Genomic DNA, 229,050 nt, shown 5'->3' with positions numbered 1-229,050 from the left:
GAATTTGAAACGATTTCTATTCTCTTAAGCAATTTTCATGAAATTTTTAAAATAGTTACCGCTTAAAGTTAAAAGGTGCAGTTTTGTACGTGTAGATACGATGTAGAGTCTTTCTGTCGTTATGTAGAGGCATTAATAATTGAGTAGCACGCCATCTATGTAAGTTTGTAGGAACTACTCTATACTGTATGTAACCAGACGTGATACTCCGTAAGCTCTATAAGAAGCGTACTCTTCTTAATTGCAATGATTCCACGAAAGATGGCGCTAGCACTGTCACTAAATTTTATAAAAAGAGATGGTTTATCTTTTTCAAAAAAAATTGCGAAATACTTCAATAGATCTTGTTAAAACCAAAACTAAGAGCCAGTAAACTTGTACAGTTTTATAATGATAAACACAAATGGAATTTTAACCAAAGTACGGGAAGGCAAAAAGAAAAATGAGTATCCGTTACAATATATATTCTGAGTAAAAACATAACCGGAGATATCGTATTTAAATCATTTTTTAAAGTCTAATCCAAAGTCAAAAAATTGCTCTATGAATTGCGTTAGGCCTTACAATGTAACACAAACAAACGGGAGAAAGGAAAGGAGTCCAAACTAGTAGAACTGGTACGAAAGATGTTATGTGGTAATGCAACTACTGCGTATCAATAGCGAAACCTATTTAAACAACGGCGATATACGTATATAGGCATCTAATCGCCGCCTCTTAATGTATCTTTGGGATAAACTACTTGAAATTTGACTCACTTAAGTATTACCACGGTACACGCTCTTGTATGACCGAATATTACATGTCAATATTTTATAACAGTGAAATAAATTCTAGTGACACCCGAGAATAGGCTTCCCTATATTATGTAGAGCATGCTCAGCTTAAGGACTCTAACGAAATAAGGTTCTTTTAAACCAAACTAAATCACAAAACTTTCATAATACCGAATCTAATAAATCCACTAAGCCTCATATCATGGTTCTTGTCGAATTAGATAGGTAGCCATTGCATAACAAAAGTCAACAAAATATGAATGATTTGTATTTCGTAAGGAATCGAGTATTTCTATAAACTACGCTATGACATAGTTCTAAGCCTCTATTTACTTTCGTTGGTAAATACTTTAATGTAGACACCGAACCTCCTCCCTTACATTCCAAAACTCAAGAGCGCTAAAATGCTACTTTTGCGGAATCAACTTTTTCATTCGCATCCGCAGAAATGTCATTTAAAGTTCTTCTTGCTTTTATTCAAAAATCGACCAAGGGATTGTATGAAAATTTATGAATCAGCTTCAGAGGACTTGATCATAGAGACATGATAAAACTATGGATAAAAATAAGAGTATAAAAATGAGAGAATTTCTTATTTGAAGTCTGATTAAGTGGATGAAAACCCCTTAAATATAAATAAAGATTAAAAAAAAGTCTGATTAACGCAAAATCGCTTCTCGCACTTATTTCGTCTTAACGAATTATATTTTTAACCGGCTGAATAAAGAGCATAAATCTCATGAGACAAATCTAAATCCTGGCAAAATCGTAGTCATATCAGTCAATCATAATATGATTCTGCTAAAAAACCACTTTAGTACCCTGGCTGAGTTATACAACGTCAGTTAGCATGCGCCCGCGCACGCTACGCGGCGTCTCGCACTGTTGGAACAGCCGACATAACCGGTGTTCACGCGGACTGCACAAATTTTCACTTTTCGTTCCATTTGTGTTATTTACTTGAAAAAACCGTTGTTAACCGCTTGTTCGAATTGTGTGTGATCGTTTGTCGGATTTCTTATATTAAATTGTAAGTATTTTAGATGTAAATAAAGCAATTAAAACACTTTTGCAATGGAAACTTAATTTGTATTGGATCGGTTGTGTAATGCAACGCTAAGTTGTAGTTGTTCTCACAATAATAACGGGTAAGTGTAAATAGGGTTAGAAATTAAATAGACCAACGGTTTCGTTTCTAAGGGATTTGTTCAAATAATTTCAGACTGAGTCCTTAATCATGAGTAACAAAGGGGCGAGATTGAGGGTTTCGAAAAAAAAGAATTGTCAAACTTTTAATTCCTACAGGCTTCCCATTAAAATTGCAAGCAAACAAATATTAATTTGACATAAAAATATATTTTATTGCATTTTAGTACAAAATATTATAAGGTATACTATTACTTCAATCATTTTTTTTCTTGTCTCAAGCAAGTGCTCTTTAACTCAGTCCATAAAACGCTATGGTACGCATAAGGCTATACTCGTACTTCTGCTACCTATTATAGCATAATTATAAAATACTTGAGGAGCTCGTGGCTAAGCTATAACCGCAGAAGTGAATCGATCACAGGTTAAGCTACATTTGACGCGGTTGGTCCGTAGATGGTCATAACGAGTTCCTCTGTGTTTCGGAAGGCACGTTAAATTGTGGGGCTGTTATTCCTACATCTTTGACAGTCGTTACAGGTAGTCAGGAGCTTGAGAAGTCTAACCAAGGGTTATCGTGTTGCCCAGGTAACTGCTTTGAGGAGGTCAGATAGGCAGTCGCTCCTCGTAGAACACTGGCACTCAGCTGAAACCGGTTAGACTGAAAGCCGACCCCAACATAGTTGGGAAAAGGCTAGGCCAAAGATATAATTAGAAAATACTTATACGTTTCACTTAGAAACCAGGATACGAATTGGTTGGTCAAAACTATACAAAAACAGAAACACTTTAATTAAGTGCATGAGACAATCAGACAGGTACGTATCTTTATGCTAATAATATAAATGACTAGATTATGACTTTGAAATCATAGAATATTGAGAGGATTTTTAAATTTACCTCTTTAATTATCTTATTTAATTTTATTTAAACTTTATTTCTTTATTGTTGTGCATGTATCTGAATCGGAACATTGACTTGAAACCCACTGAGCGCGACGTGTCGCGATTTCGATCCCCTCGTAAGACAAGAATTTGTGTGATCCACGAATATTTGTTCCGAGTCTGGCTTTCTTGTCTTTTTGTAAAACTCTCCGCGACCCAAGGATTAAATTCGTTAATGCTAGAATCATCATAAAAGCAAAAAAATAGACTTAAAAATTCTAAGAACCCACGTTTATAAATGTCACTCCATTCAAATTTTATCCAAATCGGTCCAGCCGTTGTAGAGTTGTAAACTGCATTGCCATCGGTATTGAGGCTACCCTGAAAATTTCAGCCTTCTAGCTTATCGGGAAGAGCCTCACAACTGAGTTGCGAAAATCCAATCGACAAACAAACTAAAAGAAAAGTATAAATATCTCAGAAAAATAAAGATAACATGAAGATAGATCCTTGATAACCATTTTTTAATTACTGCCAAAAATATTCTATCATACCTACATAATTCATTGATTAAGTTATATTATTTATTTGTCAAATACTGATATATATTATTAACTGCCTTTTGTAGCCGACTGTATTGATGTGTAATTATTATAAGCCAATTACTGCACTAGGATTTTCCTTCTTGTCACAATGAGATGTAGTTGTGATTTTGCAAACATTAGCTAATTATAACTAATAATTACTAAAACTTGTAGTTTTTGTTCTGAATATACACAATAAATAGAGACATCGACATTGCGTGATAAAAAAATCCCATGAAATTTATGACTGTACCAAGTATTGCTTAACCTTGATGATTGTTATTCGTATTTGGTTCTAGAGCCAACACAATACATACATCAACTTTGGAAATGTAAACTTTCTAATTTTCACAATTAATGAGACTACAGCTTGAAGACAGACGGACAGGCAGTAGAGCCTTAGTAATGGGGTTCCATTCTCCTACATTTTATACAGTCACTTTCTTGTTTGTTTGTCGTTCCGGTTGGATTTTTGATACTTAAACTTGAGGTACTGCCCAATAAGCTAGCCGGCTGAAATTTTCAGGGTAACTTCAAACCGGGCGACAATGCAATTTACAACTATAAAACGACTGGACTGATTTTGATAAAATTTTAATGGACTGACATTTTAAAACCTGGGTTTTTAGATTTTTTATTAGCTTTAATTATCGTAGTTTCAAGTTTCATGAATATCAGTCATAATTTGTGAATTATAAATTTATGGATATACTTACTCTATTAATAAACACTTCTGGTTGCTTAAGTAGTCGGGTTTTTACTGTTTCATACTTACGTAAGTTTGGTTATCATGAACATTACATCTATAACGAAGTACTTATTTAAAATTATTATACAAAAACGGGTAATGCATTGTGTGAAAAATACGTAAATGAAGAAAAACCCTACCTACTTGATTGATACAAAGATGGTTCTGTATATATTTTGGTGAGCACTTTTACAACTATATTTTAGTCAGCTTCCAGTCTAACCGGATGCAGCTCAGCACTACTATTTTACGAGAATCGACTGCCTATCTGACCTCCTCAACTCAGTTACCTGGGTATCACGATCCTTTAGTAAGACTGGTTATCAGACTTTCTAGCCTCTAACTACCCGCAACGACTGTTAAAGGTGTATTAATAATGGCCGAGACACACAATTTAACGTGCCCTAGTAAAATTGTATTCTGTTTTTCACTACGAGTTTCACAAGCCAACCAGCAAACTAAAAATGATATCTATAAAATTAAGATTCTGATATTTCTCTAGGCAAAAGTATCGCGATCTTAACACGCAATTTAAAGTTTAAAGTGAAAAGTAGTTTGATAAATTTACTGCTAAAATTGCATAAATAGCAATAAAAAATAATTGATTAAGAATGTTCTGAATCTAAGTGGCATTTCTTTTTTAATTTGCCGGTTGGCCATTCGTTACTACAAGAACTATTGTTTAACACAAAAGTATTGAACAGTGAATTAATTTTTCACCTTACGCCGATGTGAATGTAGCGAAATGGCCAAGCCACATATTTTGAATAAGGTGTAGAGTTTGTGAAGTTAGGCCTTGTAGAGTTAGGGTGTGTAGTGTTAGAAGCGTGGCTCTACATGAGATCTACTACTCGAGATCTGATAACTTTTTGACAGTGCGAATCATATGAGCTCGTCTTGGCAACATTTTACATGAAAATGTTTTTGGTGGGATACATAAGTTCACATAATCTTATGTGAATGCAGAATAACAGTCAATTTATCAAGCTCACGATACTAGTGTTAATTCCACAATGATTTAACTACGAAACGAACTACGAAACAACCGACTTTAAAGTAGAAAACTATGAATTTAAATCATAGTTTCGACATTATTTACTCAGACAACAATTTTCTTTTCTCTTGCATATATGAAAGCGCAACAATCATAGTCATTTTATGGCGCTATAAAGTTGAGCAGACAATCAATCAGTGTATCATAACATAAAATATTAAGTAGTATTACGACTACCGCAGCTTCTTACAATCCCAATAACTATAGAACATAAACGCTGCGAGAAATACTCGCAACTTGCAATGCATTGTGCAGCCGCGCAGATAACGTATCGAACGTGATATATGAGCGCCAGCAATGTATTACAACATGCACGATATTTCTCGCCTCATGGGCTCTGAAGCTAAATGTTATTTTTGAATGAAAACTTATTTGATGTCCTACTCTATCTTTAAAATGTATAGTTCTATCTCTCTCTTCTTATATACAAAAATGAACTCCTGTTCGTTAATCTCGCTAAAACTGTGTGGCTGAACCGATTTGGCTAATTTTAGTCTTGAAATATTCGTACCAGTTCAGGGAAGGTTTGAACGGTGAGAAAATTATTAACTAATTGAAGACCATTTCCTTACCAAAAAAGTATTCTTTTTTCGAATACAAATGAACCACGAATTCGGATAAAGTTAAGAATTTCTGAGATTTTGAAATAAGGCGAAGCTAATTCACGGTTTTGATTACTTCACCTTCGACTTACCTGACAATCAAAGTCACAGCTATACAAATGAGTTTCTTAGGAGGACACTTAAAGTGCTCTTGTTAGCCAACCGACAAGCTGTACTAATAATTCACGCGTAATTAACGCACATAACTATAGCTATAGGATCTATGTCGCTACTACATGTCTCAACTCTACGTTACGCAACCATCCTCTTTTGAGTGAAGCAAGTTAGTCGGCTGTGCCTTAACTGCGTTTAGAAACGACAACCGTACTATAAAAAAGTTTTCAACATTTATTGCGTAATAATAAGTAGTCATGAGAGAAAAATTTAGGGACGATCCAGGACGGGACGGATCACGAACTCATTGATTAGTTTCTAGCACAAACTTGTGTGTCAAGATTAATGTTATACACTTCATAAGTATGACAAGAGGGCGTGGAGATAACACAAGAATAATATAAAAAACACGTAATTCTTACTCACACGTTTATGTAATAGATCACACGGTTTTGACAGGGTTTCAAAATACAGTTTTGAAACTCTGCTCGTGTTTGGGGTTCCGTAATATAGTAAAATATCACTGATGAGCCTTTACTTAAATACTTAAATGGAACTATTCATTTAAGTGGCATTATGATAATGCTACTAAAATGAATAGGTAACGGGTTTAAAGCGATTTTTAAACATTTCTATAAAATTTGGTGCATTTTGTTTTCTGTTTTTTTTTTTCGTTCAAATGGAATGCTTTTTTGTATTTCGTATTATATGTACTGTAATGTATGAAGTATCTAATAGCTAATACATAGAAGCCCTCTTCACCCCGACTGGCAACCTGAGGCGACCATACCACACATTACCGTTGATGCAATTCGTTGCAGTTTCCCTTGCAACATTACTGAGTAATCTATGTACATATGTATGTATAAGTGCAATAACAAAGCATCTGAGTAAAAACACTCAATTGATATCATGTTAAAGAAAATTTAGAGACTGAGACTTTTAGACAAAATACTACCTTTTTTATATAAAAAAAAACTTACAAGCCAAGTCAGCCTCTGTTATACCTATGTCACATAAAAACTAATGACAAGGACCAAATGACAGCTTTTTCACGTTAAATTAACGAAATCGGTTCATCCAGTACGAAACTGAGAGGTAACAGACATAAATAAAAATATCGACGTATGAGAACCACCTCTTTTTCGAAGTCGGTTAAAAATGAAATTCCGTTTTGATAAGTCACGTGATTTGACTCTCCATACATTCAAATGTTTTCGACTGGCTTTTATGATTTTAGTAATATCATTTATCTAGACGGGGTTTAGCTTAGTCTAATGACGTTGTATATGTGGGGCGTCAAACTAGCTGCCAGGGTGATGGATTCGCTGCTTTAGTTCACCAATGTTTTTGATCAGTCAACTTGAACTTTGAGGAAGGACTAAGACTATTTCTAGGTCTCATAACCCTTTTCCAAGCGGGCGACGACGCAAGGCAAAAATAGTGTTACTGCAAAGCTATAACCACAAATAACTAATCAGTACTGACACGCAATTCTTTACTTTTACTTCTCAACAAAATATTTGACAACAAAAAATCTGCCTAGACCGTCAGATAGATTTCCAAAAAATATATTGGATACAGTGTCAAATCTCGTGTGACGTCACTTAGCAGTACGCTTTTTACTAGCTAGTGATGTTTTTAACCGCAAACTTAAGTGCTTTTTGTCTCATTTACTTCTTAATGTGATAAAAGAAAACATCGAAGAAATCTGCCTGAGAGACTAGACAAAATTATAGTACTTACTAGATTAAGATAACTTTTATCTAACGAATAAGTTTGACGTTTTGACAGTTTTTGTATAGAAAATGTGTCAAACGGCCATATTTATTCCTCAAATAAAAGTTATCTGACGATTGAAAAATCGGGCCTAAGTCAATAACTCTATTAGAGGAAAAACGCTTTGTAGCTTGTAGAGAACAGTATACAACAGTACCCTTTAAATTACTTTTCTTAATCCTCAGCTGTCAACATGACATCCGAGGTGAACGAGTGGTACAGAGGTCGGAAGATCCTGGTAACCGGTGCTCTAGGTCTTATGGGAAAGGTGTTGATAGAGAAGCTGTTGTACAGTGTACCGGACCTGGGCTGTGTGTACGCGTTGGTTCGCTCAAAGCGGGGCAAGTCACCTGAAACGCGCATCGAAGAAATGTGGAAATTACCCGTGAGTGTTGCAATATTATGATTGATGTATTATGGGTACAGGGGCGTGAATATATACGTATTTTGAGATACGTTCGTTTTATGATAAATCAACGTATATAGTTTTTGGAAGAAAGATTTTAACAGTGTTGGTTCCCATTTTAACAGTCCCCAGGACTTATCGTCTTGCTGTCATGCTAAGTTCATGTTGTCGATTCGAACAAATGACTGAAAAAAATATTTTTTGAGTAATGACACAAGAGTTTCAATACGGCTCGTCTTTAGTGCTAAACACCGTCGCATCTTCACCTTCACCAATCCATTTTGAAGTCGGCTGAAGAAGAATGATTTTTGCTAGTTTTTTATACGTCTCTTAAATTTGGACAATTGTGAACTCCCTGTAAGTTTTGGTATTTGTAAGATAAAAAACTAAGACATGTATGTCACTTTAACATTACAGCTCTTTCAAAGAATAAGAGAGGAGAAACCGCATGTAATGAAGAAGCTCATCCCAGTGACTGGAGACATCATGTATGAGGAGTTGGGGATTGATGACGAGCATCTGAACAAGCTTTATAATGAGGTAATTTACTAATAACCCAGAAATTTCTTTTAAAGCCAGGTAATAACAGCCGCCATTGTACCCTAACACTGTATGTATTAAATAAAGTAATTCCATGGTGTACAATAAAGAATATTCTAATCTAATCTAATCTAATAAAGTTTGAGGCTAAATAACATCGTATGAAAGGGCCATCTTTTCACTGAGCGCGACGTGTCGCGGTTTTAATCCCCGCGCAACTAATGTCAGTACTATAACGTTTTAAAAGTAAAACAACCTACATGAAATAAAACCTTTTTGTTTTAAATGTAGGATCACCGTTTGTGTAGGTCTTCTAAGCTTGTCCTGAGTCTGGGTAAATATGTGTATGTATATTGTAGGTAGTGAAACCCGCGACAGTATGGTTAAAAGTTAAAAAAAGTATAAAGTTTTGGAATGGCCAAATACAGAGCATAAAAAAATAAATAAAAATTACATATATGGGTAGTTTTAACTGTGCACCGGCCCTTATCCTTAAATCGTGGCCGATGAACACTGACGTTTGCAAAAGCTAGCGAAAGCGGCTTACATTGTAAAGGAAAGTGCAAATTACCTTGTCATTGTGATAGAGAAACTTGTCTCTGGTTCCTACTTACCACAAAATACGCAAACAATGTGTGAACACGTGTTGTTTATGAATATAAATCCATCAGGTAGTTTCACTCTTTTTTATTAAAACAATTAACATTACGACGATAAAACACATCAAAGATGGTCGGTAAGAACCGTACTGGCAAGTGACGTCACAAAAGAGTTCGATTTAATGTATCATTTTCAGTATCTGTTTATGCTGTTTTTTTATGATGACAATTTATATGACGTGCTTAGATTATTTTAGAAGTAAAATATCCAATCAAATAAATAGAAATTTTAAAGCGAAAATTGATTCGATATTCCTCACCTTTTTGTGGTGAAATGTTTGGTCTGTAGCTTTTAGTATTACTCCTTGTTTAGAATAATTGTATGAAACCATAAATAGTATCGTAGGTAGCTTTAAATATTGTTTCGAATAAGAGTTTTCTCAACAGTAGGGTTACAGCACGACGAGATTTAGCAAGATTTATACAAATTAAATGAGTTGTGACAAACACTATATTCTTTCATCAAACAGCAAATCATTCATTCAATGTTCAAACATGGAAAGAGATTTTAGGTACATGCAGTCAGAAAAAAGTTTCTACTAATCCTCTTATAATTTCGAAACTGTCATAACTTGAGATATAACCCCATTTATAACGATGATTCATACGATTACGCAACACCAACGGTTTAAATTACAACCTTTTTTTTTGTATGTTCAGCAACAAAAGTTTTACCATTTTAAAACCATGTTACACAATGTTTTTGTATCAACAAACTTGACACCTCGAACGATCAGAAGGCGGAAGCTTAGTATATAATACGGTTCTGTTTTTTTTCCATTCGAGCAGGAACCCTATTTCTAAGGCTCTGCTGTTCGTTCATCGTTTCGTTTGTCTCTCACCAAGCAACTCATGAATGGTGACAGTTTATTTTTGTAAATCATGTATTTGTTTTTAAATGTAATTTCGCTACAACGACAATTAATCAAATAAAAATCGTGGTTAAGAAATTATGGTCGGCAAATTTATTTTCGACTCGCTCTTGACCGCCTTTCAATTAACTTTTACTGCTGACTGTACAACTTTGTGACACGCCGAACATTCATTAAAGTTATATCATTGACTAGATGTTCTTTTGTTTGCTGTTTATTTGATATCAAACTTCTATTTTCAGCAGAAATTAAAGTTTAGGTACTCTCCCATCGCGAGTAATCAAATTTTTCAAATTAAGTTAGTATGTTAAACTGAAACTATAAAAATTGCATTAATAAGCTATTTAAAATATGTCTTTATCTTCTAAATAGCCCTAAAGCAATAACATATGACTGCTCACATACTCTAGAATACAGCATGAGGTGAAGATATACTTGCTTTTATGACATCAAACAACTACATTTTGAAACATTTTTTCAGGTTTCAATAGTATTCCATTTCGCGGCAAGCTTGAGACTGGAAGCACCCCTAAAGGAGGGTTTGGAGATGAACACCAGAGGAACTCTGAGAGTTCTCGAAATGGCAAAGAAAATGAAGAATTTAGTTGCCTTTATTCATCTGTCCACTGCTTTCTGCTATCCTGACTACGAGAGAATGGCTGAAAAGGTCAGTTTTTACTGACTGTTTTTACTTCGTTCTATTAATTGTATTTTAGGTTTTTTATACAGCGTGCACCTAATCATTATCAACAGTGTTATCAACAATCACATGCGATCCGAATCCATTCACGATCTCATAGAAAAACAAAATAACGGACTATAAATAATGGAGTCTGACTTGCCTGTAAACAAGATGAGAACCTTAGTCTCGTATCTACTAAAATGAATATTCTAGAACTACTTTTGCAACATCGACTCTAATATGTTTATGCAAAATACGTGTCAAGGAAAATCGTGCAAAAAAGTATTTGATATACATAAACTTCCATCTCTCAGGTTTTTGATCCTCCTGCTGACCCCCACGAAGTGCTCCGCGCCGCAAGCTGGCTGTCAGAGCAACAGCTGACGCTCCTAGCTCCCTCCATCTACCAGAAGCACCCCAACTCCTACACGTACTCCAAAAGACTGGCTGAAGCCCTAGTGAGGGAAAGCTATCCTGAACTTCCTACTGTTGTTGTCCGACCAAGCATAGGTAAGGAGTTCGATGCTGTCTCCATATAAGAAAACAAATAAGTATTATGAAGTATTTATTACTCTCTATTTTTACCAAGTTTTTATAAACTCACCTTCTTGTTTGTCTGTATGTTTGTTTGTTTTTCGTTCCGGTTGGATTTTTGCAACTCAATTTTGAGGCACTTCCCGATAAGCTAGCTGGCTGAAAATTTCAGGGTGGCTTCAAACCGGACGACAACGCAATATACAAATTTATAAACTGTCAAAATTTGACATTTAAAAACGTGGGTATATAGATATTTTTTAAATCTATTTTTTTTTTATATTCCAGTAACACCATCGTACAAGGAGCCAACCCCAGGTTGGGTGGACAATCTGAACGGTCCCATTGGGCTGATGGTGGGCGCCGGCAAGGGCGTCATTCGCTCCATGCACTGCTACGGTCACTACCATGCCGAGGTCATCCCCGTCGACATAGCTATTAACAGCATCATCATCATTGCTTACAAAACTGGGAAGGATACTAAAAGGTAACTTTAATTAATATCATTCCTGAATAGTCTACTAAACTTAAATCAAAACTATTCTTAGTCCTTTATCTTACTATACGAATAAAAATAACTTAAGTGGAAAACAGAGCAGATAGAAAGGCAGATAGAGTGTTGGATGGCAGAGTTGTATGGATTTACTGAGTGGAAGTGTCGTAGGATCGATACCGCAAATCAAAGAAAGGCTGGAGTTGATGTAGATTCGCACTGATTTCTTACGTCACAGAAGACCTTATCATTCAATGTTTAAAGTAGCATCACCCCAAATTCTTAAATTTACAGACAGGCCGAGATCCCTGTGTACAACATAACGACGGGCGATGACCGCAACACGACCTGGAAGCAAGTGTTGGACATCGGCAAGGCCACCGTCCGCAAGTTCCCCTTCGAGGGACCCCTGTGGTACCCCGATGGGAACATCAGACACAACAAGTTCATACATGACCTCTGCGTGTTCTTCTATCACATCATACCTGCTTATTTCATTGACTTTCTCCTGTTTTTATTCAGGCAGAGGAGATTGTACGTATTTACTTAATTTTTTTAAAAGTTAAAGTTTTCCCACGTTTTTATACGACGATTTTTGTAACTCAACTTTGAGGCCCTTTCCAATAAGCTAGCAGGCTGAAATTTTCAGAGTAGCTTCAAACTTGATGAAAATGTTATTTACAATTGTAAAAACGGCTAGATCGATGGACTTAGATGGAGTGACATTTAAAAACGTGGGTTTTTAGATTTTTCAAATCTATAATTTTTTAGACATATTTTCTTTTAACAAGCTTTGGTAATTAAGTGACCTGGGACTTATGTATATACTTTGGTAATTAAATGGTACTGGAAGCCTCCCTCGATTTAGTTTGGAACCAAAATTACAAACTAAGATTATATATCACCAATAAAAAAAAACCATCTTCACTCGCTTGAACCTTATTTTTTTCATTAAGTATAGTAACTTTCATGTTTATTTAAACCTAAATGACACAACAGTATTCTCGCGTATTTATCGGGACCGCCGAACTGATCTAATCGCGACCCACAATGCGTCAAATTAAGAACTCTGGTTGGTTGCGAAACTAGTTGGACGAACCTGAAAAATACGCGTAAAACCGTTGTATCATGCAAGAAGAAATCTTTCTTTACTAAACTCCATATGTGGGAATTTTATTTACATAATACCATAACAAAGTACAGATACAGACACGTTTAATTTTCTATTTAATTTCTGACATCGCTATTGACCTTCTAACCTGCGGTTCAGTCTTTGTGAAGTAATCAGCATCGAATGTACTAGTATTATGTAAAGTTACTTTTAATGTTACGTCAATAGTAGGGTTCAGTGAGATTAGGTCACCATAATTCCTCTGCCCTTATCCTAATTTTCTTGATGGGGTCGGCGTTTAATTTCTTCGTTTTCCATATCTTTCATTAAATCTCAAAGAAGATAATCAAAGGACATTTATTATTACTTATGTATGGCAAAAACAGACGAATGCCTCTGTAAAAACAAATGTATCAATAAATTTCCAAACTAGAGGTTTTTCCCAAGTATTTTAGTAGGAGCTGCACCACAATCCTAATAATTTCCTCAATGAACAGTAGGTATATCGCATTTGAAACTTGTTTTATTTTGCTCTTTATTCTTCTAACTTCTTGCGTTTCGGAAGGCACGTTAAATTGTGAGTCCCGGCTGTTATTTTACATCTTTTAAAGTAGTTAAGGGTGTTCAGAAGCTAGACGGTCTGACTGACAACAAGTCTTACTACGGAGTTTCGAGATGCCCAAGTAACTCTTAAAAACTAGTATTTAGGTGCATCCGGTTAGATTGGAAGCCGATTCCTTCATAATTGGGAAAAGGCTAGGATGATGTTGATGTTTTTTTAATAAATGTTGATTTTTTTCTGCCGTCTTTTCTCCAGTATGGTGCGTATCCAGAACCGGATCACAATAGGACTCGAGGTTCTCCAGTACTTCACAACAAGGGAATGGTGGTTCGACACAAATAACTTCAAGTCTCTTGTCGGCTTACTGAATCCAGTGGACAAAGAGACCTTCCCAATGGACTTGACTATCATTGAAGATGAACCGTATATAGAAAGCTGTATGATCGGAGGAAAGCTGTACTGCCTTAAAGAAAAGTTGGAGAATCTTCCGAAAGCGAGGCTTCAGAATAACATGTAAGTTCATTTTTATTTATTTCAGGACACCTCAGTCAGAAAACATAATTTAGAAATTTATTTAATTGAAGAAGTTTATTTATTTTTGATTAAGTGGAACAGCATATATAGCATTTACAAGATCCAATATGGCATTTAGATGTCTATAAAATTTGTGAACAGAAATATGGATATAGTATTTTTATATTAAAGGCCAGTGTTCTCAATCAAATTATAGTCTTGAAACAAAAAAATATGAATAAAAAATGCATGTTTTACGACTGAATCAAACCTGTTTTGTCTATTACGACGTAGGGTTTTTCTGCGACGTGTTACCGACAAAATAGTTTCCTTTCAGTGAGGTTCTAGCTAGAGGCTCGTAAATTCTCAAAAATAAGTCCAGTGGAGCAGCCAAATCTGGCTGGTCCCTGGCTTCAGAGAATATTTACAAAAAAAGTAAGTTGCTGGCTGCCTAACAACTGCGCTTGGTCTAATTGTTGACTTTGTCCCGTCTTTCCAGTCTCTACGTAGTGGACCGCCTGTTCTCTTTGTTCTTCTACCTGGTCCTGCTGTACTGGATCGTCTCGTACTTCGAGCCAGCAAGGGAACTGCTCTCGTATGGTGGACCGGCCGTCCGATACTTACCGCTAGTCGGCAAAGCAGTGTTCAAAGATGTTTGAAATATAAATCACTTTAATTATTGATTTGGAATAGGTGATTTACTTTTGTACTTTTATGGAGTTTATTATTTAAAATATAAATACGTAAGTACTCATTACCGTAACAAGAGCTGTCTTTTGTTTGAAGGGGTCTTTGTGTGTAGTTTCTAAGTTGATATCAAATTTTAGGGAATATTGATGTATATTTTTATATGTTTATACTTGCCGTAAATACTCATACCAAATATAAAACACTTGAAAAATAATTGTTTGTTTTTTTACCATTTCGGTTAGCTGGAAGCCGACCCCATCGTAATTGATTAAAGGCTAGGATGATGATAATGTTCTTCTCACAAATGTTGTTATTCCTGCTCTCTAACTTCATAATGGCTTCTATCTCTAACAATACCTACCATGAAAGAAATAATATTTACTGAATCATGTATAGATTTATACAAACTATATTAAAAAAAGCCGCAAACGAATATGTTACTTAATTACAAGGTCACAAGATCTAATGTACTATCAAACTTCCGAATCTGTCATCGAAGCTGTTGCTGAGCGTGTCGACCTCGTGCTCACAGATGTAGAAACATCTCGTGCTGCAGCTGATGTCGTTAAGATGGCCGTTGTAGAACATGGAACCACATTTCTCCTTATCATCGCCATCGGGCTGGTTATTGCCCCAAAATGTGTAGCCACTGTCCTCCAGAGCCGAACCTATAAAAAAGAAGTTTTGTTTTGACCATTTGTTTATATTATGGATTTCGATGCACTAGATGCAGGTTCGATCCTGATGCATACAAATGCATGCATCAGTGTGATACAAAGTTTCTTAATAATTTAAGACATTACTGACAAACAGGGGAAACATCGGACCTGGATTTCAAAGAATGGGGTTTGAAATGAGAAGCCGCATTGCGTTAGCATAGTAATCAACTTCTTCCCCGACCCAATTGTTTTGACGTCATACAGCCACACATAGATAAATCTATCTAAAATTATGTAATACATTAAAAAGTATATTTTTCCATTTTGTATTGATATAGTTTGAAAAATGTAATTTATTGTATAAATATTTTTAAGTTGTTGCATTTAAATAAGCTTTGACTGATTGACACAAGGAAATCCAATAAAAAAGAGATTCAATTTGATTCTTTTATCTAAAATTTAACTTGGTAGTGGAACGACACACGAGTGGAACGACGAATAACGAGCTCGATACCCGAGTAGGACAAACATATTTGTTCTAAGTCTTTGCGTCTATATAACTTGCAAGGCAATGTGACTTGAAAGCTTGTGAAAATCCCTGCGACCAAGGATCAATTTCAAGTTCAAGTTAAAATAAACACTCAATTTAGAATTCACTCGACCAAGTTAGTATTTGAAATCCATGTGGTAACACGTTATTTTTTTTAGAACTAAATTTCCTCTTATAACACTTAATGACGACGCAAACATGGTGATAATTATAATTCTATAAAACATATTACCGCGAACAGTCTGCCAGCCATCATCGCCTCTATTATGGAAGCCCAAGTGAACGGCTCCCCTCATGAAGTTCCCAGATACCTTCTTGACTGGGGTTTGCGTCAACTGTACCAGGTAGTCAGCTTCTTCCTGTGAGTTGATCACGGCCAAGTACCCCTGTTCAGCATGGCAAGCGGCGTGCGCATCGGTCCAGTTCAAAGGTTTTGTATGGAGCTGGTAGCATCGCCCAAGTTGCTGGTTGAAAATATAATCTGGAAATACGTTCGAATAATGGTTATAAAACGGTACGGCTTTAGATTGTAAAAAGTGTTGTTCATTATGATTCTCGAAAAGACACGTATTATTTTGAATATTCTCAGTGTTTTTTTAACATTCAGGGTCCTTTTTAAGTCGTTAAATATCATTGTTTTTTATTTCTATATCTCCAAAACAAGTATCTGTGAGTCCGTCCAAAATATCAAATAAATTACTTAAAAAAAAGTGCAAAATATTTTTGAATCTCTTTTGAATTAAAACTGGTTATTCAAAATTGAAACAGCTTAAAACCTCTTTTAATCGTTTGATCCAAACCTGTGTCTGTAGACGTCTGTAACCGGTTGTCTCACTACTGTACTATTAACAGGGAATGGTTTAAGACGTCACCACGTCTTTAAATAACATCATCTATTTCATTTCATTTCCACAACTACATCTACATCAACCCAATTATTATTATGTCAAATCATTAGACGTATCGTATTTTGTGTGTTTATTAAAACAATAAACGGAAACAGATCGAATTTCTATTTTTTATACCCCAGGGGCAGATGAACAGTTGGGTCGGCGAATCGTTCGCCGTTGAAATGTTCTATCGGCGAAAAAATGAAAAGTGAATCGTGTGTCGGTTACCCGTTCAACGGCGAACCGAAATGTTTCAGAATCAATGCTTGTCCAACCCTGGGATCGAACCGGCAACACGACGAGCTCAGTGCGTGTGGCGTGGTGACCTCAACCACTTGGTTATCCGAGTATACATGTAGTGTGATTAAAAAAGAACTGGTGATCGAATATGAATTTTACTGTATTTGTTGATCAACTTTACTGATTTTTTTCTTTTTTTATGTCAAATCGTTTGTATTTATGAATATTAACGTAGTGTTTGCATTGTTTTATTTTAGATTTTAGTTCCCCTAAATTAAACCGCGATACAATCCGTAAAAGTATCATTTCAATGTCTAACATTCGCGTAAACCTAAGAAACCACTATGTATCCCAGTAGTGTTTGCACTTTCACATATGAATGTGTAATATTATAGGGTCACAGGTCACCGGGCCATCGTTTACTATCTCCGCTTAATACTGCATTTATACTATTTCGCCGTTCAAGGAATCAAAATTAGCGTTGAATTATGTAAATAACTTAAATGGTATAAACAACAGGCTAGAATATACAAAAAGAACAATAAATTTGTAACCGAAATTTGTCACCCGTTATATTATTACCATGACCACTGTTATTTAACCTCGATGTTTCTTTTTTAGAATTTATTAATATAGCGACAAGGCAAATTCGTAATCTGTAAGAAGATCAATTGTCTAACTATCACGTTTCATGAGATGTAGCTTGGTGACAGACCGATGTACAGATGAAAGACGGACAAATAGCGGCTCTCCTAAATAGGTTTCTGCTTTTGCTCTCTGGGCACGGAACTAAAATCATGTATTGTGTCCTTATTTTAAGGCATGTTAATTGAGAAAGTTGTTTTAGAAACTGGTTTAAGAAGGGCCGGAATAAATTTCAATCCTAATATAACAAATTATAAAATATTAATTGGATTTTCGTTTAGATATTGACAAATTTTCATAAACAATAATGTCAATCTGCCATCAGCGTCTTAAATGGAAAACTGTTACTGATGTGGAAATGGAATAATGCACTTCACATTATCATCATCATCAACCCATATTCGTGCAGTGTAAGAACTTCAAAAATGCATTTTGAACATTTTCTTCGTGTCGCCACAATTGTACATAGAAATTTTTGTCGGAACCTTTAAATTACAAAATGAACAGCATTCTTGGCTAAAATTATATTTTTTCACGGTCGAATTAGTTTATAGTTAGATTTTAATGGTGCGAAGGACTAAATTCTAAGTTCCATTTTTAGCCCCCGGCGCAAAAAGACTTGTGTTATAATTTTTACATTTCTTTCTGTCGACATCATGAATTGATAAAAAATTCTAGGGGTGAAAATTTGAACTGTAATAATAAGTCTCAGACATTCTAACTTCTGACTACCCGTACCAAATGAATGTCAAAGATGTCATCATCGGCCTAGCCTTTTCCCATCTATGTTTGGGTTGGCTTCCGGTCTAACTGGATTCAGCTGGGTACCAGTGTTTTATAAGTTACCTGGACAACACGGTCACAACAGTTGTAAGGCTTTCAAGCTTCTGACTACCTGTAATGACTGCCAAAGTTTGTACAAATAGTTATCGACTGTATCAGGAAAGTAACGTGATCACTTACTTTTGTTCGGCATATTACATTGTTCGTTCCACTCTAAGGACACGAGGGTTTTCTTGCATATGAAAGGGAACTTCTTGTAACAACTGTCGTCGTTGAGATGTCCTGAATCTTTAGTTAGAACTACACAATCTTCAGTACCGCCGGCATCGTTCGGTTCGCCTGGACCCCACTTGTTATACACGTCGGAAATTGGCAGACCTTTTAAAGAGAAAAGAAGATGAATTATGAAGCCGTAAGTACTCACGACTGTGAGGGTTTCGGTCATGGAAATGACTTGACAATGACACATCTTATTCTAAAGATATTTTGAAACGTGAGTCATCTCAATATAATAGTTAATTGGTTTCCAACTATTGACTGTAATTTATTAAATATTAATTAAGATACAATTTATTCTATTTTGAAACAAAACCGAATAACAAGTCAATCATTTTCTTTAACTAGATTTTAATTACACTAAAACTATGTGTTGCTTTTATATTTCTGAACTATATAGTTATTTACATAAATCCCACTTTTATATACAATATCTCATACTAAGTCACTGTTGCATGGTCAATAACTTTAGTAGTAGAAATATCGTGAGTCGCTTTATTTGAAGTAGCATTTCTTCACCAGCAGTGTATCGTAGCTTGCACGTTATTCCTCGCACCGTAACGTGCGTTCGAACGTACGTACCTAAATCAGTAAATTAAAAAGCTTACCGTCAACTGTTTCAAAAACTCCTTTTGCGACCAAATCTGATATACCAATGTAAATGTATAGGAATGGCTGTGTGCTGTTCCAGAATGATAAAACTGTGTTCGCTTCTAATTCATTTTCTGGGTAGTATAGTGTGGCCCCTTCCATTTTACACGTTTTCTTAGCTTCCGTCCAAGTTTTGTGGAGTGTATGCACCTTGTAGAAACTCTCAGAACCTTCTAAATAGGTGTAATCCTTTCTAAAAAACTTCTTATCTCGTTGTCCATCTACAAAATGTTTACAGAAACACTCGATACAAATTTTCACATTTTAACGACTGATATAAGACACAGATAATCAAATACAAGATTTTTTAAATTATTAAATACATTTCCAAATAATAACTATATTCTGCACTTATACTTACATGTACAATCACTTAAAAAACACACAATTAAAAACGATAAAATTGTTTTTGAATACATTTTGCAGACGCGTGTTTATCGGTTCAAAGCTCGCATACGTATGGCAAACAGACACAGCGATTTACATAAAATTTATCAGAGGTTACACATAACATGTAAGATGTTTTTATATATAGGTATGTAAACTTACGAACGATACGTTACATACGGACACGATGAACAGGAAAATATAACTGGATTTGTCGCTTCTAACGAATCATCTTAGTTTTGATTGAGTTTAAAAAAGGATGACACTCGTAAATTGACTAAAACGATTGCTTTGTGCATCTAAATTAAAATCATTTTTCTTTTTTTTTTTATAATAACTATCGTGAGACTGATTCATTATTAAATGATTTAACGGTTTACTCACGCGTATTTATCGGGGTAGCCCGACTAGTTTCGGACCCAACCGGAGTCCTTAGTCATGAGCAGACGCGGCGGGATCGCGAGTCGAACTCGCGAACATTTTTCTTTTATTGTTAGTTAAAGATCAGATCTTCTTTTATAGAATCTAGTAAGGCGAAGGCGATCTAGTACCGTGCCGGGGTAGCGTCCCAAAGGGTAGCCGCGGCTCCGGTCGACAAAAGGCAACGAAAGGAATATGAGTTGGGTTCAGTCAGTAAAAGTCCGAAAATTCCGTGCTTTTAAACCAAATGGGGAGAAATTATTGGGTGACTGATTATATAATTAATTGATGTGGAAAGAGGCTCAGTTCTTGTACACTAATTAGTCATGTATGAGATTCCAATCTTCCCAGATTCAGCTAAATACCGTATCTGGGGTTGCTTGCCCTTTTTTCCAAAACAGTGTAAAAGAGGCGAAGCTCCCCATGGAGGGGCAGAGGATCCCCAGGTATTAACCTACACCTAAAATAAAAACAAAAAATGGTAAAATACGAGTGGGTGTAAATGGTGGGTTCAAATAAGCTAAAACAAACCGGTTTCCGACAAATAAATTTATGGGATACCACAAATTTATTTAACAACTGTAGCTTATCTTTGGTCTTAATTTCAGTACCTTTTTTTGCAGTTTCAACAGAAATACGTCATCTGTGAAAATTTTAACTGTGTTGCTAAAGGTTTTTGAGATAAAATACATCTTACCGCTATTATAAATCCACAATACCTAGATGTCACTTTTATTCGAGATATTAGATGTAGTTACATTTTTCTTCAAACTGATGTCATAAAGTCCAATGTTGTAGAACGCGGTGCCGCACTATCATGGTCATGAACCACATCTCGTCTGTTAGAACTGTCTAAAATTAGATACAATGCTATCCTTTTCTGTGACAATGAACAGAAATTAGTTTATAACTTTGTTTCTGACTGTTGCAGCCCATTCTGTTCCTAAAGTGTTTGAATGTGGCCCAAGACGCATTCGAGGAGGTAAACATTTTCTTCTGAAGACGTACCTGGACAAAATTATTCATTGAAATTTTTCGTTTCGTCGTGTCGCTTTTTAAACGACGCCCAGTGTATGAAATTTAATCCTTGTGTCGCGGTTTCACAGACATTCAAGTCACCTGCACAAAGACACCCAGACTCAGGACTAACATTCGCGGATGACACTTTTCGTATTCTATTAAGCATTTTTTCTACAGTACCTACACTCAAGATCAAAGTCTAATTTGCCATTCATCCATCGGCCAAAGTAAACAAAGAATTTCCAATTATTGTGTTGGCAAAATGCTTAAGAGAATAGAAATAATTTCAAATTTAATCCAATTGCCATTCATCCATCGGCCAATGTAAATAGCAGAATCGAGGCCCAGCCACAGTGAGCTCGCGTGGTGATCAACACTTGTTCAACACGTGATCAGCTTTCCCCATACATACCTACGTGAAAAGGGCTAGAGCAGTTGGACATATACTTATTAATAGGCTGGTATTATTAGGGTACCTTCCTTCCTTTCGTTTGATCGTCGATTATCGTTTGATCCCCCCCGTACCCAGTTGCGATAATATAGTCTTTGACATTGATGTACCTAAGATTATACTTCATGAATTTTCCTTTCGATCCACCACCCTTCAAATGATAGGTACAGTTTCGGAAGACACCGAAAACAATAGGCTGAACGCATTTAGCTTATTTTAGTCTTGATATATAGGTATGTGGAAGTAAAGGAAAGGTTTAAACGGTCAGAAAATATGGAAAAAAAATGATGGCCATGTTTTTTAAGAAAAATTACATCGAGATCGGGTACTACGCAGATGGACCCGCGGAAAACGCCTAGTTTTAAAATAAATAGGACTTCATTGTTAGCAGAAATTTGATTTCTATTTCATACTCTTTGTTATTGCATGTCATGTTTATATCAAACGTGTCTAGATATCAATTTTCCGTGTTCAGTGACCTTTACCATTAGTACGTCAGGCGCCATTTGTGTTTTGTTAATAATTATGAATTTGTCTTCGAAATATCAGGTAATAATTTTTGAAGAATAATTTTTGCTTTCTTTATTTTATGGTTTCCTACTCTAGAGTTCCTACTCTTACCCAGTTTTCTACTCTACTTACGAATTTAAAGGTTGAAACTCAAAAGTTCTTTCTTCACCTAAAAGTAAACGACTCCCGCATTAAGGACTTCGAACAAGCATTCAAGGATCGAAACCGCGACTCAACGAGCACAAAGTGTCTGGGGTGGTGACCTCGACCGCTCGGCTACGCGTGCAGTCGAAATGCAGGTACGCTGGACAGGTAACACGGCATACACTGGTAACAGGTAACTAGCCTGTTTGGTAGTGAAACCTTTTCGAAGAAAGCTGTGACACTTATACCTTCCTAGTTTAGAACTGACTAGTCCCGTTTTGGTGTTAAGCAATCAATCAATCAATAATACCAGTTCTCCAGAATCGCGTTTTTTGTAACTGGTGGACACAATTTAGCTTTAGGACTTGTCGGAACATGCTCGCCGTGTCCTTTTAGAGCAGCTATTCAGTCTCGCTTCCTTTATTGCAACCAAGAGCAGAATTTCCCTGTAGGTTTGGGCTAAAGGTGGCAAGCCCCGTCTAGTCTTCAAAGGCGACGTGTAGTTTCAAACATATCATCGGTATAGCTTTTTCCCAACTATGTTGGAGTCGGCTTCCAGTCTAACTCGATTCAGCTAAGTACTAGTTTTACAAGGAGCGACTGCCTATCTGACCTCCTCAACCAAGTTTCCTGTGCAACACGATACCCCTTGGTTAGACTGGTTGTCAGACTTTTTCAAGCTTCTGATTACCTGCAACGACTGTCGAAGATGTAGGAATAAGTATATATACAAACATAATTATATCCAATTGAAAAACAATACAAGTTTGGTGATTATGATCTATACAAACTTTGCTCATTGTTTTTAGAAGTATTGGTTGTTTATTGTCATACTTTGCAACAACCCGCACTTGACAATTTTGCTTTTAAGAGTTTATGGTGCAGGCACTAGTAGTGGCAAGTTTAAGATGTAGGATTAGAATCCGTAACCCAATAAGTGATTACCTTAATTTTATATGGCGTACATACTTAGACCGAGCTCCTTATTTTTGTTTACCTCAGATTAAGATTTATATTTTTCATTGAGTTATAGTTTTATTCGAATTGTGCAAACGGCTCTGGATTCTGCGTTATAATTTTATTGAAGTTTTTTAATTTGTCAAGTTTTGGCAAAATGTGGGGTCTACGTAGTTTGTGTTACAGGATTATGAATGGATAGAAAATAAAAGACAACAAATATTTTTTTTATAATTTTATCTTGAGGTGTAAGTTTATTCGCATTTAACAATGTTTCATACAAATTTCCTCATTTTGTACACACCTTTCTTGGTTTTGTTTTTGTAGTTATTATCTTTTATAAAAGTCGTTTCTCTAAATTTTAACATGTCGTCATGTCTGTTCCCTATATCTAATTCGCTTCACCACTGTTGTTAAATCGTGTAATAAAAACAGGATTCACTAAGGCAAAGTATTAGGAGGAAAGTAAAATAGTTACTGCGGACTAATAGATTTAAGAAATAATAATTATACAAAATGATTGTGTTTCGATGAACACGGAATGGGCCCTTATCTCGTAATATCAGCCTTCCATCGTTCGACGTGGCTGAGCGGCGCCGCACGGGCCGGCCCGGTCCGGTTCCGTCCGGTCCGGTTCCGTCCGGTCCGGTTCCGGGCGGCCCGGCCCGGCTCGTGCGCGTCGCGTACGTATCTACTACACATTGCACACATCGCACTGGTATCGGTGGACTCCAAGCCAGTCCACGAGGCTGCCAGTTACACCTAATAAGAAAATTCGTTACTAAATAACAACTAAATCACTTTAAAATCAATTCAAAATGTACATTATTCATCTTATTCATGTAAACAAATCTAATCTGCTACAAAAAATTAGCAAATTTAAATACAAAGATCACCTAGTCCGTCTATTATAAAATTAATCACTTAAGTATTAGAAACACAATAGTGAGAGAGGGTGTTGCGTGCGCCGGGCGCGGCGCCTGCGCAACTCACTTGTGATATCGTTATTATGCCTTCAAATGTACATTCAACGAATGAATAGCGAAACATATTGCGTTGACACATTAAAACTAAAAAATTGACTGTACATTTTATATTTAATATGTAAATATTTGTACATATTGCACTCTGAAGTAACAAAAATTATTAAGAAATATCTGTCGAAACGAAGAATATATACGCAGAACAAAAATATCTCAGTAAATACAAATTCAAAGTAAATAGCAATCACAATGTTCGTAGCTCGTACACTAATCTAAGTCCCTATGGCTTACAAAGCTTACAAAAGATAAATACAGAGGTCATTTACAAAAAATATACTTCTACCCAAATAATATAAAAATAACAACAGCCATCTGTACTTTCTTAGATGAATAAAATTAAACGTACATATGTCAAACATATGACAATAGAATCTAAAGGTACCTATGTACAAAGTTTAATGGACACATAGCAGACTTTATCAAATCCACATTTATTTATTAGACTGGACGTGCCACGTTTGGTCACTACAATACTCAGTGCTTCCGAACAATATCAACTAAAATATAGATCAAAAGGCATCAAAGAAGGGCAACAGCTCGGAACAGCGGAACTTCGTGCTACCTTGAACTGTCTCGCTCCAGTCGGCCGGTGGGGACCGGCCTGCGCTGCGTCGTGCCGTATCTTTCTCAATCACATCTCGTTAAGCGATATAAACTTATTATCTTACTAATGTTCCATTATCAGCTAAGACACAAATTATATTAGGGTATCTCATTACTTATTATTTTCTCATGTGAGATTATTACATACTTAATAAATCTATTACAATTTCGAAATTGAATAATATGTATCAAATACGACCGGCTGTGCACCGACAGAAGCCGAAAACTATGAAGCTATTTATGAATCCTACGCGTCGAATGATGTATAACAATTACTTATCGAATGGCAGTTATATTTGTCACAAACTTGAGATGCGGCCGTGGGGTCGCGGAGGGCGCGGCGGCGGCCGGCCGCGGCCCGCCTCGCCGCGCCCTCACACACATCTCACTCATAAGGCAACGTATCGCAGCGTTAGATTTTAATCAATGTTCACCTCTATCACCTAAGGTTCACAACTGAAACACATCAATAGAAAAACCGCTGTAACATGCATACAAGATCGCACCATGCAGTAATTATACGTTTATAATGGCAGTGTGTTTGTTATCAATACGCCCCTATTTCAGCAGAGACACCTAAGACACTCCAGTGACATTTGTGCTTCGTTTGCTATTTTAGATACGCCTAATGCTACAATAAAATGATACAATGTAAATCGAGAAGATTATTCATAAGCGGACTAGCGCGGTCCGCGGTGCAAGCCCGATCGTGTCACGCTGATTTTATACGTATATTAAGAAATGCATTTCCAAAACTCCAAACATATGTATTATGTAAATATACAACACACTTATGGCATGTAAAGAAGACACATTCAACACGCACCAAACAGACACTTAAGTTACTTATTTATCGAATAAAATGTATGGATGGTGAAACATCGCGAGTGTGGTGAGACATCGAGATGAATATTACGCACGATACTGTTCTACTGCGGTCTGCGAGTGAGCGAGTCAGCACTAGCGACAGACGGAGGTTCGAGACGGCTCGCAGCTGACCACCGGAACGGAAACACGCTTAAAGTATTCTTTAACAACGCTTACCGGTAATTGAGATCGATTAATTTTATGTTCTATATACTATGATTTCCCTCTCATTAATAATGTAGGTACACAATACAGGTAACGCGAAATAAGGCATTTTGTATGTGAGTCAACGCTTTACAGGCAGTATCGTTTGTGTCGAATAAGTAGTATTATAATAACGCGATTGTATTACTATTACGAGGTTCTTACTGTAATGTACTCACGACAGACAGGTTCGGGCCGGGACCACTCGCGTCGCGTGCATGTCGTCTATCACTTTACACTTTAGTGCCTACTACACCAATATTGTTCCCATAGAGTAAGCTCGCCCAAATAGATACTAGATCGCTATTTCTTTTTTAATTGAAGCCATAGTAGAGGTAATTCAGCTGCCATTTTGTACTTTTTTATAATATACATAGAAATAAAGGAATGTTGCTTCTAACAATTAAAATAAATACTTACATTGATTAAAGGTTAATTTTTAGGCTCTACTTTCCATACCTACGTTACAGCTGCCGTGGGACATGCACGCAATGCCAAGTCAACAAATAAGTAGAACGGTTTTATACATAACTTTAGGACCAGAACGAATAACTGGGATTGTGCCAAACCTGTCTCCGTTCACTTAAGCGTAATGTGACACATGTAGTCTACTTCACGAACGTCTATTAATTTTATTGTATATTATAAACGAAATCTTAAATTGCACTGACCTTTCAGATAACTAGTGACTTCAGTACCTAAGCTTTATGTGTTTACGGTGCGCGGTTCGTTTAGATACTAAAGTCGTGTGAGGTGATCCGTAACGTGATTACTGTACAACATATGTGTTGGCCGGCTGAGTGTCCGGGACGACACGGTCGCGTGTGCTAGCAAGCGACGACACACTCGCTACATCTGAATTGTAGCAACACATACTCATATCATACGGTACATTATCAACATGTTATAAATGTAATCACAGCAATAAATTATAATAACTCGTTAGTTGAGGGACGCGGGCACGGGACGATGGAACATGAATCGGAACTAAAGTCGACAGGACACGATAACACGCCGCACATAAACTAGACATAAACAAACACGTCGTGGGTCGCCACGACTACGTGGGCTCAGCGAACGACTCATCACAATATCATATAGTCAATGGTTAATCAACATTATTGTTAATTTTGGTAAATAAACATAACTATCAACTCCTCACCCAATAGAAACATCTCTTCATATATTACTTTGTCTAATAACTTTCGTAACGTACGTACGTATGTGTAATTTAGGAGGTGTACTTATCGAACGAAGTCTTATCATACAGTCGTATCCGAGTGACCAACTCAGTATCCAGTCGTAAACGAAATAAAGTCGGAGCCGCGGCGGCCGCCGGCCAGGCTCGCCGGCCGGCGACGGCGCGGGCCCGTAACGATCAACACTAATATATTTTCTCCAAACGTTCAACAACACATATATTCACTAATCTCTCGCACATCATCGTCGTCGGTCACCGAATACGTACGAAATCGGGTACGGGGTACCCTCTTAAGTGGTAAAATTCGCAGTCCTTATAAATAGGTTGATCACGTCCGACGTCAGTGTCCGTGCACTTCACTAAAACTAGGCAGTCTGTGAGCGTTCTCTCCTGCGGCGGCGGCGGCGGCGCACGAGCCCGGCTAGAGCGGCGCGGCCGGGTCCAGCACCACGGGCGGCGGCTGCGTCGTGGACACGTCCGCCACGTCCCAGATCTCCTCCAGGAAGGGCGGCAGCTTGCGGTTCTTGAGCTTGAGCGAGATGCACATGTTGGAGTTCTGCATGCCCAGCGTGCGCAGCTCGGTCAGCACGCCCAGGATCTTGCCGTAGATCACGGCGCAGCGCGGCGACGCCGAGTGCTGGTTCAGGATGTACACCCGCAACGTGTTCAGGTAATATCTCTGAATCTCCTCCACCAGTAAAGGTTGCTCGAGCCCCGGCCGGTCTGGAATTACAATATTTTAAATCAATACCTATAAAATTACTCTAATAAACACTAAAAAGTATAATAATTTGATGTTATTACCAGAAAATATAACAATGGCTGTGAGCAGTGCATAATGCACATTGTCCATCATCATGGAGTACATGCACCGGCAGAAGTGCAGCAGGTCCTCGATGACGTAGGCCATGCCCGCCTTGCGGTAGTTGTCGCGGGTGTAGGCCTGGTTGTTCGCGAACAGAACGCTGTCCGTCGCCGCGTCATATCGCCGTGCCACTCGCAGCATCATCACCTCACTTGAGCATGCCTATAACGTAACATATACTTAGAAATGTACCCATAATCTACATATTAATTGTAGACAAATGAAAGAAATTTAAGAAAAAGCAAAAAAAAATGAATACTTGCTCTTTTAAATGTTATAAGTAGTTTACCAACCTTTAGTAACGTGATCTGATCGGACTGTGAGATCTTCGCGAAGCCTGGCAGTCCCTTGGCGAACTCTACGATTAGCTGCACCGTTAGGATGGTCATCTCGGTGATCTGGCGGAACGGCATGTCCGAGTCTTCGTCATCCTCGTCCGACTGCCAGGTCTGAAAGTGATAGATATCATTAACGATATAATACAGTTTAAAACAAGAATGTTACTGAGGCGTGTGAATGAAATGTTACTTTAAAATGGTCAATAAAGACCATGTGACTCTAAATTAAACTTAGTACTAATTTAGTACATTAAACTTTTTATTCGCAAAGAATAAAAAGCAGTTAATTCAAATTGCCAATTTGTACAGTAAAATTCTTATTTTAATAATTTAGAAGATTTCATTTTGTTTGCGATTTTGTTCAAATCATTGTACTACGGAAGTCAGTCTCATTATCGCATAATTGAATGTTGATGTTTTTTAATGACTGTTGTTGTGAACATAAGATCAGTTTACTATCTAAATATCAAACTAAATCGACCTTATTGTGTTCTGTGTTCGAAAGTACGTTCTCACTTGAGTATTGTGTAAGTTTTTAGCGGTTAGAATTGTACCCACGACGATGAAAGTCTTGAATGAAGTGAGCAGCGCCTCTAGCGGGCGGTGGAACAAACTTGTTTCTTTACACACTTACACTATTTACACAAGAGAGAGCTTATTCCAAACATTGAGAAAGCACCAAAAATGTATTAGTCAATATGAATCCAGTTTTTGGTACTTCAATTAAAATAAATCTCGTATCAACAAACGCAACAGCTAAATTCGAGATTTACTTCATGATGCAAGACAGCTTAGGTGTTGCCATCAAATTTAAGGCCAATCGTGCACCTATGGCTTACTGGCGTACACAAAAAGTATTCAAATGATAATTACCTGCGTTACCCTTTTGAGGTCTTCCTCTGAGGGCTGTTCGTACCCTTCTTGGTACCATACGAGCCTCGCGATCAGCGACTTCTGGTTGGCCGTGAGGGGGGGTACGTTCTTCAATCTGTTCTGTTCCATCAACTTCTCGTTGAGGAATCGCGGCACCACCTCGTGCTGCAAACATTCCAGCTTCACGTAGGAAACCGTCGAGTTATTATTTTGCTTCGAATATTAGTGTTAGGGGGGACTAGCTGACTTGTGATTGTTAGAATTTGTATGATCAATGAAAATACTCCCAGTAGTATTAATTGTAAAGTAAATAGAAATAAGGAAAAGTTTCAGAATAGACCATGATCCTATAAAAGTTAGATATTTCTCATAAAGTATTAAAATAAATAAAATTAAACAGGACAATTATAATATTAAATAAAATTCATTAAATAACGAAACATGTGTGGAGTGTTTCCTAAACTGCATGCACGAGAAGACCATGATAATACAAGAAGCAAAAGATATGTATCGGGCAAACTTAGTCCCACAAACGACAGTATAACAATTTTTCATTTACATTTCAAATGCAAGTTACAATTACAAATTCATAAAACCCGACTACGGTCTCACACAAACGTGAATAATAAAGCAGAATTCCATTAATTTTGCTTTAACATTCATTGTGACTTTTCAAAAAGAACTTCTATAACAATCTTAAAATTAAATAGGCAAATTACGTTTCAAGTTTAGTAAGGTAACTGTACTACTTTCAAATGTAAAACTCGATTAATCCGTAGACGAGTAATGAAGAGCATTAGTCGCAATGAACTTACAATTCTAGCGGCCTCGGGGGGCGGTGGATCACATTGCATGATGGGTGGCATATGATCGTCTACTGTCGTCGTACTGACGGGCAACTTGTCTTTTTCCCTCTGCGCTTTCTTTTCTTTCCGCTTCATCGCACACTGGTTCTCTGGCACGACACACTCCGGCCTCATGCCCACCGCAAGACATTTCTTCAGTCGACATTCCTGGCATTTTCTTCGCATATACATGTCCATCTCGCAAGCGTGTCCGAATTTACATATGTACACGGCATTTTTGGTGACACTCCGCCTGAAGAAACCTGGAATTCGAAATATCTTTGTAAGACGAGAGAGTTTAGCGAACTGTCCTAATTATCTATGAGTAATTGAAACAATGAAAAATGATGCGGCATTTGCCTCAAACCTGTTTCTGACGATAACATAATGGAGTCATGAACGTTAAGGTCACCTGAAAGGCGTGGGTCATTGACAGCTGTACGTATGCCGATTTTTATTGCAAAACAAACGAGATAGAGAGCTGGCAAATGACTTGAATTGAACGTAATTGGTATGGACAGAGTATGAGCCTGAATAATATACTGAGATTACAACCCACTCCAGGTTTATTCAGCGGGTTGCATTAAATAGGCATATTTACTGTCGGGTCGACAGTGAAGGTTGGCGGAGATGTCCGATAGGCGTCTGTGAATCGTGCAGTAGACGCCCTGCAGACAGCTATTGTGACGACTAACTGTCTGTTACATACACGTACAGCTCATAACAACCTCGGCACAATGCGCCAATTTAAAGCTGAATTGGCACATTCGTGGGCGAGCCACAAGGGCTACGTATGAGTGAAATATCTAGGTTAGCAATGTACCTGACCTAGATACGTTAAAAGTGTTCCGAGAACAGTTTTGTTATTGCATTAGGTTTTGTAACGATAAAATTGTGGGTAAAAGTTAAATATTCATAAATTTCGTTACCCATCTTTTGTTTTACCCTTTTTGAACAATTGTTTACCAAATTTTTACGGGCATGGCCTCGTAGGATCGACCTCTCATCGTACCTTTACATCCTTCACATGTGAGCGCGTTGTAGTGGTACCCAGAGGCTCTGTCGCCGCAGACCAGACATAACTCCTCCTGCTGCCGAGGCGCGGGACCTTTCTTTTGCCGCCTGGCCTCGCCATCTGTGCTGCAACCGTTGATACTCGAAGCTGGTGACAACTCCTCGCGACCTAGAACAGCGTGAATCATAGTTTAGTTGGTTGTTGTTAAATGCATCAGTTCAGAGAGACGGGTGGTCGCTCGGCGCCGTTCCGAGCACATCTAAAATCGGACGCTATAAAATTTGCATACATTTCATGAACCATTTGTCGAGTCGGTGAGCGAATGAAGCGCGTTTTATTTTTCGTTTTTACATTCGGGGCGATGCTTCTTCGTCGAAGATGTTTTCGTAACGAAATACTCGCAACTAATTTTCGGCAGTAGCGTGGACATTTCCTGCCCAAACAAAGGTGCCTAGAGCGACGTCCGCATACAGATGAGGTTCAGTATTCAATTTTGGTATTCCAAGCGTCGCGGGAGTGGGGTGCGATGCGAGTTGGAAATGTAATCGGCAATTGTCAATCACGCAGTCGGAACTCCATAAAAAGTAACGAGGGAATTGTTAATGATACCTTCTTAGCTTCGACCAGTACCTGTGTTCTTTGACAATGAGAAGTCAACTAAATTGTTAAGTTAGCTCAAGCTAATGAATATTAGAATTGACAAAAAAAAAACTTATTTTAATGAATGAGTAAATTACGTGCCCTCTGACACGGTTGGTCAGTTGACTACGAGCTTACGAACGAGCGCTAGGCTTACTAAACGGGGGTCCATTTAAGCCTCGCATTAATTTTATTTACATTTTATGGTGTCCATTAAGCGTCGCGGACGTGGGTCGGTGGCCGCACCACTGAGAGCCAGTACCTGAGTTACGCAACCAGCCAAAATAGCCGGTGCCAAAAAACTAGTTCCACGTGGGATCCGAGCCAGAAGATTGTGTTCTCGGAACGACTACCGTTGTGCACGAACAACAATTCTAAATGACTTGGAAATCTCATATTGCGAACATGAGGATTTCTTTAAAATGAAAACAAGAATTTTGTCTAATTAATTCGGAAAGAAGATTGATGAAAAAAGTACAGACTAAGATTTTAATTCATTCTATTCATTAATTTAAAGAAATATCGATAAGAATAGAGAAAAGCGAGGTTTGTTAACACTGTTTACACTTTAAGGCGCTTTTAAATTAATTAATTATGCATTACATCGTAGCCGTATCATGAAAACATTATAGTAAAGTAGTTCGATTCGCTCGATGCGTGCCAATTTTTCTATTACACGTTTTTCGTCGATTGCTGAAATTAAATATCGTGCAAGGCGGCCGTAATAATTCACTCGATAAAAATGTCTCAATAAAGAGGTCAAGTGCGTTGTTTTATCGCGAAGCTATTTACATCGGACTATCGGGTGTTGGGCACAACAACAGTATCTTCATGCACTGACCTACGCACTGTAAAGGTAGGTTACACGACGAACATGTATTTTTATAATGCATCCAGATATTTTCGCTGTACGAATTTATTAAGATGAAACATAAAGATTTTAATGATTATAAAACTCTTTTGAAGTCTTTTGTTTGAATTGACTTTTCGATCAAGATACACTAAGCGAGGTTTTTACTTGTGGTTTAACTGTTTTTCTTTTACAAAACTATTCTGTTTATTAGATACGTTTACTTAAAATACTTGACCGAATGACCGTTGGCTGTGGTTACACAAGATCTTGGCACTGCTTCACAGGTAGTCGCCTCTTATTGACAACCGCATTAATTAAATTAACCAAATTAAATAATATTATTTGACTCAATCGTGCTCATGAAAGTAACGCAGATAGTATGTCGAAAACAATAATTTATTTTTATTATTGTGATGTAGCTCAACAAGTTAATAAACAACTTGAAAGCTAATGTCTAAATTAAGAGTTGTATTTATTATTTCTAAATCAATTAATGTTATGGAAGAGATCAAGTTTCATTTATTTAAAAAGAAGATTGTGCATTATCTGTAGACATAACCAATCTTTGATAATTAGCAGCCATATCAAATCACTGTCCGTGAAAAAGAAAGCTAATCAAAAGTTGAATGCACGGATGACCGAGTCAGTGTGTTATGTTATTACGTCTCAGCTGTTCAGTGTGTTGCGGTCGCGCATCGGAAGGTCTAGTTCGTGGCGGCTCGGCGGCGCTCGGGCGTGGTCGTGCGCGCGAGCGAGAGCCTCTTGAAGAGCGACAAGTGGGGCGCGAGCGTCGACCGGGGGCAGCGTGCGGCCTTGACTCTTGCGTCCCCCCTTCCCCGCTTCCTCGCCACGCTTACCGCGCAGCCACATTATTTATGATAGCATCAGAGCTCGAAGCAAGCTCGCGATTCTTTCAACTAATAATAACTCGTTTTTCCTCTCACGCCATTTCATTTTTTTACGAAGCTACAGTGTCTTTAACAGCCTTACAAGAATACAAGACAAGTTGCCGAGTGAGATTGTGATTTTAAACAAAGTAGGCAGCATGACTAAATATTTTTCTTTCGCTAATAGAAAGCAACACAACTACAAAGTACAAACGAATTTTAGCTATTACGAGCCAACACATATTGAGAGACGACGACAAGCATTGATTAAACAATACGCAACTTTCACTGACCTCAGAAAACAGACAACGCAATCATTTCGCAGGCGGGCCGCGTAAGCGACCAGTGAAAGTTACCCAAATGTAGGTATTGCACAAGCCTACATGGTACACGTAATTGAAATTCGGGTGCGGCGAAAGTAAGCTGTTCTATGTGTTGTGACATCACCTTTAGGGCCTATTTGGCATTCATCAAATGCGCGCCGTGAGTAGTGCAAGTTGTGTTCTAACGATGTCGAGAACTGGTCCACTAGGTAACACTTTGGTAACATTGCATGTTAACATGCGCACTGATTGTAAAATATATGCTATTTGTTGAACAGTATATGGTTTTTAAGAGGAACGTGTTGCATGATTTAAATCGCGCAGCATTCCAATAATCGAAATTGGCACGCATCGTTCTGATATAAGCGACTAGTCGGGCAAAGAAAAAACTGAAGCAGAAAAAGTGGTGTACACGTGATCGATGCATCGGCTGGGCGGAGACAGAGTCGCGATGTTACTTTCTACGATACTTTCTAGCAAGAGATGTGGGCCGGAGCCGGCGCAACTAGAGCGATCGGTTTCTCCGCGCGCCGGGAAAATCGGATTGAAATAGAAATCGCATCGCAGAGAAAATCGCCATTTTCACGTCACTCCGCACGCTAACATGGAAACTTTGTTGATGAAATACATTTTCATTAATTGGCGCTGTATTTGCGAGTGTGAACGACTGATTTTAGATAAGTAAGTATAATAAATAACAAAGTCTGCCCGAAGAGACGTTTTTTCTGGATTTCTTTTACAGATAGTCTGAGACGTGTTCCTTTCGCTTTACGTGTCGGGATCTATATTTGAGAGGAACCAGGAAACAAGCGACTGTTGCGCTGGGAGTAATCTTCAGCGAGGAGGGCGGACGTGTCGGGCGGACGCACGTGGAAGTGTTTACATCCGCCGAGCAGTCCCGACTGCGGAGTGCACACCATCCGGTGCAGCTACATGCTGTTTAACTCCTACTGTATCATCAATTTATATTTTTATCGCACTTTGGCATACCATCGCGAAATCCTCGGAAATTTTACATTGCACGAATTTTGGCAAGTAAAATTAACAACAGCAATGCTGGCACTTCCTTATTATTTATAAGACAGTTTCTTTTCAGCTAACCTTGAATTGAGAAATCAAAGACACAATTTGCTATTTTAGCTATCCTAAGTGCCTGAAATAAGTTTTTTCGAAGCATTTTTTCTCGGCATTACAACATCTTAGTAGCAGTGACGAAGTTTGAACAAAAACTTTTCACGGAAGTGGTTTGGTAGAGCACCTAAAGATTCCTAAAGGTTTCGTCATCACCGAAACCGTAAATTAGAAAGTGGTAGCCGGTTATCACGTACACGATACGAGGTGAACGTAATGGATATGCCACAACTCCCCAACAGATTGTTCCATTTATTGACAGAATGTCGGGCCCTCTCACTTCCCCATGCCGCACTTAATAGATAAAACTAGGTTTTTTGTCTCTGTCCGCTCCCCAATTTAGTTGAGCGCACCCACGCTCCGGCGCGCCTTTTCGAGTAAACATGGGAATGGGTAAATAGAAAAGGGAGGGAGATATAATTAGAATAAATGCTGCGTGCTTTCAGAGCTGTAATGGAGTTTTAAAACCTTTTGCTTTTACTGATGCTTAGAGCAACAGCAATGGGCATTATATTAGTGAAATCAAAAACCATTTATTCAAGCTAGGCTACAAAGTGGCACCTTTTAAACATACCAAGTGTTCTAGTTGGGAAGAAGAATACGGCGCAACCTCACCAGCAGAGCATACTGTCCTTTTATTACAATAAAATACTAATACTTACATACACATGAATTGATTATCAAGAGACCGCATCAAAATAAGGCAGTGTTTAAATAAAAGAGAGCTAATTCAAGTTAAAATATACATTTCATCAACGCTAATGCGATTTTAAGAATGTAATTTAAAGTGCATTTGCATCAATGGTCAGGCAAACAGAACGGGTCAAGTGCGATGCTTGCTCGCAAAAAATGAGGCTTTGTTTTTGCGACTGTGCGGTATGGTGGACGTTGGTGTGACGCATTAGGGCCATCGCGCAACAGACCGTGACTGCTCGGTATCGGTGCCCTTGCCCTGCTCACCAGCGACCTCGCTGGTACAATGCGCTGCCGTTGACACTACTCGCCAGATTGTCATCCATATGGCAACTAACACTACAACCACTGATATCAATTTATTGAAAATATACCTTTAAATATTTTACCTTTTCATTTAATATTATTAATAACCTCATTTCAATTATTATTAATGTCTGCTGTTAAAGTAGGCCAAGGCACGATAAACTCGGTGACGTCGATATTATCGCCCACATAATAGACGCCTGAGGGCTAAATTAAAAGGGCCGCGTCTACCAATTAGGTCAACGACTCTTTGTTCTTGACGCTGATAACATATCTAAGCTGTACATACGAAAAACACGGATTCGAATCAATAAGCGATATCAGGTCATCTAGAAATGTTCCATTAATAACCGCCGTAACATTAGACAACAATGTTCTCTATGTAGGTCATTAACACTGAATTTCTGAGAATACAGCGAACGTAAACGAGGAAAATAAAGTGACGGAATCGCAAAGTAGGTCGAGCAGCGCGCTCATCGAGGAATATCGAGGCTGAAATAACAAAATGTTTGTCCCAGTTAAGTAACCAGTAGCACATTCACGTTTCATTGCTATAAGTTATTTTCGGCAATACCAAGCGTCAGATATAATTACGCTTATCCGTTCATTCGCAGGTTGTCATGAATTACCGACTGTTATCAATAAAGGTCGTTAAACAATTGAATCTCGACACTATCACCTACAAAAGTATCTGCACTTGTGTGGCTAAATATTCGTCCGGGTATGTCGGGGTCAATGACCGACTATCATTCTAGATAAGCCAACGTCCTACCTCTTATCGGCCGACAAAGAACGCTTTTGTTTTTGACACATTTGACGCCAAACAACGGCACTGATTAGATCAATCACGTTACATACGCTCAGATTCGAAATGTATAATTAATAGTTATCTATTGTATCATTAAATGAGACTATGTACGACTAATTATACTCAAACTAGTACGCAATATAATTATTGGAATTCAGTGTGGTATAATAAAGTCTTTTCGTGACTCTAGTTTTAATTGCATATTGCTATTTTCTTTTTCCACTTGTTTATCAATAAAACGTATGAATATTATTTCTCCTGAAGATAAGACTTATCACTTTAATACCTAATGCTTAAATATGTTGAAATATTTTTGATAAGAAAATCACGAGCTCACTTTCAATTTCTAATTTTACCTACAACCCACCATTGATATTGAAATACAAAACAAGAACAGTAATTAAAAAGGGAGTTGCACATCCTTGCGTGCCTTTTACAGAAAAAAAACTGGAAGGGTGCTAAATAAAGAACTATTGTCTATCGTAAAGTAGTAAGCCGCTATTTCTATCAGCAAAGGGTATAAAGTACAGAATGCATGGGATAATAGATGTTTCAAGTTAAGTTTTAAATATTCAGTGCGTACCAAGAATATGATTGAGATTTTTACAAGAAACGGAGATCAGATCAAGGTTGGTTGTGGTAAAGTTTTTTTTTTTAATAAATAGAGCAAAAATCACTGTGTCACACTTTAAATCCGAAAAGAATGAAATGTGATAAAGCGAAAGCTTTCTTGAAGTTTTTGGAACTTTAAAAGTATATGATGCAAAGGAAAATATAAGGTTCATTTAATTTTAATGTAACCCGACATTATTTAAGAGTGGTCACACCTCAGGGCCTCATTGCCGCGTGACCAGATCTCGGTAACGAGCAAAAACTTGTATACAACATCACTGAAGCGGACACGGAAAAAACGGCTGACAAGACAGTATAAGGTACATTAGTTACTTCCAGCTGTGACTGACATAATTCACTTCGATAAATACTGAAAATGTTGTATGTATCTTGCAAATTTGAATCAATATAGAGTGACGGGAATGGCAGTAACATTTGAAAATTGCACAAGTATTATGAGGCATGCGCGCGTAAAAGTGATGAGACAGAAATAATCGTTTGTGGTGGCATCTCGTGAACTGTGTCATGGGCTCGGCCCACGCTCGGCGGAAGGTCACCTGCCCTCAAGTCGCAAGTCAGACTCATTACTCAATAGTCCACGGTTTACTACTGAAAGACAACAGAACATTCCATTAGTCACCACCGGATGTAGGCGATTTTAAAACATTTTTCCCTTCACAAATTTTTACTTTAAAGCCGCAATCGTATTTGTGCGAGGTAATCACGTAATAAAATATCGTGCTTCAAAGTAAATACGAATATAAATTTTGGTTTAACAAAAACCCTTTTCTAACCCTGCACGATTTTTAATGAAAAGTATGCGCAAGTACGCGTTGGTAGCGGAGTAATAATAATCGGTGCTGTCAGTATGATGGATGGAGCTGCAATGACGAGGCGTGGTAGATACCACACTTCCCCGCCATCCTCTATCCCCTCCCCCTTCCATCCATTCAGTGCCGTTACCGCTTAAAGCGAGAACATGGACGGAACTGCTAATCACCTCTCTTGTATCATACATTTACAAAACTAAGCATGTTCTGAGTATAGTTTTACGACACGTCTTAACATCGTCTAAAGTTCTACACGTCGTAGAAACTTAATTTCCACTGCAGAACAATCGTGAGCAAGAAAATAAGATTGTAGATACTCAAATTAGATTTCTTTTTGCTCTTTCTTTGTTCACACCCGTAAATACTGGTAACATGGTTTTAAGTGTTTAATCTCAAGATTCTATTTATTGAATAAAGATCTTAAAGAACTTGTAATACTTTGCGATGTTTTAGTTATAACTCCGTCATTAAGGCTTCAGGTGTCATAAAGCCACGGTAACGGAACCTCCCATCAACGCTCACCTACGCTTCGCAAACAATGTGAGAAACACGGAAATTATTTATCCAACGTCACTCTCATAAAGTATTACCGAGGACGTCTTATTATGTATTGCCTTATGAGCTCAGTGGAATTCATCATGTCGAACTAAAATAGCACTTGTCTAGGCGGCATTGTTAGAATTCGGCAGACAGCCAGGTAGGAAGGTCGACGACATTATGAACATCATAAGTGATACTTGCTGCCTACAAGTAGGTGTCAACCGATAATAGTGGAGGCTGACAGAATTTATAAACGTCCGATGCGCATTGCGAAACTGATTGTTCTCGAAACATTAATTATATCGTTCAGCACAAGACTCCTCTTAACTGATACAATAAAGTGTTTTGCAAAGGTATAGAGAAATAATAATTTATTGCTAGTAGTTGCATCAGTTCCCACGTTCGAACATCGTTCAAAAACGCTTCGCTATTTATTAATCCTATTAGAGACACTACAATGCAACTGGCGAGGTAACGAGCACCAATTGGAACTCCATACGGGGAGAAGTTTTATTATAGCTGCTACTGAAACAAAATACATTGTTAGCGCATTTGCAATCGCTCTCGGGTAGTGATAGCCAGTGTAGTTAGCGAGAGCAAGAGCATTCCTGCGAGCCGGCCGGACCGGTTCCACTCTGCCTGTTTATGGTTGGACCAGATATAAATAGATGCGCTGCAAAGCGAACCATCCATCTTAATGCGACCATTTTTAAATGTTTCACAAGAATAAGTAATATTCTGTGAGAAACTCAGCAACCAATATCAAGCAAAATTTTACGCTTCAATTTGTACAAGTCCATGCACCCGAGCGACGCAGACGAGGGATCAAGCACAAAACCTTGCGGATTTAAATTGGTCGACAGTTTGAACACAGGATACGTTCGTGATTTATCATTTGAACGGGTCTTGTTCTCTCTGACATATTGTGTTGTTAAAGCAATTTATTCGTCTATAGACAACTACACATTATCTAGACAATAGGCCTTGTTAAGAGTTGACACGTTGACAGAGCCATAAAACAATCTAATCAATGCAGCAAGTAGTCAGATATGGAGTGACGGATTGCTGCTGGACAAATGCAAGAAAGCCGCGGCGGTTAGCTGCAGATCTATATCGGCAGACATTATTACCAGCATGCGACTAGTTCATTGCCGACACAAGTAAGTAGAAATATTCTCGATAAAATCTGTAGTCGTTACAACGTGACGGCCACTTGCTCTCACGAGCGTACTTGTGGTATTCACTTTCACTATGAATAGCTATCTACCTTCTTCTAATAATGTTTTGCGAATAGTTTGCATGCCGTGCAGGTGACCCAATCGGAGCCCCGCATAAACTGGTAGTCTTAAAGAGGCTAAAACTGTTGCATAACGACCCACGTGGTAGGGGAGCGTTGACCCCGGGAAGTGTTTCTGATAGGCAAGCACTATCACACACGCACCTGTAGTGGAGATAAGCGCGATATTTCGGCGCACGATATCGTTGTTCGGTAAACAATAAAAGCCATGAAAACACTTAAGCAATCAAATAGAAACGCATCGTTCATTGCTGTTCGTAACAGCGAGATGGCCTTACTCAACCATCTCTACATTCCGTCCGCGCTGGAGTCACCCACTTTGGCCGTAGTTTGCCAATTTGTTGCATAAACGACCCACTAATGTCAAACGAGGTCATTGTCGCGTTACGCGAACGTTCGCTCGGCTCGCAGCCGCAGGTTGGGTGCTAGTTGCAGGTTAGATAATTATATCGATTGAACTTCAGTCTCCTTCGGAGTGTCTGTGACCCCGATGTAAATAACTTGAGGCGGTTGTACTGTAAACAACTGACGCCGCTTGCGTCAATCGCTTCCACGGTGCGGCGAGTGTAGCGACGCCTGCTCTCGGCTCTTACACCCGATTGATGTGTTCGCGTTTGACTTACTGTTCAACTATTTCGAGAAGCCAGAACGAACACCAACTATGGAACGGAAAACTAAGTATACAAATCATGACGTAATGCATTATTTTTGGTTGTGACTTGTGATCGATTTGTTTCGTCATTTATACCTAAATGTGTGACGTTTAATCTTATTGACGTAACGTAAATGGTTATTTTCCTTTTTTCTTTAGCGTATTTTTTATTACTTCTATTTATTTAATATAGAGCTGCGATTTGTAAAGACGACGAGATGCCAGTGTAATTGGCAACATTCGTAAAATTTTCTCTGATTTTCAGCTTTATGTTCCGTCTTTGAAATATTCAAATTCTCTGTCATTAGTCATCCGTAAAGTAAACATTTTATTTATCATAAAACCTGAGCAATGTTTATCTCCACATTACAAGTGAGAACGCGCTCGTAATTCTTTGAAGAAACATTCGAGGTGTAATTATTTGATTTGTGACCGTGAGCATTCATTGCATTACTCGGAAACCGTTGGAATTTTAACTGCGACGCACAATCTATAATGCACATACTTGTTAAACAATGAAAAAATGTTATTCATATGTATATTGTAAACATGTAAAATATTAACTCGTGCAGTGCTAGTGCACAGCTAGTATAACGACTATCTACAAAGTAAGGTGACCTAAATGATAAGATTATTTCAATACACGACTACATAGAGGCACACGTCACACATGTGTTGTGTATGTGTGAGTGTATTTGCATCGGGTTCGCTCGTACAATGACATTGTCGACCTTGACTACTGCCTCGTATATCAACGCACGCACACATACACGACGCTGCAAGAAATGAGTGCCCCACAAATATTATTGGTCTGAATATAATGCAAGAGTGTTTACACACGAATTAAGATCCAAGTTATATTTAGACCCTAACTATTCCAGGAATGTGTACTGTACTGTAGATTTATAATTTTTCTTATGTTCATATTATCTGTAGACGTCTTAATGAGAAACTAGGAAGCCTTAAGCAGAATTGAATAATTAATTTGTTTTGTTGCGCTGGTCCATGTCTGGTCGAATAGATATAGAACAGTTCAACACACGATAAGGCGCTCAACGACCAAGGCCAAGCGAACAGAATTATCACAAGTGCGATATGAACGAACTTATACCTAATGTGAAATCATAAATACTTACACGATATGAATATTTATGCACTTTGTAATGCAGTTTTTGTCGTTGCAATTTTTTATTAATTTATATTTTTATGCAATAAAATGTCTAAAATGTCATTATTGATTAACTGCTACTTTATAAATTAGAACACTTTTAAATCAATAAAAAAAAACAACAGACCTTTTTGGTCCAATTAAATACAGGCCATTGAAATTCTTCTTTGTAGTTAGATTCCATTTATGAAAAGTATCTTAAGAAAATAAATTGTGATGTTTTTGTTTGTCTTGTTATTACAGAGCGCGCACGATTTGCACTCAATGGAGATTGTTTTCATACGAAGCGATATCAAATGAAGACAGATGTCAATTAATTAAATCAATATGATATATTACTAAACATTATTTATATTTGTCGACGTTTCAGTTGCAATTACTCTGTACCTAGTTATTCTTGTCTATTTAATATTAATGTTGTTAGCTCGATCTCATGTAGAGCACTTCTTAATCTTAGCACTGTTTAAAAACAAACAAAATTGGTAAATAAGTTGGCACATATATAAAAAAAGTGTTATTTTAATGGAATTAAATCGTAATTTAATATCAAAAGGTATACTTGACTCGACAGTATTTGTTACAATTTGGTTTATATTTCCGTATTGTTACAACGACTCGTATGTCAACGTACTGGTCATAAACAGGTTTTTAACTTTTAATAGACATTAGCTACGTGTATGAAACAATTACCCAAGTTATACTGTGAGAACAAAGTTCTTCATAACACAAGTTACACAGGCCGTCGAACTCCGAATAACGTAACACTTATTTAGGCTTTGTTAAGTATAATTAAATAATTCGGTATGGTATGATACAGATAAAAATATGCCTATTTGTATTTTGTCTTTACATTATCTGTCAAACGGAACGCGCGTAAACATTTGAATTTAGAAAAAAAAACATGATTTATAAACTTTCTTCTAAATTCGAAAAGTCCACATGAATGAAATTATTCTTTTTATAAAATTGCAACATTTTTTTAGTAAGATTGATAAAGCTGAGAAATGTATCGTTAGGTACTCATGATTTCATGAACTTATAATATTATGATCGTGTGTGGCTAGTCCACAAGGGTTACATAATAAAGTGCGAGGCGGGGGCGTACGCTGTCCACGAGCACTAAGATTTAACTACGAAGCGAACGAATTCAGTGTCACGTAAGCACACTTTATGTTCCTTAAAGGCAACGTGTTCACAAATACGCTGGTCCCTCAGTACTGCGACTAAGTGATAAATGTGACAGATCCTTGAAATAAAGAACCTCGCAAATATGACTTACGTGTTAGGTACGTACGGTCAACTGTTCTTAAATCCCTTCTTTAAATTCTGTTCAAACCCTATAAATACATGGAAGGCATAATAGGCCCCATTGTACCTAGTAACTGCGTAAACGAGCGTTTTATTCCGACCTTTTTATATTCGCTATTATAAAAACAAGACCGAAATATTCTTATCGAAACTAGAAATCATTGTGGTGTAAGTAAGTATAAATAGTATAATAAATCCAGTTAAATTTATTAAGGTTTTGTAAGGCAAATTGCACGGTTGGTATGTGCTAATAAATTCAAATAACAGGTTAAACTTGTTGGCCGTTGCAACAATACAATGAATGTAAGATCATCGCCCTACCTCTTTGATTGACAATGCTCAAAGATACGCGTTTTAAGACCGTTCTGAAGCTATAGAATACATACCATACATTCTGCCTATACAATGCCGCACAGAGATTTAGCGTGACCGTTATATCCATTTAATTAAGGTCGATATTCGTGAGATCCGGGATGTGTAGCCACAACAACAATGCAAACTTTGTTCGAGTAAACTTAATCGATAAACAGATGATATCGATAAAAGAAAACTTTAAATTGATTATTCTGAATCACGAATCCGGCCTGAGATAGCAATTTAGATAGAGAAAATTAATATTGTAGCAATTATTTTGAACTTGTGAAACAATACCAATATCTAAACTATTTAGAAGTGAATAATTGATCTTGTATAACATACGGTACAACCATACAGATATTTTAGTTTATTGCAAACAATATGTACCGTTAACATATGTATTTATTTAACGATTTTCAAAAGATATAAGAATACAAACGATAAACAACGGTTTTACCAAGAAATTCAAACTCCAGTGATTTGTCTCAAGATACTCGATCTTAAAGATGGTTACAGCGACCGCCTCGAGTTGAGATAATAGAACTAACAAGCGACGCGATGGCAGCGCTTGCGCAGCCGATCGAGACGCGCGCTCGACCGCATATCCGCCGCTATGCCTCTTCCTAGATTCACTTCATACCCATATAGAAAAAAAACCTTCGCTATAGCTTTGTATATCACTTTCCTACTCGTTTATACCTCAAAAACCATTTAATTTTGATCATGCTTTCTCAGTAGAGTTTCTATGTAGAGTAACACATTTACAGAGGCTAACTTGGTACTTATTAAAAAAAAAACAAAAGCTTGTTAATTAATACCTTATTCAAATATTGTGATCTGCTTTGGATTTTTCATTTAAAACATGTAATTTCGTAAGTTTAAACATGGATGCTAAATCATCTTTAAAATAGAGGATTACTTTGACCAATAGCCGTTTAAATTGCCAGTAATCAGTGAACGTGACTTTAAATAGCAATGAGTCTCAATATCTAGCGTAGTTAATAGGAATAATGTCCTTAAAGCTTGTGCAGAGAATAACGTGCGTGACTTGAGGAAACGGCTATCAGAACGGTCTCTACTACACGTAATTGTACATTTATCGACTTCATAAGAATGCCAGCTAGACCCGACATTAACAACGAATCGATACAGAAAATTATTTAGTAACGAAACATTATTATTCATACGTTACGGACCTCTTGTCATTATACTATCAAATCGAGAAAACTCAAGTGACGCGTGGTCCGTTTTAAGCATAAATATCAATTCGATGTCAACGACCTCTCGAAAAATAAGTATTTTAAATTGATTTCATAACAAGTTACCTTTTTTAAAAACAACGACCAGTTCTTTTTAATTTTTGCTATCGATGAAAAACTACATTAAGCAACGTAATTAGATTTAACCTACTCCTAATTCGAGGGGTGCTTAACAATGAAATAGTCACGACTCTTGTTATAAAAGCCGCGTGCTTAGAAAATAGGGGGTCAGACAAACCATTAGATTATACAGTCAAAGGGTTGCCAAAAACGATTTTATTATTGAAAAGATATGACCCTCGCAAATGTTAGAAGCAGCTGCCGAGTTTTCTGTACAGTATAATATTATTCTAACACTAAGCCGGGCTTAGATGAACTTGGTTGTTAATAGCGACCGAGTTGATCGGATTTGTATATGCTAATTCAAAGACCCACAATAATTATAAGTACCTAATGTAGGGAATATAAAGTTATTGAAGTATAACAACATCAGGTTGTGTCGGTAGCGTCGCTAATCGTTACATAACACGTTTTATTTAAATCAGATGAAGTCATAAGCTATCACTACTTTGCTTCGCCGGGTCATCGACCCGTTTGATTAAGGCATCATCAATCATGCATAGCTCAACGACTCAGAGGGTATCGCATTTCACACATTGAAAACTTTGCTCGTATAAGCAATCGTTATAAATGGGATTTCGGTGTCATGTTTTGCATTCGTTACAATTATAAGCTAGTTATGTAGTACACGTCATTCAATCAAGTGCTTACAAGTGTCTTTATCAGAACTAACTTACTTAAGCAATGATAAAGTAACAAAATGAATAGATCGCATACCAACCAACGAAGGTTATTTCTAATTAATCAGTTTAAAATCTGTCGCGTTATAATTAAGATATTTCTGCGTACAGCTGTCAAATCGGCAAGGTCCCAACGAGGTCCGTTACCCTTTCGCTACGATAAAACAAACGATTATTCAAATTGAGAAACAAATGATTTCCGGCTAAGTGAACCGGCCATATTTACTGGCATGAAATAATTAGTGCCGTGTACACGGGCTGACTTCTCGACTATTTATATGCGACGTGTCAAAAAACGGCTGTGACCTTGGCGCCCCCACGCGGACGCGCCGATACATTCACCTCAGGTGAGGCCCGTGGGGTTCTGCTGTACCCTCCGCTCATTCTGCAATTGATTTCGTAACTATCGATAATATTATATTACTCTCATCTAGAGCCGGACGAGCTAAGAACGGGCTTTCTTAAAATGTTCGCATTTGATCGCTAAAAATCTCTGAAACATTTCGCTAAATAGTTCACCATATTTCCAACACATGCCATGTATCGCTCATAAACTAAACCATTAGAGTATGTCCTGCAAGTTTGCTAAGATATAAACTTAAACACGTGTAGATAAACTAGGAAATAATCGTTGAAGTTCCCAAGGCGAGCAGACTGAAATTAGTTTGGCCTTAGAACAGACAAATCGCCAAATGATTTCGTACCATTAATTCACAAGAGCTCATGCAGTGATTTTAATCTATTTGTAAAATATTAGTAATTTATGGCAACATTAATAATGTCTTAGGTAATATAAAAGCAGTATTCTTTTTTTTTCTAAAAATCTTTGTAAATAAACACAAAGCATTTATCCACCAATGAATGAGCGATTATCGTGGGTGTTAACAGTAAATATTACATAGAAAATTTATTCTTTTGTAATTTAATGGACTTATTGTTAAACTTGCTTAAAGAACTCCAAAAGCTGATAAATTAATATTAAAATCTTTTCGTTTGATTCAATTACCACAGAAGCTTTTTATTGTGAACATTAATTATATTGGTTGAACACAAATTATTTAATAATTTCGTCACGACAGGAATTACTACAATTTGTTTATTAAAGTGTTAGGTAAATAGAGTTGGTGCGTTCGCAATCCACAAACATAGGCAGATATTGAGATCTTAGCAAATAATGACTTATTCATTCAATTACATGTTTTTTTTTGTTCAGAAAATTAAAGTGGCATTGACCTAATATGATTTCTAAAAAAACGAGTCTAGCACTGGTCGCTTAATACTTACCAGGTATTCTGAAGCAGTACATATCGCATGTAAACCTTGATGGATTAGTCCGTATAATGACGAAGTACTACCTTATTATTCACTCAAACCTATTTAGTAATTCATTTTTATAAGCCTATATTTTTTTATTATAAAACAAATTACTCTACCATGGTCAACCAAGTAATATTTAATACAGTTCTAGGGATACCTAATGAGGTCTGCGAATACTAATTATTCAAGTCATTAATAAATAATTATTTTATGTCATTAAAATAAAATGATTTTATTGAAATTAAATTTACTATATTGTCGTAATTCAATGTTCTTATGTGTGTAAATGAAACAAAGAATGATTTAAAAAGAGTCATCCCCAATAAAGTAGCCCGCATTACCCGTCATTTGTAGCAAATGCGTCAATAAAACTAATTCTAAAGCCACGGTTAGTGTAACATCACAGTTTACAGATAACTGTTACATGCGGGCCCTTATTACAATTTCTCAGAACGAAAAGTAAAATGAATATCATCAAACTAAGGAGCAGGCAGACTGCTTATTTCCTAGGATAATTGTTAAAGTTAATTAAAAGGGAATGGATTCCCGTCACACGCGGCTGACCAACTGGCAACACTCAACATTGTTATTACATCTAAACATAGACAGTAATTTTGCAAAATATACCTTCGAGAAAGTTCTATGCTCAATTGCTTCCTACCCAGAATGCAGACTAAATGATGCTTCTTAAATGTACCAACGATTTTGCTAAAATTGCTTCACTGCAATATTTATGAATTAATTATTTATTTTAGTGATTTATCTTGAATACAAATTTTGACATTGAGCATGCTTTGCTTAACTCGGAAGAGACCCTGACTAGCTCGAAATAGCAAAGCACGCGTTCTAATATAACCGTGACGCTTTACAATACCTTTCAGTTATGGACTACTCAACAACATTCTTGCCAGAGACTTGCAGATTTAACACAAAACAGATTCCAAAATAGTTTTTATTTTATTTTCAGCACGTTAAACTAGACATGTGACTACAGTTGCGCTAATGAAATCAAACTATAGAATAGGGAAGAATAAGCACGTTGAGTAGGTATCCTTTTTTGTATCCTGACATAATTTTTCGATGAATGTAACTTTTTCCAAAACTATTTTTCGTTAATTGACGTCAAATAAACATGAAGATACCCTACATTTTCGTTGACATTTGAGCAGTAAACTTAATTATCTAGAGAGTTGATTCTGAATAGTTAATTATGAAGCATAAGCAATTATGAAGATATGTACCACGTGAAACTTGAATTTATCGCATGGCCGCGCATTGAAGAAAGTGGAAATCTGTAAGGGGTGACGATTTAATGCTATCGCAAGTGTACAGAACCATATCTAAAGACTAAATTAGTTGTGTGAAATGTTTGTATTTTGTGGAAAAATAAGTAAGAAAAAAGAGACGAGAAAAGCTTATGACAAAGAGCGGTGAATAGCAGCCTAATTCAGTTAAATTATGATTGAAATACAGCTAGATTGGCTATTGATTTGCGTTAGGGGTCACTGGTTCATTGCAGACTCGATATCTACATATCTAAGAACCTAATTCGATTGAAGTTTTCATATATTCGTAAGTTAGTATAAACTACACAATACAATTGAAAGAGCCAGCGTCAGTGCAAATACATCATTTTTCTATTCAATGAATCAAACAAGCTTCACAAAGTCGTTTGTAACGAGATTCCAGTCGAGTCAAAGTAGCAATTCGCAGTGGATTCAATCTTATTTATTTCAGATCCACAATTTGGATTTCACGTCCTTTTATTTGTAACATCTTCACATATAGTTAGTTGAAGTATATCATGTGCATACGTGCCTTGTCAGGCGATGCGATTTACCATCAGAAGTAGTCTCGAAACCGGTTGGACCGGCACGACTGTAGTCGCTTCGACGAACCTCCTCCGTATCCAGCTCTCTTAAATTGTATTTATATTAATATATTTCTTAGCAAATTGAAACAATTTCGAAGTCATTACTGTTGAGATTCGCTTTTTATTATCTCATTCGATGTGTAACGTGGCACACAATTTGATCTACAGTCGTGGTAATTTGTGTTAAATACTTCAGTCGGGAGAACAAGTGACTCAAGGTTTCGTAAATTTAAATTTGTAGCGAAATAAACGTCAGACAAACTCGTATTTTCAATGGATGCATTTGCAGAATATTAAGTAGGTATTCATTTCTTAACTAAGCAAATTCCTTTGAAATGTTCTGTTTTATTTTAAGCATTCTTTTGTTTTGTTATTTCCGTGCATCGTAGTTACAAGAATAGAGTATTTTTACTAGTTGGTTGGGACTGTTGGGAGTGTAGGGTGCGGCCCTCTTGTCGGCCCCATCGCCTTCCATTTGCCTCCCTTGGCGATAGATGATAGATTAAACACCGTACTAGGTGCATTATTCTCGTAATATATTTTCCTACAAGTTTGTGAAACCTTGAAAATGATTTACAATTTTGTACTCAATTGTCGCTTGATTAGTCATCAACTTAGATGCATCTTGGCACTATGACGCAAGAGTCATGCAATAACGTGATTTAAAGACACGTGACTAATTGATTTTGAGTTACGAGGTCAGCTAAAAACCTAGTTGGATATTGTATCGATGTATATATAAGTCAGTGCTCAATTGCTCATTATGTGACAGGGCACGAGTTGTTTACATTAATATCTAAAGCTGCTATTTACATTTATTATTATATTTAATGTCAATTAGCTTCATTTTACACTACCTAGGTACTTAAGGTCGCAGGCTATATCGTATGTTATTGCCACGGTTATCAATTATTTGAGTTCAACTTCATTTAATTGATTTCCATAAGGAATGTCGCAAAGAATCTCATTTCACATGCGACATAGTAAATTTTCCATGGTAACCTTGAATGTGTACCTAGTGGCGATAAGAATTACTCATAGGTACTGTGATCCTCCCACGCTTTGTACTGGTCGCTAATCAAATATAGCAAGACGAACAACCATTGTTTACTAAGAAGCCTGGAGCAAACCAATTCACGCTTATTAAGGAGACTTACACTATACACGCGGCTTGGAGTGCTAGCACTAAGAGTCACTCTCATATTATTAGAATGCATTAGGTAATGAGGTGCCCTTGCTCTATAATTAACAAGTGTTACAGTGCACCTGGATGACACTGTTTCTAATAAAATATGGGTAGGTATGTTGCTGTCATATTAAGCACTAGTGCAGTAATAGCTGCGAGTATTTTTAGCTGCTCGCCCACAATCTATCATTCCTTGATTAGTCAGACATCAGTCGCACATTTGAATATATTGTTATGGCAGTAGGTATACCGTATTGATTACTACAGAATTCTACCTCTTTGCTAGATTATTCAATAAAGTACCTAGCTGCCTAGACCTTTAATACGCGCTACATTATTTGTTTAGAATAAAGTGTGTAATTTGTTTCTTTGTGTAAGAGTTCGATAAAACATATAAAATGTTCAGACGTGTAATCAAAATGCTATTACAATGCTACAAAAACATGATAACCCTCCCATTCGTCGAACTGAATGTAGGTAAACAAAACGATTGTGATTGTTGTAAGGGCAAGGAGACATCGGCTCGCAGCGGCCGGTCAAGGTATCCGGGCCAAAGGTCGATGACAGCCGCTAGCCCGCGACTCGCTCACTCATGCCCGAGCGCTACGCTTGCCGCCAAAATATTACGCTAAACTTTTTGCATGTCAACTCAACAACAAAAATACGGCTAATCAATTAATGCATTAAAAAAACGTTAGCTAACCTGACGACATCGACTCATTTTCTGATTTTGGTGTGGTAGGTGGCATCGGCAACGGCATCGAAGGCAATGGCTGTGTTTGTTGTGGCTGTTGCTGGGGCTGCGGCTGCTGCTGCTCCATGGTGCAGGTGCCCAGCAGCGACTGAGCCGTGCTGTATGTGATGCCATCGTCATAGCCCCACAGCTCGAGTCCGCCGTACTCCGGGGACGCCAGCGACTCCGGGGACATAACCATTGCCGGAGGTAATCCAAGCGCAGAAGACGATGTTACCTCAGACGAGCTCTCCTCGAGCATCCGCAGCGTCTGGAACCCTCCGTTGTTATACCAGCGGCGTCTCATGTCGGCGAGCGTGTCATACGCTCCGGTATCTATGAGCGCCGAGGGACATCCTCCGACGAAGGCTTTCACTTCACTTTTTCCTCGCACTAAACTATTTAAACGCGACTCTATGGGCATACACCACTCGTCTATGCAGCGTTCAAACCAAAACGAATCGCTATCCACTGTCTCGACTTTCGTGCAATCCAATAGGACTCGGAAGTCTCGTTTGAGCGGCGACAACTTTTTCTAGTCACAACACAATCCATGCAACAGGTGAGAAGAGCACGCGAGTCCCACGAGTTCGTCCGGTGATGTAGAGACGGGGTTAACGCGATGCTCGAGCAGTAAAACCGAGTACGTTGCGCGCGCGCGACCGTCGTCAGCGGAGTACGTAGAGCGAGCGAACGAGCGACGCGGCCGCTCTCACTACTCACTGCCACGGTCGGCGTGACGTCACGCGCCCCGCACCCCGCGCCGCCGCGCCCCGCCGCGGCCCCCGCGCGCAACCGTGGCACAGAAAGTCAAGCCACCGGCGACAGAATGTAGCGCGCCGATAAAACACCCTCAATTTATGAAGACTCGTTCTATCAAAACAACTTCGCTGTTTGTTACGCAACTTTTGAACTTGAGAAAGTTATTTGCAATATTATCTAATGGCAGTCGTTCTAGATATCCTGTTTTGCCATGCGATGGTTAAATGTTATTATCTGTAAGCAAGTTTATGCAAAATCCTACAAATGTAGGATTTTTTAAATGTTACATTACATTAAAATGTTACTAACACTAAATTGCTTGGACTATTTTTAATATAATCAACCGTAATTAAAAGTTGACTAGCTGACGAGCTGCGGGCGACTCAGTGTTATTAATCACACAATAGGTATAAACCTAGACCTGCTTTAGCAAGCGCCCTTATTATAGAGATAAACAGCGTAGGCTGACATAGTGTTGTGTCAGGTACGTGTGACACATTGACACGAATCACTAACTGATGTCCTCCACGCCGAAAAATGGAGCGACGACCTAAATTGCAGCATTCAGGTTATCAGACTCTTCCGAAGCAGTGTATGAAGGTGTGGCGATCGCTTTATCGTGGTCGCATAGTGAAAATATTTGTATAATTCGTTTACATTTCGTTGTAAGTATTGCGCGTTACACGTCTTGCTGCTATGTATGCGACTATGTACAGCGATTTTTTTCGGCGAGTCGTTGTAGGCTAGATTAGATTAGATGTAGGAATGACGAGTGAGCCATGATTGTAGCGAACGCTGTTTAGCGTCACAGCATCACGTGTTCGCGCGGAGCGTTGACCTGCCATGTTTTGGAAATACACCGCCTTCCCCGTGCCCAACGTATGTATCCGTCATGCAATAAAAAAACACTATTTATCTGCATACGTTACGACCGCCTAAATGCTAGCTATCTTGAAATTAATAATATATAATTTTTGTTTAGCACCCATTTTGTTTGCGATTACGTAGGTGTGAGACGATTAGTCTATTTCGCTTGTTGATTTATTTTTAAGAAGATTTATTGGCGACTAAGCTGTGTAAATAACTGAAATTGCTGCCGCATTTTTAAATGATTGAACTGTTTGGCTTTAACAAGAGAGTTGGAATTTTACCATGTTATTGTCACTGTTTGTCATTCAAACATCAATTGTTAATTAATATCAAACCTTAATAATCTTTTGTTAATGTTAAAATATCGCTAATTACTAAGTAGTAAGTTATAAATTTAAACTTTCTTGTATTTTGTCCCGTCGAAAGTATGAAATCTCAATTTACATAATAATCACCAAGATATTAAAACAAAACCTTTTAAGCATTTTTAAAAGAAGCTGATCAAAATTATTTAATAGAGTAATGAAATCTTGAATAAATACACAATTACGTGGTACTATTATGGTTTCCATCGACAATTTGATCGTTTTATTTTTGATAGTAAGCAATAAGCATTTACTGTCGACTAATAAATGACAAGAGCTTTCGTGGCTACCCGATTTGATACAATTCGTCATGTTTTTGTGTGCTCACAAACAGCAGTGATTTGTACATTTTATTCCACAAAAAAATCAATCGTTTTGTTATCAAAAAACAAAACAAAAAAAAAACCCAGAAATTTAGTTAATTTGCGATGAAGAATCTCAAAAAGATAAAAGGAACGCTACTTGAAATTGTAATTAAAACGAGAAGTAAGACAAAACGAGATCCGGACTTTACGTTGCATCTCCGAGGGATCGTCTACCAAAAGGAAGAAAACATTCGCTTACTGAAGGTACGGACACGAGGTGGCCAGTGGCTCATTTGGAAAACAAACAAAAATCTCGGACGAAGTCTTTTTTCGTTGTCTGTACCGTGCAAAGTGTTTGTACAGTGGAGTCGTGAGGTCCAGTCGTGCGTAAAGCGCTCGATTGGCTCCTACACTCCCCTCTCTCACTCGTCCTCTTTGCCGAATTATTACAGTCATGCTCATGCTCACATTACAGCCACATCATAAATGGCACAACCTGTTAAAAATTTATTGTGAATCGTGTAATTAATTCGCTGATACAAATTGCTTTAAATTGAAAATGCAGCCTTTTCATAGAGGAAAGTTGAAACAACTTTTAGAAACAAAATGTTCAAATTTTTGAGCCTATTGTACATTTTGAGGAGTTTGCTTGTAACATGGAGTGAATTTATTTGACAAAATCTTTAGAAGACGAAAATACGGTAAGCTAGCCTTTCAAATCTGTAATAAAAGAAACGTTAGGTATTGTAATAACCAAAACTTCTAATTCACAATTCTTAAGGTAATTGCAACTAGGTGAAACTGCAACCAGTATAGCAGTTGCCGTAGTTTAATCTCGGGCTTTAAATGCTATTTCATTTGTTTTCCTCAGTTTCTAAGACCCAAGTTGGAGGTTAGTGTGGTGCTTGCAACGTTAGTCGTATTGTCTAGCTAGTTGTACACTTTTACGATAGTTAAAACTTGTTTGGCTAATACTAAGGAGTATATGGGAAGCCGCGAGCTCCGCTATAAGTTTACTTGACCTTTCGAACTGAAGGGACAATACACACAACAGTCATTTTACTTTAATATCTGTTCATTTTCACTATGATTAATGGTCTCATTGTTAAAGTTAAGTCTGGAAGCTCGTTCCCGACAATACGAATCAAATTGAAAATTCATACGGTTTTTTATTTTAAATTTTGTTTTTCCCTTTTTCAAATAATAAGATGCGAAAGTTATCTATTGAGAATCAAAGAGGTATTATTATGCTTCTTGGCAAAAAATAGCTTAGTCTTGGAAATGTACTCGAACGACGATTAGACATAGCCTTGTATCTGTATTCCGGTAAGTACTTGCTCAAGTGTTGCAGTTTTTTTGCTCTTACGTTTTCCATTAAATGTAAATTAGAGATGAAATTGATCGATCGAAGTACTGGCGTCAAGGTTACATCAGATTATTGCTTGTCACTGCGCACTGACGTCAGATTGGTCTTCGTTTTCGGTAACGTTTACCTGCCTATCTAACTCTGTTTCTTCAAAGTTCGACACGCCTTTTACATCTTATTGGAGTATATTTTTAAATCTCTTAAAATCAAACGCTTTTATAGTTCTTTATCTTATACACGGATCGCTAATGGCTAATATATTTTTCTGGTCTTGATCTTGTTGGCTCATCCAAGTCTTAAATTGTTCATCGAAATACATATGTATGTATACATACTTATAAAATTTTATATCAATATAAAACTTTTGTTTTCTTTTATGTTTGGCTATCATAAGTTGATATGTACGGATTTATAAATGGCGGGTTTTACGTACCGGGGAATGATTAATATAGCCGAAAGTTGGCTGTAAGCCATCAAGCCTTTGTTGTGGCTTTCAAGAGAAAAATGAAAACAACAAAATATTAATTTAATTATTACTTACGAACGTTTGTGCTACCTTCTTCTAAAATGCTGTTATGTCTGTCTTTTATGCCATAGACATCTGTTTTGTATATTTCTTACCTGAAACAAACAAATACAATAAATTAGTAAGAGAAATACAGGAAACTAATTTCAGTTTTAAAGTTGAGGTTGTTGAGGTTTATTTGCATTGCTCACCAAAGTGTACTCAAAATTTATGCCATACCGTGATCATAACAACAAGAAAGCTGATTTATCGGGTAAGATCTGCAAAGGATTCAGAACGTCTAAGTGTAGCTTTCTCGGTAGAGCGCACTTGTGTTAAGACAACTAGTTTGAGGAGTTGTCACGCCGAGTTGAGTTTTCTTCGAGTTATTGTACCATTTAGAACCGGCCGGGTAGGCATCGTTGTCGTGTTTTTACTAGCGATGTGCAGGCGCATAAAAAGTGGACGCGGCGGAATGGTCCGAGCAAGCGCAATTAAGACCAAGGTCTCCGGGTTATCAAACCCGTGTCGGCGACTCGCGATGCCGGCCGCACCTCGCTGCGGTCGCAAAAAAAAAATGTAGCGAATAATGAAGTCGATGGTATTAAAAGATAATAGCAGGGTTAACACGCCGGCTGCATAGCTTCAACTGCCCACGACGCACCGGTCATTCGTTCAGCATTACTGCGACATAATAAGACGACAACCGCCTAGACACCGCATCCCTCTCCGCCGCCCGTTATTACCTTTAATGCAGCCGGAATAAAGTATGCGGGCGCCATCAATGCTAATGCAGAGCCGCTCTGCTACGAGTTAAAATTTATGACTGATTCTAAAGTTAAATAATACAGGAGTTTCCGAAGACGCGTAGTGGGTCAGTGAATGGTTCTGGCCGTGAGCCATGCTAGCTACTGGAGGAAGTCAAGGGTATGGTGCGTCTATTGCATACGCAATGCTGAATCCTGTTCGTTGACTCCTGTGCACTTGACAGCGCCTGATGTCATTCGCACCAATGTGACCTGCTAAGGAACCATGTTACCGTTCCTTGCAGTCACACGAACACTTACATAATGCAACCTAGACAATGTTGACCGGTGTTAAGTAAATTTAGACTGTTTGTGAAAAGCCTTGGCTTTACTTTCGCTTGAATGCAATTCGCACTGTGCTGTTCAAGTATTCGCATTCGAATGAGTTTATCATGAGATAGATTTGAAAAACGAACCTTAAAACCATGGGCTGATGATGCAGTTTCGAGTCATATGTGATTGGAATAAGTCGTTATGGATATATTGTTTTCGTACTATCATTTACGTGATGTAACTATCGAGTCCGAGTAGTGATATGAAATTGCGAGGTGGATAGAGCTCGTTCCCGACGCATTGTAATCCCTGGGAATGAACCACGAGGCATTGATGCGTACTTTGTGCCAATTACTACTGGGCTGCTTAAACAGAGAAATAGCTAGCTGTTGATTCTGATTACATATAGCATACACGATCACGACTGGAAATGTATATACATATAGATAGATATTTAGACATTATAGAGACAGCGGTTCTTATCCACCATTTTTTGAGAGATTTACTTGGATTGGTCTCCGATCGAGTATCGATTGATCTATATATTAGTAAATCGACGGCGGCGTCTAAATTTAAAAAGGATAACGAATATTATAAATAATGTATATCCTGTTTTGACTCGCGGCCTGGCTAAACGGCTATTAATCATGATTAAAGCCAACAAAATGTAATAATTGGTCCGGCAGTGCCTCGCCAGCTTATTTATGAGGTCTCCGCGAGAACGTTATATTTTTACGTGAATACAAAGTTAATGTGAAATATCGATGTTTGTTTTCGGCGCCTGTACTCGTTCGTTATTATGGATTACGCAAACAACCCACAGGGAGCGAGCTGTCAGGATATTAAAGATATTATTAGTCGTCCTATTAAATTAAGGCAATAAATTATAGGCTTTGTTGGAGCTTCGAAGTAAACACTTTATTTTTTTACTCGATGTAAAGTTCCCTTCGGAAAAAAATATCTATTATTTAGTTTCTATTAAAAGACTGCAAAGTAAAGTAATGTACAATAATGTTTACTGGAATCAAATAGCAATTGGGTCACAGCAACTACGATGCATCGGCGCGGATGACCGTTGCTCGCTGCGCGTGCGCCGCGTACCGATGCAGGCGCATTCGTTGCGTAATGCATTGTCTTTGCTGCTGGTAATATTAGGTGCGATGACACAACGATAACGTGCATTTAGGTCGCTCTTGTTGCCATGGAAGCTCATTATAAACTTTTTCATCTCACTAAAAATAGTACTCGAATTCCAGCCAGGTCACAACACTTAAAACATTCCCATCGGCATAATCGTGGACAGCAATTATTCACGATCACAGCGGAACAATAAGATTGCAAGATGTTTTCTTTATTTTTAATTCTAGTAAAACTACCTATTTATTTCTCAGACATGAACCGTGTCGACTGTCAGGGAAAACGTTGACTCCGCGAGGGGTTTATGCCAAAAAGCACAAACTTGCCGGGTTATTATAGTACCGGATTGACAGCCTGTGTCGTCTGCGACTTCCTTGCCAACTTTGTAATTAGATTTAAAAAAAAACTCGCCACCACATTAAAAATATAATATGACATGTGGCAAGTTTGATAATTTGCACGTTTGGTTTAATTACTTTGAGATCATAGTACGTAATTAGACCACTCGACACATGTCATGCAAGTGTTAAAACTCGGCTCGGTTTCCAAGGCCCGATTATTTTTTCATAAGATGTTACTGTTGGCAAGTTAAGCGTTCCATAATAAATAAACGAATTACGCAATAAAAATAAACTTCCGCAGTAATCTAACGAGGTCTAATTTGCAAAGGTAAAATAATTGCAGAGCACTAGTTAGACATCAGTCCAGAGCACCGCGAATAACATTAGTAGCAGCACAAATTGAAGGTAATTATATCTAATTGCGAGTCACGGTCATGGCCAATAAGCACCAATAAGCAATAACATGGGAAGGCGGACGAAGGTCTGTCCTTACCTCAACTTAGCTATTATATCATCGTGTTCACGTCTCGTATCGCTCCGGCCTCAGCCTTAACAACTATTTAGAACATCGAGATGGATGGCCTGCTCCACTCATAAATCCACGAAAAACTATGACGACAATGCAAAACAAGCGTGAAATAAGATCTACACCTTTGATGTACACTTCAAATAAACTCGAAGGAGGTCGTATGCATTCACGGAATAGCTGCGCATTTGTTTTCAAGGAGCAACAGCATTTCATTCACCCTGCAAGTAACTCTTGAGTAATGTATGAAGTCAGTGTTCAGAATTCCATATAACCTATTAAGGCGATTGCCAACAAACGGTCTACCGATAGACACCTATGAGTGCTTGCCCCAGTTGTGTTGGAACAACGCCAAGGCCTTCCTTGTCTAGTCATGGCTTTGGGTACACGCAGATAGGTTCATATCTTAATTCCATAAATACATATTGCAGGACACGCACTTGTAATTGAGTATCTAACATTAGCTATTTGAATATGCAAGCGTTGGACACAATAGCGCCTGTACAGAACTGTATCAGTCAGACGAATTTGTTTTTGTTTCCTAAAGTTAGAAACTTTGTTTGAAAGGGAGTTACCTAATATTATTGCCAATTATAGTTATTTTCTAAGCTAAGTATGAACGTAGCATTAATAGCTACTAATAACTCAATCAGAATGTGGGAAACATCGCGAAAAATATCAAAATAGTGCATTTACTTAGCGTAGTGCAGAGTAGCGCGAGCGCGCGGCGCGCGTTGCCCGGGTCACGGGCACGTCCCGCCGTATTTATAGCCTCGTAACTTGCACCAATGATCGGTGGAAGGCAACAAAACCGGCTATATTACCGGCAGGCCTATTGTTCGTGCTAGGAATAAAAGTGGAATAGTCGCAAAGGCTCGTTCGCCAATAAGTGCACTTGTTTTAACTTCTCTTCTCACTCGTATTGTTAAAGCAATAATACGTGAGCCTTACTGCCGCATTGCATTGCATGCAACTATGTTCCTTATATTTCCTATACCCCAGATGTTTGGTATCACAAGACCGCAGTATTCGCTACTGTTAACTCAAATCTTGGGGAACATTTTAATTGTACGATTTATTAGTTTATAAATTGCGAGATGTCGTCGAACTGCAATTTATTGGTTGTGAACGTATGAGAGAGACTTGTAATTACGGACGACCATAAACAAGGCACGATGGCGAAACCTTTTGACTTTTAATTATTGAACAGCGGACAATAGCTCACTTCGAGCGCTGCTTGACTCGAGGTGCTGCCCTTTAATAAAGTCTTGTAAATCATTTTGCGAGACGCTTCATTCACCCAGTATTAAATCAAGATAAAAATCCTGAAATTATTGTTGCATTCATTAACGCTCTTGTTGTTTTCAATTCTGTTGGAAATTATGGAGAAGGTAGCTCGCAATCTTCTTTTGATATTGCTATTAATTTAACGATATTATGTCGTTAAACCACGTCGTCTGCATAAATAGTAATTTTATCAAGCATCGCCCATTGTTGTGAATGAAATGGCATTTACAGCGAGCGCAGGCAGTTTGTAGTGGCCAATCAGCATAGTTTACGATACCCTTTAACAGGTCTCTATTACCATACAACAAAATGATAAATTGTTTCTCATGTAACAAGCTGTACTCGGCGATCACGTTCAGGGCACATGTCTCGACTTTTTACCGATTCTTTTATACTGCACATTAAGTCTGAGTCTCTGACATTTCAACGGCCACCTATCGTCGTAATTACTTGCCATAATCTACTGCCGTCCTTGTCTTATCCTTGGTTGGTGTTGCTCTGTCCTTGTTTGACGTCTAGCGTCTAAATAATTAGTCAGTTACTAAGGCATTAAACTTTGATCGTTATAGTGGTCTTAATGCACCTGGGTCTAATGCATCAGTAATGCAGGAAACGTCCTTTCATTCTTGGTACTGGTTATGAGGTATATATAGACTAAAGTTAATTGAGAGTTTTTTTGCAAAATGTGAGCCTAGCCATTGTCAACAGAATGGGTTTCTTAAGATCTCAGCGAACGCAGTACCATTTTAACAATTGTTTTATTGGCGATTTTTACTTTTCAATTCTGATATACACCAAGGAGTTTATTAATCTAAGAACTAATTTCTTAAAGGCAAGTTATTTTTAATAGTTTATGCGTAGATACGGTTATAACCAGAGAGGCAAGGGTGAGAACCCCTCAATGGTTTATTTTCGTAATACTTATCACGTCACGATTTTTAACAACGAAACAAGAAGGCATAGGGTTCATACTTGATCTCAAGTTCATCCCCCAAAAACATTTGGTCTATAAATAGAGACACGCTCTCATTTGTTGGAGATGGAAACAAGTGATCCAAATTATCTTACAATACTCAATTGGTGATCAATTGAAATAACATATTTGCTCGCTGTGGCGAGAGTAAATCGCTGTTATTTATCCATAAATAGCTGACGGCTTACGTTGGCAGAGCACAGAAATACACCAGATTCCGTCAGTTTGTAGGAAGTGTTCAGTAATCTATCTTCAACTATAACCCTACTGCTTAAGAATAGATACTTAAAATCGTCCGTAAATTAACAATGGGATTGTTTCCGAGTTTGTAAATCATTAACTTTACGTTCATGTTGGTTTAGAATCGTCGTTAATTCTGTTACAGAAGTCTGGTTTGTTGTTTTATTGTACATGTAATAATAAGTACCGCAAAAAGCCACCATTAAAACCTCGTTTTTGAATCTCTACCAATGACGTATGGTTTTAACGAGTCGTGGGTGGATCGTTACATGAGAGTAATAAATCACCAAGTAGGTATTCTTATTAGAGCCACTGACTTTGTATTTTTGCATTTGACTTGATGCATAAATCTGTTGTTCGGAAGAATTACGCAGTTTCTTTTGAATTTTGAACTAATTTGTGAATGAATGTCTTCTTTGAATTTAGAAATATTTACGGCCTGTTCATTTCTGTTTGGTTTACGTCGTACTTTCGTCTTTTATTCCTATAAGTAGACTGCTTTATAACTGTTTAAAAATGTTAAAAAAAACACAATATATGTATGCCTATATGTATGTATTTCTACATTGTCTCAGGTCTGGGTGTTTGTGGTACCTTCGTTGTATCTGAATTCCATAACACAAGTGCTTAAGCAACTTACTTTGGGTTCAGAACAATGTATGTGATGTTGTCCGCATTTATTTATAATATTTATTTATGCCTCACATGACAACAAAATTCAAAGATTTCGGAATGAATTTGTAGTTCTTATTTCAAACTTCAACGAAACAATGAGCATAACCACGAAAGAGGTCGCCATTACTTATCTATGGAATGCCGAGCATAGACAACAGATGCCTGATGACGACACAGTCATGTACATGTCATTAACAAGTTAGCTGTCCCGGCTTGGCCTTGCGATAACCAAGTGTTTGTCGGCGAGACACGTTATGTAATATTGCAACTTGCAATACATAACGTTTCAAGGTATTTTACTATACGTAGCTACCTCGCTGATATTATCATGCTTATACAAGGGAATAGGCGTTGAAGAACGTTATATTCGTAACACAGAAGAATCAAGATTGTGATCTTTATCTCCAAGACGTAGGGTTGATTACACTTCGTGTTACAAAAGGGTAATATGGTCACTATTTTTATATTAAAATTAAATACTAGACTAAATGATAAATGTTGTAACATTTCACTTAACATTTTGTTTTTGTTTTCGCAACTTCTGCTACTGCGAAGCTGAAATTGTTCCCTGTCTTTATGTCAATTACAATTGTAAAAGGCAATCAGTAATTTTTCAATTGGTCTGTAAAGGTTTTATTTACGACATTTTAACAACTATGTAACGTACAACTATAATTTTCTTGTAAAATACGCAATGGAAAAGTACCTAGAACAAACTATGTATTGAATTATTAATTAACTACTAGCAATCAAAATAAACTTACATTCAAAATAAATAACGTTTCGTTCCATCTTTTGGTGGTTCTATTCCCGCGTAGAAAAAGCATTTGTGTTTTCCACAAACGCTTGTTCCGACTTTTTGTGACTTAATGAATGTATATGAAATCCCTCAGACTTAAATATCTTAGTCCGGAACTGCATTTTTTATTGGTTAAATACTACTTAATAAAAAAGATCTTAAATTATATAAGCTACCTAGTTCTGGCTGGAACAATATAATAATTTAAATAAAACAATATCAAGTAAAACCTTCACGGATTAATGTAACATGATATGTTTTAATTAATTGCTGCAAGAACTCGTTTCTATGCAATGAAATATCGTTAAGTTTTTAAGATTATTTGAGTTGATATGGCAACAATAGCTTCATATCTTGCGATTTAAAAATTGCAAATTTAATCACTGTTTCTAGTAGGTGAAGAGTGACAATTGTAGACGTTGATACTTCCAAAGTATATCACAATGTCTTGAAGGAATATTATTGTAGTTGTGGAAGAGAGACGCCGCTATACGTGTTGTATTGTGCTGTCCCGCTTCCACTACTGCAATAACATTAGTTAAAGAGGTAGTTGCATGCTCCCCTGCCCCTGTTGGAACTTGGCGCATGAAACTACTACAAAATGTCTGTCTTTCCCGCTTTCACGCCAAAACTACTCAACCGATTGTAATGAAATTTGATAAACAGATTGTCTAGAGCCTGAGGAAGGACATATGCTAGCTGAAAAAAAAGGTCTGTAAGGCCAGGTAACGGGGGTCAAAGTTTGTATGAAGCATCTTTCTGGAATGAACTACGGCTTTGAAATTTAATATGAATGAAGAAGTGACTCTGTCTCTCCGTCTGACTGTCTCTCTCTGTACACTAAAATCTAGACGGACGGAATCGCGGACAACAGCAAGTGTTTTCATAAAACAAAAATGTATGTTTAAAATGCAGTGTATAAAAATAATAAATGGTTATGTACATATATTATTAATGCAACGGACAATTTTTCTTGGCATCATCAGATGTTATTTTTTGGTTTTTAAAGTACGAAATTATTTTATATTTTCCTCCGGGAAACGAACGAAAGACAAATGGACATTACTAATGAGGTACAATAAATTACTTGACAAAAGCATTTCCCATTTTAAAATCATTGAAGGCTGGTTAATATAATAATGAATAAAAGAGGTCGCATTTTTTTGAAATTGTGAAAATAAATTATTTCAGTGATGTTCTTTTCTTTGTGTTTTTTGAGCCACAAATAAACACACCTGAAAATTTTCTGATATGATCACAACTCTTGTCGAACTAATGTTCTGACGAAACAAAAAAAATACTGGAATTCTTTTTATTGTCAAAACATTATTTTATAATAGGCCATTCAGAGCAAATCGGATACCTACATAAATCAAGACAATTGCCGTAGTTGAGAGCAGACACAGACCGCGAGGGGATGAAACTGGGTCACGGGTACCTACAGTAAATTGCCATCCATTGACAGATCAGCTTGGGCTAAAAATCTAGACCATACCCGTTCAAATACATAAAATATTATTTATGATAAATTGCATAAGGAAAATATACACAGCGTTTAGATGCAGTCAAACTGGGCGTCCGTTTTATGGTCTTTTGTTAGAAACGCGTTTGCGTAAAATATGGTTATAATATTACCACGGAAGTCATTTTAAGGATAAACAAATATATATAATCATACATGTCTACTGGAATTCTGTGTTGATAAGACTTGACCTTAAAGAGTGCGTTCAGTTTGAAACGCTTTGTTTATATACCGTTAAAAATAGCTCCAATATTGCAGACGAGGAAAATCTTTTGATATCGGCCATTTTGAATTACAGTTTTCAATCCATCAAGTGCAGTATGATTTCTAGAGCATTGAAATTCAACAGCAAAGTTAAGTATTTTGCCATTAATGAAATGAAGTTAAAGTAAAGTATCGTAACCGTACCGTTTAATATGTATGTAAATGACATATTTAGGTGGCGGTATTGAACTTCAGTGTCTCAGTGGAACCGGGGCGTCGCTTGCGCAGCCTTGACCCGGCGCGGCGCATGCGCTGTGAGTCAGCGGTGTCGCGCCTGCGCCGTGCATTTCTCGTGCAACTCTGCCGCCGTCACTGGCCGACTTCCACTGCCCAGCCTGATAAGCGCCCACACTGATGACGTCACGAATACCACTCATAATCGACGAACAAATGACCTGTTATTAAATGTATGGAATTCTAAAGTTAGTACTCCTCGAAACAGAGTTAACATAGAAATTGCAGTTAAACTCAAATGTTATTTCGATTCAAAACTTGACCTTAAAAACGCTATGACCAGTAGTATGACCCAACTCGTCTACAAAGTTGTGCTCGTGAATACGATGTAATCTTTATGAGGCGTTAATTCAAATCTGAGGTTTCAATCAGTCCAATAAGCCGCTAAAAAGCGCATCCTGCTCGGGGCGGTAACTAGGCCGCGAATCGGGGGCAAGGCTGCCGAGGACACATTATTCTATCAAGCGCACTCCAGCTCGCTATTTCTGGGCATGCAGCGACCTCCACGCTCATTTATCCTCTACACAGCCTGAATTGCGACCAGTAGGAGCTAAAATAAATCTTTCACAACATTTTCGTAAAATTTCGTTAAAAGAACGAAACACTATCGTCCGGGCGATCTGGCCGCGTTAAAAATATCCTTTAATGCACACGCTCCAAGTAATGTCCTAAATTATCATGTCTTATCTACGAGGTCAGCCTTGAAGTTCTTTAGCCGACGACTTGTTTACCAAAAATGTTTAACCGACGAAAACGCGCGTTCTTACAAGCCTTACTTTGTGTTCCCGTCAAAAGTCTTTACAATTTGGACAAACTATAATGTATCGATTTCTTCCGCGTCCACTTAAGACTGATAATTCTTATCTTCGCGACCTCACAATCAAGGAGTAAAAACATGCATTTTATGTTATCGGCAAGTCCTTCTTATTTTAGGCATTGTGTTATCAACATCTGAGATTTTTTGAAGTATTTAGGCAAAGCAAGCAATGTAGCAAAGCGTGATAGATATAAATAATCATTAACAGTTCGAGCACCTTTAACCTAATTTTAATGATATAACTTGACCCGTGGCATTTTGAACAAAATAATCAATTAACATTCACGACGCTTATTTCACAATTAAATATAGTCTGGCAGAGGCGGTATATTAATAAAACTTTGGACGCATCGTTTACTCCGTCCTTAGCTGTCAAAAATAATCTTACTAAGATTATTGTTTATTTATGCATTATTATCATGTGATTAATCATTCGTGTCTTAAAATATTTTTTTAATGTTAAGTATTTCATTGATTTAATGAGTCTTTATGTAACTGGTTACAAATTACGTTATAAATGAATCGTTTTATTTATTTTCGGTTGCATCTTTATTTGCGCCTATTTCATTATCTTTGTTCATTTATTTCAGATTTTCGATTTTCATTTTATTTATATTAAAAGTCTAATTGGTATTTTTTATAGAAAATTTGCATTTATCATCGTTTTAATTTTCGGGTTTCAAAAGTACCTTCAATCCTAAATTTAGTATCTCACAAGTCAAACAAGATATGCCTAGGCGATCTAACAGAACTATAAATGTGTGTATATATGTATGATTCAGTTGCTAGTGTGAGTACGTACTGAGGGTTCGGTGTTCGCTTTAATCAACGATTCCGAACGAATTAAAATAATACATTACTAAAACGTGTCACAAAACTTCACCTTTCCACGTAAACATTTCGCCCATTCAAAATAATCCCAGACAATATTGAGAGCAACGTCAGATTAAATGTTAATAATTCCTAGTCGAAAACCATAGAATATTTATAACTATTATCCGATATAGACTAACGAATGTCTTACCGTTAGTTGCGTAATTCCGTTGCAGTATTTACATAACAAGTCTAAATCGACTTTGGTTAGGCAGCGCGCTATACTCGGGCTTTGGAAGTGCACGCAGTGGCAACACTGGCAACCTTGCGTTATCTGGGTCCAGTGCCCTTGGTCCAGTTACCGCGCTATCTCGGGCACATCGTCGCCATCTGATAAACATGCTTGTTTGTTCGCTGCTGTGCTGATCGTAATTCATATTTGCAGTCGTGTTGTGATAATATTAATTGTATTCATGCATCTAGTACGGAATGAATATACTGGTGCTGTTGAATATTGCACATTCAAAATTGATCATATATTTAAAAAAAGCTTGGTGAACTCCAAAAATGCAGATGCTAATGACTATCCGGAAATGAATGAACAAATAATCGGACAAGCATTTATCATAAAACCAATCAATTCTACGTGTTTCAATTTAGATTCTTAATGCTAATATTTTTTCGGTTACCGTCTGTCGATTCTACATTAGATACGATTGCCGAAATTCGCGACTAACAAAAACACGGCACAATGGCTATCTAGCCACAGATCAAATTACGTTCTGTTAGGGTTTTTCAACATAATGACTGGGCTGAACGTAGCGGTATCAGAATGGTAGGCATTGTGAGCACATTTTAAGCTGACGTGAAGAACCCCAAAAACAATTACGCGATGATTCAGTGATGGAACAATGAAGTTACGTCCAAAGTTAATCTGACAACAAGAAGTAACAATTAACGCGAAGGTTGGTATAGAGTGTAGGCGACGCTGAGGAAGTAAAGTACCGTTTGTTCAATGTTTTAATCCATCGTCTGACGTTTGAAAAGTATTTGGAAGCCTTGAGGGTGTTACGACAAATTCGTTGCCGTGTTCCTATTGAGGCTGCATCTAAATGATTTGAACATACTAAGGAAACGTTATTTCCGTGTACGAATGACATTGCTTTAGATTTGAGATGCCATTTAGAGTCATAACGCGTTTTCTGCTTATATATCTTAACTTACACAACAACCTACAACTTTTAAATACCTCGACCGATTTTTATCAAGCGTGTCTAAAAATACTGGCACATATTTCACCTTTAAATAGAAATCGCACACTCTATACGGTAGCTATGATACCATAGACAGACAGTCAAAACATGCTTAAAACGAAATTCGTTTTACCAACTTGTGTTCAAACTTCAACATAATATATTCCACATGATATCTAGGTTTGTATCAAAAATAAGAGCGACCTAACTGTACATGTGTATCCGACTTGATTACCATTCATTCTCAGTTGTAATCCCAAGCGCAATTCGTCATATATTGTGTGGAAACTCCATCAAACTTGTATGAATAATCGTCGAGTTGGTCGTAAACAAGTGATAAAAATACGCGAAGCTATGTTGCAGGAGGCTAGAAACTGTGTTTTTATGCAAACTTCATACATTGCAGTGGACAATGTGACACCTGCGTCGTCGTCGCACCTGGATGGAATTTATAAATAGTTTCAGATAGTTCGCCTGGCATATGCTCGCGGGTTTCGCTGTTTTTATCTAACAATAAGTTTAGACCTTGAGCTGGTTACATGGAATTATCCGGTAGACAATAAAATAATTTTGAAGATGAGATTACGTTACCAAAATTCTTGTTTTCCGAAACATTATTTTTAATAAAACTTTTATATTTATATCTAAATAAAAATCAAGTCTTGGTATTTTTGCCAAAATCCAAGATCTAAGACAATGTTTATATTAAGTTGTTTACACGAAAATGTAAACGAAATGTAAAAGTTTTAGTTGAAAATGTGGAATTGTCGCGTTGTTTACGACACAGCCCCGTTCGGTCGCGATATGCGAAACTATATCTTAAAGTGACCTAGATTATGTTTTGCTTGTATATACTCAATTTATAGAATTACTAAACATTTGTATTAATTTACAATTTGCTTTCGACATTAAAACAATCAATCAAAATTAGGTTCTAATTAGCACTTTCTGAAGGCTCTATTGGATGAAACATTGGATAGCACCCAATTTCGCCCGCTTCTTAAGTTCTTTTTCTGCGTCAGAAACTCAAAAGAAACGGCGCAACAAACTCTCCAGAAACTCGTTGTCTGAATTAGTAGGGCCAAAAAAAAACTCAGATATAAAAACAATTACAAAACAAATTTGTTGCTGCTAATCATTATTTATGACACAACCACAGTGACTGCGATATCAACATGCACTTTATACCTAGGCGCATAAGTATACGTAATTTATTATGAGTCGGTGTGACTGACGTTCAGTTAAAAAGTCAGATTGATGGACGAGCAGTCAGGGGTTGCCGACATTTGCCTATCGGTGAAGACTTTTCCACAATTCATCGTGTTATCTAAGGTTACGACTGTTTATTTCTGTTACATATTGTTATGTACCCAATATTAGATAGCTCTAGTATTTAATAACCGATAATTGTAACGAATTCTCTTCGAAAAAACACTTGTACAACATTCTCTATTTTTTTGACAGCTGGTTGAAGTTAGTAATCCTAATTTGAAGTACATATCTCACATTGGAAGCTACACGGAATCCCAGATATCATTACGCAAGCATTCGCACAGACGTAATCAAAAATTATAATGCGAGCAAGAGAATAACGGACCATAATCACTGGGATTGATGCAATAACAAGCGCCCGATAATGAATACATCGGGCGAAACCGGCGCAAAACATATGTTTATGGCGAACGGGCAAAGCAAGGGTGAGAAGGAGTATCAATTAGGAGGGAATCACGTCCAAGAATCTCTCCTAACAAGCAAACACAATTATAGACATAAAACACGATTATAAATCTAGACATAATTTGAAATTGTGCCTGGATCTATACAGCCTACCAATGTAATTATCGAATTAATGCTTGCTGATGCCAGATAGCGAAAATGTACGGATATAAAATACTGTATTCCTCACTTATTTTTATAATGAAGAAGTTTTCTTGAAATAGATCTTAATGACCATCCAAAGAATAGCGAGGCAATCGTTATATTAACAACGAACGTCGAACCTCTATTAGAGCAGTCGAAACAAATACGACGTAAGCGAAAAACCTTTAGTTTTTTAGGCCGCTAGATCTGAAATGTTCGTTAGAAATCTTAATAGAGAAACAAGCTATAAGCTACCTGAAAGGGAACCACATAATAAGCCCCGATTCTGGAATGATGGCTTGTTTACATCTATGGCGCGCATGAGACCAGGGTTCCAATTCTGCTATTTACAATGACCGAGAAATTAATGAAAATTGGCTTATTACTCTTTTCGTAGTCTCTTAAGCATTTTTCCTACACAATCATTTGAAATTTAGTATGGGACGGTACAATCAAGATCAATACAATTAACTTCCGATTATTGTGTTGGCAAAATGTTTAGGAGACTATGAATAATTTCAATTTTAATCCAATTGCCATTCATTCATCCGCCATTGTAAATAGCAGAATAGGGGCCCTGCTAAGTTCAATCTTAATGGCATGGAAACCGACTCCTCTAGAAACGGAATTCCAATAAAGCCTTTCGCGTTTCACTATCTTAATGAAGAACTTTTACATGGGGACGATTACTGACAATTGTCTTTTATTGCTGTAGGCTTTTTCCAAATGTGTTTTGTCCTTAACGACTGTTGTTTTTGCAGCGGTTTCCGATCGCAGAATACGACTTTGGGGAACCATGAGGTTCAATACTGTCTTAATGGAAGGACAGGTTTTGATGGTAGATCAACATCAAGATGGAAATTTCTCACATTCTTCAGTTTTAATTAAACTTTCTTGCTGTTCACTTTTTTTAGGTTACATACCTATCTATTCACAGTAGATAAATATAGGCAAATGTTATGAAAACACTTGGATTAAATATATATTTTAGCTAGATATATAGAATTTATCGAGATTTCATAAAACTTGTTAGTTCTCTGTGTCACTGATAAAATTGGTTTATAAATAGCAAATTGATGAACAGTCAGACAATAAAAGACTCCTCGATAACTAAACGGTTCACAGGACCATTTGCGGGTCGAAAGGTGAAGCAATATTAAACTTAATAACAGTTTTACGACTTCGCAAGTGATAAAAGGAGAAAACTATACAATCTAGATGAAACACCGGTGACTGCGTATAGCTTAATATTACTCTATCATCAATACATAATACGCAGTATTTATTATTAGTTTGAGCTCCTGACCTCAATATTTTTCGAACGAAGCTAAAGAGGAAAACTTTAGTCTTCACTGAATTTACAAACGTTATTTCAGTACGTTGAAAATATTCATGAAATTCCTCACAATTTTGAACAAGTTTTGGAACTGAGTTTAAAGTTTATTATACTTTGAGAATTAAATGCATATTGAGATAAAACTGAAATGAATTTGGATATGTATACCAAAAAGATTTGTTTGTATCAGGAGAATAAATTGGAAGTTACGAAACCGCTAGCACCGTACAACGCGACGGTTTTAGAGTCTTGCTCTCCATGTAAGCAAAATATGTTACATTAAAATGAGAACGAAGTACAAAACTGACCAAGTTTCACAAGGTATCGATGTAACGGTAAACATCTATGAAATAACGGGGGCATAGCATCCACACCGAATCTAGTGAGATGTTACGACTCACATTGTTGCGTAGTGTTGTTACGAAATCATCGGCTTGTACGAGAAGCGGTAATTGGTCAATGTTTGATGCAGCGTTAGTTATAACTGTTCCCGTGTTTCTAACATTAAGACCTTTCAAATCAGAACATGTAATGAAGGAATGTTCGTACGATATATAGAAATTGATACAGAGACATTGATATAGCGAAATAGAACTAGATTATTGATAACATCATTGATGTTATCGCAGTATCGTTTTACCAAGAACTAAACACGATTGTGATAAACATATTTAACAACACGAGAACGTTGAAAGCAAACATTTTCGAGGTGCAACAAAATTGGCTTTCAAGGAAACTTAAAGATTAGGAAGGAGAATCGGCTAAAAATAAAATTTTAAAAGGTTTTCTAAAAATCTGAGGTCTTTCAATTTTGTTCATTAGCATATCACATTCGTTATTGCCGTGTTGAGTCACGACGGCAGCGACGTATGAAGAAAGTTCTAGATAATATTCTTTGTTAGTCACATGTAAAATACCTATGCTCTACATGTTTACATTTGTCCTAATCTTGATACGAAAATATTGAATGAATAAGTCACGAGCGACACAGATTTCTGAGCTTCGTTGTTCTCGTTAATCACCGGGGAAAACTTAATTTGGTAAGTACAGTCTAACTTCCAATTCTTAATTTCCGTTCAAGTTAAACAAAATCTGCTATCCAAAATTTGTCTCACTAAGCAACAATTCGCCGTATATAGAGAAGATAATTGCAGCAACATGGTTGATCTTAACCGTGTAAGGCATCGACTTGCGCAAGCGCTTGCTTACTGACCCAAACGCTCAGGCGCTGAGCCCTCGCCGTCGCGGTCGAGCGCTACACGTGGCGATGCCGCGATGCCGGACCAATTGGACAGTCGTGATTCTGTTTCGTAACTAAGTATTTATTAAACGGTATTTACTAAATGTACCTATAAGATTGAAACTGCCTTTAAATTATGGCGTAGCACAATATTAGTAGTTGATGGCCGAATTTTTGAAGCTCAGGTTACTTAGGTACGAGCTTAGGTACTTACTTTGACAGTACATATTTGACGCATGGTTAGCCGAGCGCAATGCCAAATCCACTGTGTAGGACAAGTGTTTGTATGACCCAGGAATGCTTGTTCTGAGTCTGGGTGTCTTGTGCTGTGACTCGAGTGCTAGCGGAACCCCCCTGACAAGGAATACGTTAGTGTGAGAGCCTTTTTTTTTAAAGAAACTTTCAGGATCATCAATATCTACACGAACCCCATTACATGAAACTTGTACCTAACAATTATATAACCAGTTTAGCTTGCACGAACTTAAGTACTAATTAGGTCACAATAGAAGCGAACCTTGAAAACATCTAGATTTTCTAGATCAATTACTTTAAAGGTAAAGGTGGAGTTGAAGACCTGATAAATGTCAGTTGTGTTATAAAATCTTTGATGGAGCTTACAGTACAGTGCTGCACCAATGAATTGTCTCAACAAAGGCGATACCTCGCGTTTGACAGTCACGTGGTATCCATTGCTTGCTTTACTCTTTTTGAGGCAGCGTGTGTTCTTCGCTAGTTCACATTGGAAAAAAAATAAGATAAATCGATTGTTATCAAGTGATCTTGGTTCTCCTTACGACAATTTTCATGGTGAATGTTTGACACATGACGTAATGCATGGAGCATGGTTTATGTTGATGTTTTTACACAAGGTTACAGGTGTAGTAGTTCGTTGTATTTATATACTAGTACAAGTAGTACGCTAAATATTGTTGCAAGGTTTATGTGCTCGTTCTCAAACAATGTGTTGTGATTATGACGGAAAATTCTCGGTTGCTGGGTTGATGAGTTCATGATTTAAGGAAAATGTATAGGTTTGTTCAAAAATCCAGATTTTAATTTGTAGTATTTACTACTTAGCTGTCCCAGCATACGTTCTTTTGCCAGAAATTGTAGTTGAAGATAATAAACATAAAATTGAAAAATTGATGTTTTCCTATACACAGACCTATCCTATATGTACACAATATTTTTTTAGAATTGTTTGGAGGAGTTCAATTTCGATCACCGTGACACGAGAATTTTATATATGAGAAGAAGATTAATCAGTTTTCAACAGAACGCTTATTTTTGTCATCATTATATTGCTGAAAAAAGCAAAAGGAGTCCGAAACATTTTTCTATTTAAATTCAAAAAAGTTTCGTAGTTTTTCATCAATGTAAGAGTTCAAGTAGCTTTACAAAAATGAATCGTATACCTTTGTAATTAGGGCTAATCTTTAAGGTTTTTCCATCAAATGTAAAACCGTGTTAACAATGCACAAAAAAGTACGTCATTCTGTTCCTTTTATCTTTGAATTGTTTGTCTTTGATTATCAACATTATATGAAATCTATGACGTAGTTGTACTTTAAAATTCTTGTCATTCTCATGAGTAATACTTTGTTTGCCGAATAAAGCCTAGACGGATATGAGACTAGGTGACCCCTTTGGTTTCACTCGGGTTTTTCATGTCAAAAATATTTCTCAATAAATGGACTGTTGAAGACAAAAAAATCTTTGTAATTCTCCTTAGAATCGCATTTCTTTCATTTCTCTATTAATAAGTCAACTGTCAAGAAATTTCAACGGTTCATGAGATACAGCTTGGTGTCAGATGGACGGATAGACAAACAGACAACGTAGCCTGGTGAGGTTTCATTTTCAACAATTTGGATACAAAACATTTTAAAATATTAGTACAGATACATGTTACATTGATTACATTGTATTACAATTATAATTGACAGCTGAGCTGCTGAGTAACAACGCCCGCAATGTATGTCAAATTAATGAAGCAATCCATTTCTTCGTTAATATAGAAACAGCGGTATATAAGCAGACTGATTTATGAGTTTCTGTTCAAGATGTTTATTAAGTATGGGAGAAAATCGGAACGACATTGTTGTCTCTCGTTAGGGCAACAATTTTGCTATTTGCAATGGCCGATAAAATAATCAAATTGGATTAAATTGGCTCTATTCTTAATATTCTTAGCATTTTTAAAACACATCTATCGGAAATTCAGTACGGGACGGAACACTCACGGTCAATGATTTTCCAATAGTTGTGTTGGCAAATTGCTTAAGAGAATAGTAAAAAAATTCAAATTAAATCCAGTTGTCATTCATTCATCGGCCGTTGTAAATAACTGAATCGGGGCCCAGATTCTGGGGTAATCGTTGTAAATGTTTAGTGTTCAGCAAAATGGGTCAAGGGTTACCATAACTATTTAAAGGTATTTACAGACTGCTTGCTATACAAGTTCAAATACTTAACATTTAATTTCGAAACAGAGTTAACAACAAATGCTAATACAGTTTTCCTGTAACACAGTCTCTCTCATTAGAAGATCAAACCGGTCAAGTGTGAGTCGCGATATTAGAGGTTCTAATCAAGCCTTAAAAATAGGTTAACCATGTTTATGATCGTGCCAACTGTGGGTAAGCTAAGATTTTTATATTTTAATTATTTCAAAATTATAAATTCTAGAAATACGAATCAATGGAATAAAATGTGTTCTTTGAATGCCGATAATTAATTTTTCCCAACATTCTTTGAGTTAATTATAATACACATTAAATCAAGCAATTAAGATGCATTTTTCAATACACTACAGCAATGTTCTCAATCCAGACGTATTTTAATCGATAGCTGGCAAGGGCAATGAATTTATAATACCCACTTTTTTATCGTCCTTAATCCATTTCGTTGCAATGTGATATAGAAAAAGTATATCAACAATACATATGTGTTGAAGCTGCAGATAAGTAGGTGATGTGACAATCGTTCTATGTGTGCGTTTGTGATACTGCGTCCGTTGCCCCCACAACAACTCGGTGACATTGGGTGAGCACAAATAAAGTGATAACCGAACATAAATAATAATGTGGATAGATATCTCGTATACCCACTGTCTATAAACAACATATGTCATCATTATTCATTTCGTTCGCATCTTAACAATTTTGTGTTCCATTTCGATTGTATTGCGGTTGATTCTTGAACTTTAAAACACAATTTTAAAGGCCACAGTTCATTTGTTTGTCTTGTCAACAGTTTCATGGTCTATTTTATCGATATTTTAATCGATGATATATTAAAATCTTTTACTTTCCTTAACTTAAAAAAAACGTTCGCTATTTGAAGTTTTGCCACTCTACCTGTTATTATCTATCGCACATAAATATTATAATGCGAAGGTAACTCGCTCACTGATGTATGAATCAAATATCGAAACCAGTTACAATGTTCGCGAGATTCAATCGAGTATTTTCGATTGGATAAATCTCGTTACTAGCAGCTTGGTCTCTACTTTAAGAAAGGGTCGTCATCTGAAAACTATGCGCTACTCTATTTCAAGCATTGTTTAATTTTAAACATGTTTAATGTATGATATTTGCATCTTACCGTCAAACAATATAGATACACGTAAGTAGGTACGTAATTATCTACGTATGAGATACGTAATTCTCGAGAAAAAGATAGGCCCCGGTTGTCAGGCGATAAAACAACTTGATGATTTTGGACGTGGCCGTGGATTGTCGATTATAATCTGTCCACACACACAAGTGTCCGAACGTAGGTATACGTGAGCAGTACATTTTTGTCAAGGTGCGAGATCAAACAAAACGTTTGTATTAAGACGCTTTGAATTTGAACACGAAGCGATGACTAAGTGTTTTTATGTATGTATCCATGGTGCAATGATCTCACTTTTGGCGCAACTACATACGTATAGCTACACCACTATTAAATTCATATATGACGTCACACAGCTGCACATAAAACAAAAGCAATCGGCTAATGTAAGACGTAACAAAAAACGTAACTCGGTAATATTTAGAATTTCGATCATAGAACTTTGCTCCGAGGCTATTCATCTAAAGACACCAAAATACAAGGTGACGTAATCTGTAAAGTTTAGTGAACGCTGGTAGTGGGTGCGCGGGCGCACGTTGCCTCGAGCCTCGCTCTAAGTCTGAGCGCTCTCAAGGTCTGCGCGCGCTCGTTCAAGGCCAGCGCAGCGCGCAGGAAGGCTCGCATCGTACCTGTGATTGTTTCGCATTCGCTATTCACTTCATATACCTATTAATATTGTATTCATACTTCACAAGCGAATTCTCGGAACGTGGTATTCCTTTCTTTGTAGCGATTTTATTGATAATATTATATGGCGTCTTTGTCCAATGAATGATATGTAATTGAGTGTAATTTTAGCGGCGCGTCGTTTTTTTGTCCACACGTAGAATTGCGTCATTTCGGTTCTCAAAGGACAGATAAAATATTTAATCAAATGCCAGCGGCGATGCCAAAAAACTGCATGGAATGTTGTTTACACATACATACGTTCAAACTTCTTTACTGCGTATTATTCGTTTGATTGTCTTTGGAGTGGGAAGTGATTTCCGATTGATTACCTTAACAAGAGTATAATAACTAATAAATAACGTGTTCGAAACAGAGGTTAACGTTCAAGTTGAGATTAAGATAGAGTATCAAGATGTCTATTTAGTTGGTAGTTCCAATAAGGAAGTTAATAACGTTAACAATAAATTACGTACTCCTAAAATATTTGTGGAACGGATACTATTCTTGCTTAGCATTTTGTTTTTGAACTTAGTGGCACGTGCATCATTAAGATATTAAAACGAAAAAACACAGATTAAAAGCTTTAAAAAAGCAAACCAAAATTTGAACAATTAAAAAAAATCTTCAGAAGCGCAATTTTTTATAATGCAACTCTATCTTAATATTGAATTAATTAGCAATAACTTAAAAATGGGTATAAAATAACGAATAAAAGAAGCTAGTTCATAGAAACAAAGCATGTGATTAAATATACGAACATAGTATAAATAGTAGAGTCATGGGAAGTGAGTTCGAGTTTTTGTAGTCAGAAGCGTAATTATTACCGGATAACGATGGGTTCGCGATAATATTGTTTTTGTTTTTATTTCCTCACTGGAACTAAAAGGTAACTACAATACTTGACAGTAATATGGTTTTTCAATGTTTTGTAGAGCCAAGGTTACACAAGTTTTAGCGTTTCAGTTTAATTAATGTTATTTTAAAGAACATAGGATTTAATAAAACAAATCACAATGCTCTTCATGCCATGTTTTGTTGGGTCTATAATCGGACTTGTGATGGACTTTCTATAATATCAGTTTTATTTTTAAGTATATTGATCTAGTGAGCGATATTTTGCAATTTTTAATTTTAAACATCTTTAAAGGCGAGTTAGTTTGTCAACGATTTGCGTCGATAGATGACTTGGCTTTTAATAAATATGCAATAAAACAAAACACGAATCGAACCTGAGATCCTTTGCGATAATATCTATTTTAACAGACTCAATAAAACAGCAATAAATTTGACACGCAAATTATTTATTATTAAGAAAAGTTTCTTAACAAATATATTCCTCGCTTATCTCGAAGTCACGGCATACCGCCCAGTTGAGCCAACACTTTTACCCTTTTTTCTTCAACCACTGATGTACGATAAAATTGAAACGCCAATAAATATGGAGGGAATGAGCCATCATTATTTCTGAATTTACGTTACACGAGGCAAAAATGTATAAAACATAACGAAAATAGTATAAGTGGTGCCGCAAAAAACTCATGAAATAAAAAAATTCCAGACTTTGGTTTCATTATTTCTATTATCTCTTCATTAAGCTTCATTGAAAGAGGTTCATGAGAAGTCGGTAATTTAGCCTGTTTACAAGAATCCCTCAATAATAACCTCACTTTATTCACAAATAATACTAATTACGATATTCATAAGTTCATAAGCTTGCTTTATAATAAATGTCGCTACAAACAGCTAATATTTTTACCAAAATATGCTTTACAATTTAAAATATTCGTCTAGCATTTAGGAGTAGCCATAAATCAGACAGTTTTGGATTAATAACACTGGAATTTGTTATGACACTATGTTGGCAATCTAGGATTAAATAAAATAAAACATTTCTCCATGTCATACGCTGTGTGATAAAGAATTTTTAATAAAACAAAATGTCTGGACTAACGACGCGTGATATTTTGTGAATTCATTTTGTTTTGCACTTATTTTACATTGCTAACTGATCCACGTGATATATGGCACTTAACAAAATTAATTTTGAGCAGTACGGTGAAAAGTTTTCCTGGCGGCCGGCGAATGTTCCAAGACCACCAGTTTTTGGGGCGTAACTTTGGTAATTTATGTGTATTGTAATGCTACAATTATTTGCGAAGGATTTTATTTTTTCGACTCGCGGCTAAAGCCCTGCTCCACCTCTTTAAGTACCGTTCGGCTCTTATCTTCGCATTACGTTGCCAAACCGTTACTTCCCACCTCGGGTTTATATCGTTCAGGCATGTGAGCAAATACAGAACTCAATAAAAATAAATTCTTCTATCTACTTGTGTACTGACCTACCATGCAATGGGAATTAAATTATACGGTACTGTAGTTTTTGTATGGCAACATCAATTATAAATATTTCATGTTCTGGATAGTCAGGTCGTTGGCATAACCGTCAAAGTTATTAATGTTTGATGTATAAACTACAACACTAGCGTTATTTTAACCCTATTTTAAAAGTTGATGAAGCGTGAGTAACTTCCTCGTGTAATGACTCTTGGGCAGTATGACGTAATTTTCCTTTAACTGTAAATTGCAATCCTTACTAAATGAAGCTGAGATTATGACATTTTTTCCTGTACACCGAGCGATTGCATCAGAACGCTTGAAATCGCATATAACTAATACTTATAGAGGCGTTGAAGAAGTGACAAGTTGATAGTCTATCGGTCTTGAGCAAATTGTAATACATATTTCCGCTAATGGACTCTCTAAAACGCGTCGGCACTAGCGCTGGTGTTATGGAGTGGTATTCTGTCGAGCTTGCTTTCTTGTGACTTGATTCATAGAAAGGCAAACAGTATAAAACAGTCTCGCCTCCGCCCCGCCTACTGCTTGACGCGGTTACATGAATCAAAGCAATCAGATTATTCATACGATAAGTAATACGTGGGCATTACTTATTACCCCTATAGATTAAAGGACAAGTAACCCAAATGAGAAGAAAAAGTAAAGGAAGATTATATCGACGCCATCATAGAGTTACAAAGAAAAAAAAACGAAAGTGCTTAGAACGTGTAGAAAGTTTGTTTTCTGTAATGCTTTAGATTAATGTATGAGAACATTACGTTTATTTCTGTTTACCTTTCAAAGCATCGAATAATAAATTACTTTTGTAATTTTAGCCTCTAAAATTCCATCCGGCAAATCTGACATATCAATTTGACATCCATCTCTGGTCCTAAGCCGATTAATTTTTTGGGCTCACACTCGAGACACACCTTGTCTACCGGAGATTAAAAATATATGTAGAAATGCCCAAGTGATGCAGATCAAATAACAAATACAGCTTATTGCCGTCGCATTAAAACCTTCCGAACGGGTTTCGGATATCTGATTTGACTACAACCTCGTATTGTAAGGAAAACACTCAAAAGAGAAAAATATTAAATCCAAACAAAATAAAAACACTGGGGAAACAGAAACCTTACAGTTTTTGTTGGCAACGAACACTCGTACAAACAAGAGTTCTCAATGAAAAAAACATAAAGGAATTCTCATACATTTTTAGTAAACTGCCCAAAAGTCGTTTATAGTGAACCGGCCAGGATTGTGTGTTTCACGGTCAGCCTGTAAGACGGGGAGACCTTGAGCTTCACAAATATGTGGTTTACGTTACCATCCTCTGTGCAAGTACACCTGATCAAACATGTGGGCGATAAGCGGGACACTTGATGAGACTCTACAGATAACGATGCCTTCCTGGATCTATACGCACTCGAACACCGCGCACTTCAGACTATCCGCTTGACTGTGACCAGACCGAAATGTATATTAAAGCATCGTGTTACACACATGTGATTAACGCATGGTTAATGTTAGTACTCAGTTAAAAAACAAATTTTAATTCTCAAATGCCAAGAGATGTTCGCGTCATATCGATCATGCAATAATTGCATGCGTTAATAGTTGTAATAACTCAAAGGTAAAAGAACTCGTTGTGCAAGGGCATCGCTCGAAAGCACTTGAAACCGCGTTACAATAACATAGCGTGCAAAAACAAGTGTTACTTTTCTTTCATTCTAACAAAACAGAATAAATATAAAACTGAGTGAATGCAAACAGTTTTCTCGACGGCTGCGAACGCCTTGAATAAGTCTGAACACCTTTGGTATAAAAGTTAAGTAAAATCAAAACATTGAAAGAGTCTCGTTTCATATGCAAATCGCTATTGATATGTGCATGCGAGACACACAGACGCTGCACACAGCGAACTGCGAACACAATAACTTACATGTTACAGACGTTATATTTGCCTCGGAGACAGAAACATGTAGGAGGAAAACTATAACTACAAAGGATAAAGATACGTCGAGCTGGAAGGAATAAAACTCACTGGACAGATATGTAAGCATAAAATAATTTACGACTTAAAGGGCTATAATGTATAGGCAAGGGTTTTTATGATATATATTTTAAGCTCCCAGAACGTTTTATGACACCTCGGTTCCATAAGTCTGCTGAACTTGCAGCTCATGTGTTCGCCTCGGAACAGACTACTTTTTATAGCGGCTATTGTAAGTTATTATGAGGCTGCTTAGTATGCGTAGAGTCTCCGAGCGCAAAACTGATACAATGTGGACAGGTAAATAGGTAGACACCGACTGAGATAAATGGATACCGGCTAGGCGCAACAACGCGCACGTCTACCAAAAATGCTCGTAAATTTCAACTGCAAGTGAACACAAGCTCGTGATCGGTCCATCAAATGCCTTTAAAATGTGGCTATAAAATGAAGAAGATCGAATGGATAATAAAGCGAGATTAATTCACTATTTCATGCTTTAACATGTGAACGTGAATATAAGTTTCTTGATACGATGTGCGGCATTCACAACAACATCTCTTAGAAGTGGAAAGCTCTAAATGTCTTTCCCTTTAATTCAATACGGCCGGCGGAATTGATGTCCCATTATATGCAATCGAGGCAACTTGGCCATGGACGAAATTTCAATGGCCCAAAGCGATTGAGCTGGTCGGCACGTGTAACTTTTTGTGCAAAACTCCTTGGAATTCTTTTAATAATACTTCGGAAAAGGTTCTGGGTTGAATATCTTATTATGCAACATTTTAATAGGTTTCGGACTATATTGAAGTCTTTTAGTACTAAAATTAGTAACGTGTTTGGAACGATAGCCGTCATTAATCATCTTAGAATAGCGTGTTGTTGTGTTTGTGTGGCAATACGAATGTGTTAGGGACAGTATTATTTAGTTCACTGACAGATCGGGAGTGGACGTGAATGAATCGTAGTGAGCATTAGTTATGTCCTGGCGCGGAGGCAGCGTGTAGAGCGGTCGCGTCGGCAACTTTCTACGCGACCTCGAATTGCTGCATTCACTTTCCTCACGGCTCGACACCGGTTACGCAACCGACACCACGACCGACATATCGAGGCTCGCGCGCCGCCGACCCGCCGACGAAGACACCAACGTTCACTATTCATCCACGGCAAGCAACTCGTCTAACGAGTCGACACCGTCATTAATGAGCACCTGCGATCTTCACTCCCTTCTAAATGCCTAACAAACAGTCCATTACATCACAGCGCGTAACAAAACACCGAAAAAACCGAAACCACAACAATGAAGGGAAGAGTTATAAAATAAGTTCGCAAATTGTTTGAAGGGCAAATAAAAACGCCAGGTGCCGTGCCTCTTGTGTCCAAGGTCAGCGTTTCCTAGAGTTGCATATAGGTATTCTTTTTATTCGTTGCATGTCCCTTCGCCGGGACCGGCTAGCGTGCGTCCAAACCTGTTTAGTGCTGTTCTCCATTCCACTGGTAAGGCTGAGCGCCTATTACACTTGGAGATTTTTATTTTTCCGCTTTAAATAAAACCTCTATAATTAAACTAAGTTTTACAATTTCCACCAGCATTTTAATTGAATTTTACTTATTTGCTGGATTATTGCCCAGGACTGTCAATTACATATAGCAATTGAATATTCTTTCAAAAATGAACATTTTATTGAGATACATTGAAAAACTTGGGTTGCGTTTTATAAAAACTCCATCAAATTGAAAATTAGATTGGTAGGTGGGCGTTAGGCTTAGCTGGTAAATTGGTAGAGCAACAGGAACAAAACAATAGGTGGCCTGCGAATTTGACTTTTTCTGAGAAGCCTTCGACAACTGCAAAGCGCGTCAGCAGGAAGTGGGGACGGAGTAAGTTTATGTAACCTAATCACCTGCCGGGCCCGAGGCCAGCCTCGTCGATTCACAAAAAACCAAGGTCATGGCAGTCAGAATGCGAGCTTAGTCCTTATATGTATGTAACCCTCCCTAAGTTCAGTTGGTTCGGTACAGCAGGATGTTGCATAAGCTTTGTTGTTTTGTTATTCTTCGTGTAGAGTCCGCATCGCATTTTAGATTAGTTTTTTGTGCAGACGCTGAGGCGTAGTCTTCTTATTACATGATACACACGAAATTGAGCGTTAATAAATAATGCAGTAGAACTGTTTTAAAGTCACCGCGTCCAGAGTAGTGGCGAGACTAAAATATTCACTTCGGAGTTAGTCGCAATGCTCAAAGTTTGTTGAGACCATCAAACTATTCTCATTCCCACGTCGTCGCTACATATCTGTGAGATGCGCTTAATATCTGAAAAGTGTGAAAGTGCATCGTTTTTCTTGTAAACTTTACCGATTTAGAAGCGTCTTATTTTGCTCTTTTTCAAAAATGACTCGCTACTCGGCGCCAAGGGAAGGAAACTTTTGGACTAAATGACCTGGATAGAAATTGAGTACTTCGTACTGTGAACTTCTCAACGTGTGAGAACGACCGTTGAGATTAGAAATATTTTACTTTAAAATGATCTTAAACTTTACGTCTGTAATGAAAGCAAAAACAGTACTTTCACTGTAAGGTACATTTATTTTGAATTCAGAGGTTCGTGTTATGTCAAACTAACAAACAAATAAAAAAATACATGTGAAATTAGTTTTACGGTCCCGTCCGCTTCGAGAGGTATGGATTGTAGCGTCATATTAAAAAAAAACTTGACTGGGGGAATTCCGCGGCGAGGTATTTCGTGGGTGAGCCGAAAGGGCACATCCCCCAGTGCATGGGGCGCCGTTGCTATAGCAACCGCCACTATCCGTGTTTCAATGAACAGTGCTCATACAACAACATCTAATAATAGAAAATGGACTTGAATAGACAATGTATGATTGTGTTGCTGTTGACATTATTTGACGATTTGGGGCTCGAGAGAGATTTAGTGTCAGCTGCGTTTAAAATTCAAATTATTATTAAAAAGCAACAAACTATGCACAGGATATGAGATGTGGCCATGCACGTTCATTTTATTTATTCAAGTGTTTACTTTTATGATACATTAAGTCTGAGTTTTATGTCTAAGGTTGTTTAAGGCGTCGTTAAACATGAAAGGCATTATTTTGAATAATAATAAGAGAATGTTTGTAAGTATGTGTTGCACTCTTTGTTCCGCACATGAATGTAATTGTTTATCCTTGATTGGAAACATAATTGATCTGCTGAAATTATAGTAAAAAGATAACTTATTTATTGAAAAAAAACAGGTTTGATTTGTGGTGGTTGTATTCGAATGGTGATTTATTTACGTACATTGATTTAAACGTAAAAATAATATTTAACTCAATATTCTGTGCTGAGTCATACAGCCCACCCTGTCCCTACACCCTCCCTAAACCTCCCCTAATTAGGGGATTAAATTAAAACAATTATAATCGTTTGACTTTCAAAAACAGCTGTTGTTAAGGCACGAAGGAATTTGTTTTTAATATCAGCCCATCAGTTAAATGTCATTATACGTGTATGGACGCAGGTGCTGAACAAAAACGTAGATATTTTGTAAACAACCTTTTTAGGGTTAAGTGAAACGTGGCCCTTATTACTGTCACCTGGGACTCTCGTACTTTTACTTTCCTTGCCCTTGTTTATTGAAAGTTCTTATTTTATAGGGTTCGCTTAGTACTACATTTTAAGAAGCATTACTGCAAGTATGAACGAAGTAGAGTTAAAAAAAAAAGAAGCCGTAAGATTTGGTGAAAAATAGAAATTCATAATTATATTTTTTAATGAATTCAAAGCAATATATAATATATGTAGTTGAATATAAGTATAAGTAACTTACTAACGTATAACTATAGTTATATATCTTAAGTATCCCTCAATTGCGTGATTCGTCTTTGTATTTTAGAAGACATTAAAATTGTTTTGCTATGGATACTGCAATAATGAAGACCATTTACGTTTTCCTTCAGAAATATTTTATAATGTTTTTGTTTCGTCATAGTCCGGTGAATTAGCCAAAACACTCAAGCGAAAAAGAAAATTTTAAAAAAGGTCGAAAAAAAAAACAGTTTTGTCCATGTAGTCAACAATATACACTAATATATTTATCCTCTTAATTAAAACTGTAGAGCATGCATTAATCATCGCATTTAAATTAAGTTCTGTGCAAGTAATTTTTTACGAGTCTACAGAAACGGACAATTTACACAAAAAAATGGGACATTCAGTTTATAACGAGAATAGTAGCTATTATTACCATATTAAGACAGTCGGTTTTTACTGGCACACATATCACTGGCAACCACTGGCAACTGCTCGCAAGTCTGGCAACAGACAAAGTTTAACATCTACAATTATAATGCGCCCGCGCCGTCAACCATATTATTTTTCAAAAGATCCCCATGAATTATTTATCCCTCGCGTAGACACCATTACAATTATTTCTTTTCTACTTGAAGGAAACAACTTGTGAATAATAAGTATTAAAACATTTGAAATTGTAAAAAGTGAGATAAGGTGGTCACGCAAAAGATATATTAATATATAAACTAATGTTGTCGTGTGTGTTAGTGTGTCTTTTATAACTTTTTATACGAATGCTTCTATAATAAGTATGTTACAGGAGTAAGGTTCGATAAAGTGGACCGAAATAGCTATTTTCGTGTAATAGATATATTTATTTCGAAACCACCAATAAAACGGCATGTTTATGCATCGTTATTTTAATCTTTAATTTATTTGCGTACGCTTGAAAAGCGCTGTTAAGAGACCCAAATATAACTCTCCATATTCAAGCCTGACAGATACATTAATTGAAACTCGAATGTTGACAAATTACATATTCGGCGACCACTTAGCGCATCGAAGATCAAAGAGAGAGGTCCTTTGGAACGAGAACCAAAACAAAAAAGACCTTCCACGAGTCACGGAGTGTGGTCGCGAAAGAGGTAAACGTAAACACTGGGGTCATCGACCTGGGTTCAACTTGACACATTTTTGGACGGCCCCAATTGTACGGGAGCGCCGACCTGCGCCGCAGACTTGCGCAACGGGAAGCCGGTTGTGCCAATCGGCTTTGGGAATCGGAACCGAATTGGAACATGTTTCCTGTCTTGTATGGGGATACACCGGGATGTCGGCTACAAATCTCACGGGATTACTGTTCTTACTAAACCTGTATTGACATTTACAAGGCTAGACCAATATTGTTATATTTGAGACAGATAAATTAATCTGGCATCCGGCTGTAAAGACAAATATAGGCCATGTGCGGCAATGTCTAATTTAAATCTCACGTCACCCCAGAGTGCAAAAAAGTAATAAAAAAGAAAACGAATTTCATTTTACGCGCATGAAAGTCTATAAAAAATTAACGAGCCTTGTATAAACATACAAGGTAGTTTTTTGGCAACAGATTCTTATAGCGTTTTCTTGTATCAATTCATTCAATTGGCAAGTATGGCCCATTCCAATGTGATTCAGGAGAATCTTTATTTTTTCTTGTTAAAAATATTGTGACCGTTTGTGAGATACGTATCCTTTTGCTCGCTGATTATGTTTCATGTCAATCACCTGAATATTTTAGTCGGTGAGTAAAAGTAATGAGAGGATATTTTGAGAACAATAAGTGTAATCTAAGAATACCCGTAGCGAAATAATAACAGTGTCAAGAAACTGACGGAATGTACACGTTTCCAGTACCATGTTTTTTTCCATGTTTAAGCTAATTTTAACTGCACGTTTTATGCTACTTGTCATGTATTAAATTATTACCATTATTATAAGCTTTTATTGTGCTCTCCGCTCTATTGTGTCTCATGGGAACATCGCTAGCGGTGAATATTCCGGTCAAGCACACAATAAACAAAAACTAGACACGGAAGAGTTCGAACGTTCGAGTTGTAAACGAAAGGAATCTATATCCCTTTAAGAGGATTCCGCTAATGTCACGAGGGGATGCACTAAAAAATGCAGGTAGGGGCCCGAGCATCGACCCCAGAGGTTTTTGGACGGTGACGTCACTGGCCTCGCCGGCCCCACAATAACACGAATGTGTTCCACTGTTACGTCATGCGCTTGTTTGGTTTTTTACCATCAAGAACTTTGTGGCTTTGTGATTGTACTGTCATATCTCGATCTCACGACCGTGACTCGCAGTTTCCAAACGAAAAAACACAAAACGAAGGTACGGCTAAAATAATCTAGTGGCATCACTGCCCAAATGTCGAAACAAGGATAAGAGCTTACGAAAATAAACAACACATTCGCGTTTCTGACCGATCTCTAACATTCTGAGAATTTGACTGAGCACGCATGCGGATCCGACAGCAAAATGGAAGCTATTTTTTGCTTTTCCAATGTGTAACTATACAATTTGCACTAGAGCCCCGGTGTCGATGACCTCTCGCCAGCTGTTTGACTATCGTGGTTTACAAAGCAAGCACAAGGTAAGACGGGTTACTAAGGAATCGTACGCAGTACCGGTATACGCTTTTATACGAACCGTAACAAAAGAGCCGTGAATAATGACATCATTATTTTCTTATAATAAGTAGGTACCACAAACAATAGCAAGCATGTAGCTAAATACTTCGCAGTTTGGATATTGTCAAGAACATTGTTAGAGTACGGTATATGGTAAGTACCTTCAAAAATACCATTAGTAAAGAAAGACATTAAAAGCCATGGTAGAGGTGTTTTGACGAATGCTATTTGAATGGTGATTTCTTATTTAGCTGGTGTTTCGAATGGAATATTAAACAGGGCCGAGTCACGGGTTTAATGTGTCGCCGCTACACTATAGGGCACAGTGTGTTAGAGCGTGGGTCATGAGGAAGCATAAATTTAGAAGAGTCGATAGCGGCGGCGCGCGGCTCCACAAGCCCACAACAGCTGTAGACAAAACGCAACGCTCACACACACGCGCCGGCACCCCTGCAGCACGCACACCAGCGCACGCCGAACACGCACACGTAACGTAAACACATGCAGGTTTATGTATACCAGATGCCCCCGTAACGAGCGAGACAAACGTACCAATAAACTATGTGCTAGACAAGAAAAACACATTGAGGGAGTGAGGTTCGGTTTGACAACATGCAGAGACGTCTTATTAAATGTAGTTGAAGGTCGAAAAAATAAAAGGATGTATGATACATTATGTCAAGCGGCATTCGAAGATATATGAGACGTAAAAACACTGGACGCAGATGTAGAGAGAGACTGAACGCGAACGTACAGAACGCAAACAGCCTTAAACAGGCAATGTTTCGTAGGAATGAGCTAATTGAAAAATAAACAGAGCCGGTCCGACCGAGGCCGTCGTTAATTAACATACAGATAGTTTAATAAAAGGCAGGAAGCAGGCAGCGAGGGGAGTAAGCAATGAAGCGGTAAAAATAGAAGTGGGGGCGACAGCGACGCGCAGGAATCGATCCTACGAACAATGCGACGATGCACCGCTCCATGCCAATCAATAATAGATGCGGCTAGCGTGGTACAGTTCCGTGCACACGACTATTGTTTTGGATTATTGAAACACAGATATTCCACAGTCATTTGTTAAAGAATGCTGTGTCCATGCTTTTTTCACTCCATCGCTCCAAATATAGCATATTAACATTAACGTTTGCCAGAATCAAATTTAGTTTGTTGATATTTTATATATTTATCTATCATTGTTAAACGATAAAAAAATATTAATGACTATACTACTTTTAGCTTGGTTTGTTGTCAAACAAGTTTAATTTACTATTGGCTTCCGTTAACGCATATCAAATAGGTAGTTCAAATGCTGTCGCAATTAGGCAACTTAGTAACAATTAATTAAATGGACCGGATATTTAATATTGTAAATGGGATTCCTATCAGTTGATTGGGAAGACTTGCTAATCACCCAAGCTGCAGACCTAAAGGTGTTTAGTTAAATGAATTAGAATAATAGATGCAATCATTTTAAAGTTTCCAGGAGTGTTCCCATAGGGCTTACCCACTCAGTGCAAGCGGTAATTAACGAAATGAATCGATAAGGAGTGCGGATGTGGTCGGGGACACCCGTCCCGGTTATTTTAGCCTCGACGCGCAACCGCCGCGCACTTGCCGTAGGTCAGGCACAGGAATCCGAGCAAGCCCTAAGTGCTGGGGGAGAATATAGGTCATGCAGGAACATGAGACGGACCGTGACGCGCTGTACGGTTTCGCGAATTGGGAAATTTATCAGCCGTGCGGAAATGTTGCGGCAGGTCGGCAGGTCATTCACTTTGATAAGGTTCAGTAGCGTGCTTCAATTAGTAGGTATTACGTATGTTGACTGTTTTGATGTAGCTTATTCGTGGATGTTTTACGTAATCTAATGTTATCAGTTATTGCGATTCCCGCTAGATATAATTTTACAGTAATGTTCTTACAACCATTGGGTACAAAGTTACCCAATTCTACATTCATTTTCATCGGTGGAATTAAATTGGTGTCAAATCTTTGTTCGTATTGTAATTTACGGGTTTTTGATTATTTCTTTTTCCGAACCGCGGTTACCACAGTGGGAACACAGCAGGAGTCTACCGCAAGCACCACGAGCGCATCTCGACGCAGCCAGGCAAAACCACGTCTAGACGCCGCCGCTGTATACAAACAGCGCCATTATACCCAGACCTGCAATATTCATTTACTTTCCTTTATTTAACAAGGTTGAATTAACACCGGTGGGGCGAGTGAGACCAAATTAAATTGGCTGTCTGATATTTATTACGAGTACGATCGCAGTTGAAATTCGTTTAAAGCTGTGCAGATTATGCATCTTGTCGGGTGGTCTCCATTTGCAAGCGTGTGTCATTTTTTTACTGAGAAACTCATATGAAATCTGTGTTTACTTTACGACGTCCTTTTAGCGTGTCGCGTCCGAGCTAGACGTGAGTCAGGTCGTAGGTATTCGGGCAACCCTTTGTTATCGTCGCTCAGTGTAAACGACCAGTACAAAGGCAGTCGGGCGAGCCGCCCTTCAGCTGAATGAGACCTTGGCTGGATTTAGATGCGGTTCGACGGACTCAGAGACGACACTCGATTTAGTTTGATGTTAGTTTGGACCTTTTCTTGCGAATGGCCGAGGAATGCAACACGCAACCTCAGATGGGCTTCGATGTTTTTTCTATTTAGAAAAAGAATGCTTAAAACGCACGAGGCATTTCGAATTCTCGATTGGTATTTTTCGTAAGCACAGATATAAGGTCAGTGTACGCTGTGGGACCTTGGCCGATTTTAAACGCAAGTTCGACGTTCGACGTTTGAGCGGGTCGCTCGCGTCTGCGCGCCGACTTGCCTTTTATAACTTTCCCCGACTGGCGATAAAGTTCATGTTTGAACTTTGTTTCCTGATGATCCGTAAGAATTATAAATAGACGTACATCTGCCAGATGGTAGGTGAAGACGGTCATAAAATGTTTATGGAAATATTTATACAGTGAACGCTGGAAATTGAAAATCGAGCAATTATAGTTCATGATTCAGTGGAGAGAGAAACGAACTGTGGCTTCCGATTTACGACTTCTTAGGATTTCATGATTTAAATTATTCGAATATTAATACTTCGAATTGCAGTTAAAAGTATGTCAAGCGTTTATTCTGTGTAAGGGTATTCTTTTGTTTTTCGTGAATAGAATGTCGTTGGTCTATTTGTGGGGCGGTATGGGATACCTGACGTCTCGCCGCTAGACCTTGGCCGAATTTAGCCGGGGTCATCGCACTGCAGGTCGCTTTCTCCGGAGCGGCGCATGCGCGATGCAATCAGCGCTGTCTAGCTGAACTTGATGCTATTGTGTTGAGTAAGTTACGAGATATAATTGCGTGACGTAATATCTGAGTGTGTAGAAAGGAGAGTGGATATGCAAGGCCAGTGGTTAAGTTTATTGTATTAACTATGACTACTTTCTAGTGTTATTTTATAGAATTTACTGAAACCTTTCATCTTAATCAAAGTACAGGATTGTTTATATCTTTGAATCGATCGCATAAGATCAACTTTTAATAATACATATCACTAGGTATTTTAATATTTGTTTTTCACAATTTCTCAAAGTAAGTAAGCAGGTTGGTTACAACGTAGGTATTTTCTGTCAATGCAACGTTATCATAATTATCAGTGTTATTATTCCTAGCAGTGCGCTTTGTATCCGATTAGCATACAAAATGATCTAGATATAATTGTGAAATTAGGCTGAGGTCAACTTGTATATTTACATAGATATTTATAATTGTATTATAAGATAATAGTATGTAATTAGCTCAAATCAATATCTAAATGGCAAATGTTTACTTTAATATGCTTTTCATTGTTGTCTAATTACTAAATTAGTTTGTTTTTTTTAGAAAATAATTAAAAAAAAATTGGTTTGCTCCAAAAGGCAAGATGAACTTTGTATAGAGTTTGATTATTGAAACACTTTTACTATTTTTTTATACTTTTAATTAAATATTGAAATTCAAGGCTGAATAACGAAGAAATAACGCCTTATTGTTGCCTTCATTGTATAACAATTCATGTTGATAGATTACAATATAATTGCTTGTAATTTATTTGATTTCATAAATGTATTGCTGTATAATTATTTTAATGTTCTCATTTACATCAGCCTACGATAAACACGAACTTTACCAGGTTTCATAAAGCAGTTCAGGCAACGCAGGTTATATACCGCAGTTGTATAAGCGAGACGCCGCGATACGGAGTTTATAGCGCTGTCTCGCTCCCATGCTTTCAGACGTCGTAGGGCCGGAAATTACAAAATTACATTTTTGTCATCGGCATTCCTTTTTTGTATGTTGAACAAAATTTTGATATTATAATAAAGCAGGAAAAGTAAGAAATACATTAACCACACTAACTCATTCAAAACTCAATTGACGTGCCTTGAATAAGAATAAGAACCACCAACGATTGTTACTCGAGAACCGAGTCATCGATTCTAATTTTATTATTATAAAAATTAGGATTTTATCTGATGTGCTACATCGATTATCTAATCGAGGTACTTGGATGGGATGTGGAAGGCGGAGGACTACGAAACTTGAGAGAGGCCTATGTCCGCGCAGTAGATCGTGATAAATTGAGTAGATTGACTGATTCTTTAAAGATAAGAGATCCTTTATATAGATCCTTTATTTTTTCAGAAGACTGGAAGCTATAGCTTCAATTGTCACATTATTAATATTATCACATTGAAACTGAACATTGACATTGAATTCCGAAACGGTTTTGCCCTATTCTCATGAAATTTTGGGTGCATATTGAGTAGGTCTTTGGTCTGAGAATCGGACATCATCTATTTTTCATATCACAAAGCGCATTTTTTTTTCAATTCGTATACAATATTTTTTGTTGCGCCATGGCAAAATGACGTTTGCTGGGACAGCTAGTATTGTTTTAAAAATGTAAGCCGCAAAGCTCAGGTGTCTTTTACATAAATCCAGTCGATTACAACAAATGTCGAATTGAAAACTCGTTTGTAATTAGGTACACGGGAATTCGAATGCACGAATGAGAACTCTTTGTTTGTTTTTCGTACAGAAATACAGTCTTAACTGACTGTAAACAGACCAACCGGTTTTGTAAACGAATCTACATAAAAATATCAAAGTGCTTTTGGTAATTCACTCTCTAAAATTCTACACTACTTTGTGTGAATATCACTTTTGATAAGAAACTGGCTCAAATGATAGCTTGCAAGAAATTTCAGAAATCCAGGAAAAAAGTTTTGTGTGATTAGCACAATCATTTTTTTCAATGTTCATAACTATGTTATAATATATGTTCGCAGTCGTCTAGAACCTAGTCCTAGCTTTGTTTTATTTAAGACTAGGTGACATTGTTCGTGAGTTGTGGAGTATTAATATCGAGACGGTGGATAAAAGACTTTAAGGAAACCAAGATTTCAAGAATTTGGAATGAGATAGCATCAAACTACAAGCGTGTAATATTTCTCTTTATAACTACGAGAAAGAGGCTATACTCTAGTATTGCAATTCAGATTTATGAAAATGTTTGGTTACCACTAGGCACCCTAACGATACGATGTATTTTTTTAGAAAACACGTATAGCCTTCTCAGTTTTCAATTGATGTATCTATTCAAATGATACATAAAACACATTCCTCGCCATAGTTACACACGGATTTAGACCGACACTAAAATTAATACCGAAAACTAACAAAACTATGGTTAATTAATCTTACAGAGCTTTCCAACAGTTCAATTGTTCCCCAGGATTAAACAATTATCCGAAAATAGGATTTACGAGTACATATTGTAATTGCTTTACCATAGACAGTAAAACCGCCATTCCGTTTGTCTGGCGTCGATCCATCGACAGCTAGAACTGTAATTAAATGTTTTAGAACCCGACTGACCACTACGTTTATTAGAACATATAATAATTCAAAAATAGCAAGTTCCTACGCCATAAATATGTGGAAACGATTCGATGTTAGCAAGAAACTACAAAATATTGTTAGATATACGATAAGAGGTAGATTTTCGTTGATTAATATCTGAAAAACAGTTTTCCTTTTTATATTTAAGTTTGTTTGCCGCACGATAAGGTTTATGGCTGGTAACAGAGCTAGACTTTTCGTTTTTTTAAGGACCGTATGGAGTTTTTTTTTTGTATAAGTGCTTTTACAGAACCTAATAACACCATAAAAATAAATTAGTTGTGAATTATTTTGCAGTTTACGTAATGACACATGATCGCACCCCTAGATATCGTCACAGGCCTTATTATAGTGCAAAGAAACATGGCTACTATATCTAAGCAATAATCAACTGTAATAAAGAGAGATTCTAAAAAGGAATACGTCAAACACAAAGCTAACAGAGATTTAAAAAAAATGGAATTTTCGTTTGCTTAATTAATGTACACATTATTATAATAAGTCAATAACACGATTAATGTATGACTATTAAATAATTCCCAAACCATTAGTCACTGTTAGCAAAATACTTGTATTCTTTAAACAGGTTATTCGATGCTAAGATCAGAGTTCAATTACTAACAAGGGTATTTTCCGAAAATTTAAATTAAAAAGGGACACATCTACATCACGTTTCCACATATAATTTGCGTAATGTATGAGCAAATGACATTTATTATATTCTTAACTCGCGCTAAAAGCTCGCGACGGCGGCCATTTTGGAAGTTGGAACAGATAACAAACAAATTCAAACCATTTATCAAAGTTTACTTTGCGGAGTGGCTCGGCCTTGGAAACGGATCCAAACACCAGAATTATTTAAACACATCGGATTATTAAAAGGTGTTCCCGAGGCATGTGGACGTTTTCGTATTTGCTTTATTTTGATGTCTACTGAATTTTATTTTATTTTTAAAATACGTTGGAATACAAATTCGAATTTTGTCAAACGGCTAGACTTTTCCTCCATGGAGGATAAAAATCATTTAAGTTAATCATGTGTTTTTTTTATTTAGACCTAAATCTTAAGACTTTAACACAAAAACCATTTTCCATTGTTAAATGAAAGTTGAACTTCAGTCGTTACTAATTAGGGCGCTCATTTCAATAATTGTGAAGTAAGTACTTTTTGAATGAAGGTTGCCCAGCACACTCCAAATACAATTAATTTCCAACGGGAATTATTCATGAAATTCTAAACTTTAAAATAGGTTCGGTGTTAAATAACATAAAATAAAGTTTTCCCGAACAACTTGAATGAAATCTCAAGTAATAAATCACGTAACATTTTACTTGAGATTTTAATTAACATTTTATTCATAGTGTGGCCCTATGGGGAGTTCTATGATGTAATAATTATATTTTGACACAAGAAATCTTGTAAGTTATATCTCGACTATCGTCGGATGTGATTTTGAAATGTCAAGGCTCCGAAACACGTTTAGTGGAGATACATCCATGGTGTTAAATGCTAATTCGAATCATCTATTTTTGTACCAATTATTTCTTTGGACATAAATGTGTTTCATAACTGAAATTGTATTTTGGTTTCATCATCTTTCTATAAATGGTGGATAGAATTTTGATTGGAACCTTTTTTAAATGTTTTCGTTGTATTTTTTATGACACGTAAAGTCATAGCCGTTTTGAGGTTTTAAAAGTCGTATGCTACATAGCCCTATTTATATAGGGTGTTATTAAAAAAGCACTTTCAAATATTTTTTGTCGGAAATATCAAGCTCGTAAACATAAATAAGAACCGCGGCTTATCCTTTGTTAAAAATATTAAGCATTATAATATTTTAATCGTATCAGATACACCAAATTAAATTAAATTAATTTACATGTGTGACTTGTCTGAGATATCTGTGACTAAAGGTTAAATTGCTTCCTGCAGTTTATGTATTCTTTATAACAGCTGTAAAGTAAATAAAGATTACCATCAAATATGAAGATCAAAAAGAAATTATAGGAAGTGCCGGTGCTAGTACTGCCATCATTCGAAAAAAAGACGTCAAAGTGTACATTGACAGATGTCAACTGTCAATGTCAAATGTGCATTGACGTTAGTCTATTGTCTATCGTTACATTTCAGTGTAAAGTCCGTGGCCGATGGATCAAGACCTAGGTATTAACACCTTCCGCGAGGCTGAATGACGTCACTAAGCGAAATATAGGACCATTTGTTATACAGTGACATCCATAATTTATCATAGATTATATTAATTAATCATTGAGGAACAAAGTATATTGTCCTATCTGTAAATTATGTGGGTGTACTGACGTACCAATTTGCTTCGAACTATTTAGATGATGCGATACATTGACGGCAATAATCGTTAAATTAGTGTACCATAGCCGCACGTCCCGCAATGTACGGCAAAAGGAACGATAACATCGCACTGTTTAAATAGAACTTACTTTAGTTTTATTACATTGTATTTATTATTTATAGAAATATAGTCTTGGCAACAATTTGATGATATAGCCTTTATTACAAAGATAAAGAGTGCAATTTCCTAAGTCTTAGCATCATCCATATAAGTTATAATAGCAAACAATAGATATTTTTTTTCTGAATTGAATTTGGAACATTATCATTAGCTGTGATTAAAGTACAAAGCAATAAATTATAAATAACTTAAACTTTTGTTTGAAACTATGAATTAATATCCAATCAACTTCAAATCAAATTTATCGCTTCAATATTTCGTATGTATTGCCTGAGTCTAAGTAAATTAATTATTACAATAAAGTAGATTATATTAACCTATTTATCTAATAATATGCATATCATGGAAGAAATTTTCGTCTTAGACATACCTACAATTTAGGTTTTTGTTCGCCTTAATTGGCTTTACTGAAACAAAGAGGTTTTTGTCGGGGTAAGCTTTTTATGATTTTTAATAAAACCTGACTATACTTTGAAAGTCATTGTACAGTCTAGCTCACGAATTCACTATCTACGAATATTATAAATGCGAAAGTTTATAAGTATTGAAGTTTGTTACTCTTTCACGCAAAAACCACTGACCAGATTTCGACGAAATTGGATACATACATACATAGTTTACAACCTTGATTAGTACATAGGATAGTTTTTATCCCGATTTTATGTTCCACAGGGATCATTATCACAACTAGGTTTATATAATAACATTGAATGGATTGAATTGACTAAACACATTGATACTGTTTATTTTTGCCCCCCGATGTCATGACTACACCTCGACTATGTACAACCATGTTTCCGCGCTTGATTTTACACCAATGAATATTAAAACAATTTTGTTCAAACTAGTCTGACGGTATTAACTTTTGACATTAATAAATATTTAATTATGCATTATTTATAAGGTGTAACAACCCGTGTGTTGTGACTAATAAATTGTTTTAATAGTATGTAATGTCCGGTGGACTAACATTACGCAATTTAAATTCACCTTATGTCATTAAAAGTTACCTAGGTACGTAGCAGCGATATTTAATACAGTTGTAGTTATACGGGTTCACTCATAATTGCTTTTATGTTAAAATGCCAAGCGAGCCACAGATCGCTGACTTAACTTAATATGTACAGGTACCTACATAACGTTTTATAAAAAAAGAACTCAGTTTATAAAGCTCGACTCGACTTGGCCACATACGATTTTTTTTTATAATCTTCGTAAAAGAAAACTTACACTTCCCGCCAATGATACTAAATTATGCTCACCTTCATTATAAATTCGAATTAAGATGTCTCTACGCGCGCAAAGATTTTTATTCGTAGAGCCGCGTCCGACGCGCCACCCAATCGTTTTAATTGAGTTTTACAACGAACCTTTATTTTTTAATCAAGAAAAATTCTTACATCGCTAATTGCTCAATTCATTGCTCGCACAAAAGGCTTCATGTCTCATAAATTGCCACAATTCCTTCAATTAGAGATCGACGGATAGCGACCGCGTATAATTTATATACGAACTGCGACAGAGGAGCATTAATCACAATAAGGTCGTTGCAATGGAGTGATGAGATCATTTCGCTGAGAGATCACACTGGATCTGGGGATCGAGGTTCAAGACCATTAGAAGGACTAAGGAGTGAGACAGACACGTTTTATTAACCCGCTATAAATTGCGAGGTGGGTGAGTCAAACCAGTTATTTACGAACCAATAACTTCATTTCACTCAGTCCTCCGATTAAAGTCACGATTAGTGGATGTTACATAGCGAGATACTAATAGGAGCAATTTGAATTTATTGATGCTTGATGCCGGCTATGTAAAGAAAATGTTTAACATTTGAGTCGGATACAAAGCCAGCTTAAAAAGTTATCACCATCGATTATAACCTCTTACGAGTAAACCGCAACATAAAAAGAAAACAAAACAAATCGTTATAAATTCAAATTTCCTTTTTTTTTCAGAATGAAAATGAAAAATAATTGCAATTAAAATACAAAGGAATCCATTCATAGGTTCACGGCTGATCGCACGAGAGTGGAAGCAGACAGGACGGTCCATTAAGTTATCGACATTATAAGACATAACTACCAATGCCAGCCATTATTGTACACTGCAGCCCTCTAATTACATTGTACTTACCACAATCAAGAATTATTGAATTTCACAATGATGAATTGAATCTGCATCTTAATAGTTTATTCTTGGGTTAATTGGATGTTCTTGGAATTCTCATTTTAAAGATGCGTCGATCAAAAAAATAAAACATTTTTGTCCGTAAAAATAAATTGCATTTAAAATTTTAATAAAAATAGCAAACATCATACCGAAGAACATCGTTGAGACTAATTACAATGATTTGCACATTTATTTTTAAATTGTAATTCAAAATGTCTGCTGGTAACGAACGAAGCTAAATATTGTTACCTTGTCCACCTCACAGACTGCAATACAGTAATGTTTGAGAAAAAGGAGAGCTGTTATTAAAGTCGATAAAATGTAGCGTTTACCTTGACTTTTACTGCGAAGTCAATGGTGTACACAATTAAGCATAATACTTGATTCTATTTCTTGTTTTTTTAATCAACTTTAACATTGCAATTTTTTTTTCATAAATTTTGACACTTGACATTTAGGCATACTCTTGCCTTATTCATGGAGAGTTCATTAGCGACTGCATACCTTACTTTTCAGGTACTAAGAATACTCGGAATTGTGACTCAATTAAATTTTACAGAACAATCAATTTTTCATCTGAGTTCTGAGCCCATTGAGATCATTACTCAAGAAAAATGGACTTTGATTAAAACCTCTTCAGTAAATTTACTTCAAATACACTTTAACGTTAATGCGTTACACTATTAATTATTCTGTGCTAATAATTCAGTTTCAGATTAGGTATATTCTGTACATTGACCTGCAATGACATTAGTAAATGGAAACTAAAGTTTTAAAATTCACACGCAATTTGCATTTTCATTGTCTGTGCTTTAGGCATAACATGTGCATAGAAACAATTGAAATCTACGATAATGTTCCAAAATTAGGAATTTGCAGAAAAATAATTTAATCTTGAAAAAAGAATTGTCACTATTTCTTTTTTTATTTCGTAACTCACAAAAAATAATCGCAATTGTTTTCGTTTAAAAATGGAACGAATGGAGTAAATCATAACATTGTATGTGACACTGAAAAGTACTTTCTAAAATGGCGTCGCTACGTGTCAGGTCATTAATTTCGCTTTTAATTGAATGATCGATTTTTCCACTGAGTGCACTAGGCGTCTGCGGAACGATTTATTGATTAAAACACGGCATGCCATGTTTGATGGCGCCACTAATCAATACAGGGGTGGCTAGGTGGGTGCAGTACTGATGCCGCGATGGGAATCCACTTTACAGAATAAATTATGAAGAAACGAGGTACCTACGCAGATATGGTTTAATAAAAAAGTAGAGTCTTTATTAAATTAATTTAAATTAAAACGTTTAGTTACGAATTTACACAGCGGACACTTTGCGTATGTTTATAAACAATATCTTTATGGTCTGTTTAATTATTAGTGTTTAAATTGTTTAAACAAATTTTCTCTATAAGTTCTCCGTATCGGTCTCGGATGTAAAGCAGACGAAAATCTATAATCTCAAAAAAGAATTGTTTTAAATTAATTTGGCAGGTGGCAATATTAATCGGCCATGGAAATTACTATTCGGCCGAAGTATTATGTGCATATATACCGTCATACAGATCTGTAAAAGTTTATTTTCTGTATTTAATGTTAATTATTTTATAGTTAACTAGCTGTTGCCCGCGACTTCGTCCGCGTTGTTAGAAGATATAAGTTATAATTTATACCTGCCTTCTATCTATCTTTTAGGATTCAGTCAGCGTTTGCAAAGTAAGCGCAAAAAATGTGTTTTTTTACGACCTCACATTAGAAACCTCAAAAATTGTAGCCTATGTGTTATTCTGATGTATAAGCTATATTGTGGTAAAGTTTCATTCAAATCCATTCAGTAGTTTTTACGTGAAAGAGTAACAAACATCCATACATCCATACTTACAAACTTTCGCCTTTGTAATAGTAGTAGGATTGTACGTATAAAACATTAATATGTATTAGCGAATTAAAGCAAGCGATAGAAAACAACAACAGCCCGCATTGCACCTGTCTTTGATTTGAATCTAGAACAAGATTCGCGTTGAAAAGTTTTAAATTTCGAAACGCTAAAATATAGGAGGCGTCATGATGGCCGTTGTATCTCTAGGGATTTTTAAACCTCGAAGCTGTTAATCACAGTTGGAGTGTGCCAAATAAAAAGAACAAAGTCTTATAGGAGAGCCAAATTGATTCAAAACAAGATTATAAAGTTGTAAGGATCAAAACCTTAATACCTAAGTCCCTGATTTTACAGTCGTGGTCAGCACATTAAAATTCCTAAGTGCGTCGCATTTATTTTTCTTTTTATTATTATTTTTACGATTCAATGTCGTTCCGGACGGAGGGAACCTTTTGTATCATTACCATCGGTGGTAATGATACAAACAACTTAAAAGGTGTTAATAGTTTTTCATTTCAATGCTTGTTCAATACCTGGGCCTTTTTACATACTCATTTAAAAAAATGAAGAAATTTCCCTATCGTAATTGTGAATATATCAAACTGTTGAAAGGTATAAATTTAAATTTCATTGATTGAAATATATTTCATATCTATTGTCTTTGCCATATCAGTAATCAAATTTCTTTTATTATCACTTTGAGACTTTACCTCCAAAATATACAAAGATAAATTTAAATAATTCTGATGAAGTATTTTTTTTTATCTGTTAAAACTTATTTCGATAGCGAAATAAATCTACCGCTCTGTAGAATGAGTGAAAGCATATCAGCGCCATCTAGTGAAATAAAATAGTAGGTACTATCGATAGCAACAAAATGTATTGTGCAACAAAGTAGTATCTACACACATCAAACGAAATACAAGTACAAAATACACCAAAACAATTATTTATTCAGATTTTTTTAACATTAAATTTACATTGTCATAACTAAATCTAGAAAATAATTCTGTGATAAACAGGATAAAATAAGCCAATAAATAACCAACAACTATCGTATTTGTTGTTGCTAGGCAAACAAGCGCAGTCTAGGACTAGGTTGTTTGTTACGCCATACGCGAGTACATTCTACGCTCCAATCCGCGGTTGTGTTGTGTCACGGCGGCGGCGCAGCGTCGAACGAACTCGTGTGCTCAGTCAAGAACGTTCGTTAACCGCGCGCGTCACCCGTTCCATGTACTAGTGCCCCCATCTAGCGGTCAATGTCGACATGACGTAGTGAAACGACCGAGTTCCAGTGTTTTGTAAGAGATGGCGCTGGTAGTGTGATTTTACTATAAAATGCCGAGATTTGGCTTTTTTAGATTTCGGTGTTTATTATAGGAATATTTAGACGAAACGGTTAAATTAAATTGCAGTTTTGAGCGTTTTTAAACGAATATTATCTGTACAAACGAATAATATTTAATCGTTATTTCAGATAGAATAAAACTGTTTATTCGTAGCAGCCTTTTTATTGTTGATTACCTACACATGATATTTTTTTATAAAGCTTAAGCGTTTAATATAATAAATTACAGAATATGCTAGAACATTACAGTACACGCTACAGTACTTGTACAGTTCACAGTTTTGAAACACGCATACAATTGACCTAGCTAAGTAGGTGTAAATAACTTGGATGTTGCATTTATCTTTTTGACTGACCTTTTAAATACCAGCTGCTTAAAAATAACGTTAGCTGTTTATATTTATAAACTGCCTGTTTATCATACAAGCCTTGTTACACGAACATAAACAAGTAATGATAGTTCGAGTATCAAGAAAACTTAAATAAAGTATAGAAGTTTGGGAGTAAGATTTTAGTCAGCAATTCGTGACACCTGCCTTCTAGATTATGTAGATTCGAAGTTATGACTTCTCAAATCTCTATTAGTACTTTCGCTTAGGTACCAAGTCCAAGAAATGCAATTTCAGACGCAATGACTTTGGCAAACGACTGCTCTCGATAACAAAGTGTAATGACTCGGATAGAGCTAGAAATTAGCACCGTTTGAAAGTGATCTCACCGGCCATTGCTCATTGGTTGGCCTGTCACTGACAATCACTAAGTGTTGCTCACTCATCTAACAGAAATAGACGTTCGGATACGTTTACTAACTAATGTGACTTCTAAATGTCCATTTGCATTCATCTTCATTGAGTTGTTGAAGTTATATTTGGAAAACGTTGGACGGTTTCAAGTTTATTTGTAGCGTCCTATTTATTTTAAACTTAAAATTGTCAGGTTTTATTAAATACCTAACTCGCTTTTAAAGTTAGATATTTCAAAAGACAATTAAATAATGAAGTAATAAAAATGGTAAACCGATCAAGTGTGACTCGGACTCACGACATATTAATAACGTTTCTTTACATTTAAAATGAATCGAGACACAATAAGTTGGACTAAGGACATAAAAATAATTAAGCGTTAAATTTCGATTGATTTCGCAAAATAGATAAACGGATGCAATGAAAATCTAAGTGGTAGGTAACCTCAAATTACTAGTAATAACACGATCTTAGGATAATGACGGCATCATTAAAGTTATTACACGGCATTAGCCGCTCCCGAAAATGTCTTGATAGCCGTGACAAAATTTAAATGACGGGATCTTGTGGTGATGTCATGTTACGACCAGTTTATATGTTACTTGGTCATTACTGACTTACTGAGATGGCTTGTTTTGTAACGGAAATAAAGCCACGATTTCGGAAAGATTATAAATTCCAGACAGAAGTTTCATGTATTGGTATATTCTTGACCCAATTTAATAAGAAATGAACAAATGTGTATGTTACTAAGTTTTAGGAAGGTATTATGGACTGGACAGGTGCAAACCAGGCTTAGGTATTTGTGGATTTGCTTTATTTGCAATCAAAATAAAAAAAATCAAATCTCTTCCTAATAATATTTAAGTTTGAAGTCCTAGGGCCCCAGGGTAGTATAAACATTCAACCAATTTAATTCAATCTTATTTGGCAGGCATTACAGTAATGGTTCATTACACTAAAGTAATTTTCTCAATGAGTTTGGTCACGGACTCACGGCATTCGGCCAAACTTCATGCCGTCAAAGCGGCCAAGTGATCGTGAGGATAATACAGGAAACTGTGTTTTTAGAACAAACATGTAGCAACCTAATTGTGAAATAGCGTGACGTTTTGATGAGCTCTCATAATAAAGGGCTCTGAGACCAAGATTAACTGGATTGCTTCCTTGATAATATCACATAGGCAAACAGTAAGCTTCGAAAGCCATTTAAAGCGGAACTATTACTAGGTATACGTATTGTGCTATCTTGCTTCTACAACGAAATGAGAGACCTAGGTACCACGTGTGTATTGAAAACTCATGGTAAGGTCCAAGGTTACGTGATAATACAGGGTGCGTCTGTTGCAACTATTGTGCGCCGTACCACACCCTCTGGCGGCGCGACGGCGCGCGACCGGTGAACAAAGAGTCCTGGTGCAATTAGTCAGCTAGTAATTATGTTATGAGCATAATAAGTTCACGTAGCTTATACAGCTAGTTTAAATAAAAGCTAGCAATCTTCATCGCTTTAAAGGCGCAGACGTTTTATTGATCCCAAAAGTCCATAACACAGTTGTTTCCTAAACGTGTTCAAAGCAATGAAGAACAAGTGTCCTATCACAAATACGGATAGCAGAGGTCACCAAGGCAAAGCCTCTGTGCGACGAGTCGCGGGTTCGATCCCCGCGTAGGATAAGAGATTTTGTGATCCACGAAAGCTTGTCCTGTGTCTGGGTGTCTTTGTACAAGTGACTTGAATGTTTCTGAAACCCTTCGCAAAAAGGATAAAATTCCTTACAGCATGGCGGGAGAAAACAAATATCTTTGTAAGTGAAAATATTGCGTAAAAATAATAGCCAGAATAACACGCAGGAAAGCAATTGGAAAGTAATACCTAGATAGCAGATGTCTAGTTTTAATAAGAAGGCGTGTTCGGCGGGTAACCGCGACACTTTCTAGCTAGATTTCACTGAGTTCTGCGGTTTAGTGTTAGATGCAAGTACGGCAATTTTTGGTCTGAACCGAACGAAACATCCGACGATTTTGACGACTTCTAGTGATGAGGTGGAAACAGAGTGGCATGAAACCGGACTCAGAAGTAATTGTTTAACAACCAGCCAAGTCAGAAGCCTACCCCGGGCTACTAGGCGTCACTTACTTTGTGTTCTGCTGAACTGGTATTAATGCTGATCCTTACCTGTAACAAATTAGAAGTAAATATTAGTCATAGCGTCACAGGCATATAATAATGTAACTAACCAACAGACGGAGATAATTTCCTATCTATCGCTAATCAAAGAAACTTTATTTTGCTAAAAGAAAGGTCTTGCTTTCAGGATCAGGATTGGTAATTTCCATGTGCAAAAGCAAAAACTTCACATTTTTCGTGCCAAGTTCTATACTAAAACTACACTAGCAGTGTTCAGGCAAGATACGAAACACAATAAGCTAGCAAATATGAAATATACGTCGACAATAGGTCCCTTGGCTGGTGCAGAGTGGCATGCACTCGAATCATTCCCCAGAGAGGATTATACCTATGGAATTGATTCCAGAATAGAGTTGAAGTAAACACCGCCGAGACCGCTATTGTGTGCCAGTGACAATGGTCTGCTATGAAGGACTTTTCATCCTTTATGGTTACTGTGACCACAATTTATGTTTGTGACGGATATTTTTGAACGCGTTCAGGTGGAAACTGTGCTCTGCGGGTCGATTTACTTTTGTTTGGGATTTTTGTAGCGTCATATATTCTGTTCCTTGTGAGCTACACTTTCTAAATCTTAGTATTTGTTTTATTGTCTTGCGGTTCATTTAGACTTCTATTTTCTACTGTTGTATATTTGTATGCGTGTTGTAAACACACTATCAATTCAGATTTCAGTTTGCACTGGTGGATATTGCCAATCATTCAGCGATTTCAAAGCAATGATTGATTGGCTCACCGATTCTGCATCAGCTATTGATGGCGAAATATATTTGCAAAATAGTGATGGCATATGAACAGTCGTAATGGTATCTATAAAGACTAGTGAAAAATATACAAGAAGAGGAAGACACAAATATTATTGAAATTAAATTAATAAAGTATTCTAAAGAAAAAGTGACAAGGTAAAGCTTATAATGGGTCACAATCTTCACGAGCAAGATTAAACAATAAATTAAAAGTGTTTATAATTTTAAAACTGAGATTAGATTTCGTTTGGTGTAACCGGAGATACTCGTACCTTTGTTTTCAAGTCAATTTACATAATGTGTCAAATGTGTTTCAATTTACTGGACGCGGAGGTCAATACTGAATATGAAAATGATGACTGTCTATAGGAAGTCCGCTAACGGACGCTTGGATTTGCATTTTCCATTTTTTTACTTTTATCGCATTAAAGCATATACATGTTTAGGTATATACAGACAGATTTTATACAATTATTCTAAGGTTTACTTTAAGAAAAACTTGATCAGACAATTTTTTTATGAATGCACATTTTTATTGCACAAGCCGCAAGTTTATTGATATTATTTCAACCTGTTTTTCATTCGATGGCATTGAGGTAAAACACGAGGTCAGCCCAAACAAGACGTGAAGACCTATAGTGTTTATACTTTTATTTATTTAAAACTTTATGGAAGGTAAAGTTATTGATTTTTATTCACCATTATTTAATCATTAATATACTTGCTTCGAGTGTTCTCGTTCTACAAAATGTATTATTCTCTGTACAAATTGAGCAAAAGCATGGCATGTTTTCCTTCTTTTTTTCGTATTTACGTGGTGTCAGAATTATACTTCCCACTTGGTTTAACACGCCCTAGAGAAATTACCAGCTGTGCTGGTATCCATACGCTTTTTTTCACCGTCAAAAACAAGTGAAAATTGCTTGGTAATACGCAGTGATTCGAAAGACATCGTACGCTGAGATTCGAACCTACAAACTTTGGATTGGCAGTCCAAAGGTCGTACCGCTAGGATATCACTGTTGGTGAGCAGATTGCAAGGGACCTATGACAAAAAAATATAATATTATCTCACTAAGGCTTCAGTGAAGTAAGTCCATTGCAGCTGTGATAGAGAAACGCTATATGTCTTGTAGCGCGCGATGATGCTTTTTCAGAAGAAAAAAACATCTTAATAAAATCTAGTCACTGTTATACTGTATTTGCAAATAAAGGTATCTACACACTTAAGGTCAAGAAGTGATATTAACCATTAGTAAATTATCCGCGAAGACTAATGTATCCAGTGGAAGGCGTAATGTACCAGAACTGCCCTTTAAATTGGTGCGTCCTCGATCCAACATGGTCGTTAGTGCTTCTTTTATGGACATTTAAATAGCTATTATAATAAAAGTACCTACAACGTAATTACATATTTATGACTTACCTAATTGCTCACTGATTATAATGTAATTTTCGTTTTTGGGCATAACGACTTTTGAGAGATGTGATGCATGATGGGTGTCGAAAGACTGTAACCTACGTTGTCTTAGGAACAAGAACTCTAGTGGAATGAAAGGAGACAGACAAAAAGAATTCCGTCAATTTTGTCGATAAAACATCCACTAGGCGTTTCAGACTTAGAACGCCAACCAACAAACCGCATAAGGATGTTAGACACAAAATAAAATTTAGAAAATGTAGTTCACCAGGTCCCGCTAAGCAGATTCTAAATACAATTTAGAGATAAACGAATAACTGTAATGAATTTCGGTCACGACCAAAATGTGTACAAATACGGACATCAGATCGGAGGCATCCTACATTTACAGAGTTTTGAGATGGAATACGACGTGACGTCACTTGTTGCCATGCAAATTGTAGCGAGCGGATCCCGTGTTATTCTTTCAGTGAATACTCCTTTCAAGTCGGCTTGTGACGTCACCGTGGCGCGTACTGTATGGGCTGCAAGCGGTCCGCTCGCCCTTGAATACGGATGAGAACAGACTCATATGTTATGTATGCACGCTGCAATCGCCCTCGGTTCGACCTATCTTGTCTCTCTGACGATCTCGATTTACTTATTTTGTAATTTAATTACCACTGTACCGTGTACTACGCGTTCAAGTCTTTTTCTTTTCGTTCGACATTTGAATTGTATTGGTTCTTGTAAACGATAGATTTTATGGACGTTTTATGGCAATGTTTGCAATTAACTGCGTGGATGGGGTATGGAAGGTGCGGTCTGGTTTTTAGTATCCAACAAGAATAATGACATGGCGATCGGTATTAGTAGTTTAATAAATATATAGACATGTGACGATTTATTTTAAGTATAGAAATGTATTTTGTTCCGTGCGAATAATAGTCTAAAAAAAGATGTTTCCGACATCATATAAGCAGAAATACGTAAAAAGGAACAACAATTCAGATGTCCTTAGTAACAACATTCGCGCCAAGCAACTTAGAATTAATACAAAACGATTCAAAGCAATATCAATAAAATTTTACAAAGCAAAACTGAACAAATGAAAAATAAAAAGTAAAGATTACAATCTATTTCGAGTCGTTGCACCGTGCACGGTTCCAGGTTTTATTTTAGTTGCCTGCATAAAAACCTATTGACACGAATCTACTTTGTTTTCTTATTGCAACTGTAATTTTGAAGGCGCAGAATAGTGTTTATTTAAAGCACAAATTATTTGCATCGTTTTATGTTTCGTGTGTTCATCCACGTCCTGCAGGCTATTCCATAGAGAGAAATTCAAAAACTTAAATTTCGAATATGAATGCAGTATCGCGCGTTGCGTAATGTTTTTTTTTAAAGCACCGTTCGATTTACGAATTTGATGGATGTAATTAGAACTTCATTTAAGTAGGTGCGATGCCTTTATAAATAGGAAGGTTTTATTTTCGAATCGCGTCTTTATTGCTTGGCTTATTAATTATATCAGCAAAGAATACCTCTTTTTATGCACTCGGGTATTACAAAGTCTAGACGATGAAAAAACAGTGTAAGATGCAATACTAAACTACATTAACCATAGCGATACAGTAGAGTAGGTGCACCTTGTTAATATACAGACTGGAAAATGTAAAAGCAAGTTTACATTTTGTTGTTTAGCATTCAATTGAATAGAGGCTTGTCATCTTTGTAGGAATTAATTTTTAATCAAGACTATCGATTTTTAAGGCACTGCGATCTGCTCGTCCGTCTATCACTAGGCTGAATATTTATAACTTTTGTTGCTGTCCCGGTAATTTTGATTGGTGGTAACACTCAAACTCAATTTGCCGGTGTTGCCATTGTTCATTTTTCCTTCATTAAAATGTCAGTCAAACTTAAAATTTATTTATCGGCGTTGATGTCTATAGGAGCATAATCAAATATAGTAGAGTATAGTAATGGCTAGATTATAGGTAAGCTGAACTTCTTGTAATGCCCCTGAGGCCCTTTTAGTGCAATACTCAGGCTGTGGAACACACGGAAGTAATTCGAGTAGCCTACAGCCGAAGCCTTCCAAGTTATTTTGTTTACTCCAACACTTATTTTCCATTGATAAACTGACAATCAATTTTAAACTGTAAACCTTTGAGTTAAAACTGGAAATAGCTTGTCGGTTTTCAAGTTACTCACTTTACGTGGTGGTGTCATTCATAATAATTATAATTATAATTAATTAATTATAAATTATAAATTATAATTATAAATGCGGACAACATCACATACATTGTTCTGAACCCAAAGTAAGTTGCTAAAGCACTTGTGTTATGGAATTCAGATACAACGAAGGTACCACAAACACCCAGACCCGAGACAATGTACAAATGTGAATTTTTACATTGACCCGACCGGGGATCGAACCCGGGACCTCAGAGCTAGCGACACCTTGAAACCGGTGCGTACGCCACTCGACCACGGAGGTCGTCATAATGATTTTATAGTAAGCATTTTTTTATGTTTAATTAATATTTATTTGTTGAGACACGTTTTCTTTAAAATATATATTACAGTAGTCCAATCTAAATAGTATTCGCGGCATAACTAGAATATTGTTGGACGCAGGGCGTACATCATAGTAACCGGGTTACGGCCGGGTCACAGCCCCGTCCCGGAACGACACACTGACCCGTTAAGGATACCAGGAAAACGTATCGAAATAGATCGAGCAATTATTCTAAGAAGCCTGAATTACGGCTTCATTATAAAACTTTTTTGTCAAACGACCTTTTTCAAAAGAAAAGCTTAAAAAAAAACAGATTCGTGCCAAGTCGCTTTGTTTGTTTTTTTTAGCTTAGTCTTTAGCAATAAACAATGTAGAAAACTACTGCATTAAAGTCAAGCTTTGTATAAAAAATACTTCTTGAAAACCGCATTTTAGTAAGTTATCTCAAAACATTATTTCTAAATCTGTTACTTAGCTTTCGTCTTCAATTCATGACCGCTTCAATAACAACTAGCAAGAAATAAAAAATGAAATAAATAAATTTTAAAATACAGTTCTTAATTAAAAACTTAAAATCCGAATGAGTCCTGAAACAATAAAACCTCTTTGCTCTATCCACTTACGACGAAAGCCAATCCTACTAAATGTGAACTAAATGTAATCTACTTTTAACCAGCAAACATCAAAGAGTACACTTAACAACAAAGCTTGTATTCGGGAGCACAAGGCTTTACGTACTCGTACACGTGTCCCGGTAGCATCCCTGTGGAACTAGGCCATAGCGGGCCGGGCCAACCAATCCGGGCAGGGTCACCGCGACCTACCTCAACACTTATTTGTTCGAGCGTACGCAACGCCATTTTGGATTGACAAGTTACCGCGCTATTTTGAATTTGGAATGCTTTTAGTTCTTGAATATAATAGCTATGATTATTAATATTTATTATTTTTTTTTGGCTCTGGAAATTATTTTAACTTCTTGTGTATTAAAAAAAGTATCCATCTTACTTGAAATTTTTCGGCTATTGTTCTGAAACCAGTACATTCATTTAAGATTTTCTTTGAAATATTATGTCAAACCTTTTTCAAGATTACATACTTTTTGTTGAAATTTATAAGAGATCGTTTTCTGGCATGTGTTAAGCGTAATAATGTCTTCTGTAGATCTTTGGCAAGAGAATTGATAGTAATGCCAAAATGCGCTTAACGGTCCGTTAACTTAGTGATTTTGTTAGAATATTTTTTATTAACAATAACGTTGTTTTTCTAATATGATTATGTATAAGGAAAAAAAAATGTTTCCTTTCGCACTTTAGCACATATCAGGTTCCTAACGATCTACGTTAGATAGTAGGTTAAAAAGAGACTGAATTAGGACTCTTAGCTTTATAACGAGATAGTCACGACCATCGCGTGTAACTGCCCTAATGACGCGTAAAGGCCGCTTCACACGAAAAGCGAGATGTCTGTAGAAGAAACTTAAATAAGGACTATAAATATACTGTTATAGAAATTCACATTATATGAATTTAAGATACGCTCGTTAAGTTACTTTAGTTTTATGAATTAAATAACATAGATATAAAAACTTTTAGCTATTTTTTTTTCCAAGTTCTTGTTTCGTTGAAAAAGATTGTTGAAGGAGCGTTCAAGGAGCAATTTCTTTTTCAGCCACATTCGATGATATAAACAACAGCATCATTAAAACATAAGCACAAATCGAACGCATCCACAAGTTGGTAAAAACACCATTGAAAAACAGAAAACTATCATGGAACACAGAAAGACATATGTGTAGTAAAAAAGAGACGTTGCTCTACATTGTGTATCGTGCCATCTCGCTTCCACAGCAGTATTCTTATTTTAAGGGATGGTAGTAGCCAGGCCTGCATGAGGCTCAGGTAAAAACACTGTCCTGCCAATTAGCAATGTTGTCTCGTGTCGTGCTTGTCCCGTTACACGAAGACCGGACTTAGCAAGCAATTTGGCTGAAGTTAGCACTATTACGCCCCAGGTAGCATTCGTGACTATTAAGCCGAAGTAAATGTTGTATCATATGTTTAAGGGAACTTCCTTATACCTTTCACTCACATTTACTCAATCCCGAACATTTGCTAATGAATGCGGAGTTTTGGCGATGTTCATGCATTCACAAATCTTCGCTTCACAACATTCAGACAACGCCATCTAGTATCAAACTAAGTAATTGTAATATGAGTACTAGACAACTGATAAATAAACTTAAATATATCTAAATAGAACACAATTTAGATGAATTACACCCAGACTCAGAATAAATGATTATGCTCATCACACAAAACTTTGTGTCCTGGGTGGGATAGAACTCATGACCTCCGGCATAGCAGTCAGGGCTACTTGACTAGACCAACAGGCCGATAAAATTAGATGGCAGATTAACCGATGTATTGACCTTTCGTGTAAGCGTTGTGATTTTTCTGTTAATACCATTGCTAAGCATTGTCGCACGCACTTATAAGATCTTTATGATCATCTATTGTTATCAATATAAAGGTGTGTTTTATCTATCTATACTAATATATAAAGCTGAAGAGTTTGTTTGTTTGTTTGTTTGTTTGTTTGAACGCGCTAATCTCAGGAACTACTGGTCCAAATTGAAAAATTCTTTTTGTATTGAATAGACCATTCATCGAGGAAGGCTTTAGGCTATAAACAATCACGCTGCGACTAATAGGAGCGAAGATACAATGGAAAATGTGAAAAACACAGGGCAGGTATAAATCATAACTTATATCTTCTACCCACGGGGACGAAGTCGCGGGCAACAGCTAGTCATTTATAATTAGACAAAGGTTAACAATAGATAGGTCGCCTTGCCTTTAATTTAGATGTTATTTTAGGGCCAACGATACTTGAAATTCGACTGTATATTGCCACAATGGTGTTGGGGTGATGGGTTTTTTTAAGATCTATAAGATATTTGGTTTGGCACTCGAAAAAAATCTCACGGTACGATACAAACTGTCCTATTTGATAATCGTGTTTTTAAACTATCTGTGGCCTGTGCACCATTTTTTTGCGTAAAACAGGAACAAACATCCATGCAAAAACCTTTCGCGTTTATAATATTGAAGGAAGTATAATTATTGTGAAGTATATCTACATTTTTAAGGTGATTGTAAAGATTGCAATAGGTAGGTAATAACCAGGCAGTGATGTCATTTCATTAGCACATTCAGGTAAGTGTGACTTCTTGATAAAGAGCGGGAAATACAGACGATGTCAGCTTTACTAAAATAGAGTAACTTTAGTTCATGTATATATGATCTCAACTTAATTGGTTCGTTAGTTAAAGTTGTAAATATAAGATGTTAAAGTGTGGCTTTTCATTAATAACTTACCTTTTATACTACGTATATATATAATAATAAATAAACTGAATCGTCAGAACTAGTGTAATATTTCAATTCAGTTAAAACAAAACCCAATCAAACCGAATTCAGTAGCTGAAGTAATTATAAATCCCGATTTTATTAACCGTTCAATTTGAAACAAACTCTTTAACAAGAGAGTTTGGAAACTTTCCACAAATCCTTTAAGACTCATAATCCAGATACTTATTGAATAAGAGCTTTCTTTTGTTCTTGGAATTTAAAAATAAATTGAACTTCTTTTTTTTGGGCTTAAGATTAACGAACTCTTAAGTGATTCTATGCTGAAATCAAGTTGGGAAAACTCCCTTAGATATTATGCGCACTCACGTCGTTCTGTGAATCTGCTATAATTGGGTGGATCCCGGAAAATATTAGGCCACTCCCTACTCGAGGGTGTCGCAGAAGCTTAATTAAGTGAGGAATTAATTCGAGTAAAGGGGTTGAATCTCCATCGAATCTAGACGAAATCAAGTCTTTGTACTCTCAGCAACTAAAATTCATGTTCACAATCAGATTTAAATGGTTCTGATTATAAACAGCTTTGGTCTCAAAACGGGGAAGTAACTTACTGAACATTAATACCACTGATGTTATAAGTATTTTTTATAATAGCTATCTGAGACTGATTCATTATTAGAGGCGGGATCGCAAATCGCAGTTCGACTCGCGATCCCACCGCATCAGCTCATGATTAAGGACTCCGGTTGGATCCGAAACTAGTCGGGCACTCCCGATAAATACGCGTCAGTAAACCATTACATTATTTAATAGTTATGAATAACGTTGTTAGTTCAAGAATCTGTGTTTGTTGAACAACTTTTATAGCCGACATTACACACTAGTGTGCACTACAAGTTGAATATTCAAGAGATAAAGGAAAGTGTAAGTAATATCTCGTAAGCTGAAAACAGGTTGAATTTCCTTATGAGCTGGTTTCTATGACAGTCTGAGTATTCGCCTGATAATCCACTTACTGATACTATTATGGGCCTCTTATGTAACGAAACCCTTTATCCTTATCGGTTTAGGACATTTTATATGTAAATTTGTGATATTAGTTTTGGTATTTCAGTTTAGAATATCGTTTGACGTTCAACAAGTATTCAAAAACTGTTTACATATTTATTGAACATCTTTTACCGAGTTTCTTTTGAGCTCCTATTCGAGCCAGCGCTTAATTACGTAGTTAGCAGTATTTAGTAGATTAAAACAGAACTCGATTGTCGGGCTATAGGACCTCATGGTACCGGCCACAGTCTGATCGCATCAATCATGTACCTCCATGAAAGATGTAATCGTTCACAACAAACTAAGCTGTGAGTAATTTCATGCATCGTTGACTCTAAATAAACAATGCAATGAATTGCCTTTGTGTGAGGTACTGCTGTTCTATATAATGTTTGTGTAGTTTTTATTGTATGTAAGGCCGCGTATTGAAATATAGCCAAGTTTAAATCGTTGTCGTTGTGCAGTTGAATGTTAAATAAGGTTCGACGGTTCGATTTCGTTGATAAGCTAAAATCACACTAATTTGATACATGTGTAAGTTCAAATTTGCATATATTACTAACACAAGTGAGCACAGCAATAAGTAATAGCTAGGAATCAATTTATTGTTTTATGTTTTTTTTATTTAGGTTATATCAGGTTATATGATCAAAAGCAACTTTTCCTATATAACCTGTACATGTGGCTTTTATTAAATACCTATTTGCAAAGAGTGTCACATTATGTTTGGTAGATCTAACACCCACACCCTTGTTGAAAGTTTTTTAAGATTTTCATGAATTATTCAGGAGTATCATGTACCAACTAATAATTGACCAACAGTAATAAAAGATAATCGCAGTCTTAGTCCTTTTTTCGACACTTAGCTTTTCAACACGAAATCTAAGTGCTAATAGAGAATTATTATATTTTAATTGCAATCCATTGAAATGTCTATTATTGATTTACACTCTGATGTAAATTTTCTGATAATAACACAGTGTTTATTATAATAATAGTGTCCTTATGAATGCATTTGATTGATTTGCCGACGAGATCCGTAGATTGCACAAGGTTGCATCATGTCATGTAATTTATTCTATTCAGATCTACATTATAATATTAATCTAACAATAGAATGAAAATATTGTCATCCTATTATGTAGTGCACAAGTAAAGGTGTGTGCAAATGGCGTGTGGTATCGGGATGGTACGAGATGATTATATGTGATATGGAAGCTTGGATTAGTATTCATCGATATTTTAAGTGACAACTGTGCTGAGCGGAGTTTGTTGCGTTTATTCTCCATAGCCAAATAAAAATCAAAATATCTTTTTTTGCACAAGGTATGAAAACAATACAATAATCTGACATGCATTGCTGTAAAATCACAGCATGCAGATTTGATGTTGTTTGTTGACATAAACCAGCAAAAAAATGTGTACATAATATTTCGGGCTGATTCCTTTATACTAAAATCTTAAAAAAATATATAATAACACTAAACAGCAAAGTAAATTTAGCAAAAATAGTAAGTTTAGTGGTATTTTAGTCGTATATTGAAAAAAATATTTTTTGATATATATTTTCTTCTGGTTCTCCAGAAAACTCTTTCATTGATGGCGGTCGAATGTGGTAGGATATCTTATATCTCTTATATGCTAGTGTGCACTGTGCAATCGCATCTTAAGCGCATCAATTCCACGCACGATCCCATCCAATGGAATTTGTCGGCGTCTTTTGTGTGACGCGTCACAACTAGCTTTACAACTACCTTTTTAAATATTATTGTCGATGTGCAAGTGAGACAACACTACACCTCATTGAGCGACGTCTCCCTTTTACGATTACAATAATATTAAGAGGTTGCGATACTCCCCCTGACCTGTGACAACGACTTTAAGGTAACCAGATTTTTTTAGTTAAATCGAATCATTGTAAACTAGCTGTTGCCCGCGACTTCGTTCCCGTGGGTAGAAGATATTAGTTATGATTTATACCTGCCCTATATTTTCCCATCCTTAGTATGTTCGCTCCTATTAGTCGCAGCGTGATGGTTTATAGCCTACAGCCTTCCTCGATGAATGGTCTATTCAACACAGAAAGAATTTTTCAGTTTGGACCAGTAGTTCCTGAGCTTAGCGCGTTCAAACAAACAAACTCTTCAGCTTTATATATTAGTATAGATTAAAGATCTATTTATCGCTCTTCAATTTGTAGGTTGTTTTTAGAAACGCAGCTTTGCTTTATTAATGAATATAATGTGTTAAAATTTGTTTCAAATCTGTATTGAGTAGCACTGTCACAAAGGTAGGTTTCTCCTCTTTGAAGTCTGCTTAGATTACTGATCTATATTTATAATTCATATCGCTTTACAGTTTTTGAAGCAAGCAGGCAGTCTTAAGTTATTGCATATTACCATCTAGCATTGAAAAAAATTCAGACATAGTCGTTTCTAAAGTTACATAAAATATTGGAAACAACGAAAAATTATGTCATTCAATCTGGCGAAAAGTGCCTTTAACAACCAATTGTTTACAAGAGTTCATCATTTAAACACAAACATATTACAATTTATAACACAAATAGGCCACACAGCACCATTGATGACACAACACAATGCCTACAGTTCACAGTCGCGTGTACGACACAAGGTCGAACCTACACTCACGCATTCACAGCAGTCCGTGCTCATTCATCACTTTTTACACACTCCACCTCGTAATCATAATGTTCCTTTGTTGTGATTTCCTATGGATGCGATCTGGGTATTCGAGGCACGCGATTTTCATTTGTTAATGTCGAGTGCCTTTATAGAGCTGGTTGAAGTTACAATGAAGTATGGATGTCGACTTGATTTTTGTAATGTAGCGGTTTCGAGATTATTCTGTTGATTTTTTGTTTGATTTGCTGAATGTAGGTAATTCTTTGAACTTTGAATATGTGTCGACCTATAGACCGTAAAAATGTATTCTACATTTTCTATATTTTAAAAATTGACCTGCTTTAAGAAATTTATCACGTAGCACCTAGCATTCGTGGATCAAACAAATACTATTGTCTGTACTGTCATACTCGGGGATCAAACCCGTAACACGTAGCGCTCTGTAAGCTAGGCGTGGTGACCTAACCACTCGTTAGAGACCTCAAAAACAGCTTGTGAGCGGTTTAGTACAGCTAAATCCGCAGTTCGTATATGCAGGCTTTTACGTGATGGAATCTAAATATAGGGAGTACATTTAAAACTACCACAAAAACCGTATTCGTTTGTTACCTATACTGGAAACTAAAGCGCAGTAAATCCGATACGGGTGTAATCTGTACTAACGAGAATCGTAACGTTAGGCTTATGGCACACAGAGGGACTACGTAACTTGAGAAAGTCAGCGATGATTTAAAAAACCTAAATAAGTACCATCGTTTTTAAATTTCACTCCATTTAAATTTTATCAACATTGGTCCAGCTGTTGTGTTTATAATTGTAAAGTGTATGTGAAGCTACCCTGAAAATTTCAGCCTGCTAGCTTCTTGGCCTCAAAATTGAGTTACAAAAAAACAAACAAGAAAGTGAGTGTATAATAATGTCATTTTCTCGCACGGCGGAAACGCACGGGTTGTTGAGTGGTATAGGTCACTACAGCAACAAAATAAGGCGGCATGGCGCCGATAGGACAAATACGTTGAAAGTCCGGGTGAGTTTGTATAGGTAAAAGTAAAACCCATGGGATACAAGGTATACAAACCGAAACTTAGAAGTCTTTATTTTTAGTGCAATTGGTATTTTGATAGTATCACAGGTTCAATGAATAGAGGCTGGTGATATCTAAGGCCTTGGCCTCAACCGATAAACAATAGTGCTTCTGACACCGCTGTAAACGTGTATTGATACCACGCTTCACTTACAAATGAGGTTAATCGATTTATTGACGGATTAATTGAAATAATCGATACTTTTAGAAATCGATAAAAAGCATTCGAGTCGTTTTTCTTGAGTTTATAAATATGTAGTTTACTGTTATCACTTGCAAGGTGCGAAAAAAGCCTCATAATTAGTACTGTATGAAGTTTTTTACACATGAAGAATTATTAAAAGCAAGTACCGTAAAAAAGACATGCCTTTCAATGGTTAGTCACCGTAAACAAACATAATTAAGCTGAAATAATAAATTATTTATAACTACCCAACCCAAGTTGGTGACAGAAAACAAATTCGTGTTACGAAGTTACAAAATAACTTTCATAACAAGTTGTTTAAGTTTGATAAGGTTTTATGGAATATTAAAAGCCTTGAGCGGCCATGTTACAAAAAAAGAACTTCTAAAAGTTAAAAACACCTCGAAAATTTCAGAAGCCACTGAAACTAGGGCAGTTTTTACTGACACAATTATGAGTAACAGCAATCAGCATTGAATTCGCGAAATTCTTTTGTATTTAAATTGTTACGTTACACCGTAGAAAATAAAACTCTTAGTTTCTGTTATGTATCTTTTCTTTACTAGATGGCGCTGCCTGTTGCAGCGCATTATTATCTTAACCATTCAAATAATTAAGGGTCATAACATAGGTATTTATTGATTTCATATAAAACCTGGCTGAATCCATACATTCATTGCATTTTAGAAGAAGATAAAAAATTTATCGCGTTTTTAATGTAGCAAGGCAATTCCTATTGAAATGTCCTTTTGGGGAGGACGAGGCTAGTGTCAGATTCTTACTTGACTAGATATGTAATCAGACCTTCAATTCCTATGTTTGATATAAAATCTGGTATCAGAGTTTAAAATCAGCCGTAGGCGTCTGACATGCTTAACATGCACTTAAATTTAATATATATAATCAGATTTTTATCGCATGTTATATCAGATTATATCAAGGTATAGTAGTGCTGCCCTCCTTGCGTCGCTTGCAATAAAACGAGTCCATAAAACACCATTGCCAACTTGGCAAACAAGAATATAAACGTGTATGTCTTAGTATTTTGACCTATTCTATATATACCTACTGTATTACGTATTTATCTTGTATTTAAATGTGTCAAAACAGTTTGGATTTTGTGTATTTTCTATGGAGATAATTCAAGGGGTTTTTACAATATGCCAAGATATTGAGTGGACTTTTGGTCTAGTTAGTGTTAGATTAGTGGCCCTTACCCCACTGCTATATCGGTCGTGGGTTCGATTCCCACCCAGAACAAATGCGTATGTGATAACGAAGGTCATTGCCTGACCTGGTGGCTTTGCCTGAAAGCTGTGGAATGATATATTTTTTTTTTATAACTATTGAATAATTAAGGGCCATTACACAAATATTTTAAAAGAAAAATCATAAGTAATGACAAAAAGAAAGCTACATGAATTAAGCAATTTCAAACAAGGAATGACAATAATTAAACACAAACAATAAGAAAACACAATTAATTGTAACCATAAAATAGCCTATTAACATTTAACAAGCAAACACAATTCAATTGTTAAAAATATGAAATCAAAACAAAATAATAAACCATATTTATTTACTCCGAAATGTAATTTCAGTTACTGTTAACTGGCAGCAAAGTATTGGCAATATAAATCAATGTTGCCTTATTGAGCAGCATTTTATTACCTCCCTATTTTCAAAAGCACCTCATTTGGATATTCTCCTAGTACACTTCTATCGGTCTAGAGCTGTTCAAATGCCCTCGGACTCAGAAATATTATGCAGCAATAACAAAATCTTGAATACACAATGACCTTCCGAAGAAAAATACTGCACTCAAGCACGTATTGAATCGTAATAAAAAGTAACGTGCAAGTTACATAGATACTTCTTTTATAATATCGACGCAAACATACGAAAGTTGAGAATAGAACACCTTATTGTTAAGTCTCTATAGATCGTTTAGCTTGTTGTTGCTTAATTACTCAAGTCTCGAGTTCAGTGTACAGGCGAACACAAATACTGCAGATATATAGATGAGCCATAAAACGCTGTATTTGTTCGGTACATCTGCGCTGGGAATGTTTAGACGCTGTAAAATAACACCACTGAAATATTTTATCGATGGCGCGTTAAGCTCTGTGAAAGTTATGGCTATTGCCATGTCTCGTTGGACATCGGTAGGTTTTATTTTCTCCGTTTTATCGACGATTATTATAGGGAAAATACTTTTGGGTACATTATATCGTTCTATTATAATAAAGCTGAGAGAAAACAAAAATAAAATTCACGAATCATTATTGAAGAAATAAATGTCTGTATCTTCCCACGATGCAGCATTTCGTTGCGTCGGGTTTGAAAAATCAAATTAGAATTCTTTAAATACCGGGATTGCGCTCTCAAACGGCTTGTGAGATATGGCGCTTGGTTTTTGTTTTATTTAGTGCCTTCGATCGCCGGCTGCTGTGCGGGCGGCTTCCACAAAAAGACCAACACATCTATCTGCGATTATCGTAACTGACATTCTGTTTAATTCATTCTTAACTGATCTTCCAGTGATATATGGAAGACAGGTTGTTTAACATATTAAATTAGTATTTAAAAATTAGTGGCCTTGATGTCTTCCTCAATAAGATTTTTTTAGTTGCCTTGTCCAATTTGCATTTCAAAATAGCTCAGCATATTTGCACCTCATTTCAATTCATTCCAAGATTATTATTCCTCTTTTACTTTCATAAAAAGCTGTCATGAGACAAAAATATAGTCCAATAAATCTTATCGATAAAATAACGACTGTCAAAAGTTGCAGTTCGATGCTTTTAGCAAAACAGGGTGGGCATATTTCTTCCATCACGATTTATTCTTAATGAATTCTCAGAAAGTTAACCTCGTTTTCGTGATTGGAATTAATAAAACGCGTGTGAATCATTAATTTGTTTTCGTCTGCGGTGGATCGCAATGTAGAATTCGATTCAGGTATCCGAATTGAAATTGGTCCATTTTTGCCGGCGAAGTACGTAGCAATGATTATGGAAGACCGGCCGTGTAAACGACTCACGGATTGGAACAATCACTTAGATCAAGTTAGAATGTCCCACGCACTGGCGTGGCGCGGCGATCGCAATGAGTTTTTTTTTGCCATATTGTAAAATAGTTGTGGGTAGGTATAGATTATTTCGCGCAACCAAAAGAACGAAAATTATCGTTCCTTTTAAAGCCTTTTTCTACCAGACCTATCTTTCGCGATTTCTGGCCCTGCATAGGTACGTGGCTATATCACCACCCTATCTTTGCTAGACGATGGCTCTGAATTGTACATCATGTTTGTACTATTTCAGTAAGTGCAAGTTCCCCAAGCGTTAATGCGAGCCCCCAGCCCTCATTACATACATCAATCCACGTCTGTTGTTCAGACATTCGCATAACGTGTTTTCCTAGGTTTGTTAGCGGAGGATCGCGAACTCGGCCTGACCTCGCAGCTAATTTGACTTCATATACGAGTAATGGAAAATCTCCGACTTGACGTTAACGATTTACCAACGCCCATACCACGTCTCGTTTTATTTTGATTGTTACTGGTATGTTAATGAGGTTAGTAACGTTCGTGGCTTTCTCTAGCGCTCTTACGATATAATTTGATATAACACTGATACGCAACGAAAATATCTATATGACGGCATTGCTATCTAAATCACGCAATAGCCAGGTCGTTGCCCTCATTATCGCATTGCACGATAACGTGGGACACGGAAAAAATCCATCCTCTGTGCTGATAAAGACGTCGACCAGTTTGGTTAGATCCTTCGCGTTTCCCGTGTGTCTACGAGATTGAGGTCGACGCGGTTCGTTTGGTACGTTCACAGAGTTCTATTTAAAGTGGGTGATGAGTGTGTTAATAACACGAATAGCTCGAGTAAACAGAGTAAGTGTCCTTGGTCGCGGATCGGCGGCGGTGAGGTCGCGAGAGTTCGCCAACACTATTGTAAACATTGAAACTGGCAACCTGTAATCATTGTGTTAGTTGTTTTTGACGGTTTACTGCTAGACGTTCTTTATTTAAACTTCGTCGAATGTACGCAATGACTTCAATGCGCTCGCGATTGTGTGGGATGAATGGCTTCTTAACACATCGATAATATAATCGATTGCTATCGCGCTACGAGGTAAACCTTTTTCCTCGTTATACTTATCGAATATGACTAATTGCCTAATCTGTTGATAAAGTCGACTTCACTGAGACAGTGGGTCAATCGATTTAACAGTCGCAGAATATAAAGTAATAACGAATGTTCATTACGATTATTTTTATCGCTTACTCATTGGGAAGGCCAGTAAAAAGTTGAGAATACTTTTTAATATAACAATGAATTTTCTTATCCAAATATTGATATAATTTTCTTGATAAAACCTTTGTGGCAACTGTTCGGTAAAAGTAAAAGTGATGTAATAGGAATTATTTTTAGTTTGTAAAACCTTGGTGGACACTTGGGTAATTTCCCGCCTTTATTCATATTATAGTCAGCCATCTTAACGAAGATAATCACGTGTTAATAATTATTTATTAATTCCGGTAATACCCCATGTTGTCATATTCATTAATTAATCTTATAAGGAACAATTAATCGTGTTTGTTTGTGGTTAAGTGATAATGATTTGATTATAGGCATGTTCAACTTATCGACAATCATAACTAACAAGGATGGTCTGAAATTATGCCGTTTTCAAAACTGTAACAATTTTGAAGGTGGCCTTGGAACTGCTTAGCAACAATAACAGGATCCCTAAAATATGCTGTAAAGGAAAGGGTGATGCCCTATCTTGTCTATTTTCCGAGATGACCAAGTAACGAAGGTTCCATGTCACCGATGGGCCGCGCGATAGACGGACGATTTATGGATAGGACACGTCTTTTGATAACCGGTATTGCCAAATAAGATGTCAGCGAATGAAAAATGGGTCCGATATTCAACGGACTTATGATAATTTTCTACATGCTTGGAAATATATGGAGTTATTTTATGTATTGATATCGCTGTGGATATTTTCTTTATGTATTTTTCAATCAGAAAATATGCTGGACTGTAACTTTGTTTATTGTCCGTAGCCAAAGGGTAAAAACGGCATCATATTACTTACTCTCAGTTGTCCGTCCATCTATCTTTAGGGAGTAAGTATCTCATAACTAGATTCACGAAATTGTATTTTCGCACAACAGGTATTTCTGTTGCTGCTATAATAATAAAGTATAAAATAAAAATATTTGTTGTTAAGCAACGGTTGGTAAGATCTTAAATTAGATGGATTTTCGAAATTGTTTTGATATTTCCCTTAATGTCCCTAGTTAGACCCGCACTTGACTTCTTATTTATTTTTAGTATCTTGGATTTTGATAAACTTAACAACAGTTTCAGTTCAAGGAATTAAGCCCTTTAATATTCAGACACTAAAGCTCAATTTATCCTGTGCAATAATAACTTACAGTTCACATGAAATAAAAAGGATTGTACTATACACGTAACCGTACAACTTAATGCGTATTTCCTATACCCCGCGTCTATTATTAATGTCTAAAGGCTGTTGGGAAATGGACTATCGTGGTTCTTTGTTACGTTGCTATGTGGGTCATGCATTCATTGCAAGATTACCGTTCTTCACTTAGATCCCTGCTGTTACACAATTAAGCGTATGAAAACTGGGGCGCGCATGACATTGTTGGACATGTGTTTTACTAAGCATAAGTTTGTGTAGAGTTACAATTAGTGTCAAACGTTTTTTGAGCGTTGGTAGGGATAGTTTAGTGTGGTTTACTTTTTCTTTCATAGTGTTGAATGATGGTGCGATATTTCGAAGTTTTTGAAGCTTTGGAGGTTTCGACGGAAAACAATGCTCTCGTTGTTGGAAACGCATTCTGTGCTTCCTAAGGGTTTTTCCTTTTAAAGTTCGGTTTTTATCTTTGTTACAACAACAAGGTCATAACTGTACAGACTTACATGACGTGAATGCCAGGTTTAAAATCTGTAGCACAAATTGTATTCGATTGAATTTCTATTTACAATTATTAATATTAGTGAAGGTACTTTAAAGATTATCGATCTAAAGTAAGTTTTTACATTATATGGTAGTGTAATTCACACTAGTATTAATTTGGATTAAATTTGACGTAAGATATTTGTAATCTTCTTCTAATATATAAAATTCCCGTGTCACGATGTTAGTTACCGTACTCCTCCGAAACGGCTTAACTGATTTTTACCAAATATTTTATGCGTATTCAGTAGGTCTGAGAATCGACTAACATCTATTTTTGTGTTAAGGGCACACTAAAAAAAAATATATTTTTTGGACGAAATTGATTGTTTTTATTTTTTTTATAATGTAGCATTAAAATTACATACAACTAGAAATAATTTATTAGGCAAAACAACGTTTGCTGTGTCAGCTAGTATACGTATATGTATATTTTATTCATGTTAAGTACGTATTCCTTAGGCTTATAAACTTCAAGGTGAATGATAATATTAATCAGTTGTTTATATACTGTCAAAGTTTAGTTTGCGAAGAAATTAACATATTATGTAGGTACGAAAGTTATGCTTATCTTCTTAAGTAATAAAATAATGTCTTTATCTTTGTGTGCTGCTAAAATAGGTTTGTTTCAGACGTTTGGGTAAAGTCTAAAGGTTGTTATTCTCAATTAAAAAGTAAATATAAATATGTTGGTTTGTGATCTCATCGGGTTTATAGTCTTTTTATGACCGAAAAAATTGACAACATTTATTACGCTTTTTGTTTATCGTATCATTATGGCTTTGATTTCGACGGACTAATTTCGATTCGAAACTTTCAACTTTATTTTTTAAAGATATATCATTATGACTTTTAAATCTAGGTTCTGAAGAAGATTATTCTTAAGAATATTCTGCACTAAAAATAAATTTAGCTTTTGAAAGTACCACTCTCTGTTACTTCGCTCAAACGCTTGACCTGTTTAAATAAAAATTAGTCCTGAAGGTAGCTGGTACCCTGAATTTACACATAACCTACTGAAAAATTATATATAACCATAAATCATAAGTAACAAATGCGGAGTTTTGTCAGTAAAAATAAAATAGTATATTGCATAACACATATATCAACTGACCTATTTTTCCATTGGGACTGTAAGGTCCGTAGCTGCCGGAGGACAGCGGCGAGGAGTACCCATTAGGCTGCGGCTGCGCCGGCGGGCCCGGCGACGGCGACCCTGCGCCCGCGCCGCCCGCCATCCAGTCGCGCACGTGCCCGTTGGCCTGGTGCCCGTTGTGGCTGACGCCGGGCTCCGCCTTCACAGGCAGCACGCCGCGGTACGCCACCTCGTGCTTCAGGTCCATGCCGCTGCTACCGCATGCTGTGCCCCCGCCGGCCCCGCCGCCCGCACTCCACACTTCTGCAAACAAAAAAACAGTTAAAACATTAGTATTAATAAATTCTCTTTTTTCCTTCTGACAAGTTGTGTTCACAGAAATCGAGTCTACCCCGAAGGAATACTTAGTGCAGACAGCTTTAAGGTGTAAAGTTAGAGAGTTCTGTTTGATGTGGCCAGAGGTTTAAACGCAATATGTGTATAAGCGCAAGTTCTGAGACTGTTCAGTTTCGTTTCTCTTAGCAGTTTTCAGGGCTTGTTTATTGGTAGATACCGTTGTCGCTTTTCCATTATAGAAGAACATGCAAACAAGGAAATATAAGTCGAAAATGAATAAACTTACATAGAAGAAATAAAGATCGAAAACCGAGTACAATTAAACAAACAAACTTTAAATCTGATTGATAATTCTCAGATCAATTAGCGATACAAAAGAATCGAATGGGCGGTACAGTATCTTATCTAATATTGCCGTTATATTTCAAGGGTACACAATACAAACGAATGACCGAACAAGAATTATCCGAGCTATCTGTGATCTCATCTCAGATAGAGTAATGGCGGTATCGGTTTGGCAACAAAGGGATTCGAGGTGACTAGAGAGCTTTTCGATGCAGAATGCAAAGCTCTATTTGTTTATGGTACAAGACTTTCGCATTCAAGTTCTAAGGTAAATCTCGAAGGAATTAAGTTTGTATTTATTTAAAACTAAGAGACGGTGCAGGGGAATAAGACGTAGGTGGATAATTTGGAGAGATGGTCGGTGATATAGTAACAAAACTACACGGATAGACGAGCGGATAAGGTCACCACGCTAAACTGTGTCGTGTGGTGGGTCCGATCCCCGGTTGCACAAGCGTTTCTGTGATCCACGAATGCTTGTCCTGAGTCTGGGTGTCTTCGTGCATGTGACTAGAATGTTTGCACAAAGATTAAAAAATCCTGTATCTCTTACTTTGATGCTGTCAGTTTATAAGCATCTTTAGACCCAATAAGGGTCTAAAGATGCTTATAAACTGAAAGTCTCTCTACCAATTTGTTTTTTGATTAACAAAAGAATGGACTGCCCTCCTTCACTTCACTTAGATGTAGACGGTTTCTGGCTAAATAAGTTATCTGGCAACACAACAGTGATTATATTGAGGGGCGCTATACCAAGTATCTTGATGTTGCCAAGTCCCCACCACTCATTTGGCATTAGAATCTAAAGCAGAGTTCATTCCACATTTAGCCCGTCCGATATTTGAATGATTGTGACTTAAAATAGCATGGAATTTGTGATGTCTTGAATATAAATACTTAAATATATTAAGCTTTGATTCACCTGATTAATGTATGCTTATATTATAACTAGCTGACCCCGCAAACGTTGTTTTGCCGAAATTTTTTTTTCTAGTTCTATGGACATTTTAATGCCACGTCATAAAAAAAATAAAAACAAACAATTTCGTCCAAAAAATAAAATATATTTTTTTAGTGTGAGCAACCCTTTTCAATTAGGGGTATGAAAAATAGATGTTATTCTATTCTCAGACCTACCCAATATGTATACAAAATCGGTTAAGCCGTTTCGGAGGAGTACGGTAACTAACATCGTGACACTAGAATTTTATATATTAGAAGAAGATGTTATATTACAGTTATTGCATATAAAGAGATGACTGTTTGGTGCGCCCTCGTACCAAGCAATTTTCGATTTTCAATTGTGAATCTGTTCCAAAAACTTTTATTCAAAGCAATCAAAGTAAGTGAACTCATCTTGACCGAAAACACTCAAATTTTATGTATTTGGACCTTTTCTTTTGTTATTTTGAGTTTAAGACGGGATCTGATGAACCCTGTAAGTCGGATTACAGATAGAAAATTACGAAGATTATAAAGTACATATCTTATTCTGTCTGAAATCTTTATTCGATACCTTAAATAATGGTTCAAATCCTTAATATCTAGTTAACTTAATCGCTTAATATCGTAACAAATGCAACTTAATATTTACGACCCAATAAAACTACACGTAGATGATTATCTTTTTGTATAACCTTACTGAGATAAGTTGTAAACTATGGTCTGTCTAGGTATGTGTAGTATCCCGGTCGTAAACCACATCGTCCCGGGATAATCCTGGACCTAGATGACGGCAATCTTGGAGGTTAACAATTGTCCTGCGTTGTGCTTGTCGTAAAATAAGATACACGCTTTTATGTGGCTGTATGTCTTGCTGTTCTGTGCCCAAGTGTTTACATTTTTTTGTTTTTGCTTGTTAATGACGTATGTTGTTAGGCTCTATTAGTGAGAGGAAACGAGACGAAACGAGTGTAATAGAGTGCCATCACGCTTCCAAAATGGCCGCGGTTCAGGTTTAAGACCCCATAGTAGATACTGATTATTGTAAAAGATATTTATTTAAGTTAGAATAATTTGCGTTTGGAGGTATTTAAGTTATATAAAGATGTAGGATTTATAAATAAAGCTTCAATTGAAAAGTCAGATACCAACTTAGAATACAAAATTACAATTCTTCGTAATAGTTATGAAGGTTTGACTTTTAACAAATAATTATTTATAGATAGCCATAGGGGTACCTAACGCTTAATAATCTAGATATCCTAAACATGATATTACAGCATAAATTAATATTGCCTTGTCTACAGAATTAAACGTCTTACAAAAGTAAGTACAAAGTCTGGGTTTTATTTTCACGAAAACGTCTATTTTTCTTTACCGAAAATAAAGCTGTCGTTTCCATAATGCTTATAAATAATTTATGATCAGGTTCTCTCTTCCTTTAAGCCTATTAAGACGGAGAAAATTATGGAAGATATTATTCTGGCGCGAAGATTTAAATTATTTGTGACATTAATAGTATAAAGTATTTGTTTTTTTATGACCGAGAAACTTTTGTCCATGTAGGGTTTAGGTGAATGTTAAAGATACTTTGAATCTTCACTTAAAACTGTTAGGTTTTCGTACGCCAAAGGGTTATAACAGTACCCTGCAACTAAGGTCTGCTTGCCCATTAGTCTGCCACCAGGCCTATCTCATGAACTGTGATAGGTGTTGAGATTTTTACATTTTCGAGTTTAGGCCGCGTTTGGTGTTGCCATAAAATTGTTGGGGGACCAAGTTAGTTGCTTGTACTTTGCCTATTTTCAGGTAACCCTTTGCATCGCGAGTCCGAAACGCTCTTGACCACATATTTCTAGTTTCCGTTTGTCTAAAGTACTTTTAATTACTCTAATTAGTAGCAACACTTTTATCATTACTTCTTTACAAAAGTTTTATGATGGTGTCAAGATAATTTTATATCACTGAAGTCGGAGGTCATATGTTGATCTATGATAGGTGTAAACTAGTCTAAACATGGAATACTGTGTTACTCAGTAAAATGGGAAATTAAGCCAGCTAATAGCCTAATGGAATAAAAACCTAGATAATTACTCCAGTCAAAATACATTCAGGTGAATTCAGCAAGACGGTAATTCAACAAAAAGTTTTGGACAAGGCTTAGGCCAAAGAAGAATTCACGTAAGTTTATACATAAAACTCGTATATACAAAATGTTTGTAAATATTTTATGGGTTCAACAATAAAGTTTGTGACTTTAAACATTTTACGACTAGACATAAAATATAAATATGTAAAACATACGATTTAGCTGTTACACTACTGCAATGAGTTATACATAATTTGTGTTTATACTTATACGTATGTATAAAATAATACTTTCAGTCGTTGGCAAATACAAACCGAGGAAAATATACTGAAAAGCCTGGATATAAACTTAATTAGGTATAATCATAATATAAATACTTTTTAAATTATTACTATTCGAAATGTAAAATGCATTCTAATCTTTCAACATTTTGTCAATTTTTTATTTTCAGTCTTTGTTGTATAATTCCAATATTAATGGAACAACTTTATGACACATCAAAGGGTCAATCACCTTAACCAAATTCGCATGTGATGGTTTTCTGCGAAATATGGCGTCCTAATAAACGCTAAACAAAAAGTCGTGTCGTAATATCGTAAGGTGATCACGGACGACCATTATCCCGATCAAATTATTATGATATAAATCATTATAAATGCAACTCTTTTAAGTAAGGACCGTTACTTTTTTAAATTTCCCACAGCTGGGTAAAGGCCTATTCTCATCAAGAAGGTTTACTACTGAAAAGATTTATTTTTTCTATTGAGATAGATTAAAATTGTAGTAATCTGGAAGCGAACACTAGCGCCAATTCGTGCAGTGACCCAAGCTAGAACTACACTCGATGTGTTAAAAAAAACAACCCTTAGGTCAGTGAAAACTTGCTGGAACTAAAATGGGCTTCTATATACTATAATGTATGATTTTTTTCTTCTTCTTTTCGCAATTGTATCTTTAATGTTAGTTCTACAAACTGGCAAATAAAGACCTGTGTATCACGACGATATTTCAATATTAACGTGAATATTGCGCAATAATATTTAAAACTCGATATAATACCTCTTTTTATTCATTATGCAAGGACTTCTGGTTTTTAAATTCCGTAAAACACGAGACTTTGAATGTTATTTTTATAACAAACATTGAAAGGAGTTCAAGTTTTAATTTAGTCCTAACGATTAACGTAGAGACAAGATTGCTTATATTGACCTATCAAACTGATGTGAATATGTATGATCTGAGTGAGTAATTTGAGGTAATAGTTGTCATGCACCATCATAGGCCTCTGAAACAAGGGTGTAGTTGCGAAGAGCGCAGCGCTCGAGTGCGGCGCGGGCGCGGTTGCACAACGCGAGCGCGCAGAGAAAGCGAGTGACGTCATAACCTCGACACGCTCACCTACTTGCGCGCGCGCCGCTTGCCTGCACCAACCCACTGCCGATACCGGCCCAATGTCGCCGTGCTTTCTCTCACACTGCCTCTTCAGACATAAACAACGTAACAGCTAACTTACCAAGTTACCGAGTTACTACTCAATGCGTAATATCTTCGCGTGAAGATACGCAAATGTATTCTAAACACAACAAAATAAAAGTGTAAACACTGACACCGTTTTTCCGCTATACAACTCTGCAGTTTTAATAGATGCAGTGAAAGTTGTTATATTAAATTGTGTTTAGCGAATACCTGCTGGCTAACCCTGATACAACACTCTCTTATTGTCAATCAGAGTATTTAATATGTCATTTTTGATAACAAAATAATTGTAGGTAATGTAGCTAAGTAACCTCGTTTACTTTTAGTGTGTAATACTCGCTTCTTTTTTGCGACTACATGTTGGTAAATTATGATATTTGAGCGGTGAAATGATTTGTGTAACTGCATTGATAGCTATGAAATAAAACCGAAGTGGCGCCAGTTAGAACATAAAACTAGATTGCATCCGGTGGCGCGACACACCCTAATTTTAACAAATCGCATCTCGGCGTTAGTCGACAATTGGCACCAGCTCCGGTGCAGGCTCCGCGGCGCGAGCTTTGTCTCAATCTCCTGCCATCAACGCTCTCGCCTCATCGCCTCCTACCTCCAACCAAACGGAGGATTCGCTTTTACGACGCGAGCAATAAACTTTTATGACTCATTACGATAACGTTAGAATAAAATACGCCAAGAGCAATCGAAAGAATGTAAGTGCTAGCTCGTCTCTCGCGGAGAACATTTGATTCTGTATTTTCCTTTCAAAAATATTCATCGCAAGGAGTCGCTAGTCATTGCGATTGCGATCGTCTGATTTATGCGCGGTGCTATACAAGAGAAGGAGCTCAGAATATATTCACTGAAATAAATCCGGTGCGGTTCGGTGGTTCACGCGGGGAACGCGCGTATAAAGTATCTTCGGTGCGGTCAGCACATATAATATCGCATATAAAAGTATTATGGAAAAGAACGAGGACGTGCCGGCGACGGCGGGCGTCCTGAGAACATTGCGGAGCGCATGCAGCTCCCGATGGCACTGATGTAGTGTCGCAGCCGGCGTGGCGCGCACAGACAGTTTGACTCATGCAGGTTGTCGCAATATATATGCAAAGCTTTGTGACCCGCACTCTGCTGCGGCATTAAAGAATTGTCGATGACGCGGAAATAGAATTTACGAGTACTAGCCCACCATCAGCTCGGCTCCGCGGCACCGGCGCGGCGAGGTATATTGAGCGAGGTCACTGGCTCGCCGGCGGCGTGCTGTTGCCGGCGTTGCGTCACAGATACACTAATGGCCTTGTTATAATATATTTATGTAGGCATATTTCTAGGTGGAGGGTTCGATAACCGTGCCCTGAGGTGGGAATAAACCGTTTGTGTTGTTTTCCGTAATTAGAGAGTCTGTTCGGCGCAACGGACGACTGACGGGCTTCATGCATTATTGAGTTGAGCGCATGGTAGGCAGACCGGGCTCAGGTGATTGCGAGCAAATTGTTATAGTTCCCACGGGACTTATCGCCGTGTTTGTGGGCCGTTTACGTAATATTATGAAATTTAAACCGGGCTCCGTGCAATATGTGCTGTTTAGGAACGCTATGAATTTACACAACATTTTTAAAGTTATAAAACAAATTCTTGCACTGCGAGTAATCTTCAGGTGAATTGCAAAAAAATGCTCATTCTATTCCATATTTTAATTAAAAATTTACCATTTTCCACTGTGGGCGGGAGGAACTTTCATCACATAAACGACATTCCCGACCAACCCACTTTATATTACGAATGCAGACTCTAGTGCAATTGAACGAATCAAGGATCGGGACGTTTCTCTCGCGAAACTACATTTTCACATTATTGTCAGAGAGAAACGTGAATAGCTAAATTCAGCAATAACTATAGAGAACAAGAAAGGAATTTGACGGCAGTAAAAATCTTGGAAAATAAAGTATCAAGTAACAGTAAATATGTGAAAGGCGGGCTTTATTCACGATATTTGACACTGGCAATACGGCACTGATGTCCGCTGGGGAGTGCTTCAATAACGCGATTTCTAAACTTAGTCTGAATGTAAAGTCGTCGGATGTTCTTGCCAGATGACAGTCCGTGTGTTTACTGCGAGTCGCTGGAATACGAGACGATGCGAGAAGATGGGGAAAGATGAAAAGATTGGAGGATCCCGTGCGGGGAAAATCACGTAGCTATTTTATCGGCGCATCGTACCGTCTCGATGGTCTGCCACACTACTTTTACGAAACGGATTTGACAACACGCTGAGATTTTTAATACAACATTTTCAGTACAAACATCGGACCCTAGTAAAGTCGAAGACGGTAAAAGTAAGCAACTTTACGTAAAGTTGGGTACTTTTAATTAAACTTACGTGTAATGAAAGTGGTTTGCGTCAACTTTTCAGGGTTAACGTTTAGATTGTAAGGGAATTAATGATACGATAACAGAAACTTTTATACCTATTTTATGTACTTGTTATGGACAAAGGCGAGTAGCAATTTGCCTTTCTTACAGGTTTTGATATTGTACTTGAGTATAATGATATTACAAGATTACACCTAGATGAACAAGTAAACGCTGCTTGCAGTCGCAAAAACATAAGTGTCTCTGAGCAAGCAATCTTGATTCAAGGAGAGAGTTGTCGAACCAAATGACATCTAAGATAAACTGACGACTAGAGAGCCGCAACAAGTAGGTAATGTGAACAACTGAACACAACTATTAACCGTTATGATATCCATAAACGTACAATTCGTAAGACAATACAAATGTATTGCATTTAAATAAAATTATACGTCAATTTATCAAGTGTGCAATGTTCTACTAAGATTAATACGACGGCCATATTAGGACGAAGACCTATTTGACACTGACTGAGATTTACAGATGTACAGTTGTGCAAGAACCTCTTTGGATGACATTACGATTTAAAGGTATCAGATTATATTTTGCAGTCCTACTTTATTTATAGTGGCAACACCACAGCAGCACCAATTGAAGTGCTGCCACGGTGTTGGGAATTGGCATTTTGGCATTTAAACAGTTCCGTTTCACGTTGATTCCAATTTTTGCCGCTGGGAAAAGTCAGTTTGTTTTATGATGCAGCCATATGAAGTTGGACAAGATTTAGTTGCTTTTAAAATTGCTCAATGCACGCGCAGATTGATTGAGTATGACATTGGTTTACAAAGCTTTCGAAAGTTGTAACTTGACTTATATGGCTTGATAATATTTGCTAACAGATGCCACCTTTTTAATGCTTCATATATTTGAGGAGGCTTTAATCTTCTTTGAATGACATGTGTGGAGGGCTTTTGTTGAATGATGGATTGTGTGTGAAAGATATATTATGTCTATACCTACACACACATTTCGAGCACATAAATATATTTACGAGTATATCGTCGTGTGTGATGTACTTTTGACTTACAACGATGACTTACAAAATGATAAATTACCTTCCCTTAAAGATCCATTAAAATAAAAAATAAACATTATTAATAACAACAATAGTTTCATTTATCTCCTGGTTTGTTAGGTATATTTATTTATTTTGTGGCATCGTCGGTCTTAATTTGGAAAACATCTACAGAGTAAAAGGCAACATAACACTCCATAATTCTGAAGATAAAAGGACCCGACCCATTTCATTTTTACTTAAGGCGATGTCTCATGCCTTACCGCGTAACGGCCCCAAAATACTGCCCCGAGAGATACCGATACCCTCAGCATTTACCCTGACAGAGCATATTCCTCAATATGTTACAAGAACATAATTTATCAAAAAAGACCTAAAAGGAAAATGGAAAAATCGAGCATCATATCAAATGTCCTAGTTTTTGGAAACACAATATATATTATTTTAATAAAGATAGATGACAAGTTAATTGAATGCCTTTGAAAGAACGAATACTTGCAATTACTGTTTATCCTGTAATTATATTATAAGATTCAATTATTGCATTTGTACATATTTTCAGGCAACAACGTCGCATAACAGCGATCATTCCTTTTTTCATACCGTAAAAAAAGAAAAAAATAAAGAAGTATCTCCACCTTAAATAAGGACACACGTGTCTCCGGAATATTCGCTAGTTTCCAGGACAACCGGAAAATAATAAGGACGAATTTAGTACAGAATGGGGTATGCGATATCAAATATTACTTCCGATATTGCTTGTACTTATTCAAGCAAGGATTGCTTTGTTTTCCTCAAACATTTGAAAATGTCGAAAAGGAAGTGCATCTATAAAGTCATTCATATCTCCGATTGGAATACTTAACATAAATTCTTTACTGCACATTTTATATCTATCGTTTGCTTCGGAGCACTATAATTTTACCGTAGCGATGTTAATGGCGTCTTGTGTGTTTCTTTGTTCTCTAGTTACAGCGCGAAGATTATAATCTGCATACCATCGATGTTTGTATACTTTAAGGTTATTGTAACTGATGTTGTACGAGATAAAATTGCAGGACACCCTTGCTAATGAAATACGCTATTTTTAGCTAACAAGGCGTAAGTGCCGACGGTTTTACTGTAAATAAGTTTATGTTTACGAACGAAGTTAGGTCCATAGTTTTATTACTAAGTGGTTCTAATGAAATCAATACACGGACCTTAAAAATAAACATTTTCTTAATGAAGTTTAAGATATGAGAAAATAAGGCGACGCGGGCAAAGCAATGGCAGTCAATATAGAAAAATTACGGTTTCATAAAAGCATTCGTATTTTCTGCACCAATAAGACTTCCATATTTTTCGTGAAATTGGAATTGCCAACCAAAACATTGTCACGTTTCAAGAAAAGTCATTCAAAGGAAAATCTGTTCCCTTGATATTTGAAGAGAGCTGTGAATTTCTAGAACATTTTATAGTTTGATAGCAGCGAATGCAGCGATATACCAAGGCTAATCAAAGTGCAAAGCTAGGGCAAGGACGGAGCCTTGCGACCTACGATATCTACTAACCTTTAATTTTGTTATTCCCACACGCAAACTGTAGAATTGTTGAAGAAAATCAGATTTCTTGATAAACTGGATTTGTTTCTTTTGTTCTACTATGTAAAACAGGTGCAATGGTGAATGATAAAAAGAAAAAATAAGAAAGCAAGACTTTTCAAAAGTTTATGGGTTTACTGATAACACTTATACATATTTCCGTCGAACCATTAAAAACTTTAAAGTTTTCATTTCTCGTTTATCTTGACTGGAAACGGAATAAAGAAGATTTAAAAAGGACATTCTATTAAAATAAAACTGCTATGAAGATAATCTAAGATAATATCACATGAGGGAAGATGAAGGAAAATTTCGACTTAGAGCATCAAAATTCGTTGCCTCAAGCGACAAAGTTGAAAGTTCTCACATAAAGTTCCAATTGTTCATTGTTCGTACGTTCAAGTTGGACTGTTTGCATAATAGTTTTACTCCTATTTCATGTTCAGCTGCATTTCCAACGAATATTATTGGAAACTCTTTAAATTTCGTTCAATAGAATATTTTACGATGCTCAATTGCATCGGGTATAGTTGACTTGTTTGCGAGGGATATGGTACCTTTATATTCGAGTGTTATTCGTTCTAACTTCATTTGTTTTGCATTGTTCTTTTTGTTACCTCGAAACGTTTGTGAATAACTTTTGTTTCGATGTGTACACAATTAGGAACTTTTATTGGATACCCTTTAAATTGATTAATATAATGTCAACGGTTACTTTGTTACTGTGGACATTTTTCCATTACGTGAAACTTTAACTAAGTAATCTAACCATGTGCCAACTGGAGTAGGAGTAGTGGTGTAGTAATTATATTTTATATTGCTTATTCATGATAAAATACTCTTTGTTTATAAAACCTTGTAAATTCCTTTACTTATCTACCTACTCAAATTACATAATTCAATTAAATTGCAAAATTACATCAACTGTATTTAAAGTATGGTGTCATTAACCAAAGCCTCAATTTAATAAAGGATTAGGTAGTGGGTAGCGAGCACTCAAACAATTTACCTTTAATTATAAAAAAGCTCGCATTCCCTTCTTTGGTTGGACCAGGTTTGATTATCATGACTGTCCAAGTCAACGACACTTAAATTGTTTTGAAATAATCTCAATAAAAAGATGTCGTAAAATCACGCGTTACTCACTCATATGAAAACAGCGGCAGAACGTAATTACATGGGACTTATCTGGATTATGTCCTTTGTGCATCTTTTATGGTTGTCATAAATAAACGCCCACGTCACCGCACGCAAATTTATTGCTTAGAAATTTAATTAAGAATTTAGAACGACGTGTGAGGACCCAGGCTCTATATTAAACAAGCGTTGCACGAGGAAAATTTTACATTCAACTTGTCCACTGAAAAAATATTGCCGTAAAGAAATTCAGTCTTCTATTTTCGTATTTGTTTTCTAGCTATTTGTCAAACTTATACCATCTCATTGTCAAATAAAGGCCTCTTCAGTAGGTCATTCTTTCCGCCATTTGTCAACCTAGTTACCTGTTTCCTTTTCTAGTCAATCCAACGTCAGTATTTATTGTAAGTAATAGTATAAGTTAAAACTGTAGAGTTTTATTTATATATTGACGAGCCACGTAAACTTGGCGTGCTGCAACGAATTTTCACAGAAATGCAAAGCGAGCATTAGTTAGTAAACAGATCACATCCAAAAGTACAATTTGTCTACATACCTAGTGTGCCAGATAGATAGCGCAGTCTCGTGTCTCGTGTGCCCCATTCATTGTTACAGCTTTATTCTCCGAGTCAACTTAATTGTTGAGCCAATATAGTGGGCAACAGCATTAGAAGATTAAATATTGACTGTTGTTTCACTCATACAATTTGTTTGCGTTGTGATGGCGGGGATTTAATTTCCGTAATGTCAGAAAGTGGAACATGTATTGTGTATAAAGCTCTTTGGCAGACTTTACTCTTTTAGGATCGCGTTGATGGGGTATACATGGATAAAAGAGATTTTAGTGTAGGTAAAGGGCATTTTCCCTGATTTTCTTAGTACATTTCAATACATCAGTTCTAAACATCGCGTCGTGTAATTTTTCATAATGTTGTTGTTATCTAGAAACATTTGATGAAAGAATACACTGAATCTACATTTAAAAACCATTCTACAGCACGAACAGAAAATAAATTGTCAATGGGAAAAGAAAATTAAATCCATGACCGCATTCAACTGCAACATTCAATAAAGAAGATAAAGATAGAGTAAAATGTACAATCATTAATCACGATAAACAAAACAGAAATGTTTGCGAAAAACATTAAAATTTATTGTACGTAACTATAACATTACCATTACGAACGAGTTATGGTATGAATCAGATATTTTATTGACAATCTCAGCAAATAAAATTGCTATATCGTTTGTAATAAAGGAATATTAACAGAAATAACAATTCCATAAGCCATCGGTACGAATAGTTTATAGGAAATCCGAAAGCAAATATTTCCTTGTTCAATAAACACAAAAATAAAATGCTATTTGAATATTTGGTTTGTGAGTCGTTCCACTATAAAACTATTTTTGGTATTTATTGTAACAGATTTTAAAATAATAGTTTTAGATCACGAGGTATCAAATGCAAGGCAACACTTAAAAGCTATTAAACTCTCTGATAATGGATTTAAAATGTTACACTCGTTTAAAGTCGGATTTTCAAAATCAATATTACTAATATTTAAATTTAATATTGCTCTCACATTGATTGAGATAGATTTAGAGTCCAGTAAGGTAACTTACCTTACCGTACCTTTATCAATAAATTGTATAGAACAAGTTGCATATGATTTTACTCCCGATCTGTTTCAAGTAATCACACGTTGGATAAATGCCACATCTATTAATACATTAAGTGCAAGTGCTTATAAAGATGTTATTGAATATTCAAAATGTATCGGCACGTTATATTTGTATTCAATACGTACGGTACAAGTAAATACCGAGGCGCGTGCAATCGTGTCCATCCTTGAGTCTGCAAGAGGTCAATATCCTAAAGGCCTTCATACTTCACAAATAATTACGTATTTGTATAGGTGTTTTCCACAATAATTCACTACCAGAAACCCATTGTTGTCAGGTTGTTAAATAGATTGCACGGCATAATGCCTTTTGTGTTACTAAGGCCAATTTTGTGTGAAAAATAAAAACACGTATTCGAGTTTTGTGGACACCTTGAAAAAGGAAAATGTATTACACATCACAATGCGGTTTGTACGGGCACGTCGACACGAATCTAATCTGTAGCCGGGCTGTAAAAGGCAACAACAAAACAAAAGTCCATTCTCGTATCCTTCGGATACATAAACGAAACGACCGCCACAATGCATTTCAAAATCTTTGCTTCCAGAACCTTGAAAACTATTTCAACGTGTAAAGACGATTATACTTTAGGGGACCATTTCAGTGCAGTGCAGCTGCTATTTCTGTCCTCAAAACAGTCGTTATCACATTGCATTGGTAGTTCTGAAGGCTTTTATTGTAGGGAATGGTCCTAGACGCAAAATAAGGCTGAGTGCGCGGCCACCGTTCTGTTGTGTCTGCCAGTCTGCCAGTATCGATCCGGCGCCCTCGTTTCAGCCGAGCCGACTGCGCCCACAGCAACGCTAATGTAGCACCCGACTCAAGAGGTATATATGCAGCCGATGGCAACAATGCCTGCATATTTTTCAGTAGCAGAGTTATAAAACTTTTGAGAACGTTTATTGAAGTCGTAGCAAATTGTTTCCTTGTTTGTTTTCGATGTGAACTACAATGTGTTACGTCAGGCTACTGAATAAATAGTGTTACAGGGAAACCGGTCATTTTCACTTGCTAACTGTTTTGCGGCGTGGTGAGGCGACAGTGTGTCGCCGTGGGGACTGCAATTTAAGTCTACTAGCGTTTATGGTAGCATAAAATCGATACGAGTAATTGAAATAAAAACTCTATCTAGTAGAACTTTCGCTTTATGATAGGTTATTAAAGTACCTTTTACTTTAAATTTTTCATGAAATTATATGTTTATAAAGATTCCCAAAACACTCCAGCTGAAGGTTTTCGATTTCCCCAACAACTGTTCTCTATACCTCGGAATTGTATCCAATTTCCTGAGCGAACATTTTATACTTTCTCAATTTCAAAAGACAGTCCACATGTCGACAATTCTTTTTAAAATAAACGTTTCTTGTTTTATTGGTTGTTGTGTGTTATATAATTTATTTCGAGGAATACGAGAACAATAGAAGTGATCAAAATATATTAACAAATGAAATTTTTCTATCTATTTTGATATAAAAATGCGACACAATCTTGATATATAACCGGTAATTAACGATTCGATTTGTCAGTTCCACTTTTGATTTCAACACAGAATTACAAAATCCTTAGACAAAGTGAATGTAAAACGAAGTGGAACTATTACTAGTATCATATCTAATTCAAGATTAGCGTGGTTACATGACGGATCCATGCATAATATTACACTAATAACGCTACGATTAGAATCTCCTTGTTTCGCAACTCAAAAGGAATAATTTCGCAATTTCAGCGACAGATGTAAGCTAGGACTAGAATATACACGTACCTAAGCCTATCAAATCGTGTGTCGATAGCCTTATATCACACATTTTATGTCCATCCATATCCTTGCATACTAATTGCAATAAAAATATATTTCTAAAAATATTCGCGGATGATATCACTTTATCTTTCTAAAACTACGTCAACGCCTTCCTTGGCGTGTTATTCCAATGTAGATAAACGCATTGAACATTTTCTGAGCGCTGACTGCGTCAATGCAGTTAAGTTGGCATTCTTGATAAAGCTGGAGCTATTAAGTGGTCGCTAGTAGCTGGGCCGTTGAAAGTGGAGTCTCAATCGATAAAGGCGCACGTGTGTTCAACCCCTCGCCGACCAAGTCCGGTTTTTCTACAACCAGTAAATTGGTATTTATGTTGACAACGTAATATATTTATGAATGACCGGCTAATGGGCAGCATAACTACAGATTAGATTCAGAATGTTTATTAATTCAGTGTTACGTTATTAATACGTGAACAGATGCAGACATTATGATTTTTAAGTGACTTTATTGAATATGAATTTTTTATGATCTTATTTAGTCCATAAGCCGACTCGTCACAGTGGTGATGTTATAACAAATTTCACAATACAAAGCTACACTCAGACAAACATTGCCCAACATAACTGTTTCATTTAGAAGTACCGGAACCAATACAATCACACATAAATCTGGTTTCTTCCTTCCGTCTGACATCGCTCCCGTATTCTGTTAACAAAGTAACGGGTTCAATCTGTTGATTGGGACTCAACACCACTATTTACGTTACACCTATAAATTCTCCCTGTTTCGCAAAACAGAAACCATTTTCCTAATTGAATTTGTGTTGTTTTTGCTCTTGTGGAAAATTGGCTTTGTGCATTCAATGCGGGCGAGCGTGAGAAAGTGCATAACTTGTTTACATAACCAACAGAAATTTACACCGAGTTTCTTATTTAGAAAATGTATTGGGATGTCTGCGATGATTGGTGGAGAGATAGTCAGCGAGTTATGAGTGAAACATTACGTGCTTGTCTGTTCACCAGACGGTGTATAATTTGAAATCTTTGGTATCTGTCTAACAAGCACGATGGCGGATAATTTGAAATAGCTTGATTGAGTTCCAAAGTCGTGATCTTTGGACGATCGTTGGCAGGTTCTACTGTTTTGGGCGAAGACTGCATTTCACTTAATTAAAGTGAGGTTGAGGAGATATTGGAACGGCTAAAAACTTGTTATATAGGTTTCTATGAAGGAATTTTTTTGTAAGAGATACTGCAATGTATCGACGAATTTTACTTACATGCGAAATAGCTACAAAATGGTAACGATCAACTAAATCATACGTATACAAGCATAAGCTTCCCATAGGTACATTAACCGACCAAGAATTCTTACACGAATAATCAACCTCTAAATAGATACATTTCACCCTGACATCTGTAATTTGAGAAGCCTGTGTGCCACAACGCATACTCTCAAAGAGCAAAATTACAGGAAAACACATCAGGCTTCGATTATATTCTATTTATGCCGTGGTCTACAATGCTCTACAATATCTGGCCTATATACCTCTGATGACCTATAAAACGTGGGAAGACTCGCATCCGACAATGTTTTCCTTTCATTCTTAGATAATGTAATGTCTTTGTCTATATTTATGTCTTCGGTAAAATTCCACAATTCTGTTTATGTTTAGTGGCCGATAAATTAATATTACATTCTTGCAAAACGTAGGCGCGTACTAAACAAGTCGGTTTTAGTATGTTACAGTAAGTGTAGGAATTCGTGATTTATGAGACTTTCCGGATAAAATTAATATTTTTATAAATTATTATCAAAATTTAGAAGTTTTTAAGATGCTTGAGAAATCGTTGTGAAACATTGTGCTTTTCCGTCCTTCTCTATAAATTCCCAATTAGATACGTATAATTAGTTTTTAAATGGATACACAATATACACTTATGTGATCAACGATATTATATTTTTGGAATTTGTAAATAAAAATGACTAAACACAGACTTTTAACAAACATATCACTACAAGCACACTTCATAAACTTGAAACGGCAAAAAGTAAAATTAACAACAAAAACCGTCACGATTTGCTAGAAAGACCGAACATTTACCACAGTCCTAGGTTTTACGGTAACACATATATTTAACAATGTATTTTTATAGCCACGGTTTACGATCGCGACGGGCGAGGGGTAAACAAAGGGCGAAGCTGTAGTTGCGAGTCTCCTTGGCGAGACGCGGGTCGTGGGGAGATTTGAGCTAGGGTTGCCAACGAAGAAAAACATTTAATACATTTTTCAGGTAATTTCGAACAGTAATGTAAAGAGACGAGATATAAGATCCGATGAGAAGAGGACCTATATGATGGGCACTCGTTTAAAAAGAAAGGCGTAAGAAATATAATATGTATTACGTATTAGTATGGGTTTTATAATTTCCTCAGCTTTAATTTAAGAATATTTTCTTCCTGTGAAAAGCGGTTTCGTTTTTCATATGTCTCACATTTTAATTTAGTTTTAACTAAACTAGTTTGAACCTTGACTGGTATTGAAAACTGATTTAAATAATAAGTTAATGTGTCATAAAAAGAAAACGTTTAAAAATAATAGCTTGCTTTAAATACTAAGTATTAGCGTTAAGCATATTATTTGCATAAATTATTTCATATGAATTCATATGCAAATGACAGATAGGAACCGCACGAGTACAGCATGGCGCTGACGTTTCAAGGATGCGTTTACCTCAAGGATTGGGTCGCGTGACAGCCCTGCCTCAGACTATTTACGTTGACGAGGCTGGGCGAGGTGACCTACCCGTGACCTTTGACCCGCAGCCTGTGACCTACATCGGGAGCCCAATCGATACGCACCGGCCTGTATCTGTTGCCTCCGATAAGGACGCACTTCATTACAACTTTTGATTGGCCACCGTCTGCCAGCTTAGTGATAAAACGGTAATGGATTTCGTGTATTACGTTTTTTACGATTTAGTTTTATATTTGGAACGAATAGAGAATGTCAAAGGAGGTCAGGAATAGTAATGCGGTTTCCTTTTCGTCTAGTTTTTCTGTTGACGTAATTGATTATGAGATCGTAGTGGTGCGTAAGGACTGACATATTCCTGGCGTGTTGCCTACAAGAGCTATTAAATTTCACGTTTCTTTCAACAGTCTTCTTGAATGAAAAGATACGTAGCTGTTGCTATATTTATTTTTTCTATTACTGTACCAGTTTATACGCTGTGATTTTAATGTGATTTTTACGTAAGTTTTTTAGTAGCCATACTGATGATATTAAACATTAAAACCGACGTCACTTTATTTTAGCAGTTAACCTATTTTTGGAATAGATTTATGAATGAATCAATTCATAGATAACACAGATTAATCCAGATAAGGATATTCTATATGTAACTTCTAAATAATATTAATATTACCTTATTCATCGAATACTGGCTAAACAAAATGAAATATTATTTATACCTATTAAGGTCGAATTTCGTTTAGCAAGTCGTCAGGTTAAGCGGACCACCGCCATTCAAAACTAAATATTTTTAGCAATAACTCAAAGTGGGGCAGGAACTGAGCTGCTTCGCCGACGAAACGCTACACTCGTTGCGAAATAAATAACGTTTCGTTTGAGAAACACTTGAATACCTACGTTTTATAATTCTCGTATTCATTTCTTGATACACGATTCTTTTATCTTACATATTAGGTCAGAAAGCGCTTAAATATTAATTGTTTTACCTAAATCTTTGAGCTGAATTATATAATAAATAAATATTTAATCATGTGTAGTACATAAAGTTACGATTCATAAGTTAAAATAAAGTTAAACCATAGCCGGGTTTAACTTTATTTTAACTTACACAAAACGCCATCTAGGCTCAAATTAAGCAAAGCTTGTATTATGAGTACTTGACAACTTCAAAACATACTCATATATTTCCAAATATATACATAAAATAGATAAACTACACTCAGACAGAAGAAATAATCATGCTCATCACACAAACATTTGTCGGGGTGGGAATCGAACCCACGACTGTCATCTCGAGACCGTTTAGCTATAGAGTAAAATAAATCTCAGTACTCAAAACCTCTCTTTAATAGCCATACAAACATTAAGACAACAGCGACTAACATATATTAGTATAATTATTCTGTAACACTCGACGTTTGATAGGCGGCTCGTCCTTGCCTTGACATTCTGAAGCAAGGGTCGAGGGGTGAATGCCCATCCTTAAATATATAAGTATCTGTATGTATTGTAAAGGTGCGCAGTCTATAGACGTATTAAAGTCTCGATTTTGTAGATTTTACATTTTATGTTTAATTTTTTAGATTCAAAGGAGGTTTTTACTGTGTGTAAAAAAAACCTAAAACGGCAGTTTTAAGTGTTTATAAGAAGCAGTGTTGGTCATTCATAATTATAGTCTACAAAATTATGAAATAATGCAATTAATTCTCTAAGAGATAAAAAGTCACATTAAAAGCGACAATCGACAAATACAAGAGTAATTACGACGTTTTAAAACGCCAAAAACTTAAAATAAAATGAGAAACAAGAAAGTAATGTTTTCATAAACGCTCTACAGCTCAATAAAAGAGTTTACCCTTTTATCGGCGAACTATTATCTAGTATTAGTACAACATTAAAGTACGGTCCTTTGTCTACACATGATAAAACACAATAATCAACCTTACGCCTTTTATAATAAGGGTGTAGATTATACTTGTTGTTTTGGTGTCTATAATGGTATCGTAATCAAGTCATTACAATTAATTAGCACTTAAAATCATGTTCCTTTAATTCCTTGACAATTGTCAGTGTAATTACGATGCCTCTTGAAACCATTACAGCAATTCAGGTCAGTCCGTTTGATCTGTGATGTTTGGGTGTACCGCATTGGACCGTTTATTTGGACTTTGGTTCGATTTATTTTTAGTTCAATCGTTTGATTACTGATTGGTGTAATTGTTGTTCGGAATTCTATTTACAGTTATGCAGTTCAGGTAAGGAACGTCCTATTTCTCAAAGGGTAGTTTTCAGTTTTCATGATGAATATTGTGATAGGTATTCAACAGGGAAATATCAACTTTTGCTAACCAACAGTTTGCTATCTGAAGTAGCTCAAAGCTCAAAACAAACCTAAATTTTTCAGCGGCAGTATATGCGATATTCTATTCAATGTCGACCCCAAATCGGGCCGCGTTTTTTCCCCGAATAACTTTTCAATACCTAGACCCCTAACTTCGAGTTAAATACCTTTCGAAGGCATTACCATTTCAATATGAGGCCGCGTACTTTCCTTAGCACAATTTATCTCGTACCGTTTTTTATAAGCCCGTGTTCTCGTAAAGGGCGCTGACTTTGCCTGACTCACCAATACAAAGAAGTCGTTTGGCAAGTTTGCATTTTCCTTAATAACATTTTTTTAATAAGCAACTATACCGCGTTTTACGCTCACTTAGTTTCATTCAAAATGGAGTTGTTTGCGAATATTTTGAGCAATGCAGGTGGTGTTAAGTTATGTAAATATGTCAGTTAGGTACTGTATTTTTCTGTTAGTGATTTGGAAGTATGATCTGTGATTTGGCTAAATAACAACGCTATAAGACATAAAATGCAGTTTAATATAGCTTGAAATTCGAGTAGTAGCACTTTACAAAGAAAAACTAACTGGGAAATATAGGTGTGCATATTGTTGATAAAAATAAAACCTTTTCCAAATTTCCTCTGCCATTACTACGAAACTGTCTCAATGACGAAAATAAATAATATAACACAAACCTATTGAGAAAAGGAAGGCCATTATTGAAACCTTACCGTTTAGACGCAGCCCACACAAAAATAGTTGATTATTTTAACACGGTTATAAAAACACAATAATCATGACAATGTATCGATCCATTAAGGTGTGACGATCTGATCGATGGACTGTATAAGGCAGCTATAAACTCCTTTAAGGAGTCTACAATACAAAGTAATATTTAATTAAATTGAGTCATGATCCCACACATGATGCAGTGCACTTTAATTGCCAATGTCCAAAGAGGTTGACGTTCAAGAAAAAAGAAGAACATCGAATAAGTCTATTGAGTAATTGGTGCGTTAAAAAAGGTTTATAGGAATTGAGAACCTCTTTATTAAAAAGTTGGTTCCTCCTTCAAGTTGATTAAAAAGAAAAGGACCAGCTGATAAGTCACAGATGGAAAACGTATTTAGGGCACATAAAACCTTCAACTGAATGTAGACCATAGCTTTGTGTAACTTCAAATTATACACAAGCGTTAATTAAAGTGTGAGCAATAAATATATCTTGAACAAAGGAATAGAATTTAAGTCACTATTGCCATTAAAACCGTTCTTTAATACGACTGTCACTTTAACCATCTGTGAAAAACAATAACTATCATGCGAAAAGCCTTTTAAAGTGTCATCGTTAAACATTATTTATAATGATTGGAAGAGCAATTACGAATAACTCGAAACAGAGCTAAGTAACTCGGTTTTAATGGCGGTGAAATACAAAACTAAAAACCTCTTGACTTGAATCCTAGATATATGAGAAAGATAGTGCTTCGGCTTGTGAACTAGTTCAATTATGGAATTTTAAACTTGGTTTTCAAATTCTTAATATATTTCTGTTAGTTTCGATTCGAAGTCGTTTTCCTCATCTCGTAGATGCCTATCGTTCAGGTAATCAAATCCTTTTTGATCTTCATCACAATATAGCGATGTCATCGTTATTTGGTGACATACATCCTAACTGGCTGGGCTACGACCGGGTCACGCCGAGCTGCCCCCGCCCCGCGCCGATGCGCCCCGCGCCCCGCACGCGTTGCCCCGGCCCGCATCTGCACTTGAACTGGTTCGCGTACTTTCAGTTTCTCTTGCCCGGGAATCGGGCCTGACCTACCCGAAGACTTAAGATGCAGTACCCCTCTCGCTATCGCACAGGTGCCTGTTTGTGAACAAAGCTTGTATAGGGGATGCTTTGTTTTTTAACAATGAAATTTTCGTTTTGGATCTCGTTTTAGGGTAACGTTGTGAGGGGTATGTAAGAGAGCCGTAAGGAAAAACATTGGATTGTGTGTAAAATATTTTTCATTCAGAAAAACAAAAATGATAAGGATGATTTTGGGCGATAATAAAAAGAATGCACCGGAATAGAAGCTAGGACATGATACTGTTTACTGACTGGCCTGTTGGTCTAGTGGTTAGTGACCCTGACTGCTGTTCGATTCCCACCCAGGACAAATGTTTGTGTGATGAGCACGATCATTTATTCTGTGTCTGGGTGTAATTTATCTACAATATGTATGTATTTAGAACTATATAAGTATGTTTATCAGTTGTCTAGTACTCATAACACAAGCTCTGCTTAATTTGAGACTAGATGGCGTTGTGAGAATGTTGTCGTCCTCCAATATACTGTTTAAAATGAGGAGATTATGTATTTTGGTGTCCAAATCAATATAGATCAGACGATCATCTTTTTAAGAAAGAACACTATTTTTTACCGATAATGAACTAATGTATAACGCCTGTGCGAGATGACAAGTAATATAAAAATGGAGTGTAATCGATAAGGGCACGTGTGTCAGTATGTTACGCATCACAAAAGCGTGTAATGAGGATCCATGGTGCTGTGTACTTCCTGACATTATTACATGGCTCCATTGTCGGGCAGGCCTTGGTATAATGCGTAGCCATGATGCCCTTACCAGTGAAGAATTCATTATAACACACATTTTACTTTATAGCGGAAAAATTTGAAATACACCTGACGACTAGATTGTAATCTTGCATGATTTCTTTTAAACACTAGTGATACAGAAAACAGCCTAAGAATATGATTCTAAATACGCATTTTTACATTGCAATGATTTTCTTTTGATCACTTCTTTTTCTTAATATTATTACGTCATTTGTTTGTTGTTGATTTCTCAGTAAGAGCTTTTGGTAGAACAAATAACATAGGTACCTTGAAATTGTTCGTTCATTACTCATTCGCGAAAAACAAACAGTGTCGTGAAAATAAGACTTAGAGGAAAAACAATAACGAAAGTAATAGCAATTTGTAACATTTGAAGACGGATCTATAAGACAAGGTAGCAATTTGTTAAACTTCGGAATATGTTGGATAAGAGTCTCGTAGGTGCACAAATTTATTTCTTCCTTGTCAGCAGTATTAAAAGATTATGAATTTCATTACAGGATCAAAGATTGGCAGCATAAAAATAGGAAAACAATGAACTTTTAAATGTCATTTATTTCAATACACATTTATTTACACAACAAAGTACGTACTTACGTGAGCAAAAAAAACTTATTTTCTTTATTCTTTTACTCTTACCCATACTTCAAGTTTCATATTAAGCGTGGGCAGGCATTTTTCTAAAACATTGGGGTTACGTATACCATTATTTTTATATCTCTAATACTAAATTAAGTGTCATTTTTCGATCAACCCACATTAAAATAGCACAAAGAAAACAAAAATATTTCATGAAAAATACCAGGTAACGTTTTTGTCCCGAATATATCTCCCTTCATTATGACACAAAAGAGGTATAAAGTAGGTATTAGCTTACAAAGACGACGACCTTATATCACGTCTTTATACAAGTAACTGACGGCGATTTATGCCTTAGGCCATAAAGTAAGCGGATTAAGTTGCTATAACGCATGACACTAAGAAGTTTTTATGTGCAGTGTGACGTAAACAGAGGATTTCAGTCGATGGTATCAATACATTTTGAACATGGAACAGTAGATACTTCTTTTAAAAAATGCAGACTAATAAAATTCTGAAAAAGGTATCAGTTTCATTCACTTTTAAATGAAAAAAACTATACCCTTGATTGAGCGAGCAACAGAAGAAGCTTTAGGAACAACTTAGTCATTAATATCAAAAGTGTTAACATCAAAACTCTTCATATTAATAAGACACACTTGTATAAATATCCTTGGTTCCAAAAATTTAAAACATTGAATCTTAATTTAAAATTAAAATGACAATAGCACGTCATAACAGACTCTCTACAACTCGTTTTCGTTTTAAAAATCGAATATTATTTTGTTCTTCTGCGTCAGTTGTCGATGCATGTCATCCTTGTAAATATTTACGTCTGCGCTCAAGTTTATGAGTGGCCAGTAGCCGGCTGAGAGTTCAACCACATTTAAAAACGTGATGCAATGAAATGTATGGGTTCTGATTTGTTCCATTGAGAGTATTTCTTTCACAAATTTTCTTTTTTTTTTCTTTTCATGTTGGGAAAGTTTACGGGCATTTTTAATCCGTTCCTCATTCAATAGATGGCGCTCTTCAACAATCAAAGTTTTTAAACTATTTTTTTGTCCTACTCATGTATTTCTTCTAGGTCCGCTGATCCTAAGGCCACAAATCACTATATATTATTATTATTGCTTCGTCACGTTGTATAAAAGGTCGTCTACGAATTTGTCAATGTATGACACTACACGTGTTTGCTATAGATGTATTTATAACTAGTTTTACCCCTGGCGTCGATCGCGTGGAATTCGTGTGTAAAAAGTGTTAATGTTCGCTCTGGGTTTCATTTGCTTAAATGTGTAGAGGGATTTTTCATTTCGGGTTAAAATATTACCTATTACTGTATTTTTTTATTAAATTGTTAATGCATAGATATGTTACAGGATTCTGATTGATGTTTTTATGGGTTAACTATATGGGAGGGCTCACATAAGTGTAGATAATAATATAATTAAATTAATACCAATTGGATTAATTTGAATACTATAAAATAACTAAGAATGGGTTATGGAACTTGTAGAGAAGCATTGACAGTTGGAAAACTGTTCACTGAAAAACTTAAGCGCAAATTCAGGCTAAGCAATTGGCGTTGTTTTCAGAGACTTAATCACTTACTAGGTATAAATAACATTATCACACTGTGTGTAGCAAATGAATAACAAAAAAGTCTTTCGTTCAATAATAAGATTAAAAATAAATAAGGAATGTATTTACTCGCTTTTGTGTTCGAAATACCTCTTTGACAACAATACTTATGGCTAAAAATAGGTACATATTTGTGACTTATTTTTAGGGGAATAAGGACTGTCAAGATATATCTGAAAAACCTATTTAAAAAAAGTTAAAAAGTAAAGTTAAGTTCATGTAAATTGTTCAGGTGAGACCATATCATACCTTGTACTATCTAAAAGATATCACATTTATTGTAGAGCCAAGTATCTTAATCTACATTCCCTAGGGCCTTAGATCTCTAGATTCTAGTTACACGTTCTAAGTTAAGTTTGAGATGTTAGGTAACATCTTATGCCCTGAGCGAAGACCTTATAGAGCAGCTGCGGAAGAGTCTGCTACCCTGGTATAGAGAGCTATCAAGCTAGCAAAATACTTTATTAAAATTTTGGTAGGAATACAGGTCTAATAGACCTGGGCCCCAATTCTGCTATTTACAATGGCCGATGAATGAATGACAATTGGATTAAATTTGAAATTATTCCTATACTCTTCAGCATTTTGCGAACACAATTGAGTTGTGACCCTTGAGTGTATCGTACCTTTAATTACTGAATTTCCAATTATTCATTTTTAAATAGCAGAATTGGGGCCCTGTATTAGTACAATTTCAGTGCAGAATAGCGTTGATGGACTGGACTACTATCTGATTACATCAACTCTAGTTACAACTTAAAATATTCTTCTACACACTCCAAGAGACAACTCGACATAAAATGTATTACATGCTGACAAATGTCTCGATTTTAGCGGCAAACCTGCTAATGTGTCATGATGATAGCATCACAGTATGTACTGCGTCCTCTTTAAGCGGTATTCTTGATATCGTGCAACCGAGAAGACGCTATGTACTGCGTGTACCAGAGTATAGGCATCTCGCTTCCTCACCCGCAAAGGTACTATTTTAAGAGCTTATAGCAAGACATGATACTTTCGCATAAATCACATAGATAAGTAAGGATTAATGGGAGCTCCTTTATTAGTCAACAGTGTGATAAGGTACTTTTACATGTTTTTATTGCCAAACGATTTAATCTTAAGATACTACTCGTGTTACTTTGGTAAACAGGTTCTGTATGTATCGTGTCATGTTTTTTTATATGTCTAGAGGCCTATTTCGTCTCGTTGAGTAATTGAAGTAAGAACATTTTGACGGCTGTTCCTTAAGAATTAATGTTAGGTTAGGAGTATTTCTTTTACAATACGCCTTTTGCGAATATTGTGTAAAATTAATGTCATTGTCTAAATAACGAAAGATACAATAGAAAAAAAAATATTGCCCATCAGCTGATCTTAATATTACCTTTGTTATAACAACACTCGACTAACGATAGTATCTGTAATTAGAGATGAGAATTACAAGACGCAAGAATAATTTCATTCATGATATAACATAACACAGTAGTCCATAGCTCATTAAAATAATAATGACCAATCAGATAAAGTTAATAAATCAAAATTGTTACATTGTATAAACAAAACAATAGATGTACTGAGCAAATAGTTTTGGCTCATGTAACGGAAGTGGGTCGGCCCAACAAAACGGTCACTAAGCATTTTCTTTGTGTAAGGTTCCACACGATTTTGCACGCATACATTAATTTGCCGGCTTCCTTACAGCGACACTTTTATAGTCACTATTAAATGAATGTGCGTGAAATGTTCCGAAATACTGGCATAATGTGTGGCCAGTACCTTCCTACGTTGACTTCATTTAAGGCATACATAATTACCAAAATTTTTACTACTTTCAAAATTCGTTGCTTGTAGCTCGTTCGCGAAATATCGTTTATTGCTATAGAATCATGAAACATAATATACCGACCTCTATTTTTATTTCATCTGATTCCATTTTTAAACTGCTGCAATCCCATTTGGAACAATCCTTTGATATAAAATCCGAGTGTAATCGAATCGCTACAAAAATAACACAAGACCTACATTTCATAGTCAAACGATCGAGTGTTGTTCAATAAACTTTGAATATTTCATCGCAAACTGAATTCACTTGAATGTGAAACTCGGTATAGCACAGCTTATCGATTAGACATGAGGCGAGCACAACACTGTGTTGTCCAGACCTCGGTGTAAATGAACGAGAGATTGACGCAGCATCCTTTCTCGATTAAAATGCATATCGATAATCTAACATCTCTCGAGTGACCACCCAAGTGACATCGGAATATTTATGTGTTGAAGTGCGATGTAAGCGTAGGAGTGCGTAGGCAGGACAATGTAAACGTTTTGATTGAACACCTGGATGCATTTTCAAAGTCAAATGCAAGAATATCAAGGATTATGTTATGAATGTTTTGGTTCGTGTTAAATGCTGTTCTACTTCATATTTATTTGGTACTGGCTTCCGGTACTTAGATAAAATGTGCGCATACGCAACTATGTAACATGGAAATACGTGTTGGTGTATGTGTGTTGCGTGTTTTGATTGACGATGCTGTGTGATGTTGTGAGAAGATTCATCAGCGTAGTCTTTTCGAACTATGTCGGTGTCCAGTCTAACCGGGTGCAGCTAAGCAACAGTGTTTTACAAGGAACGACTGCCTATCTGACCTACTCAACACCCAGTTACCTAGGCAACAAGATACTCCTTAGCAGGACTGGTTGTTAAACTTTCTCATATTTTCACACAGCCGGGACACCCATCCACTAATCAACCTTGCGTTGCTTAACCTGTGAATGCCTGTGATCGAACTCATAAGCGCGTTATCTCGCTTCCACACTCCTACTTCACTCTCTTCACAGTTCTGCTTCTACTTATCCAGTACTCAGTAATATCGTCCACTTTCATTTAATAGCAACCACATCGTGTTTGAAAACGTTAAACACGTTGTTAATGAGCCGCGTTGCTCCGGCGCAGCCCGCTCGCTGATTTCTCTGCCGCCGTAAACACAGGGCTGGCAGGAATAGGAAAACAGGTGATAATAACTACTATTATACTTATCTTGAAGTTCAATTTTCTAGTGAAAGTTAGTGCATTTGTATGTAGATAGGAATTGATATTATAGACCCTTTATGAAACCTTATTTCACCAGTAATAGTATACTCAGCTCGCTTTATAGGGATAAGTGTTGTATATTACAGGACATTCTAATTCCCAGGGGTAGGGAAACCATAGGCAAAAATGCGAGGAAAATCTCTAACAGGGAAGCCAAATCGCAGCTTTAGTAGGTCGGGGATTGTGTTATCTGGACAAATGATGCGGAAGTAATTGATGAAGGTGGCAGCCCTATGTCGCGGCAAGGGGTGAGCGTCAAGATCGCGCGCGCATTCCTCGCGACGCGGCGGTACCGCGGTGGCGCGGCGCGGCGCGGTGGCGGCGAAGCGCATTTCTCTCTGATCTATGCGCAAGCGCAGTCAGGGAATGCATGGCGCTGCGAGTTTGTACAATATATTACAGAGATAACGCACCAATGCTGCAATGTAGGGTGTTTGTGTATTCTTCAAAATAAAAGAATAATGAGATTTCCTGAGGAAAAGTATAGCCTACATTGTTGTAAGGAATACTGTTTAGGGAAGTTTTGTAAATAATAATGACGCTGGTCTAATATGAGCCGCTGGGTAAGTAAAGGTATTTCCATAATTATAGAAAATGTTTGATCAATTATCTATAAGCTGTTGCGGAATAATTATTCCAGATTTAGTTTTTTATCAAATTTTCCACACATTAATTTTCTACTCCTTAAAACTGAAGTGATATGCAAAATTGAGTAGAAAGCTTTTTCATAAAATTAACACCGCGGTAAAATAAATAAAAAATTGTCTAATCTAATCTTTCCGTCAAACACTGTTATGGTTTTGTTAGAAAAACCCAGTTGCATAGATAAATGTGAATTCCTATGAGATATTCTGTGAATGCATTGACTAAGAATAGAGAGGTGAATAAGCGATGTTTTATTCATATATAGACACGGTGGCGACATGTAAAGGGTATTTGTAAACGGTTCGGATTATAAAGCCGTATGGATACCTATTAAATGAATTCGGTATATTGTCATGATTAGGGAGTATATGTTTAACTACTACAGATAGTACTGGAGTAAGTTTTAACAGAAAGTACGACTGTATTAATAATGCTTAAATATGTATGTTTCCAATGTCATCTGGTTATGTGTTTGCCATAGTTACTGACGCGACACCTTTATACCAAGAGGGTTACATATATTCGTGTTTTATTATAACTATCTATGTATTTTATTTGGGCAATTGAGGAATATTGTGACTGGTATGATTTGTCAAGGTATTCATAACCTAAAATATACAATTTGACAACTCCAGGATATAAAGAAATAGATTTAAAGTAAATTAAAACAACACGATGAGATACTATTATTATCCAGCAACTTTCCCGTGAAGATATGGTGATAAATACAACGACATCAAAAAAAGAATTTCTAAATCGGATCCCACACATGAACCAAAATCGGAGTTACAAATACATCTGCCTACACCCAAATAGTTTATACGGGGACATGTATGTTTGACGGAAGTACGTAGGCAGGCATGTTGGCACCCGATAACACTATCTTACTGTGTCAACGACCTATTGCCCACTATTGGAAGTGTAAGCAATCAGAACTACTTATCATCTTGTCTTTTAAGGAAACCCTTTAGTTATAAAAGGGTTTACTATTAATATTATTAAAATAACTAGTTGTTGCCCACGACTTCGTCTGCGTGGTTAGAAGATATAAGTTATGACTTTTTCTTCGCTCCTATTAGTCGCGGCGAGATGGTATATAGCTTAAAACCTTCCTCGATTAATGGTCTATTCAATACAATTTGAACCAGCAGTTCCTGAGATAAGCGCGTTCAAACAAACAAAAAACTCTTCAGCTTTATATATTGGTATAGATATATACAAAAGCAATCACACGGCTGGACCGATTCCGCTAATTCTTTTTTTTGGTGTATTTGTGAAGGTTGTTATTGCCAAGAAAAGGTATTTTTATTGTTATTAAATAAAAAAATGCGTGGTAAATTAGAAAATTTAAGCATACTTAATCACCATATTAAGTAATCCTGACTTTTGTTACGATAGTAATTTGTTGGATCCATCACTGTCCCCAATAATATATAGGCACCGGGAACGGGACCTACGTATTCACGCGGGTGAAATCACAGGGCACAGTTAGTTATGAGATAACGTCTTGTTTTATAAGAGAAAATGTACACGAATTTTGCTTGGAAACACGATGATGTGGCGTTTTATATGGAGTAATAAATTACGTGGAAATTGTTAATGAGCTGGTGATATTCGAAACATTTGATTGATGAGTTACTGAGTTAGCGTTGGTATTCTTAAGGAATATTAGTGTGAGTGCATCGGTTATTCGTACAGTTGCGGAGTTAAGTCTGTTTAAGTATTTTCTTGTATTAAGCTGGCAAGTATTTTGCGCGATGTAGGAGAAACATGCACGTGGCTTTAGCCAGTAAAAGTCCAGCTTAATCTTTCGCCATCCCTAAAGCGAAGAAAGACCAAGGGTTCATAAAAAATGGCATTGGCAATCGTTTTGAATTTAATTAAAATATTAATTTGCATAAAAATGTTCAAACGTAAAAAAATTAAAGGAATATCTTTCACCATTCTATAGATTTAAAGAACAGGTATCAATTTTATACATACCCAAACATTTGTCATTCCAAACATTAACTCATATTAAAGATAAATATCCAATAAATTCAGTAAATATCATTCAAAAGCAATAACAATTGAATTCGATAACAATTATTATATTATGTTGTTCATGGATGAAAGCTATGATGGAATCCTCTATTAAAATTGTTACAAGTTTTAGTCAGCTGTTTTTTGTTCTTGCCGTTCATAGGCCTACCACCGTCTCTTAAAGTAGGACTAGGTATGGAAGCGAGAGAGCACACTTTAAGCCGTAGAGCGTTATCTCTGTCTGTCATTGTTTCGGTTCGGAAGTTGGCCCTCTAGCGGCAATGTGCGTAAATTATAAATGGGTGTCGGGAACGCGGGTGTCCTTTACCTAACTTTAGCCCAGCAGTGTACAGCATACTGCAATGTGTGACATTCACAGAAAGATGAATATGCATAAACGAGTGAATAAAAACTGTTGGTTTTTAGTGTCGACGTGTGACTTGTTTATAGCACTGAAAACTGTACAGTTTGTACACGTCCTAAATTTGTGGTAGTAAACTTTGTTTAGTTTAAGTCTTACAGGCTGTTTTTTACATTTTGTTATTTGTCGCTTTTGTCTCACTAATATTGCTTGATAACATATTACTAAGATAAAGTGAGACCTTAGACTAAGAAAATAAAATAAAATGTGATGATGTGATGATAAAAATATCATGAATGCAATAAAAACGTTTAACCTTTGAGCTTAAAGATATTGAACTTTGGACTTTATTCCTTCTAGGTAAGGAATATAGTTGAAGATTTGAAGTATACCGTGATCATATCAAGGAGAAAGTTCTGGTCTTAAAGATATTTCTATACGGTTAATCGAATAAATTAAGGCTTTATTTAAAAAAGTTTAAAATTCTTGCTTGTTTCATTATCATGGAAGATTTAGACAGTCAAAATATTCTAGCCTTTGAAGCAGCTGTTGTGAAAGCAAGGTGGCGTATTGCACAGCGAATAGTGGCGTCTTGCTTCCACAACAAGCACAATCGGTCTTAGTTGAAGAATTGTGTCTTTTAAAATGTAGATAATAATATAACACGTAATTTTTCTTTTAAAGCCTTCGTCACACTGGCCTGTCATTCTAGTAACAAACGATTGCTGCCCGGAGAGTAGAATAGACATAGAGCCGTCCGCGGCCTGCCTTCTTGGCAATGTGCCTCTCATCAGACATGTCTGACTTTTCCGATGCAGAAGATCAGCAAAGGAATTCCCACCAAGTGTGACAAGGGCCTAAGTCTTAAACAATATCTACATCAGTAAATTGAAATAGAGCAGACAGGTGCTACGATTTCCTATAATGGCGCGAGAGTTTGAGGCTGTATACCTCGGGGTGTTCACGTTTTGCGCGATACAACGCCCGTATAAATATAGTCGTGAAAGTTCTGACATCCCTATTGATTTAGTGGTAATATCAAACGTGCTGTGATACCGTTTAGCTGGCGATTATGCGGTTGTGTTGGTTGGTGTTGATGTAAATATTATGTTTATGGTTTATAGGGTGTATGGCTGCTGTTGTTTAGATTTTAGTTTTAAGATTATATATAGGGATAGAATTGTAATAAAGAGAGTAAAGAAAATAGTGCTTATACATGGTCATCTATCACATTTATGACCTTAATTTTTGATCGGTAACTAAAATTTCAACTTTCTAGCTTTTACGGAACCTGTGATACAGTTTAGTGAAATACAGATTAACGGAATGCAGAACCTTAGGGTTCGGTTTTTACCCTTTGGGTAAGATTTAGAGTTCTACAATGAACTTACTAAGTTAAATTTATTCATTCATATTTTGTTAACTTATATCTAGTGATTGTATAACTTAATAATGTCTTTTTAAGTTAGTGAGTGTAACGTATTTATAGCATAAATATTACGGACATAAAAAAAAAACATTACCTCTAAAATCTGCAAATGAAATCACCAAAAAAGGTTACTATTCAACAAAACGCCCACGCAAAATCAATTCCGTTAGTTATTTATACATTTTAACTGATAACTCGATACTGCGGAAAATGGCTCCGTTTACACGACTTCACAAAGGTTTTCTGAAAATATATGGTCGTGGGCGGCATGTAAATAATTGTTGGTTATCATCGAATAAGGTTTTAATAACCTTATTCGTATACTGTTTACTTTGTAACACAGTTTGTCGGTCAAAGTGTAGAAACGGACCACCTAATATTTAATCAATCGACACTAATATTATAAAGAGGAATGTTTTGTTTGTTTGCTTGACACGAAAAGGCTTCGAAACTACTTGAACGATTTGAGAACTTCTTTCACTGTTGTGAAGCTACATTATCCCCGGTGAAAATATGTTATAATTTATTTCCCATAAGACAATTGTGATATTCTAACCCGAGTAGCGGGCAACAGCTAGTACTTTAATATTGTAATTTTGGAAGCGAGACAGCGCGCTACAGAGCCTATAGCGCCATCTCTTTTTTACAACCTTATTGTTTAAGATCATATTGATATAATGTTATAAATGAACGTAATAAAAAGTTTTTAACTGACTTGTAAAAAAACATGCAAATTCAAATCAATTTTAAGTTTTAGATGGTTATAAAGCGCTCTACAAATAGGGGACCTTAAGAGTTTTCTTTTAGAATTAATTTTGTGACGCTTAACTTATGCAAGACTCGGCATTGGCTTGGGGAAAAGTTATTAAAAATAAAGTATTTTAAACAAACTCCTTTCGCTGAATTTGTGTTTTGTTTTATCTTTTGGTAGCTATGATAAACTTCTTGAGTTTTGACATATTACAGACGATGTTTTTTCAGTTTAAAATTCATTATATTATTTCAAAATTATCTTTGAGTTATCTTATCTAGATTTTTATGGTTTCCCGTTTCCATAGCTCAAGAATACAAGCAAGATTTAATATGATAGACAGACTGACGGTCTAAGTAATTATATTAGTGTCTACTTGTACGGAACCGTAATAAAGCCCAGTCGCGTTTACTAGTTAAACATGTCCGCCCACACCGCGACTGATTTATAAATGAGCTAATTAATTACGAGATTTTAGTTATTTATTATCGTCTGTTTTTCAAGACGTTAAAACTGATTAATATTCTAAGGATATTGTGGTATACTGATGGAAAATGTGGAATTATAAGATGAGCAAAAAATTGTTTTTATAACAACTATCGTGAGACTGATTCATTATTAAATGATGTAACGGTTTACTCACGCGTATTTATCGGGGTAGCCCGACTAGTTTCGGACCCAACCGGAGTCCTTAATCATGAGCAGACGCGGCGGGATCGCGAGTCGAACTAGTCGGGCTACCCCGATAAATACGCGTGAGAAAACCGTTACATCATTTGATAAAAAAATGTTGTCATTTTTTTCTGTATTTTGTTAATTATTTTCATATAGGTAATACTGTATTCATTTTACACTGGGGCTAATTTAAAGTCCAATTACAAAATATATGATTTATTTAAGAGCGTGTGTACAGGTGACATGACAGCTAGTTAAACGGAAAAGAATTTGAATGAATGACACAATGGCCGCGGTGACCGGTGAATGGTGTACGAAATACGCTTGGTAAAATATTCTTATTAAGTTGTCGCTAACCAATGCATTTAAATTTGAGGCGTGAGGCAATAGCCGCAACAAATATTATCGGGATAAAGGAAACAAATCAGTTTTTTACAAACACAAATTAATCGATGTTATTGATTTGTTTAAAGTTATTAAGGTAGGATTAACTAAATACTATATTTACTACAATTTATTTCCACGATTTATGCGGATAACGTAACTACATTGAAAAAAAAAAAAAACTAAACGAAAAGTCTAATACTCAAAACCGTGTGATTACGTTCGTAAAAAAAATCTCTCCTTCTCATTACTCTAATATACAACAAGACACTCGATCTTCTTTAAAAGTTTATCTAAAAAAAGTAAAAATATTATACAACAATGAAAATATCGGCCAGAGAGCTGAAAGTAATACTTGAATAGACTCGCCACAAAGCTTATAACAGCTTGTCGCGTCCCATAATAGCTGAATAACATAGGACGGGAAAGCACACCTTTTACATGTCAGTCTAAATGTACACTGACATGCCTTAAGGACGAGCTACGCTGACGTTTGTAATAACGGACCGAGGCAAGGCAACCAGCCTTTATTCTCACAAAACGAGCTACAGGAAAACAAACTCTAATGTTTGATACATAAAGTCCATATCTAAATAACAAGTGAAGATTACAATGTGAACTAATCACCAGAAGTGAAATTAACTAGACAGAAAATTGAGGTAAATAGTCGATAGCAAATTGGTATTGGAAAGTGATTATTAAATTATTAAATGGTTTGCAATAGAGTGAAAATCTTCATTTACGTACTACATCTGTATCTGCAGCTGGTTTTCATTGGCTGTATAAGTTTTTATTTATCAAGGCACATGTTTTAAGCATTTTTAAGTTCTATCTATTTAACCAGCAACGTCTTAGTCAGGCTGTTGCTTGGGTGAAAGCAAGACTCGGCGTAAAGCGACGTCATTCTTTTTCAACTGCGGCTGTCAACTTTAAAAAGTGGTAATAATATATGTAAGTAATCATTTATTTAACTTTTCTGAGGGTTTACTACCATTGTCCATCTGTCACCGTGAAACACCATCAACAAAATCACGTTATTTTAATACCATCACCAAAACGTATCATTACCGAATACCGAACAGTATAAAAATCTATAGAAATAGCTTTCAATAAACCTCATTTTATACCTCATATGTATATGAACTAAGGCAAAGGGATATATACACCTACATTCTGTACATACAATATAGTTTCTAGTTAATGCGAGGGTGAGTCAGGGCTTTCCGTAATTATATAGGTGTACCTAGTAACATTAGGTCGATGTCTTCAAGTAATTTTGATTTACAATCGTTTCTTGAACTTTCTTTTATTGATTTTATCGTTCCACGCTCTTTTTATTGATAGGCTTTTGTTTGTCGTAGCAAAAATGTTTTGTAAGTGAATTTGGACTGTTTGGTTTATCTATCTGTGGCATCGTAGCTTCGAAATGGGTGAATCGAAATTGATGTATTGTATTTTGTTAAAGCGGGTCCTTTCTTCTTTAAAAATTGGTTTCTGCTAGTCATAGACCGGGATAAATGAAAAGGTGTAGGTTAGGGTACCTTTGGAAATCTAATGATTTTGAAACTTTTACTTTACTGTTTTTATACATTTTTCAATAAATCTTTCGCTTTCAAGAGAATGTAAATGGGTTTTTTTAGTTTTAATATTTATCTATTATTTTTGGGCAAGTGTTCTCGTATTTATTTGACGCAAGTCTTTATCAAATTTTGAACTCTTCTAAGCGAGATTTATTAACACTTATATTTATGACTATGAAACTATAATTACTGAAATGATTATGAAAAGCTTGATAGGTGTATCTAACGGAATAGAAGAGCTATTATAGTTGCTTGCTGTTAATAATATTGCTATTATGTATTTTGCAAAAGCGAGCTATCCAGTATCTAGTTTAGCTGAATAAGTTTATTAAAATTATAATAAAAGACGTAAAATATTTTGCTTTATCGCTTAGCTTTGAAGTTTCTGTCATCATCAAGCAAACTATATTTTTGTATAGATAATATGATTAAGTTGAAATTCTTGTCGTCATTAGCAGATATATTTACTTAACAGTTGAATTGAGTCCTTAAAAAAACTAATATAATAATATTAAAAACAAAAGAGTTAGAGTTAGTAGAAGACGAAGCATAAAAAAATAACTATGCTATATATATATATATATATATATATATATTGCGAGTACGTTAGTCAATTTCAAAGCGCTCTGCTGATACTAGCCTTGTGTAATGACATGGTTGTTTTTACGAGTTTCTTTATAGCCGCCTAGCATTAAGTAGATTTCTTATTACTTCCGATACTTACACTGAAAATGACTAAAGATTGCTCTCGTAAAAACTGTCAGTACGATTTAAGTACTGGTTTTAGAAAACTTTTTCTCTGAACGAAATATATTTCTCGTTTACTTGGTTAACTGGCTGGATTCATAAATAGAGTTTCAACAGCTTCGATTGGGCTTATTTCTCTTTAAATAAGAGGAAATTCATTTTTTGTTTAAAAAATTTACAAGGAGACTTGACTTATTTAGTCGGTACTGTCTTATGCGTCTTCAGACTTTTGACTGGGACACTGTCCTACAATATAACGGCCATTATCTTAACACGAAGGCTCGACCCCTGCAGTGAAACACGAATGAGCAAATAACCCCAAGATTCCAGATTAGATAGGTAACTATTCCATTCATTTTCCGGAATGGTCGAACTGAATCGTATGTGATTTGTTCACTACAAGTAATGTTTCCTATATCTTCTTCTGTTTAAACGAGCAGGCTTCCATATTTTCGATAGTCGAATATCGAATTTGACAGTTTTTTTGTGTTAAAACTTACCACTGGAGGCGTTTTCGGAGGCGAACAGCGGGGCGGCGTTGTAATCTGCAACAAATAATAATTCAAGGTCAATATAACATTCACCTTGCAGACGTCGATAGTTCGATTTCTCACGTGTTAAAGTTTCTCGATTTTTTATTTAATCATGATTTATTGTATCTTCAGTAATGAAGTCCGATAATGGCCGCTCTTGCATGCTTAATTTTTCTATGAAGGTTTTATATTTTTTGACGGCAATTTTATACTGCTGTTTTAACAAAGCCTGTACTGTAATCATGCTAAATCTATTTTATTATTTTCCTTTTATTTTTAAATAATATGAAACACACTAATACCAGATGCAAAACAGCGAAAAGGACATTAGGGAGTCGTACTCATAAATCATCCCTATTCGGGCATTCGAGCAGACATTTCCATTTCTCGATAACTTTGCATCAGATCTACCCATATGTCCTTAACATCGTTAGCTATCGATAACATGATTTGAATATTGTTTTGACATTCACACGCGCCTACAGCCTCTCACCGCTTTGGGCCGCCCCCATCCCGCCTTCTTCGTGACGCGGCCTGCACAACCAACGAGCTCAAAATGAAAACAGTTTGTCTATCTATCGATAAAGAGTTGTAAATACGTCGGTTACACTCTATTTACTTTAAAGGCTGCAAATTATATCGAGTTTGTTTCACGTTTCATGCGAGAAGGTTGATTTTTGCACAAGGTTTGAAATGTTTATAATAAAACTTTATATAAATAACACTGACAGTATACGTCCCGTAATATTAATGATGAAAAAGAAGTTCTATCGTTATATTGAATAATAAAATATAAAGGCAAATATAAAGTTTCGCAATTTGTATCTTTGTTACACAGTAGGACCAAACAAAATTAAATTTGTTTGTATGAAGAAATTCTAAGAAATAATTAGCGAAGAAATCACCCGAAGAAGAAAGAATCCCTTACAAAGACATCTAATGAGTTATAGAAATATTATATTATACTAGCTTTTCGCCCGCGGCTTCGCCCGCGTCGATGTCGATTATATCGCGTTTCCAAGAGAACTCTTCAAAAGTCCGGGATGAAAACTATCCTATGTTCTTTTCAAGGTCAACTCTATCTCGGTACCAAATTTCATTAAAATCAGTTCAGTGGTTTAGACGTGAAAGCGTAACAGACAGACAGACAGAGTTTACTTTCACATTTATAATATAAGTAAGGATGATACTATTATGTAATGGGTTCTCCGATACATAACTGTCATGGGTGCGAGAGACGTATATGGGCAAAGTATTTTGTATTCACTACGTTGCTACATTCTTTAGATCATGATTCATTTTCTATACATGTATACATGTATTTAGATAAACGGGTTTTCCTGATGTTCTGTTGTTTGTTAGGAAAATAGATTACATTTGTGACACGTGATAATAAGAGGTTCAATATGACTCTTCCTTATTTTTTTTCGTATGGTTGATGTTCTTGGTGTCAAAGTTTTTAAGCCACACCAATGAAGTCTAAACAGATTCATGCTCTGAATATTCATGTCCTGCAATATTCGCAGGACTTTGTACATTTTCATTGACAATAAATATTTTTTTCTATAAGTTAATGGACTATTATTATCGTTTTTCAGCTTTAAAACTATTTAACAGTCAAATTATTCATTTCGTTTGGAATTTTTCTACAATATCTTTCGTCACCTAAAACATTAATTACACTACCTATTCACAATACTTCAAGCTTATATTGGGAATCGTTATGAATCGAAACTAGAGTAGTTATTTGTAAACAAGATGATAAAATCCTGTCTGTTAGAGGCAAACCGACTGTAGGCGTCACCGGACGCTTTTATTACCGGAAAGGCATAGATTGGAAGACAGCTTTGCTGAAATTCCGTATTTAGTTCAGACCGTCTACCACTCGCTTTAGTAATATTGTGGCTGTGGAAAAGAGGCAGCGCTCTATGCCGTGTAATGCGCTATCTCGCTCCCATTACTATTACTTTAGACGTGGTAGGTGTTATATTGTATACTTGATTTAATTAATTAATTAATTTATTACTTTATTGCACATAAATACACACTGGGACACTATGTTCTTGGTAAGTTCGTGTTCATGTTACATAGTATACTAGTGGTTAGTGACCCTTGCTGCTGTAAAGGCGGTCGTGGGTTTGATTCCGATCCCGGGATAAAGGTTTGTGTGATGAGCGTGATCATTTGCTGTCTGGTTTTAATTTATCTAACTATGAACGTATTTAGAAATTTATGTGTCTTGTCATCATAATACAAGCTTTGCTTACTTTGTGTCTAGATGGCGTTTGTGTCTCTTTGTGATAGTGTTGGTAAAAAATACAGTACCAAACCAAATTTACTTTCTATTAAATTTGTATTCCTAAACCAGGTATTTTTTTTACAAAAATAATATCTAATTACGTAGGTAAATATTAATATACTCGTGTTAATGGATTGACAATAATAAATCGTTCTGCAAACAAACATTTTGACCTTATCAGAACGTATAAAAAAGCAATACATTATTGTAACAACAAATGTTCATGTATTATTCAGTTACTTTATTTATTGGAACTTGATCCCTTTCTTATTAATCCATCGCTTCTATGTCAGGCCCCGAACAATTAACAGCTAAATAGGAAGTGTCGATACGAAGGCCGTGGGGTAAACGACACTCGTGTACCGATTACACAACTGTTGCCAACACCACTTAACTCTGACCCAAGACCCCCAAAGAAACGTATACCACTTCTTATGCGTACAGAGGTTTAATTAAAATGGACGCTAGATACAATCAATTAGGGTCCGCCGGCTTGTATTGTGTAGGTCATAAAGTGTGCGATTATTTACGATGGACAACTAGGTATCAAAAGTATTCATTTCTTTAGAAAAAATTCTGAGTAATCATAATAAGCTCAGATGAATTTCAAAAAAAGGGACATAATATATATAATATGCTTTTGAGCTAGAACAATGATTCACAAAACAGTACAATATCTTCGTCTTTTATCATAATCATATCATATTAGTGGTCAGAAATATACCCCCTTTTTCTGCCGCAGTCAGGTAAAAGGTCTTCAAATATATGATTGTAATTGTATTAGAAGAAATGTTTCCAATATTTAGATATTAAGTAGATACGTTTTTTCTTTGACATTTGGATGGAAAACTGACCTTAATTAGGTTAAAATCCTGACAATGAATAAATATATACCACTCTGTATAACGATCGTATTTTAACTATGAGAAAGTTAGAATTATTATCGACGCAGAGTTATTTCCAATTAAGGGGTAATGGTTTAATTTATTTGAACTCGATTGCCACAAATTGGTTTCGATGAAACCATAGCGAATAGACATTATTGAACGTTCATACGAAACTAGAACATAGAATAAAATATGATTGAATAAGGATTTTTAATCAAAATTATATTGATTCTTAAATATAGAGAAACGAGAAGTAGAAAGACCTAAATCACCTGTGGAAATTTTTAACAGTCTAGCTATCACGGTTCATGAGTTACAGCCTGGTGACAGACAGGCGAAGAGACGGAGAGTAGAATAGTAAAAAATCAAAATTGGTATGAATAATGACGATATTAAAATTTCAACGCAAATACTATCCGGGTACAGGCAACTGTTGCCACTTTTTACACTTCAAATTGAATATAAATTAACTAATCTCGATCGACTTAATTCACAGTAATTAAGTAGCGCTGAAAATACTAAAGACCCCCCTGAAATGTCACTTTGACAGCTACGTCATTTAGTTTTCATAGGAGGCGTGAACGTTCGACGTCCAACCGAGGGGTCGTCGACCAAATAGTTTGAATACATGCCAAGGTACCGGCATTAACGATCCGTTAACGATTTGGTGACAGTTACTCAGACTGATGAATGAATAAAAAAATGAAAATTGAACGACTTTGTGATTGAATTCGTTATGATATACCGTTGTATATTGTAGTTGGGAGGTGATAACAGAGTATCAAGATTTTGTTTAGTGTGTTGATTACAAACCAGTTTAAATTGTGAATTTTGATTTTAGTGTTCAAGTTTATTAAAAAAGAGAGAAATTAATGATTTTGGTCATTAATTTCTCTCTTTTTTAATAACGAACGGCTTAAATGTAAGATCTAGATATCGAAAAAATATTTACAGGAAACTCAGAATACCAGAAATGTTTTCTAGTACATTTTTACTATGAAAACCAGCCATCACCGCTTACCTATCACTAGATTAGATAAAGTTGACATACATAATTGATTATAAAAATAGTAGCGCACCAAAATGCCAGATTGCTAACCTTTTCATTGTAATTTTGGCGTGTGGCAATATGTCAAAGTAAAGGTGACGTTTCCGGGTCATTAAGAGTTTTAAATACTTGACGTACCGTAATTATAGCCGTATTAAAGTTTATTAGACAGGGTCGCAGGGATAAGCGCCATGCCGTCTACTGAAACCTACCTAATGATTGTTTGATTGCGCAGTTCGCTGTTGCTATGCATACATTACAATATAATGACTACGTTTCATAAATAATGGAATAACGAACGCAACGTGTAGTTACAGTTTTAACAGCCAATTATAAGAAAGTATAAGTAATAAAAGCGATGAGGAATCAGTATCGCTGTGACATACTGATCGAGTATTCAGTTGTTTCGCCGGCTGCTATATAGCAGTCTACATCAGCCGCATGCAAATGTATTATGTATGAACTACACACCCACACCAGCGCAAACTTTAACACACATATAAAGGCCACGTTTACCGAACATTATTCTAATACAGGTTCCACGCACACTCGCGCGCGTGCCACGGTGTGCGTAGGTCCGCGGCCTCTTTACGTACCTAACTATAAGTTAGTGTAGCCTCAAAATGTAATATTATGTGAACAGTGATATTGTTATCTGTTCTCGTAATTTGAATTGTTTCTCGCTGAGGCCTGAAATAGTTTGCGTCTGTTTATTTATAGGCGATCATTTAAACAGGTTTTGAATTGACATTTGGAGGACTTGATGGTAGTGTTAATTGTTCTGAGAACTTTTCTTAGATTGCTAACTAAGCAGTAAACAAAAAGTAGGTATTTCGTGTTTACTGAGCAAATTTTTATTCCAGCTATTTGCACATATTGTAATCGCTATTACGTCAAGCAAACATAAAACGTTTCTTTTAACTCCAGCAAAACATTCAAAGTCGCTTCGGTCAAATAAAAATATTCTAAACAAGGTGACTTCCCTTAGCACGAAAGTGGCTATTCAATAAATCTCTGACACAAGGCGACACCAGCCCAGCCAACCCGACCGACACAAAAGGTACTAAAACTAGTTATTTACGTGAAAATAAAATTTTATAACGTCTGACACAAAGGTAGAAAACATATGCATTTTAAGTACTCCTTCGTGTTATCTTTTAATGACTCTACAATTTTACTAGGTATTTAGTTTGACTTATTACAATTGGGATTGTACTTTATCCTGATTCCCGACCTATGTCACTGCAACGTTCGGCGCGTTAGTATGGCCGACTGACCGTACGCGTTGTACGCGGTGTACACAGTGCATCAGCGCATGTACACGGACGCACACGCACAGCCCGCGCCCCTATGTATTCATTACGATTCCCCAGTCCCCTTATGTAAGAGGTTAGGGCTTGCGCGAACTAACCTAGGCATTAACTGATTGTTTTGACGGCAATGGTGGGTTAGGCTTCGCGTTTTTATGGTCTGTGCGTTTCAAATGAGTCATGTACTCGTAGGTAAGTAATGGAATGGTTTAGTTGTTATTAGCTCTTATAGATGATGAATGAAAAATTAACTGAACTGGAGTACAGTACGGTAACAGAACAAATAAAGTAGAAGTTACAATTATTTGTAGAGCTTGTATACTATTTTCGAAAGGAGTGCTGTTCGATGTAAATAGATAAGAATAATAAGTCAATAATAAAATTTTAAGGAATAGTACCGCAATTTAAGGTTCATTCATAAGTACTACCCTATGCGTCTGTGAGTCACTATTTCACTAACCCTTTTAAACCAGCACTATAAGATTCACTGCCAAAAATCTATACAACCTTCCATAACAACAACACTTAATTGTATCAAACAAGATCACAAATCAATACCAGTCTATACAGGCGTATTTGTCTAGACCAGACACCCCCTACCCGGCCCTCAATGCAATTGCTGTATGCTCAATTTGATACACGCGCCCTTGGGAGCTAGGCAGCCCTGAATATAAGGAGGAGAGGGGAGTCCTGACCATGCACAACCGACCGTCGCGTTCGCCCGGCCTATATTTAGCGATGCATTTCACTGTACAAGCATGTTTACTGAACGACGAAGCTACGTATTAAGCTTTATTACTTCAAACGCGAATGCGTGTTTCCTCTTATTTTGAAGCTCGATTTCAGTTGCTTTTGAAGTAAATTTTGTAATTATGTATGGTTCGCGGTTTTGTCTTAGTAACTGTTGCTAACTTTAATACAAGTTTTACAAACTGACCTTTGAAGTTAGGTTGGTAGATGTTTGTTTTATTGTCATAAGAGAAATATTGGTTGCAGAATAGACGAGAGCTTAATTGAAGGTTGTCTGTTTTTGCCTTGGCTGCCGCAGTAAAAAGTGTCGAGTCAGCGAGTCTATAACGAGAGTATCTGCCGGATGCAGCGAGCTGTATCGTCTAGGGGAGGCATTTTAATGCAACCCTTTTTCAGCAGTCGCAGCTTTTACGAAAATTCACCGCTACGTTTGTTTTTCCATTTACCAAATAGACAGATCAAAATTTCTCAATTTTTTTTCAGAAACTCATTGATAGTGAAAATATTTCATTCGATTACTTCATTTGTTCAGAACGGTTGGAATTTGGAAAATTATTTAACGTCTTGGGTTATCTAGGTTGATAAAAGATTTATGAAACTGACAGGGTATATTCTCTAGTTAAACAGACGATTTGAACGTTAGAGTAAAAAAAAACGATTACAACAACGATCTGAAGAATAACACGAATGTATCTATGTATGTTCCTGTTGCTAAATATCTCTTACAAACATATTTTGCTATTCCGCAGTACCGATGGTCGGTCTGAAGATAAATTACAGTTAGTAACGTTATCAATTAAACGCTTGAATATTAATGTGTGGCCCTCCAGACATATGCTTATAATAGATGTGTCTATTATAGGAATTTATACTTAGATAAATCTGTCCAATATTGCTACGGTAGTATGTATAAGTGTGATAGTGTATTTGTATTTAACTGCATTGGAAAACAAAATTATGTAGCGATCCTTTTGGATAGATAGATTGGATAGAGAGATAATTTCCAAAAAAAATCGGAAACGTGTTTTTATCGTGTGAATATAAATATAACATGATACTGTAAGTAGAACTCTTGTGTGATTTGTAAGTACACTTGTTACTGAAAAGTTACGTCACTAGCCCTTACTTCCATAAATCTCATCATTTTTTATGCGTTTTACCTTCGTAATAAAACAAATAATAGTCTGATCCCAATAGATTAAAAAAAAAACCCATAAAAAATATATTTTTTTATCAATCTATACTCAACTGTTGCTCGAATTCTATTATTATTAATAAACAAAAATTAAGCTCTCCCTAACAGTCAATTTTAGATCGCACCTATTCAATAGCAACCCTCTTTCGCTTCCCAGACTTATTAAAAAAAAACAAGTGAGCAATTTGTTTAACAACCAGCAATCAGGGCAAGTGTGCAATCCCTTATTCGTAAAGCAAACAAATAATTCTAGAAACCCTACAAACTCATACAGCAGAAAATTACCTGCAGCTAATAAACATAAATTAGGATATTTCTATACAATGTGACATGGGTAGATTGTGAAGTAAATGTTGGTCAGTGGTTTGCTGATTACAAGTTACAATTTTATAGAACAAGGCACCTTCCAAGGTCTCTCACAGTAACTGTCGCTGTTGTGGAAGCGAGACCCCACTATATGCATTGTATCGCACTGTCTCCTTCGCACATTGTAATGGTCTTGCTTTAAAAGGTAATTGCAGGCTCCTAAGGGGACATTTTATAGCAAGGATGTCATAGCTACGCCCATTTCCGTCTCAGTCAAGAGAAGTTTTTAACATGTTTTTCGTAAATGTAAACTTAGTTTCAGTTGCAACTTAATGTGAATGTAATGTATGCAATTAGGTATTATGTTTTTACGAGAACAGGATGTATGTTAACTATTTCATTCCATCAATCTAAACTTTGTTGATTTATTTAATTTAATTTTATATTTCCATGTGTCTCTATCCTGTCCCTTCTCTTTCACTTCCTTATGTTGCCACTTTTTCCTCTTTCCTTGGTCTATGTACTTCCTTCTTTAATTTCCTCTGCCTCTTAGAACCTCTATCTGCCCTTCTATTATATTAGTATATACACGTATTTAAAAAGAATTATCCCCACAATGTTGGCCGCACAGCTCTACAGTAAAATTCCTTGTCTGATTCTTGGCTAGACATTTATCTAGGCTAGTCACAGATATCGGAATTTTTCAACCTTGTCTCAACATGACCTATATTCTAAATTTGTATTTGTTTGCTTTAAGTGTCCGTATGTAATGTAAAATACATTTAAGAATTTGATGAAATGAAACACATTTTCGGTATCGCTCGAATAGTTTTACACTCAGCAGTATAAAAAGTCGAATAATATATGAATCCAACTACACAACCATGTTGAACAAAAAGTTTTTTTTAACAAGAATACCAGCCTGTAATTGTGTCACTGCCCGGCAAATTTTACTTCCCACACAAAGGAAGATTGGCGATATATCACCAAACTTGATTACTGCAGATTGGAGATTCTGATACATTATTATTTTATTGAATAGTTTATGTGAACACAAGATAAATGGAAAATGAAAGAAAAGATATATAGCAGACCCATGAATCATTTAGTACCGTTCGTCACCTGATCAAAAAATACAAAACAATGAAACACTATTAGGGCTTCAAAGTGTTCGCACTCCCTTAAATAACGTGCTAAACTTGATGTCCTTTATTCGCGGTGACTTTCAAACATAAGACCGTAAACAACATTATCATTAAAGACTCTCCCTCTAGCTTCTCCATTTCATTATTGCAACAATAGTGTGTATCATGTGTTTACGCTATTTAAGCTAGTACTGAATGGTTATAAAAAATAGTAGCTTGGTTCCAAAAAGAGAATCATGAAATTTAAATTCTAATTACGACTCTACATTTATGACAAATTGATAGGGTGTCAGCTTAGTGTGTAATTGTGTGTTAACTCCCTAATGACTTTTTATTTCATAACATATTGCATGCAATAATAGAGGAAGCATTAGAATTATCGGCGTCGAGCACTCTACGCTAGACGGGCGTCTATAATATCATCGTACAATAGGCTTGCGTGCTTCGGGCTGCGGCTATCTGTAATGGCCGCTCGTCACCTCGAGAGGTGTCATCGCGCGTGTAAGAGGACCCCCCCCCCCGGAACCCCCTTTATTCACCCCCCCTTTCCTCTTCGGCCGTGCCAGACCTTCGGCTCGCTTTCAGCCCTCAGGCTTCAAGATATACATGCACACGCCGGTACACTTGGGAAGCGAACATTATTTATTTCAATAGATAACATTATTCGTGTTGGCACGTAACCATCAGTGTTGGACTCATGTAGCAATGCCACAATACCACTCAATCACAATAGGTAATAGATGTCGAGATATTAATTGAGAATCTTCACTTCAGAATCTTCTACATATTTCGCCTAGACATTGTAGAAGTTACGACATTAATCGTAAATTAGTTCGTCAACTATGTACTATTAAAGTTATACTGAATGAAAACTAATTAATTCTGTCATATTTCATCTTACAAACTTATCTACGGACTTAAATAATTCCTTATTATATTTGTTATAAACTATTTATTGACTACTCAGACTTAATAATGTAAGTAAACGAAAAACATGCTGTGTAAACAAGCGTGTTTGTTTATCATTCCGATAAAAACTCAAACTGCTTAATTATAAGATCGACACGGAGGCGAGTACGTGATCGGAACAATATCACGAGTGAAATCATATTTTCCAACAAGTTTCACCCGGTTGGAGCTTTCTGCGAAAGAGAAACCGAGCGCGGTGCAGCGGAAAATGAAGAAAAACTTCATGAAAAAGGCGTCGAGCCAGGCGGCGTGACACCACGTCCTACACAATAACATAAATCGATAATAGGAAGCCCTCCGACTAGTTCAGCAGTGCGTGCGAGCGACCTAATACACCCACTACGGCGACCGCATGCAATGCGGGCTAAATATACAGGACCCGCTGCGTTCCTGCGTTGCAGCACGCTGAACGGAACTTATGTCGCAACGACAACGTCCACAATTGCTTGTTCAGAGAAAATAACCGGTTTTAGTGAAGTGACGAGCGAATTGCAACTTTGCGTCGTTGGCGTGAGGTGGTATTTAGAGTGCAGTGCGCGTGTTTAAAGGCCGTTTTGCAAGCCAGCCGCCTCGGTAATAACACAGCTAGGTGCATTCTCGCTGCAATTTCGCTCTCGGTCGGGCTGTGTGTTTGTGGCGCGCTGAAGATCAGGGCTAACGATCGGCGTGCGTGCTCCGTCTCGGTCGCACCCGCGCCTCGGCGACCATGTCTTGCAAAAGAAACGCAACAACTTTATCTGACAGCGAGGCGACGCGACGCCCGAGAGGCTTTTGTGCGTTTTCCATGTTTATGTTTATAGGAGAGCACGTACAAGGGGTGCTTTGAACGCCAGTTGCTTGCTGTTGCGTAGTTATAAATTCTGCGACGGTCTTGTTTTTATTTCAAAGCGTGTGTTTGCACCGAACGGGGCTATGGCGGCGTAGTTTTCGTGCAATAATCTTGTTAGACTATAACATTTTATTATCACATGCAAGGAGTATGGACGGTGGGAAGTCTCAAAATAAAACGATCCCGTCAAGTAACTAAAAAAGACTTCTTACAAACAGGGGCGAGGCAGCATTTTTTGATAAAACTATTATAATGTAGAGTCCTAATTTTGATCGATTTCAAACAATAAAATTTCAACGAAAACTTTAAAGAGTCTCATAAAACTGTTTCGAGGAACATGTAAATTCAGATTCATTCAAATTCGATGACCAGGGCCAGTATTACCATACGGAAATAGATACCGTTTTGGTCCACGTGACATGGTCCCGTCTTGTTATGTCTGTTATGTAACAGCGGTGACACAATAAAAACGTTTGTTACTCATTGATTACGGCTTATCTGTTTGTTTACCAAAGATTGGTAAGTGTGTTAAGTGAAATACAATATGGCTTCAACAGCCTTTGGCAAATATTGTACAAGACTTACCTATGTAGGTGTACCTGTCGTAAACTACTTAAATATTGTTTGTTAGCCTTTCACATGAAAATGTTAAAGAAATAGAGTAGATGAATTTTGGTATCTAAATCTGCTCTAAATTAACACATTTCGAACTGAGATATTTTTCAGACTTATACGATTAAGCAAACAAAAAGTCTAGCAAGAACCGCGGGATACTGAATAATAAAGTTGTCTTCATTTTATGGTTTCCAATGAGTCGTCATAATTCAAATTCCTTACAAGCTATTTAAATCTCTCTCACTATTAACGGAAAGGGATGTCATTCAAGGCCCATATATTTTGCTCGACAGTCCCTTAGGTTTTGCCGTCAAGAAAAACATCGGACGATCGTAATTACCCACATCTATTTTTATGGGTTTGTTGATGTGAAATAATGTTGTATTTACACAGGGTTGCTAAGTATTAAGGAGAAGTTTAATACAGTTGATGAAAAAAATAATGAAGATAACATCAATCGATTTCTAAAAATCATTTTCGAGGATCTGGTAGAGTTGGTGCTTAAATGGATTTTCCCAAACAGTCCCTTATAATTCAGTTTCTAAACATAAATAAGATTTCAAATTCATATAATACAAACAACATTACAAAGTTCTAGACCACATAGTTGCATGGAATGGCGGGCTGCCAAAAACAGGGCCAAATCAAAACGGTCACTGAATGTAGAGCAGTTTTATTAATGTCGTTTTGTAACGCTTTCTAATTGAAAAGTCTCGTTAATTGTAGTTAATATTGAGCATTAATTAAGTTTGACTATCATTAAGCTTCGTAACGTATTGGGACTTATTTTATGGGCTCAGAACCCAGTTTTTCCACCTGATAATACGACTTTTTTAATTTATTTGTTCGACTAAATAAAGTAGCTGTTCATATGTGTAACTGATGTAACAGATTGTGGTTACGTACTTTTCTAACTTTTCTTCGCAAACCAGGCATGCCGTGTCATGCATACGAATGACCTGTTTGTCTGTGCACACTAGACGGGCATCCGGTACAAAGTCGACAAACCCAGAGGCACGGGAACTCGCCGTACATCTGCAGGCGACACAAACAAATTGCGAGGATGACGCGCGCCGCTAAAACTTCTGGCGTGCAATTTTAACAAATTCTGGGAAGGATTTGGCGTTACGTTACGGCAGCGGTGGCGTAACGGAACGAGTACTATATTTACTTTCGGGCACGTGTTCAGAGCTGAATGGGCGAAGACCTTGCCCTTGAACCCGAGGGGAACGCACGCCGCCCGCGGCACGCACCGCCCGCCCAAACGGCGGCTGGCCGTGCCTCTGCCCATACACGCCCCGCGCCCCTGCCCCCGCGTCCCCGCCACCCAAACTGATCAATAGCCCACTTCCTATTTACGCTGTTTCCTACCAATTTACATGAAACAACAATTTGTTCGATAGAAGAACTCATTAATTAAATTGGTCTCTTTGGACTTTACTAAAAGGGTAAGTAAAATAAAACCTTTTTTTTCATATCAAACTTTTTCCAATAATTCAAAGTTTTATGGAAAAATTGATACTTCGTACGACAGTTTTTTCATGATTTAATAACTGAACAATAATAGTATTATTTCATGTACTAATTTGCCAGACAATTATGTATGTACAGTCCGAATTGTGTGTTCTCCATTGAATTCGCCGTAAACTACGTGGTTTCCCACGAGAATTATTACTTTTTGCATTAACTGCGGGTATAAAAAATATAAACTATTTCCGTTTTAGTATAGTTAGCGTGGTGCAAATAGAGGTGGTCACGCGAGCACGATAAGGTGCACGGATATAATTATATGGTGAAGTTAGGGCTCCTGCCGCGTATAAGGAGGCTACATAGAGGCATGCAAGGAGTTGAATGGGCATTCTTTCTTACAATGTTGCAGATTCGAGGGCCGAAGCCGGCGCGGACACAGGCGCCTTTGTATCGCATCCCATTAATATTTTAATGCGATCCTTGTTTTTTTTCTTTTGCGTATCCTTTGCCGCAAACTAAACTGATTGATCATTGTTTGTAGAGCGCCTGCATCATTAATTTAAATATGCGATTCTTACTTTCTAAAATCAATAAGGCCTTTGTAAAGACCGCATTGGTACACTTACATCAAGATACAGTTCTAAAAAGGTCGATTAAATCTACTGAACCTGCTCCTTTAATCCTGCACCCTTAGTTAGCAATAATATTGCATTACAGTTACATAAAACAGATCTGTTAAGCATGGTCGCTCGCGCCGGATCAATAGTTTGCCTCGAGTCCTAGACACGTGTAAAATGTAATTGGCTTGATATGTGATTAATCACACCTTTTTAAAGGCGACCAACGATACCTTTGTGTTACACAAATTGGAAACGATGTAGAGACGATTATGTTTATTCGTATTTCAGTAATCGAATGAGCGATAAAAGTACAATTTACTAGAAAATAACTGGTTGTGTGAAAGTCAGACTCGCGCTTTTCGTTCCGGATAAATAGGTTAAAAACTCCCACAAACTCATACATAAGAAACCTAATAGATTTATGCTCTCTATTTTATAGTATTTATAGTTATAGTGGCAAACATCATAAGTGAAAATTTCATCTGCCTAGCTATCGCGATTCACGAGATACAGCCTGGTGAAAGTCGAACGAATAGAGAGACAGACAGCGGTGCCTTATAATTGGGTTCTGTTTTTACTCTTAGGACATACCATCTTAAGGTAAAGAGAAAAATGTAGAGCAACTGTGTGCTTAAGATCATGAATAGAAATTCTTACATAAACGTTTCTAACAATCAATATACTATACTAGAATCTAGATAGTTTCAATAAATACGTTCTATTATTCCTACAATCAATATAGACGCTACAAATAAATAGGATTGCGATCAACAATGAGTTACGCGATTACGAGGCACACTATTGAATGTCTCAAGTGATGAATCATTCGAAATATTATATGATATTATACTGAACATAATTTATAGTTGTCGCCATGTTATTATTTACGGCTGGGGAAGATAAGTAATATATATCGTGTAACGGCTCTGATGTTCGGACTGGACATCGCTTTACTGGTGTTATTGAGAATCGTTTCGATTGTTTCGTGTTTTTTTCTGTGATATATTAGAAATAGGTATTTTATTTAAGTTTAAATACATCAAAATCAAAAGTACATCTGTTATACGAGGATTCTATCAATAAAGTTAATTGAAATGCTCAGTATAATTATAATTCCATTATCATAATTTTATAGGAAATCGAGAGCCATAACTAAATGGGTCAGCGATCATAGTTAATTACAAAGCCATGAATCACCATCAACGAAATCGTAAACTGGAGCTTGTCCTATTATACAAATTAATGGACACTCACAAACCTAATATTTACCTGGCAATTAACATTGCTCTTCATAATTGTAATAAATATAAAATTTATTAGGCAACAGTTAGTTGTCTCATAACTATAAATTAGTGTGGAACAAGTTACAATCAGGTTAAGATACAGAAACTAGATTTGCCTTGGCCGGTTTTCACATCTGCCACTTGTCGCTCCGATGGACAAATAGGGCGGCCAAGCTTGACCATTGACAATCGCGTCTTGCGCTGCGCCGGCGCATTCGAGCCATTGTTTACAACCCAGATAGAGCACGAAATTCAAAATTCAAAATTCAAAGTTTTGATAGTTATTTTATAATTTCCCACTAAATCGACTATCGTATAATGAAATATTTCTACTTTCGGTCAGTGACATTGGTAGCTTAGTTGGTAATGTTACTAATATGTGGGCCAGTAGCTGCAGGTTTGAGTCCAGCCTGAGGTTTGTATTGTTCGTATACTCCACCCATGCGCATATGCTCATATAATTAAAGTCATAGATCTGGTAATAGTTAATTTTAGATGTGCAAAATTAAGAATACCTTTGTATTATTAATACGAGACGAATCGATACACTCTCACTTAATTCTCGGAAATATTTAAGATTAATCCGCAATAATTAAGACGATAAAATATAAAGTTCGGAGGCTAGTGGAAAATTAACTTTATAACTTTGCCGGATAACGATCAAAGAATTCAATGAAACTGTATAATATTTTATTATTCTAACAAGTAGGCAAATAATAAAGATTACTTCACAAGCTTTATAGGTACTAACCTACTTAGAGCGCTTACAAAACATCACGAAAAAGTAATTAGGGCAGAATACAATAAAGAGAATACTATCAACAAAGATTCGTAACTCAACCTTTTTGTTTGAACGTGCCATAGACAACGGATGAAATACAAATGTGACATCTATTGTCAAAGTGGACATTAGTTCAAATATGGAACGTATTACGTTGTCTAAAGATCATTGACTCATCAAGTCTTTATTATTACACCGAAGGCCATAGAGTAAAATATCTCATGTTATTTGGAACGTAAAGTTCACCTTAGAGGCGTACATTATACTGTGATGGTGTTGTAAGAGCAGTGAATCACGATCAAGTTCCTAATTCCTCGGCTCCATTTATGTTTATTTTTTATTTCGGTCAACGGCCGTGCGGCCCCATTGTGCGCGTTCCATTGACATCGATTCTAGGGTTGGATTTAAACCGTATACGACCACACGGTCTTAGTGCTTGTATGCTATATTAGAACTTTATGTATTGTAGAACATGTTAAACATTTAGTTATTTTAATCGATCCCTACAAAAAAATGTCTGTATCAAGAAGCTAATCGTGAACAGTAGCGTAGAACCGTAAACTTCAATAAATGTTACGCTTTAAAAACCATTACAGTTTTAACGCAAACGACTAAATTATTCTTACGAGCGTGCAGATTTCGAAACCCACGCTCGGACTACTTGTTTTTCAAGGTTTTTTTTTATTATGAATCGGGCCGCGGCGTACAATCAGATATTCCTGGCAGCCGATCAGTAAAAACTACAGATATTTAATGAGAACTTTAACCTCACCTTGCAGCGGGTCCAGTAAGCGTTTAATTATAATTTATAAATATTTAAATGTTGACTATAATATTATAAAATTTTGAGTATTCTATTTTGACCCTGTCAGGATGAAGTAACTTTCGAACCATTTTTTTTTAATTAGTTTAAATATAAATGAAATGTATGAAATAATAACATACTTAACTTTATTTTACTATTTTGAACTGATTTAAGTAAATGATCAAGTTGCTATTTAAACAAATTGTTGGTGTCGACTTTGCGTTTTTTTTTGTATATTTTCAATTTGATGTCAGTTGACATTAAATTTTGGTCTTAGATTTGAACTTAACAACTAAAAATAGCTGTATTTCATTTATCAATGAACTTAGTGCGCAATAATGAGTTCAAGTTGCTTGGAATGGCATCAATAGAGTGACGAATTTCTGTATTTTTTGTTCTCGGTGATAAAGAAAAGAGAGATTGATACATAATCCAATGTAATTCCATTCATATACGTATTTATAGTTAGGTCACGGGCCAGTGTTTGGTCTAGCTAGGCGTTCGTTGGTATCGAGCGTGTGTTGACCGGGCGATTCACCTTGAGACCGCACCTCGCTTCTTATAACCCGACCGCGGAGGAATACCATTCTTCGGTCTGACACGTGTAGGTACGTCGGCCTTCTTAAACCGGTCGCGTTACACGTTTGGTACAAGCTCGAGACCGGTCCGCGTGCTGTGGGTGAGCGAGTTGTGGAATGCACGGGACGGACTAAGACACCGACATTTGAAAGTTCCGAGCCGACACACTCATACTTTTTATCTATACTATACTTTTTTAACAAAATATATTTACTATAACGTAATATTAATAGTAAAACGTCATAATTAAATCCCCGAGCGTGAACCCGATATCTTCTAAAGCATGATTCTCAACCAATTGTTTGGTAAATCAAAATTGCCAGTAATCACACGCTCTGATCTTCATTTCATGTTATTACTGCTGGTGGGTAATCAAATTATCATATTTTATACATAAACACACTGTAAGTCGCACGCGCAGATGAGCAAAAAAATAGGTTTCGTTTGTGGTTGAAAATTAATAATAATGATTCTCTGTCAACGTTTCTTTGAGTAAACATAGGGTATAAGTGAAATGTATTTTGACCTCATAGGTACATAAAAACTTCCTAACATATTAATATTTATTACATCGCCGAACAACGCGGATAGGGAGACCGGTACAAATTTGGCAAACTTTCAAATACTTGTGAACGATATACGTAGCACCGCGTCCTACATAACATAAACAAACGCTTACGAAAGGTTAACAATTTTCGCGTCGAATCAATCACAATTTTCACGTCCGAACGTATCGAATTGGACGGATAATCAAGCTTTCCTGCTGTTCTACATTGTTTACAGACAGTTTGTTTGTGTGCGTCATATTCGTTGCTAAGTAATACTTACCCATTTACGAGTCATCCTATTACAATTCTAACGCGGCTCGTTGAACCGTACACGTAAATATACGATGACGTAACTGTCATAATAAGAGTACCTACACTGCGTACTATGTGAGATATTGAATAATAAAAGTAACGACACTGAAATATCAATATTATCAGTCTAAATACAGGTGCGGCTAACTAGCCGGCAAGAAGTATTTGTTCACGGCACTAAGTAGCCAGACAGCCAGATGATAACTGTTTGACTATTTATAATGTGCACACTTGAATTGATGGAAGTAAGATAAGGAAGTACTACAATATAATCCGGTTAATTATGAATTATTGAATATTCCAAACGTCAGCGTCAGAAAATACCGCACGATATAGGAAGTTTTACAATTGAATACCAACAAATTTAAATACGATTTATATGAATTAAAATTCGCTGGAACTGTCCGATATGTTTACCAGCTGGCTAATGTAAATTCAGCTCTTGCATTCCTTCTAAAAGCTCCTACTATATCCATTTCCAAAGTAAAAGAGGGAACCGAGGTAGGTCTTAAGAAACTGGTCACTGTTCAGTTAATGTACGCTCGCCCCAATTTCGTACGGCGGTGTCAGCGACGATGAACGCTGAATAAATGATTACACTAAACGCGAATGTGTTTCGCGTTTGGGTTCATGTCGGTACAGTTAGTGCACACATAAATAGGCTAATGAAGCTCACTAAAAGTAAAAGTTTAGAATTAGCAAGGTGTAAATTGAGAGTTATCTAAAGCGAAATTTTGTGAACCAGTTTTCCAAGTACTTCCAACTTGAGCTCAACTTTCACACGAAAGGGCTTTCCTTAGTTCCGTTTTTAGCTATTCATCTGTCAAAGTTGCCGTAATAGATTTCGCTTCATTCTGCAATGGATGTAATTTCGTTGATTTATTTGAAGGGCATTAATCTCGCGGTTAATATTAATGAACACATCGCTTTTGGTATTGTCAGATAAAGAAATATGACTGAAGAAAAAATCAAATCAAGTCAAGTCTTAAAAAAGTTACTATGCCTAATCCATCGTACGCCTCTACAATGTCTTATGATTTCGACCATTAATATAAGTCAAGCGTCGACGTGGTGGCGTCGAGTTTGTCACTCACTCCTACTTCGACGAAATAAAGTCGTAAATCGTGTGACATAACAACGCCCACTCAGGTGTGGCGTGTAACTATTTGTTTTCATCGTAGCCACGACTCGGAAACCCCGATGTTTTAACGTGCCGCCCCAATTCAAGTACCGAAATAACCGGGCTCTGTCCCAGATTGCTCCCCCGCTCCCTACGATACGCAATGCCCGATTATGCCACGACATTGCTGGTCAAATGTCCCCCATTGCAACGCTTTTATAATCGGATTTAAACTTTCCATTCCCCTTCAGCAATCGATCATAGCGAATAGATACGGTAGAGCGAGATAGCCGTAAGTAAGTTATTGGGTTTTTATGTTTCTAGATTTCAAATTGAGGTCGATTTATTTAAGAAACATCACTAATTATTTCTAACTGAATGAAGCTTTTTAAAAAAAAAACATTTTATTAACTTCTTGATTGAAATGTTGAAGTTACAAGTTGCTTCGAGTATCAAATTAAATGGGTTTAAAACATTTTAAAAATTGATGTCACAATAAAAAATAGTGAGCGGGTCGTGATTGCATTCGTGAAGCTGGAATTCCCTTTTGTGTCCCCCGCGACACGTGTTGGACGTCGCGCGTCCGTCTGAGGCCCGTTATCGTGTAGCGAGCTATAAGTATGGGTGGTGTAGTATCCGAATATCGGTGGCGTGCGGGGTGAACGACCTCCGAGGCACCTGCAATCGTCCGTTGTTGACACAGGCAACTGACGGCCGTGACGCCTCCCGGTGATAATGAGTGTTAGTGCAACGTACTTGAGATTTCAATGTGCCTAGGATAAACTAAACGATTATTGAATGCTGCACTTCAAATATTTGATCGTTTGGTATTTGTGAGCTGTGTTTGCTGACGGTCATTGTTGATTGTTTTGATTCTCGTTTTGAATTTCATTAGTTTATTCTTGGTTATACGTATGATTTGTATGGTTGGGGGTGTCAAATTTTTAATTTGCCTTTGAATCACAAAAATGTGTTAACAAAGCAACTTTATTTTAGTAGCCTAAAATCCGTGTGTTATTGGGTCATCATTCATTATGTTAAGTACAGTACTAAATTGTATTCAAAGCGGTCAGCGTTAGAGGACGTTTGCTTCTGTGACAAAACAGAGGTCGCAACATAATTTAATTTAGCGTCGCAATGAACCTATATGCAAGGTCAATACGCTATTGCTAACTCCAGCTTTTTACTTCGAGTTAACGACTATTTAACTGCTTACGCTAACTAAGAATTTAATTTAAATCCTATTTTTTTTTTGTTAAAAAAAGTTTGTCAATAAGGAGTTACAAAAGACTGTCAATAAAAACATAATTAAGAAGACTTAAGAAAAAAACGTTTCAAAAAAAGAACGAGCTTCGAAAAACTTGTACAAAATGAAACAATGGAATGTTTGACCACAGAGTATAAATACCTTAAGTTCACAGACGTGTATAAGTTTACAATTGCGAGTTTATTACGCGATCCACAGTTTTCCCGCGCAAAATGAGGGCGCGGCCTTGTCCCGCTTCTCAGATTGGCACATTTTTATCTACTCTTTGAACTATAGCCAACAGAAGACACACTTTCGATTTGATTGAGAGAGTATGTTCATTATGCACCATGACAGAATGTTTTAGACGCATACATCCGCAAGGCATTTCTAGCTGCTAATCGGCTTGACAACTATTAAACAAATGTACGTTGTAAGTTTGTAACGTCATATAGAGGAAAAAATATAAGTTTAACAATCTATATTCATGACTTAATAATGGTAATGGAATTGATAACTTTGTTGTATTATTACATGTTACATACATAACAAAACTTCAGAATTAGACACGTAACGCGGCGTTCAACATTGAAGAGTTCGAAATCGACAATATCCGAGATTTCTATTTTTAAATTGTACTTCTGATTTACTACTGTTAATTCAAATAATTTAATGTTTACTTTTAAATAATTTCATTTTTTTTTATTTAGTCAAACTATGACTTTTTCATATCGTACGGATAATGTTACCATTTTTAAAAATCTAATAAGAAACGTAATGTTTCTACTAGATTATGACATTGTATTCGTGTATATGTACGTTTATCCAATGAAAGCATTAGTATAATTCTATTGCAATGGATCTGGCTTGGACTAATTCAATTTGCTAACTTGAGACTTAGCTATTTGTGTTGCAAGTTGTTGACCTAAGTTCAATACTACGATAATAAATCATACTTCTGTTTTAATAGGATAAACTAATAGATTACCAAGCCAAAGCTTGATAGATATAAATTATATTAATTTAGTTTGTGTATACTTAAGTATACGATTTGTAAGAATTTCACTTTAAAACGTGTTTATTATAAAATAATGAACAAAATATGTTTACTATTTGGGTTACCTATTTTATCGTAATACTTACAGTCTTATCGGTCATTGGTAACATTGAGTCATAAGTTCATAACGAAATATTATTTACCTCGTCATTTTAACGTGTATAATAGATTAGTTGAAGAACAAATAATCCTTTTGTATCTATGACTAAACTAGAATAACAACCATTTAACGATGAGAGAAAGCATCCTGTGGTGAATTAATACATGTCTATGATTGCAATGCTGAGCACAGCAGCTTAACGCCTAACACGTGTATCCTGTGTCGTGATAACCGCTGGCGACTCTCTCATTTTCACGCACTCCGCTCATATAATGCAGACTGCATTTATAAATAATTACTAAATCACGACAAATAAATTCCGACATAATTGAGCACAATAAGCTCAATTGAAGCGAGGAGTGCCTTCGTGTGAAAACAAATCAGCTGTGCGGTGTCAGGCGACTGTCAGCGCGCACTGGCCCGCCTGCAAGCAACTCCTTACCCACTAGAAACTTTCCAACTAACGCTATAAATATTCAACGGTCGCTCTGCCAGCAAGCTCTCACTGGCCACACTACTCCGCTTATCCATCATAAGCCGCGATACCCACCTAGATACAGTTTGGGCTCAATTTTGACGACCCACGATCGCACTCAGCCAAAAATACAGTAGAGTTGGTGGTCCGCGCGCACACTGGCCTCTGTCTACTCATCCATCACTGCACATCCGCACGATACTGCGAGACTCACGATTTCACTGTCACAGCACGCGGCGGCCTGTGGCCAGCCGGAGTCACGGCACGCACCAGCACAGACGTTTCTAAAGTAGCGCGGCTACCGCTGCAGTGGAGTGGACGACAACAACACGACCGCCGACGCCGGCGCGAAGTGAAACCGCGGAGGACCGAAACAGTGAGGCGCGAGGTCGGCGCGACCTCCGCGCTCGAGAGCGTGAGAGCCGGCAAGCCTGAGCGGTGGCAGGTGGGCTGCGAGCTGCAGCGAGCGGAGAGAGCTGTACGAGACGACGCGCGTGACTCGCCGCCGCCGACTGACGGGCGCGCCGCGACGAGCCGGGCTCACCCGCACACGCGCACCCGCGCACACTCGCGCCGCGCCGACACGCCGACACGGGGCCGCGCTACACCGACACGCCGCCGCCACGACTTACCACACCAGATCCGAACATATTTTAAAGTTTCATACCCAATTTGACTTTAAAATCTCATCGAGCCCGTCCAAGACGCGAGCCAGTCTGTCAGCCTGAATATTAACCTGAACAAAAGCATTGCGGTGTCTCGCTGGACGCATCGGTTGCGCAGTGAATGGACAGCGCGTGTAGAAACAACGAGAGCGCATGCGCCACGCACACTCTCCCGAGGCGCCCCTGTACTTACAAAAAATTTGAACAAGTGTGACTGTAGTAGTTTAGCGTGTCCAAAACGAGGCTGGGAAATTGAAAAACAAGCTTGTAACACTTGGAAACGTGAAAACTTAACTACAGTGTATTTATAGATAGATGCATTGAGTTCTAGGAAGACAGAGTTCAACTGACTTTATTGATAAAGCGTTTGAAATAGAGATCAATGGTCAATTAGCGAAATCAGCTCCGATTCAGTGCGGGCTGCGTACTTATACAAGACATATCATTGCACTATGTGGCCCGTACGCAGTACAGTCACGGTAAGGTCATCGAAATGCTGTAAATGTGTAGCTACAAATTGCGCAAATAGATGTTCCAATGAACTCGTTTAATAATAGCGGGCGCAGTGAGGGCGTCACTGAAGGGAAACACTAGTGAAGCAGTACTCGGCTGTACGCGACGGGCTCAAGGTTGCAGCGTGTGTACGCAACTGTTGTCACAGCACTGCTCATGAAAGAACTCTTGCGATAAAGAACAAAAACCAACTTCGACAAAATTACTCAAGAGCAAAATTTTACTTAAAGTTAAGACGCTTTGTCTTAACTTTAAGTAAAATTGTTGCTAGGTTAGGTAGAAACAATTATTTATTTTAAAAATAAATTGCAATGACTTTGATGCAATTAAAACTGACATAGTGAATATTAATGATACAAAAAGAGTAACAGCTCCATCATCCGGTTAGCGTCACAGCTCGTCAACTTTTAGTGAAAATAAATTTGTTTTCTCATTGGAGGAGACTTTCAATTTAAAAATGTGTGCAAAATTTTGACTAATCTTATTCAGAATTTAAATTAATAATAAGAAAGGGAGAAAATAATCTGAAATTTCAAATTTAATAAAAACTCTTTCCGTATCTTGTCCACAATAAAACAAGTTGGAAAGTTTTTAGTTAATCAATGTATAAGTTATGTTATAAAAAAATATAAATAAAATTTGTATGTAACATCAAACTATTAGGTACAATATATCACAGCAATAGTATTTTTTCAACAAAGATCAAGTTTTAAAGAGATACATTCAAAGTTAAGCTTAAGAAGAAATTACGATTGGTAATTTCTTCTTTGCACAAACATGGTCCAAAGAAACTCAGGCTTAAAAAACTCATAACAGACGTACAGCTAAACAAAACAATAAGAACGTTTGAAATGTGTCATGAAAAATAAGTGAACAGTTTCGTTGGAGCTCAATGGGCTGCGTTTGAGGAGCAGACAAGGATGGGTCTGTTCACGAGAGGTGGCCGGCCGGGACGCCAATCTTGACTTCCGCCGGCGCCCGATCACTGCCAGAAACACTTAGGGGAAAACTCGAGCATGAAACCCGAAGGAATGACAACGAAAATAATCTTATAGATTTAATTTTTAGTAACAGTGTTGTATCCTCTGGCCATTACTGTCTCGGACAATGATAATCAGAAACACAAAAGGGAATGTGCATTTGAAAATAAAACCCGAAATTGCCTCCGAAAATGTGACCAAGAGTCTTTCTCTGCTTCTTTCCAGGAGTGAGAAATTAACGAATGTTAAGTATTTGTTATTTTGCTTCAAGCTGCTAAAGTGAATAAAACTTTGGGTTTTATTCACTTTAGCAGCTTGAAGCATTTAGCTTTAAATCGTAAAACGAGATATACTTTTAAAAAGTATTTCTATATGAAAAAATTGTTTTGCTCAAAATTTTGAAAAAAAAGAAAAGAAAAAAAAGAAAACTGCAAGTCTCAGTAGCGGTATGCGCGGACGCAATGCGTAACATTCCAAGTCAGCTGATTTATAGTGGAGTGACAGCGTTGGACAGTTTTTCTTAATTTGTAAGTGTACTGCAGATGTGTTTTAATGAGCTGGTAAGACATATTGTGAAGACTGGTGGTTGACGAAATATTAATGAATAATGATCTTCAAAATAAAGTAAAAGCCTTTTTCGCCATAAGTTGTTGCTTCAAATCTCACGGTAGAAAAATAACAAATTATTTGCAGCCGCAGGCTTCACCTGTCAGATCGAATACCTAATAAAGGTCTACAGCACCATTGATATCAAGCATATAAGCACTAAAAAGGACCGCGACATGTGTGGTCCTAATACAAATAACTTTGATCACACAAAAGTGTACCCCTTAATGTTTTATAGAACTTGGTCCTTTGTAGGAGTCGAGCCGACACTAACAAAAGCTTTCTGATTGGCTTGAACACATCATGGGCTGGACAATGCGACATAAACGTTTGTATATTTCTGTCGGACGTCAAAGAAACATTTTCGCATTTGGTACGAACGTAACCGAGCTAACAAACAGTCGTAACTGTGTACAAACAAGCAATTTACACGTGGAACTTGAAAACCTCTGCCCATAATAAGGAGTTTCCACGCGATTGTTCCGAGCGACCCTCGATGGAGGAAGTCCGCGGTGCCCTTTGCCAAGATACCTTCAGTCGATTGACCTCTGTTTCGTAAAAGGATCGATTTAGAACATTTAGAAGTCAAGTCAATGACCGCCCGAAGGCTCGAATAATTTGGATATTTCATAAACGCGCTCATTAACCACCTTTTTGGGATTGGGTTGTATCAGGTTGCCATTCTGGTGTTCAAAAGTAATAATTAAAATTTGTGTTGACATCTCCTAAACTTTAATCGCAATAATCATAAAATTTGTGTCGATAAGTTTTATTAAATTGGTGTTAAGAAGTTTGTGTAGTGTTCGTTTTTCTCTCCAGGGCCAGGCTTAAAATGTAAATAGTATTTTTTGATATAAAACTTGAGTTTTGTAAAATATGTCGTGACGAATAAACGTGCAAGAATATTACTGCGATAAATATTGTCAATGTTGCAAGTAGCAGTGTACAAATAAGGTTGATATAACGTCGATACTAGCACCTTTCGCAAAGGCACAATCAATTAAGTAGTCAGTAGCAATTTGTCACAGCAGTCGCCGTCCTTATTATTTACCATAAAGGATCGGCAGGACGCCGCATAGTAAACATTTTGTGCAAATTGCCTTCCTGCGTAATACAGGTATCTTTTAATCCTTTTTTTAGTACTTGTTGCAATTATCAGATGGAAAGGTCGTGTCTCTAATGAGAACCACATCCCCGGCGCCTGCGCACCCACGCGCTACCCACACAGCGTCAATCGCATGTAAATCGACACGAACAATCAGAAAACTTACTTCCATTGTATAATTACGAAGGAGTATGATTTATGCGTGTTTTTCAAGCTGTTGTTGTATGAAACCTTCATTATTCAATATTTTTGTGGGGTTTGTTTGGTCTGGCCACGATCGGGAGGTCGATGACGTTGTTTTGCAAACAAATGTGATGTATGATGGAAAATTTGTTGATTCAAACTACAATTGTTAGCTAAAAGACTTCTATGATATAAGAAGGTATCGTTTGAAACCTTGATTTTTATCAACAAAATTCCACTGCTGGTTTACGATGGTGCAATGGAGCGAGTGTGAACAATACAATATACTAATATAATTGATAAAATGATACTCGTTTATAAACGAAATAGGATTTTGACAGTGATATCATCATTTTCCCGCTCTGGCAATTCTCGGGCAAATGCAAGTCGTTAAAAAGGCTGCAGAAGCTGCAAGACAGGTCCACGATCACAGCACTAATGATCTACAAATACCTACAATAAATCCAGCTGCTAGTGACTTTAGAATCAATGAGTTGGCTAAAGCTTCATTGAGTGGTAATTATGGAGTTCAATGAGCGGACACTGAACGTTTTGAAGTGTTTCTAGAACAATGAATTCAAAGACGAAGTTTCTAAATACCCTTTCAAGCGTTGTTTGCGAACTTAAGCTTGATTTTGAAGTTTTTTGCCAAGGGTCCATACTTTTACCAATGTTAATTTTTCAGCGGATGATTTTCAAAAGGCTGTTTTTTTAAGTAAGATCAGAAACTTTAGATTGTTTTTGTACTAACATTATAGATTATATAAAGTTTTAATTTAATTCTTTTGTAATACATATTTTACTATTGAACAGATTTGAAGACAGACGTAATCTAATTGTTGTTTGCAATCTAATTAGTTGCTCTTATATATTGGGAAACAAATTAGTTTCGGGTGAAGCAAATTTGACAAACTAAAACTTTAACATATGAGACACTGAAAAACGCTAAGAAAGAATTTGATTTCAATCTGATTTATTGATTAGTTTTTTTGCACACTGTACTATTTTAAAATGTAAAGCATAAATTCATTCATCACTCTCTTCATCGACCACACCTAAACGACATAACAGAAAATCAACTCTATTTTTCAAGCTAATGAACGACACAGCATATTTATTTAATAGCTACACTTGTAGTTATAAATGCGTCGCTAGTCTCGCGTATCGGTTGCGCGGGCGCAAGTAGGATTTCCTTTTTAGAACATACCCGTCCATCATTGGGTCAGTGTGCGAATAACGTAGCGATAGTTTCCTGGAACAGAATGTTTTAAAATATTCAGGATCATGGTGTAAAGGTTACTAAGAGTCCATGTGACATATGTCAACATAAAAAAAAAACTTCCAATGTATAGGAATGACATTTCATTTTTACAACTGACGTGACTTCGACTTGTCTATTCAGTCCATAGAACGTATTTGAAAGCATAGGCACTCGGATGAATGTAACTTTTTGACAGTCCAAGGTAAATTATTAAGTGGTGTTAACTATTATGCATGTAAGATTATTAATTGATCGTATATTAATAATTGTACTTCACAGAACCATGAACTTAATGCAAAAGCGAATGCACTTGGCTGTATACACGCCATACCTTTGCCAAATGTATATTTAGTGTGGAAGCAAGTTTAGTCGATATAATAACCTCACTATTAATGTTCCAACTCTATCAACGTCAAAATATACTCGTGTATTAAATGTTACAATGTCAAATTTGATCAAAATAATAAATGTCCTTTAAGAAAATTAGATGCCTTGTTAATGTATTTTGATATGAAACGCACGAATAAGGTTATTTACTTCGACGTTATATAGACCGAAATATTTTTCTGAAATAAATTTTGATATGTCGCGGTGTTATTTTATTAAGCTTATTAATTTCTGCAGAGTTTTGACTTCGTGTACCTGGTCTATTACTTATTTATGGCCCATCGTTTTTAATGACAAAAATTTTTCTTTGGGTTCTTTTACTGGGTTTATGATCGATATTTTGCATAATACCATTAAGACTATATGTCAAACTATTGTAAGATTCAAGTCATCATAGTAGAAATTTAAATAATTTTACAATTATTTCAAGGATTCTAGATTTAAGCTGCCTTCATCGTATTGCTCACAAAAATGAAAATGTTCTCCGTAGAAAAATAATCCAACTCCCAAAAAATTAATGGTCCGTAAAGAAGGTTTCGTTTTGACATCCTGTTACTCAACCTCTTTACGATTGACGACTGTCGCGGACAGCTTGTATTAGCGCAAATATACATATATATTTTTCTGTCATTTCCTGATACATTTCGTTGTTCTGTTGTACCTTTATACGAATGGAACATAGATGATAAATGTAAATTTGGAAATAGTATTTATTTGTTAAGGAATTTATCTGTAAGCAATTCTAGGTTTAGTCAACAAGTGGGCTTGACTCTAGAATAGCCCGATCAAGTCCAATAGGCGACTACAGCTCTGAATCCTACTAATAAACCAATTTCCGCCTACAATACTTATAACGCTATTTTAAGACTGAAACGAGAAACTTCCTACAACACCCGTATCGTTGTTTACTATTCAACATAATCATAGTACACATTTATACGATTATTGTGTGCGAGTGAGTCGTTCACGTTTCAAACGCGACCTAGAGAGGTGAACAAACGGCCGATATAGTTGAGTTCAACCCAAATTTTTGACCCGATTCGATGTAAAAACTCGGCGTGGTGGGCTAACGACCCGGCTGACGTAACATCGGATAGACAAATAAAACGAGACACGGAATGCAGCCAGTTTTTAAGCTTTCCTCGTCCGATATAACGGGAACGGGCCGGGTTAGGCTCGCCGCACTCGCCTCTCGCTCACAAACCATGACCCCACCAAATTTCGTTCCACTTCTCATCTGAAACGTGTTTGTAAGTTCGTTGGCTCAACAGATAGCGCGTTGTTCCAATAGTTTGTTTATATTCCATCAATTAGGTTACGTACATCTTCATGCATACTCACATTGTAACGATCAACAAATTGACATATACCTAAATGGCGTGGCTTGATGCCAAAAAACCGAAATAAAGGTGACAACCGGCGTTAGCCACGACTAAAATATCCTATGTATTATAAATACGAGCCCAAGAAATGCCTGAAGCCTATTTAGATCAAGGTGTCGATTTCAATACAAAATGAGTTGTAACAAAAATCCTTAGAATTACGTTTCGACATAATATTCAATAAATCATTCGATAGTTATTTATCCTTTTTTGCTAGAACAAGGCAATATTAAAACCATACAGATCTACGTATATAAGAGGCAAGAGGCAACGGAACAAGTCTAGTTTAGTCTTCAAAAAGTAAGCTTATGTATGAACTCTAAAACAGACACTGGAAATTTTGAAGGCTTAAATATTAAAAGAAACAGTAGCTTTTTCCCGTTGCGTCACCCACTAGGTATTTCTTAATTTTTCCTTCTGCAGTCGGGTGAAAAAATCTTAATAATTCAGGACGCCAGCTAAGTCCACAACAGATTCTATCAATTTAGAGTTTAAGGATGAAATGAAAAACAACATACATACAGACAAACTTTCACTTTATAATATTAGTGCGATGAAGAAGTCATGGAAACAATAACACTAACTTAATGACTAATAACATTACTTAACTCGTTTATTTAACGGGTATACATAAAATAAGTAACGTCGATTTGTCAAGTTCAGTGTGCTTCCCGCAAATGTGCGTACTGTTAACAGTTTTAGGCTGTGTTCTTCTTCATTCTACCAGAGATATGCGAGGAGGTCAGCTGAGGCATTTCCACTAGAGCTGTGCTGACCGAGGCGAGGTGAATGAAGCCATTCTATTGGTTCTTTACAAACACATCCCTCGCTACACATCCTCGCACATCTCAGATGGAAACGCAGCAATTAATCTCAAGGTATTTTGGCTACCTCAATTTTATTTAATTGACTGTAAACATAGATAAGGAGTTACGAGAAGTTAGTTTATTTCTTTTAATGTGAATTTTTATTACAAATGTATTTTATTGTGAACAGTCATATCTTATGCAAGTTTTGAAAAATAAAAATATTCTCACACCAAGAAAAGCAGAGGTACAAATACATCATCTATAAAAAATTCAACTATCTGACTATCACGGTTCTCGAGACAGCATAGCCTCAGTAAGGGATCCGTTTGAACAGATTACCTGTGCCTGGTGGACTGCCTGGTCCCTTCGGAAATCTAAAAAACTCCTAAAAACAACCTGAATACACCATATATATGAAGTCTGAATAAATTCAACAACTGCTATACTTAGTGACGTCATAATAATTTAGTGTACTCCATTGTTTAAGTATAAAACCTCATTTCTATTCTTTCGTGAAATTAATCTTATTGCATGTTTCAAATTTCGAATGCCATGGCATGCTTATTAATTAAAGAATTAACTTAAAAACGCTGTTCATATTGCTAATACAATAGCTAACCATTAAAAAGCATACCATTTATAACCGCAATGGTATGAATATGCAATTATGCTTATGTCAAAGCACCGATGCAGGTTCGGACCAACCGCGACGTCTCTAATGAGTTTTTGAGTATTGGTTCCTAAGCTGATTCCATTTTGGAGTAGGATCGTTTTCGTGAAAAAGCAATGTACTCTAATGTAGTTAAATACATATGTATAAAGAGTATATAAAATATCTGTGACGAATGGCCCCCTTTACATTGAAACGTAGTTATGCTAGTTAGTAAGATTGAAGAGTATAAATAAACCTGTCATTAGACCGCGCATCACCTTTTACTTACCGTACAAATACTCCTGACATGCAATACCTGAAAAAACTATTTTTTTATTTATATTAGACATCAGTAAGAATATTAGACGTTTACGAGGCTAAAATCTTTCTTTACAAGTAAATATTATAAAATCAAAAAATGAGAAAATTATTTTCTCAAATAAATGTTACACTGCAGTATAGTAATTTTTCACACAGGAGGCAGAACAAGAAACGAAGTTTTAATTCAATAAATACCCATATTCCTTATAAGACATAAAACTACACATGTTTTCTTACAAAACTGATAATAATAACGTAGTAGAATCAAACTTTTCTTGGACTCAACTTTCCTCATGGCAGTAACTTTTTCCGCGAGTCTACAAAAAGTAGATGAAACACAGTTTTCTTAATCTAAGACTTCTTGCGTATTGCGTGATCTTTGCACTACCTACGTGGTATCCTTGGAGACATACCGACTATAATACTGTTCTTTTCTAGTGGATTATTGTTAAAATAAACTAATTAGTTATCACGGTTCATGAGATAAATCTGGTCACAGACAGACAGACAGAAGAATTATTGATAGCATTTCGTTTTGACTAGAACCTTGAACATATTGTTGTTTGTCAGTGTGATATTTAACTACCTATAAATTTAGTTACACTGGTTACTTTTTCATTCAAGACTACTGCGCTAGGGAAGTAAGTAGAACAGTGGGTGGGTGACTACTGGTGACGTCAATAGCAGAAGAATGAATGTAGAGAATTGCCGCGGGGCAGCCTTAGTCATATGCCGGCTTGTGAGTATGCAGGGAATGTCCGTCCCGTGGCACATTTCCCCTTTGTGACCTATATTATTGAGAGAAACTTCATAAGGACGAAACCTTTCTTAATTAGTGAATCATTAGTTTTAATATTGACACATTTTTTAGTTTATCGAAGTTTTTGAAAGCCGCGGTAATAAATCAAAACTGTAATTTCAATATAGAAAAAAGTGCTGTTAAATGATTCAGATGCAGCTTCATTCATTCAGCGCATACGACGTTTATTGCTTATACATTAAAATGAATTTATCGCTCTAGATATTAAAGATATAGCAGCTCAAATAGAAATCGTCAATCATTTCACTACTAACTGACGACAAATCGCTTAGCCTTCCAATGATTTAGCACAAATTTAATGGGTGTCATAAAAAGGACAAAATACACAAGTTCTGGATTATTTAGTTCTGGGATCGCTTCCAAAATACACCCATTAAAACTTTACTGACGTTAACGAAAACAAAAGCGAGTTATAATGAGTTTCTCACTCGTGGACCAAAACTCTTTGCTCTCGAAAACTTTTACGATTTTTTATCATACTTCTTAGGAGAACTCGAGCGGATCGAGAAAAATGGAAAAAATCTTTATTCAGGGAAATTCGTTCTGTTTGCAGCTTGCTCCAGATTTATATGTTAAGTGGACTCCCTTCGCGACTACGCCTGTTAATTAAGACCACTGTAAAGAGGTTTCACAAGGAATTCGATGCCCCTTTTTTTGAGCCACCGCCTTATTTATTAGACCACTAATTAGTACAAGTTGCAGTGCCCTTCTTAATTATGCTGAAGTTTTTGAGCATCGAAGCTAAACAATGAGAAAATATTTATCGTTTCGTGACTCATATACGGCGGCCCCAAATAATACTCGGAATCGCCATTTTTTAAATTAAATTATGTCGGCTCCTCGATTCCGCTCGGTAGTAAATTCATCAAGCGATAAACCTAATAATAAAGAAGTGAAGTTGAAATTAGGATAACTAGTTCATAGGAATCGTAAGTATAAGATCGAATAAAACAATCGTCAATCAACTGCTTCAGTTATCAAGATAAATGACATACATTTGCATTTCTGAGAAAGAAATAACACAATGAGTACACAACATTTAGATTAATGAGGCAACAATTTTAAGAGATTTACGACCAAGATCTAGTTTAGTAGTATTTTAATACGTTACCAAGCGCTAGTTTCAAATTCGAGTCTCTTTAGTACATCTTCCCGTATACCTTTTAGCACCAGAAATAACAAAAGAATATCATAAAAACCCAAGAGCTGATTTCCATTTAAAACAATTATTTTCCATTCGTAATAATGTTTTATAAACATAATTATGACGCTTCTAAAGAAGGTATAAAATGAAAGGAAAGAAAAAAGGGAATCTCAAGAAACTCGTATAAAAAGCAAATTGTTTTGTCGTTTCTAATTCTTTGATTGAGCTACTTTCCTCATGAATATTGTTCGAGTTACTTTGATCCGGTTTTATGAACTTGTTGGATACTGCCACGACACCTTAAAATAGAAGTGAGAATATTTGTATGGGTTTTCGTTTTAATCTCGGGATGTTAGGGAAATATTGCTTTTTCCTTGTAATGAAACGCCCACTCGTCGGGTGTCAATGAGGGTAGTAATATTGTGTCAAGAGGATTCCTACCAATACCTACGTTATTAAGTAATCCTATTGGAGTGTCTAGGGGCCTACCACACGTCTTAAACTTACATATTATATATATCGTTGCGGGTGTGGAAGAGAGATACCGCTCTGCGTTGTGTGTTATGCTGTCACACTTCCACCATCATAATAATATTACTTTAAGACCTGGTCGTTCTGAAATTTTCTTCACTAAAGACGGGCTTACGATGATACCTTTTTTTAGAAAGGCGGGTGAAACCTCATGGACACAGCATCCTCGGGGAAGGGTTTAGAGGAGGAAGTCGGTAGTGCGAGACTCTTACCGAGTAAACCGCCGTGCTACGTAATCAGCGTTTAGTGTCAGTGCATGACAATGAGTCGCAATTCTCTAACGATTGAAACCTTAGTACTATCTTGTTATTTTAGTTAGATTTTATAAAAATACGAATAATAAGGACGAAAATACTTAGAGGAATAGTCCTCTAAGTATTTTCGTCCTTATAATCGTTTTTGTGTTCTGATTTCTGCGAATCTTTTTATCATCTAGATCATTTCTTCTATCTAGAATTTTTTTTTAACTGTCGACATTTTATCTCAAATTCTGTGAAAACCTGCTTATACTTTTTTTTTCTTATTCTAGAAAGAAAACAATGCTATCTAAGAAGCAGTTACAAGAAACCTATTTATAAATTTACTGTAACTTCTAAGGGTTATCGGCGTACTAAGATTAGACCGGTTTTCAGACGACATTGACTCATGGCGGACACACGGTCTGTCTGTTACCGACTTACTGTACGGTGTATACTTAGTTGCTTTAGTCCAAACATATGTGGAGTGAAACTCTACAGATTGTAACAAAGATTTTATTGATAATAAGGTATTTTCGTATGGCTGATCGTTAAAACCCCCATTGATGGATCGTAGCACACTTGAATGTAAAATTTATCGAGATAGTACAGACACCTCAGTGAATATTTTCACACAGATTTATCTTGATAAAAAGGTAAGCAGGGTGTCATTGTGCATGTCATTTGCATGTTTGTAAAACCCCTCGCGATACAAGGGTTAAATTTCTTATTGCGGGAGTCTTTTCTTAAAAAAAACATAAAAGTATTCAAAAAGTACAGCACGCTCAAAGATCCAAAGAGACGAAAAACGAAAAATAAGATTTTCTCTTAGAGATATATCAAACAAATCTAATGAACGATAGCTAATGCTGATTAAGCATCGCTTACTAATGACGTTGTATCTAAATTCGTGGTCTTCATTCACTTATAGCAGGAACACATGATGCTGCAGTTTTAAAGGATGTATCGACCGCCGGCCATTTTTTACCAAGCTATCCTTTAAGGATAAAGGGTTCCTTTATAATGTAGAATGGTACCTTATTCAAACGTGACGTCATATCACCAGATTGCAGAGCTTGTGTTGATGTCATTAGGTTAGTTAGTCTTTTTAAATAAACATGTTTTTGGTTTCATTATTACATAAAGTACAAACAATGTCTTTTCTATTGCAGATATCAAGAGCCAGTTACAAGGCTCCTACACATTATTAAGAGAACTAATTTATTATTGTTATAAAATGTTTGTACTTTTTTTTCGATTGTATTAGAATGCACGAGAGGATTCAATTTAGTAATCACAAAATTTCTTCAGAACGAACGAAATATAAATAACCATACAAACATACACCACGTTATCAGTAAACACAGAAATTATTTGCTAAAAATATATCCTTATTAGGTACATATAGTACATATCGAAATCGAAAACAACCTCCCTATTTCCAAACGGCATTCTCATTAATCACGTGTCCACTCCATCGCTAATAATCCTTCTAAGAATCGGTAAACACACAAAAAAGTAAAACGAGACACTCATATTTTAGTTGGTTAGTGCCGTAAAAGTTATTCGGGGAACTAACTCCGAATCGACTAATACAGCAAGCTATATTGAAAGTGCAAGCAGTAAGGAATTCATTCCTACCACTTGCGAGTGGGCCACTGTGCGTACAACAACCAAGTAGCCAAAAGAAAACATATCAACAAGACTGTTATTGAAATAACGACTGTATTAGGTAAAGGGTAAAGTGCTTTTTTGTTTTGCGGTGTGAAGTTTTTAAGTCGTTTATGGTGTGTGCTGATGAACTATATATAGAAGGACGAGTAGCAAAACCTGTGCGGCAGGATAGTGGGTATAATGAGAGAAGCAAACTTGGATTATTGCAACAAGTATCCAGTATGAGTGATACCTACATGGTTTCACTTGGAGTCTACGAGCAATGTTTGTTAGTATCTTAAATTGGACCATAAAAAATTCTCTTGAATTTATGTATTTTTAGTATATGGCGGGATTTGCGGGATTTTATTGCGGATTCAATATTTGGGACGTCATAAAATGTCATAACAATCAATACACAAAATAAGATCCATAAAAACCGGATAAGTACGAGTCGGGAAAAAAATTGCGGGTTCAGTGCAAAAAAAATTGTCAAAATATAAATAAGCATTAAATTTATGATGGTACCGTTACTTAATCTCGATTTTTATTTTTAATTGATGTCATAACTCAAATGTCTATCTGTCACGGTTCATGAGATACAGCATGGTGACAGACGGACTGACAGCGAAACCGTAGGGATTTTCACAATTTCATGAACCACAACCCTAAAAACAAATCAGCCAGATTTGATACTAACTACATTTAAAACGTTTCATAAAAAAGAACAATTTTAAGGTGGCCGTAAACTTCCAAATTTAAAATTCGCCACACTGTAATTTTACAGAAAGTGTTTGTATCTGGTATAAATTTTATGAGCTCAATCATTCAGTAATTTTAATGATTGTTATGGGGAAGCTCTTCCATGAAACGATTTTACCCGATGGCCACACATTACTGCCTAATAAAACTCTATGTCATTTTAGAATTATCATTAATTTGCGACCTAACACGGGTCGTATAATATTTCAATATTAATACAATCGTTTACATTAGTTGGCGTGTATTTATAGTTAGTAAAGGTAGGCGAAACAGTATGACTTTCCCACAAATGACTTAAATTGTTGCTCGAAAGTCTTTTTTTTATTAATCTACCGGTAAATTAAAAGTTCGTCAAGAGTCTTTGGCAGGTACCAGGTCACAACAAATATGTTAACACTAGCTGTTGCCCGCGACTTCGTCCCCGTGGGTAGAAGATATAAGTTATGATTTATACCTGCCCTGTTTTTTTTCACTTTTGCCATTATTGTATCTTCGCTCCTATTAGTCGCAGCGTGATGGTTTATAGCCTAAAGCCTTCCTCGATGAATGGTCTATGCAACACAAAATTTTTCAATTTGGACCAGTAGTTCCTGAGATTAGCGCGTTCAAACAAACAAACTCTTCAGCTTTATATTTTAGTATAGATTATTTTTTTTCTAAAATTGAAGTAGCGGGGTCGCACACTAATAAGCTTTTATGTCCAAGGCCAAAGGACACGAAGAGCAAAGGAAAAAACATGGGAGGGTTTAAGTCCGAAGAAGGTTGACACCAACCCTAAGCTGAAGCAGTCATCAGTCAAAAAACGCTAAAATACTCCTTCTATAGGACATTAAAAAGTCAGACATGGATTAAAGTAAGCCAATCTAAGATTGAGACCTCGAAACCTTAAAAGCAAGATTAAGATTCGTCTGGACATTGACCTAAAAAAGTAATGAAGATTTTGTTGGAAGGTACCGCCTTAGGCTTGTATTAAATAACCAACTAGTCCGTGATAAAATACTCTGAAAATGGCAGAATTAAGTAGCATTGTGTTGCTTCATTTCGCACGACGAATGACGGGTAAAAGGCCTACCACATCTGGAAGTAATATCATGGGCATTGTGGAAGCGAGATGGAGTTATACGCCAGGTAGCATGCTATCCCGTTCCGACATCTGCAATATTACTTTAAGAGGTCGTGGTAGTCTGTGAACCCCAATTTCTCTTGCCAAATAAGGCGAACAACGACTGCCTGCTGCGTATTCTAGGGCACGAAAGGTCAGCGGTATTTTGAAGTCACCTCCATGATCCATCATCCTGGATAATCAGAATACTGGCAATCACTGATATGTAATTATCTCATTAAGAAACAAAAAGGGTTATATCAGGTGATTTTTTTGTAACTGGGAATATTATTAAACGATGCAACAGTTTACTTACGTTTATTTATCGGGATTTCCCGACTAGTTTCGTGCCTAAATGGAGTACTGAATCAAGGGCTGACGCTGTTGCGGGGAGGCAGGTCGAAAATCGCATAATTTAATAATTAATCATCCTCAAATCGTAAATATGTTCTTAATTTTTTTAAAAAAGTTCTTCAGAATTCACGGATTTATGAATTTGTAAAGACAATATATGCTCTGTTGGAAATGACATTACAATTAGCTTATCAACCTATTTCTTAGTCAAAAACCAGAAATATTAACGAAAGACCTCATAGTAACCTACTGCAATATTCTAAATTACATATAAATATAAATTTGAATTCTATTGTAACGATATTATTGTGGGCATATCGAGAACAAGCATTCGTTGATAACAGACTAGAATAGATTTCCTAGGAATTATGATGCTACTAAATTAGACAGCATTTGTGTCATAAATCTCATTGTACTTGATTTCATAATTATATTTATACAAAAAAACATTTCAAGAAGATTACAATTAGATATTATAGTTAGTGGTAGTAGTAAGGAGCTCGTGGCTAAGCTATAACCGCATAAGTGAATCGATCACAGGTTAAGCTATGCTTGAGGCGGTTGATCCGTAGATGGGTGACCATCTTTGTCATAACGAGTTCCTCCGTGTTTCGGAAGGCACGTTAAATTGTGGGTCCCGGCTGTTATGCCTACATCTTTGACAGTCGTTACAGGTAGTCTGAAACTTGAAAAGTCTGACAACCAGTCTATCCAAGGGGTATCGTATTGCCCAGGTAACTGGGTTGAGGAGGTCAGATAGGCAGTCGCTCCTTGTAAAACACTGGTACTTAGCTGAAACCGGTTAGACTGGAAGCTGACCCCAACTTAGTTGGGAAAAAGGCTATTCCGATTTTACTATTAGATATAGCTGTCATCGAAAAAGACTACTAAAGTGAATTAAAACCTTTATTTATTAGCTGAAAGGTTTGCTCTATCCGCCACTATGTTCTATTTTCAGAAAGAAAATCTTTCACATATTGAGTAAATAAAAAAAAACGAGATTGTAGATGACAGAGATTATAGAGGTATTTTTTTAAGTTTTAAATGCTTTGTCATTGTATTGTTACTCCAGTTTCTAGATGTTCAGGCAGCTGTGCAAGTAACAGTGATTGTCACCGACTTCCATTAATCATGTCTGTATACTCAACATAATGAGTGACCTACAATACACCTAGTTACATTTCGTTGAATCCATCTTGCATTAGCATAAATGGTATGCTCTCAAGGTGACTGCTCGTGTCAGCGACCGCAGTAGGGCCAATCTCCTCACTAGTCATTACAATCGTTTCCTTTAAGATAAATAAATATTTACGCAGACTGGTTTTTAAAATCGTATGAATGAGTCTATTTGTAGTATTTTTTATGTTGCAGCCATAAAAGCAAGCATTGTAGATTTTTTTGGCTATTTTACGTTTCGTTGCGGTATCAGAAACGCATGTAGTAAACTAACGCACGTTCACGCTATCACGCGATAGATGTATGGGTAAGAGTGAGATGGGTGTACGCCCCAGTATCGCTCAATCACCGGCCGGTGTGAATACGATTTCGATAGCAGTATTTCGCAACTAGAAATCGTTGTCGCTGTTGCGTTGCAAAATTAAGGGATTAATTAATATTCGGTACATAGATAAACGCCTATACTTTAAGACGAGAAATAAGCTTATAGGTTCTTTCTAAACTCATCAAAAAGGTCAATAACTTACAATATAAGGTGCCAAAAATGATAAATACAGCGATGATCATTATCGTTTAATTTACGACCGCCTTAATTTCCTGAATTTCAATAATAGTGGCGAAGGTTAAAATGCTTTAGTGTTCGCTTAATTATTCGGCGCGAACGCACAGGAATAAAGCGGGTAGAGTTCTTACCACTGCTTAAAGCAATATAATTGCAGTTGTGGAAGCGAGACAGACTACATGAGATAGAGCGGCGTCTCTTTCCCGCAACTACAATGATATTTCTTGATGATCCGGCAACTCCTGCGTGATTATAAGTACTGTTCTATAAAAGCTGTTGAATCTGACAATTATCACGACGTTATCATAGAACTGCACAGGACCGTAGAAATAGGCACAAGAAAGGGGAGGACCAGCCCAGCAGTGGGAGGATATAGGCTGTGGATAATGATGATGAACTGTAAGTGATTATGAGCATAATTGTACACAGCTGGGAAAACACCTTTTCAATTTTTTTTTTCTTTTTATTTATGTTTGAGATTATTAAAAGTTAAGGGTCGCGTCAATATCCAAATATTTTAATTTATTTTTTTCATAGTGTCTTAGAATAATGGAAAATTAACTTGATATTTTCCGTCGTCATTTTAAAAGAAAGAAACATTTATTTGTAAGAATGTAGTACAATTGCTGGTTTTTACAGCTTACAGTCTCTTACATTCTACCAAATCGGTAAAAAAATTTTTACTTATTAATTAAATTAAAATTGTATTAACTACTACGTATTATATACTACTTACTGTAAAAGCACTACTACCTTTGGAAGTTAAAGTGTTAGTAACCTTGTAAAGACAAATACGGTTAATGAACCGATAGGCCACCACAATATTCTGACACTATAAAATTACACATACACGGTATAGTTCAGTATTGATATTTTGATAGTATGGACTTCTATTTCGAAAGCCTTGACTTGTGAACAATTGACTCTACAATATGACTCTACTTTTTATAGTTATTATGATAAGTATCCCCTACACCTGTAGTTGTAACAACTTTGAACCGCTTCGAGGATACGAGCACAAGGCTTTTATTTTTGATGTTTCATACCTCATTGTTATAGCAACTCTATACATACTCGTAAGAGATCTGAAGGGCTTGTTTATTATCTTATCACTTAATAACATTCTTCTGCTAGAAGTCAGCGTTAGCGAAGCATGGCTTAAAGAGGACCATAATTCATCAAGACACGAGTATCACAATGAAAATCCATTTGGAACTCTTTCAATCTGATCAATAAAAGTCTTTGTTTCGTGTTCCCAGACAAAATGAAAAATAAAAACACTTCAAAACGCTCAAGGCGTACGAGATACAATATGCTCTCATTAAAATCGAGTCTAAAAATGGCACAGGATGACAAGCGATACAGATCTTATCGTTCTACCAGACCACGACTGATTGGAAACAAGCCTTTTATTTAAACGATCACGTTTCGCAAACCCTTCACGGCTTCACACAGTTTATTACTTCTGTTTCGTTATTTGTCTATCGTACGACATTAATATTAATTTTGCCCGGTCCTTTGCATTATGCCAGAATGAATATGAATAGATGAAAATTAATGGTAATAAGTACTCCGTTCATTGTTGTTATTGCACCGGTGTCAAATTACAACGTACTGTGGGGCAAAGAACATTATAATGATATTAATGTGTTTAATGAGAATTATATAAGGTCTAGACTTTCAGACGAAGCTCTATTGTCATATTTGGCGCCAATTAGGCTGTCAACATGAGTGTCAGTTTTAGAGCAACACTATTCAAGAGCTGACATTTGGGCATCTCAAGTCAGGTGACGTAACTCGAGCATAGTGTACGAAACAAAACACGGCGAGCTACAGTTAATTTGTTGTTATTATCGATGACATGATTGATGGCGCTGTTTATATAAGGCTGTCCGGGCGACGACGGCGGCGGGCAGCGGCGGCCGGCGGTGGGTCGACGCGGTCGCGCGGCAATTGCAACATCCGACGCGCCGTCTGCCGCGCCAATTGCGTCTGCCCACCAAATTGCTGCACCCAGAAAACGGTTACAGAAAACTGCAACTATGACCTCATCCCATTGTCCGGCGCACGTAGGAGTGACCGCTAAATGGATATAGCGTTACTAGCAATTAAGGCCTCCTAGTGATGTATTATTGTACTACGAATACGACAATGCGTGACCGAACGCTATCAATTTCGCTGGCAATTAAGAAAAACATTCGGAGCGCCTGCAAGGCCGGTCATTGGCCCGGCCCCCTTCCCTGCCCGCTGGCCCACACCATAGCCTTGTGAATTATGAACGAATCTGGTAAACGTAAAACAACAATAATAGTGATTACGTGGTGGTCGCGGGACATTGGGGCGTTACCTCATATTCGTATGTAGTCGACCTCTTTATCGGTCATCTTGGACGTAGCTTGCATTTATTATTTAAATTTCGAAGTGTCTGTGACTAAGAGCCTATCGCGTACGTGCTTTGAGCGATAAGTGTGAGCTAAGAGTGTCGCTTGGTGTCCTAAATGTGTACTCTAGCAGTCTGGTCCGATGGTCGTGTAATTACAACGAGCTTACAACGGCCTCATAAAAAGTACTATAACTCTGTTATTACTAACTTTTATTTTGCTAACGCTGTTGTAATAAACGTTACTTATTTATGTTATAAGGCTAAGTCCAAGTAACACGCTGAGCGTTTCATTGTTAGACGAAAGCCGAACAGGACTTTACACTGGAAGTGGCATAAAAATATTTCGTTTCGTTTTTACCCGTCATAGCATCACGGTTTTCATTAACAAATAAAAATTAGTCGTAGGAACAAATCCCTTCTATCATGCCAAAGCCTAAACAATAAAGAGAACCACCTAAAACTCAACTAATTAAAATGTAGCGTTTGATCTTAACGTAATTGTGGTCAACCGGATACTTCGAAGGATCAAACACGATTAGAGTATTAAATAAATTCTTATCGATTTCTCGATTCGATTTAAATAAAATGTGGAGCTTGTTTTTAACGAGAAGTAGGTTCAAGTACATATGACATTATTACGGTCATAATATTTGATGGGATACCAATTTTTTTTGGCTTTGTTCTATTTATGCCGTATGCGAGTCTGACAAGCATTTGAAAATTATCAGATTTTCGAAATTTTTACGTTCATCATCATGTAGGATTTAAAATAAACAAAAAAATACTGAAAAGAGAGCTATTAGATACGTCTCCCGACCTGTGTACACTAAGCTCTACACATAACACCATAACATATTAAGAATATGAGCCTATAACATTGAAACATCACTTCGCTTCTATGTCATAATCATTATGTTTACGATCTTACGCCCAGGTTGGTTCTTTAATCGAAGTCTGCTAATATGGATGGAGTTATAATAAGTATACCATTTTAATAAAGCTATGGACTATTAAAACGCTAAGTTCTTCCTGTTTCCATAAGAAAAGATAGGATAAGATTTGACTGCACGTATAGCCGAGTGGTTGAAGTCGCCACGCCAAACCCACTGAGCGCGACGTGTTGCGGATTCGATCCCTGAGTAGAACATGTCATGCATGTGACATGAACGTTTGTGAAGCCCCGCGATACAAGGATTAAAATGTTTACAGCGGGAGTCGTTTAAAAAAAATCCATCAAGGTCTTGTGTTGTTTTTTTAATCGAGTATTTATTTTGATACCGAACCGACGATAATGAAATTGTTTTTGTAATTGGCTTGAACTCAAAGGAAGATCATCGTTTTTTGTGACCACGTGGAAAATCTTACGAACTTTCTTCATCATGTGGAAGGCGACTGGGTCTGTCTTTTACCCGCTAAAACTTCTGGAATGCTTCCTTGTTCTTTATAGTTTGGGGACAAACAGAAAATCTAACGCAGAGTACCACAAAGATCATACAAAGCTATGAAATCTAAAATAGTCACAAAGTCGCAGCGAAAACTGGGAAATATTTTCACAATAAAATAAAATCTTTGACGACGTTTTTCTTTTTGTAAAGGAACATTGATAGCTATTGTCTGTTTGTTTGAAATATCAATCATACTAACTAAATTATGTAAATGCGAACATAGGGCAAATGCAAGTTACCTTTAAATTAAACCTTTTTCAATGTTGAAAGTCTTCAATGCATTATGCACAGCAGCACTGAAAAGGTAAGTAGCTGTTTGTAAAATATTTAATATTATACAAACTAAGAACACACTAAATTTCATTTTGCCCGCGTCTAGCACAGAAATGGATTTGACGTTGACTTTTGAAGCTAACTTAATAAACATTCTTTGTTTTTAAAGACATTTTCACATCCTACATTAATTTAATAGTCGTGAGGCAAAAGCCACTATTGAGAACATGAACTAAGACTGAGTCGCCTGACTTTCAGACGGAACCAGTGACCTGAAGCTTCTAAAACATTTCGGTTTAGGTAGGTTTAAACCTTTACTATAGTTTTAAAGTTAAAACGACGAAGTATCCTTTGAGTATGTTGCTAACTACACACCGATCTTCTAAATTAGTTTCACTCATTTTCAGTAAGTACATAACTAAGATACCTCAGTTATGTGTTACCTGGATATATTTCCCTTGACAGTCGTTACACCTTAATGACTAATTAAAGTTATACGAAGGAGTAACAACGTACTTACAATATTCCATTCTAATGTCTAAAAGCGGGGAGGGAAATATTACGTACCTTTGTTGCCATGTACTTAACAGATTATTTTAATAGGGATGACGATATAAAAGAGAAAAAATCTAATTAGTCCCTTAGTTAGATAATTGAAAAGTATAAGACACGTATTTTTTCTTTTTCAGAAAAACTAGAATTGACAAAGATTAACTGCTTTGAAGTTAAGGAGAGGGGGCTTGTGACGTAACGATATGGTAAAATTTATACACAATCGTGACGTCACGCGTAAGTTTCATTCACTGTAATTTGGTTAAGGGACAAATAAAAAAATACGTATCCATTATTATACAGAAAACCACAAGACGCACACTGCAAAAAAAAATGTCGTCATCCCTATTGTACTAAGGTACCTACTAAAAAACTTTGCATGATAGTTGATACATACAAAAACGAATATACACTTCGTCTTGAGTCTCTTTTGTTTTCATCAGCTAAACTCAGACATTAAGACTATGGAGGTTTGCTGGGTATAGAATTAATACAAAATGCGCCGAAGCTGCATCACCGGTTCTAACTCTCACACGGAAACCGACCCCAACATAGCAAAAGGCTTAATAGAAAAAGGAGGTAATAGCATAAAAAACAAGGTATTTATATGTAAATACAATACAATAGTGGTAATCTCCAACCTACTTATAAACTGAATACCTACTACTTACTTGCGTACCATTACATAGCCCAATACTTTGCTAATGAAATACCATTGAAAGTAATGGTAATTCGGAGAGAAATGAGGCTCTGTAGTTTGAATAGGCTTCTAAAGATATTACTTACCTACTTATTTTTCCTACTTTATTATAAAAGTTTTGTCTTATATTTTTTTCAGTATAAAAGATTATTTTTTTCTTCGGTTCCTCTTCTAAAAGCTAAGGACCAAACCCGATTACTAAGGCACGAGTGTCAGTCTGTCACTGAGATGTGTCTCATAAACCGCGACAGCTAGACAATTGAAATTTTTAAAGATGATGTTTATCTATACTACCCAGCAACGGACACGAAAATGCAGATGGAACAATATTGTTAGCATGAATCCTTCTGACGGATGAAATATCCACCCATAAAAAGAAAATTCAAGGTCAATAGTTTCATAATTTTTCTTTAACAAAATATAATTCTTAAACTCTCTTTAGCTCTCATCCTCAAAGTTATAAAGCAAACAAGGCGTAAAATTATTACATTAGTAAATAGATAACTTTGCTATAAAATACAAGGTTTTATTTTCTTTTAGTTATAAAACGTTTATTCTTAATGCAAATCTTTGTTTTGTACTTAACATTTTAACGAGGTTATTAATATTCGCTTTATGTCTTAATTTTTGTAATCTATTTTTATTATGAGTCTTGAACTTTTGTGTAATGTAATTTGAAATACTCTAAACTTTTGTTTTGTACACTTTATTTTCTTAGAATTTCAGACATAGAATGGGTACGGGTATATTTTACTTTACTGCTCCATTTATACGAGACTTCTTCTATTCGGCCCATCGAGGTACACTGATGCACATAGGCCTCCCTCAAGTTCCCACAACACTCGGTTCTCCACCTCCAGACCGAGCTAGCTGCGTTTTTCGGTTATCGGTCTGTCGGGCTAGTGGCGTCCTCCGCTGCGTCTGCCGAGTCGTGGTCTCCACTCAACACCTCGTCTCCAACGTTACGGGTATATGTTATGGTATCTGGTATTTACTTTACTGCTCGATTTATAGGAGACTTCTTCTATTCAGTTTATCGAGGTACACTGATAGACATAGGCCTCCCTCAAGTTGCGCCACCTTTCGCCTCCAGACTAGCTACCTTTTTAAGTCATAGCTCCATCAGGCTGGGAACGTCCTCTACTGCGTCTGCCGATTCTTAGTCTCCACTTCAGGCAGTCTCCAGCGACCGTCGGTTCTTCGACACACATGACCTGCCCACTGCCACTTTACCGTGCTAAGAGCCCGTTTCACCACCGCCACATAAGTTCCCGTTAAATTATTTTACAGATTTTTTCATACAAAGAATGTCATATTTTTCAATGTATCTGCTAGATAGCGGCTAAACAGTGATTATGAAACAGGCGCTAAATCTACAAGCTACATAATAAGAAAAAGTTGATAAAGAATTCCTATGATTGATGTAAAACGGAATTTGAAAAGACATTCATAACGCCTTTGAATTGGCAGTGAAACGTTCAGGCCATTGTGCTATTACAGCTGACGTGATTTTAGTAAACAACACACGGAACTTCTTCTAATTTTGTTGACACCTCTTATTAACAGTTTCTCCTTAATTAAATGTTAAGGAAATACATTATTTAACAAAGGTGTCCCTTTCATAATATTCATCGTAGGTGTTCACATGACAACCAAGTTTGAAGCTTATATAACCAACATTTGCATAACTAATTTATGAGAAAAACATATTCTCCGCTTCAAATAGTGATTTAGTGCTATTTATAAACACAAAATAGTAATAAAAATGTACATAATTTGTCAATTTATCACGTTTTGTAGATTAACAAGATTTATCTGATATTTTGGTTGAAGTAGAAACGTATACACGTGTTTTTTCATAAGAATGTATTTATAAAAAAAGTTTATTTAAATGTGAAATTTATGGAAACAAGCATAAATCACTGAAATTAATTAAACAATATTCTTTCAATCACGATGTATACAATTTTTTTTGATCACACTTGTTAGACCGCATCAAATTAAACCGCTTAGTTCAAGAGAACCAGTTTAACTCGTCATATCTATTGACCAAGTCCTCAATTGTCATTTGAACTGATATCTTTCATTCAAAATAAACCAGTTGTTAGGACAGGCGGACAGTCGCGCATTAGAATATTAATTACAAACTGTCGCGTGCAAGTCGAACGCGTGACTGCAAAAATCCGCTCAAGTGCGAGTCGGATTCGAAATACATGGGGTCCGTGCAAATAGTCGAAAAAAATAGGAATTCACATTTTCACTTATCAACTTTATAACCGTAGCAAACCGTAGTAATTTTTGTTACCATAATGTTTTGCGGCAACAGATATATTTGAGAAAATTTTAACTGCCTACCTCCAATTAATAGTTCATGAGATTACAACCTTGTAACAGACATAAAGAGACGAGAGCGAACAGTCCTCAGGCCGTAGCCTCGGCATGGGTTGAAGTCTGGCTTTTCGCTTCATAAAAAAGGAAGTTTGCCACCACCCTTACTATAACAACCAAGCCTATTTCTACCAAGAGTGTAACGACAAAGAATAAAGTTTCAGGAACGGATCCCTAAAAAGTACCTCAGTCCACATGTCATGACCGATGGCGAATCATGATTAATGGTACATCAATATTCCTGTAGTATACTGCCAGATTAACCGCCTGGCCAGTCGAACGTGACGCCTGTCTCAAACAGACGAACAGACATAACAATTAAAATGATATAAACCACGACAGAAACAACTGGCAACTAATATAAAGTATGTTTTTCTGTACAAAAGATCATTTTTGAGTTTGATCACGTAACGTCTGGTTGCAATTTCGATGCTTTTGACGTTTTATGTTTTACTTACTTGAATTTTATTATACACAACATAAATACTAAATAGGGTATTTGACAAAAAAACTGTTTTATTCGTCACACAGATTTCCAAAAATATTGGATACTTTGATAGTAACTGTCGTGAGAATGATTCATTATTAAATGATGTAACGGTTTACTCACGCGTATTTATCGGGGTAGCCCGACTAGACGCGGCGGGATCGCGAGTCGAACTCTGAGTTCGACTCGCGATCCCGCCGCGTCTGTTCATGATTAAGGACTCCGGTTGGGTCCGAAACTAGTCGGGCTACCCCGATAAATACGCGTGAGTAAACCGTTACATCATTTAATAATATTGGATACGTGAAAAATATAACAGGATAAAGTGAAATAAGATCTCGTGTGACGTCACTTACTAGTACGCTTTTCACTAGCAAGTGATGTTACTGCCCCAATACCAAATGATAAATACGCATTCAATATTTTTTGGGAAACCCGTCTTACGTACTTAGATTTTTTTATCCAAAACTTACCCTATAGCCTATAATTTGTTCATAGTCAGAATTGTGTCCGAAGAAGATATACAATGTATTTAATGTGCTTCTTCGATTACCATCAAGATCAGTAGCGATTAATCTTATTAGTATTCCGAGCTTAGTTTGATTTCGTGTTTTTCCACAAGATTTAAACTCAATTGTTTCTTGAAGAGATCCGAGCATTTAAAATTTGTAACGCGTTACGTTTTGACTTTGGCTTTCTTGTTCAAAACTAGCCTAGCCCTAACCGAAGTCGCGACAAAAGCAGAAGGCAGGAGTTTCAAGAGTCCCGAAACGTCACACGTATTTTATTATTATTACGCATAAGCAGCATATACCTACCATTTCTTGAAAATGTTACTGTTACGACTACAGACCATTTCATTCCATCCCATTATTACCAATATTTATAACTTAAACAGACACCTCTTTTTAAGTTCCATAGTTAAATATTTTACGAAAATATTTATAGTTCTCTCATAATATAAAATCGAAGGGCTAATATTACAAGAGTGATGAAAGTTTACGATCATAATGAGCTAGCCTTACTATTACGGTTAGTGCTTTAGGGGGGCGACCACCATATCTTAAAGTAAAAATGGTGCAAAGAGAGAAAGAGACAGAAAAGTACGTGGCGTAGAGCGTTGTCTCGCTTCGACTACTGTAATAGACTCTTAAGATGAGGTGGTAGGCCTCCAGGCTGCAAACAACTGTAATAGGATAGGGCCAATGCACAAATAATGACCGACTATTTAGATCATCGCCTAGGAACACGACACTAAGTCATTTTCTTTACTACTCTCATTTACGCGATTTAATAAATATACCTTAAACTGGTTTATAAGATACCTTTGAGACTGTAAATAGGTGTTATTTCTATAAATATTGGTAGTCTGTGGTGCGTACAACTGTATTGTTACTTAGCATTAAAAGATACAAAAAAATATTATATTATTATTTTACTGTACTTAAGTTAAAGGATTACGGGCTATTGAAGTTACATATCAATTGAAATAAATCTTTAAATAGATATTGATGGCGATGTTGCTCGCCTGGACTACAGTTTTAGATTCAAAAACGTTACCCAGGTGCAGTTAAGTCAGATAAGCTAATCTAAGACATCAACTATTTCCACACCAAATTTCATCAAAATCGGTTAAGCCGTTTGGGCGTGAAGTGGCCATGAACTTAAATACAGACACACGCATAGAGTGCTCAACAAAGATTTGTCAAATCTATTAAGACATATTGTACAATACTGTTTGTGTAGCACAAATGTTACGTATGTATGAATAATGTGGAAGTTCATCCAGTGATTACGAGTTAGGGCAATATTTGTTTAGCAGGGGGGACTGTCGTATGTACTCGTATCTGTGTACTTAAATTGCTTTGTAATAAAGTTCAATGTTCAATAAGTAAAAAGTAATTAACCACTGAAGAACGGTTCACTCACGCGTATTTATCGTAATCGCCTGACTAGTTTCGGCCCTAAATGGCGTCGTCGTTGAATCCGATGGCTTTCCGACCTCACTGCTGTGTCAGCTCTTTATTGAGGACTCTTATACACAAACTAGAGCATTGACAACATCATAAACTGTTGTAGTCAAAAATATGAAAACACGTCTGATTTACTCGCGTGGAATCCTTTTGCTTTTCGAATAATAATTCGAAACGAATTTAGAACACATTGCATTCCTGAATTGTTGAAGAACAAGCAATATGATGATAGAAAATACTTACTATTTATAAATAAAGCTTTAACATTCCCTTAATAGCCAGAAGCAAACTAAACAATCTACACTTTACAATGCTTGTTCGTCAAAACAGACCACAATCACAAAATAATAGTAATTACTAACAAGTATTAAAATAGCCGTAATAATCGACTACTGTTCATTGCTTATTTTTTATGAATCGGCAATAAGCCGGTAGCACACATTTACTTTACAACAAGCACAGGCACATTTATTCATTCCAATAACAGATATTTCTTACTAAGCAAAAGACAAATAATAATTGCGTTTAAAATTGACGCAGCGGCAGCATAATTATAAATAAGTGGAAACTAAAGTACAATAAACAAGCCGATGGTAATTTGTTTTATCCTGGATATTGTTTTTATGTTATATAATATGAAGCCATGAAGGTCTGCCACAACCTTTTGAAGTAAGACAGTGGCAATAAAATTGTGGAGCGAGAGCGCGTAGTAATTGTAGAGCGGCATCTTGCTCCCACAATAGCAACACGCTTTAGAAGTTGTCTCTGTACCGTACAAATATATCACTTTCAAAGGACTGGCAATATCGGGAGGAAATCCGCTAGTGCACTAGGTAATAAATTTCAGAACGTGCTAAACTGTGGGTATCTATTCGCCCAATACTAAAATGTAATAAATAACTAAAATATTGCGGATAAAATTAAGCGTACAATATGAAATGCAACGGAAATCGTGAGAGAATAAGCATATTCATGAACAAAAAGAAAACAATATCTTTAGCACAAGAAAATTGTCCTCAAAACTGTAAAAAGCGAAACAATTACAACGTAATATTTTTAACTTTACGCTTGACATACGTTGCTGTAAATAAAAATATGAAACGTATGAAACATTATTCCAAAAATATTGGCAACCGTTCAAAAATATTTCGTTTATTTAAAATGTTTGTCATGCTTTAGTCTTGTCATATCCATATGACAAATGAAGTATGTTTCAAATCTAAGGCGCTGAAGGAATACATCTTGCCAACGATCGTCAAATCTATCGTTAACAAATGCTACGTGTGTACTAGTAACGATATTTTGAGCGATTTTGAATCGGTCCGTTGCGGGATACAAGCAAAAATCAACAAAACCTTAAGAAAATCTATAATATGATAAAATTAAAAAGAAACTTCCTACAGTTAATTTTTCTTCATTTCATCTCCCACAACTTATGAATTGCATGACTGATGTGTATTAAGCATGTCTAAGACCAAATTAAAATGTACATCAGTCAATTTAAAAACAAGAAAAACTAAATTGAAATCACTCAATTCGTTCCAGACCTATGATGCCACAGAGAGACAGACAGAGAGACACGTCAAACTTAAAACACCCCTCTTTGCGTGGGGGTAAGAGTGAACCAAAATCGATATTAACAAATGGATGAGTAAATTTTTCTGGATGCAACATTAAGTGTCTCATTTACTGTAAATACTCAAGAATTAATTTTAATTATAGCCATTAATTAGCCTTCGAGTCGAATACATTCAATGCGCACATTGTGGGTAAGGTCAGTGCGTGATTTAATAATAACTGTGCATATTAATTGTGCTTAATTACCAATTCTTTGAACTCTACTGATATTTATAGGTCGTTGTCATTGTACCTTATTGAATATTCTTATAAATACGTTGGTCAGTTTTACATTTAATGTACGGAAAAAGTGCTGGGTTATTCTCGAAATTGTGTTGCAGTTTTAAAGTTGTTTAAAAAGGTTACGTATGCAAAAGAATGTTCTTTGAAAGACGTTTTCTGACATATAATACAAGCTGTCCCGGCAAATACGTACCGCCTAAGAGTCGATGATAACAATGCACAAAAAACCTTTTTTTTTTGCAACTTTTCCATACCTTCTCACCGTTTAAACCTTCCCTGGATTTTCACGAATATTTCAAGACTAAAATTAGCCAAATCGGTTCAGCCGTTCTCGAGTTTTAGCGAGACTGACGAACAGCAATTCATTTTTATATATAAAAAAAGAGAAGAAGCAGATATCGGCTGTTGTTTCTTTATCTGAAACGGAACTTATATTATTATGTATGTATTGCACGTAGATACAATGTACTAAGATTTCTAAATAGAAAAATACCCTGCTGGTAGGTAATTTGTTGTGCCATGTCTTCACTCGCAAGAGCACTTAGGAACGATGGAGGGCGGGCGAATCTAGGTGATGCCCCTTGTACTTTGACATTCAATAAGTGCTATTTAATATTACCTCAAAAACCATCTATACCCTTATTAAATACTAGATATCTACCTTAACTAATATTATAAAGTGGGAGATGGTGATGTAGAGATGTATAGATTTATGTATTTCAGGACATAGACTTTATTTATAAGGTAACCATCAAAACCGCCGAACAAAATAAGTCCGGGACATTTAATAATAACTACATTGTTTATAAGCCTTCATTGGTGTCAGCGAAGGTTTTAATTGGTTAAAGAATTAGCGAGCATTGCTTAATACGAAACTGACGACCGGCCCCATGCGTGTTCCACTGGTTTAATTAAATCCCGCACGGAACAAATATTTGTATGGCACTCACATTACAAGTTATTTGTTGTGCGTCCATAGAGTTTATTTTTACTTTCTACTTATGTTATTATTAGGTTAACCTCTTTTAAATTAAAAAGGTATTGTTAGTTTATAGTAAAATGGGTATAAATTACACTAACTTTTCAATTTTCATTTTAAATATTGAATCCAGTTCGCATTTTTTTTATAGTAAAATCGATTCATGAATCAGTGTCTGAGTAACACCAAAGTGACATTAATATATAAAGAACGAATACTCTAATATTATTCAGACATACATGTAAGTATGTAAACTGAAAAATGTTTCTGTTTACAAATAAATGAATAACTAGAAAAATATTTTAACACGCTCAGCGGTTGAACAAACAAGATTATTTAATCATACCGACCGACAGCTTTCACGCGGATTTCGCTCAACTGTGCCATTTAAATTTATTTTAAAAACAAGGTCTCACTTTGATCGATGTTTACAAATTTTTCAAATAGTTGAAGTACTTATTTAGGTTCAATTTCGCCTATACAAACTCGCTAGCAAATCAACCCTTCCGAATATCTGGTAGTGTCAACAAAATTACTCGACAAGTGTCATCGAGGCATCGACGAATCGTGTCGCGGCCATCACTGACTCGTTTTCGGGAGGTCATTGCGCGCTCGGGGTGACGTCACCGATGACCTTGACGCGTCCGCGGCCTCCCCGCCCGCCGCCCGCCGCGCCCCGCACTGCACGCATGAAAAATGTCGCTGTCAAAACGCGAGTGTTTACTGCGGCCGAGTGCGGCCCGCTTTACTCGGCGGCCATATTTCTTTTTGTTTTTTTTTACAGGTTATAGCTGTTATGAGGCCAAGGTATACCTATTCGGCCAGTAACAAGTTATTTTGTATCGTCGGTCATTTTGGAATTATTTTTTTTACTCAAACTTTAACGAAAGTAGCGTTTCAAGTTTTGAATTAATTTTATCACAACTTGGTTAGATTTCGGTATATTTATGGGTCCGTTAAATAAAAATAGAAGTCGCAAGTTATAATAACTAGGTTGCTAATCTAGTTTAACGAGTATTTGGTGTTATCCGCGGTTTTTATGGTTTATTTTTTATCTTACACGTGCCGCCTATTGTTTCTATGAAACTTACACCGACGAACTTTTATTCTTCGAAGATTCCATCGAAGCCTATAAAAGAAAACAATTTCTGAAGAAACACGTAACATAAACTTTTTGCTGAAAATACATAATCGTTTGTTTGATTTTTCACCTAGTTTGCTGTGTCATAATGCACATTTGTTAACAGTGACGTAAAATGTTTGGTCTGTCATTAGGCAATATTAAAACTATTTTTTCTGGACTTTCTTATCTGCGGAGTTGAACACAGTCATGGGACCCGCTAATACATCTGCGCTTGCTTTCGATTTAGTGAGAAAATTAAAACTCAACGTCGCGGTCGTTACGTTCTATCTTAACAACTTTAAGACATACATTTAAGTACCGTCAGAAAGCACAACGCCTTTTAAATACTGAAACGGTTTAGTCACGCGTATGTATTGATATTGCCTGACTAGTATTATTATTATTATTGCATTATTTAATAATGGATCATCCTCACGATAGTTACTACCAAAGTAGACCTATAAATACTTTCGCGGTTCTCGAATTCACACGAAACAAATTGCATGACGTTAAGGTCCACTGACTCTAGCATGCGATTCGCATTTGTCTCCCCATCTCGCCACCAACCGCCTGCGAATATGACATATCGCTCTGTCATGTCACTTTCGGAGTGACACTTATCCTTTTCTTATTTAACGTTGTTTTTTTGCGAGTTCGTTGACAGATGTGAATCTCGTGCACTTAAGCTGTTTGGTAAATTTTAAGGTCATTTTCATATGATAGAAATGAAGGCGTCAAGAGACGAATATGTGCTGTTTTCTTTAAGAAATAATTTATTAAACAACTATTTACTTAAAGTTTTTATTCTTGATTTGAATTTATGAATGTCATGGTTTTTTTAATCACCCATTTTTTAACAATTCAGTATCTCTTGAAGTTGTAACTATTTTCTCCTTGCCCATTAACGCTCAACTTCTCATTTTCCAATAAGAATTTTTGTATTTCTTCTCTACGTTATAGTGATTAATAAATAGCTGATCTACACCATACATTAAAAAATATTCAACTACCTTCCATATTTTTCAAATCAACAATGTGTATAAGAATCTACTCACAAATTGACCGATTTCAGCTACACAGTTCAGCCGTATTCACAGTGTGACATTGAAAAGTCACATTGGTATTAAAGTTTTGAACCCACAACCTTGCGCTAATGAATCCGGCCGGTAAACCCCGGGCTATCACGACACAAATGGTTATTGCATAGCAACAATTCTCTTTCATAATACTCTTCCATCATGAGATATGTCACTGACTCTAAAGGTGTGTATCTGTGTATACACTTACTGTGACATATACTTGTGAGATATAATATTTTCTTCTAGGTACCAATCTATTTTTATTTTCCTGTCAAGGATTTTTGTTTTGTTTCGCTAATGTGAGAAATACAAATAAATTAAGTTTGTCTTTCTATTAATCAGGTCAATATTTGGTTGCTGTTTTAAAACATCCAAAGTCCAAAATGTTAACGTAAAAGTATGAATTTACAACACTCTTTATTTTGAGATGGTAAGAAATGTCTGACATGTCTGTAAGATATTTTCCTAAGTGAAATTCTTAAAAAAAACTAGTCATCTCTTGACAGACGCATAGACAGTATGACACTCAAAGGATTATCTCAATGTCGTTCTTTATGCTGTTGTTATAAGTTGTAAACGCAGCATAACGGGGGACCTGAGCGCATTGTGATTAATTAGTAATTAGCGGAGTAAAGGCCGGGTGATTCAACTGTCTGACATTACCCGCCCTTGCCGGCTGTCCTCCAGTTACTGTAAGTTAAAGTTAGGGCTGCCCCAAACTAAAAGTACGTTGTAAACGTCTAGATTACGATACGAGATACTGATTAAGAATTTTAATTTTAATACAAAATTAAGACTGTTTTCGTTGCGTTTTAGAATCACTTGTTAGTTCGCTATCTTATTGCTTTGTAATTTATTAGGCACGATAAATTAAAACGAGATTTTAATAAAAATATTTATCTTAAATTGAAAACAGTTATCACATACATTATTAGGTTCACTAATATTAAAAAATAAATAAAGTAAAATATATTTCTACAAAATAAAATTATTATTTCACGTAACAGCCCTGTGTGTCAAGCGTCACACTCGGCGGTCAACTGTGTTATTTTTTATTTTTATATACGAGTACATAAATGTCAAAACTGCATGTAATTGAAACTATAGGCATTTTCACACAATGTACAGTGACATGGAGTATATGCGGCTAGTTTTTGTTCATTAAAACGGACATTTCCGGCATTTCGTGGCCTTAAGCTTTTCACACACGAGATTAAGATGTATAATGACTAATATCTGCATGGCAACCGGTTATCGTCGTCACACGTGAAAAAAAATGTTGTACTATGCTCTCGGGACATGGTGTAGAAGCATACGCTTCGATTTCAGTAGGTAATCACAGACAGTGTGAAAATGATTTCAGTGTTATTTTAGACTACGGCATTTCATTTACTATGTATGAAAGTTCTAATCTAAAGGGTTAGATACATCAGACTATTTCAATAGTAAAATTCGAAATGTGTGGAAGTGATATTCCTTTTGACAAGTGACATGACTTTGACTCAAATCAATACATTTGGATACGATCAGCGAATTGTAATTTAAGTATCTGCGGGCCAGAGAAGCAAAGAAAACGAATTATAATTAATATGACTCACCGTTTATCAAAGCAAATCCGTCAGAAGCGTTCGTTGAGATCGTGAGAATAACACTGTATCTGTGAACAAAACAACATCACAAGATAAATATTTAGAAATGGTAAACCAAGAAGATTGTGTACGTTACGTATTATTATTTCATTATGCAGATTTTGTATCCGAAATCAAATTAAATACTAACAACACTATTTTAATTTTGTTTCAGAACTATGAAAGTGCTCTTAGTTGGTAAATAAACCGATAAATAAATAACTACAAAATATTCTATCTCATATTTTATTATCTAAAAAGTTTTCTGCTTTGAGGTTTCAATCAATGTCTAGACTGCTATATTAGAACAATTAATTAGCTTAGTTATTGATCGGTGTGTTTCTAAGTAACAGTCCTTTGTTCCGTTCTTTTCATCATTTAAGCATATAAAAGACCAATTGAGAAGGCAAAGAGTAAGTCCATTAAAATGTTTTTTTAACTTTCGCATAGACTTAAGTAAAATTTGCAGTATAGTATATTACTAAGATATTCATTATTATAATAATTCAATGAATATTTATGTTATTAATTTAGTCAAGTTTAGTACGTTACAGTCTTCGCTTTCTTTTGCAATACAATGAACAACAACAGATAAAACAGTACTTTCAATTCTGCTATTTAGAAATTGGATTAAATATAACACTATTCGTTTTCTCCCAAGCATTTTGCCCACACCTTAATTGGGAATTCATTTTATTGACATTGAGTGTTCCGCGACTCAAGTGCTTAGGATAATATCGATTTAAAATGCAATGGCTTGAAAACGAAAATTGGGGCCTAGATCTGGCTTTTCACAGGGGACTACTGACTAAACTATACACGCGTCAAGGGTTTTAAATTATTTCTACTGAATACAGTTACATTGTTGCCAAACGGAATTAATTAAAAACATACTAAAATCTCATTACGCTTTTGAAAGACAAATAAGTTTTGACAATGATTTATTAGTAAGGATATCTTTGAGTCAACTTTTACTGGATATTAATAAAATTCATTTTGGATCTTGAATATTAAATCTGACGTGGCTTTGTTTACGAAAGTTTTAATAAGAAATTCTGTAGAATATTCTGGTTGATTTTGTTTTAAGTTGCTAGATGAAACTCACATTCTGATGGATATAATGATCTATTTATACTATAATACTGCTTTCTTTAACGAAAACACGAACAATCACATTTGGATTATAAATAATTTGCATTATTAAGTTAAGATTATATTATTCAATATTCATTTATAGGAATAGTAATGAATTTTGGTATTGCGCTATAACTCAATTAATTTAAAGCTATTTACAAGCCGTATCTTGCTTTCACGATTACACCAATACTCTTTTAAGAGGTTCAAACTGTGTTCTCATTTTTGTTTGCGGCTAATAATTTTGTAATTTATAGCTATTTATCAAATAAGAAGAACGTATTACGATATACAAGAGACCTCCACTACCTAGACTTATAATTGCAGTTATGGAAGCGAGAAAGCGCAATAAACGGCATATAGCGGCGGGCGTCGCTCTTTCATAACTAAAATCAAACAAAATTACGCCATAATGATAACCCTATAATTGTTCCAACAAAGTAAAAAGTTAAGTTTCAGTGATCATTGGAAATAGATCATGCAGTAATCTGGAAATATTACAGTGCAGTCTTTTTGTGGAATCCAAACAGTTGTAATTCTGAATGTAAGTCCCATCCTCTTGGTCATGAGTATTGTGACACCGACCAGCCTCAACACTCATTTTACTGCTGTACCTTAAACCTACAATCCTATAGTCCTATAATCCTCATGTTCAAAAATAGTATAAAAAACTTAAAAGTATAACGTATCAGACGTTTATGATTTTCTTTACGATACTTCTAAGGAATGTTTACGTAAGTCTTAATCTCCTAATCTCTCTAATGTTTGCGATTAATCTCATGAAATAAATTATGGATGCATCTGTAGTGACCCTAAATATTGAATGTTTAAAATAGTGGTGGTCTACAAAATGGATATTTGACTAAGTGGACATTGAAGATAGCAATTTAAACGTGCAAAGGAGTTAATTGTTTCTATTAATTGGCAGAAGACTACATAATAATTTTCATGGTTAAATATTTGGGGTTTCGGAAATAAACCTGTCAAATTAAGGCAAAAAAAAATCAAAGGAGAAAATTTTAATCCTAGTTTGATTTTCAAGTAAAATTTAAATATCAGCAAAATATGTATAATGATATCAAATGTATGTTTTGGCAGTCGTGTCGATAGCTCTAAAGATACTCGTGCCATAAAACGTCAAAGCTTTTTATCGATAAAACCTCACGAAACAACATTTGATGAATATTGACGCGATTTATTTTTATAACTCAATTTCATGATATCGTATTGCGATGAAATGTATTTTAGATTTTCTTAATCTTTGCTGTAAAGAAAATAAGTAAGGACATTATTTTTAGGGGTTGCGTTCGCAAAGAATAGAAACAGAATGATCATCTGGCTATTACTCATGAACCGTGATAACTAGACAGTTAAAATTATCGCGGATTTTATATTTATAACTAGCTGTTGCCCGCGACTTCGTCCGCGTGGTTAGAAGATAAAAGTTATGATTTATACCTGCCCTATTTTTTTTTCACATTTTCCATTGTATCTTCGCTCCTATTAGTCGCAGCGTGATGATATATAGCCTTCCTCGACGAATGGTCTATTCAACACAAACATAATTTTTCGATTTGAACCAGTAGTTCCTGTGATTAGCGCGTTCAAACAAACAAACAAACAAACAAACTCTTCAGCTTTATATATTAGTATAGAGTATAGATATGTATAATTTATTAGGTATATGGTTAAATGTCAACCAAATCTTTAATGTACCCTCATGGATCCATCTAGTGCTAAATAGGTATTGGTTAGTTTTTTATTGTTTCAACACATTCGAAAATCAAGCGTGTCTTGAAATCGATCTCGAGTTCGTCCTGGGCCCCGATTCCGCTATTTTCAATCAATCAATGATTGAATAGAAATTATGGAATAAATATAAAATGCTGGCAAAATGCTTAGGAAAATACGAATAGTGTTATTTTAATCTAATTTCCATTCATTCATCGGCCATTGTAAATAGCAGAATCACGGCCCTGAAGGCTTACCCTCTAAGGTATCACAGCTTCAGCACGTCCAATACTACGTCACTTTCTTAACTAATCCATGTTCTGTAATAACACAAGGCAGACCTGTCCTTAGAATATTCTAGATATTACATACTCCGTAGTAAACACAACACGTTGAAAACAAAAGTAACAAAGTGTCTTTATTATGTTAATTTCGTTCGTGCCTTTCAATTTCGGCTGAGTATTAACGAGGTAAGTCGGTGACAAACTGAGAACACTTACTTATCGTTCTGAAATAGATTTACGAAATACTAGGAAACTTAAGTGATTGACTTTTGTGTTGTTTATAATAGGGGTTTTGAAGAAAATAATTGTTTAGTCCGTCAGACAGATTTCTAAATTTTTTTTTTGATACATATTTTTTATTTTTCTAGTGAATAAAAAGTTTTACAGTAAAATGAACCTTAAAATAAAAAAATGGGGATTGACCCACAAATTGTCAAATGTTTTTTTTCATCTTTAACCTATTTCTAATTTTTCCGATGTCTACAGTCGATATTTAATTTTTTTCCCAAACATTACAATTACTTTAAGGTTCTTTTTCCTCTACATTTCATCTGCTCTCGTCTCGTTGGATTAAATACAATATTAGCGGATTAAATTAGTTGTATTAAGCACTCAAGTTAACAGGGTCGCGTGGGTTTAAGGCTTAATATAAGATATCCATTCTCGTGGGAGTTGTTCGAATCGATTTGAAGATATATTGTCAAACCAGCCCACTTCTTAAAGCCTTGTATATTTGCTATTAACTATAGTGAAGCTTACAATGTAGTATAAACTCTTTTGGTAATAATAATGTTACGAGTAAGTAGCTTATGTTCTATCTCGTTTGTATGAGATATTTTTGACAGTTTTATAAGTAAAAAGGCTCGTTTTCGTGAAAAAATCTTTAAAAAAATATTTTCTAATTTTAAGAATTCACTGATCTGACTAAATAATTTAGTAACAATAATTAACCAATTTGATTGAATGAATAGCCGAGTGGTGAGGGACACTACGTGAGATTCACTTAAATTAGCACGACGTGTCGGGGGTTCGATACCCGCCTGGGACAATTATTTGTTCTACCGTTCATATATTATGAATTCTTCTTCTGAGTCTGTGTGGGTGGGTGGGCCTGTTGGGCTCGATTAAATTTCTTAGCGCGAAGGTCATTGAAAAAAGAGCTTTAATTAATATTACAGTAATTTTAAGTTAGTAAATTCTTCAGTCTATTCTGAGCTGAAATGTTTTCAGCAGATGATAAATCTTAGAAAGTTGGAGAAAGTGAAGCCAGGACACACACTTATCATTTGAAGTTACACTTTAAATCATGTCTCTGATATAAATCGTAATTTACGAACTTCTCCAATCCGCTAATGTATTTGTTCTGGCTTTACTAAAAGTTATAAAACTTAACTTTTGTAATATTTATTGCAAAGCGAGGTTTATGGATACACCTAAGAAAATAGGAATATGCAACGAGACATAAATAAATGATTACAAGTAGGTACAATAATATTTTTTCTCTTAATTTTCTTGAAGTATATTATTTAACTTTTTACATACCTACTAGCTGTTGCCCGCGGGCCAGTTTGAACCCAGAGAACCATAAAATCGGGATATAAACTATTCTATGTATTAATCCTAGTTATAATCTATCTGTATACCAAGTTTCGTCTAAATCCGTTCACTAATTTTTGCGTGAAAGAGGACCAAGCATCCACACATAAAAACTTTCGCACTCATAAAATGAGTAGGATTAGTAGGACTTTGTTCATCCGCTAACTATAATATTTAACTTTAGTTTAACACCTATTAAATCCGCCAGGAGCTAGTATGAGCGGGAAGTTAATGAGAATTAATAATCACACGGTAACTAACTCTATAAGACTTTGCTCGCTTATTTGTTCAATATATTTTATTGATTGCAATAATAGAATCTAACAGTAGCCGCTTTATAAACACGTATGGAGAAAGGTAGCGGATTTATTTAATTTCGTATTAGTAGATTCCTTTTATTTTCGGGTTAAATAAATATTGGAGATATTAATTGAGAGGCTAGATAAATTTTGGAAGTCAATAATATGTATATCTTCAGATGTTAAAACTAGGCGGACTGAGTGTCATACAAAAGAGATATTAAGGTTCATGTTAGACCAAAACCTTTACTCCTCAAACAAATAAATGCTCATTCCACATATATTGAAGTAGACATTTATAATTTTCGCACTACTAAAAGGCAAATTATTTAAATGTACACTTGCTTCGAAAATTGTTATAAATGTTTGTAACATAGTATTGTGTCAACTAGTTCTGAGATATAAGCTTATAGTTATGTAGACTTCAAGGTAGGTCTAGGACTAGAGACTGAGCTGCTTTTGTTTGAGATTGCGCTGAGCAAACGATGCAAAGTTTTTCTACAGACAAAAAGACTGCTTGATCATCACTTTTTTGTGCGAATCTGCCCCAGTTGGTCTCAAAGGAGGCTGCATTGGATTAAGTTTTTGATCGTCTGGTAGCCGATTTGCTTGATAGTTTCGATAAGCAGAGCTTCCAGTTGTTAATATTAATAACTTGTATATCATCATGTTCCCTCAGCTTCCATCAGCTTCCCCTTGATGAAGATGCTTTTCCGATTATCTAAGGTTTGCAGTTGGTTCTGCGTAACAAGGAACTGCTCTTGCATCTAGCTCTATTTTTAGGTTTTACCCAAAATGTAAGACCCTCCTTCCGTCTGTCAACTTTCAATATCGCATTAAGCGTGATAGCTAGACAGTTAACAAAAAAAGGAACAAATGGTATGGCGTAGCAGTAACAAATGTTGCTAACAACAAAAAATAAAAATTAACTTTAAGGGTAGCATCAATTGCTATGGGTCAACAAGTCAGTTTAGTTGCTCATTTTATATAGCCTAGTTAAACAAAACCTATAATGTCGCGACTCCGACTCGCACTTGTCCAGAATCTTACCAATTCCAGAATAAATTCTCATCTAGCACCCGTTAAAGAAAGTGAAGTCAGCATTACGTATGTATGCGAGATGTTAAGTATTTGGCTCACTCACGGATTGTAAAATTTTACTGCTTTGATGAGCGAAAACGAGAACAAAGATCTATGTTTCGGATGAAGCTAGTAACAGTAAAACTGTTCTCCTTGAACCAACCTTTAAAATAATAAAAAGTAAAGTGACAAGGTTTGATTAAGAATATCTAAACTTTAAAATGACATGCACGTTATGAATTATAATGATTTACTTGGTCGCGGTTTCGTCCACCTACATAAGACATTTCGGTTAAACAATAGCTGCAAAACATAACTCTCTTTTAACGAAGTTTGATAGAAGTAGGCCTCTGCTAACTAAACGTGTCAGTCACCGTACTAAATTTCATGAAAATCGGTCCAGCTATTTCGGCATGAAGCGGTAACAAACATACACACCACATCACACTCGCGAAGTTTTGCATTTATACAAGTGTGAAACTCAAAACAATGAAACTTCAATGTTGGAGCAAGAAATGAGAGTCGTCAAATTAATTTAATATTTTATGGGACGTTATTAAGCAGAGTAAGTTTTGTGTAAAGTCATTTTTGAAATAGCCAAAGTCATAAAGAAAACGCCTTAAAGTATTCGCTTTCACTTTTCTTCGTGAATAGAAACCTTGCAAAGTTCAAACAAGATTTTTGTACCGAGGCGCACGCGAGCGGTGATACTTTTTTCGGGTTCCTTACGCGAAGGGAAAAAGTCTTTCGTGGAGGAGAAGGATCTAAGACATTTTTAAACCCCTACGCAAATAGAGTGGTGTTATAGTTTGACCTCTGTCTGTTTATCAGTGGCGTCATAACTGCCGAATGGATTGAACGATTCCAATTTAGTGTGTTTTGTATATTAGGTGATTAACTTAGACATGTCTGTTGAAAAGCCGTCCGTTTTTGAGGTCATCACGCCACGAAAAGCATTTGTATGATCCTCAAATCCTTGTCCTGAGTGAGTGTCTTTTGAGCATGTGACTTGAATATTTGTAAAAAACAAGACGACACAAGTATTAAATTTCTCACTGCGAGAGTCGGTTTTTTTAAGTTTTGGGTAGAAATGGCATAAATGGCATCATAATGGCAGTTACTGTAAAATAAATAATGGGTACCTACTACCAGCTCTTATAATAAGACTGTTACACTGTGGAAGCGAGATAGCGCCCTGTACGGTATAGACCGTTGTCTCTTTTCCTCAACTACATTTGTTTTGAAGTGGGTGGACTTTGCCTCTGGTCACCATACTAATAAGATTAAATATCACAGAAGTTGCTACTTGTCCAAGCTGAAATCTAACATCCAAATAACAGTTTAAATAGCAAAATTTTTATACGGACCCCTAAGATTTCTTATTTCATTCTTCTAGCAAGTTTTATTTTAGTGTTGAGATTCCGTTCTTGCATTCTTACGTTTTTCTCTCGTATAGTACTCGCTACGACTAGTTTCCTAACAGATTTGTTTTGCTGATTTAAAATGATTTTTTGCTTCAATTATCCGGTTTGCCTCCAGTTATGACGACCTCCGTGGTCGAGTGGCGTACGCACCGGTTTCAAGGTGTCGCTAGCTCTGAGGTCCCGGGTTCGATCCCCGGTCGGGTCAATGTAAAAATTAACATTTCTACATTGTCTCGGGTCTGGGTGTTTGTGGTACCTTCGTTGTATCTGAATTCCATAACACAAGTGCTTTAGCAACTTACTTTGGGTTCAGAACAATGTATGTGATGTTGTCCGCATTTATTTATTTATTTAGTTAATGAAACTTACTCATTCCGTGGCGGTGACTTTGACTCTTTTTGTGCTTCTATCTGAATGTATTAAATTTCACATGGATCAGTTAATCTTTAAACTAATAACTTTATGGTATCGTTATGTCATACTTCCTAGAACAAAAAAAAAATTTACTGTAGTGCAATAGTTTCAAATTAAGTAAGTAGATACATATAACTTTGCAAAACTCACATTGGTACTTTGCGTGAGTTGGGATCGAACCGGCACCTCGTGCACGCAAACCCATGCACAAAACCGCAAGGCCACCACATCCTATATAGTCACGCTCATTACCTTTTTTTAAAGAGCAAATACAAAATTCATACCTAGCTGCGCACAGAAGGCAAACATCAAACAAAATCCAAGTCTTACATTCACCTTCAGCGATATATCACCCGTAATTTTCGGATGCCACGACAGCTGATGATATTTCATATTTTACATGATATCATTTGTTTTTTAACGTTGGCAGAGGACGCGAGAGGGCGCTGAGGGCGGATGTACACGTGACCCGATGTAATCTGCGGCTCGTTTTATTTAGTCACACTATAGCACTGTAACACGATACATTGTGCACGAGCTTCCCTTTGAAGTGCTTGTCTGACGTTCAGAGAGTATCTCGTAAATCAAGATGTGTACACGCCTTATTCGTAAGATGTGGATACATTATTAATACGCGAATGATGATTGCGTGTTTGACATTTTGTGCCCTACATATGTGTGTGACGGTCATTTTGGATGTTTTGCTCTGTCATTGTAGAAGTGGCGAATTTCTTTTGGGATGAGAATTGTATATTTGAATGTTAGTATGCAATAGCAATATTGTTTGAAGTATAATAGAGGAAGCCTATGTCAAGCACTAGACTAATATGGGCTGGCTGATGGATTTGTTTTTTGTGTTGCAGTGGGTTTCACAAACATTCAAGGCACATAAACAAGCACACCCATTCTCAGAACAAGCATTCGAAGATCACACAAATGCTGGACCTACGCGGGGATCAAACCGGCGACACGCAATAGTTTTGGCGTTGTGACCACTCAGCTATCTTAATTAATTGTTCATAAAAATCGAAACACGAAAACTTTAAAGTAGAATCAAGTTTCTAATTTAAGTATTACAACCGCCATGTTGGCTACTGGTTTTATCATTATAAACAAAAAATCCTCGTAAATTATGATCTAGGCAAATACCGACAGTGACCTTCGATGTCATTTGTTTTTTGTCAACTTTATTTCGTTGCTAAAGTAGCATGTTCCTTCTGTCAAAAGTATGTATGGTTTATTTCTGATTGTCATTTAACATGTTACAAAGTAAAAGTTTCGAATATTTTATATACAAATAATTCATTGCGAATGCAATTGTATCCCGAGAAAATTTGGCCAATGTTATGTTTTCATTTTTCTTAGTTGTGACTGTTATTGAACAACAGAAGTTTTGGATAAAGGCTAGGTAAACAAAAAGGTTCTTCTAATAGATGTAGATTTTATCCTAATAAAAGTAGTTTTAATAATGGTCTTTTTGTTTTCAATATGAAGCGGTAATACCGGCAAACTAAATCAAACTAGCTAACTAGCCTTATTCTAAACATAATTTGTACAACCATTAAGATGTTCACGATAAAAAAAAATATCCATACATTACACTTGATTTCTATCACCTTTGCACGGGAAAATCCTAAAGTCGTATATCAAAATGTTGTGTTTAATTTCCTGAGTCACCCCATTCTGTGTATACTCATTTAAACCCCCGTGTTGTTATTATTTACTTCCAAAGTACCTATGGGATTACATATGAATGCAATACATATTGTTACCTACAAAATGTTTTTTTTAATATGCTTGCTGCGTGGTCTTTTAGTAATAAAGAAGCTAGCTTTTTTTTGCAATTTTTGTATCTCAGTGTGTTTGTAGGCGATGAACTCGGCTATGGCTTATACGATTGATTTTTTTTGTAGTATTCACTTAATTTAGTGTTTGCTTGTGTCAATCAATTCATAAATACAAAATCTTACACTAATTTAAAGAAAAGTGTAGTTTTGTCCACAAAGTTCCTAAATTCACTTTCACCTCGCAAACGAAGTCGCTGGCATAGCTAGTGTAACATAATTTATTTTATATAAGTACAGTCGTCAACATACGGGCTTCTTTGTCATTGTTTAACTTTATCAGAAGCAACCAAACGTCGGTATTGTTGAAGTTGCTTTTATGTAAATGTATTGTTACTGAATGTAAACATGTTTTGAAGAAATTGATCCCTTTTGACTTCACTTCAGGGGCTTCTGAACGTGAGGTAATGTACTTGACCAAGGTTACACTTGAGGGATATTGAGAGAGCTTTGATTTATGTTCCAGAAGTTACGAATACGTTGTTAGAGAAACTTAGTAAGATATGTGAAGCTTTAAAGTACCTTTAAACATCATCATCAGGCTTCCAGTTGGCATCTGACCTAGTAAATCCAGTTGCCTGGACTACAAGGTAGTCGGTAATCCTTTATAAAGACTGGTTGTCAGACTTTCTAATTTTTGACTACCATCAACGACGGTCAAAGATGTTTGAATACTAGGACCCACTATTCAACATGCCTCCCAAAACACAGAGAAACTTGTTATGACCTAACAAATGGTCATCCATCCACGGACCGACCGGGTCAAGCGGTGGAATTATAGCTTAGCCACGAGCTCTTTTTGTGTTTACACTGTTATGTATTTTGTGTATGTCATGCAACATACGAATTTTCAGCTCTGTCATTGTTCTCATCTAAGCGTCTCAAGAGAAGAAGTGTGCGTACGCACCTCGAACGCACGGGTCCAGGCGAAGACTCGTAATGCCGGCCGAGAGGCTGCGTGCCGCGACCGCCACCGCACATCAATCATCGACCCTCAAACCATTCTAGCGTGCCAACGCGCCAACATATCACACACTCACATATCCAACAACATTTTACATAAACGCAATATATTAAATTCCATTTGATGAAACGTCACGAGACGTTGCTTTGCACTACAGCATGAATAAATTACTCGCACGCTGCACAATTTTCAGTTCGTATTAAACACATCAATCATTCCGACCTTTTTACACACCACAAAGGATAAGTAATCATAAAAATAAATTGAAGCTCGTTGTCTGAAAGCAACGTAAAAAGGATAGTTTGGGTAAAACACGGCTTTTATCAGTCCGAGACGGATGAATAGCCCGGAGCGGTGCGCGGCTCCTTATCCTGTGCCCCTCCCTCCGCGCTGCAAGCTGATAGAGCGGCTTGTGTGCGATAGCCGAGGGGTACCGCACGGTAAGAACAAAGGTGCACGGCCCTGACCCTGTAATAGTCTCAGACCACGCCTGCCCTTAATTACGCCAATTTGTACCACTTCATCTTTTTTCCTTCATCAAGCTTGTTCCTTTTTTATTAGCCATCGACTATGTTTACCTCTACGTACTTGGCAGTTACAACATGGTTCTCAGTAACAATAAATGCGAGAGAATGCATGGCACTCGTATAAATCGTCCTGAACTGGACCATAAAGTACGGGTTTATCTTAAAGCTCCGTAATTATATTGTACACATAACTCAGCGAGTTTTATAAGTCAATACGTTGACGAGAATTTAATTGGGCGAGTTCGATGTTGTTTGTTGTCGGTGAAGGGGCGCAGTTAAAGAAATATTTATAGTTCTAGAACTGGCCCGACTGTAGTCGTAGTTCGTGTGGTTTTTTTTCACCCCCATTTTGTGATAAACACACTGGAGGGTAACCGAAAGGGTCTCGATCAACGTAGCGTGTCAAAGTTCGATGTGGTCGTCCTTGAGGATCGCAATTGACAAGTATTTAGTGTGGCTCGCAGGGGAAATCAGGCTGTATTCGCTTATCTCGCCTCATTAGGCAGCAGCCGTGATGCCGGCCGCAGGACAAGGGCACAGATTTCGCATATTCCTCCGGGAAGCAAATCGATTTATGTTATGATATTGGTGTACTTGTGAACCACATTTTCTACGTATTGAGAACTCAATTACAGTTTAAATAGCTAATTGCTTAAATCAAAAGTAGAAATGCTAATTAGCTAATTACTTACGGGAAGAAATGCATGTATTAATTTAAATACGAAAAAAAAATACTCGATACAAAGAGATTTGAAGGACTTCAAAAACTTGATGAAAATTTTCGTTTCTAGCGCAAGGATTTAGTTAAAACAAAAGAACCATCTATCCAATTCAATTACGAAAGAAAATACCAGTGATGGTGCAGCGAAAGTTCCACTTTCTTATTCAAATAACCCTTTTGCTGCGCGAGGAACAAAGCGGGCTATTCATTAAAATAATCCACTGCAACTTGTGCAGGATCTGAGGGTTATAATAATACGATATACACTGCGCGCTTTCGAATTACAAAATGGAGATGTGGTTGTGTTATGCGGCAAGCTATACGAAACTACTTGTGTGTGTCGCTGCTACTGTACTAGGTACTTTAGTGCAGCCAGGGTTGAAGATAATTTGTGCAAGTGTTTAGTAATTAGATAGACTGTTCAATTTATACATTAAGTAATGTTGGCTGGTATGACTGCTATCCGTTTGAAGTTGAAATTAGCTTTATGTAACGTGTGTTGGATACGACATTAAGATAAAGTTAATTACTATAGAATTCCTGCTTAGATTATGATTTTAGTCAAGATTACGAGAAATAATATTGGAGACGTTTTAATTACTAAGTTCTGGGTACTATGAGCAGGTTTAATTGCGTAGTCGCGAAAGGTATGTGATTGTAATTAAGTTTCTAGAAGTTACAAATTATTATGGAGTGACCAGGATTTGTTAAAAATAGTAACCTAAAGCTTGAAATTGTTAGCGGGGAAGCCAAGATGACAGAGGCTAACGACTAATAACTTTGATTTCGGTATAAGGGATTTGTTTTTGTCGATTTTACGACAAAAACAAAAAGGTGTGCTAGTGGGAAGACCAGTTTTGGGCACAGCTGGAGTCCTTAACAATGAGCTGGTACGGTGACAGAGTTGGGAGTCGGGCAATCCCGATAAATATGACTGAGTAAACCGTTGCATCA

The 229,050-nt window shown here is 36.3% G+C and overlaps 4 protein-coding genes across 8 annotated transcripts; 1 reads left to right on the top strand and 3 right to left on the bottom strand.

Moving 5' to 3' along the window:
- The first annotated feature begins 7,872 nt into the window (after positions 1 to 7,872).
- Positions 7,873 to 14,953, top strand: LOC113505757 (putative fatty acyl-CoA reductase CG5065). Its single transcript, XM_026888566.1, has 8 exons — positions 7,873 to 8,072; positions 8,511 to 8,633; positions 10,646 to 10,831; positions 11,161 to 11,356; positions 11,669 to 11,867; positions 12,168 to 12,407; positions 13,802 to 14,059; positions 14,559 to 14,953. Exons 1-8 carry the CDS (start codon positions 7,881 to 7,883, stop codon positions 14,716 to 14,718), a joined length of 1,554 nt encoding a protein of 517 aa, XP_026744367.1. The 5' UTR covers positions 7,873 to 7,880; the 3' UTR covers positions 14,719 to 14,953.
- Positions 14,954 to 15,126: 173 nt separating this feature from the next.
- LOC113505748 (C-type mannose receptor 2-like) lies at positions 15,127 to 19,914 on the bottom strand. Its single transcript, XM_026888556.1, has 5 exons — positions 19,805 to 19,914; positions 19,401 to 19,664; positions 18,697 to 18,894; positions 16,191 to 16,439; positions 15,127 to 15,417 (listed from the first exon to the last, which is right to left on the bottom strand). The coding sequence occupies exons 1-5, from the start codon at positions 19,860 to 19,862 to the stop codon at positions 15,212 to 15,214; spliced, it is 975 nt and encodes a 324-aa protein (XP_026744357.1). The 5' UTR covers positions 19,863 to 19,914; the 3' UTR covers positions 15,127 to 15,211.
- A 3,638-nt stretch (positions 19,915 to 23,552) lies between these two features.
- On the bottom strand, positions 23,553 to 52,882 carry LOC113505703 (ecdysone receptor). 4 transcript variants are annotated; one of them, XM_026888512.1, is made up of 7 exons: positions 50,729 to 52,882; positions 31,184 to 31,354; positions 30,142 to 30,434; positions 29,327 to 29,506; positions 28,409 to 28,564; positions 28,055 to 28,277; positions 23,553 to 27,973 (listed from the first exon to the last, which is right to left on the bottom strand). In XM_026888512.1, exons 1-7 carry the CDS (start codon positions 51,180 to 51,182, stop codon positions 27,672 to 27,674), a joined length of 1,779 nt encoding a protein of 592 aa, XP_026744313.1. In that variant the 5' UTR covers positions 51,183 to 52,882; the 3' UTR covers positions 23,553 to 27,671. The 4 variants fall into 4 exon arrangements, with proteins under 4 accessions (XP_026744313.1, XP_026744320.1, XP_026744328.1 ...); XM_026888519.1 differs by having other exon boundaries at positions 28,409 to 28,555; XM_026888527.1 differs by having other exon boundaries at positions 29,327 to 29,491.
- A 3-nt stretch (positions 52,883 to 52,885) lies between these two features.
- On the bottom strand, positions 52,886 to 182,545 carry LOC113505730 (ecdysone receptor-like). Of its 2 annotated transcripts, none has more exons than XM_026888541.1 (4): positions 182,080 to 182,545; positions 160,223 to 160,267; positions 123,329 to 123,613; positions 52,886 to 55,047 (listed from the first exon to the last, which is right to left on the bottom strand). In XM_026888541.1, the coding sequence occupies exons 3-4, from the start codon at positions 123,555 to 123,557 to the stop codon at positions 55,013 to 55,015; spliced, it is 264 nt and encodes an 87-aa protein (XP_026744342.1). In that variant the 5' UTR covers positions 123,558 to 123,613; positions 160,223 to 160,267; positions 182,080 to 182,545; the 3' UTR covers positions 52,886 to 55,012. The 2 variants fall into 2 exon arrangements, with proteins under 2 accessions (XP_026744342.1, XP_026744349.1); XM_026888548.1 differs by lacking the exon at positions 52,886 to 55,047 and adding an exon at positions 102,730 to 103,184.
- Between the last annotated feature and the right edge of the window lie 46,505 nt (positions 182,546 to 229,050).

Source organism: Trichoplusia ni, chromosome 2 (genome assembly GCF_003590095.1).
Source record: "Trichoplusia ni isolate ovarian cell line Hi5 chromosome 2, tn1, whole genome shotgun sequence".
NCBI lineage: Eukaryota > Metazoa > Arthropoda > Insecta > Lepidoptera > Noctuidae > Trichoplusia > Trichoplusia ni.
Note: the sequence above shows the minus strand (reverse complement) of the source record. Positions and strands in the feature narration are given on the sequence as shown.

Excerpts from the sequence above, each read along its gene's own strand:
- LOC113505757 (XM_026888566.1), top strand. The coding sequence starts at position 7,881 with ATGACATCCGAGGTGAACGAGTGGTACAGAGGTCGGAAGATCCTGGTA. Across the intron at positions 8,634-10,645 it reads TGAACAAGCTTTATAATGAG|GTTTCAATAGTATTCCATTT; the intron begins GTAATTTACTAA and ends ACATTTTTTCAG. Across the intron at positions 11,868-12,167 it reads ACTGGGAAGGATACTAAAAG|ACAGGCCGAGATCCCTGTGT; the intron begins GTAACTTTAATT and ends TTAAATTTACAG.
- LOC113505703 (XM_026888512.1), bottom strand. The coding sequence starts at position 51,182 with ATGCCCATAGAGTCGCGTTTAAATAGTTTAGTGCGAGGAAAAAGTGAA. Across the intron at positions 31,355-50,728 it reads AAATGAGTCGATGTCGTCAG|GTCGCGAGGAGTTGTCACCA; the intron begins GTTAGCTAACGT and ends ACGCTGTTCTAG. Across the intron at positions 27,974-28,054 it reads AGCCATTGTTATATTTTCTG|ACCGGCCGGGGCTCGAGCAA; the intron begins GTAATAACATCA and ends TTGTAATTCCAG.
- LOC113505730 (XM_026888541.1), bottom strand. The coding sequence starts at position 123,557 with ATGGACCTGAAGCACGAGGTGGCGTACCGCGGCGTGCTGCCTGTGAAG. Across the intron at positions 55,048-123,328 it reads CAGTCCCAATGGAAAAATAG|GTAAGAAATATACAAAACAG; the intron begins GTCAGTTGATAT and ends TGTTTGTTTCAG.
- LOC113505748 (XM_026888556.1), bottom strand. The coding sequence starts at position 19,862 with ATGTATTCAAAAACAATTTTATCGTTTTTAATTGTGTGTTTTTTAAGT. Across the intron at positions 19,665-19,804 it reads TTTTTTAAGTGATTGTACAT|ATGGACAACGAGATAAGAAG; the intron begins GTAAGTATAAGT and ends AACATTTTGTAG. Across the intron at positions 15,418-16,190 it reads TGGCTGGCAGACTGTTCGCG|GTTCGGCTCTGGAGGACAGT; the intron begins GTAATATGTTTT and ends TCTTTTTTATAG.